Source organism: Gymnoscopelus braueri (genome assembly GCF_963280865.1).
Source record: "Gymnoscopelus braueri genome assembly, chromosome: 2".
NCBI classification, from domain to species: Eukaryota; Metazoa; Chordata; class Actinopteri; order Myctophiformes; family Myctophidae; genus Gymnoscopelus; species Gymnoscopelus braueri.
The window spans coordinates 53,522,280-53,810,637 of NC_137604.1; the positions used below are offsets into that span (position 1 = coordinate 53,522,280).

General features: G+C 41.0%; 11 protein-coding genes across 12 annotated transcripts; 3 read left to right on the forward strand and 8 right to left on the reverse strand.

Annotated features, from left to right (window-relative positions):
* Positions 1-4,333: 4,333 nt before the first annotated feature.
* Positions 4,334-10,290, reverse strand: wdr83os (WD repeat domain 83 opposite strand). The gene is made up of 4 exons (XM_080454827.1): positions 10,143-10,290; positions 8,189-8,294; positions 7,099-7,196; positions 4,334-4,712 (listed from the first exon to the last, which is right to left on the reverse strand). The coding sequence occupies exons 1-4, from the start codon at positions 10,190-10,192 to the stop codon at positions 4,646-4,648; spliced, it is 321 nt and encodes a 106-aa protein (XP_080310953.1). The 5' UTR covers positions 10,193-10,290; the 3' UTR covers positions 4,334-4,645.
* Positions 10,291-10,950: 660 nt separating this feature from the next.
* Positions 10,951-19,359, forward strand: wdr83 (WD repeat domain containing 83). 2 transcript variants are annotated; one of them, XM_080446838.1, is made up of 10 exons: positions 10,951-11,150; positions 11,858-11,980; positions 14,233-14,353; positions 14,895-15,000; positions 15,325-15,373; positions 15,924-16,050; positions 16,821-16,888; positions 17,191-17,299; positions 18,149-18,263; positions 18,635-19,359. In XM_080446838.1, the coding sequence occupies exons 2-10, from the start codon at positions 11,878-11,880 to the stop codon at positions 18,794-18,796; spliced, it is 960 nt and encodes a 319-aa protein (XP_080302964.1). In that variant the 5' UTR covers positions 10,951-11,150; positions 11,858-11,877; the 3' UTR covers positions 18,797-19,359. The 2 variants fall into 2 exon arrangements, with proteins under 2 accessions (XP_080302964.1, XP_080302965.1); XM_080446839.1 differs by having other exon boundaries at positions 11,863-11,980.
* Positions 19,360-20,210: 851 nt separating this feature from the next.
* LOC308096273 (persephin) lies at positions 20,211-21,348 on the reverse strand (the record flags this gene model as incomplete). Its single annotated transcript, XM_080443654.1, has 2 exons — positions 20,211-20,686; positions 21,297-21,348. 2 exons carry the CDS (start codon positions 21,346-21,348, stop codon positions 20,211-20,213), a joined length of 528 nt encoding a protein of 175 aa, XP_080299780.1.
* Positions 21,349-28,215: 6,867 nt separating this feature from the next.
* Positions 28,216-31,511, reverse strand: LOC308104278 (transcription factor IIIA-like). The gene is made up of 3 exons (XM_080454674.1): positions 31,179-31,511; positions 30,066-30,426; positions 28,216-29,794 (listed from the first exon to the last, which is right to left on the reverse strand). The coding sequence occupies exons 1-3, from the start codon at positions 31,385-31,387 to the stop codon at positions 29,219-29,221; spliced, it is 1,146 nt and encodes a 381-aa protein (XP_080310800.1). The 5' UTR covers positions 31,388-31,511; the 3' UTR covers positions 28,216-29,218.
* Positions 31,512-32,644: 1,133 nt separating this feature from the next.
* On the forward strand, positions 32,645-40,803 carry yju2b (YJU2 splicing factor homolog B). The gene is made up of 10 exons (XM_080455850.1): positions 32,645-32,726; positions 33,740-33,784; positions 34,135-34,188; positions 34,315-34,397; positions 34,657-34,712; positions 35,575-35,635; positions 35,869-36,011; positions 37,410-37,582; positions 38,197-38,335; positions 38,745-40,803. Exons 2-10 carry the CDS (start codon positions 33,782-33,784, stop codon positions 39,287-39,289), a joined length of 1,257 nt encoding a protein of 418 aa, XP_080311976.1. The 5' UTR covers positions 32,645-32,726; positions 33,740-33,781; the 3' UTR covers positions 39,290-40,803.
* LOC308096281 (venom factor-like) lies at positions 40,254-78,748 on the forward strand (the record flags this gene model as incomplete). The annotated part of the gene is made up of 41 exons (XM_080443665.1): positions 40,254-40,325; positions 41,803-41,819; positions 43,605-43,800; positions 50,381-50,546; positions 51,031-51,103; positions 52,046-52,128; positions 52,801-52,888; positions 53,226-53,355; positions 54,227-54,341; positions 57,466-57,581; positions 58,912-59,064; positions 59,771-59,986; positions 60,602-60,802; positions 61,590-61,745; positions 61,945-62,074; positions 62,261-62,329; positions 62,476-62,739; positions 63,496-63,763; positions 65,003-65,088; positions 65,919-66,058; positions 66,385-66,594; positions 67,726-67,792; positions 68,741-68,824; positions 69,064-69,267; positions 69,716-69,791; positions 70,648-70,807; positions 71,070-71,186; positions 71,306-71,459; positions 71,854-72,017; positions 72,339-72,491; positions 72,769-72,828; positions 73,056-73,146; positions 73,527-73,578; positions 73,784-73,871; positions 74,104-74,193; positions 74,932-75,037; positions 75,611-75,700; positions 76,165-76,248; positions 76,463-76,543; positions 76,654-76,801; positions 77,559-78,748. The coding sequence occupies 41 exons, from the start codon at positions 40,254-40,256 to the stop codon at positions 77,701-77,703; spliced, it is 5,163 nt and encodes a 1,720-aa protein (XP_080299791.1). The 3' UTR covers positions 77,704-78,748.
* A 660-nt stretch (positions 78,749-79,408) lies between these two features.
* LOC308101115 (B-cell receptor CD22-like) lies at positions 79,409-83,962 on the reverse strand. The gene is made up of 9 exons (XM_080450466.1): positions 83,882-83,962; positions 82,616-82,873; positions 82,115-82,375; positions 81,250-81,507; positions 80,820-81,086; positions 80,525-80,624; positions 80,370-80,439; positions 79,626-79,966; positions 79,409-79,503 (listed from the first exon to the last, which is right to left on the reverse strand). Coding segments are annotated over exons 2-9 (1,545 nt in total). The 5' UTR covers positions 82,863-82,873; positions 83,882-83,962; the 3' UTR covers positions 79,409-79,502.
* Positions 83,963-89,044: 5,082 nt separating this feature from the next.
* On the reverse strand, positions 89,045-102,004 carry LOC308096290 (sialoadhesin-like; the record flags this gene model as incomplete). The annotated part of the gene is made up of 14 exons (XM_080443677.1): positions 89,045-89,548; positions 90,313-90,776; positions 91,684-91,753; positions 91,843-91,927; positions 92,119-92,385; positions 92,549-92,809; positions 93,504-93,752; positions 94,732-94,989; positions 95,860-96,276; positions 96,968-97,015; positions 97,124-97,471; positions 99,305-99,550; positions 99,704-100,057; positions 101,986-102,004. Coding segments are annotated over 14 exons (3,087 nt in total). The 3' UTR covers positions 89,045-89,547.
* A 4,047-nt stretch (positions 102,005-106,051) lies between these two features.
* On the reverse strand, positions 106,052-115,283 carry LOC308096299 (vascular cell adhesion protein 1-like; the record flags this gene model as incomplete). The annotated part of the gene is made up of 11 exons (XM_080443687.1): positions 106,052-106,134; positions 106,228-106,565; positions 107,303-107,371; positions 107,461-107,545; positions 107,745-108,011; positions 108,166-108,426; positions 108,973-109,233; positions 110,816-111,064; positions 111,162-111,353; positions 112,620-112,955; positions 115,043-115,283. The coding sequence occupies 11 exons, from the start codon at positions 115,281-115,283 to the stop codon at positions 106,052-106,054; spliced, it is 2,382 nt and encodes a 793-aa protein (XP_080299813.1).
* Positions 115,284-177,196: 61,913 nt separating this feature from the next.
* Positions 177,197-182,445, reverse strand: LOC308096307 (B-cell receptor CD22-like; the record flags this gene model as incomplete). Its single annotated transcript, XM_080443699.1, has 8 exons — positions 177,197-177,532; positions 178,273-178,342; positions 178,432-178,516; positions 178,701-178,967; positions 179,118-179,378; positions 179,949-180,209; positions 181,828-182,076; positions 182,214-182,445. 8 exons carry the CDS (start codon positions 182,443-182,445, stop codon positions 177,197-177,199), a joined length of 1,761 nt encoding a protein of 586 aa, XP_080299825.1.
* A 49,050-nt stretch (positions 182,446-231,495) lies between these two features.
* Positions 231,496-239,661, reverse strand: LOC308096324 (protein Hook homolog 3-like; the record flags this gene model as incomplete). Its single annotated transcript, XM_080443724.1, has 8 exons — positions 239,629-239,661; positions 238,926-239,013; positions 234,872-234,906; positions 234,532-234,614; positions 234,090-234,190; positions 232,699-232,776; positions 232,429-232,500; positions 231,496-231,585 (listed from the first exon to the last, which is right to left on the reverse strand). The coding sequence occupies exons 2-8, from the start codon at positions 238,992-238,994 to the stop codon at positions 231,496-231,498; spliced, it is 528 nt and encodes a 175-aa protein (XP_080299850.1). The 5' UTR covers positions 238,995-239,013; positions 239,629-239,661.
* Positions 239,662-288,358: the final 48,697 nt, after the last annotated feature.

The window sequence follows — 288,358 nt, forward strand, 5'->3', positions numbered from 1 at the left end:
GTGTGTGTGTGTGTGTGTGTGTGCGTGTGCGTGCGTGCGTGCGTGCGTGTGTGCGTGTGATGTGTCACCGGGGGCAGACTCACTGTATAGGACCAGTGACAGACGATGATGATGGTGGAACTCCAAGTCAGCATTGTCAAGGGTGATGCTGGCAAAGCAACGAGGACTGACAACCCTTTGTCTACAAATTACACGCATACATGCACACACACTGCAAAATCAATGTGAAGTTTAACTAGTGTCAAAATGGACCCTCTGAAAAATTGACCCTCTGGGTAAATTCACACACAGGATTTTGCTAGTGCAGGATTCAAACAAATAACTTGGTTTAAGCTCTTTTACGCGTATCGAATGTATCTAATGCTGACACTTTTAGAAGGCTTTGCAGTTTCTTCTACACCTCTAAAGTGTGACGATAAAAAATCTAATATGGGCTCACACACACATATTGCAAAAAGGCACAAGCTCATACTTACAAGCAAAAACTGTGAAAATAGCAAAAGTAGTGAAAATAGCAGATATTACTATTTCCGCTACTTGAGTTGTACTACACAAAGCAGAGCTTAGGTGGTTAATAATGTTGAGTGTGTAAGAAAGTTAAGTGACTTGTGAAAATGCTATATTGTATATTATAAATATAAAGCAATCAATAGAATATTTATTACTTATTTGTACAACAATACAACAACAAAAATTAATTGTATTAAAGCAGCACTATTAATGAATACAATTACATTTTGTCGAATTTGTATGTTAGTATGTTAATACAATATAACTTATACAATTGGGGTGGTTGTATTTTGAATCCGTGCTCTTCTATTGAGACACTTAGATCATGTTAAAGGTCATGTCTCATCAAGACACAGGAGCTGACACAAATTTTGACCAGATGGTCAGGATTAAATGTATCCCCTGAGCAAGCAGGCAGGCTCTATAAACTCAATGGTAAAAATGTCAGCACTTGCGCAGGAAACCGGGTTCAAATCCGGGGTAGAAGAGGAAAGTTACATAGTGTTGCTTTAATTGGACTGAAAAGTTACATTGTCAAATCCTCTGACCAACTGGTTGAATTAGTAATCACTCAGTGCTCTTGTTTCCCTCTACAAGTGCCATTGTGATGCCCTTCAGACAGTAGTTGACAGTAGAACATCCTTGACAGCCCCCGTATCAATGTGTGTAATTGTATGAATGTGGAACCTTGTTAACACAAAAGTATAAACTTATAAACATCATTTATAGACCAGCAAGAAAATAACGCATTTTGTTTTGGTCCTTTACTTTTGCAAACCTGTAATGCCTACTCATGTAGCATCTTTGTGGGGCATTAAGAACTGGGAGCCTTTCAGTGGTGTAAAGTAACATGCACTCAAGTACTGTACTTATACAATTCTGAGGTACTTTTAATTTACTGGAGTATTTCCAATTCTCTATAATTTATGCTTCTACTCTCAGAGACAAATATTGTACTTTTATTCCACTACAATTATACGAAAACTTTAGTTAGTTACTAGTTACTTTGTAGATTTTGATTGTGATTACAAAACACACTAACCACTTAAGCCCTATATATATATATTGGCTATTTGAAAATAGATCTACAAGATCACAATGCGTTTTATACATTTTGAACTTTTGGTACTTTAAGTATATTTTGATGCCGATAAATTTGTACTTATTCTCAAGTATATTTTGAATATGGGACTTCTACCTGTTATAGAGTACATCTACATTGCAGTATTGATACTTTTACTTAAGTGAAACATGTGAGTACTTCTTATATCATGAGCTAGGGTATTCGCACTTGCGGAATATTTTGAAAAGGCATGGGACAAACGGGTAAAGACAACATATATGTGATGTATATATATATATATATGTATATATATATTATTTTGTTTCGTTTTTTGGGGTGTTAACCAAATGTTTTCTTTTTACTTGTGCAGTTTTCCTGGAAGTGAATGTGATATTGTTTATTTATGTTTTTGGTGTCTTATAATCCCGTAAGGGATGGGTCTTATGACAAGACACGAAAATAAAAATTCATTCATTCATTCCATCACTGCCTACTCCTGTAGCATCTCTGTGGGGCATTAAAGAACTGGGATCCTTTTATCTGACCTGAAGTTGCAGGCAGAATATTTAATGAGTTCATTTTAGCTCAAGGCCAAGCTATGCAATTCAAATTTTCATTTAATGACCAGTGTATGATGGATTCCAAAGTACACCCAATCACTTTGACTATAGTCCATGCCAGATATTATTTTAAGACCTGAAAATAATTCCCAGATGGTTACCGTATAACTCATAAGAGGGCATAGTGGAAACAAACAGCCACAGACAAAACTGACCAGCATTTGTCCGCTGGTAATTTCTCACTCTCCTACAGGCTGACAGATATATGAACCAAACTTCAGAAGCAATTCATAAAATGTGGCCGACAAAAGCCTGACTCATTCATTTGTTTATCTCATGATGGCGCGAGAGAGAGACTGACTGCGAAAGATCCTTAGAATTGTTTGCCTAGTCTGACCATACAGTAGCAGCGTTTCCTATTACCATTTAATAGGCAGGTTGGCCTTCCTCATCCAGAGTAGCCGCCACCACAGGCATTTATCTTTATTTGTTTCAGCTGAACGTTTTTTTAGAGTCACACGGTCTAAATGTTTCATTGGTCTTGCCTTTTTTGCTTTATTATTGATGCCAATCTTTTCACCTGCCCCTCTCCACAGGGAGAGGTAAGGCACGTACGTGTCTTGCTCAAGGACACAGCGACAAGCTGGACACCTGGGGTCAAGATATGGGATAGTCTGTAGAACCATTAGCCAGGCCTGATGCCTCTCTCTCTCTCTCTGAGAAATTTTGTAGGAGAAATAACAGAGATTCAAACACGTCTGAGAAATCCAGATGGCTTTCCGAGAAACAACCGACTACATGAGTTGAGCCTTCTCATTTCCTGGTGATTGATTAGACTCACTCATTTGTGACGCCATTGTGCCCTCTAGTGTTAAAAAATGGGATACGAAACAAAAATAACAGTAGTGGCCCTGTTTTGACAGTTTGCTGCCTTTGGACAGGCCCAACCATGCGGAATAGGAGATTAGATTTAATTAAAATTGCCTCCCACCCTCCACCCACTGACCTTAAGATCTACATTCACTGCAAAAACTGTGACATTTCATTTTTTAATATCCAAATTACGCACACCGCTGCCGATCGGTGCGGATAACTGCTGACATGGACAAATTCAATATCCTATTCTCCGATAGCAATCGTCAACAAAAGAATCGAGAGCGCAGTCTCAAAACTCCTAAAACTACAAAAGGATCAAGGGAGCCGTTTTGTCCCTTTCAAGAAACGGTCAAGTTGGCGTTTTGAACCCCCTTAAATGGGTGCGAATACAGGGAAAATCCAGTGGAGTTTGCTGAAACGGTGGCTATACTGGCTCCGTTCCCAGCAGCTGAAGTGTCCAGTCGGTGCAGACGGAGCACCTGCAGGTCCGGGAGGAGGCCACTAAATCAGCTTTAGGCTGACTACCTACTCCTTTTCTTTTACTCCCAGTCTTACGCCAGCGCGCGCGCGCGCACACACACACACACACACACACACACACACACACACACACACACACACACACACACACACACACACACACACACACACACACACACACACACACACACACACACACACACACACACACACACACACACACACACACACACACACACACACACACGTGACAGAAGAGAGTGTGGCAAGCAGGCCTAGGAGATTAGAAAGGAGCAGATGAAGGCTTTGAGGGTTGTGGTACACTGTGGGTGTTTTAAAGCAGCGATCAGTGAATAAAATGGTAGGAAAAGCCAGCTATAGATTAACCGCTCAAGCTACATTTTATACTAACATCTTCCCAAATTCTGTAGCCAAAATAGCCAATCTACAAGCTCACAGCACGTTGCAATGTGTTATCATGAACTCGGTCATATTCAAAAGAGGACTTTTAACTTTTTACCTTTAATGACATGCCCCAAAAGGGATGCCGGGTTTAAAGTGGTTAATGAGGTGCCTGCTAAAACACATTCAACAAAAAAACCAAATAGAAATAGTATACTGTATTTGGTCACCCTGAGCAAAAATGATTATCCTATAATATGACTATCCAACAGTATTCTGCATCAGTTACTAGTGTGTGGCCATACTTTCACACTGTCAATAGACCTACAAACCTCCTACAATCTATGTGTGGATGAGATTTGAAAAGAAATGATTTGAACATGGTGGTAGCTTAGACTAGGCTCCATTAGTGTCTTCAATAACATCAACATAAACAAAAGCCTTTTACTTTTAAAACCATCCATATTTATTTATGACAAACCTGCAGTGGAAAAACTAACGAGTAAAACAGCCTCAAGAAGAAAAAAGGTTTATGTTTTTTTAAAGAGATGAAAATAAGAGAAGACCATTTCATCTCTCCTTTCCGGTTAATGTCCTCTCTCCATTCCTCTTCGTCATCAGCAATTCCCCCCACCCCCCCATTTTCCTCTTCCTCTCTCTGGCCCACAAGGCCAGTGGGCCAATTGGTCATCTTGTCTTCCAGTCCAGCACTGCCTGTATTCTGTCAAAACTGTGCTGTGATCAGGGTCCATGGTTACCAGGGCGGTGACATTGGCTGTGGGTTCTGGAGATATGACATTACAACTGCTGAGATGGACAGCCTGAAGACGCAAAAAAGAGGCAAGAAAATGTTGAAATTAGCAAAAGTGTGAGCAATATTGGTTGTTTTAAATTCTGATTAAAGGCAGGGATGTCCTGAATTCATCCATGGGTCAAAGACATGGCCAAATCATATTTTGATTGTGATGCTTAATTGTTTAGACAGCTCATCAATCAACTGATTGTACCAGTTAACTCTCTCGTTCGACAATCACAAACAAGTCGATACCATGGCCTTCTTAACACTGCTGTGGGTCCTCCAAAAAGAACTGTATAATCATTGTTGAAATAAATAAATGGTCCTTCAAGTGTCTCTTTGGGACTGTCTACTGTGCTTCCAATTCATCAGACAGACAGAAATATAATATAATATAATACAATTCAGCACGTCAGTTCAGTTAATCAATACTATAGAAGTCTGACGGTCAACTACGGATGCATTATTGCACTTTGCTTTAAAACATATCTACTGAGGACTGCAAAAAAATAAACACATTCACACACTGTAAGCCCAAGTTGATGTCTTTATACTGTAGTCTCAGTTTGTTCTCTCATAGGTCAGCATACAAAAAAATTCCAACTTTGCTTTCTGTGGATCTTGACTGTGCAGTTCAAGATTGCCTCACCAATGTTGAAAAGTTGTCGATATAGCTTCAGCTTGATGCTGAATTTGAACATTTGGTGATAAATTAAAGTTATGAGCTTTATGATGGGGAGGGGGGAGGTTCTAGGCCTGCTGTATCTTAACTCAATTTATTGAAATTAATCACTACAGGCCTATCATACACATAAATCAGCCTTCACTTGGATAAGGAAGATGCATCTATTTCACAGGCTGCTGAGCAAAATAAGGCAGAGATTTGTCTAACCGTCCGTCTGTATTTTAACCATACAGGTTTCACACGTACGTGTAGGGCTGTCACGATTACAAATTTAAGTTGACGATTAATTGTCAGTCAAATAATTGCGATTAACGATTTAATTGTGTGTTTGGCATTGAACATTGGAACATGTGAATAAAAGATACATTTCTGTTTGCCTTTTAGGCTTCATAATCAAAAATTGCACAGGCCAGATATGACAAATAACATGACATATTTAATAATTTTATACATTTGTAAATAGCTGAAATTGCTGATCTATGCGTTGTAAGCTTGTAGATCTGCTATTTCTGCTTTTTTTATATATTTGAAAATGTGTGAACATTTTTCAACATGGAAACGATTATGCAAAAATAAATGCGATCATCTCAAATAATTGCGATTAGACGATTACGTAATAATTGTGACAGGCCTACGTACGCGGTTCTGTAAACCATTTATTTTCTAGAGGTGTTGTAGGCACAACCACATCCAAGCATCTGCTTTGGGATCTGCCCTGCTCCCAGCCCCAATGACACCGTCTAATCCACCTCCTCTACCATCTGTTCCAACTTCCAGGTGTATTACTGTGTGCATGTGAGGTGCTCACTTTAGTGTAACACATCAGTTCCCATGCACACTACTGAATGTCTTGACTGACCTTGAAGCAGAATCTACTGTATGTTCAGGAGGCAGGCCCTGGAGGCATATTGTACTACGACTGTATTTGCTGAGCCAAACATTTTTGTGTTACTAAAATACTACGGCCTCAGGCCTGTCATTAATACAACCTCATCTAGCCAATGGACTGGGAACCATTTCCTCAGAACATATCTGTCAGAAGGGCCATGCTTTGCTCTCCTGGATCGGTGCCCTTCTACAGTATAATGTTTTATGAGCAAATGGAAATATACCACCACCCATGGAGGTCGCACAGTTTAAAAGCTTTTGTACATTAAAGTTGTCCCATCTAATGTCACCAACGACAAACCAAACTGTGTGTGGGCACATTTGACACATTTATAGTAAGCTATTATAATTCATAGCTTCCTTTGCACATGGCAGAAGTGGGCAGCCTATAACCTCTTTTTCTCTCCTTTTCAAAACATATAAAATGTATATATCACAACCATAATGCATAGATGCATCGTGAAGCAGTCTTAAGGTGGCAATTCAACTGCATCAATTTCTAATTTTAGAATCGATAATCAGTTGTTGTTTTTTGGCCGAAATAAAATCCAAGGAGAATGTCTTGAAAATAATGTGCTGGAAACTTGAAGCTTGGTGCATCACTTGTTCCAATGCAAATCGTTCCAATAATACTAGGTAGATACGAGTAAATCAGTTCACCCAGTAAAATTTGTGAATTCCATTAATTTCTATGAAATGGAGTAATCGTATAAGAATAATTGAATCAGACTGAATAGTGGTGAAATTTCATTAAATCGCTCTGAAAGAATTGTAAATTCGTAATCAAATCGTTATGAGGATACACATTTATATACCTCTAATGCTACATCATACTCACATGAAACTGCTCATCATCTGTTTGGTGTCTTCTGAGCTTCGGGAGTTGGCAAAACTGATGAAAGAGCAGTAAACCGCTATCCACGCACACCACTTCAACTGCAATATAAACACAAAAGAGAGAACACAGTCAGTGTACAATCCCCGAGAGTAATCTCATTCTTGATTAGATATAATAAAGAAGAAACTCTTAATCACTTGAACACCAAAACCCCTATTCTTAGCCGATCTACAAGCTCACAACGCTTTGCAACGTTTGTAGATCTGCTATTTCTGGGGAAGAGATTCGGTGTAGAAGTAAACAACAGCAGACCAAGTACAGTTGCAACTCAGGTCCATTTCATTAAGAAGACTAGAGGGTTTAAGTGGCTACGTTTTAAAGTAGTTCATGGGCATCTATCTATACATTCTGGGAATCTCTGTGTATACACCTGTCTGAGTGTCTTGTATGTCCAAATATGGCGAAGACTGACGTCATTAGTACCCATGTCCTACACAAACTGACATCATAGACTGGCGTCCAATATATCTGATAATCGATTCTGCGCAAAGGATTCTCACAACGGGTATTATTGCACTAGTTCTTTTAAATAAATATTACAGACATATTAACATAATTTACTCCAATGCAGAAATGGCGTTTCTACACCGAAAAACATTTACTTTTTGAAGTAGTACAATTGGTATTGACACCATGATTTTCAGCCATACAGACCAGTCTCTGCAAAAATGAATCATTACCTTGTCTCTCCAAACAGATTACACAATCTCCATTTTGTCACAAAGGACTCCAAACATGTTTTATCTGTAGTGCTGACAGGCTTCAGAAGCCCTTCAGCGTACCATCTCTACGGACGAGTTTCACCTTTAATCTTCTAAATGGAACGGGTGGGCAGGGCTCTGATCCACCCTGGGGGGCAACAGCCTTCTAGTGAGTGAGGCCACACACACACGAAAGATGGGGGAGGGGACATAGAGATTGGCAGAACTTCATAGAAGTGGTGGTGGTGACACTGTGGCGGGGGGGGGGGTTGAAGGGAGAGAGAGAGGCAGGGAGGGAGAGGGGAGGGTGTGTGTGTGTGTGGGGTCACCTTGAGCATCAGTCCACACATGCTGAAGATCATGCCCAGCAGGTTCATGTAGTCAGGTGTGGGGTCTTCCAGGGTGGGGTTTGACTCTGTACTGGGGGCTTTGTACCTAGAGGGATTGGAGATATTACTTAGATATTGAAAGTATGTTACAAATGTTATTTACAATGCTGTGTATGTTTGGTTCTTTAACAACACCTTAGTAAGCAGCATTGTGTAATTGTTAGGACCTATGTTTCGATTTGTCTGTACATTTGAATTGTTTCTGTATCAGTGTCATCAAGCTATACAAATTTAGCAAATGTGCTTAAAACACAAATAAATTAAAGTATTTGTCATGTGACAGGTAACAGGATAGGTGGGCACCAAGGAAGAGAGGGCACCTCGGTGTTACATTAGCTATTTATTTTTAGTTAAAAAATAAAATGTATACATGATTAGAACATGCTTAAACATTCAACAATTAAGGTCTAATATTTCTACAATTGCTACAAATGCATAAACAAGAAGTTGGGGGATAAAATGAAGTCTGATAATAATATACCGTGCATGTTCACATCATGTATACAGACCATTTTTCAAGTATATATATTTTTTAACATTTTGGACAAAATAGACAATTTTACATCGAGGTGCCCAGATGTCCCTAGTGCCCACTGCCCACCTATCCTGAATCCAGTGAAAGTATGTTATAAATGTTATTTACAATGCAGTGTACGTTTGGTTCTTTAACAACACCTGTATGCAGCATTGTGTAACTGTACATATTTAGCAAATGTGCTTAAAATACACATCAATTAAAGTACAATTGTCATGTCACGAGACATGTTTAAATCAGAGTGAAATGCCACAGCTATAAGATAGGTTGAATACTGTATAAATAGTTGGCAAATAGTACAGTGGTGTGGTACGATTATACAATGATACTAAAAGGATAACACAAAAAGCCCTGAGGGCTTGTTTCCATTGTGGTCCTATGTATTCAATTCATCAAGTCCACAACACACGTTATGTTGTGGATAAACTGTTTGCTGAACCAGGCAAGTATCAACAATCCTTGGCAATAAATGAAAAGACCCCACATAGCTAATCTCATGAGATTATCCCACTGAGCTGAATGAATGAGGTTGAAGGGTAGCAAACTGACGATAGCTTAGCTGCCTAGTAGCAGTGTTGCCATGTCTGCTTATTATAAGCGACTTTGGGCTTGTTTTTCCTGTTGCTTGTAAATATTGGTTAGTCTCGGGTTGCATTATTTTTTTACTTGTTTCTAAAGTGTAGTTGCTTTAATACTTGGACTTGTTTCTATAGTGTAGTTGCTTACTTGGGCTTGTTTCTAAAGTGTAGTTGCTTACTTCATGATTACATCATGATTTGTGTGCATGGGGTTCTCATCTTAAAAAAGCTACGTGCTTAATGAGTCTTCCAGTTTAGTAGACCTTGTATTGTGAATTTGTACTTCCATGTACTGTGATTCTCATGTCTTACTAAATAAAAGTACATCAATCAATACTTGGGCTTGTTTCTATAGTGTAGTTGCTTCACAATGTTTTATTATTATTTAAACCAGTGGTTCTCATATAGTTTCATGTCATGGACCCTCAAATTGTGTGTATGTATTTGTGCCTATAATCCACACCTGAAAATGTTTTGTGCCCATATCAGATTTGAGTTCTTAGAATGTTTAAAACATATTCAAAATATTCACATTTTATTTTATTTTTTTGAAAATAGCCAATGCATATACCAAACCTATATATAGGTTTACAGTGCTCACTGCTCATGTGACCTATTTAGTATTTAGTAGCTTCTTTTTGGGCTTGTTTTCCTAGACCTGGATGCTTATTTCTCACGCAAAATCTGGCAACACTGCCTAGTTAGCTGCCTAGCTAAAGTAACTAGCCAGCTCGATGTGAAGAGAAACAAACCTCATCAAAAACCTGAATAATACACTCACCGCAAAATCTTATTCTGTCTCCTTGGGTCCGCCATATTGTTAGAAGACATGTTGAGATTAATTCGTAATGTCCTGCTTTACTGTAAAGTGTTTTAAAAGATATAAACCCAAGAGTGATTTAAAGACACAGCTGACCGACTCACTATGACAGCTTGGTTCAGGGAGGTGACCGGTTTTCATTTCAAAATAAACGCCAGTTGTAGCCTTGGCTCACAAGACGGTCATCTGTCATGACCGTCTTAGATGATCTTCAAAATAGTGTTTGCACTTTCTCCCTTTTTGGCCCGTACATCTACATTAACATTCTAATTTCAAATATAAAGTGCTTACCCCATGGCCACAGATGTTACAATTATGTACGGGCCAGCAGAAGTACCCGTATGTTCTGTATTATTCAATAAAAAACATTTTTATCCAATTGGTGGCCATTTTATTATAGAGTTTTAATGTATAAGAGTGCAGTACACCTCCCAACCAATAGGGTCACGTAGTGAAAAAGCATAATGGCGAAAATGCGGACAAAATGGCCACCGATCGGATTAAAATGTGTTGTATTGAAAAATATGGAAGATACAGTACTTTTGAGGACCCGTACATAATTGTAACATCCATGGCCATAGGGTAAGCACTTTGTATTTGAAATATGAACGTTTGGGTAGATGTATGGGCTAAAAAGGGAGAAAGTGCAAACACTATGTTGAAGTTAATCCATGACTGTATGACAGTCATATATCAGGGCTACGCCGTAAGCATTCTGAACCTTTATTCTGAAATTAATATTTCACCCCAGCATGCATTGCGTGTGATACCGGACGCATGCATGGCTGCTACAACCACAACACAACTGGCTTTATATTCTTTATAATTGATAACTAATGCTTATTATTCTGTTGATTATTAGCAACGCTGGAGAAATTATGTTTTCAGCTTCTGAGAAGCAAGGCTGAAAATCTTTTTTTTTTCTCACTCATAAACTACCACAGCTCTTCTATCAAATACTGCAAATAAGTAAGTAACACAACAAAATCAGCCTCCACCGATTGGCCAGCTTTTGATCAAGATTGCATATTATTGTATGTCTGTAATGTTTCGATGAATTGAATACACAGGACCCCAATGGAAACAATTAAGCCATGGTGCTTTCTTGGGTTTGGGTTTTTAACATCCTTTTGTATGGAACTGTACTTTTGTTCCTCTTTTGCAAACCGTCAATAAAGTATTAAATCAATCAATCTGATGTATTTGATCGAGTCTGACTTTTACTTTCGTATCTATGATAGTAGATATATGCAAATGTCACAATATTTATCTGTGGAACCGAGTCAAACTAAATGTAATGCCTCCACTCAAATATGATTATTTTGGGGGGGTCCCCAATTCAAAGGGGGTTCCAGGGGGTCCCCAGCAAAAGTAGCTAATGTAGCATCACAATCATGTTCCACTTTATCCATTTGTAAGTTGGCTATTCAAAAATAGCAGATCTACAAGTTCACAGCGCGTCACTCTGTGCCGTGCTGCGAGCTTGTACATCTGCATTTGGAAAATCTTGAATAATTTAGAATTTCTTTAAAACAAATCTTCTCTTCCGGGGTTCCCTGCTGGCACAAAACCTTTTCAGATGGGGGTCTGCAGAAAAATACCTATCAATTTGGGGGTCCTTGACAAGAAAAGGTTTGAGAACCCCTGTCTTACATAATGTGTACATATTTCCACAGTAAAGTACACAGATTGGACTATGACGTTCCCCCAGCCTAAACTCCAGGCTCCTCAGCTTCCTCGACATCTGATCAGAACCATAGACTGTCTGCAAGGAGCTGTCAGGGCTGTGCGCTTCAATGGTAAGATGAACTACTGTGCTTTTACAGTAGATGTGATTAGCAGTGGTGGTACATGTACTCAAGTACTGTAAGTAAGTAAGTCTTGCTGAGGCCCATAGGGCAGGAGCCTATCCCCTGTTTCCTTAGCGTGAGGCTACTGTACTCAAGTACTGTACAAATATATTTAAATATATTTAACTCCACTACAATTATTTGAAAACTTTAGTTACTAGTTACTTTGTATATTTGAATTGTTACAAAACATACATTAACCAATAACCACTATTTAAACTTTGGCTAGCCGATCTACAACCTCACAACGCGTCGCAATGCGACCCGTTGTGAGCTTGTAGATCTGCTATTTTCAAAAGATTTCAATACACTTTATACATATGATACCTGCTGAAATGGGACATTCTGCATAATGAGTACTTTAACTTTTGATACTTTGAGGATATTTTGATGCCATTTCTTTTGTACTTTTACTTAAATACAATTTTGTTTTAACTTTTTCCACCACTGGAGATTAGATGTATTTATTGACCCCAAGGAGGAAATTGAAGCGTTACAGGAGCCAGGATTATACAAATGGTGCATAAGTGGCTTAAAAAGAAGACACACAACATCGCTGGAGGTTATTTAAAAAATGCAATTACTTCCAGTACAGCCCTTATACGATCATCAAACAGTATATTATGTACTATGGAGGCTGTGTTCCAATGGATCCAATGTAGTTATTATTTAGTAACAAGCTCTTGTTCGTTGGTTCAATATTTATAAAACCCTCAGACAGACTTAACCACTTTCACATTCACTTCTAAAAATGTTAAAAAGTAGCAAAAATACCAATCTACTGTGAGATCGTAGAATCGCTATTTTCACTACTTTAGCTTGACACAACGAAGTAGGGAATTGATTTGCGAAAAAATATAAAAAAGTTGAAATATAGAGATGCAAGGTTTCTGCCCGTCGGCGACAATATCCTAAATTAGGTTTGCAGGAGTCATAAGATTAGCACCTTAGGAGCAGATGGCATCCACAGTAGTGACACTTAGAAGTAATGCCAGGAGATCAGCCTGGGATCGAGCCAAGAACATCCAGGTGACTCCTCTGCCATCGGCCTCTGTAGGGGTCTAGGGCTGAGAGATGATATGGCTTTTCCTATGGACACAGACCATGAAGAGGCACTGCTCTTGGTCACAGTTGCTTAAACAAAGTTTAATTCATATTAAAAAAAACAATATGGATATTTTGGCCCAATGCAAGGCATTCATCAGAATGTTCTAGGGACAGTGACACCGAAAGATGTGTTACATCTGTTATCTGGGTATTGTGGCTTTGACCTTTACACTTCCTTCCTACTTCCCTGTAATAGGGCTGTCACGATTAGAAATTTAAGTTGGCGATTAATTGTCACTCCAAAAATTGCGATTAACGATTTTTAATTTAGTTTTTGGTATTAAGCATTGGAACATGAATAAAAAATACATTTCTTAAGGATTTGTAGGCTTTTTTATCAAAAATATTGCACAGGGCAGATAAGAAAAATAACTTAAATATTCAAAGAAATTATTGACATATTTAATCATTTTATTCATGTAAAAAAAGCAGAAATAGCTTTGTGACGTGTTGTACGCTTGTAGATCTGCTATTTCTGCTTTTTTTTAAATATATTTGAAAATGTGTGAACATCTTTCAACATGGAAACGATAATGACGATTATGCAAAAAATAATTACGATTATCTCAAATAATTGCGATTAGATGATTGTGTAATATTTGTGACAGGCCTACTGTTGATGAGGATTTCCGTTTGTTACGCTGCCCGTAGCGATGCGTGGTAAGGTATAAATGTAGTCAGTCACTCCTGTCACTGTCGTTGAACAAACTCAAGAGCGAATGAGCAGGGCTCAGATCGTCAAGATACTTGGTGTGAATGATGAATGATCCATAGAAATAAATGTATTGAACAAACATTACTCCAGTGTGCAGGCTAGTACGCTGTTAGTGTTCTGCCATGTCAAACATGGAAAAGTACAAAAGTAATCAGTGGGGAGGCCTTTGTGACACGTTGGTTCAATATGAAGATGTGTTGGTTGTCCATGGCGATAAGAGTCACCGGGTGCCCCAGTAATGTAGGTAGCTGTGCCTGTGAACATGGAAGTAGAGCGTTTATGCATACATATACATACAGTATATGTTCCTTTGTATCGATGGAATGATCAGTTGTGAGAAGATGTGTTCGGTCTGTCTCCCTCTCTCCTCCCCTGTCAGCTGATGGTAACTACGTGCTGTCCTGTGGCAGTGACAAGTCTCTGAAGCTGTGGAGCGGCAGCAGAGGCACCCTGCTGAAGACTTACAGCGGTCATGGATATGAGGTCCTAGACGCAGATGGGTAATGGGTCTTTCATATATTACTAGAATCACATTATTAAAAGCACATTACGTATTAATACACTTATGTACACAACACATAGAAGTGAAGAGTCCAGATGGCTTATTAAGTTCAAGTCAAAATGTGCCACATGAATAAGGTAAAGTGCAAAATGCACCATATGGATAAAATGATCATATGCAAATATTATTTGTATCTTTCATTGTATTATGCTGTGCTATGTTGTTATTCAACTTCAAATCTTACAATGTCATTACTCAAAATACCTGTAATTCTACCTACTCCCCACTTAGATTTCTAGTTTTAGCCCCTACATTGAATTTAGATGTCACCAGGTGTATTTAGGCAGATATCTCCGATCGTCTGGCCATGCAAGACTAATAAAGAAGCAATAGAAAAATAGACACACATTAGAGGTTAAGGCAAACTTAATCATTGTCCACATGCAAGGAAATGGTGCTTGCTTTCTTGATGGACAAAGTTTTGCCCATGTTTTACTTTTACCTGGTTAATTAAAGGGTCTATGTTGTTGCTTCCACAGTTCCTTTGACAACAGTCAATTGTGCTCCTGTAGCTCGGACAAGACGGTGATCCTGTGGGATGTGGCCACTGGACAGGTCGCACGCAAACTCAGGGGACATGCTGGGGTGAGCGTTTTTATCAGCAGGCTTCCTGGCAGGCAATTCTGAAAAGAGATTGCTGGTGAATTACATCACACTGTCAAAGTGTTGTGTGTGTGTGTGTGTGTGTGTGTGTGTGTGTGTGTGTGTGTGTGTGTGTGTGTGTGTGTGTGTGTGTGTGTGTGTGTGTGTGTGTGTGTGTGTGTGTGTGTGTGTGTGTGTGTGTGTGTGTGTGTGTGTGTGTGTGTGTGTGTGTGTGTGTGTGCGTGCGTGCGTGCGCATAACAGTACAAATGCAGAGAAGAGTACATGAACACGAGGCTTCCCTGATACAGACTCTGTTTATTCACAGAAAGTCAATTGTGTCCAATTCAATGAAGAGGCAACTGTCATTTTATCTGGTGAGTCTCTGCTTTTGTTACAATGTTACTGTAAATGTAAGAAAATTCTCAATATGTACAATTGATTCTGTCCATATCTGATTACTTTACTTTGTACCAGTGGTGTAAAGTAACTAAGTACATTTACTCAAGTTCTGTACTTAAGTACAATGTTGTGGTATTTCCAGTTTTCAGTACTTTCACTTCTACTCCACTACATCTCAGAGGCAAATATTGTACTTTTACTCCACTACAATTATTTGAAAACTTTAGTTACTTTGCAGATTTTGATTATTATTACAAAACATACATAACCACTTCAGACACAGGTTCACCCAGCTGATGCCTGCTCAGATGATCATGATGAGCTCTTCAGGGTTAAGTGTCTCCTTCTAAGCCTTAGAAAAAGAAACTTAACCCCTAAGAGCATCTAAGGGACCCTTTGACATGGGGGTGGGGGGGGGTGACCTTCTGATTAGCAGACACAGTATTGCACATACTCTAATGGTACCTCACCATGAAGCTGATTCTGTTCTCCCTCAATAACATGACAGATCTGTCTCTCATACAGGGTCTATAGATGGGACAGTGCGGTGCTGGGACACCAGGTCGCGAAGGTTTGAGCCCATTCAGACTCTAGACGAGGCTACGGACGGCATCAGCAGTCTGAAGGTGGTCCAACACGAGCTCCTTACCGGGTCAGTGCCAACATGCTTATATCACCCACTCATATGTGTATGCAAAGTCTGAACATAATTTAACATAAATGTGTTCATTTAATGTACAATAAATATATTTTTTATTATAAGAATTGTGTGATTTTGTCCCCAAAAATACAGTGTTTAGTATACCAACACCACACTGACTAGTGTTTGTGTTTAGTATACCAACACCACACTGACTAGTGTTTGTATTTAGTATACCAACACCACACTGACTAGTGTTTGTATTTAGTATACCAACACCACACTGACTAGTGTTTGTATTTAGTATACCAACACCACACTGACTAGTGTTTGTATTTAGTATACCAACACCACACTGACTAGTGTTTGTGTTTAGTATACCAACACCACACTGACTAGTGTTTGTATTTAGTATACCAACACCACACTGACTAGTGTTTGTATTTAGTATACCAACACCACACTGACTAGTGTTTGTGTTTAGTATACCAACACCACACTGACTAGTGTTTGTGTTTAGTATACCAACACCACACTGACTAGTGTTTGTGTTTAGTATACCAACACCACACTGACTAGTGTTTGTATTTAGTATACCAACACCACACTGACTAGTGTTTGTGTTTAGTATACCAACACCACACTGACTAGTGTTTGTGTTTAGTATACCAACACCACACTGACTAGTGTTTGTGTTTAGTATACCAACACCACACTGACTAGTGTTTGTGTTTAGTATACCAACACCACACTGACTAGTGTTTGAAATGTCTTTTGTTCAGGTCAGTGGATGGTAGACTGCGACGCTATGACCTGAGAATGGGACAGCTACATGTGGACTTCATCAACAGTCAGTAACTCCATCATTCATAGATTAAATTACATAAGTAAACATTGTATGTTTAATATACTCCAGGTGTGATGTGTCACCAATTATGATATTCATCTGGGGGTCGGTTAGGCGTCTGTGCAAATATTGTATATTCTTCTACAGCATTCACTTCTAACCCTTTAATGACCTGTGTGTGTGTGTGTGTGTGTGTGTGTGTGTGTGTGTGTGTGTGTGTGTGTGTGTGTGTGTGTGTGTGTGTGTGTGTGTGTGTGTGTGTGTGTGTGTGTGTGTGTGTGTGTGTGTGTGTGTGTGTGTTCCAGGCCCCATCACATGTGTGTGTTTCAGTGAGGATGGCCAGTGTACGCTGACCTCCAGTCTGGACTCTGCAGTCAGGCTACTGGACAAGAGCACCGGGGAGATGCTGGGAGAGTGAGTCATTTCCACTAGATAGACACTTCAGATTAGCAGCAACAAACAACACAAATTGTGCTTATACTGTACCTAAATGGTAGCCTGGCTCCACCCCCTGAATCGTTTGCCTCGCATTCAGGGTCTGGTGACGCTGTCGAAGGCGGGTGTTTCTCGGTTGAAAATCTGTACGACGAATGGGGATCGGGATAATCCAGTATGAACCAATCGCCAAAGAGTCCCACTTTGGCCACGCCCCCATCTCAGAAATCGGCTGCAATGAGAGGGCTTTCAGAATGAATAATGGAGTGAAACGAAATGAAAATTCTGGCTGAGTGTTAGGCTACCTAAATGGAGGAAAACATATTATCACTGACTGTTTAGCACCACTTTAAGGGTGACTCTGCAACAATGTAGCTGGTTATGGTCATGTGTAGCTTGACTATTGTACAACTTTTTCGCCCATAGACTGAACGCACGTTTTACGTTCACTACTACTCATTTGAACTCTCCCAGGAAGTGGATTTTCTATAAAATAAAATAAATAGACATGTTCCTGTTTAGTATTTTCACTGTTTGGAAAACAGTAATTGAGAAAGGATTCTTTGCACTTCACTGATAAATAGAATAGCAGTTTCAAAGAATATATATGAAATGCACAAACTACGATCCAGACATAGTAATCATGTCAAATGGGGGCCTGTGGTTTAATGTTGGGAGTCAAATTGGGGGTCCGTGAAATAAGAAAAGGTTGAGAAACACTGATCTTGTTTATACTTAGACTTAGAACCACCAGACCATGTTCAAAAGTTACAGTTATGAACACTGTCCATATTGATGTGATGACATTTTACCATGTGGTGTGCCCAGGTTCACAGGACATAAGATGAAAGGCTATAAGCTGGACTGCTGCCTCTCCAGCAAAGACACCCATGTTCTCAGCTGTTCTGAGGATGGTCACGTATACTGCTGGGACCTGGTGGAGGTAGGAGTCCTCTCATTATGTCCTATTCTTTTAAAGCCTGAGTTCTACTTAGTTTTGTGCGAGTGTCGCTCACCGAGAATATCAGAGCTTGTAGATCTGCTATTTCTGGACGCCGGCGCACAAGTTTAAATCAGGCATTACTCTGTACTGAAAGAATACTACACATGCTTTACAAAGTGGTTGTGTGTCTGGGCATTAGTGTGTATCAGAGGATTGAATAATTGATTGATTCACTGAAAGTAACACTAACTGTAAATACAGTAAATACCACGAGCCTTTCTTATTTTGTTTTGTTTTAAAATGCAGTGAAGAAGACTAACAGTTTTAACGCCATCGTTTTTTGTCATTTGTAACATTCCCCTTCCTCTCAGGGCTCTTTGACACTGAAGCTGCCGGTGGGGAAGGCTGTCGTCCAGTCACTGGCCTTCCATCCCTCAGAGACCCGCCTCCTGACAGCCATGGAGGGGCGTGTCCAGGTGTGGGCCGCAGAGCCAGAGGAAGCCGAGGAAGAGGAGGATGTGGGGACAACATAGATATACAGTGACAGCAGCCACTGTAAGAAGTAGGGGTGTAACGATACAGCAAATTGCGTCGATGCATCGCCTTTAATTCCAACGATCCAACTAACAACGTATTGCTGTTCAAACGTATCGTTACACTAGTAAGAAGTTATGGAGGAAAGACTGAGCTCATCAGGGTTAGAACTGTAGTGTATTCTCTTTGTAGTATGAAGACAATGAATATGTAAACAAAACAAAAGACATCTTCATGCCTGTGATCCAGTGACCTCTCAAAGTGGGGTCCAGGGACCCTCAGGGTTCATTGAGGGGATTCCAAATGGACCCTTACATGTCTGTAAGAGTTACGGGGGTCCGTGAAATAAAAGAAAGTTTGAGCTAAAGGATATATGTGTGGGAAACAAATGTGCCTATTTTATATGTGAACCAAATTAACTGACCTTCTATCATTATGACTGTAAGCAGTTACGGCTCACCCTATAAATAAATGGTTGGATTTCTTAACTGGGTGTTTGGCCAAATATGTGGCAAAACACTGAAATGTTTTTTTGTACATATCTGTGAATAAATATTTTGAACCCGCACTAGATCATGAATTGTCTCATGGCCTTCAACACATTATTTTAAAAGAAATTCAATTATGTACAAGGTTGTCTTTATTAGTAAATGTACATACATAAATGGTGTATCACAAAATAAGTTAAACAATACCACAAAGGAATGTTGTCAAATAAATAAATAACTTATTTATTTACATAAATACATTTTTCATTGCTGATCGTTGCGAACGTTGTTTGAATGGCAAAGCAGCTTCACTCAAATTCATAGTGAACCACAGTGTAGTTACCGTACTTTGAAAAGGACACACAAATACTTTGTGTCAAATAATGTTCTCCTCGAGGACAAATAAACTGTATCTGATTAGCAAATGACTTCAAAGTAGTTTCTTTTAAATAGCATCCATATCATTTCTGAGCTTATTCAATGCCAAAGTCAAGTAATTATTGTAATATCGTGTAACTCAGTTCAATTCTATCCATTCTGCTCCACATCAGAAAATAACAGACCTCTCTCAGCAAATGGAGACATTAACCCATTAGGACCTGGAACGCATCTGTGTCACTTTAGATTTATTTGGCTATTCAAAAATAGCAGATATACAAGCTCATAGCGCGGCACCAAGTGCCGCGCTATGAGCTTGTAGATCTGCTATTTTTGAAAAATCGTGAAAACAAACAAAACTGTTAGGATTTAGAAAACATTATAAGAATCGCCTCAGGTCTTAATGGGTTAAAACAATATTCTTGGTAAAAAAAAGCCTTTACAAACATTTACAGACATTAGAAAAGCGCCTGCTTTTCCCCCTGACTCCTTCTCTTTTGCCTCTCCTCAAAGCATCCCCAAAGCGACCGTCTCCTCAGCCCTCTCTCTAGCCCACACAGCTGCAGCCGGCCGCCGAAAGCTTCTCCACCTTGTGCCAGCGATGGGAGTTATCCAGGAAGGCCATGTCCTCGTGGTGGGTGGGCCGGCAGCAGGGCGCGCTGCGCCACTGCTCCTCGGGCGCAGGGTGGGGGAGAACGCCGGTCAGCAGCAGGTTGGTGAGGGTGAGGTCGTGGTTGGAGCGCACGCGGGGACACGCGCCACCGCAGTACTTGAAGAGGACGCTCTCGTCCGAGTCGTAACCCAGGCCCAGGGCTCGAACCCGCAGGAGGATGGAGCGCAGGCTGCAGTTTGTCTCCGAGGGTGATGAGCGGCGTGACCGGATCGGCCCTGGGGTCGGGACAACGGGGTGGGGCGATTGTCCAACTCGGAAACCCTCCCCCTGGGTGTCATCCTCAGGGGCCCGGCTACGTGTTTCATCCCTATCTGGAGAGCTGGTTGGAGACGCTGCTTCTCTTCGTTGATCTAATAGAATAGAAATATGTAGAGTTAAATATTTAAACTTTGAAATGTATACAATGAAGTGACAGTTACCAAAAGCAGCCCCTTCTAAATTCGTCCACATTCAGTTAAATGATGGCACGTTGATATCAACACTTCGGAAATTAAACACATAACCGACATAGATATTCAATCTCTCTTTCAGAATAAATAACGTCTAAGGCTTGGAAACATATTTTACAGCCGTAGTCCAAATTCTAGATCTCTGGAGTCATCACAACCACGTCATTCTAATAGCAGTTAAGAAATAAATTCGCTTTTACTGTATCCTTAAGGTCACGACCCCACTTACCGAGCAATGATCTTATCCAGTGGCCCGCTCCTCTCTGAACACAAAACAGCAACAGAATCACTTTCAGCAAGGACCTCATCTCCAGTGTCTGCTCTTTGTCTGCCCGTCGCTTGGGAAATGCACGTTAGTACGAGTGATGCTGAGATGTAGACGAGTCACGACCTCCAATATATAGCCCTCCAAGAGGGGGGCGGGGGGGGGGGGGGGGTGCGGAGATGAGATGAGGAGGTGTATGGGGGAGAGGTACTAACCCGTTCCTTGCCAACCGACTAACACCCTCACCTGAGCGTGGGAGGGCAGGCGGGTGTTTGATGCAGCATTTTTGATTTGTCATGATAGGATTGTCTAATTGGTGTAAATCACATACTTGAGTAGGTTGAACCCCCCTCTCCCCCCAGATGTTTTTCCAGTCGCTTTTGGCCCATGCAAAATGGATTCCGATGGTAGGGCGGGCTCTGTCTGGACCACTATGAAGCTAGGTTGGCACTGATAACAGTCACAGCCAATTGTGGTATACTGTACAGTACATAGTATACCCACATTATACAAATAATGTGCAGACTGGCTGGCAGACGGGTCACTGGAGGAGACACGAAAGGAAGGCGCGAACCAGTTAAAATTGGAGCGGGGTGGTAAGAGGGGTGAAGACATAATGAGAACAATGAAGAAAAAAGCCCAACAGGGCCTAGTTCAGTTCTACAGACATTCCACCATTCCAATAGGTGACTTAACCTTCAGACGGAGGCAGCATTCAGTAGCTCGTCCATAAATTGAGGGATTTTCATCAGACATGTAGGATACGTAGAATATGTGTTATGTAACATTTATAGGGCAGAAGTAAGTAGGTAAAGAATGCAATGACGATGATGATTTAGGGCTCCTATTTGTACACTGTACTTTTCCATGGCGCAGAGCTGTGTCAGTGAGCTGGTCAAACAGCACGATGAGGTGTCTTTAACAAATGACTGACTTAACATGACCAACACTGAACGCAGACTATAGGGATGAGGACAAAGGAAAGGAATTTTTGCCTTTCCAAACATCTGAGTCTCATTCTGCATGTCTTCTTCTGACCATATCTGGATATATTGTGACAATACTTGACTCACAAACTACATAAAGGCAATAACATTTAACACTATACTGTAGAAAGCTTTGAACATTTTGCAGATGCTTGTCTCATTTTAAAGATTTTAAATGGGCTTGCACCTCCACCACTAAAACAGTTCATAGAGCGAAGAGAAAGTGGTGACAGAACAACAAGGGCAACTACCAGAGGAGACTGTGAGGTACCATTCAGACAGAGTGTGTTTGGTAAAACAGTCTTCTCTGTTAGAGCCCCCCATCACTGGAACAGTCTTCCTACCGAAGTAAGAGAGACCACCAACTATCTAACCTTCAAATTCAACCTTAAAAGATGGCTTAAAGCTAACCAAATTTGTAATCATGAGTAAATTTCGGCTCCATTAATCACTGTGTCTTCTCATATTTTACTGTATCTGTTTTGTCTTCTGTATTATGTCTACTTGTTTTGTATTGTTGATGATGTCTCTTTTTGTATGGATACCACTTTTTAACAGCCTGCTCCGGGACTACAGATGAAAATTAGCCAACTCTGGCTAACTCTGGCTCATTTACATGGACGTGAATAACTGACATGTTGATCAATGTGCATTGTCCCTGTTAAATAAATAAATAAAATAAATAAAAAGCATGCTCTTTGTATTCAGCTATTCTAGTAACTAGTAATTTCCCAGATACTGAAGCAGTGGTACTTCTACTTGAGTTAATTAAAGATTTCAGGACCAAACATTTCAGCCTATCCACCAAAGGCTTCATACTGGTTTAAAGAGCGGGTGTTTCTTGAACTTATAAAAGATCATACAATCAGGATTAAACAAAACATTTCACAGCATCTAATGGGATCTAATGATATCTTACTTTGAAAACAAAGAAGATCCTACCTCCTTATTAATGTTAGCAAAAGGTACTACTACATTCAGACAGAAACAGAATGATGTAGTGGTATGTTCGACCAATTGTAATATGGTATCCACAGCATATTATGTACCTGTTATGTACTTATTTATTTTATATGTTCTATTTTAGTTTATTTTGTATTTATATTAATATTTTATATACACCAACCACAAGGATATGGCCTTCCTGGATAACTCCCATCGCTGGAGAAGCTGTCAACGGCAGGCTGCTGCTGCGTGGGTGGGCTAACGTTCGAGGCCTGACAGTCAGTGAGGCGTGAAGCTGGTTACTGGTAAGTTGTCAGGTGATTTTGATGTATTCCTTCTCTATGAAAGACATTAGAGGTCAGGTTGCCCATAGACCTGCCGGAAACATGGAGACCCAACACATGTTCAGATCTCCACAGGATTTTAATCCCTGAGGGAAGGATATGAACAACATTCTCTCCATTGTCAATATACAGTATCAAACGATAATTTGAGTGTTCTTGAGTGACGCACTGAACCCCCTTCTTGTGATCAGAATGTCACTGGTTTACCGTTAAACCCTATAGACATTGTCAAATACAAGATACAAGAATACAAGCTTGTAGATCTGCTATTTTCACTGAATCTCCACCTATTTTCGCCAAATGTTTGCCTATTTTTGTTGAAGGTTTGTCTATTATGGTAGGGCTCTGCTGTCTTTAACTAGGAGAAACATCATTTCGTTTTTTTCTAAAGCTGCTTGTGGACGGAAAACAAATGACAAATGACAAATAAAGCAATCTTGAATCTTCTATAATGACATGCCCAGAATAGGGATGCTAGAGTTCTGCTAGTAAATGTGGGCTTGGGGGCGCAAAAGAGTAATGTTTCTTCCTCCTCATCCCTCTCCTCCCTCAACAACGACCTCTTAGATACCCTTGAGCAAGGTACTCAACTCCCATTTACAGTTCAGTGATCGGGTCAGTTGTAACATTTGTTTAGCATTTTACCCAAATTTCTATAAAACAAAGGAATGAAGCACTTATTCTTTTTTGTATTAGATTTACATTCTAATTCTATTCTCTGTTCATGTAGTAGTTTCTGTTCCGAAACCATAGTAAGTCTGTAGAGAATACAATTACACTTGGGTTCACTTAATGTTACTTTAACTATCAAAACTTCATGGAAACTATTGTATTATGCGCTTTTCTATCTAGTGCTACAGTAAACTGTGGACTTGTGTTGTACAATATTTATAATATTTCAAGATTTCAAGGGATTTTATTGTCACAAGGATGTACAAGTACATGCACTGTGAAAAACTTAGGTTGGGGTGCTCCATAATACACAATAAAATAAAAAACAATACATAAATAACAATACTAAACGTATTAACAGCCCTAAAGCCGTTGTTTCAAAACCCAGATCAGCATACAAGACCGCTTAGAAATGTATGACTGTGTTCTTCGCACACCCTCCCCCCCCCCCCCCCAGTGTATGGATGTAAAAAGGAAATGAGAATTAGCTATTTTTTAATTGGTCATCACAATTTACAGATTTGCATGGTGTAGCAAAACTTATGTTGACTGTTTGACCCACTGCTTGACTCAGACCTCCAGATGAGAGGTAGACATGACAAAGGGTCTCGGGGAGCTTCTGGAACTCACACACTGACCTTCCAGTAATCCTCACAGACAACGGGAGCATGGGGGGGGGGGGGGGGGGGGGCAAAAGGCTCTGACACATTCCTTCCACCTCCCATAAGACAGAGGTGAAGGATGATGGGAACGGGAAGAGATGAAACGAGAAGAAAGAGGAGAAGAGGAGAGGGAGGAATACAGTGTATGCAATCGTCTTGGAATTTGGCTCCAGGAAACGGCAGTTGTCAGAAGTGAGGAATGGAAAGAATTCTGCATCATTTATGAGAAACCTTTCTTTCTACTGTGGAAGTGTTGTCAAGCCAGGGAAGCATATCGTTGCTGACAGGTGGAAACCTTGTACTGTATGTCCAAAACCGTAACTTTTCAGGAAATGCAAAAGAGAACCTGTGTTCCATTCGATCCAATGTAGATGTAAAAACCCATAGACAGATTGTACCATGTCATTAAGTAGTCCGATAATAAATACGGTCGGAGTGACTTATTGTCGGTATCAGCCAAGCAACGAGGGAGTCTATCACCTTTACAATGCACTAGACCCCTGGGAGATGGATTGCTGATGTGGAGTGTCATATTTACCGTCAGATCTCAGTATTTACCGCAAGTCTTAGTTACCCAAGCTGTACACTGAGAGGATGGTGCTAAACCAGACATGTCATAATGTTTTTTTTTTACACATTACATTTTTTTCCAAAATAGAAGATCTACAAGCTCACAGTGTGTCACAATATATCAAATATAGTGCAATAGTATAAAAGAAAACATTAAAAATATGAATTATGGAGTTAAGAAATGTATGCCCAACAGCAATGCTACTGGGGAGAAATAGGGCACACAATGCACACATGGGAGAGTAACAAGGTCAACCAGGGGTAATGGACTGAAACCCTAAAGGCTAGAGAAGCATTTTATGTTCAGTACATACACAAGTAAGACGCGCGAACGCTGGAAGCGAACGCAGCTCGAAAATATTGTGTATTTACGGACTTGTAATCCGTGTTATTTCACTGTGATGGGGAGAGGTGTGTGTGTGTGTGTGTGTGTGTGTGTGTGTGTGTGTGTGTGTGTGTGTGTGTGTGTGTGTGTGTGTGTGTGTGTGTGTGTGTGTGTGTGTGTGTGTGTGTGTGTGTGTGTGTGTTGTCTAAATTCCTGCACTCTGGCGCCCTCTACACTCTGGCGCCCTCTACATAGGTACTGCATGGACACAGACAGACACACAGACACACAGACACACAGACAGAGACACACACACACAACCCGAGCAGGTTTACATAGTAAGCTCCACTTGGTCGGAGGCGCGGCTTCGCCGCGCCTCCTTCCGCGTTCGCAATCATCGGTTCAATTCCCCAGACTGACTCCACCGCAAGATATCTAAATATACTTAAGATTTATAATGGATAAGAAAAGATTTATAGTATAGGTATATACTGATGATTGGGGTTTTCACACACACACACACACACACACACACACACACACACACACACACACACACACACACACACACACACACACACACACACACACACACACACACACACACACACAGTATATGGAATGTTTTGGTATGCTCTAAATCTTGACTCATCTTAGGTCTCTGTGAATATCACATGTCACTCAGACTGGTGCATTCCTGCACGTTCAGACTGAAAGATGTTGCACATTGTGATAAATGTCCTGCAGTTAAAAACAAAAACAAACTTGATCAAAGACACATCCTTTAACTCCAGTATGAATAAATGATTTATTTGTTTTCTAATACCCATAGACCACTCTCAAATAATCCACGATCAATATGTTTGTAATAACACAGCCTATAAATGGCAGAGGTTGGATCGGGAACGGAGACTGTGCTAAAAATAAAGAAGATTTATAATGCGTAGACTTGGCAGTAGCTCTCTTTGATTGTGAAGAATTCTGTTTGTCTCCCTCCTCAGAGGCAGTGCAGGGCTTAAGTCCAGGCAGGACTCCAGGTAGGGCTAAATGTAGACTGACTAGGAGCCAAACCTCACACTGAGTGGTAAAAATAGACATGCATTTGTTTATTTATTGAAAATGGAAAAAACAATGTAGGCAATAGAGCTGGGCATCGTCTGGATATTTATTGATTATCGGTAACAGTGTGATAAAATGTAGAAAATGTATTTTCCTATTCTTGCAGGCTGCATTACAGTAAAGTGACAACATTTTCAGAATGTTATAGCTGATGACCCAAACAATGAATATCTCTACCTGTTTTGTCATCATATCCACATTACTGATTGTTTCTCAAAACCTTTCTTGAGTTTACATTTTTACAGTAAGCACGTTAAGTGGAGTGATGAATACTGATGGATTCCAGAATGAGAATAGGACAGCTGATACAGCACATTGACCAAAATGTTGCACAATTGTAAGGCCTAATTCATACATTCTGATGCACCTGTCACTCGCTGAATTTTTTTTTTTTAGATTACATAAAGCGTCACATTTGATGTTGAAAATCCGACATTTTTGTACTTGAATGATATAAGATGTCAATGTCACTGCAACTGTTTCAAATTCCTTTGCATCTATCATGCCTGTCCATGTCAAATTCATATACAACATAGCTACCTTTTAACTGAACAAATAAACTAAAATATATATATATATATACTGTATATAAATATATACAGTAATCCTGCCTTTTTTGCTATGTTTTTAATGTGGTTTTAAGTTCTAGCTTTTCTTTTTTGCTTTATTGTTAGTCTTTTGTACTTTTTCCGTAAGGCACTTGTGCTTTATTCTTGCAGTAGAATAAAGCACTTTGAGCTGAATTCATGTCATGAAAGGTGCTATACAAATAAAGTGTATTATTATTATTGATTATATGAGGTCTACTGTGCATTCAGAGGTAAGCTGGTCCGACGGCCAGTCCATATAGGGTTTGTCTGAGCTGCGCTGGGTAAGAATGTTGAGAACAGTCTTCCTGTAGCGGGAAGCATTCTGAGGGGATTTAGCCCCGGAATCTCAAACTCGCCCTGAGCAGCTCATGTTTACACCGTAAATCAGAACACAAGCACCTCTGTCCTTCCACGTTACATCACCTAGTCTAGATCAGTGACTCTGGACCTTTTTCATTTTAAAGACACCAGTTTATATGCATTAGGCCCAGACCCTCATTTCATAGGATTTCTTATCTCTAGGAACCCAATCTACAATGTCAAATCCTCAGCGTTGGTTTAACTCAGAGTGAACAAATGGACCAGTAAGGGTCCATTTGGTTCCATTTGTTCACTCTTGAGTTACAGACCTGCAAGGTCTCTTAACTCTGAGGTCCACCCTGAGAACCATTGAACTAGATTAGTTGTTTTTTTTAGCAACACATTTATGCTGCGTTCACACTGGCAGATACAAAAGATACACAGCGTATATGTAGCTTTGTATCTTTGTAGCTGAAGTTGAAACCAGCTCAACTTTTGTGTTGCTTTGCTTTATATATACACAATGGCTTCCAATGAAAATGAATGGTAGACTGCATCTTTGTATCTACCAGTGTGAATGCAGCATTATGAATACGATTGCCATTTAATAGTGACCATTTTCATTTAATTCACTCATAGGCCAATGTTATTTAAACACAATGTACATTGGTTTTATTTGCAAAAATATAATATAAATGCATAACTTATTCACAAATGGCTAGAACATACTTTGTGAAAATATACTGTATTTCAAATAAAGAACACAACTCTGGAACTGGTGATATAACAGAAAGTAGAGACATTTACAAGCTGAAAGCCAAGCACAATCTACCATATTCTCTGTCACCTTCTGCAGAGGTCTGACTTTGAACCATTGCAAATGGAGTCATTGCAATCTCAGTCCATTGACAATTCAACCAACCAAACAAATGCTAACATGTGCTCTGACATGAAGCTCCAGTGCATCAGCCCCCAATACATATCAGTCCATTTTAGTGCCTTCAATGTTTGCATTCGCTGAATCAAGCTTAATTTATAAGCCACTGCACAAGCCCATTTCGGCTAGCGACACAGACATACTGTAGAGTACATAAATTAGGTTTCAGTTCACAACAGCCTGATAGTTTTCCCTGATATGCAGTTAAAGACATTAAGCATAAAGCAGATCATCATGGGGCACACAAGACAGTGTCACTTTCTTAAAATAATGGCCTACGTCATTTTGTCTTGTGACTTAGGCCAAACAAATTGCTTAAGTCTGGAGTAAGTCAGTTACTCCAAAAATAATTTGGCCTAAGTCAGGTTTACAAGTCAAAACACAAATTGGCCCAAGTCATTTAATCCTTGTATGTTACATAACTGACAGACTCTGTTATTTGTAAAGCAAGTCATATTATCATAAACATTTGGGCTGAAATGATTACGAAATATCATAGTTTGTTTTGAATTAGTTTCTGTTTTCTGAAAACTTTTCTTAAATGACAAAGGCCATTATTTTAAGGTGACGCAATGACACTTGCATATATTATTGGACAAAACAAAGCAGTTACAGACTCCACAGCCAAAACAAATCAATAATACTGTAGGACAATAATATGTACTATTATTCTTCAGGTCATTGGCAAAATACGACAAATTGGTCCGACCGACAGACTCTACACAGGAACCACTGCACTAAGTCCATTGGAAACATGTGTCTCCAGAACTGGGCTGAATAATAAGGACGTGTCATGTAGCAGAGACACCAGTTCAACAGGCCCAGGTGGACCCGTCTTCTTGCTTTGTCCTGACGCACATTTGGACGTGTGTGCTGCTGGGTCTGGGTGGCGGGTTTTTTGTGACTTGTTGCCACCAACCACTTTCTTTTTGGGTTTGTAGCCACTGAGCCTGGACGCAAGAGACCTTTTGGGACGGGGCTTTTTTTTCAGCTTCTTCCGCTCAGGATCATGGGCGACTCTGTGGCGCTGCAGACTTTGTTTCATGGCGAACGTTTTCCCACAGCCTTCGTGGGAGCAGGCGAAGACGCGCAGCTCTTCGTGGAAGGAGCTGATGTGGCTCTGCAGGTTGAAGGACGTGGTGAAGGACCTGTCGCAGCCGTCCCTGGGACACTTCAGCACCTGTCGCACCTCGGAGTGGACCCGCTGGTGCTGTTGCAGGAACCAGGAGTCACGGAACACCTTGTCACACAGGTCACACTGCAGGAAGAGCCTGTGCAAGTCCTTCCTGTGTTTCTGATAGAGAGATAGATAGATAGATGCCTTCATTATCCCGCGGGGGAAATTCAGTCGCCCAGAGGTTACAAGCCTCACAAGAGTTACAGGTGAAAAAATTAAGTACCGTTGTGTACAGCAATAAAAGGCAAAAAGAAAAACAAGAAGCATCAACAATACAGAGCAACAGTATCCGTAAGTAAAAACAAATAAAGTGGCCATTACAGTCAGTGCTTCATAAGTGTCTAATCGTATCTCGTCAAAAAACAAATAATAATTATCAGTGCAATACCTGGTATTCACTCCAAGTCTTCCCCTGGAAGGAGCACCCTTGTTCCACGCAAGGGTAGCCCCGGTGCACCTTCTCGTGTCGCTTCAGCTTGCTGGGGAAGGTGAAACGCATCTGGCAGCCTTCGAAGGTACACTGATAAGGAGGCTCTTGGGTGTGCTGCTCGCACTTGTGGGACTTGAGCTGCTTGTTCTTCTTGAACACGAGTCCGCAGCCTGTGAAGTTACACACGTATGTTTTCTGTTGTTCTCTGTTGTCGTTGCTGCTGTGACTGCGACCGATGTGCCTCTGCAGGTTGGAGTTGGTGGTGAAGGCGTCCTCGCATCCATCGTAGGTGCACTGGAAGGGCCTCTGGCCGCTGTGACTGATTGATTGAATTGAATGTATGAATGAATTAATGAATACTTTATTAGACAGAAATGCAAACAGCACGAGTACAGTCATACACTTAAGTCTAAAAGGATAACACAAAAAAGTCCTGAGGACTTGTTTCCATTGAGGTTGTATATATATTTATATATATATATATATATATATATATATATTCAATTCATCAACATAGCATAAAGAATAACACCAAAATACAATATCATCACAAATATAAAACACTATATGTACAGAGTAGGGGGGGGTAAAGAGGAGGGGGTGATCACCATTCTACAGTGGTGTAGAGTAACTAATAACATTTACTCAAGTACTGTAAGTAACTTAAGAGGCAAATATTATACTTTTACTCTGCAAAGTAACAAGTAAGTAAAGTTTTCAAATAATTGTAGATATAAATTGATCATAAAACATACATTAACCACTTTAGCCCTATTTTATACATAGGCTTTGAAAATAGCCGATCTACAAGCTCACAACACGTCGCATCGTGAGGCATTGTGGGATTGTAGATCTGCTATTTTCAAACATTTTAGTTTGTTTTTACTTTTTGGTACTTTAAGTATACTTTGATGCCAATACTTGTACTTTTACTCTAGTGACATTTTGAACACAGGACTTATACTTGTAACAAGTACTTTCATATTGTGGTATTGCTACTTTTACTTGAGTAAAATATCTGAGTACTTCTTCTACCACCACTGGGGAGAAGTGATAGAGTGCTCTATGTACCTGAGCTGGTGTCTGGCCAGGTGGTACTGGGTACAGAAGGACTTGTCGCAGACCTTCTCCTCACAGCTGAAGGGCTTCACCCCGGTGTGTTTGCACATGTGCGCGTCCAGCTTCCACTGCTTGTTGTAGGCCGCCTCGCACTGTGGGAACGAGCAGATATAACGTTTGTGTTGTTGTTCTTCTTCTTCTTCTTCTGGTCGGGTGGCCATCTTTCCGCTGCGGCGGTAGCAAGTAGCAACACTATTTGCGTTTCAAAACTCCTTTACTCCTCTTCTCTTTAGCTATGCTTTTGCCACGCTTTTCTCTTTCTCCTGACGGCATCACAACTTCCGTTCAGTCAGCCACCCGTGTGTCATGTGACCCATATGTGACCAATGATGATGACCATTCTTCTTTGGGGTTTAACCATAGAGTTATGGGTTTAACGGCAGCTTGCGTCCTTGGTGTTGCATTACTGCCATCTTCTGGCTGCCCAGTTTGTTCGAATCGATTGGTTCTCAACCTGTGGGTCAGGACCCCCAGGGGGGTCCCCACATGTTTTTTTTAGGGGGGTCCCCAGGGGCCAGATGACAGTGAAGTGACAATTTAAGTAACCTGTTTAATATCTAAAAAGAAAAAGTACGATATAATATATAAAGCAAAGAAAAGTACTGCATCAAAAGTAATCAACAAACTATACAAAAAAAAACTGGTCAAACATTGACCAAATATATAAGAAATATAAGATAAATAAATAATATAAGAAAGGGAGGCCAAAAAATTGCTGATGAATATTGTGAAAACCCGATCTACAAGCTCAATTTTCACAATATTTATCAGTGGAACGGAGTCAAACTAAATGCCTCAACTCCTACATTCCAAGTGCTTGTCAGGGTGGGGGGGTCCCCAGTTCAAATATGATTATTTTGGGGGGTCACGGCCTGAAAAGGTTGAGAACCATGCGACCAATGATGACCATTCTTCTTACATGCTTTGTGTTGCATTACTGCCATCTTCTGGACACTGACTGGTGCTGCTAGTGCCCAGTTTGTCTTTATCGATTAGACTACAGACAGACAGACTCAAGTACTCCCACCACAGTATGCCATTTAAACTGGCTCGTGTCTATTCCCTCCATATATTGTATTTCATTTCTGATGTATACATTCCTGTGACCTGTAGTTTCACAAACGGGATCCATCAATCAACTCCACAGAGTTTGCAGATCCGGTCTAGGGCCCACCACCAGCATTCCGTTTCCGGTTTATGTCGCAATATTATTGTTCCGACCGAGATGTAATATTATTAATCTCGGAAAAGTTTATCCAAGTATTTCATGGAATACTTAGTTTGGTAAATCTCATCATATTTTATTCTAACTTGGTGGTGACTGGCGAGGTGATACACGACTACAGGCTACCTTGTTCTGCATTTATGTAGTGAATGGGGGGAACAATAACACGATGTACACACCGGACACCGTGCTAGCTGAACACAGCTAGAAGCGGAAGAAGAAGAAGGAGACGCAGCGTTGTTGTTGTTTTACCTGCAAGACGAAGAGGATCATTTGTGAGTATTTTTTTGTGTTTGCTATTGAGCCCGTAGGGATTAGATGGATCACAGCTACTTTTGTGATCACATACATGTTTCTGATGTGACATTTACAACGTGTTTGTTTGTGTTTGTTTGACGGAGTTGTAACGTCATGGCGTCACACAGTCTAGCTGTTGCTTGCTGCACACAGGACCCATGTTAGCCTTTAGAATGGCTGTGAGATTACATACCTTTTTAATGTATTCCAAATACACACATGAAATGTATGTTATATCACAGCCATTCTAGAGCTAGACCCAGCCGCAAGCAACCCTTGGGTCCTGTTTTTATTATCTGGAATCTAGAGTTGCAAATACCAACCCTTGACAGCCCAGTGAATTTAACGTTGTTTAATACCATCAGATAGGACTTTTCTGTTTAGATGTATGGGTTGTCACGGGTTGGTATTGCAACTCTAGATTCCAGATATTAAAAATAGGATCTATAGTTGATTGCGGCTAGGCTAGACCCAAGTATATGTATATATATATATATATATATATATATATATATATATATATATATATATATATATATATATATATATATACACACACGTCTGTGTCTGTACAAGTCAAGGGTTACTGACATAGAGTTATGGTTACTCACTGGCCTTAACTGCATATGGTGGTCGGTCTCAAGTCAACTTAGCACTGCAAAGTAACTTCATGCCAGAAGCAGCAGTCATCTCTGTAAAAGGCGTACTAGTATTTATTTAGCTCAAGTGACCAGTGCTTGTAGCAGATTTTAGCAGCTACCAGGGAAGGCGACCCAGGAGGAGGAGGAGAGATGTTGTAAATTAAAACAGTATTATACTATGTCGTTTTACATAGTAGCCTTGGATCAAGACTATCATAGATGTATTTTATTGAGTCAGACTCGTAGTACATCTATGATAGTCTTGATCCAAGGCTAGTCACGTAGCAACATATCCATCACAACCTACTGTCTACAACAACAACAATCAAAATGTGATTTTGTTTTATCAGGTTGAAATAATCCACCACTAGTGTGGACAAACAGACGTCAGTATGGTGAGCAAAATATATATCTTTCTGGATATTTTGTATGCTATGTAGATGATTGAATATAGGACCACAATGGAAACATGAAGTCCCCAGGACCTTTGTGTTATCCTTTTAGCTTTAATGTCTTACTGTACCACGTGCTGTTTACATTTCTGACTAATGAAGTATTTATTCAATCAATCAATCAATCAATGTCATGGCCAAATTAGCCACATAGATGTCACTTTAGGCTTACGCCTATTAAAATGTAGTTATGTTTGCCAATCAACCATGCAATGTATAAGTATAGATTAAAATGTAATCTGTAAATGTTTGCAATTAATGGTTTCTCTTCTATTTCCTTTTTTTTTTAACAGGGTGAAAGAAAAGGACAAAACCACTACTACCCTCCGGATTTTGATCCGGTTAAGGTGAGGTCATCATATAGGCCAGAAGAGCTGATACTGATCACTTGATAGAGACAGCATCTTAACATTTAAATGATTTTAAAGACCTTAACTGATCTTTATCTTTTGTTATTGCTGTCGTCTCTCTAGCATGGCTCTCTCAATGGATACCATGGGACCCATGCTCTTCGAGAGAGGGCTAGGAAGCTGTCACAGGGCATTCTCATCATCAGGTCAGTAAAACACTCATGCACCAGTTAGGCCTGTCACAATTATTTCATAATCGTTTGAACGATTAGCACCACAGCTAAAGGGAACTGGAAATCTATATCATTGTACTGTCTACAACTGAACCCACGTTGGCAATAAAACAAGTATATGTGTAAACAAATTAAATGAAACCTGAAAATGACTTCTACATGAATTGACACAAACAAATGCATTTAGAAAGTGTTAATTCTACTGATACGTTGACTATCTGTTTGCATTTAGGTTTGAGATGCCCTACAACATCTGGTGTGACGGCTGTAAGAATCACATTGGCATGGGTATGTTATAAAGAAAAAAAGTGTGACATATTCATCCATACCAGGATGAATAGGATGAAAATAGCTGATCTACATCGACACGTTGTGAGCTTGTACAGCGGCTAGTTGAACTATTTCGAAATGTTTTCCAAAATAGTAAGAAATGCAAAAAAAAGTTAAGGGGTAAGGCAGCGTGCAAGATGAGGCCCTGGCCAGTCTCTAACTCTCTGTTTTATACCATGACAACGGAAAATACTTGTTTCTTGTCTGGTAGTAGGTGTCCGATAGTATGTTATTGGTGCACTTCACAGTCCCAGTCAACAGTTCCACCTCTGCAGAACCATGGAGGAGAGCCCTTTATTAAGGTGACAGCCGTGGCAGGGGCCTTATGCTTTCGGATTGTCTGTCTGTCCTATTTTTGTGAACGCAATAATCTCAGAAATGCCTTGAGGGAATTTCTTCACATTTTGTACAAACATCCACTTGGAAACAAGGATGAAATTAGATTTTGGTGGTTAAGGTCATGGGGCCTCACAAATTACTTTTGCATGTTGCCTAAGAAATACACCATAAATCCCTTCAATATCTGTGGATTCAAACCACAACTTGTTGGCAGAGGCATACAACCGTGATCATCAGCTTTTACAGTTTTGGTTATTGGAATCGTGTTTTCCAGCCTCACTCACACATTTTGAAATATAATATGTGCTGTAGTGAAATTAGTGTTTAGTGCCAGTTGAGATTTTAAACCACAATGGCTGTTGTTAGGTGGCTATTATAATCACAAGAACCCACCCCGCCATGTCTCTTTATCGTGGCACCTCGTCATGCATTATCGCTCAAACATTTCATAGTCATAGCACTTGTTTTTTTGTCTTTACAGGGGTGCGCTACAACGCTGAGAAGACGAAAGTGGGGAAATACTACTCCACGCAAATATACAGGTAATCAACTGAATGGGTCATAGATTTCCAATCCATCAAATAGTTATTCCGTCCAAGTTATTCTAGACCTCATAAGGAGAGAGAACACTGTGAACAACCATCTCTTTTCCCACTGCTGCTCAGGGTTTCTCGTCGATCAAAATAGTGTTCTGTGTTTGTTAGTGTGCAAGTGGACCTCATATTTGGCAAGCCTGCTGCAGCTAGATCACTGCCTTCTGTTTGCCGTCCACCAGATTCAAGATGAAGTGCCACCTGTGTGTCAACTACATCGAGATGCAGACGGACCCGGCCACCTGCGACTACGTCATAGTGAAGGGAGCGAACAGGAAGGAGGAGCGCTGGGACATGGCTGAAAATGAACAGATCCTCACCACAGGTGCGTGCAGTCTGCCTTTATTCATGTCCCGGTCACGCTCTTCTCTCACCCTGTAGCTGTCTGTGTTTAAAATAGCAGATATACAAAAATAGCAGATATACAAGCTCACAACGCATCACTTTTTTCCGCACAGCTTGTATATCTGCTTGTATATGAAAAACGTATGATGCTATATACAGCATATAGTATATATCTAAATCGGTAGTTCTCAAACGTTTTTGTGTCAAGGACCCCCAAAATAATATGTATTTGGACCCCCCCCATCTGAACATGTTTTGTGCCAGGGACCACCAGAAGAAAAGAATTGTGTTTAAAAGAATTCAACATTATTCAAACACTTTCAAGATTTTTCGAAGCATTTTCAAAAATTGCAGATGTACAAGCTCGCAGCGCAGCACGAAGTGACGCGCTGTGAGCTTGTATATCTGCTATTTTTAGAGAACCACTGTTCTAAACCACTGTTCTAAATCCTAAGAGTTTTCTGAAAAACGTATATGATGCTATATACACACAGTATATAGCTAAAATCTAAAAAGCTAAAGGTGGAAAAGCAGGGGTTTTATTCACCCAAAGTATTTACACAATTAGGATTGGTTACAAAACCAAACAAAGTGACAAACATAACCGTGAATAAACTTACAACCAAACTGCTTTAGAGCCTAAAATGTTTAATGAAACGGAGCTCAGAGCAACATAGTGAGTGCTCCTCTGATCCTGACTAGGATTCTATACTCTATGCTGGCCAGTAGTCCATAGTAGATTGCAGGGGAGAGAAGACACCTCTTCCAACAAAAGAATGGTGTAGATTAATCTACACCACTCTTCATCTACTCTGTAGATCAGTGGTTCCCAAACTGAGGGTCGGGAGGCCCGGGTCCCCAAATTATTTTGGGGGGGGTCCCCGGATGATTAGCTTAATCGTTTTCTCACTCAACGGTAAACAAACCAACATACCATATAAGTGTATGCATGGTATCTACACATTTCTAAAGTTACCATTTAATGGCTTTTAAGACCTTTTCAATACCAAACTGGCCAAATTGTCAAATATTATGTAAGAAAGAGGCAAACATTGTGAAAATATCTGATCTATAAGCTCACAACGCCTCCGCATTGTGAGCTTGTAGTTCGGCTATTTTCAGCATAATTTTCTGTGGAACTGAGTCAAACTAATTGTAATGGCTACAATTCCAAGAGCTTGTCAGTGTGGGGGTTCCCCAGTTCAAATATGATTTTATTTTGGGGGGTCGCGGCCTGAAAAGTTTGGGAACCCTTGCCGTAGATGAAGTCTACACATCATTCAGTCATTCTCTCTCATTTAATTCTTGTGTTTATCCTTAATTTAATCAATCCCTCATCCTTCTCTCATGTTTCTCTCTGCTCTCTCCCTGTGGGCAGAGCGGGCAGAGAAAGAGAAGCTGGAGACGGATGCCATGTATAAGCTGGACCACGGTGGGAAAGACAAGGAGAAGCTGAAGAAGGCTCTGCCTTCGCTGTCAGAGATCCAGGACCAAAGGTCCGCCTGGAAAGAGGACTTCCAGCTTAACAGCAGCCTCCGCAAGAAGTTTAGGGTACTGAATCATTATTTCTTTCTTTTATATCACAAGTAAAGAAACTGAGACACTGTCTGTGATGTAAAACATTGTAATAGTAGTAAGCCTAAAAAGTGGTTTCTAAAGAAGGTATTAAAATCTGCAAAAAGGGGTAAGGGAACACATAATGAACCTAAACCAGTGGTTCTCAAACCTTTCCATGTCAAGGACCCCCAAATTGACACTTATTAGCCCACGGACCCCCATATGAAAAGATATGCCAGACCCCCATAAGAGAACATTTTTATGGCTCTAGCAGTGATTCTCAACCATTTTAATTTCAATGACCCCCAGTTTGACATGCATTAGGCTATGGACCCCCATTTAATGGCATCTCTGGGACCCCAATTTATATTGTAAAATCAATGTTAATTTAGTTCCATTTTTGGTTCCATTTGTACTCAGAGTTACAGACCCATCCATTTGGTTCCTAACTATCCATCATTTAGCTGGGGACCCCTGGAACTCCCTCAAGGACCCCTGGGGGAATGCAACAGAGCTTAACAAATATAAGATGAAGGGAATTAGTGTGTAGTGGATGAGAGCATTGTTCAGTAAACTGACAGTTGTTCTCTAACTGACTGGCGTCACAGACGGAGAAGAAAGTGCAGGCGGAGCAGGAGGAACTGGACACGGCCGTGAGGAAGAGGACAAACCTGTCCATCCCTCTGCTGCCCGAGAAAGACGAAGACAAGAAACTGGCAGCACTGCTCACCTACCAGGCTCCTGACTGTAAGGAATGGACACACGTACACAATTAAAAGTTTCAACATTTTTCTAAAAGAGCAGATCTACAAGCTCATAGCGGGGCACGCGCTATGGGCTTGTACATCTGCTATTTTTCAATAGCCAAAGTATGAAATAATGGTTAAAGTGGTTCAAATCTAAAATGACGTCGATGCTTTCCCAATTTTAATGGTTTAAGAGAGCACTGACAGGTTTTTAGTTGTTTTGAATTGGCCAATCACAAGAGTCATAAACACAACTATGAAGATTTTTGGTTCTCCATTTTGGATTGAGAAGTTTGCTTGTTTGATTTGCTTGTTGGTTGTCACTATTAAACGTTCATAATGCAGTTGACTTTGTACAGAGTACAGACTTTTAACTTTTTTTCCCTCCCTGTCTGCTGCTCCTCTTCCAGCGTACGAGGACAAGAAGCACATTAAACGGAGGGAGATCTCCTCTCGCTCCTGGTTCACGTCTCCCTCCGCGTCTCCCTCCACGGCACAGGGTGGCGCCGCGGGCAGTCTGCTCCACAAGCTGGGCCTGCAGGGGAAAGAAGCGGCCGTGGCCAAAGCCCTGGGGCCGTCGTCGATCTCCTCCTCTCCTTGTCCCCTCATCCGCAGACGCACCGAAAACCACGCGAACAGACCGGAGATCTGTGCGGCCGTCCTTCGCAGGAAGTCAGACCCCGGAGCCGTCAGGCCGGTGGGTGTGGCCTCTGAGCTGGTACAGAAAGAGGGAGGACCAAGTACAGGCGCTGTGCAGCTCCACCCGGTACAGGAAGTGACTAACACAAACAACGGTGTTGATAAAGAGACACAAGAGAACACCGCGGCAGAAGAGGACGACGGAGGACTTGACAGAACACAGGATTCTGTGAACTCAAAAGAGCACAACAGTAGTTTGGGACTCACGTCACTGATGGCATACTACAGTGACTCTGAATCTGACTCGAGTCAATAAAGTAGTTGTCTAAAATAAAATAAAAACACACATATAGTCTAATAATGGCGTGGTCTCCCTGTCCAATCTTTAGCTATTAACAACAAATTAGTTCATGTGTAGTTTGTTAATGAAGCGACATAAATTGCAATGCACTGTTCAGTGGCGATGCCCCACTAAACCGGGTGGCATAGTCTCCACATTGACAGCATACTAGTGTGGTCATGGTCTACGTCTCCTTTGGTCAAATGGAAAAGTTCTTTCATGCATAGATGATCAACTATAATACAATTTTTTTTACTCTTGCACATATGCAACAAAAAGTAATTTTGTTAAGGACACATCTAACTGTAAGGAATGTCTTCGATTTTTACAGCGTGGCACTGTACGGGTGTGTGTGTGTCCAGGGCTAATCAATAATGTCTTGTGCACGCTACCCAAATGTTTTTCATGTTTTATACTTTTTAAAATATTTATATTTAACTTTTCAAAACTTTCTTTTATACATTTTATACTGGAGTTTAGTGGAGGTCGGATTGGGCCCAAATATAGACACTGCATAACTAGTCCCAGTTTTCCTTTTTCCAGTTAATTTTCCCGTAGCTTCATTTGATTGGCACAGCAGCAGATTTGAACTGGAAAGATGTGTTTTCTAGTTCTAGTAGAAGTGGGTGTGCAAGGAGGCGAATCAATGACCTTCTGATTACCAGAGACCTCTAGTCTCTACCCACTAAGCTACGGCTGCCCTGTATGGAGATGAATTACTTCATTGTGCTGACGTGACATAATAGGTGACTGACGTCATAGATTGGCCACATGTAGTCCATCTTTTATACAGAGAGTTACGACACGCTTTGATCTCGCCGCAAAGCGGGCGGTATGGGCTATAGTTCCAAGCATTGGAACTTCCTCATTGAGATAGAATGAGTATTTCCGCATTCCATACTTACAATGGGAGTCAGATATCCTTTGATCAAATATAGAGATGAGTAACATCATCGGAGACTGGCACGTGAAGTCTAAGATCCACATGGAAGCCACGCCGTTATTACACCCTGTATTTCATAAGCTGTCAAACATGATCACAAAAAACATGAATTGTCTCTTACCCCAATCTTTCCAAACTAGGAGATAACATTTCAGTGATTTGATTGTTAGTATAATCACATTCATGAATATGTCATGACGGACGTCTCGATATGGGGCACGTATTACTCATTTACAATCCCCTGAAAAGCTGTCGTAAAACAGGTTCAGGTCATGTGCTTTCTTGTTTTTATGTACAAATGTTGTGAGATCTGTTATTTTTAGTGACCAGTGATGGCTTGAGAGCTCCTTCTCTAACAGTGTTGTTCAAGCTATGCAATGCGTTTTTCCATGTTACAACAAATAACTATTGTTATCAGAAAGTCTTAATGAAGCAGGTGTTTCTGCAGGTGTCTGTACACTGCTGTCTAAAAAAAGATGACTTGGAACATGTATGGCTAAATATTGTTGAGGTTTTGCTAGGTCATTTAAAATGGTTGATATGGTGAGTTTGACTTTTTAAATCCATGGAGTTATTGAACTGACAACATTTTGACCGCCTTTGAGGGAAATGTTGCTAACATGTAGATTTATTTCCTACTGAATCTTCTGAATGTTTTTCAGCTGTGACCAGAACACTGGAACTCATTTTGGAAGAAGAAATAATCAGGCAAAAGGAAATAAACGTTGACTCATGTCTCACTAATACTACTATGTCTGTATGAGTGTCTTTGGAGTTGACTCGGGGACAGGAGCACTTCCACAGGGCATCCACTTGGTGTCATCATTGAGCTGTGGATGTCATAAAGTGTCATAAAGGAGTAGTTCACCCAAATCATTTCTTATTTTCTATCAATTACACACCCCATGAAGCCTTGAATTCATGGAGAATGATTTAGTTTTTGTCTCATTCCTAAGCCAATAATTTGATGACCAAAGAGTCTCTGTTATAGGAGACTTGCGGAGTCTCCTACTGAGTCACTATTGACCGATGACCCGGTCATCAAATTATTGCCTTAACACATTGACTGCCAGAATTATTTCAGATTTTTTGCAGTTTATTGCCAGAGATTTTTCATTGAAAAAAAAATAAAGTACTCAGGAGCCGAGATACCGAATTTTTAAGTTTTAAGTTAACAAGGAAGTGGATTGGAGTCTCCTTGGTCTTTGGATCAAAAAAACAAAAACAAAAAAAACGAGTTCTTGGCAATCAAGTGATGGATTCTAAGAACTAGTAAAAACGAGTTAACTCGAAATGTGACACAGTAATTTTCTGGCTGAACTACTCCTTTAACAACTACACAATCCTACTGTCCTAATTTGACCCGCTTGGTCCAGTTTCTGCTGTTAAATGTGTGTATTGTGTAGGGGGGGGGGGTGTATATTAGCAGACTGTTTGACAGATAGATGGCCATAGTTCACAAGAGTCAGCCAGCATGACTTGCTGGACGCTTCAACACTTTCTGCTCCTCATACTCTCCTGTATGTCCCATGTGTCCCATTCCCAGTTCGACTGGAGTTCAAGGTAGGTGTAAAACTTAATTCTGAAATCTAAACTCTTGTCACAGTGTTCATTTCGTCGACTAAAAACTATGACGAAAAATGTTCGTTGACTATACCTTTTTCCACTGACGAAAGCTGTGATGACTAAAACTAAGAATACATCTATTGACAATTTCGTCAACAAAAAAAAACTAGACTAAAATGACGAGTGGAGAAGAGATCCAGAACTAAAAGCCAATTTTCTGTGTGATTGTGCTCTGGTGTTGCACTCTGAAAATAGCCTGTTGTGAGCTTGTAGATCGGCTATTTTCAGCATGCAACCAAGTGTAAAATCAGCCATTATGATGCCATCAAGGCCTGCCAAAAAAACATGTTTGTTCACAAAATCAACTGTAGATTTAGTCAACTTAAAATCTTAGGATATTTAGTCGACTATGACATTTCAGATGACTAAAATATGACTGAGTATATATGAATATTCAAAAGAATATGACAAACTAAATAAAAATTTGCTGCAAGATTAACACTGTTGTCAAGCAGTTTGGTTCTACTATGTTTTGTGATAAGACGTCCAAAATATCCCTTCCAGATTCCAGCCCATTAACCATTACTTCGAGTTGCATGAGTAAGTAGACAAAACAAATAGCTTTTGGTTTTGAAGTGGGAGTTATTAGTAATAACTTATTACTGACCTACAAATACTGAATATTAATGCTCTCCTGACGTGAACCTATCTTTTTTTATTATTATCAAGGGATCAGTCACCAGTCATCTCAAACACACCAAGGTACAGTGCTGCCACTTGTTTGTCGTTGGACATTACATAGTGTTTGCACAAAGGCCTACAATGCATTGCTCATATTCTGCATCTTAAAGCAGACATTTATTTAACCACTTGAACCCTAGCCTACCTATTTTGGTGCAAACATTCGGTTAAAATAGCAGATCTACAAGCTTGTGACACGTGAGCTTGTAGATCTCCTATTTTCGGCCAAGATATTTAGTATAGAGTATAAAGTGGGCCTGAGTATAGAGTCATTGGGAATCTGGTCAATCAAGTATAGGGGTTTAGTGGTTAATTTGTTAATTTTATTGCAGGCACATTTTGCCTGTTTTAGTCTTTAGTTTTGATGTTTATTTGTTTTGTAGGCCTAATTAATTGGTATTATTTGAAGGAAGGTAAGTGATCTTTTTTTGTTAAAATAAGTGTTAAATATCTCTATATTCTGATAGTACTCATTGCGATAGAGTGTTTGTTCAGTAACAAGAGTCTCCATGTCTCTCCAGCTCTTTATTAAACAGAAAATGCATTTTCAGGTCAGGATATCAATTTGATCCAATCAGGATAGAGAACTCACACAGGATACATATTAAACCAGTGAAATTGGAAGTGATAACACAAAGAAGTGAGCAAACAAAATTGGAACTGGAACACTAAAATTGAAGCTGATAAATGGGTACTCTCTCCTGATTGGCTGGAATTGTGTCACCCACTTGACAAAGTATTCTTTGTTTATGAAAGAGCTGGAGACCCCTGTGACTGAACAAACACTCTATAGCTTACTCTATGCTTACTCTATGCTTACTACCAGAATATAGTGCTTTAACCTTTTCATTAAAAAAATTTAACATTTTGTTTTAACCAAAAAATATCACTTACCCTACCTTTAATATCTAACAGACTTTTTGTTTTTATTTATTACTATTTCTCATATACCGTACGATCTGTCCACCCCTCTACTTCATGTCTCACTTCCTGATGTCCCCCTCACTTCTGTCCCTTAATTCCTCGGCCCTGGACCTATAGCTTCAACCTGGTGGCTCCTGATGTGCTGAGGGCAGACAGTGAGGAGAACATCTACTTGGAGGCCAGCGGCCTGAGCGGCGATCTCACAGTCACAGTCACCATCCAAATCCTGGACTTCAGTACGGGAAGCCGACTCGCCCTGGAATCAGCGACCCTCAGTCAGGCTAATGACTACCACATACTCAAGACCATCCAGGTGAAGACGCATTCATTGTGAGCTTGTAGATCTGCTATTTTCAAAAGAAAAAATGGGACATTCTGCATAATGAGTACTTTTACTTTTGGTACTAGCTAGGGAATTTTAGATTTTTTTTTGGACCATCTGTGAAAAAATTTACTACCAATAGCTTTCTTCACCAATGTGTTCTTATAGGTGTCTAGAATCACCTCTCAATTTATTTAAACCCAACTCCTCGTGGAAAATCCTGGAGAGCCAATCAAAGTTAAGGAGCCCAGAGGGCTTGGGTGAAAAATATGAAAAGAAATAAAAGTCTTGTGAGGTATCTAACTAGGGGTTTTCAGGGGTGCTGAATCCATTCCAACCATTATTTTTGAGTAAAAATGTCTCCCTGGCCATCTAATATTGGTATATTGGTTCTTGTTAGTGTATAATCAGTGTATAATCAATGGTAGGGGATTGGGGTGTTGTTGAATTGATTCTATTCTGAAAAATAAAATAAAAATATTGCTAAACACTTGATAAGAGTGTACACCTACTGTGCACATGCTCAGTGGGATACACTGTCTGCATGTGGGGAAGGAGCGGGAGTGTTGCATCCTGGAAAATATTTCTGGACGATTTTAAGGTACGGTAGTTTACCTACTTTTTGGCATTTATTTTCCTCTGCTGGCAAAACTTTTGATTACTGTGAATTTAGATGTCAATTTTCTCTAGCCTATTGCTTACATTGAACAACCATTAGTTAAACAATCATGACACTTGTCTTTTAGTAGACAACATGGAAGAGGATTCTGTAGCTTGTGGCTTAAGGTGCTTCATCTGTGGTGGTCCTGAGACTGAGATTCAAAAGCTCTCAAAAGTCACCCAAAAAGGATATGCACAGATTTTGTCTTATTCTGAGTGTGTGGATGATGCAGCATTAATCAGAAGACTACATGAGGACTGGAAAAACTGAGATGACCCCAAACTAAGATACCATTTGGAATGCAAAACCGAGCCGGTCGTGCAAGAGGTATATCCACTGGAAATTGTACGTTTTTTTCACTGTGATGAAAGTTGCCACTTGCAGATTTCAATCCTATTCTATGTTGTGAGTGACATCATAATTTAATAAAAACTTTAAACATAATCTATTCTTTAGAGCAAGATGAGCAAGACCAACGGCCAGGCAGGAAGAAAAGACGCAGGGCATTGTCTGGGTCAAGTAGTTCAAGTGCTAGCTGGCACACTTGATCTACCATAATACTTGCATCCTTTGCAATGAAGGTATCAATGTTGGCACATTGAAAAGAAACCATGGCAAGTCTTTTGTATGTAAGATTCAAATGAATTTTGATAATTGTTTTTCTTGCTCCTCATTGTAGGCTTCCACTCAAAGTAAAATAATTTAATCATGCACATACTGTATGTGGCTACCTTTTATCCAGACAGATCTCGGCAGTTGTATCGTGCACCTGATAATGTCTACCAGGACCAACTGAAAAGGAGTTTGATGCAGAGAGCAAAGCGACGAGGTGATGACTGGGGACTTGAAGTCGCTGGTCGCCTGGTGGCAGAAGAGGCAGTATATCATATTCGATGCAGAAGAGACTTTAAGAACCCTGTTACAAAGGCTGAGGTAACATTATATGGATACACAATACAGCTGTACAATACAACTCACATTTCTTGTCCTGAGGGAAGAAATATAATTTTTAATAGTGAAACTTTTGACTTCAAAATAATTTATTCTGCAAGATTGATATGGGTCCAGTAATGAGGGGGACTAATAAAGGATAAGAAATGTGAATTGTATTGTACAGCTGTATTGTGTATCCATATAATGTTACCTTAGACTTTGTAACAGGGTTCTCAAAGTCTCTTCTTCATCGAATATGATATACTGCCTCTTCTGCCACCACATCTATAATACCAGACAGGAGACCAGCGACTTCTCGTCCCCAGTCATCACCTCGTCGCTTTGCTCTCTGCATCAAACTCCTTTTCTGTTGGTCCTGGTAATAATAATAATAATAATAATAAACTTTATTTGTATAGCACCTTTCATGACATGAAATGCAGCTCAAAGTGCTTTACAGAGCAATAATACAATTACAGTTAGAACCAATTTAACAATAAAGCAAACAAAGATAAAATAAAATAAAATAAAAGCAAGCAAAAGCAAAGGCATAAAACAACATTAAAATAGGGAATACAGTGAGGAATTAAAAATCAACCAAAGAATCAGCTAAAAGCAAGAGTGAAGTAATAGGTCTTGAGCTGTGCTTTAAAGCTATCGACAGAGGCTGCCTGTCTTAGGTGTAATGGGAGTTTATTCCACACTGTCGGTCCGTAAAAGCAGAATGCTGCTTCACCGTATTTTTTATATGTCATTGTAGGCACCTCGAGCAGGTCAGCACTTGAAGACCTGAGGGCCCGGTTTGGAACATATCTCTCTAGGCAGTCAGAGAGGTAGGTAGGTGCCAGACCATTTAGAGCTTTATAAACTATTAAAAGAATTTTAAAATCAATCCTAAAAACAACCGGGAGCCAGTGTAGTGAAGCAAGAACTGGAGTGATATGTTCTCTCATCCTGGTTTTAGTTAAAATTCTGGCTGCCGCATTTTGAACAAGTTGTAATCTGTCAGTTGTTTTCTTTGGCAGGCCAGAGTAGAGTGCGTTGCAGTAATCAAGCCGAGAGAAAACAAAAGCGTGGATCAGCGTCTTTGCATCGTCTAACGACAGATAGTCTCTAATTCGCGCAATATTTCTAAGATGAAAGAAAGCAATCTTGGTGACATGATTAATGTGTGTATTGAAATTCAATTCAGAATCGATAATCACCCCCAGGTTCTTTACTGTGGTGTTACTTTCTACAGCCAGGTTACCAAGTCTACTTGTTATTGATTCTCTCTGCTCACTGGAGCCAATTATGAGAACTTCTGTTTTATCCTCATTTAGCTTAAGAAAGTTCTCACTCATCCAGCATTTTATACTGGACAGACAGGTCAACAATGGGTCTAGAGCGCAGGGGTCGTCTGGAGCTACTGAAAGATACAGCTGGGTATCATCAGCATAGAAATGGAAGTTCACTCCGTGATCGGCGATGAGTTCTCCCAGCGGTAGTATATACAGGGAGAACAATAAGGGACCCAGAATTGAGCCCTGTGGAATACCAGAACAGATGTTGTGTTTGTCTGAGTCAAAGTTAGCTAGACTGACAAAATAGCTTCTGCCTGTTAGGTAAGAGTGAAACCAAGACAAGGCTGTGCCTGACAAACCAATCCAGTACTCCAAACGTTGTAGTAGAATTGTGTGATCAATCGTATCAAAAGCAGCGGTTAAGTCAAGAAGTAGGAGAACAGATACATTTTTGTCGTCAGCGGACACCCTTAGATCATTAATTACTTTTACAAGTGCTGTTTCTGTACTATGACCTTTCCTGAAGCCAGATTGGAATTTGTTATGAACCTTATTGTTCTGTAGGAACACATCCAGTTGATGAAAGATAGTTTTTTCTAAGACCTTGCCCAAAAATGGCAGATTTGAGATTGGTCTATAATTACCCAGCACCAATGGATCAAGGTTGTGTTTCTTGAGTAGCGGCCTGACTACAGCCGTTTTCAGTGAGTCTGGAAAGACGCCTGAAAGTAGAGAGCTGTTTACAATTCTTAGGATATCTCCAATAACACTGTCTAAAACCTCTTTGAGAAACGGGGTGGGTACTACATCCAGTGAGCAAGATGATGATGTCATCTGTGATATAGTTTTACGGAGTTCCTCTTCATTAATTGCGCAGAATGATATTAGGCTTCCTCTGGAGGGATCTACATTTTTGCACCATGCACCATTTGCCGCATTTGCAGTGCTAGCAGCAGCATTTATAATACCAGCTCGAATGCTAAAAATTTTGTTTTCAAAAAAGGATGCGAACTCATCACACTTAGCTTTAGAAGCAGGGAGCGACTCCTTGTAAGCCTGGGGGGGGTTTAAGAGATGTTCAATGGTAGAGAATAAGACTCTGGCATTTTGCTTGTTGTCATTGATAATGCGTGAAAAATATGCCTGCCTTGCCAAGCGCAGTGCTTTGTTATAGGCCACTGTTGACTTCTTAAAGATCTCTAGGTGGACAGTGAGTTTGTTTTTTCTCCAAATTCGCTCAGCTTTACGACATTCTTTCTTGAGTGAGCGCATGTGCGTGTCGATCCAGGGTGTTACTCTAGAGTTAAGTTTCTTTTTAGTTTTCATAGGAGCCACTATGTCGAGAGCTGACTCTAATTTGAGATTAAAATGTTGAACCATATCATTCACTGAGGGAGCATCAAGTAGGGGGGGCACCTGCACACACGCCAGATGACGAGGAAACTCGTTTGCTGCAGATGAGCTAAAAAAACGTTTTTTTATAGTATATTCTGTATTGTTTTTCCCTAGATCAGAGACAGTCATATTAAAACACAATAAATAGTGGTCTGTTAGTTCGGGCTTATCAATAATACTGTCAACAGTGATATTCAAACCTTTAGTGATCACCAAGTCCAGGGTATGGCCATGTTTATGTGTTGGCCCAACAACATGTTGAATAAAGTCAAAGTTGTGCAGTAACTGTAGGAAACCCATAGCCACAACATCCGAAACAATGTCAACATGTAGATTAGCATCTCCAGTAATCAGAGTTCTGTCATAATTAGTGGAACAGATAGATAAAAGTTCTGATATTTCTGTTAGAAATAAGGCTTTGCTGCACTTTGGAGGTCGATACATACTAATCATAAGCACAGAGGATTGACTCTCCAATATGGTGGCCTGGTATTCAAATGATTTAAAACTGCAGAGGTTTGGCAGAGGTTTGAATTTTAAAGTGTCAGAAAAGATATTCGCCAGACCACCTCCTCTTTTTCCCTCACGTCCTGAGTGAATGAAACTGTACTTTGGTGGGCATGCTGCAGCTAGGGGCACCGCTCCATCAGATCCAAGCCAAGTTTCTGTTAAAAAGATAATATCTAGTTTCTCTTTACAGATGATATCATTTACAGAGGAAGACTTGTCATTAAGTGACCTGATGTGAAATAGGGCCAGGTTTAGCTTCAGACATTATCAGGTGCACGATACTGCCGAGCTCTGTCTGGATAAAAGGTAGCCACATACAGTATGTGCATGATTAAATTATTTTACTTTGAGTGGAAGCCTACAATGAGGAGCAAGAAAAACAATTATCAAAATTCATTTGAATCTTACATACAAAAGACTTGCCATGGTTTCTTTTCAATGTGCCAACATTGATACCTTCATTGCAAAGGATGCAAGTATTATGGTAGATCAAGTGTGCCAGCTAGCACTTGAACTACTTGACCCAGACAATGCCCTGCGTCTTTTCTTCCTGCCTGGCCGTTGGTCTTGCTCATCTTGCTCTAAAGAATAGATTATGTTTAAAGTTTTTATTAAATTATGATGTCACTCACAACATAGAATAGGATTGAAATCTGCAAGTGGCAACTTTCATCACAGTGAAAAAAACGTACAATTTCCAGTGGATATACCTCTTGCACGACTGTATAGCTCGGTTTTGCATTCCAAATGGTATCTTAGTTTGGGGTCATCTCAGTTTTTCCAGTCCTCATGTAGTCTTCTGATTAATGCTGCATCATCCACACTCTCAGAATAAGACAAAATCTGTGCATAGCCTTTTTGGGTGACTTTTGAGAGCTTTTGAATCTCAGTCTCAGGACCACCACAGATGAAGCACCTTAAGCCACAAGCTACAGAATCCTCTTCCATGTTGTCTACTAAAAGACAAGTGTCATGATTGTTTAACTAATGGTTGTTCAATGTAAGCAATAGGCTAGAGCAAATTGACATCTAAATTCACAGTAATCAAAAGTTTTGCCAGCAGAGGAAAATAAATGCCAAAAAGTAGATAAACTACCGTACCTTAAAATCGTCCAGAAATATTTTCCAGGATGCAACACTCCCGCTCCTTCCCCACATGCAGACAGTGTATCCCACTGAGCATGTGTACAGTAGGTGTACACTCTTATCAAGTGTTTAGCAATATTTTTATTTTATTTTTCAGAATAGAATCAATTCAACAACACCCCAATCCCCTACCATTGATTATACACTGATTATACACTAACAAGAACCAATATACCAATATTAGATGGCCAGGGAGACATTTTTACTCAAAAATAATGGTTGGAATGGATTCAGTACCCCTGAAAACCCCTAGTTAGACACCTCACAAGACCTTTATTTCTTTTCATATTTTTCACCCAAGCCCTCTGGGCTCCTTAACTTTGATTGGCTCTCCAGGATTTTCCACGAGGAGTTGGGTTTAAATAAATTGAGAGGTGATTCTAGACACCTATAAGAACACATTGGTGAAGAAAGCTATTGGTAGTACATTTTTTCACAGATGGTCCAAAAATTTTGCTAAAATTCCCTAGCTATACTTTAAGTACATTTTGATGCCAATACTTTTGTAATTTTACTCAAGTACATTTTGAATTCCGGACTTGTAAAAGAGTTTTTCTACATTGCAGTATTGATACTTTTACTTAAGTAAAACAATGTAGTCCTTTTTCCACCACTTCCCCTTATACTCTCAATCTCATTCCAGCTTCCGTCGGAACAGCTGGGTCGGGACGGCGACAAGAACAAGTATGTGCGCCTGAAGGTGGAGTTTGGTTTCTACCACGTGGAGGAGCGGGTCGTGATGGTGTCCTTTCACTCTGGCTACATCTTCATCCAAACAGACAAGCCCGTCTATAAGCCCGGAGATACCGGTGAGTGTTGTTGGAATGACACCAGATGGAAGAAACCAGGGTTCAATTAGCTTTTTTTGATGTCACCCCCCCATCCCTAAGTCACCCCCCGCCCCCCCCCCCCCCCCCCCACTGGTTTGATTAGATTTTTGTTTTTGCTGATCTACAAGCTCACAATGCATCGTGGTGGTGTGAGGTGTTGTGAGCTTGGATATTTTTTACTATTTTTACTAAATGTCCCCCCCCCCTGTTTTATTTGTACTTTATTCTTTACAAATTGAACCCTAGAAGAAACAGTAATAGTAAAGAGTTTTTACGAGTGTCATTCGAAAGTGAACGTCTCTTATCGCCATGCTGGCTTGTGGTGGACATTTTTGTCAAAATGTAATTTTTGCCATGGACATACAAATGAGCAGACTGACTGAATTTGTCCCTGTATGAACCATATAGTTATAGTATGCACACATTGATTACCCCTGGTCTCTCTGTTTGTGTCTCTCTCCAGTGCGATGCAGGGCGTTCGTATCAACACACACCTTCAAGGCCGACAACGGTACCATCACCATGGAGTTCAAGGTGTCTGATGATGAATTATACATTTTCAACTTGATCACAGATTGCTTTCAGTTCCCTTGTTCCTCGATTGGATAGAATATAACACTAAAGTCAAAGTGTGTGTGTGTGTGTGTGTGTGTGTGTGTGTGTGTGTGTGTGTGTGTGTGTGTGTGTGTGTGTGTGTGTGTGTGTGTGTGTGTCAGAATGCGGAAGGTGTGGTGATTAAACAGACCTACAGGAGCAGAGCCGTTGGAGGTGTCCTCGTTGAAACTCTCCTTCTCTCTGAGCTTGTGACGTAAGATGAATGCTAGCTTGACTCACAACAACACCTTCCAAATCTTTTCTCATTTATTCCAGTTCAGTGCCATTTACTCAGTGGTGTAAGTAACCATGTACATTTACTCCAGTACTGTACTTAAAGTACAATTTTGAGGTACTTTTACTTTACCGGAGTATTTCGAATTGTCTATCCTTTTACTTCTACTCCACTACATCTCAGAGGCAAATATTGTACTTTTACTCCACTACAATTCTTTGAAAACATTTGTTACGAGTTACTTTGCAGATATAAATTATTAAATTATAAAACATACATTAACCACTTTAGCCTTATTGTATACCTAGGCTATTTGAAAATAACAAATCTACAAGCTTGTGAGCTTGTAGATCTGCTATTTTCAAACATTTTAGTACTTTTACTTGTGGTACTTTAAGTACATTTAGATACCAATACTTTTGTAATTTTACTCAAGTAAATTTAGAATTCCAGACTTTTACTTGTAACAGAGTACTTATACATTGCAGTATCGACACTTTTACTTAAGTAGAACATTTGAGTACTTTTTCCACCACTGCATTTACTCACGATGGTGACAACACACCGCATTAACAAGTAACACTCTTACACTTACTTTCTACATGTAATTATTTGCACCATTTCTAACCTGATTGACTTTCTTTGGCAGTGAAGGAACATGGACTGTAATTGCTAAGTTTGACCACTGGCCACAGAACACCTTCACTTCCCAGTTTGAAGTGAAGAAATATGGTAGGCCAACTTGACATCCCAGCAGACTGGGGCCTCCATTTGTTTTTGAAAGTTGACATTTTGCATATGTATGTGTGTGTATGTGTACCTGAGTTTGTGTGCATTGATTAATATATATTTACCATGTCATCAGTTGGACAGTAATCATTGATGGTTCACCTTAAAGCAGTGGTTTTCAAACGTTTTTGTTAAGGCACACCAATGGGCAGGTCAGAATCTCAATGTACACCTGTATTCATAGGGAAAATAGCAGATATTCAAGCTCACAATGTGTCCCATTGTGAAGCGTTGTGAGCTAAGCTTGTAGATGTGCTATTATTGGTGTATTTGAACATTTGTGGGGAAAAAAATATGTAAAATTAAAAACATTATAATTATTCACTTAAGTTCAATGACATTTTAATGAATTATGCAAGTCTTTCATAGCTTTTCTAATCTTGAATCTTGAATGACTTTGGAGAAAATAAAAAATCTAAATCAAAAGTAAAACCTTTTACGGGAAAACGGTCTGTTTATGTTCAAGGTTCAAGGTTCATGGTTCAATGCTGTTAATAGACAATGAATAGTATTGATCAGGATCATTAATGTCTTTTAAAATACTGCATCGTGTGTGTGTGTGTGCGTGTGTGTGCGCGTGCATACATGCTTGCGTATGTGTGTTTCTTGTTTTAGTGCTCCCTGCCTTCAACATTACCTTGAGTCCCAAAACGTCCTACTTCAGCCTGGATGACACTGAATTGGAGGTGGAGATCCAAGCCAGGTCTGTCTCACACACACACACACACACACACACACACACACACACACACACACACACACACACACACACACACACACACACACACACACACACACACACACACACACACACACACACACACACACACACACACAGAGGAAATACATGACACCTTCATACTGTATGTGTTTCCGGTTCAAAAAACAAAATTTGCTGCTGAGCCAATCAAACGAAGCAATGGGAAACAGGAACTGGAACAGGAAACGGGTATGCCACCTTTCTCGAGCCCCAGGACCACATTTATGCACAGCCAATTGAGCCAGCGTTGAAGTCGGACAGTATTACCAGTGTGACTGAGGTGCTGTCTTGGTGCCGTGCGTTGCAGGTACCTGTATGGAGAGCCAGTGCAGGGAACAGCATACGTGGTGTTTGGAGTGCAGGTGAACAAGGAGATGAGAAGGCTGCCAGCTGTAAAGCGTGTCACTGATGTACGTAAGTCACTGCTGCATCCCACAGTTTACCCAGCCAGCACGCCCACGAGGGTCCCATGTGGTTTCAAGATGGGCTGAACTATATGGGCCCCAAGTGGGCAATGTCAGTGGGTCCCAGGTGGGTCCTAACTGGGTTTGCCCATGTGGGCTTTAACTGGGTTCTACCTGCTATAGCAGCTATGATGTACAGTATGTAAGTAACTGCTGCATTCCACAGTTTAGCAGCTATGATGACCTTTGTGACAACACACAACTAGGGGTGCAACAGTTAATAAACCTAATCGATTATTTAAAAACAAAAAACAAAGCATAGATAATAGAAATACCGAAACATTTTGGAATTTTTGCACAAGATCTTACGACAAAGTATAAAATTAGAAACAAATCTATTTCTTCACGTTGATGATCCAAAACACACGCTTCTCGAATATTCGCCTAAAAAGTAATCGATAGAATATTCGCTAACAAAGTGATTGATAATTGCAGCCCAATACACTGTTGAATGTGAATGCATTCCCTGCTATACGTTCTGCTATAATTACAATGAGTGATAACCCAATTATGTAAGCTTTGTTCGAATGAAACACAAAATAATCATATAGCCGATCTACATCGACACATTGTGAGCTTGTAGATCGGCTATTTGAACTATTTTAAAATGTTTTTCAAAATAGTAAAAAATGCCAAAAAGGTTTAGACATAAGGCAAGATAGGGCCCTTGGTCAGCTTCTTTTTTCCCTCTCCAAATCTGTTCGCCAATCTACAAGCTAGATTGGCTATTTTGGCCGAATGTTCGCCCCCTAGAATGGTGTACGGCTATTAGGGTTCTTGTGGTTAATGCACCTTTCTGATTGCATCTTGTCTGCAGCTGGATGGTGGAGTGGTCAAACTGAGCATTGACGAGCTCAAGGCAGCGTACCCAAACATCGGATCACTGGTGGGCAACTCCATCTACGTCAAGGCCTCTGTCCTCACTAAAACTGGTAAGAGCATTGAGATATGGGTGGGTTTAATGTCACTGCATGTGTAAATGTGGTAAAATAGAGCAGTGGTTCTCAAACTGGAGTTCAGGACCCTCAGGGTTTCTTGAGGGGGTTCCAAAAATAATTACGTGTCTGTAACTCTGAGAGTGTACACATGGAACCAAATGGATCCTTACGGGGTCCATTTGGTTACATTCGTACACTCCCAGAGTTATGGGGGTCCTTGAAATTGCAAAGTTTGAGAACCACTGAAATAAAATAATATTTACGAAATAAAATAATATTTACCTCACCAATGCAATACGATTGCATTGGTGAGGTACCAGTATAAAAAAACAACACTTATCTTACAAACACTTTATTCACCAGTCTAAAAGTAACATAAGAAATGTATTTGGCAATTCAGCGCAACCACAAGCAGGACAGCACACAGGCCCCTTTTTTGCCGCCTAATTTTGAACCAGTTCAGAGTGTTTCCACTGAAAATGAATTGGTTCAGAACCTTAAAAGTTGGTTCAGAACTGGAACCAAAAAATACTTGTTTTTTCTTGCCCTGAACTGGGTACCAAAGTGGGCGTGTCACTATTCTACAGGTTGGAAGATGCAGATTCTATATAAACAATGGCAAAAGCAAGCGAAAAATCATCATTAAAAAAGGGAAACTGTATCTGCCATTGTCGATTAAATTTCCCCTGTGAAATGGACAGTTCAACCGATCATATTCAACACATTGTTGGCCAGGCCTGGAATCGAACCTGGGGCAATGGACCCTTCGCTAAACCCCACCCCAAAAGCGATTGTCCAATGCCAGCTTAGCAACCGTTGTTAGCCTGGCATAGGTCTGGCAAGCTTTCGTCGCCTGCCATAGCTGTCAATGTTATTTCGCCCGCACACACACAATCATTTGCAACATAGCAAGAATAGGAATACCACGATAACGCAATGGTGACTATGAACCACGTACCCAAGTCCGTTGGAGGCTGCTTTTCCCAAGCTGAAATCTGCACTTAAACTGCAAGGCTGCATGGCTGTGTTGTTGAACACATACACAGCTTAACGTCAGGAAAGTTACACGACTCACTCGCCCAGGTGGTGTCAATAATAGGCTACTAATCACCGTAATCGTAACAAAATTCTGAATCACAGCGCTGCCTGTTTCGGATCCGCACGTTAAAGTATATTAATTCATTTGTTTGTTTATTTATTAACTGCTACTGCAGTCTTACCCTGCGGTACATGAAAACTCCTGTTACAGTCATGGATCAACTTCAACCTGGTGTTTGAACTTTCTCCATTTACGGTTCGTAGACTTCGTACATCTATATAAACGTTCAGATCAAATATAAAGTGCTTACCGCATGGCCACGGATGTTACAATTATGCACGGGACTCTCAAAAGTACCCGTATATTCTGTATTGTTCAATAAAAAGCATTTTAATCCGATCAGTGGCCATTTTCTCAGAGTGCAATACACCTACCAACCGATAGGGTCGCTCAGTTGAAAGCATATGGAGAAAATGGCCACCGATCAGATTAAAATGCTTTTTATTGAACATTACGGATGATACGGGTACTTCTGAGAGCCCGTACATAAATGTAACATCCGTGGCCATGGGATAAGCACTTTATATTTGAAATATGAACGTTTATGTAGATGTGCGGGCCATAAATGGAGAAAGTGCAAACACCAGGTTGAAGTTCATCCATGACTGTCGTGACAGTGTATCCATGGCTATTACTCCCTCTAACATTTCCCATGTTTTTAGTTTATTGAAATAATGTCATGTACATTTGTCCAGTGCATAGCCTACTGCAGGCCTTGTTGACTAGATTTAGAAGATATTTTGAAGCTCTTGATCCTGAAATGATCGATTATTTTTAAGGGGAAAAGCCATCATTTAACATGCAAGTCAATGGGTGAGAAGAGGAGCTTGCCAGGCGCTGCCAGGCCTGGGTGTGACTAACTTCGCACCACCAGTCACAGAGTGGAGTGGGTGGGGCTTAGTGAAGGGTCCATTGGGGACTCCTGCTCCACAGGCGGGCGCCTAAAACCGGTGCTTAAAACTGGTGGAAACGCAAGCTGGTTCGCAGCTGGTTCCATCAAAGCACCAAGGTTCCAAGAATCTAGAACGGAACCAGTTCTAGAACCAAAGTTGGAGGAAATGGGGCCACAGTGTACAACAAAAGACGACTGTTGAACAATCTTACATTCTGCGTAGACAACATGCCAATAAACATACATTGAGTGTGATATAAATGGTGAATATTTCTCATCAAACTATTCATATACCGTAAATTGTGCCTCATTCGTACAGGTTATCGCTTTTATTTGCAGTGACATTTTTAAATTGCGTCAGTAGAAGATTGTGGTTGGAATTGATAACACTTGGGAGGGGTGGGGCGGTCATGAAGTACTGTAAAATACTATCACAAGTAATACATTATCTCTAAACTGATTGGTCACTTCTTTTTTTGGGGGGGTTTCTGCCTTTATTTGACAGAATACAGTAGACTGACAGGAAATGGGGAGAGAGAGATGGGGAGTGACACGCGGCAAAGGTCGTCGGGAACGGGATTCAAACCCGTGACGCGCGTCACGCTGTCATTAGCAGCCTAGGTACTCGGACTACTACACCAGCTGTCCGGGCCTATTGGTTTCTAATTTAAGGCAATACTCATATTGCTCGGTGCTTGGACATTCCTGGCTGTAGTCAGACTGTCAAATTGTGTACACAGAGATGCATCAATATGCCCTTTAGCCCTGCGGACGAATAAACACCAGCACACTGTGTGGGATGCAGGAGAGAGAGAGCGAGAGCTCCCTTAGTGGTCTGGTGGTTCGGAAAGGTATTGCATGTGGTCCCTGACCATGCATTCAGTAACGTAGGAAAGTGAAGCTTTCTTTCTACTTCTTTTTCTTTTGGAGAAACAGACTAACGTTGGTATTTTTGTAATATGAGGGCAGTGTTTGAAAAATCAAGAAAAACTAATGTGTGGTATGTTTGTGTGAATAAAGCCTAACCAAGATTATTAAAAAATATATATATATACATGTCAAGAAATATTTGCCTATGTGACCCCGACCTGTGCTGAATATAAAGTTCTCTCTTTTCTCCTCTGTAGGCAGTGACCTGGTCGAGGGTCAGAAGACGGGTATCAAGATCGTACAGTCTCCTTATGTCCTATCCTTCAGAGGCACGTCAAAGTTCTTCAAGCCGGGCATGCCCTTTGACATCGCAGTAAGATCCTGCATAAATGGCATTCAGATCGTACTGTAAATGTAGGAAAACAGACCAGTAAATGTCTAGATTTCCGTGGAGATGTGGAAGAAAATAAACATGCTGCGCATAGGGCTGTCACGATAACAAATTTAAGCATTGAACATTGGAACATATGAATAGAAATGTAATTTCTGTTTGCCTTTTAGGCTTCGTATTCAAATATTGCACAGGGCAGATATGACAAATAACTTAAATATACAAAGATATAATTTTATATAAAAAAATAAAAGTTAAAATAGCGGAAATATCGGAAATAGCCGATATACAAGCTTACAACACGCCACAAAGTGACGTGCTGTAAGCTTATAGATCAGCTATATATATTTGAAAATGTATGATGATTTTTCAACACGGAAACGATTATGACGATTATGCAAAATAATATTTTCAAATAGCCAAAGTATATGTAGCCTAGTCTGAAGTGGTTAATGTATGTTTTACAAAGTAACTAGTAACTAAAGTTTTCAAATAATTGTAGTGGAGTAAAAAAGTCTGATATTTGCCTCTGAGATGTAACGGGTCCATTTGTTTCCATTTGTGCCCTCAGAGTTAAATTAACAATGATGATACTACAGTGTAGACTGGGCGTCCATTTGATAAACATTTTATGAAATGGGGGTCCTTGGCTTAATCCATATAAAAACTGGGGATCTTTCAAATTAAAATGATTAAGAATCACTGCTATGGCCGTAAAAATCTTCTCTTATGGGGGGGTCCCTGGCATATCTTTTCGGGGCCGGTGTTTTCCGCATGGTTTCAGGTTTCAAGCAGTGTTTGTGTGGCCACATGTGGAGGAGGACCATGGATACGTCACGGGAGAAGGAAAAAAACGTGTCCGCGTGATGCGGAAGTCTTCCGCGAGGAGACGTGAACAGTGGTCGAGCGTACACTTCATGTACACTCGCTCCATGCGCACTCGGAGAGCCCACTCGGCTCCTCCACTCGACTCCACTCGGCTCCTCCAAAAAGCAAATGACCAATTGGGACCAAACTATATCCGGGTCAAGCTGGAGTGACCGAGTGGGAGTGAGCGAGTGGTCGAGATTTGGGGTATTGGAATTCAGCTAAAAAGAGTCTCCTTTGTGTCTCCTACCGGAACCACTCCCTGGTCCGCTGGTCATCAAATTATTGGCTTAGGAATGCGACAAAAACTAAAAATATATATACGTTATATTGTATTAACATTCTCTACCATACAGATTGGACAAAATAACATTTTATTCACAAAATAAAATTACACAATAGAGTTTTATAGTAAGTAAAATCTCCTGATCTTCCTCATGTCCAGATGCAAGTGAGCAACCACGATGGTTCCCCGGCTCGTAATGTGGCGGTCAAACTGAGTCACCTGGACACACCCATTGTTGGCACCTCTGGCACCTCTGGCACCTTTAAAACCTCCATCAACATGCCCAAGGAGCTGAATTCTCACATCATCTCAGTCAGTACCGTCGCGCGCGCGTGTGTGTGTGTGTGTGTGTGTGTGTGTGTGTGTGTGTGTGTGTGTGTGTGTGTGTGTGTGTGTGTGTGTGTGTGTGTGTGTGTGTGTGTGTGTGTGTGTGTGTGTGTGTGTGTGTGTGTGTGCAAAAAACATGAATACATGGATTTTTGTCAATCAGTTCAGAGGAATTTCTTCTTAGATGCACATGTAGGACCAGGAAATGATTGAAATGGAACACTGCAGCACTTGTAGGTAAACAGGCTCTAAGAAAAATAAGACTGACATGAAATGTCATTTACAGCTTGGCTACCAATATAAAGAAAACAAGTGTGTCTATGTCTTTCTGTGTCCTTTTTGTGTGTCTGTATGTAGGCTATTTGTGTGCGTGGGTGTGTGCGTGGGTGGGGGGGGGGTTCAGACGATAGAAGCATGCGCAGTATCGTTTTAAATGCGGAAGTCTTGCAATCCCAGATTTGACCACCAGGCAACGGCAGCTTCACTGTTCTACTGCGGTTCTGGGGGCTTGGTTCAGAGTATGGGAAGCCATTGGCGACCCCTCATTGGCTGGCCTTTAGCCAATAGGGAGAAAATAACGAGAAAGTGACGACTAGTTTATTGTCAGCTCAATCTAAAAGGACACAGATGCTTTCCCGGTTTTCATGGGTTAACACAATCTTTTGTTTGTTTTGTTTGAATCTGCCTTTAGGCTGAGACCACAGAAGCACATCTGAAGCCGGAGCAACAGGCCAAGAATGTTTTCAACGTGCTTCATTTCCAGCCCTTCAGTGAGAGCAAGCAGAACTACCTGTACATCTCTGCAACGACTGAGACGTTGTCTGTAGGAGACACGCTGTCCTTGACAATGAGCATCAGCACTGGAGACAAGGCCGACAAGCAATATGTGACACGCCTCACCTACCTGGTGAGACATCCACGCCAGCGTTTTCCTCTTCCGTTTGTTCGCTTTACTTTTAATACTTGCTTGCTTTCAGAGTTTGAAATGAACAGCCAACAGCAATATGCTGGTGATATGACTGGTCGAGCTACTTTGCCAACTAGCCAGGCAGTCTTTTAAGCTAGGTATTTCTCCCTAAATACTGGCATTCAAGAAGTTGAATTCTGATTCCCTGAGCCACTGTGGCCAGTTCAGTCAGATAACTCACGAATAGATTCAACCAATATTATAGAACGAGTAGATTGAACCAATATTATAGAATGAGAATACAAGTGTGGATGTAATATTTTATCTTGGCGTTCAGGCTCTGCTATATTTTTCTCCCTGCTCAGCACAATTAGACAACCATCATTAACCATTAAGAGCAGGGAGATAGATATACAATAACAATACCTCCATGGGGAATAGAACCAATAGCACCAAAGTTTGAGTCTGTAAAAATGGACTGAATGTTTCTGTGCTTAGATCATTTGTACGTTTTGTCTGTAACAGGCTTCTCCTCGATTGGCTGCTGTGACTAATCTTTCTTCAAGCACGTGTGCACAAAATGATTACCTTAACGTGCCATGTCAATTTCATCAGGTACTCAACAGGGGAAAGATCATTGACATTAAGCGACTGGATGTCACTGGTCACATAATCACTAGCGTTGTGTTGGCGGTTACCGCGGAGATGATGCCCTCCTTCCGTTTGGTGGCATTCTACGTTATACCCTGGACAGGAAGAGCGGAGGTGGTCTCTGACTCCATCTGGGTGGATGTGGCCGATACCTGCGTAGGACGGGTGAGTCCAAAGGACCAGCATGGCACCTTGCTCGCTTTGTGGTTAGAGTGTAAATTAAATATCACTGGTTTGATAACTCCTAACCAGTGGTGGAAAAAGTAACCACATTTTTTACTTAAGTAAAAGTATCAGCAATGTAGAAATACTCTGTTACAAGTAAAAGTCCAGATTTCTTTTTTACTTGAGTTAGAATTCAAACCTATTGATACAGAAATGTACTTAAAGTACCAAAAGTAGAAAGTACTCATTATGCAGAATGTCCCATTTCACAATGTTTCAAATGTGTAAAAATATTTTGAAAATAGCAGATCTACAAGCTCACAATGCGTCGCATCGCAACACATTGTGAATGTGAGCTTGTAGATTGGCTATTTTAAAATGGCCTAAATGTATATAGGGCTGAAGTGGTTAATGTATGTTTTGTAATAATAATCAAAATCTACAAAGTAACTAGTAACTAAAGTTTTCAAATAATTATATAGTGGAGTAGAAGTAAAAGTACAGAGAATTGGACATACTCACAATTGCACTTAAGTACAGTACTTGAGTAAATGTACTTTGTTACTTTACACCACTGGGGGTGAGTCCAAAGAACCAGCTCGCTCAACCTCGCTCGCTTCGTGGTGAGAGTGTAAATGAGAAATGTCACTGGTTTGATAACTCCTAACCTTGGATCCCAGGCTTATGTTTTCTCAGAAAGCAAGCCCTCTCCAGTATAATACAATAGGTGATTTCCCATCAGGATAATTCAACATTTGTGGTATTGCTTCTATCCTTCTCTTCCTAGCTGAGCGTGGAGCCAGAAGACAGAGACAACAACCATTTCAGTCCTGGAAAAGGTCTCAACCTTAAAGTCAGAGGTGACCCAGGGGCAAAGGTCAACCTGGTGGCTGTGGACAACGCTGTGTACCTGCTGAGCAACCAGAGACTAACACAAAGGAAGGTGTGTGTGCTGTTCTTGTGTGTCTTTTATGGGGGTTCTCCCTTGCACAAAATATTTTCAGATGGGGGTCCGTGGCCAAATACATACCAATTTGGGGGTCCTTGACATGAAGACGTTTGAGAACTACTGGGTTATAGTACCATGCGAGGTCGCAGCTCTTCCGTCTCAGTTTAACCTTAGTTTAGTTTTCTCCCAACAGATGTGGAATGTGGTGGAGAAGGGCGACATCGGCTGCACCCGGGGAGGAGGCAGAGACAGCATGCGGGTGTTCACAGACGCTGGGCTTCTGTTCTCCTCCAGTTCTGGGGTCAAAACCGAACCCAGGAAAGGTGTGTGTGTGCGTGTGTGTGTGTGTGTGTGTGGGCCCCTCGCTTCAGTTGTAGGCTGAAACATCCACTGGCTATGCCAACAGACCTGCATAAGTTATCATTTATTACCACGTGTCCTCTCCTCTCCTCTCCTCTCCTCTCCTCTCCTCTCCTCTCCTCTCCTCTCCTCTCCTCTCCTCTCCTCAGATCTGCAGTGCCAAGTTAGTGCAAGAAGGAGACGATCCGCTGAGCTGTTAGAACGTAGAACTGCTCTGGGTGAGTGTCAGCCTGCATGGCACAAATGAACAATAATGAAATGACACAATAAATCCTCCTTGACCAATGACTCTGTAGCACCCCCTTCCACACACCCTCCTTTGTTCATGGCCCCTCTCTCTCTCTCTCTCTCTCTCTCTCTCCAGAGGAGTACTACAAGGAGAAGTTGCTCCGTGGTTGCTGTAAGGACGGCCTGAGGGAGATCCCCATGCCGTACTCCTGCACACGCCGCTCCCTCTACATCACCGAGGGCTGGGAGTGCATGCGGGCCTTCCGCTACTGCTGCGCCCAGTACCGCCAGCAGGACTTTGACAGCAGGCCGCCCACCCCTGAGCCCCCCCTGACCCGCACGTATGATTCAGTACGAACACCACAACGAGGGCGAATGCCTGACCACCCACAACGCCGTAGTAAGTACTAAATTAACAATGTAATCGCTGAAAAGCTACAAGTATGGAACCTCTAAATAAATAAATATCATGAGAGGGAGCTCCCCTCTTTATACAGAATGACAGTTTGAAAGCTGGGATGGAGAAGGTGGGAGGGGGGTCTTAATCACATAACACACACAACACACATTATATTACCATTTTATAAATATATGTAAAATGTGTACACTTAAGAGTGCTTCAAATGAATTAGGTTAACAGGTCAACATTAAACCTAGTATCTGTCTAAACAATATGCCATCTAAATACAATTCTTAACATTTGTGGTCAAATATAGAATATTAATTTCATATATACCTACACCTATACTTTTTACCAAGTTGCAAAACCTGGTCTACAACTACACTCGCTAGTCCTGACTTTCTTTGCTAGTCCTGACTTTTGCGTGACTTTTTCCTCATTGGCTGGTCCCTCAGCCAATGAGGGCTCAATGTCCTCTCAGAAAATGGGATCTAAAGACGACCCACAGTACTGTGTTCGGCTACTGTATGGAACTCTATGGTAAGTGGCGCTGTTGTTCAATGTCCTCTCAGAATATGGGATCTAAAAACGTTGCTTTAGTGAGAGAAACCTGGTATAATATGACTGGGTCATATCTTTTTTTCTTTTTGTTTTGCACCATTGGTGTGTAAGGGAAGGAACAGAACTTCTTACAGCAGCTTATATGCTACAGAGGTATTCATCAGAACCTGAATGCGTTTGTTCCTGTCCTCACAGTCTTGCAGCAGAACGTACGTCAACGACCTGCGGGGGTGGGGAGAGAACCCCTCCTTGGGAGTGGTTTGGGAGGTTTCGAAGGAGCCAGAGGTTTCGGAGGTTACGGAGTAGCTTCAGCTGCCATAGAAGAGGTGGGGGAGGAGGAGGAGGAGGAGGAGGAGGATGAAGAGTACCTGGATGAGACGTCTGTGTATCTGCGCTCCAAGTTCTATGAGTCGTGGCTGTGGTGGGATGTGAGCCTACCCAGCAGAGCAGACGGCAGAGACGGGTAAAAAAAAAAAAAAAAAAAAAAAAACTTCACACCTTTACCCCCCCAAAACACAACAAAGCATTTCAATTCACACATTTATTACTCATAATCAGTGGTGGAAAAAATACTCACAATATTTGGATCAGAGATGTAGTGGAGTAGAGGTAAAAGTATTGGAAATTGGAAATAGTCAAGTAAAGTACAAATACCTCAAAATTGTACTTAAGTACAGTACTTAAGTAAATGTTCTTAGTTACTGTCCACCACTGCTCATAATGCATCAGTGCATCGAGCTTGAATTTGTAGGTTGTTTTCAAGCAGCCAGCACTAAAGCCACCAGACTTTGTCGCACAAAATGGGGTAAAATGCTGAAAATAGCCAACTTTTCGCCCTGAGGGAGAGTGCAAGTATCAGAGCAATAATGCGTTAACACCTGATGTACTGTAACTATGAGTCACTGGATGGGACTCCTGGGATTTCCACAGCTCTTTTTGTAATGCAAATATTTGGCATTGGGAATTTTCTGCGTTGCATCATCATGGCATATTGGACTGCATGTTATCAGCCTTGTACTCTCTGTTTCCCCAAATGTTACCAAACTGGATTTATTTCTCTCTCTATCTCTCTCTCTCTCTCTCTCTCTCTCTCTCTCTCTCTCTCTCTCTCTCTCTCTCTCTCTCTCTCTCTCTCTCTCTCTCTCTCTCTCTCTCTCTCTCTCTCTCTCTCTCTCTCCCTCTCCATCACAAAGGCTGAGCCACAATCACTGTTTACCCTCAAGCTAATATATCACAAGCTGTGCCCTGAGACTACCACAATTTGGCTGGGATGGGGGAGGGCAAAATATATTAAATTCAAAGATTTGCATAAAATGTTCCTCTTTTTCAAAAATAGCAGATCTACAAGCTCATAGCACGTCACTTTGTGCCGCGCTATGAGCTTGTTTCTATTTTTGAAAAAGAAGAAATCTAAAATGACACCGATGCTTTCCCGGTCAAATGGATTAAATGGAAACTTAAGTAAGGTTAGCACAGAAGAATTGTGGACTTAACGCGTGGCTTTTGGCAACACCGTTTATTATACAAATAATGCTTTTTGCACTTTTGTACTCAACACTCAAAGCACGCACAAAAGTAAACTCCCCATTTCATTTCATTCACACATTTTGTCAGTCTTCTCAAGGCACTGTTTTTTGTTTCGTTTTTGCACGCGGCACACTGCCAAACAATGTATTCTAGTAATTGTGCATTTACTCAACAGGTTAGCATCTGCCCTTGTAAAGTCCATCTTACCTGACAGCATCACAGAATGGGGCATTATGGCCATCAGCGCATCCCCTGATAAAGGTAGGGAGGGACAATGTGTGTGTTTTGTCATTTATCTATCCTTATCTTTATGCTAACCCAGGGGTTCCCACATTTTTCCATTAGGTCTGTCACAATTCTTACATAATCGTCTAATCGCAATTATTTGAGATAATCGCAATAATCTTTTGCATAATCGTCATAATCATTTGTCAATCATGTTAAAAATCTTCATATAGTTTAAAAAAAATCAAAATGAGTGGAAATACCAGATCTACAAGCTCAAAACGCAACGCGCTTTTTGAGCTTGTAGATCGGCTATTTCCACTATTAATGTTTATTTAGTAATTAATTATGTGTTATTTGTCATATCTGCCCTGTACAACTTTTGTTTACGAAGCCTAAAAGCCTAAAACTGAAATGTAATTTCGATTCATAATGTTCCAATAATGTTCAACAGAAGCGCAATTTAATCGTTTAATCGCAATTATTTGAGTGACAATTAATCGTCGAGTAAAATGTCATAATCGTGACAGCCCTACCGAGGACCCAAATAGCCATAGCTCGCCTGGCTGTGGTCCCCCTAAGCTCAGATGAGTGCTATTTTCAAAAACATTTGAACAATTTTGAGATATTTTGGCAATAATGACATGGACAATATAGTCTGTCTGTATGTGTGTATTTTTTTTTAAATTTTGCTCTCCTTTCCAATTGGTCTCCAATGGGGGCCGTGGCCTGAATTTGAAAACCTGTGTGCTACTAACCCAGTCTTTTTTTTTACTCTTATTCAACAACTTTCTTCAGTTTCCAGATTGTCATCCACTGAACCGTCAGAGCACATACAACATGCTGATCCATTTCTCATTCTGTAGGATTCTGTGTTGCTGAGCCTTACAACGTGAAAACATTCAAGCGTCTATTTGTGGACCTGAAGCTTCCGTATTCAGTGGCGAGGAATGAGCAAATTGAGATCAAGGCCGTGCTCCACAACTATGCCGATGTGGAGCTGCACGTAAGACCACTTCAAAACCTAATGGACACTCTGTCCTCATTCAGCCAGTGGTGGAAGAAGTACTCAGATATTTTACTTATGTAGCAATACCACAATATAAAAATACCCTGTTACAAGTAAAAGGCCTGTGCTCAAAATGTTACTTGAGTAAAAGTACAAAAGTATTGGCATCAAAATATACTAAAAGTACCAAAAGTAAAAGTACAAAAAGTACAAAAATAGCCGATCTACAAGCTCACAACGTATCGCGATGCGTACTTAGTTACTTCATGGTGTTGGGTGGTGTTTGTGTCTTATCTCCCCGCTCTACTCTACGCCCCTCCCAGGTGAGGGTGATGCTGATGAAGACGGAGGGCATGTGTAGCCTCGCCTTCAACGAGCGACACACGCAGGAAGTGGACGTGCCCGCCCGCTCTTCCTTGGTGGTGCCTTACACCGTGGTACCGCACGTGGTGGGGAAGCTTCCTGTGGAGGTGATGGTGTTGGTCAGGGACATGATGGGAGGAGATCGCGTACAGAAACTTCTGCGAGTGGTGGTGAGTCGCCCAGTGCCAATTGCCTAAGCATGTAATCCTGGGCGCTACGTTCCCTCTGCCAGCCTGGGGAGAGCACCAAACTGAGCTCATGCCTCCTTCAATGCATGAGGAGTGAGCAGGACGCTTCTTATCACCTGACAGGGGGAGGTTCCCTGGTTAGATGTAGCGTGTGGAAGGAACACGTTATTCCAACCAGTTCCTTTCCCCTCCATCAGGCGCCCCGGCTGACCAGGGGGAGGCAGTATAGAGACCAGGATTACGGCATGTTTTTTGTGAGGGTACCTATAGGGGACACAGGCAAACTCCACAGTACCAGGTTTTGAATGCGGGTCCCTGGCTGTGAGTTCTGACATTTCTAATGCTGAGCTAATCCAGAAAGCCCATTTGGGTAGAAGATTATATTGTGCTTTTGAGTTTAATCTAGTACCACTTGCTAACCAGTCGTAGTCCTACAGGATGTTTGGCCTGCCACATCCGACTGTGAGAATCAAGGACTTTATAATTATTATTTTTGACCAGACCCCCCCCAAGCGGGGGGTGTGGGGGCATTCCCCCAGAAACCTTTGAGAGTAGATGTAATTTCCTGTGTTCTGGTGAACTTTTATCAGGCTTTCTTTACTAGTATTGGGAAATGATGGGTACATTTTGAAATGTCTTCCATTAAAAAGCTAAAAGTAGGCCTACAGAAATTGAATTGATGAGTGATCAATTAAAGACCCATCTTTAATTAATTAAAGATCCCTCCCCCAGAAACATTTTTAAGATGTAATATAATTGTAATTGTAGATGTAATTTTGTTCTGAAATGTTGGGAGTTTGATACCAAATCAAGGAGAAATCACAATCAAGGAGTCCTCAAGGAGATGTGGTTGACATCAAGGAGACTCCTGCTGAATCAAGGAGGGTTGGCAACCCTGTGTAGTACATTTCTCAAACGGATTTAATGGAATATAAGGTAGAAATTGCCACTAATAAATGATGGCCAACTTTTACTGTAACCAGTAGGGTTTTCTGCTCAAGATACAACTTCAAGAGGTAACAAGTTCTTATTCAAATGCACAAAAAAAACTGTTTTTTTTTAATTATCCCCCACTCCACTCACACAAATGTTTTGGCCTAATTTCCTCAACAGGTGGAGGGAGTTCAAAAGACTAAAGTTCAGAGCTTTGTGTTGAACCCGTCTGCTGCAGGGCTGCTTGGTAAGCACCAGTGGTGGAAGAAGTACTCACATGTTTTACTTAAGTAAAAGTATCAATACTGCAATGTAGAAATACTCCAGTTACAAGTAAAAGTCCGGAATTCAAAATGTACTTGAGTATTGGCATCAAAATGTACTTAAAGTACCAAAAGTAAAAGTACTCATTATACAGAATGTCCCATTCCAAATGTATAATAATCTTTTTAAAATAGCAGATCTACAAGCAGATGTGTCGCATCGCGAGCTTGTAGATCGGCTATTTTCAAATGGCCGAAATGTATAGGGCTGAAGTTGTTAATGTATGTTTTGTAATAATAATCAAAATCTACAAAGTAACTACTAAGTTTTCAAATAATTATAGTGGAGTAAAAGTACAATATTTGCCTCTGAGATGTAGTGGAGTAGAAGTAAAAGTATTGGAAATTGGAAATACTCAAGTAAAGTACAAATACCTCAAAATTGTACTTAAGTACAGTACTTGAGTACATGTACTTAGTTACTTACTGGTAAGCACAATGTACAGATGTGCTGTTCTCTTGTCGGTGCTCTATGGAGAGAACGAAGGAGGCAGTCGATTTTACACTGTAAAATCTTGAGTGTTAATTTAACAATAAGACTCTACAAATGTAACCCAATGGTCCCGTAGTTATAAATGTGTAAGTTAAGTTAGTATTTTACTGAGTATATTGACTAAAACCTTCTAAATCCTCATTAACATTTGACTGCAAGAGGCTAAATCTGCCATATTCTTTATAGATATGGTTCTAAATAGGGTCTAAAACAACTCATTTTACTCCTTTATTTATTTAAATGAATACAAAGATGTCAAGTCTTTCTGGCTGGTCTCTATAACTACCTGAGGGCAACTTAACAGAACATTTCCATTCCCATAATGCTACGATTCCACATATCACTGTCTCTTTTATCCCTGTGTTTTTATGTACTGTAGGCAAGCAAGTGGTTCATATTGACAAGGTGGAGCTGAATTCAGTCGTGCCCCACTCTAAACCTGAGACATTCATCAATATCAGAGGTCTGTAAAAACTCCTCTCCTCTCCTCTCCTCTCCTCTCCTCTCCTCTCCTCTCCTCTCCTCTCCTCTCCTCTCCTCTCCTCTCCTCTCCTCTCCTCTCTTCTCTTCTCTTCTCTTCTCTTCTCTTCTCTTCTCTTCTCTTCTCTTCTCTTCTCCTCTCCTCTCCTCTCCTCTCCTCTCATCCTCCTGTTCCATATTGTTTCTCACCCGTCGCTCCCTCTCCTCTCCTCTCCTCCCCAGGCAACGTGTTGGCAGACAGCATTGACAACTCCATCAGTGGCGACTCTCTCGGCAGGTTGATCCGGATGCCCGGCGGCTGTGTGGAGCAGAACCTGGCCACCATCACCCTGCCCCTCATAGCCACCCTGTATCTGGACCGGAAGAACGACTGGGACAGTGTCGGGGTGCAGCGCAGGGACGAGGCCCTCAAATACATCAGTAGAGGTGAGGGAGGGAATGGAGCGACTGGAGCGGGAATGAATTAATGGGTGTATGGCAGTGGTTCTCAACCAGTGGTCCGGGGACCACCAGTGGTCCTTGAGGGGGTTCCAGGGGGTCCCCAGCCAAATTAATAGTTAGGAACCAAATTGACACTTATGTGTCTGTAACTCTGAGAGTGTACAAATGGAACCAAATGGACCCGCCATTTGTACACTCTCAGAGTTAAATGAACACTAATGATGATGATACAGTGTAGGTTGGGACCCCCAATAAATGAAAGTGGTTGAGTCCCTGGCATACCTTTTCAAATGGGGGTCCGTGGACTAATATGTGTAAATTTGGGGGTCCTTGACGCGAAAAAGGTTGAAAACCACTGGTGTATGGGATGCAGGATGTGTTTAGAATTAGGTTATTTTGTTCAACCAAATATCCATGTTGTCTTTATCCCCAGGCTATGAGAATCAACTGGCGTACCGTAAAAGTGATGGCTCTTACCCCCCTTACAGGAAGCAAGGCGCCAGTACATGGTAATGTCACAACATTCCATTTTACATTACGTTACATTACATTGTAGGTAATCCCACTCAACAGCAAGATGCTCATCTTGCAGTCATACAGACACCAAATGCACTGGGATTCTGGAGTTAGAGCTCTGAGATTATTCCGCTGTATAAGTAGAAAGTGTTTTTGAGTGGTCGGTGCACTTTGCATATCATGTCCAGATGCACATGCACAGAGTAAGCGCCTCCCCTCAATGCTTGCCGCCTGGGGGCGTGTCGCTCCAACACTTTGCACAGGAATGTTACACTGATGAGCGACGTTCCTCTCCAAAAGTTGAGCTATTTTTACTTGAGCCACCCAGGGCGCTGGACACCCAGGGCGCTGGACACCCAGGGCGCTGAAAAGCATTGAAGTGCGGTGCTGGAAAGAGGAGTTCTCTTAGCACGTCATTATCATAGAAGTGCATGGCAGAAAAGTGCTGGCAGGTCAAAAAACTCTTTCTGTGGACATTGATCATGGCCCCGTAGAGGTTATTTTAGGTGAAATGCAGGAGAAATGTTTGAATGATTCAATACAATAACTTTGGTGTCCCTATTTGTGGCACATTTTTGAAAAATGTCAAACGTTTCAGAATCCTTAGATTTTTCCTAAATAGCAGGAAATAACAGATCAACAACACTGCAATGTGTTGTGAGCTTACAAATGGGCTATTTTTGCTACTTGTCGTACAACAAAGTATCTATAGGGCTTAAGCTCTATCTAACCTATGATCTAGGACTTCAATTCAAGCCAGTAAATACCAAAACAACAATATATTAACATATAATGGATGATATGAAATGAATAAGTGAATCATGGATGGAATTTAAAAAACGGTTTCAGGATCACTGCCTACGTGGTGAAGGTGTTCTCCATGGCTTATTCTGTCGTTGGTGTGGACGAACAGCAGGTGTGTGACGCTCTGCTCTACCTGCTCCAGCACAAGCAGCAGCCTGTGGGGAGCTTCAAAGAGGACAACCCTGTGTACACTACCACCATGACAGTGAGAGAGAGAGACACACACACACACACACACACACACACACACACACACACACACACACACACACACACACACACACACACACACACACACACACACACACACACACACACACACACACACACACACACACACACACACACACACACACACCAAGGGACCCCTGGCGGTCCCCGGACCCCACTTTGAGAACCACTGGTATAGTCAATTAGGTTTTTTTCTCCAGTAATTGTGAAAACCTCTCTGGTCGGTGTGTTTCCAGGGTGGTCTTCGAGGAACAGAGGCAGAGACCACTCTGACGGCCTTCGTCCTCATAGCGCTGGCCGAGGCCCGGGGGTCCGGCATCCAGTGCAGCGGAAACACTGGAGTAAACGTGGAGGTAATGAAGAGAACCTGGTTGACACTGCAAAGCAAAGCAACCATTTCTTGTCTGTAAAGTCTCTATACCAATATTATGTCATTAGTGATGATGATGATGAGCATATCTACTCCACCTAGGAATCCACCCTGAAGACAGCCAGGTACCTGAAGAGAAAACTGACCTCACTGACGAGACCTTACAGCGTAGCCATCGCATCCTACGCCTTGTCTATGTTTAGAGAGCAACTAGACTTTGACCCCAAGGATGCGCTCCTTAGAGCTGCAAATCATGGTACACATCTACGCACACACACTCACGCACGCACTAGGGATGGGACGATAATCGGTATTATCGTTTATCGTGGTAAAAAACGCTCACAATAATTTGTATTTATCGTGAAATTCATTAGGATGAATTAGCTTTTGTTGACCTGCAAATTCAGTACCACTCTGACACTTGATAAAACGGACCTGTAAAGAGTGCATTTGGTACGCTCTTGGCTTTGGTTTCACTCTACACAAAGCGATTTGCCTAAAATAGCAGATCTACAAGCTCACAACGCGTTGGCTGTTAATAGCAATCATTTTTGTCACAATAATCGTGACACGTAATTTTCAGATCGTCACGACCCTAGTACGCACACGCACGCCTTACCACCTTACTCCTATCTCCCTTTGTGCTCCAGACCACAGCCACTGGCCTGACAGTGAGAACAGGTGGTTTACGCTGGAGGCCACAGGATATGCCCTGCTGGCTCTGGTGAAGAACGGCCATATGGAAGAGGCAGCTGCAGCCTTCAACTGGCTCAACGATAAACGTGGCTTCGGAGGAAGCTACGGTCCCACACAGGTACCGCACAACACAATAGAGTCTGCAAGAGAACAGTGTTATTCCCAAAAAAATGCAATGTATGCTTTTAATTGAGTTTCATCACTCAAATGTAGTAGTTCTGGGGCTGTTCTTACCAAGCGGGCCGAGTGGTCCGCCTCGCTGGGGGGCGAGCGTTCCAGGCCAAGTTGGGCGAGTGGTCCCACTGGCCACGCTTGGGGCGAGTGGTCCGCGAAGAAAATGGGGGAGAGTGTGTTTTGGGGTTCCAGTTACCTCCCAGCTGATGGGTAGTACGTGACATGCATTGTCTACTCTATGTCTCTTCCTCTACGTCTTCCTCAGTCCACCATGGTGGTGCTCCAGGCGCTTTCAGAGTACATGGTCAACAAACCCTCTCAGGACATCAGCCTGCAGGTGGCCCTCAGGGTCCCTGGACGCAGGGAAGTGCGCTACGACTTTGATCTAGAGAGCTCTTATGTGGCGCGCTCCTCCAAGGTACTGGTATTCCCATTAAAAAATGATGTCCCAATGACTCACACTTATAGTATAAGAATGTTTCAGCTATTTAGCTAGTGCTTGTATTTGTATTTGTGACCTACGATGGAGGAACAGGGGTAGGGATTCTGACAGTGGTTGATTGATACGTGTGAATAACAATTCCTTTGTCTCATCTGTGTGTGTTCTAAGGTGATTTTTTTTGTTTCTATTTGAAGAATAGAAATTTACATCCATGTGTTTTGCCTATTTTTCCTCCTTACATTGTTCTTACTAGGTGCCTCTTGGCGATAACCTTGAGATAGAGGCTCGAGGAAATGGACAGGGAATACTTGAGGTATGAGCTTTTCTTTTTATATAGTTACCACTGCTGTCACTGGAAAAACTACATTGTAACTCCAACCTCCAACTCCATCAACTGTAGAATCACTTCAGAAACACTGAATCGCTTCAGTGATTCTGTGCATCTACATTTTGTTTCATAATGATTATACTAATCACGTTTTCTTGGTTAACTTCCCATTCTTTTGCATCTGTGGATATTTCCTGACAACATGGCAACAGGTAGTGACCTACTACAACCAGGTGCATGATGTGGACGAGAATAGCGCCTGCAAAGACTTTGAACTGAGTGTTGCCATTGAAGAATCCAGCCGTAAGAATACAGCTCCCACATTTGCAATGCATGGCAACCTTTAAAGCTGCAATCCTGAAATAAAGTGAAATAAAACGTTATTTTGACCAGTCTGTATGGTAGAGTATGTCAATACAATATAACTAATACAACTGTGGTGGTTGTAGTTGGTCTACCTGCTCTTCTATTGAGAAATGTATATCTGTATTAGCTCAGCAGTAGAAGTGCCGGCGCTTACGCTGTTTGAATCTCGGAGTTGGACGTAAAAGTTAGGTATTGCGGCTTTAAACGCTGTGGACAATGTACAATGTACACATGAATGTGCATTCAAGTTGCCAGAAGAAGTTACCTTACCTTGGAAGATGAAGCAATGCTTTGCTGTTTCTATCCCATCTTTATAGAGAAACGTCCTGCAGATATTGTGAAATCCTACGAGATCACCATCCGTGTGAGGTGAATAGTTGTCTGTGTTTTGTTTTGTCAGCTCCATCTAAAAAAGAGATTTACATGAATGCATACGCTTCTTTCTGTACACATACACTCACACAGTAAACACTACTATTTTTCTACTGTTCTACTACTACTGCTGTTGCACAGAGCAGTTGCATTTGAATAGTTTCAGGTTAAGCATCTTTGCATTTATTTCTCTCTGCCACAGAGCGTTAGCACCAAGAGATGTCAGAATGGTGGTTCTGGATATCAGTCTGCCTACTGGATTCACACCAGAAAATTCGGACCTGGAGATGGTAAAAAACGTACACTACTGCCTCCTATGGCTGTAATGGTTCTTTATGCCCACTAGATGGCTTATGGTGTACATTATGACTACAATATGAAACCGTGTGTGTGTGTGTGTGTGTGTGTGTGTGTGTGTGTGTGTGTGTGTGTGTGTGTGTGTGTGTGTGTGTGTGTGTGTGTGTGTGTGTGTGTGTGTGTGTGTGTGTGTGTGTGTGTGTGCGTGTGCGTGTGTCAAATCAGCTGACCAACTCAGTGGATCGCTACATCAGTAACTTCCAGGTTGTGGACAACCTGAGTGACAGAGGCTCCCTCATCATCCATCTCTTCAAGGTGATAAACTCCCACAGGCTGCCATGGCAACCACTGAGGCCAAATGCCTAATGTATCTAGCTTCAAGAGCGAGAGACATAGATACCTGAAGTTTAGCTTCATTTTTCAAGTATGTATAGCATGCATTAACCACTTTCAACCTGGTGCTCCTATTTTGGGCATGTCATTATAGGCCAACATTATGCGCTTGTTATGAGCTTGTAGATCTGCTATTTTCGCCACACAAAATTCATATGACTAAGTATCTTAACTCTACCACCGCACTCTGACAACTCAGCGTTATCCAAAAAAAAAAAAACCATTCAACAAATCAAACCCCCAAATCAAGTTCATATTTTTCCATATGCCTCATATTGACAAGATGAAAAACGTTTCGGATATCCAGCCTTCACTGCAGTGAAGGCTGGATAGCCGAAACGTTTGTAATCTTGCCAATATGAGTCATATGGAACAATATGACTAAGTATCAAACAGGGCTTAAGTCATTCATATTTTGGTGTGCGAATGTTAATTAAATGCACATTTATTGGGATACGTCGTTGATCCCAGAGGGCAAATGTAGTGTTTTTGCTGAGCAGTCTGAGCACACAGAACCAGGCACATATCCTTTCCTGGAGTTAGAGAGAGTATATTTCCAAAATGTAGATGGTCTCAGTAACAATTTCTCCACCCATATCACAAAACTGTGCCGAGTCTGAGCTGGTGTTTGCTTTGCATGTACCTACTGTACTCTCTCAGGTGTCTCACAGAGAGCCAGAGATCCTGACCTTTAGGCTGCAGCAGAACTTTAAGGTCGGCCTCCTCCAGCCCTCCTCAGTCACCGTCTATGAGTATTATAACCCGGGTGAGTTTCATTCAAAAAGCAACATACATACAAACATACATACGGTACCCAGACCTTTTCCATGCAAAACCAAGGTTGATGACAGAATAATTCGTTTTTTGACCACTTGAACCCCAAGATCCCTATTTTGGGGGAACATTCGCTGAAAATGGCAACCTCATGGAGCTTGTAGATCTGCTATTTTCGGTGAAGATAGTTTAGAGCAAAAAACGGGAGCAGATTCCCAAGGGCTCTCCCTTGGGAATCTGGTCAGCTATGTATAGTTGGGTCACAATGGTTTTTTCCACAATGAGTGTAACATTAGAGCAATATTCATACATGGCAAATGAAAGAAATGAAATACCGGTACTCAAGGAATGTTTAAAATGTCATGTTTTAACACTTTTAAAACATGCCATGGTCCCTTGAGCATTTATGTGTAATAACAAGGAGATGAAGATAAATAAGCTGAGGTAGAAAGAAGTACAACTACACTGAAAGAACCTGTATGCCATGCCATTGTGTCCTGAGGTCTTGGTGTGACCTGGGTTATTCTGAATGCTCAAAGTTGCCACACTGTCCTCCTGTCTTCAGACCACCGCTGCAGTCGCGTGTACACCCCCGGAGAGGACAAGGACGAGCTGTCTCAGATCTGCAGGGACAACGTCTGCCGCTGCACACAGGGTTGGGCTTGGGTTTGATTCAGTCTCATTTATTGCAGTGGTTTGATTTAAAAAAAAATGAATTAACTCTGGAACCCCGATCTACACTGAAAATTCCTCAGTGTTTCTTTAACTCTGAGAGTGTACAAATGGAACGGGTCCATTTGGTTCTATTTGTACACTCTCAGAGTTACAGATCGACCTCCAACTCCTCAAGGACTGATTTATTGGACGACTTCAGATGTGAAGATGCATTTCAGACTTCATTTGGAACACATTAATCACAAATCGATGATTGTGCAATTCATTACACATGGATCACTCACTGAACATGCTAGTGTTCACAAGGGCCATGTCATTCACTTATACTCTTTAATCTTCTTTTTTAAATTACATTGTTCATGCTGATCAGCTTTTATTCTGAAGATGAGCATGTGTGCATGTTATTTGGTTGTTGTCTCAGCCTTTTGTTCTTGTGTTTCTTAGGTGACTGCTGTGTCTCCAAGAGTGACAGCCAAACCTTCACCTCTGAAATCATGGAAGCGTTTGCCTGCAAGACCTTACACCATGGTACGATGGTACATGCACGACACGTGCGCACATGCACATGCACACGCACGCACGCACGCACGCACGCACGCACGCACGCACGCACGCACGCACGCACGCACGCACGTACTTTGACAATGACATTTTCAGATGAGCAACATGATAATCTTCTATTATGTGCTGACACAGAGTTTCTTTACTAGTACTGTGTCTAATATCTGGTCCTGTTCTATAGTCTATCAGGTCAAAGTGCTGAGTCTCAACCAGAGTTTCTACGACAGATATGAAATGGAGATCACACGGTTGATCAAGTTGGGTAAGTCTGCAATAATTCATTAATAGAATATTTAATGCTTTATTCTTTTACTCATTCCTCCATTCTGTCTGCTTCCTATCTGCTCTTCTCTCTCCCTGTCCTCCTTCCAGGTGAGGAGGCTGGGGTGGAGGTGGGCCAGAGAAGAATCTTCATGTCTAACGGAGGCTGCAGAGAAGGCCTGAGCCTACAGCAGGGCTCCCAATATCTCATCATAGGCCCCAACGAAGACTTGTGGAACATAGACAGCACCACCAGCAGGTGAGAAGGACAAAGGACATGCACATGGAAGTTGAACCTAATTTTAGCCCTGGTCCAGAGCGTTAGTGAGTTCTCTCTAACGCCCTGCCAGACCCTGGGCTCTGAGCATGTACAAGGAATTCCACTGCCCTGCGAGAGCTCCAACAGTAGTGAAAATAAACTAAAAAAATAAACCGAAAATAAACCACTACTCACAGAAACAAAGGTTGTTTTGTGTTGTTGAAAGTCTATTCTCGGAGGTGGGAAGCCTCTCAGCACCCCACCTACTCTGTAAAATACACTTTTTGGGCAGAAAATAAAATATGTCTGCGAGACGGAAATTATTTTTATTTACACCACAGATCTGGAAGATTTACCATTAACCAACTGTTACTGTTGGAGCCCTCGCAGAGCAGTGGAATTCCTTGTACATGCGCAGAGCCCAGGGTCTGGCAGGGCGTTAGAGAGAACTCACTAACGCTCTGGACCAGGGCTAAACCTAATTTATGCTTTGGAGGGAAAAGTGTTGCTTTGACGGAAATCATGTTTATTTTTCAGTGACAATTATGTCCTTATTTGCCAAAACATAAATCAGGCTGGAAAATTGTAATTATTATTTCACACACATGCACACGCATGCACACACACATGAACGAACGCATGCACGCACACACACACACACACACACACACACACACGCACACATGAACGAACGAACAAATCCACGCACCCTTTCTCTCTCTCACACTCACACTTTCTCCCTCTCTCACTCCGTCAGGTTTAATTACATGTTGGGGAAGAACACCTGGGTTGAACGCTGGCCTTCATCTGCAGAGTGCTCCAGCAACCCCAGCCTCCAGCCCAAATGCACCGCACTGCAAGAGGCTGCACAGCAGCTGTCAGTCACTGGCTGCAGGACATAAAGGCATGTACACACTAGACATCAGTCTCTGTCTATGCGGATGATATTGTCCTATAGTTCTGTTTCTAAACATCATTCTCTGTCTATGCGGATGATATTGTCCTATAGTTCTGTTCCTAAACATCAGTCTCTGACTATGCAGATGATATTGTCCTATAGTTCTGTTCCTAAACATCATTCTCTGTGTATGCCATTCTGTTATTTAGGATGATTTTATCCTAGTTCTGTTTCTTTGGAATTTAGTCTTTTCAATATGGAGCCTTGAAGAGCGTGAGGCTATGGAAGACTTTTCATCACACACTGTGAAAGATTAAGCTGTTCATGTTGGTTATTTTGCCCAATTTATTGAAAAGAATATCACATTTACACTTACCATGATTACTGTCTCCTATAGCCTACTGTCTACATTGACCAATATACTAAGGAGTGCACTGTTTGTGGTGTCATTAACACATTGACTGCCAAGATATTAAACATAGTTTTCTATCCCCGTGCCGGCGTATAATTACCTCAATCCGATGATATTTGAAACGCCGTGGAACCGACATTGTGTAAAAAAAACACACGGAAAAAGTTTCCTGTGAGTAGACGGAAGGATCTGTGTATCCATGGGAACAACAAGTTTCCAACCGCGATCCGCCATTTTGGAGCTTTGGTCCGCTGAAAACGGGTGGTTTTCAATGGAAAAAAAAGAAACTGAGTTACAGCCGTTTTTCTGAAAATCCCATCATTGGGGCGGATGGAAGTGACGTTTTTTGGAATGACGTCACATCCACATTGTTCTTCTCTGAGAGACGATCGATCATTCCAAAGCTGTGTTAGGTCGCCCCTTGTGGAATTTTCCCCCAAAAATGTAAAAACGAGTTAACTCGATCTAGGCAATCAAGCGATGGATTCTAAAAACGAGTTGACTCGATCTAGGCAATCAATGTGTTAAAAGGAGCCTTTAAATGTCAGTATATAACCTTGTTCTTTGGTTTATCAGGGTTTGTAGTTTAACATTAGAACTACTATTCAGTTACAATGAAAGTGTTCCAATGAAACCAAAGCACTGTGAATTTTCAAATCATTCAAGTCAATTCATCATAGCAGGAATCTCAGGGTATGTTCAACCAATAAGAATGACAAGAAATTATATAATACAACTTTATTCATGCGGTTCCATTTTTATAATGACATGTAATGACTTAATATCCGCCTTCTTGCATTTGGCCCTTTCTTTGGCTTGAGAGTAAAATGCCAACTTGTCAAAGTTGCATTGTAGTTGATATGCATTAAAATAGTAAAAATAGTCACACCAACGTTGTTCTTGTGAAGTAGTTTTGTTCTTATTGGTGAAGCTTATAAAGAACGCTATGTCGGTTTAGAGGCAAGCCTGCTGTACACTGCCCACTGCCTTGCGTTGCCAAACTTCCTCTCATGGCGGATTGGGGCAGCAAAAACCCAACCCAACAAATCAAAACCATTTGATTGACTGGTGATACAAGACAAGTCATTCCGCAGCTTGGAAGCAAGGAAGGAGAAAAGTCTAGTGTAGGACACTTGGAGCAATGGCCCGGGTCTTGCAGGGAAGGGAGGGACAGATGTCCTACATTAGATGTTGCAGGAAGGGGTGTAGGGGACGGGGTGGGTCATATCCTGAAGGTAAGGGGGTGTTGTGCCCTTGATTGCCATGTAGGTCATCACCAGTGTTTTGAATTGGAAGTGGACAGCAAGTGGAAGCATGTTGTATGTGTTGTATTTAAACCTTTATGTGTGCTGTATACTGTATAATACTTTGGAAGTCTCCTCATCTAGGCCTCTGAAAAAGAAACACACCAAATGATAATAAATGATCTTAGCCTTCAGTCTGTGTAATCTCAGCCTCTATGCTTGAGGCTGAGGTCAAGGTCTAAGTCAGTTGTAGTGTCTCAGATATCTCACTAGGGGGCAGCATTGGACCTTTTAAATTTGACCACACCATAGTGGACATCCTTCTGTCTCTGGGGCCGTGGTGGTTGGACAGTGGAATGGAGGGGCGCTTTATGGTTCTTAGAGCGCGCAAAGTGGACGCTGGAGTAGTGAACATCCTTCTGACCCTCCGGCTGTGGTGGTTGGGCGATGGAAAAGTAGGGCTCTTCCTGGTTCTTCTTATAGCGAGTGAAGTGGACGGTGGAGTAGTCGACATCAGCTTGCTGTTCCATTCGAGCTGTAGAGGCAGAGCTGCTACTGGCCAAAGGTAGGAAGATCTCAAAATCTGAGTCTGAGTCAGAGTCAGAGTTGTTCTGAGGGAGAGAGAGACATAAAAAATGACCTCAAATGATTATTTCCTTTCAATTTCTGACCCTAATCTGACCTTAAAAGTGTCTACCTCCTCGATGAGTCCAGTTCATTTGCAGTTGATCAGGAATGGGACTGAATATTCTCCTCACAGAGAGGAGGTTGACACTTTTTAAAAGTATGATTTTATACAGTATGGAAATAGGGCAACCACACACTTCAAGAAAACATTGATAATGTGTATTTATGTAAGACCATCACTCCAGAATTGGAGAATTTGTACTGCGGAATTCAGCGGACCAACACTTCCTGGTAAATCTTCAAGTGGAAGAATATACTAGGCTCGCTCCAGGACCCAAACGGTAAGCCGTTTCAAACACTGTTTGGCTCTCCTGGGCTATGACCTACCTGTATTGTGGTTTTCGCTGTTCGCACTGGTGGTACAGGGTCGGATGGCTGCCTGGAGGCCCTCTTTCGTCTATGGATGAAAGACTCAATTTTAGGTGAGTCTGTGATTTAACAAGTACATTTTTAAAGTGTAAAGGGTAAACTAAATTCATTACCTGACCCACAGAAAGACAAAGATGGCTATGATGAGGAGAACAACTATGGGGACTCCTGAAGCTGCAGCTATTTTTATCCATGGTATTTGTATCCATGGTGCTGGGGATCAGGTACTCAGTTTAAAACACTCACAGTAAATGAGAGCCTGACTCATACAACACTTTATGAATCTATATCTAGCAACATTGAGAAAATCATCCATACAACTTATTTGCTGATGAAAATCTAGTAGTAATTGGGTGTATAAGTGGGTGAGTGAATGAATGAATGAATGAATAGTTGGCTATTTGTTACCTGCTACAACGTTCAAAGGGAAGGTGGAATTCCTACCACCTATTGTGTTTTGGATTAAGCAATAGTAAAGTCCACTGTGGACAGGTTGAATATTAGGGATGGTGAAGTTCTGTCCAGTAGCTTTTGGCTTGTCTTCATTCTGGTGGTACCAGGTGTAATTGACCTCTGGTGGGTTGGCATCACTGCTGCTGCAAGTCAGAGTCACTTCACTGCCCTGCTCTATTACACCAGACAGACTCACAGACACTGAGGGATTCTTAGGGGCATCTGGAGAGCAAGGTATAGAAACACAACTCATAAATGTTTGGCTGAACAGTTTTACCATGCTCACAATGCTGCTTCTCTATTCAGTAAAAAAGTGTATTGACTTGCAGTGTATGGCTTTACCACTGTTGCCATTGGGTAAACTTAAAGTGTTTTCTGTACTTACATTGGACATCGATAAAGATGAAGGATGAGTTTAATTGTCCGTATTTATTTGAAGATTGACAATGGTACGTCCCTCTGTCCTTAGAGCTGATGGAGGAGAAGCGATACGTTTCATCTGGTCCACGATGTAGTATTGTGTTCTCCTTGTACCACCAAACATCTTTTGGGTTGGCATCACTTTTACAAGTCAGAGTCACTGGACTACCCTCGTTTATCACAGCAGAGGGTCTCACTGATAATGAAGCAGTCTTGGGACCATCTGCAGAACATCATATTAACATTATTATATTATTATAGAATGTAGTGAATGAAGACTTAGAAGGAATTGTTTTGTGAAGTCACAGTGAATCCAAGTGGATGTTGTGCCAAATGTCATGAAATTTAAAATATCACGTTCACGGGGTTGGGACAGCCGGTCGGACGGACGGACGGACGGACAACTTGGAAACATAATGCCTCCAGCCGCAGCTATTGCCAGTAGAGGCATGATAAAATAATATTTCTATATTGTGTGGGGATACTTGTAGTCTGAACTAGCCTGATTATAAGACTGAAGCAAGAGAGGCAGTCTACGCAGAGAGTGGGCGGGGTCTATGGTCTGGATCCAGGCTAAGTTTGACCGTCAGTGAAGCATGCTCTCTGAACACCTTGGATAGTGGGCTATTCCAGGTGGTCAGGAAATGTGAAAGTGTAATGCGCTCTACATCCTCTGTAAGTGCTGTGGACCATGACAACTTCAAACATCAGTAGAGTAGCTGGACTTAATAGCTCAGCAAAACCACTATGTAGATAAATAAATAAAAACATAGTTGACAATCAGGCCATTTGTTCATACCTTGTCATGGATAACATTTCATTTCACTCACATTTGACAGTAATGTGCGTGCCGGTAGAGTTCTTTGATCCCAACCCATTTTCTGCTTTACAGACATACTCTCCAGTGTCAGAGGTTTGGATGGAATGGAAGATGAGCTGTGATTCACCACTAGAACTGAGGGCTTGATCTTCAAGGTTCTTGAACCAACTGATCTCAGCTGGTGGGAAGGCCTCACTTGTGCAGCTCAGAGTCACTGAACTGCCTTCCACTACTTCACCAGACACTAACACGAAGGCGGTCTGGGGAGCATCTAATTTGGAATGATATTTTTTCGAGAAGAGTGAATAGTGAAAAGACACAATTATTCTTGGGCAAAGATGCAAAGGATACAAAGATGTGTACATTATTACATTGAAGAATACTGAGAACCATTATTTATTTTAGTCTAGGACGGTCTTGTTTAATTCAGGTTGAGAAACTAACCCACATTATTTTTATTATGATGATTCAATGCATGAATAGCACAAATAAAAAATACAAATCTACTCACATCTGACAGTGAGAGTTTCTGTGGTACCTGGACCTATGAGCCCTTCTGGACCTTTGACAGCACAGGAATAGTTTCCTGCATGCTGACTGCTGACTGGACCTAGAACCACATAGTTCTGTTGGCTCTCTGTGTGGGGTAGAACCTTTCCATCCTGGTACCAGATGTAGGTGGAGTTGTCATTCAGAAAACAGTCTGTATCACAGGTCAGCGTCACATTCCACCCTTCTGTCACTAAAGGAGTCATCATCACCCGCAGGTCTAGAGGGTCCCAGAAATAAATAAGAAACATGGGGATTTTTGTCAAAATAGTCTTTGGAGAATCTAATTTGAAACTAGAAAGGTAGTACTGAGTGCACATCTATGCCAGGAGGCATTTCCTACCCTACCCGCCTCCACCGTTCTGACCGACTGGGCCATGCAATGACAATGTTGTGCACATATGAAAAGGCACAAGGCAATAGGGCCATGATAACGGATTAGGGATGGGACGATATGAAAATTACAATATTGTGGCAAAGATAATTGCGATAAACGATGTTATCACAATAATTATTTTGCCAAAAATAGCAGATCTACAAGCTCACATCACGTTGCGATGCGTTGTGAGCTTGTAGATCTGCTAATTTTGGCGAATTGATTTGTGGTGAGGGAAATAAGAGCGTACCAAATGCACTCCTCACAGGTCCGTTTTATCAAGTGGGGTTTAAGTGGTACTGAAGTTGCAGCTCAACAAAAGCTAATTCATCCTAGTAGTGTATGACGGAGGACAATTTCACGATCAATTAAAATCTCTGCCATACAATTATTGTGAGCGTTTTTATTTTTTTTATCACCAATAAAGGATAATTACGATTATGGTCCCATTCCTATCACGGATGTTGATTGTTAATTCCTTGTGTCAATTATGTTGGTACATGGTGGAATGGGAATACAAATCTACGCAGGAATTTCAACTACAGTGGCCACTTGTCTGTCCAAACTACCATAAAACGGTAAAGTAGTTAGAAAATGCAGCCAAAGTGTGTCAACCAGCTGATAGGTCAGTCTGTGAAAGTATTACAAACTAAAGGGACCAGCATGTGTGTTTTACACAATGTACTGCACAGGCTCATAAAATGGGCCAAACTCATATTTTGACAGTACTCGCATCTTTGCACTTTATGGGAAGAATACAAGGACTAGTATCAGGACACAGTCATAAGCCAAATTAAACTGTGATTTGAGATTCAATGCATGAACAGCACAACTTAGCAAAAACATACTCACATCTGACGGTGAGAGTTTCTTCAGGAGTTCTGAGATCCTCTCGACCTTTGACAGCACAGGAGTAGTTTCCTGCATGATGACTGCTGACTGGGTCTAGAACCACATAGTTCTGTTGTCTCTCTGTGTGGTTTAGAACCTGTCCATTCTGGTACCAGATGTAGGTGGGGTTGTCAGTCAGAGAACAATCTGTGTTACAGGTCAGTGTCGCCTTCTGTCCTTCTATCGCTGTGGAAGGACTCATCATCACCCGCAGGTCTAGAGGTGCCATAAAAAAGACAGGGAAAAAGAAGAGGAAGAAAAAAATCACGATGATTGTAGTCACAATTGATTAATTAATTTTCTAGTCTGCTGGGTGTTTCAATTTAAATTAAACAGTACCTGTGACAGTCAGAATTGTACCAGGTAAGCTATTCCCCCATTTGAATGAGTAGCTTGTAAATATGAAGCGATATTCAGCTGAATCACTCTTTCTCAGCTTGGTGATTCTCAGAGTGGAGAGGTGTTGTGTTTCAAGGTATTGGACACGATTCATGTATCCGGAGACTGTTTTTAAGTCCTTAGGTTGTTTGCGATTCTCATAATCGAGATCAGGGACAAACCAGAATGTTGAGACTTTAGGATTACTATAAGTATACATATTGTATGTGCAAGAAATGTCCACTGATGAGCCCTTCAATGCACACATCTTCTTTTCAGTATAAGACACTTTGTTACACCTCAAACCACTGACGCCTGAAAGACACAATTAAGCACAAGTTAGAATTGTTGAATTTCATGCCATAATACAGAAAACATTCTGCTTGTGTTGGGATCCTAAGTGGTGTTGCATTGTTGAGAAGTAGGGTTTGTTTTTGTTTATTTTGATTATATAATGTTGTACATTTGGGTGGTGTGTTAGTTGTACACTGTTGATTACACTCACACTTTAAAGGAGAGTGAAATATCTCATAGCCTTCTAAAGAACAGGCAACGCTGTCTCCATCGCGGAGACGTCTGGTGATGGCCTTCTGTCCATTGATGTAATAGATGTAGGTAGAACCATCAGCTGGCATGCAGCTGGTGGAATCACAGGTCAGCTGTCTCCGGAAGAAGTTGCTGTATTCAGACATCCGAAGCTCTATGGACATGTCACACACACACACACGCACGCACACGCACACACGCGCACACTGTATTTCCTAGATGATACACAGAATGGACTGTTTGCAGTGATGGAGCACCTCATAAAAAAGTTACCTGTGACCTCCAATGTGACTCCAGGGTGACCATAATATGTCCCACCTGATATGTTAGTTATGAACCTGAACATGTAATCTGCTGCATCAGAATCTCTCAGGTCTCTAATGGTCAGGGTACAGCTCCTGCGCTGTCGGTCACAATGGTATCCCACACGACCTGCATACTGAGAGTCCTGCTTCAAATCCACACGTTCACCAGCCTCCCATTTAGTAAACCAGAAACTGTTTGTGACTTTGGAACCTTTGTTGGCTGGGTAACTGTAGGTGCAGTTTATCTGCACAGTTGATCCCCTAATGGCGCACATCCTATAATGAGGGTAGGTTACTCCCCAGCCATCTTGACCCTGTATCACTGTAACACAGAACATATCATAATCATACATTTATTAGAGGACAGAAGATGTTTCTTTGCTTGCTAGAGGCTAACATTATTAGTCAATGAGACAAAAAGCATCTTAGTACCAAGATGGTGTTGGATAATGAGGTCTTGGACTCTAAGCATTGTCTGTCATTGAACTTTCATTATACGGTACACTGTACTGTACACACAGAGACACACACACTTGTTCATTAGAGAATTAAGATATAATTTCAGTCAGATAACTAATTAAATAGATTGAAAAACATTTAATTTATAATATAAATAAATACAAGTGAATATTATATTTGATCTTGGCATTCAGGCTCTGCTACATATTACTCCATACTCAGCACATTAGAAGAACCATTTAAGATCAGGGAGATATATCACTTTTATCAGTTTACCATTCTCTGTGAGAAAGGTCATTACATTTTGTATACAACATCTGACACTTGACATGATATCACATCATCACATCACAACATGTTCATCTGAAATACAGAAAATGAAGCAACACATTTCTAAAACCTTTAATAAATATAAATGTACAATACCTGGTAGAGTCAAAAGGAAGAGCACAAATCCACTTGTTGCTCCTCTAACATTCATAGTTAGGCCTCTCCTCCCGGTTGAAGGCTTCAGAGGTATTAAAACACATTAGCTGGTGGATAATGTCCATAAGAGGAAATATAATATAATTTAACAAGATCACCTTAACCCTCATTAAATTGCTATACTACTACTTCTACTCCACTACATCTCAGAGGTAAATGTTATACTTTTACTCCACTACAATTATTTGAAAACTTTAGTTACTTTGTAGATTTTTATTATTATTACAAAACATTTACTCGACATTTACTTGTAACAGAGTATTTCTGCATTGCAGTATTGATACTTTTACTTAAGTAAAACATTTGAGTACTTTTTCCACCACTGGTCTTAGCATAATAATTTGAATCTCCGAAAGGATGTAAAAACAAAAAGAGTAAACTCACAGAGTATGCCAGCAACTTGTGAATAGGTAGATACCACCTACTGTAAGTTGATACAATTACAGGACAGAAGCTGCTTAAACTGGGAGCATGACCTCCTTGCAGTCATATCATTTATAGCAAGCAGACTGCTGACCAGCACAACTGCAGAACTCAGATGTTTGTAAGTTTCCGTGCTAATCTTTGAGAAAGATTGAAATCAGAGAGTGCGGGCGGGGGGGGGGGGTGGCTGTGGTTGAGCTCTTACAGGCCTAACTATATTCTGTAACACGAACGGAAAAATTTGCCAATACCCATCACCAAGTGTGAGAACACAAGATAACAGCCAACACAGGAAATCATCGTATTCATGGTTAAGGCTGTCTAGTGAGAGCTTGGTGATGGAAAGAGAGAGAGAGAGAGAGAGAGAGAGGGGGTGGGGGGGGGGGGGCAGGAGCTGATGTGCTTTTGGGTTAATTTGTTTATCTTTGCGTTTTTATTAAAACTTTTGAATAAAATAAACTGCACGTCCTCAGCTGGGTGTACACTAAGCCAAATAAGGGAGGTCAGAAACCCCCGGACAAAATGCCCTCTTTATAAGCTTCGTAATTAGTTCATGTCTCACAGGAAGAACGATCTAGATTTGAGGTCTCAGATTACGTTCAAAGGAAGTCCCCCTTTGACGTTTGAGGCAGAGACACACGTACAGTATGACAGTACCTCCTGGGCTATTAATACAGTCTTTAGACATGGTTTGTTTTTGCAGCAGAATAATGTATTAAATGTATTACAGGTTATTAGTGACACGGCTATAATGTCATGTATGATGTACTATATCGTCTCTGTCGGGTGGAAACCTCATATGTCCAAAACTGTTGCTTTTCAGGATTCAAATTCAAAAGTAGCAAAAGTAGCAGATCTACAAGCTCAAAACGCATTGCTCGCGTCAAGTAGGGCATTCATTTACGGAAAAAAACACAAAAAGTTAAAATGTGTGGAGATCTTTGGTTTCTGCCCGACAACAACGATAAGTTCTGTTATGGTCAAAAACACATTACTTTATTTCTGTTGGTTCTATGCATGTTTCTTTCTTTCTTTTTTTCTGTTTGTTTTATAAAGTCAAATTAATTCATAATTTTGCATCATGTCTAAAAGAATATTGTCCATAAAACCTGCTGGTCTATCCTATTATTGTTTTCCAATAAAAATGACACACTAACAGACACCACATATAGTGCCAACATTTTATATACAAAAGTACAAATACAATTATATTATTTAGAGGAGAATGTACAAAGAAAATGTCAGTCATGAGAATATAGTGGATATGATAACAATATAGAGAAATAATAATAAAGTAAAAACATGACATTTTCTTTTCAATCTTTAAAACAGTATGTTTTCCCCCCACTTCCTCCTTCCCACTCATCTTCCTTTCTCCTTACAAATACATGTATGCTAGTAATTTATGTACAGTACTCATGTACTCAGACATGCGTAGACATGGCATGGGACAAGGTCTTGTGTCAAAAACAGCCATCAATAATTATCTGTACAGTCAGCTCCAGCTTTTGTATAACTGATATGTAATTCTCCAATTTTCTCTCAACGACTGCTCTTTCCAACTTCAGACTATACTGTAAGTCATGGGTTCTCAAGATGATATTTATATATCAGTTGAGTTTTCTCAAATTAGCAGTTTTATCATGTCGCCACCCCCCTCATGTCGGGGTGGCGACATGATAAAACTGCTATTGCAGAGAGAAGCTCACTGGATTTTTACCTTAAACACAATGGAACCTAATGGCCTAAATGAGAATTTTTTCTATAAATCTTAAAAGTTATTAATGTGCTATTACCACACTGCGCTTTTTTGTACAAATATGTTTGCACCGCCCCTTATATTTAAATTAACAGTCCAAAAAGTTTTCACTGACTGACTGACCTGGCCTGATCCATGCTTAACCCACATCCTGACCGTTTTGATTGTGTCTATACCATGATATTTGTTTCAATTTAAAAACAATGTAATCAAAGACTTTATGTATAAATGGGTTGCCTTACATCTGTATGGGATTTTTTGTCAGTACTATAGATATTCCTTTTGATGTTTGTATGTATATATATATATATATATATATATATGCGTGTGTATTTATATATTTTTTCTCCTTAAATATGTTCTTATTTGATCTGTTTGTTTATTGGTGTTTGTGCATACAGCATCTCTGTCTGCCCTCTCCTGTACTGAAATGTATTTAAATAATTGAATGATTTATACCACGCCTGGAGGGGTGGAACTGTCTAATTAATGGCACTATATATGTGTCACTGTATCAAACACTCACACTTTTGTATAGCACCTGACGAAGCTCACGGCGAAACGCGTCGTGCTAATAAAATACTATAATGCAGTAGTACTGTAAGTTGTCCATCTGTTCCCTGGAGTGTGCAGTCCCTTCCTTGAATGTCTATTCCCTTTTTTACTATATATATATATATATATATATATATATATATATATATATATATATATATATATATATATATATGTATATGTATATATAGCCGCAATACATATTTTCGGAGGGTATCTGTGCACTTCCTGTTACTTCATTTTGTAGATCTCAGTGATACAATATACAGTAGGCCTACTTAGCAAGACTTTGGTAAATGTGAACTTAGAATCAGCTGTGTTTTCTCCGAGACATCACTCCAGAAGGTTTAGTTTAGGTTCTTGAACAACCCCAAAAGACATAATTATGTATTATTTGCTTCTCCTTCGTCGCAATTCCTCAAGCATGTTTGGGGTATTCCCAACTGCTTTGATTTAAAGGGATAGTTCACCCAAAAGACTTGAATTAATATATTTAAATATTTGAGCATGTTTTTGTGTACTATAACGTGTACTTCTTTTAACAAGAGCCACTTGTTAGTTTTACACAAGTGGGCCAAATTCATGACTTAGATCAAATAAAATGATAAAGTTCTCCTAAAGCAGAATGTAGAATGTGGACGATTGCAGGATCTGCTCTTGTGTTGTATTAAAGCTTTTGTGAAGGGAATCCTCCTCATCTAGACCAGGACTCTGGCTCTGAAAAAAAAGGAATGCCAAAGACCACCAAATTAGAATAAATGATCTGTCTGTCTAATCAGCCTCTATACCAGGGGTCTTCAATGATTTTCAGGCCAAGGACCCCTCAGCTGAGAGAGAGATGTAAAAAGGGACCCCCACTATATATAGGGCATAGCAGTGGCAGCCATTTTGTGCCCATAGAGATTTCCAAAAATATTTGTATTAATTATTGTAAGCCTGGAACCAAGCCATCCAGGCTCCTGGTTTAATCATGACCACCAAGAGCCTGGATGGCTTGGTTCCAGGCTTAGAATAATTAATATAAATATGTTTGGAAATCTCTATGGGAAAAAATGAATTGCTTTCGATCTGTGGCACTACACCACTGCTATACCCTATTGCTTAAAATAGTGTTGCAGATTAAACTTTTTCATAGATTTCATAAACTTGTTTGACAGCACTATCATTGTCTAGCCTTGTGTTGGATTCATGTTAATGTGTATTTTCAGACAGTTAACCAGCTGATTTAAACCCTCAATACTTAGAAAACGTGTACTTGGTCTGCTCTCGACCCCCCCCCCCCCCCATTCCAAACCTCTTTGTCTTATGCTTCCCTCAGAATAGGGATGCGAGGGTTCAAGTGGTTAATGTAGAAAAAAAGTATCAGACTATCAGACAAAGATTTGGCGTCCCCCCCTGTAGTAAATGTGAGGCCCCGGACCCCCTGTTGAAGACCCCTGCTCTACACTTCATTCAGTTGTATAGTGTCTCAGATATCTCACCAGGGAGCAGCATTGGACCTTTTAAATTTGACCACACCATAGTGGACATCCTTCTGTCTCTGGGGCCGTGGTGGTTGGACGGTAGAATGGAGGGGCACTTTCGGGTTCTTAGAGCGAGCGACGTTGACGCTGGAGTAGTGGACATCCTTCTGTCCTTGGGGCTGTGGTGGTTGGACGTTGGAATGGACTGGCGCTTTACGGTTCTTAGAGCGAGTGAAGTGGACGCTGGAGTAGTGGAGATCTTTCTGTTCCATCTGTCCCTGGGGCTCTGGTGGTTGGAGGTCGGAAGTGGAAAAGTAGGGCTCTTCCTGGTTCTTCTTATAGCGAGTGAAGTGGACAGTGGAGTAGTCGACATCAGCTTGCTGGTCCATTGGTTCCTCTTGAGCTGTAGAGGCAGAGCTGCTACTGGCCAAAGGTAAGAAGATCTCAAAGTCTGAGTAGTCAGAGTCAGAGTCAGAGTTGTTCTGAGGGGGGTTAGGAGAGAGAGAGAGAGAGAGAGAGAGAGAGAGAGAGAGAGAGAGAGAGAGAGAGAGAGAGAGAGAGAGAGAGAGAGAGAGACAGAGAGACAGAGAGACAGAGAGACAGACAGACAGACAGACAGACAGACAGACAGACAGACAGACAGACAGACAGACAGACAGACAGAGAGAGAGAGAGAGAGAGAGAGAGAGAGAGAGAGAGAGGAAGAGGAAGAGAAATTGTTATTATTTTCCTTTCCTCAATGAATTCAGCTCCTATAGGCCTAACTTACTTTGAAGACCCAAAGGGTGTTTGGAAGTGTTTGACACTCAACTTTCTGTTTGGGTCATGGAGCAAGCCATTATCCACTAGCAGATTTTCCACTAAGTGAGGTTTCAATTAATTATACTGTTAAAAAAATCAAACTCTGAAGCTATGGGTCCTAATGTAGCAATTTGTGTACCGAGCTGGGATAATAAAAAAAAACGCTCCGCAAACCAGGTTTGCAAACCACTGCACCGATAGAGCTGAGCTCGTTTGGCAGAGCCGTTGTGGCCAGGTCTTTTACGGCCACTGCTCCCCTCCGTTCAGAGAAGCACACCATCGCACTTCACTGTCACGGTAAGCTGCCCTGCATCACAAAGTCCCTCACGCAAGAAGCACGCTCCACTTTGACCACTTCTGACACCAATGTAACGTTTCCAATAACTGGTGGCAGAGACCTATCACCCAGTCAGTTGAACAGGCTTTTTTTTCTCCATAAATAAAAAACGGTGGAATTCAGTGGAACAGTACTTCTTGGGAAATCCTCTAGTGGAAGAATATAGGCTCGCTCCAGGATGCAAAAGGTTACTTTAGGTTATGTGTCAAGCCATTTCTAACACTTTTTGGCTCTCCTGGGCTATAACCTACCTGGACTGTGGTTTTCGGTGGTCGTGCTGGTGGTACAGTGTCAGATAGCTGCCTGGCGGCCCTCTTTCGTCTATTTTTGAAAGAGTACATTTTTGGTGAGTCTGTGTTTTAACAAATTAATTTGGATTAAAGTGTAAAAATTACAAAAAAACAAATTACCTGATCCACCGGAACACAAAGACGGCTATGATGAGGAGAACGACTATGGGGATTCCTGCACCTGCAGCTATTTTTATCCATGACACTGGGGATCAGGTACTCAGTTTAAAACACAGACAGTAAATGAGAGCCTGACTCAAACAACACTTTATGAATCTCTTAACAATACTGAAAAAATAAAACCATTTATTCAACATATTTGCTGATGAAAATATAGTTCTAGCAGTGGATACAGTATATAAGTGGGTAAATGAATGAATATTGGGTATTTGTTACCTATTACAACAACCGACTGGGAGGTGGATTTCGTCCCACCAATTGCGTTTTGGACTAAGCAAGAATAATTTCCACTATCGTCAAATTGAGTACTAGCGATGTGGAGTTCTTTCTTTCCAGTTGCCTCTAGTTTGGTTTTATTCCGGTACCAGGTATAATTGACTGCTGGTGGGTTGGCATCACTGCAGTTGCAAGTCAGAGTCACTGAACTGCCCTGCCTTATTACACCAGACGGACTCACAGACACTGAGGGGTTCTTCGGCTTATCTGGAGAGCAAGGTATAGAAACACAACTCATAAATATTTGGCTGAACATTTTTAACATGTTCATAATACTGCTTCTATATTTGGTAAAACAGTGTATCAACGTAGAATTTACTGACTTATCACTGTTGCCCTTGTATAAATTGAAAATCTTTTATGTACTTACATTGGACATCTATCTCAACAACGGATGAGTTTAATTTTCCAATGTCATTTGAAGATTGACAATGGTAAGTACCACTGTGTTTGGAGCTGATGGGGGTGAATTTATATGTTATTTCTTTTTCCCCCTGCTGTGTTGCGTTCTCCTTGTACCAGGTGTACAATGTTTTCGGGTTGGCATCACTTTCACAAGTCAGAGTCACTGATCTACCCTCCTTTATCACAGTCAGAGGGTTTACTAATAACGAAACCTTCTTTGGACCACCTGCAAAACATAATATTAACACAGATTAACTTTAACCACTTAATACCTATATAGTACTTTATTGTACATCAAAGCTTTAAAATACAGCTTTGTGTAATAATGCATTGTGAGCTTGTAGATGTAACATTTTGGATGAATGCTGGCCTGTTTTCATGCATGTTCACCTGTTTTTGCCGAATGTTCACCTAATATGTCCAGAATAGAGACAATAAGGTTATAGTTTACGTCCGGGTCTGTCCAGACTCATACAGTATTTCGTTGCTGTCGGGTAGAAACCTTGTAATATTTTTTTGTATATTAATGCCCTACTTAGTGTGTCATGCTGAAATAGTGAAAATAGCAGATTCTGCAAACTTTGGACAGCAATCGCAAAACTAGCTGTGTTTTGAAGAAAATGCAAAATGGCCAAAATATTAGGCCAAAATGTGAAGCGGTTTGGTTGGGCTAATCCAGGTGGGCAAGTGGGCAGGGAATGTGAAAGCAAAAATCACTGTGTAAGCACTGTGGTGCAAGGTAAACAACCTCAAATATCAGTGGATTTGTTGCACTGAATAGCCCGGCAAAATCCTTGCATAAATGCATTTAAAAAAGATTTAGGCCGTTCATACCTTGGCATCGGTTAAATGTAAGGTAATTTAATTTAATTAATATTAATTAAATTAATTGTAATTACATACATACAAAATGTACTCACATCTAATGGTGAGAGTTTTTGTGGGACCTCGACCTCTGAGATCATCTTTGACAGCACAGGAGTATTCTCCTGCATCCTTACAGCTGACTGTGTCTAGAACCACATTGTTCTCTGTGCGGTTTAGCTCCTGTCCGTTGTGGTACCAGATGTAGACGTGGTTGATAGGCAGAGAACAGCTGGTCTTACAGGTCAGTGTCACATTCTGTCCTTCTGGGACTGATGTGGACGGAGCAATACTCACCAGCAGGCCTAGAGGGTGCCATACAAATAAATTAAAAAAACTTCATGATGATTATAGTCACACTATTCTGTGGCTCAGTAGAGCACACATCTCTGCCAGGAGGCATGCTCCACCTGCCTCCATCTTTCTGTCTGTCTGGGACATGTGACGACAACATTTTAGGGTTGTGCACATGTATGAAAAGGCATGGGTCAATGGACAGGCTATGATAAAGGATGCTAGTTATCAGTTATGTTTGTACAGGGGCGAACTGGGAACAAAAATCAGTCCAGGACATTAGATGACATTAACCATCCATGGAATCCAAACTGACATAAAACGATAAAGTAGTTAGTACATGTAGCCAAAGCGTATCAACCAGCAGATCAGTCAGTCTATGAAATTAAGTAATACAAATTAAAGGGACCAGCATGATTGGACCAATCCTCTCTTTGTTTTGCACTCCATGCATACAGTAACGTACTGCACAGGCTAACGAAATAAACTCATATTTTGCACACAGCACTATTTTGCACACTATGTGGACAAAAAGATCAAAAAAATAAAGCCTAAGTTATAGTACAAGTTTAATGTAATTATCTACTTCATGTTAAAATGTGTTGTTCAGCAGATGGCTGCCTGAATTTTACTTGGAAGCTCAAGGCATTAAAACGAGCTGAACTCGGTCTGAATATTGAGCACAAAAGAACCTTTGTTCCATTTAATTGCAATTCTTGTTGTGTTTCTTTTTTGTGTGATTTTCTTGCTGTATGTTGCAGTAGCTAATTCTCTTGTACAGTAACTGTATCTTAACTGCTGTGCTGTGCTGCTTCTGGTGACTTAATTTCCCCTGCAGGACCAATAAAGGTATGTGTCTATCTATCTAAACTAATCACAGTCTTTATCCATCTGTATGCTGAGTATCAGGACACAGTCACAACAAGCCATATGATTTCAGATTCAATACATGATGAACAGCACAACTTAAAAAAAACTTTTTTTACTCACATCTGACGGTGAGAGTTTTTTCAGGAGCTGTGACATCCTCTAGACCTTTGACAGCACATGAGTAGTTTCCTGCATGCTGACTGCTGACTGGGTCTACAACCACATAGTTCTGTTGGCTCTCTGTGTGGTTTAGAACCTGTCCATTCTGGTACCAGATGTAGGTGGGGTTGACATTCAGATCACACTTGGTCTTACAGGTCAGTGTCACCTTCTGTCCTTCTGTCACTGTGGACGTGGGAGTCATCATCACCTGCAAGTCTAGGGGGTGCAAAAAACAAACAAGCAAAAAAAATTCATGATTCTATAGTCACAATAGATATATTAATGTACTGCTCTGATGTGTGTATTTCCTAGATGTTAAACAGAAAATGAAAACTGTCTGATACAGCATTACAGCACCATCAAACTGCGTTTCTCTCTCTCTCTCTCTCTCTCTCTCTCTCTCTCTCTCTCCCTCCCCCCCCTCTCTCTCTCTGTCTGTCTGGTGCACGACACTTGCACGTCTGTCTGGCTTGGACGTGTTCTGGCACCTTGGATTTTATTGTTTTGGATGGTTTACTTTGTGAACTTTCTTGTGGGCAGTGCTGGGTCCGTTACATTACATAATGAGTGAAAAGGTCATCTTTATTCATTACTCGCTACTATTTTCAAAAGTAATATTATTACTATACTTGCCAACAGTAACTAGTTACAAATACTGGTTATATTACTTTTCTGTTACAACCAACAACATTTGTAATTGCATCCTTTCTCCTCAATATTCTGACTTTGCATGTGCACCACTAGCAGTGCACGTTTACCACAAGCAGTGGAGAAACGCATTACTAGTTATGCGTTACTAGTAATGCGTTACTAGTAATGCGTTACTGGCCAACACTAATGTCTGGTGCACGCATAATACTGTAGGTGTCGAGTCAATCAGAAGTGCTTTACCTACTCAGAGTCCATGTCTGTCTGTCTGTCTGTCTGTCTGTCTGTCTGTCTGTCTGTCTGTCTGTCTGTCTGTCTGTCTGTCTGTCTGTCTGTCTGTCTGTCTGTCTGTCTGTCTGGCAGAGATATTTTCCACGCTGATGTGAGTATTTCCTAGATGTTAAACAGAATGAAAGGAACCCCCAATGAAAAACTTACCTGTGACAACCAACGAGACTCCAGGTTCACCAGCAAATTTCCCTTCTCGTATGTTGGTTATGAACCTGAACATGTAATCTGCTGAATCAGTCTCTCTCAGGTCTTTAATGGTCAGGGTACAGCTGCTGTGTTTTTTGACACAATGGTACTCCACACGACCTGCATACTGAGAGTCCTGGTACAGATCCACATCCCATTTAGTGAACCAGAAACTGTTTATGATGTCGGCTGTCACTGTGACAGTGTCATAGGCAGGGTAAGGGTCACGGTCATGAAAACGGTCATAAGGATTAAAACGATGATTTGAATACGAAGTGGATCGGAAACTGGATGGGTAACTGTAGGTGCATCTTATTTTCACCGTTGATCTCTCAATGGCGCACAAAGGAGGAGAGGTGTAGGTTACTCCCCATTCACCTGTAACACAGAACATATCATTATCATAATCATAAAATCAGGACAGGAGATGTTTCTTTGCTTGCCCACATTGTCAATGTGACAAATAGGATCTGGGTCTTAGTACTATGGTTACGATACGATAGTTTTGGATAATGAGGCTTTGGACTTCTCAGGACAGTTAGTGGTGACCTGCATCATTGTCTACATCTGTAGGAACCCACTGAGCATTTTTCGGGCTATTAGAAGTCTAAAATATGTCTAAACAGTTAGGCTAAAACCGGGTTATAACTGGTCTAAAAGAAAAAAAAACGTTTTTTCAACGGCTAGGTTTAACAACGTCATTTCAATGGTTATATATAGACGGTCTATATATAGACGCTTAAAAAACAGCTAATCAAAGTAGGCTAAGCCTAGCCGTTGAAATAACTTTCACTTTTAGACCAGTTATAACCCGGTTTTAGACGGACGTCTAATAGCCGTCTATGGCTCACTGGGAACCAATTCGCTCGGAACCCCAATTCTGGATGGCAATGCTACAGTATGTGTTCTGGAGCTACAGTGAAGAGCGAGGTCACAGATGGGGCTAGTTGAGAAACTAACCTAAAGTATTTTTGTTTCATTTGTATGCTGAGTATCAGAACACAACTAAATAAAAGTGTGATTTGAGATTCAATAAATAAACATCACAACTTAACAAAAACCTACTCACTGCTGCCGGTGAGAGTTTCTTCGGGACGTCTGACTTCCTCACAGTAGTCTAGTCGGAGCCAAAGAAAAAGAACATTCATTCACTACTCTTATGTGTTTCTGTACATGTGACAGTCAGAATTGTAGCAGGTAAACTACTCCCCCATGAAATAATTACCTTTGACTATCAGTTTGACTCCAGGTTTACCTGACCATACCATTCCTTCTACGTTTGTTATGAACCTAAACATGTATTGTGCTGAATCAGTGTCTTTCAGGTCACTAATGGTCAGGGTACAGCTGGGGTATTCATCACAATGGTACTGCACACGACCTGCATACTCAGAGTCCTGTTTCAGGTCTACAGGTTCATTAGCATCATCTGGTGAACCGGTTTTACTAAACCACAATCTGTCTGTGACTTTATAATCCTTATCAGATGGGTAACTGTAGGTGCAGTAAATGTGCACAGTTGATCCTCTACTGATACACACAGTGAGAGAGTTGTAGGTTACTCCCCAGACAGCTGTAACACAAAACATATTCATAATCATAAAGTCATTATAGGACAGGAGATTTATTTGAGAGGGACAATATATATTAATGAACAATACAATACATAAAAAAACAGCACAATACAGTGCAATTAAGAAGCAGATGTTTCTTTGCTTGCTAGAGGCCCCCATTATTAGTTCATGAGACAAACAGGATGTTAAAGGACGACACCCATTTTCAACCTGTCTTCATATAATTGGTTCTCACTAATACTCATTATAAAATGGTAAAAAAAAAATCTACTTGGTCTGTGTCTCAGAGGAGGGCTGTGGACGGTTCAGAAACCCATCTACCAGTGACATCATCGATTGGGAATCCAAGCTAATAGAAACTGCAGGCTTTCTATTCCTGGAAAGTTAGCGTGCTATAATGGAAGCCGCTGTTCTCGCGTTAATAACAATCAAAATTTTTAAAATGAAATCTTGTTTGAAATTGTTTTATCTGTCTAACGATGATGTCACTGGTGGAAGGGTTACTGAAGTGTCCACAGCCCTCCTATGAGACACAGAGTGAGTAGATTTTTTTTTTTATGACCATTTATATGAAGATACTGTAGGTTGAAAATGAGTGAAGTCGTCCTTTAAAGATGGTGTTGGATACTGAGGCCGTGGACTAACATGAACTTTCACCATTATACTGTAAACGCTGTGTACAGTATAATGCACACCACCTACGTAGATGCACTGTGGTGCGATAGTTTAGCTAACAACACTGTAGAGCTCAAGACCCTGATGCTAGATAGGAGAGTGTGGAGGGCAGCGATCCAGGAGTACCGAGTTGGGGTTGGCTAGACCGTTCTCTCGCATCGCATCGTACACACTGTACACACAGACCACACACACCTGTTCACTTTCTAGCACTAAACTACTGCCTCAGTTCAATGAGCTCAAAGTGAAGAAAGTTCAGTCAGATAACTCATGAATAGATTGAAAAACCTTTTATATTTACTTTATATGCATGTGTGAATATTAACTTTCATGTTATAGGCTATTACTCCTATTTTTTCTTTTTTGTGTGCTAGGCCTATGCCCCATTTTTACCCCAATTTAGTCGTTGTGCCAATTGAATTCCTCCCCACACACATTTGTGTGTTGTCACTGCTGTTGCAACCTACTGATTCACCCGCCAGATGCACCACGAACCCACAACCTTTTTATTCCTACTCAGCACAATAGAAGATAACCATTTAAGAGCTGCATATATCACAAAACCCCCCAGGGGAAACAGAAACCACAAGGGCAGCAGAGCCCACTGGTGGTGCTGGGGTGGTGCTGGGAGCAAAGTCAGCACATATCAACCTTCAGTGACAGTGAGAGGAGCAACACGTGAGGTGAGCTTAAATAAACCACCAAATAGTTCAGCTGCTTGACACATCAAAGTTACATAAACCACAATAGTGTTGCACGTGCGTGTAAACTTCTCGAGTAAAGCTGCCTAGGTCACAAGCTACGCATTAATTTGCAATATGCTATATATTATGCATACAGTACATTCTGTAGCATAAGCATAGGGCAACATTTTTTACCTTACCTTTGACCTTGACATAATAGACAAAATTATTCTTGGACTAAGAGGCAAAAGTTAAAAATATCTGTATATTCAGAGATGAATTCTAAAATTAAAGGCATTATAATTTTGTGCTCAAATGAATTCAGGTTGAGTTTTTATTATTGATTTTATTTTCTTGTCAATGCTTTTTCTTTTATTATTATATCAAGTCAATTCAGAGGCAAAGTGAGTGTGTGTGGACTATTTTTTATCAGGACAATGCATGAACAGCACAAGTTAACAAAAATCTACTCACATGTGACGGTGAGAGTTTCTACAAGACTTTTGAGATTTTCGTGACCTTTGAGAGCACAGGAGTAGGCTCCTGCATCCTGACTGCTGACTGAGTCTAGAGTCTCATCCTTCTCTCTAGTCTCTTTTAGAAGCTGTCCATTCTTGTACCACATATAGGTGGGGGTATCATCCCAACAGCTGTTGGAACAGGTCAGTGTCACCTTCTGTTCTTCTGTAACTGTGGAAGTAGTCATCGTCACCCGCAGGTCTAGAGGGTACCATGAATAAATAAAAAACAAAATTATGATTGTAGTCAAAATAGATGAATACATTGACACTGATGTATGTTTCTGTTTAAGTTCAACACTACTTGTGACAGTCTGAATTGTACCAGGTAAACTACTCCCCATGAAAAAGTTACCTGTGACTCTCAATTTGGCTCCATAGCGACCAGTATATATCCCACTCCCATCTGGTTTGTTTGTTATGAACCTAAACTTGTAATGTGTTGAATCAGTCTCTCTCAGGTCTCTAATAGTCAGTGTACAGCGCTGCTGTTCGTCACAACGGTCCTCCACACGACCTTCATACTGAGAGTCTTTTTTCAGGTCTAAAGGTTCACCAGCCTCCCTAGTATACCAGAAACTGTCTGTGACTTCATAACCTTCGTTGGATGGGTAAATGTAGGTGCAGCTTATCTCCACAGTTGATCTCTTAACGGCGCACATAGAACGAGGGTTGTAGGTTACTCCCCAGCCATCTTGACCCTGTATCACTGTAACACAGAACATATCATAAGCATAATCATACATTTATTAGAGGACAGGAGATGTTTCTTTGCTTGCTAGAGGGCAACATTATTAGTCAATGAGACAAACAGCATCTTAGTACCAAGATGGTGTTGGATAATGAGGCCTTAATTGGACTTCTCAGAACACTAAGTGTTGCATTGTCTTTGAACTTTCATTATACGGTACACTGTAGACACAGACCACACACACTTGTTCACTAGAGAATAAAGATATAATTTCAGTCAGATAACTAATTCAATAGATTGAAAAACATTTAATGTATAATATAAAATGAATACAAGTGGATATTATATTTGCTCTTGGCATTCAGGCTCTGCTACATATTACTCCATACTCAGCACATTAGAAGACTACCATTTAAGATCAGGGAGATACACTTTGATCAGTTTTCCATTGAGAAAGGTCATTACATTTTGTATACAACATCTGACACTTGACATGATATCACATCATCACATCACAACAGCTCCTCACATGTCCATCTGAAATACAGAGAATGAAGCAAAAAACATCTAAAACCTTTAATAAATATAAATGTACAATACCTGGTACAGTCAAAAGGAAGAGCACAAATCCACGTGTTGCTCCTCTAACATTCATAGTTAGGCCTCTCCTCCCGGTTGAAGGCTTCAAAGGTTTTAAAACACATTAGCTGGTGGATAATAATGTGGAAAGAGGAAATATATAATAATAATAATATAAGTTAACAAGATCATAACAGCGATGCTCTCTTCTCTGTATATGCTCTATCTTTACTGTGTCATTGTACTCAGTCTAAATGATATATAATATTTGAATTAAAAAAAGGTTTAATTAAAAATGTTTTATTTTGTTGTCTAAAAAAGAGTATACTTACTGAGTATGCTGGCAACTTGTAAATAGGTTGATTCCACCAAGGTTGATACAATTATAGGACAGAATTTGACGTCCACGTCCTTCCTCTTCATAGCAGGCAGAATGACGGTAAATCACCAAGTTCAACAGCAGAACCGCAGAACTCATGTTAGTGAGTTTCCTGATAATAATCTGTGAGAAATATTAACGTTTGTGTGTGTGTGTGTGTGTGTGTGTGTGTGTGTGTGTGTGTGTGTGTGTGTGTGTGTGTGTGTGTGTGTGTGTGTGTGTGTGTGTGTGTGTGTGTGTGTGTGTGTGTGTGTGTGTGTGTGTGAGAGAGAGAGAGAGAGAGAGAGAGAGAGAGCTAGAGCTATATATAGAATCTCTATATCCGGAAAAAATAACTAATGCCATAACCTATAGTTAGATCACAAGATAACAGCAAACACAGGAAATCATCACCGTGTTGATGTTTCATGGTTTTTAGTGAGAGCTTGTCATGAATTGCAGAGTTGGACATTTGTTGAAACTCTTTGCATTAAAATAATCTAATAACCATATTTCAGTCTATTAGTGACAGGCTGTGGAGCAATTACAATTTACAATGTACACATTTAGCAGACTTTCTTTATCCAGAGCGACAGTAAGCAAGGTAGACACATCAATCTAGGATCATTGGTAAATCAAGAACCTTGCATCAGTCTAAACACAACCTGTATTACTACTGTATATGTTGTGCTTGTGCTATGTTCAGACACATTTCTTTAGTTATGTAGGTTCTCTGCATTTGAGTCTGCCTTTTTAAACTTTATATACTGTATATCATGTGTTTTTTCTTATTTTTTTTATGAAGTAAAATTAATTCATAATTTTGCATCATGTCCATGTACTGTTGAACAAGGCCTGACCTGTCAGGATCTGTCGCCTCGTGTTTTATTTTGAAGTGACATTTTATTGTTTCCTGTCTTGTGTACTTATGGGTTTTACTTTACAGTTATGTACCTTTATTTTGTAGTGCCGTCCTAGTGTTTCCTGTTTTACTTATAGTTACTGTTACCTGTCTTCTCACCAGTCATTTGCAATAGAGTACAGAAGTCCTGACGTCACTCGTTCATCCCCTGGTTCGTAAGGTAATTTCTCTATGGAGAATAACATTGGGTCATCTTAGAATCGTCTCATATAAGAATTGTGGTCCAAAAATAAACAAACTGTCTCTGCGATATTATTGTCAGGGAGGAGGTTCTGTATCGTTTATGATAGTCAGTCACTTATATTTAATACAGTCTGTTTCTGGCGAAAATGTAACTAATTCGGCGGAACTAATTTGTTTTCTCACCGTTAGTTGATGCTTCATATCCATAAGAGTCAAACCACCGGGATCATTTGTTTATTTTTGGAACACAGTTCTTATTTGACGCGTTGTTAAACACGTCTATGGGAATTCAGAACGGGGGTGGAAAACCGCGAACCAGGTAGGATGTGTAAATTACGTCAGACTTCGGTGCTCTATGTTGTTCACTGTGTCTTGCTTAGCCGTAGCCAATCATGTGTTAATGTCCTTGGTTCTCACCTGTGTCCTGTTAGTATGTGTCTATTTAAACCTCCCTGTGTTAGCAATTATTTGTTAGTGTGCCATGTTGTCACCTGTAGCCAGTGTTTGTTGTAGTTTCCTTGATTCCCTGTATCTTTAGTGTCATCTCAGTATAGTTTTGTTTCCTAGCCCCCGTAGTTTGCTTCCTTGTGTTAACCTGACACATGCTGTTTAGTCATGTGCAAATAGATACTCTGTATCGATACTGAGTTTGGTATCGATACATTCAAGATTTTTTTTTTTCACAATTAGAATACAGCTTCCCTTTTATGGGTAATCCTTAATCATTTCAGATGATTCCCCAAGAACCAGTGTGGCACTTTATTGTTGCTACATTGCTGCCAGGTGTAGGAAAAGGTGCAAAAAGAAGTGACCAATTTAAGATCTTTATCTTTAAGAAAGTGCAAATGTGCACCTATTTTGGTATCATTTATATCATTGAGATTTATTATAATTTGTTTTCCCATTTTATAATTTAATAGCATTTGAAACAAACTTGTTTTGTTGTACTCTTATTTGCGTTTATAACAAGCGCCAAGCATCCGCCTTTGAAATTGAGTCTATATAGGAAGTGACAGTTCATATGAATGGCCTGTAGTTTCTCTTTTACCCCTGCTGGTGTCAGAAGAAATAACTCTCAATGCAAGTGGATGGGTTTTTGCCGAACTTTAGACTTGATTTTATTACCTTAATAAACATTGTCACAAATACTATATTTCCAGTCGCTAGTTTAAAGTCTTCTTTCAATCACCATGATATGCTCTTGATTGGCAAGCTACCCAACCAATAGCATTAATTTCCGGTTGCGTAGGATATGACGCGATATAGAAAGATTTTGAAATAGCTGAAAAATAGGCTTCATTTAGGTCTGTAGAGTCTAGTGGCATAACGCTGTCCATTCTTTTTACTGTCAATGGTTTATAATGTATTAATGGCCGGTATGTGATTAGCCTTCAACTGATTTTTTCTACTATTTTGAAAAGTCCCATACCCAAAAATCGTCACAAAAATATTGGTATCAGAAGAAGGTTTTTTGGTATCGCGCACAACACAGTCGCTGATACTCAGCACGTTAATCTTATGTACAACGCACTGATATTCTTCTTGGCACCTTATGTCTAACCTCATGTACATACTGTGAGTCCCAAACGGCTCATAATCTTTTTATGTCTAATGTATTCTTTCATATGCCTTTAGATCCTTTGATTCATATTGACGACTGGCAGGATTTGCCTTGTAAGGAGGAGTCATGACAACTCTTTTAATTGAAGCTTTGATTTACGGTACATAAACAAAATAATACCGCGCATAATGTCCCACAACATAATCCCATCCCAGCTCATTCCCATATTCAACTAATAACACCAATAATAACACAAAATAAGAACTGGGAAATGCAGAATCAGATGCTCTTATTGTGGGTTTGGACGGGAGGGATAGGTCTCTCACATTGAGTCATCACTAAACTACGTTTGAGAGGATTTTATTTTTCTGAGCACACTTACAGTATGCAAAGATGAGACATTTATTGCAGATTGCATAGTTTTTACGTTGTGGCTCCAGAGGCGAGCTGTCTAGAAGAAATTATTGATTGATTGAGCCCTTAATTGAACATTAATTCAAAAAGGATAAAAGCACAGTTTCCATTGTGGTCCTTTTAGGGAAGGGAGGCAGGGAGCAAGAACACAATAACAAAGACAAAGACAAAACAACAAAAGACAAACATGAAAACAAGAAATAAAAGAGGTGTGTTCACATGATAGGAAAATAAAGACAAACAAAAACCAACAGAAAATAAAATATATACTTTCACATTAACAACTAACAAGAAACAGTATCTCTTTCAAGATCTAATTGATTAAAAAAAGGGTTTAAAATTAAGTCATATTATTGGACAACAAGCTTTTTAATGAGAATAAAAAAATTTGAAAAGAATTGATCAACTTAAGGTTGATCAACTCGCCGAGTATAAAAAAGGGATTTTTTCCATATTGCTCTTGAAACGGCAGGGCACAAAATCAGTGGAACTACCTCTGGTGGAATACCTGTGAGTATCACTAACCTTGGAAAATTAGTTACTTAAATATTTGGGTGCTAAATTATTACTGATCCTGTAAACTAAACACAATATAAATGTGGATACCTACTCTCTGTTTGTGTGTGTGTCTGGTTAATCTCACAAACCACTGGAGCAATCAGCCTCAAATGTCTTGTGCATACTGCGGCCTGGTATTACTGCCACTAGGCCACAGAAGTACCTCCACAAAAAAAAAGAAGCTTTTTTAGATTAACTTTTAAATATGAATTTCATTTTTATACCAGCTTTGGAGTCATAGATAGGTCATATTAGACGATTGACGTAATAGATGACTGCCGTCACAGGCCGGTCACCTGAAGTCTGAGATCCACATTGAAGCCATGCTGTTCCCATATGGAGGCCAAGATTCACATGATTAGATTTGTTTAGTTGAAAATACATAGTTTTTGTCAAGCGGCATGTCACACAGCAGTTTTTGCTGAAACATACAGTAAATCTGGCTGTAAATTGAAATTACGGTTGCTGTCGCACCCATTGGGCGTGCACTGGACTGAGAATACTGGACTTGGAACACACTGGGAATAGGAACACAGATGCAGTAGGCCTAAGTAGATTGACTTTGACATCTTTATTGATAATAAAACATATGTAAAATGACATACATTGTCATACCATTATCAAATGGATAGACTCAAAAATGCCAGCGGCTTATTTCCATTGCAGTCCTTTCATTATGTAGCCTATGTACAAATTATGTTGCGTTACATGATGTGATGTGTATGTGTGTAATTGCACTTAAGTCCACACACCCAAAGGTGCCAAAAGTGTCCTACTGCATGTCAGTCCAAGCACCCATACAGTAGGTGCAGGAAAATGTCCAATGGTGTTCACAGCTTTGAAGCCATTCAGAAATGTAGCACCTTGGAACTTGGGAAAGCTATTGTATATCTTGTGACCGTTACAATCTTAGCTGGTTTCTAACCCCTATGGTTATGGTTTGGATGCAACATTAAAGGCTGTTTAGTAGCCATCATACTCTCGCCCAAGGAAATGCTGCACTTTGCACACATTGCATTTAGCATCTTCCTGTCAGGGTGTGAGACAGGATTGTTGGACCCAAGGAGACAGATCCTGACACTTCCAGGGAGACTCTCAGATGTCCCGTATAGACAGCCACAAGGTCTTGTTTTGGGATATTGGCTCCCTTGAGGTGATGCAGAAAAAAATATGTATGCATGTATTTCCCTTTTTTAATTATTATTATTATTATTGCAGAAACCTGTTCGCTCCACTGCAGGTCTTTTTTGCAGCATAATTCCCAGAATTGTATCAGTGTCACATCACATAATACACACTGAATACGAAGAGGACTGGGCACAGGTGGTGGCTTCTTTTGGAAAGTGATGGAGAGGACCTTGCATTTCGTAACATTACTTACTCATCAAAGCTGTCAAGCATTCCTTTTATTGTTAGTTTTGCACATGTCGGCTAAATTCAGGACTTGGAGTAGATAAAATGAGAAATTTCCACGTAGAAAATTGCAAGATCTAGAATCCTCCTCATCCATGAGTCTGGCTCTGAAAAAATAAACACATCAAAATAGAATAAATATCAGTCTGGTGTAATCAGCCTCTCTAATTTATTCAGTTGTAGTGTCTCAGATATCTCACCAAGGGGCAGCATTGGACCTTTTAAATTTGACCACACCATAGTGGGCATTCTGTCTCTGGGGCCGTGGTGGTTGGACAGTGGAATGGAGGGGCGCTTTATGGTTCTTAGAGCGAGTGAAGTGGACGCTGGAGTAGTGGACATCCTGCTGTCCCTCCGGCTGTGGTGGTTGGGCGATGGAAAAGTAGGGCTCTTCCTGGTTCTTCTTATAGCGAGTGAAGTGGACGGTGGAGTAGTCAACATCAGCTTGCTGTTCCATTTCAGCTGTAGAGGCAGAGCTGCTACTGGCCAAAGGTAAGAAGATCTCAAAGTCTGAGTCAGAGTCAGAGTCAGAGTTGTTCTGAGGGAGAGAGAGAGAGAGAGAGAGAGAGAGAGAGAGAGAGAGAGAGAGAGAGAGAGAGAGAGAGAGAGACAGAATCAAAAATAGGTATACAGGGTTAGAGGGTAGCACAGGTCCAAAAAAAGCACTCGGACCAAAACTGACCTGTGGGTAATTGGACTGGTCTGAACGGACCCGAGGAAAATTCTAAATGATCCCACTGGACCTAATCTCTCAAGAACAGATTCAGAATAAAAACGAAAAATGCTGGCGGCGCTGTTTTTCCTTTTATTTGACGATGGGTTCCCAGATTGCACTGGGCCAGGTCCGAAACGGACCCGTGGATAACTGGACCCGGGCCGAAGCGGGAGCGGGGAAAACTGGCCCCAGTTCCTAACGGGCCGAGGAAAGTTGTGAACATGGACCCAATGCTCATTTGATGCCAATTTCACCATGGCATTCTGAATGCCATGGTGAAATTGGCATTAAATGAGCATTGGGTCCATGGTCGCATTCAGATTAGCCGAATAGCCGTGTCGTTTGTCGGTCACCTCGTGCACCGCGGCGTGCGCTCTGCTCTGTGTTGCAGACAGACAGAGCACATTTTCGCAGACTTTAGGCCTCTACCATCCGACCCATGCCCGAGGGACAAGTCAAGATTTTTTATCCAACCTGGCTCGGTTCTCGTTTCTGGGCAGACCCGTGCTACCCTCTAGGGTAAGTGTCAAACAGTTTGGCTCTCCTGGGCCATAACCTACCTGGACTGTGGCTTTCGTGGTCGCACTGGTGGTACAGTGTCAGGTGGCTGCCTGGAGGCCCTCTTTCGCCTATTGTTGAAAGAGTACATTTTAGGTGAGTCTGTGATTTAACAAATTAATTTGGATTCATGTGTAACGGGAAAACAAAAGTTCATTACCTGACCCACCGGAAGACAAAGACGGCTATGATGAGGAGAACGACTAAGGGGATTCCTGCAGCTGCAGCTATTTTTATCCATGAAACTGGGGATCAGGTACTCAGTTTAAAACACTGACAGTAAATGAGAGCCTGACTCAAACAACACTTTATGAATCTGTTAACAATACTGAAAAATGGGCAGAGAAAACCATATATTCAACATATTTGCTGATGAAAATGTAGTAGCAAGTGTATGTAGCCTACAGTAAGTGGGTGAATGATGAGTAGTTGGTTATTTGTTACCTGCTACAACAACAGACAGAGAGGTGGAATTCGTACCACCTATTTTGTTTTGGACAAAGCAAGAATAATTTCCACTGTCGTCAGGTTGAATACTAGTGATGGTGAAGTTCTGTCCAGTATATTTTGACTTGGTGTCATTCTTGCGGTACCAGGTATAATTGACCACTGGTGGGTTGGCATCACTGCTGCTGCAAGTCAGAGTCACTTCACTGCCCTGCTCTATTACACCAGACAGACTCACAGACACTGAAGGATTCTTCGGGGCATCTGGAGAGCAAGGTATATAGAAACAGATAAATAGTTGGCTGAACATTTTTAACATGTTCATAATACTGCTCCTATATTTGGTAAAACAGTGTGTCGACATAGAATTTATATCACTGTTGCCCTTGGGTAGAGTGGAAATCTTTTATGTACTTACATTGGACATCTATAACAACAAAGGATGAGGTTAAGTTTCCATATTCATTTGAAGATTGACAATGATACGTCCCACTGTCATTGGAGCTGATGGAGGAGAATTTAAAAGGTTTTCCTTTTTTTGCCTGCAGTGTTGTGTTCTCCTTGTAAAAGGTGTACGATCCTTTTGGGCTGGCATCACTTTCACAAGTCAGAGTCACTGGACTACCCTCCTTTATCACAGCTGAGGGTCTCACTGATAATGAAGCATTCTTTGGACCATCTGCAGAACATCATATTAACATAGATTAACTTTAACCACTTAAATCTGTGTACTTGATTGTACGACAAATACTGAAAATATCAGATCTGCAAGCTCACAACGCTTTGTGTTATGATGCTATTCCCGAATGTTCACCTTTTTTGGCCAATGTTCAGCTAATATGACATGTCCAGAATAGGGACACTAAGGTTCATGTGGTTAAAACTAGAATACTGCATTGTGGTTGTGTGCATCCGCTAACCAGCTGCAGTTTACATCTGTGTCTGTCCAGACAAAAAGTATATTGCTGTTGTCGGGCAGAATCCTTTTATCTCCATATTTCAACGTATGTTTTTATTCTTCGTATATTAATGCCCAACTTAGTCATACAAAAGTGTTGTGCAGAAGTAGTGAAAATGACTGATCTACAAGCTCACAACGCGTTGTATCAAGACGAGTTGTGAGCCTGTAGATCTGCCATTTTTGTGAAAGTGGTGTCCATTGAAAGTGTTTTTTTTCTCCATTTCCTGGGTTAATTGTAATTACAGACATGCAAATTCTACTCACATCTGATGGTGAGAGTTTCTGTGGGATGTGGACCTTGGTCTCTGCGACCATCTTTGACATCACAGGAGTATTCTCCTGCATGGTGACTGCTGACTGGGCCTAGAACCACATAGTTCTGTTGTCTCTCTGTGAGGTTTAGAGCCTGTCTGTTGTGGTACCAGATGTAGACAGGGTAGATAGGCAGAGAACAGTTGGTCTTACAGGTCAGCGTCACATTCTGTCCTTCTGTCACTATGGAAGGAGTAATCGTCACCAGCAGACCTAGAGGGTGCCATAAAAATAAAAATAAAAGAAACATCATGATGATTATTGTCACAATATTCTGTGGAACATTTAATATGAAACTCCCCGCAGGGGACACTGTGGGCGCTGGGGGGCGTGTTCTCTCCTCCGCGTCATCAGTGCCCATACCCTAGGTGGGGTTGGCGAAAGGGCCTTTCTGTGTGGAGTTTGCATGTTCTCCCCGTGTCTCCTAGGGTAGGTACCCTCACAAAAACATGCAGTAATCCTGGTTACTATACTGCCTCCCCCTGGCCAGCCGGGGCGCCTGATGGAGGGGAAGGGAACTGGTTGGAATAACGTGTTCCTTCCACGCGCTACGTCCAACCAGGGAAACTCTCCTCTGTCAGGTGACAAGAAGGTCAGTTGGCTCTCATGCATTGAAGGAGGCATGAGCTCGGCCCTGGCCTCCCAGCACGTGCCTACCCATGTAAAATACACACTCCCATCTACATTGTTATAGCATAACCCTATAACATGATGTGAACATGCACGGTACATCATTATCAGACTTAATTTTATCCTTCAACATCTTGTTTATGCCCCAAAATGACTAGATATACAGGTTGTGTAGCAATTTGTAGCAATTGTAGAAATATTAGACCTAAATTGTCGAATGTTTAAGCATGTTCTAATCATCTATACTTTACTTAAAGACATTTTACAAATACTTTTACCCCTTTTTAACATTTTGGAAAAAATTACACCAAGGTGCCCACCTATCCTGTTACCCAGTAATGTACTGCACACAGGCTTATGAAATAAACTCATATTTTGACAGCACTTGCATTTTTGCACTCTATGCAAAGAATATGAGGACAAAAAGATATATATATATAAAAAAGAAAGTTACAGTAATAGTTGGATTTGATAGTCAACTTCATGTTAAAATGTGTTTTCCAGCAGACACCTGCCTGCCTTCAGCTCAAACAAAGAGAGGAATTGTACTTGAAGCTCAAGGCATTCAAATGCGTTACACTCTGGGTTGGGCAGTTAGTATTGAGCACAAAATAACCTTTGTTACATTTAATTTAAATTCTTGTTCTAAAACAATAACAAAAGCATCTTGTAAATGTTTTAAACTTTCAGACTGATGAAGGAACATGATATAGGCATTGAGGATGTGTTAATAAACTAAACTCACTTTTCAGCTGTATTTTGTCATTGATGAGGTAGGTGTTCAATGAAATTAATGAAATATGCAATCAATCAATTAATGTATTCTTATAATTTATTTGGTCCTGCATAATGCAGCTTTTTGTAGAGGGTGTATAATACTGTTTTATACTATTGTTATGCTGTTTCTTTTTTGTGTGATTGTTTTTAACCTGCTGTATCTTGCTGTTGTAGCTACTTCTCTTACCCTGTAACTGTATATCTTAACTGCTGTGCTGCTTCTGGCGACTGTATTTCCCACGCAGGACCAATTTTGTGTCTATCTAAACTAATCACAGTCTTTATTCATTTGTTTGCTGAGTATCAGGACACAGTCACAACAAGCCAAATAAAACTATGATTTCAGATTCAATACATGAACAGCACAACTTAACATGAATCTACTCACATCTGACAGTGAGAGTTTCTTCTGGAGCTGTGACATCCTCAAGACCTTTGACAGCACAGGAGTAGTTTCCTGCATGCTGACTGCTGACTGGACCTACAACCACATAGTTCTGTTGGCTCTCTGTGTGGTTTTGCCCATTCTGGTACCAGATGTAGGTGGGGTTGTCATTCAGATTACAGTTGGTGTTACAGGTCAATGTCACATTCTGTCCTTCTATCGCTGTGGAAGTAGTCATCGTCACACGCAGGCCTAGAGGGTGCCATAAATAGGAACAATTCAAAATAAAATGATGATTGCAGTCACAATAGATTAATTATGAAAAAAAAACGACCAATGAAAAAGTTACCTGTGACAACCAACGTGACAGGTTTACCAGAATATTTCCCTTCTCGTATGTTGGTTATGAACCTGAACATGTAATCTGCTGAATCAGTCTCTCTCAGGTCTCTAATGGTCAGGGTACAGCTGCCGCCTGGTTGGACACATTGGTACTCCACACGACCTGCGTACTGAGAGTCCTGGTACAGATCCAGAGGTCCTTTAGACGCCCATTTAGTGAACCAAAAACTGTTTATGATGTTGACTTTGACATCACGTTGATATTGATAAGGATAATATGAATTGGATGGGATACTGGGCGGGTAGATGTAAGTGCAGCTTATTTTCACAGTTTCTTTCTTAATGGCGCACACATGATGATAGTTGTAGGTTACTCCCCAGTCATCTGTAACGCAGAACATATCATAATCATGATCATGATCAAAATCATAAAGTCATTATAAGACAGGAGATGTTTCTTTGCTTGCTAGAGGCCCACATTATTAGTCAATGTGACAAACAGGATCTTAGTACCAAGATGTTGTTAGATAATGAGTCCTTGGACTTCTCAGAACACTAGTTGTTGACCTGCAGCGTTGCCTATTTCCATAGGAACTGCTTTGCCCGGTTTCTGGGAAGCAATGCTGAGTGACCGACCGCTAAAGTGAAGGGGGAGATCACAGTTGGGGCTAGTTGAGAAACTAACCTACAGTCTTTTTATTAATTTGTATGCTGAGTATCAGGGCACATGTCACAAACCAGATAAATGTGTTATTTGAGATTCAAACTAGAAAAATGTGCTCCTCGGAGGAGTCGGAGCACATGCATGTCTCCGCATGGCCAGGCAGTAGTGATGTGCGGGTCGGGTTTTTTCATGACCCGCCCCTCCCCGCCCCGCCACAGAACCCAACCCGCCTCAACCCACCCCGCGAACCCATATATAAATCTATGGCTCAACCCGCCCTGCGACCCGCGGTGGGAAAAAAAATATACGATTTATATGCTCTTTTAAGTACCCAAAGTCGCTTTAAATGTCTACAGTAGCACAACATTGTCATGGGCTAAATAAACAAGCATGTTGTTCAAAATAGTTCTTTTTTTTTTTTTTGCGTGTGAGAGCGGCTGACCCGCTCACCCGCAGCCCGCATAATTGCCTCTGAAATCCTGACTTGACCACCCGCGCCGCGGGTTGACCCGCGGGTTACGGGTCGGCCCGCTCATCACTACCAGGCAGCTTATTGTGGGCCAGCAATGTTTTGTTGTTTTGAGACAAAACATAAGCATCACAACTTAACAAAAACCTACTCACAATTGCCGTTGACAGTTTCCTCCTCACAGTAGTCTAGAGGATGCCATAAATAAAAAAATAATAAAAATCATGATCATTCGAGTCACAATAGATGAATTAATGTATTAATCTGTGTGTTTCTGTACCTGTGACAGTCAGAATTGTCCAAAGTAAACTACTCCCACATTAAAAAGTTACCTTTGACAACCAACGTGACAGGTGGACCAATATATTTCCCTCCTGGTACGTTTGTTATGAACCTAAACCTGTATACTGCTGAATCAGTGTCTCTCAGGTCTCTAATGGTCAGGGTACAACTGCGGTCCAGTTCATCACAATGGTACTGCACACGATCTGCATACTCAGAGTCCTGTTTCAGATTCACAGGTCCATCAGTAGCTGATTGAATAAACCAGAAACTGTTTGTGACTTTATAATCCTTATCAGATGGGTAACTGTAGGAGCAGTAAATGTGCACAGTTGATCCTCTACTGGAGCACACATCATGAGAGTTGCAGATTACTTCCCATTTAGCTGTAACACAGAACACATCATAAACACAATCATAAAGTCATTAGAGGACATGATATACTTTATTTGTTTATTTGAGAGGCAATATATATTAATGAACAACGCATTAAAGATGGAGTGCCATGATATTTTTCAACCCTAAAACCTGATAATAAGGTATTATTATTATTTAAGGATTTTTTTCAACAAAAATAAAGTGTACAGTAAGTGTTAAAATGTAGTTTTTATGTAGACACACCCACCAGTTCATTAAGTATACCTGGTTCTCACCTTAGCACCTCCTCCACCACCTTAGCACCACCCACCTGTCCTAGTCCCTCCTCCTCCTCATGCAACACCTGTTGTGTTATGATAATGAGGGGGAGGGTATGGCTTTGTGATGTCACTAAAGCGCTGTTTCTCTATTGGCACGTTTGACCCTCAAGGTTTCAGCCTCCAGGAAGAAACTCCAAATAGTCAGAGAAGACATAAAACACCATAAAAACACCACCGGGGGGCTTAATGAAGTTCTATCAACCTCATAGACACATGAAAAACAGAAAAAGTGCAAAAACATGGCACCAGCTCTTTAACAAAACAGCACAGTACGGTGCAGTTAAGAAGCAGATTTCTTTGCTTGCTAGAGGCCCCTATCATTAGTCAATGAGACTAACAGGATCTTAGTACCAAGATGGTGTTGGATAATGAGGCCTTGGACTTCTCAAAACAAGTGTTTGTCTGTCATTGAACTTTCACCATTATATTGTACACACACACAGACCACAAACACCTGTACACTCTCAAACACAAAACTCCTGTCTCAGTTCAATGCAAATTCGCTTTGTGGACGATACATATTTCAGATTATGAGCTGCTTGACACATCACAGTTACATAAACCACAGTGCTGCATGTGAGTGAAAACTTCTAGAGCAGGGGTCCTCAACAACAAATCTTGAAGGTCCACAAATACGTTTTTGAATAAGGCTAGTGTCCGCACATGCACGCGCGTTTTTTTCGCGGATTTTGGCGGATTCGGGTACTTTTTCCCCCGTTTTTGTTACTTTATTTCGGTTTTTTTAAATTATAATTTTCCCAGGGTCCACAGAGAGGTGTCCCGCGGTCCGGTCATGGACCGCGGTCCGCCTGTTGAGGACCCCTGTTCTAGAGTATAGCTGCCTGAACTAGCTCACAAGCTAAGCTACACGTCATTTGCATAAGTTGTCTATCACACTATCTGTGACCTTGACCTTCAATACCACAGATCCATATACCCCCAACTCACACACACACAAGCGATCGCAATATATCTCTCTGCCTGGCCAAGACATTTTTATTTTTCAGGAAGAGCTAATTAATCATTCTTGGACGAAGAGGTAAAAGATGTGTATAATCAGTAGATGATTACATTACATTGATGAATTCTAAAATTAATTGTTGTGTAGGGCTCAAATTAAATTCAAGCTGAGAAAATATACAGTCTTTTGTATTAATTTGTATTTTGAATATCAGGACACATTAACTCATTGAGTGCCATAATTATTAATATCTATTTCTGGCCATTACCATTTTTATTAAAATTTAAATTTTAGTAAAACAAAAGTGCTTAGGAAGCGAGATACAGCCTTTTTCAGTTATAAGTTAAACAAGGAGTGGATGGAGCTGCTCTTCAGATAATGATATCTTGGGTTCAGGAATTAGTTTTAATTTTTTTTTCAAAAACACGTGAAACACGTTAATGGCACGTTGCACCATAGCGCTAAAACACGTGAAACACGTTAATGGCACTCAATGAGTTAAGTTGAGAACAACACACACACCAAGTTGCTTGACTCTCTTGTGGTGCAGGGAATCCAAAGGCCCAAACAGCACGTCCATAAAAATGAAAAAGGAGTCCTGCATCCACTGATTTCACCTCTGCATTGACTTTACATTTTTTCATCTTGTCAACCATCTTTTTTCTTGTCAATTATTTTTGTTTATATTATATAAAGTCAATTCAGAGGTGAAGTCAGTGTGGGCGGACTACTTTTATCAGGACACAGTCACAAACAAGAATACATCTGTAATTTGAGATTCATGAACAGCGCAAGTTAACAAAAATCTACTCACATCCGACGGTGAGAGTTTCTTCATTACTTCTGAGGATGAGATCTTCTTGACCTTTGAGAGCACAGGAGTAGGCTCCTGCATCCTGACTGCTGACTGAGTATAGAGTCTCATACTTCTGTTTTGTCTCTTTTAGAGCCTGTCCATTCTGGTACCAGATGTAGGAGGGGTAGTCAGGCCATTGACAGTTGTCGTTACAGGTCAGTGACACCATCTGTCCTTTTGTCACTGTGGTAGGACTCATCGTCAGCCGCAGGTCTAGAGAGTGCCATGAATAAATAAATAAAACACAAAATGATGACTGTCATCACAATAAATTATTACATTTACTTTGTTGTGTGTTCAACAAGTTCAACACTGCTTGTGACAGTCAGAAGTGTACCAGGTAAACTACTCGCCATGAAAAGGTTACCTGTGACAGTTAATTTGACTCCATAGCGACCAGTATATATCCCACTCCCATCTGGTTTGTTTGTTATTAATCCAAACATGTATTTTGTTGAATCAGTGTCTCTTATGTCTCTAATGGTCAGAGTGCATTTCCTGTGCTCATGGTCATGGTCACAATGGTCCTCCACACGATCTGCATACTGCGAGTTCTGTTTCAGATCCACAGGTTCATTATCCTCCCGTTTAGTATACCAGAAACCTTCTGTGACTTCGTAACCTGCGTTTGGTAGGTAATAGGTGCAGCTTATTTGCACAGTTGATCCCTTAATGGCGCACATACTTCTATAAGGGTCATAGTTATAGGTTGCTCTCCAGCCATCTTGACCCTGTATCACTGTAAAACAAAACATACTGTATCATAATCATAATCACAAAGTTATTAGATGACAGCAGATGTTTCTTTGCTTGTTAGTGGCCCCCATTATTAGTCAATGAGACAAAGTACCAAGATAGATCGTTTTGAATAATGAGGCCTTGGACACCAAGTGTTGACCTGCAGCATTGTCATTGAACTTTCACCATGATACTTTACACTGTACACACAGACCAAACACTCCAAAGTAGTAGAGAATGAAGATATAAATTCAGTCAGATTGAAAAATAGATTGAAAAACATTTAAATTATGATGTACATAAATACACACAAATATTATATTTGATCGTGACATTCAGGCTCTGCTACATACTACGCAGCACCTTAGAAGACAACTGGAAACAGGGGAAGCAGAGACCACTAGTGGGTGGTGGTGGGAGAAAAGCAACACATATCAACCATCAGTGACAGCCAGAGGAGCAACAGCAGAATGAGGTGAGCTTAAATAAACCACCAGTTAGTTCAGCTGCTTGACACATCACAGTTAGATCACCCACATACTGTAGTGGTTAGCACGTGCATGTACAGTAAACCTCTCTAGTATAGCTGCCTGAGCTAGATCACAAGCTAATATTTGACCTTGTACTATCCACCTGACCTTCGATAGCCCAGATCCTGAGGCTTCCCCCAACTCATCTGGTATTTTTTATCCAAATCAAATCTAAACTGTCTGAGATGTCACTGTGAGAGACAAACAAACAAATCTTCTATGGGACATCTCTATTTAAAATATAATAATTCCTAGATAATTAGGTTAAGAACATGATACAGCTAGTGTGTGTAAGTTATGTGTTTAGAGTTAAAGGTTAAACAGTTAAAGGTCTTTATACAGCAGGGGTGTCTAGTTGATGCCTCATTTATACAGGTTGATGTGTTTATTTGTGGTGAAAATCAACATGGTTCCAAATAAAAATGGTGTTACTTTATGATATAGGCTTACACATATTTGTGTTCTATATGTATGTATATAAACAGTTACAAAAAAAGAAGTTTGTTGTTTTTTAAATAGCAGTGCAGTGGTACAATAGTCAGAAACCTCTAGACCTCTACTTTTTAATACTCCTAATGATGGAGTAAAGTGTCATGTATGGTGGAACCCAGGAGAACTAGCTGTCTGACATGGCATCAGCTAATAGGGATCCTTTGTAATCATAAACAAACAAACAAACAAACAAACAAACGGTATTCAGATAAAGAGACCTGATTTAAGATCCTACAACAGTCACTATTCAGAAGGTTTCAGTGATCTAACAATAAACCACACTGATAATCATGTCTTTTATCAGTTCACCATTCTCTGAATAAAGACATATTGAATATAAATGTACAATACCTGGTACAGTCAAAAGGAAGAGCACAAATCCACTTGTTGCTCCTCTAACATTCATAGTTAGGCTTCTCATCTCAGTTGAAGGCTTCAGAGGAACTAAAACACCTTAACTGGTGGATAATAATAATAAGAGGACATATTATTAATATAATTTAACCAGATCACGACAGCAGTGCTCTCTATCTTTACCCATGTCATTGTACTCAGTCTTAGTGCAATATTGTGTCTGAATTTAAAATAAAAAGTGTAATTAAAAATGCTCGTTTAGTTGTCTAATAAAATATTAAACTTACACAGTATGCTAGTAAGTTGTAAATAGGTTGTTTCGAGGTTGATACAATAATAGGATAAAATGTGTTTAAAATGGGACACGTCCTTCCTCTTCACTCAGACTGCTGGTAAATCATCAAGTTCAACAGCAGAACCGCAGAACTCATGTGAGTTTCCTGATAATAATCTATGAAACATATAACGTGTGAGTGTGTTTGTTTGTGTGTGTGTGTGTGTGTGTGTGTGTGTGTGTGTGTGTGTGTGTGTGTGTGTGTGTGTGTGTGTGTGTGTGTGTGTGTGTGTGTGTGTGTGTGTGTGTGTGTGTGTGTGTGTGTGTGTGTGTGTGTGTGTGTGTGTGTGTGTGTGTGTGTGTGTGTGTATGTGTGTGTGTGTGTGTGTGAGAGAGAGAGCTAGAGCTAGAGCTATATATAGAATCTGTATATCCGGAAAAAATAACTAATGCCATAACCTATAGTTAGATCACAAGATAACAGCAAACACAGGAAATCATCATCGTGTTGATGTTTCATGGTTTTTAGTGAGAGCTTGTCATGAATTGCAAGAGTTGGACATTTGTTGAAACTCTTTGAAATAATCTAATAACCATATTTCAGTGTATTAGTGACAGGCTGTGGAGCAATTACAATGTACACATTTAGCAGACCTTCTTTATCCAGAGCGACAGTAAGCAAGGTAAACACATCAATCTAGGATCATTGGTAAATCAAGAACCTTGCATCAGTCTAAACACAACCTAAACCTTGTCATGTATTACTACTGTATATGTTGTGCTTGTGCTATGTTCAGACACATTTCTTTAGTTATGTAGGTTCTCTGCATTTGAGTCTGCCTTTTTAACCTTTATATACTGTGTATGTCATGTGTTTGTTTGTGTGTGTGTGTGTGTGTGTGTGTGTGTGTGTGTGTGTGTGTGTGTGTGTGTGTGTGTGTGTGTGTGTGTGTGAGTGTGTGTGTGTGTGCACGCATGTGTGTGTTAGTTTGTGTGTGTGTGTGTGTGTGTGTGTGTGTGTGTGTGTGTGTGTGTGTGTGTGTGTGTGTGTGTGTGTGTGTGTGTGTGTGTGTGTGTGTGTGTGTGTGTGTGCGCGCGTGCGTGCGTGTGTGCGTGCATGTGTGAGAGGTAGAGAGAGAGCTAAAGCTATATATATAATCTGTAACACATACGGGAAAAAAACCTACTGCTATCACCTATAGTTAGATCACAAGATAGTCTCGCATGGCCAGACTGTTGCCTCCCACAATTTTCAAATGTTTCCGATATAGCATTCAGAGATTGTGGAATAGTTGTCTGGCTACGCAAGACTAATCACAAGATAACAGCAAACACAAGAAATCATCATCGTGTTGATCTTTGATGGATTGTAGTGAGAGCTTGTCACGAATAGCAAGAGTAGAAACATGTCAACAGCAAACATTTGTTGAAAATGGTTTCCACTCTTTGCATTAAAAGAAAGTAATAACCAATACAGTTCATTAGTGACAGGTAGTGTACACTAAACCTTGTCATGTATTACTACTGTATTGTGCTATGGTCAGACACATTTCATTAGTTATGTAGGTTCTCTGCATTTTAGTCTGCCTTTTTATATACTTTAGCCTACAGCAGGGCTACTCAACTTAAGATGGCTCAGGGGCCACTCAGCAAAATACCAAAAGTCCAAGGGTAAAAGCTAAAAATGACAGTCCTACTTTGGATTTTGCGATTTTGTAACACACACTACAAATTGTTATTGTTATAAGAAAATGTACATTTTGACATCATATTCTTTTCACTGTACCTGTTTATTTTGTGTGTATGTCCAGTGGCTAAGGTATGGCAAGGTTAGGGTTGCCAACTCCCAGAGATTGAAATAAGGGACACCTATCCTGGGCGCGCGGCAAAGCCGCGCGGCCGATAAAAAATTGGGGGTCAAACACCCCAAAAAACCCGAAATGCATAGAAAACGATGCATTATACTTGTAATAATTGATGTTTGTTTTTGATTTTTTTTTTTGCAACCCATATATTTGAACGGAAATGTATATTTTTATCCTGTGCTTTAAAAAAAAAAAAATAATAATAAAAAAAAATATATATATATATATATTTTTGACCATGAGGGGCCGCAGAGACGTTGCGTTGGGGCCGCATGCGGCCCGCGGGCCGCGGGTTGAGTTGCGCTGGCCTACAGTATGTCATGTTTTTTTCGTTCTTTTTTGTTTCATGCATTAAAATTAATTCATAATTTTTGCATCATGTCCATGTACTTCTCAATGAGTCCCAAATGGTTTATAATCTTTTACATTTCTTCACAGTTTAAAGTAGTAGATCTAATGTATTCTTCATGCAGTTCAATTCTTTGATTCATATTGACGACTGGCAGGATTTGCCTTGTAAGGAGTAGTCATGACAACGACTTAGCAGGAACAACTCTTTTAATTGACTCTTTGACATACAGTACATGAACATAAACAAGAAATAATTCTGCACATAATGTCCCACAACATAATCCCATCCCAACTCATTCCCATATTCTAATAACACCAATAACTAGAAAAAGTGCTCCTCGGAGAACAGGTCTCCGCCAGGTCAGGTAGGTTATTGTGGCCTCCTGGTGGCGCAATAATAAGCCAATGGGAAAAGGGGCGGCATTTATTCTTAGGCCTTGCACGGTAATCGGACACTGCATTCATGATTTGAGGCATTTTGTTCCAAAAATGTGTTTTGCTAAATTAGAGCTGCTGGTGGCGCTATAACAGGCCAATGTGAAAAGGGTGGCATTTTTTCCTCGCCCTAGAATATGTGTGCAAAATTTCATAGAAATCGCACGTTGCGTTCATGATTTGATGCATTTTGTTCAAACGGACCTATCCAGCAAACGTTGGAAGCCAATGTTAGTATATTAGGATGGAATATGAAATATCGGACACTTCCATCTTGATCACATGACTATAGAGATACTGTGTACCGATTTGCGGGATTTTTGGACAGATTCTGAAGGAGTAATAGCAACAAAATTGTTTTACAAAAGTCAGCCTCCTGGTGGCGCTCTAAAAGGCAGATGTGAAAAATGCATGACAAAGGTTTTTCCTTAGCCTCTAGGGAGAGTGCGTGCAAAGTTTCACGCAGATCGGTGCAGTTGTAGGTAAAAACGCAAATCAGCCTGTTATAGCGCCACCATGAGGCTGATTTGAACATTTTTTTGCGGTTTTATCATTATTAGTGTTGTTGTTATTATCTATGCTTCCGCATTGTCTGAAGGAAGCAAAAAAAATTGTTTTACTAATATGTACCTGTACACAGGATAACAATAAAGTACAACCTTGAACATTGAACCTTGAATCATGCATCATAGGCCCCCAAAAAGACTAGTGGAACATAGACAGCACCACCAGCAGCAGGTGAAGAGGACAAAGGACTGGAATGAAGAAGTTAAGCCTAATTTATACTTTTGTGGGGGAATAAAATGTGTTTATTTTTCAATTGAAAATACATAGTTTTTGTTGCACACACTGAAACATAAGTCAGGCTGTAAATTTAAATTACTGTTGCTGTCGCACCCATTGGCTGAGCACTGGACTGAGAATACGGGACTGGGAAGACATTGAGAATGGGAACACTGATGCAGCAAGTAGTCGAGGGTGTTCACAGAGTTGTGAAACATTGGAACTTGGGAAAGCGATATACGGTATTACTGTAGCTGGTTTCTAGCCTCCATCCATTATGATCATGAATTAATTTTGGAATAAAAGGCTTGTTAGTAGCTATCATAATCTCACCCAAGAAAGTGTGGAGACCTGTGTGCGGCAACTGCTGGTCTTTTTGCAGCATAATCCCCAGAAATGTAACGTGTCACAACAGCTGTCCCTGAATCAGAAGGGGACTGCATGGGCACAGGCTGGTTCTTTTGGAAGGTCATAGAGTGGACTTTGCATTTCACAACATTTTGCTTGACTGGACCCACACATCAAAGCTGTCAAGTAGTCTTCGCATCGAGATCCAGTTGTATGAGTGGGCCAAATTCATGACTTACAGAAAATAAAATGAGAAAGTTCCCCTCACACAGAATACATAAATGCGTGTTTTGTGTTGTATTCAAAATTGTGTGAGAATATCCACATCCAAGACTGGCTCTGAAAAAATAAACACCAAATTAGAATAAATTGTCTGTTAATGTGATCAGTCTCTCTGCTTTATTCAGTTGCAGTGTCAGGAGGCAGCATTGGACCTTTTAAATGAATGGAGGGGCGCTTTAGGGTTCTTAGAGCGAGTGAAGAGGACGCTGGAGTAGTGGCCATCCTTCTGTCCCTGGGGCTGTGGTGGTTGGATGGTGGAAAAGTGGGGCTCTTCCTGGTTCTTCTTATAGCGAGTGAAGTGGACGGTGGTGTAGTCAACATCAGCGTGCTGTTCCATTGGTTCCTCATGCGCTGCAGAGGCAGAGCTGCTACTGGCCACAGGTAAGTAGATCTCATAATCTGAGTCAGAATCAGAGTCAGTGTTGTTCTGAGGGAGAGAGAGACCTGAATTTACCTGAAAGGATCACTCTTTTCCTTTCAATTTCCAAATAAAATCTGACCCTAAAAGTGTCAACCTTCTCGCCTAGTCCTGTAAGAGGCGGAACTGATGACATTTACATTTTGAGATAAACATCTTCCTGTCAAAGTCACTGCAAGCCTGCATAGTTGATCAGGAATGGGACTGAATATTCTCACGGAGGAGTTTGACACTTTTAAAGGACAACTTCACCTATTTTCAACCTATCTTCATATAATTGGTCCTCACTGTACCATTTATGTCGACTTGGACTGTGTCTCAGAAGTCGACTGCACACATCAAAACGACGTGGATAATGTGTATTTGTGTATTTATATAAGACCACCATTCACTTCAAAATTGGAATTTAAACAGCGGAATTCAGCAGAACAGCACTTGGGAAATCTTTGTGTAGAAAAATATATAGGCTCACTTTATCCAGGGCTATAACCTACCTGGACTGTGTTTTTTCCTGGTTCTACAGTGTCAGATGGCTGCCTGGAGGCCCTCTTTCGTCTATTGTTGAAAGACTCGATTTGAGGTGAATCCGTGATTTAACAAATTAATTTGGATGAATGTGTAAAGTGAAAACAAAGTTCATTACCTGACCCACAGGAAGACAAAGATGGCTATGATGAGGAGAACGACTAAGGGGATTCCTGCAGCTGCAGCAATTTTTGTCCCTGGTGCTGGGGATCAGGTACATGATCAGGTACACAGTTTAAAACACTGACAGTAAATGAGAGCCTGAAATATATATTAGGACTTTATGGTCTGTTAACAGACCATCTGTTATCAATACTGAAACATTAGCAACATATTTGCTAAACAAATTGTTTTAATCCAGTCAGTCAACTCGGATTGATTGAAATAAATATATTTATTGAGTATATCTATTTGGTGTCAAGGCTCTGTAAGCATGAAATATTATGATAATAAGATAATAAATAAGTGATCTGCCAAATAGATATCACAGAGAATTAAACTGGTGGATGCTGGGGTGGTGGTGGTAGCGCAGACAACTTCATAGAGCTATAAGCTCAAAGCAGCAAGATGGTAGAGAAGCAGCAAAAATAATGAGCGGTAAGCAGGGAGGTTTAAATAGCCCGCCCCAATCAGATGAAGTGTGTACAGTATGAGACTTATCACCTGATCGGGAGTTAGCACCACTCTCAATTGTCTGCCGGAACTATATAGCTCCACAGACTTTGCATCATAGTGGATGTAAGTGGGTGATTTTAATTATTATTTAGGTATTTGTTACCTGCTACGACAACCAACAGGAAGGTGGAATATCATGCCACCTTCCGGCAAAACCACTCTGGGCATGAATGCGTTTGAATGCTGTTTGTTTATTTCTTTCCGTGGGTTAAATGTAATTTTGACAGGCGCACATGGAAGGACTCAGAATGCAGACACAGAAGGCACTGAAAACAGGCTTTATTCACAAAAACGTCCAAGGCAGGCAAGGGGCAGGCAAAGAATAAACAGTGGGAAGCGGGGGTCGAAATCCAGGGGGGGGGGCAGTCAACGAGGGCGGAGGTACAGGCAGGGACTGGGCAAAAAACGAGGTCTAGGGGACAAAGCAGAGGTCAGTAAACAGCAAAACTTGGCTTAGAAACTAGGCTCTAGTACAAAGCTTGACAGCTTGCAAACAAGACAATCTGACAATGGGCGCCAGAGAGGCTGGGCCTTAAATACTGTGGGCATGATTGGAGGTGAGTGTATGCAGGTGGTCACACTGATCCAGACACACCCACACCCAGGTCAGACTGTGACAAATTTCACTCATATTTAACATTAATATATATTTTTTAATTGTGTTAATATGTGAACAAGGCCGTAATTGTATCACATTTGACTTGCAATTATCTTGAGGTATTGCACACTCTATTTGTCCTTTAATAAATAATTCAATATCAAACTCACAACAATAAAATATCAATGCACAGTAAAGTGCTGGGTGCGTAATTATTGTGAGTTTCAGTCTGAATACTGTTTAGTTTGTCGACTACGCCACTTTTGTTATAGAGGAGAGTCCCCTTTAAATACACCTTTACTTCTACAGGCTTTCACAGGTTCGAGTTACTGGTAAGTTTCAATACTTTGGTTTTGAGAACACACACTTTAGAAAATTCCCTTGAGAAACTGGACACGGATGCAAAATGTATCAAAAAGGTAAGTATATTTATTGGTCCCTAATACAGTGGCTTCTGTGCCTTAAAAACAATCAAAATAACACTATACTAATAAAACCTAACTAAAACACAACAAAGTAATTTACACAACAACTATAAAATGAATTATAAAGTTGTGCAAATTACGCAGGGCTTGGTCAACAGGTTTGCAATTAGCAGGGGTTTCTGTGCAACAATACTTCATAAGAAAAGTGCTGTGCCAATAAAGTGCTTTGAGATACTCAACACGTTTCGTTTCAGGGGAAAATGCTGCATGTCCATATATGGGGGTAAGTAGGAAGAGGGTTTATGCCAGTCGTCTTTGTCTTCTTGTCTTCTTCTCTCCTTCTGCAATGATAGAAACTATGACCAGTTCACTGTGCATTGGTAAAGTACATGCGCGTTTTCACAGTTGGTGGTTTATACAAGGATGAACGTTGCATGGATCGGTACTTACTGACAGGCCAGGCTTTTACACCTGGCGCTGAGTAGGTTGCGTATGCAACGTTTATCACCACTCTCCGTCTCAGCGCTCCTTTTATGGTCTGGTCTCGGTTCGTATGGTCCTCTGTTTATGGTCTGGTCTCGCTCTCTCTTCCTCCCCTTCGGTTCGATCGTTCCTCCCTCTTGGCTCATAGATAGGTACACCTCGGCTTCCAACTGCTTGGTGGCTGGTGTAACTCGCTCAAGTTCCCTCACTTTATTCCGGGGCTCTCATACAACCTCCTTCTCTGCTTCCTCTCTCCGTCTGACCCTCCTTCTCTCTGGGCTCTGCTTCTGCTTTCAACTGTCCCGCCTCCTCTTTTATACCTGTCAAAACCACACCTCTCTCTTCCTTCATTTGTCCGTGGTGACATAATGTCTGGGGACATTGGCCATGACCGTGGCCTTGGGCGGGACCTCGTGACCACCTCTCTGCCACTGAATGTCTCTCAATGAGTGAACCAAGGGACCGGGGGAAAACAATTGTAAAACAGTGCAAAACGGTTGTACAAAAATAATAAGATGGTGGTTAAATGAGCAAATAATTATACATTAAGCACCAATAAAACCATTTACAAAAGTTTTAAGAAACCCCCGTTTCACCTTTGTCACATTCCCCCCTACTTTTCCGTTGGCAGTCCCTGACAACTGGTTCTAATCGTCATGTCCATACCTCTCAGGTGGCTGTCCTAGGTTCGCTCTTCCAGAGCGTCGCGGACCTTCAGGTTCCCTAGGACCGGGAAAAAACCCTATATAAGGCGGCCATACAGGTCCCACCGGTTCTGACACTGGGGCAGGTGCGGGGCTCTCCATCGGGGACCTGGGGGCTATACACACTTTTAATGCATTCCTATGGATCGTTTTATCTCGCCCTCCTTTCTCAGGTCGGATCCTATATACTAACCCCGCATCCCCCACCCTCTCCAACACCACAAAAGGTTCTGGGTCCCACCATGGGCCCAGTTTACCTTGTCCCTGGCGGTTCCTGTTTCGCACCCATACTCTCTCTCCAGGCAATAGCGGTGGCATGCCAGCTCGGCGGTCATAAACCTGTTTACGCTGTGCTGCTATATTTACCATTTTTTTCTCTGCTGTCCTATACGCTGTGGCCATTCGTTTCTGGTGATCCTGCACCCAATCTCCCACTCCCATTCGATTCTGTGACAGCGGTACTCCTAATGCTACATCTACCGGACGCCTCAGATGGCGACCGAACATTAAGAACGCAGGGGCATAGCCTGTAGCACTATGTTCAGTATTGTTATAAGCATGTACTAACTCAGGTAGGTGTTCATTCCATCTTCCTTGGCGATCAGTATCTAAAGAGCGCAACATGTTCAACAGGGTTTGGTTAAACCTCTCCACCCCCCCATTACCAGCTGGGTGGTAAGGGGTGGTGCGACTCTTAGTAATACCGTAAGTATGACACAATTGCTGCATTAATTCAGATTCAAAATTTGGGCCTCTGTCAGAGTGGAAACGAGCCGGGCAGCCAAAGGGCTGGATAATATGTGTCCAAAGCGCACGGACAGTCGTGGGCGCTGTTTGGTCACGCGTTGGAATAGCCCAACTGTACCGAGTAAACAAATCGGTTGCTACAAGAATATTCTGCCATGCATCATTAGGTCTACCTAATGTGAGGAAATCAATAGCCACTACCTCCATAGGATACGACACTTTAAATGGCTGTAAGGGGGCCCTCGGTTCTAACCTGTCCTTCAGTAGGCTGCAGGCGACACAACCTCGCTGGAACTGGCGCACCGCCCCTCCATGCCCGGCCAGTAGAACCGGCGCCGAAGCTGCGCCAAAGTCCGGTCTAACCCGGCGTGTGCCGCGGCCACATGGAGTCCTTTCCACACCTCCTCGCGTCGCGCTCCTGGACAAACAAGTTGTGAGTATGTTTCTTGTGTATGTTGATCAGTCACTTGCCTATATAACACATTGTCTCGTATGCGTAACCTGTCCCATTGTCGCAGCAGCTGTCTGGCTTCCCGTGACCAACCCTTCTTCTCCATAAGGGTAGGCAGCCTCCTCCGCTCTACACAACTCCTCACCATTTGGATGTCTGGATCCCGATCCTGTGCTTCCCGCCACTCAGTTCCAGCCCACCCATCCTCCCTAGCCACCGGCGTCAACTCCACCACGGCCACTCCTACAGGTTGAACAGGGAATCTAGACAGGGCATCTGCATTTGCATTGTTTTTTCCAGGTCGGTACTTTATGTCGTATGTGAACGATGCTAATTGGGCCGCCCAGCGCTGTTCCACAGCGCCTAGTCGAGCTGTTTGAAGATGCGCAACGGGGTTATTGTCTGTATATATTGTAAACTGAGCGCCGGTTAAATAATCCTTAAATTTTTCTGTCACGGCCCATTTAAGGGCCAAGAGCTCTAACTTAAAGGAACTATAATTTGCATCATTTTGCTCGGTCGGGTGTAGACTTCGGCTGGCGTAGGCAATCACTCGTTCCTGGCCATCCTGGACCTGCGCCAGAACCGCACCGAGCCCACGGCCACTCGCATCAGTATATACCACAAAAGGCTGATCATAATCTGCGTAAGCCAGTATTGGAGCCTGCGTGAGGGCAGTTTTTAGAGCATTAAACGAAGTTTGGCATTCAGGGGACCACACTATTTTACACTGGTGGGACTTGACATCATTTGGGATTCCGATTAACAAACTATTTAGTGGCCTAGCTATAGCAGCAAACGAGGACACAAAGCGGCGATAATACCCGGCCAGACCTAGAAAAGCGCGGACCTCACGGACAGTCGAGGGTGGGGACCAATCTCTTACCGCCGCCACCTTTTCAGGGTCCGGTCGCACTCCCTCCTTGTCTACAACATGGCCCAAGAATTTTACCTCCTTTTGGAGGAGCTTGCATTTGTCCAAACGCAACTTCAGTCCGTGTCTCCACAACCGCTCGAAGACCTGGTCAAGGTGCTGCATGTGAGAGGAGAAGTCAGGTGAATAAACAATAATGTCATCAAGGTACACTAATAACGATTCTGTCACCTGGCCACTCAAACATCGCTGCATTAGTCTTTGGAAGGTTGCGGGGGCGTTACATAACCCAAACGGCATCCGCTGGAATTCGAACAGTCCTAGGGGGGTGGTGAACGCTGTCTTCTCCCGATCCCGAGGGTCCATGCCCACCTGCCAATACCCGTTAGCCAGGTCGAGTGTGGAGAACCACTGGGCTTTGGTCAGGCTCGTTAAGGTCTCCTCGATCCGAGGTAAGGGGAAAGCATCTTTGTGGGTTACTGCATTCAGTTTTCGGTAGTCGACGCAGAAACGCCAGCTGCCATCTTTTTTCTTCACCAGGACAATGGGCGCTGCCCATGGACTGCAACTTTCTTTTATCACTCCCTTGTCCAGCATGTCACTCAGTAGAGTCTTCATTTCTCTGTACATGGAGGGCGGCAGCGGTCGGTGCCTCTCACGAATGGGTGCCGCATCTCCAGTCGGTATTTGGTGCTGTACAACGTCCGTCTGCCCGAAATCCTCATCATGGACTGCAAACACCTTCTTCCATTTACACATCATCGCATGCAGCTCCTTCCTCTGCTGTTCAGGTAAGTCATCTCGTCGGGTCAACTCCTCCATCTCCTCAGGTAAGGTCTTCACTGGTCCATCGTCTTCTATGCTCACCAGGGACACTTCCACTGCTCCATCGGTTCCCAGGGACAGGTTCAGGTCTCGTCTCCCGCGGACGTCGGCCTCCTCCACCGGATACAGCTTCCCTAATTTTTGATATCGGCCCACGGACAGGCTATACGAGTGGGGGTTGCAAATGCGCACTGGGACTCGACCATTACGCACGGTGACCAACGCTCGGGCCACTCCCAGATCCTTCCCTTCCGGTATGGCCTCCATCAGGGCCTCGTATTCTGCTCCATTTGGTCCTTTCCATGCACGGCCCCATACTACTAATTCACTGCGGGCGGGGACTCGGATTCTCCGCCGGCCGACAGGCCACACATAGCCCAACGCTCCATCTTCGTGGGTTACGGCTTCCACCCTCCTACAGGCGGCGAAGGCTTCTCTCCATGGCGTCCTCTCCTGTTGGCATGGAAACACAGACCTCCCAGGTAATTTAAATAGTGCGTGCCACACGGCGTGGACCACATTCATTCCAATTATCAGCGGCTGGATACAATGTTCATCTTTCACAATTACTATTCCTCTTCCAGGTATCTTCAGTCCTTCTAATTCTAAATCGAATATGGCATAGCCAGAGTATGGTAAATCGAGACCATTCGCTGCCCGTAGGCTAAACACCAGAGGCCCATTTTCCATCTTTTCTTGTGAGAACTTTTCGTTAAACAAACTCTGTTGCATCAGCGTTACTTGGGACCCCGTATCTAATAAACCCCGCAATTTGACTCCCCCCATCATTATCCCAATTGTCGGACATTCCCCAATAAACACTTCATTGGCCCTTAACTTTTTCAGTGAACGTTGCACCTCTGCCCCCCGGACCTCGGCGACAGGGCGTACTAGTTTAACTGAGCTCGATCGGATCTACAGAACCTCGCTATATGACCAGCCTGCCCACACTGTCCACATATCGGCCTACCTCCTTCATCCCATTCATAGCGCTGAGAGGCCGTGTACCGTCGTTCAGGTGGGGGCGGAGTGCGAGATCGTGCGTCAGCGGTGCCAGTGCGGAGGAGCGGTCTGATTTCTTTCATGAGTTCCTGCGTGAATCCTTGCATTTGGGTTTTAACGTCGTCCATGATTTCCTGTTTTAACTTTTCTCTCCAAGCGGGGTCCTGAGAGGGTTTGGGGACAGAAATAGGATTAACAGCGTGGCACATTATTTCAGTAGTTCCATGTTCAGCATCTAACAGACAGGCTTCTTCGCGCAGAGCAGCAAAATCTTCATCAGGGTGTCGTCGAGCATATACTTTTAAGGCTTGGCCCAGAGGGCCCTCAGCTAAGCCCATAATAAACTGATCACGAAGAATGGCATCGGAGGGAGCGGTGCCTGAGTCGTGTCGCCGCAGCCCACAAAACAGCTCTCTAAGTACTCAGGATATAGGTTTGTACATTCTCTCCTGCACGCTGTGCGCACCCATAAAATAAAGAGCGCATTTCTGCGACTGAAACAGTTTCTTTATATAAAGTGTCTAAGTATGTAAAGATTTTTGCCACTGTGTCACGTTCGCCATCATCAACCACACTAATTTGCCGTTTAGCTTCGTTCGTGAGTGTTTTGATTACAATAGCAACTTTTTTTACTTCTGTTAGTTCCTGGGTACTTAATAATCCTTTGATCTGCTCTTTCCATTCCTTATATCTACTCTCACCTTCTGTACCACCAAAAGTGGGCAACCACGGGGCACCGGGATACACTGGCATCATCATCATTATAAAGCAAAAACAAAACACAAAAATAACAAAATAACAGTACAGTTTCTCTTAAGGGTTTTTTCTGTGTGTTCTCAACCAGTCCTGCCGCGCTACGCCAAATATGTGAACAAGGCCGTAATTGTATCACATTTGACTTGCAATTATCTTGAGGTATTGCACACTCTATTTGTCCTTTAATAAATAATTCAATATCAAACTCACAACAATAAAATATCAATGCACAGTAAAGTGCTGGGTGCGTAATTATTGTGAGTTTCAGTCTGAATACTGTTTAGTTTGTCGACTACGCCACTTTTGTTATAGAGGAGAGTCCCCTTTAAATACACCTTTACTTCTACAGGCTTTCACAGGTTCGAGTTACTGGTAAGTTTCAATACTTTGGTTTTGAGAACACACACTTTAGAAAATTCCCTTGAGAAACTGGACCAAACTTGGATCAAAAAGGTAAGTATATTTATTGGTCCCTAATACAGTGGCTTCTGTGCCTTAAAAACAATCAAAATAACACTATACTAATAAAACCTAACTAAAACACAACAAAGTAATTTACACAACAACTATAAAATGAATTATAAAGTTGTGCAAATTACGCAGGGCTTGGTCAACAGGTTTGCAATTAGCAGGGGTTTCTGTGCAACAATACTTCATAAGAAAAGTGCTGTGCCAATAAAGTGCTTTGAGATACTCAACACGTTTCGTTTCAGGGGAAAATGCTGCATGTCCATATATGGGGGTAAGTAGGAAGAGGGTTTATGCCAGTCGTCTTTGTCTTCTTGTCTTCTTCTCTCCTTCTGCAATGATAGAAACTATGACCAGTTCACTGTGCATTGGTAAAGTACATGCGCGTTTTCACAGTTGGTGGTTTATACAAGGATGAACGTTGCATGGATCGGTACTTACTGACAGGCCAGGCTTTTACACCTGGCGCTGAGTAGGTTGCGTATGCAACGTTTATCACCACTCTCCGTCTCAGCGCTCCTTTTATGGTCTGGTCTCGGTTCGTATGGTCCTCTGTTTATGGTCTGGTCTCGCTCTCTCTTCCTCCCCTTCGGTTCGATCGTTCCTCCCTCTTGGCTCATAGATAGGTACACCTCGGCTTCCAACTGCTTGGTGGCTGGTGTAACTCGCTCAAGTTCCCTCACTTTATTCCGGGGCTCTCATACAACCTCCTTCTCTGCTTCCTCTCTCCGTCTGACCCTCCTTCTCTCTGGGCTCTGCTTCTGCTTTCAACTGTCCCGCCTCCTCTTTTATACCTGTCAAAACCACACCTCTCTCTTCCTTCATTTGTCCGTGGTGACATAATGTCTGGGGACATTGGCCATGACCGTGGCCTTGGGCGGGACCTCGTGACCACCTCTCTGCCACTGAATGTCTCTCAATGAGTGAACCAAGGGACCGGGGGAAAACAATTGTAAAACAGTGCAAAACGGTTGTACAAAAATAATAAGATGGTGGTTAAATGAGCAATTAATTATACATTAAGCACCAATAAAACCATTTACAAAAGTTTTAAGAAACCCCCGTTTCACCTTTGTCACAATTACGTTTGAAACTTTTATTACTTTTCGAATAGGGTATAGGCAAAATAAGCCCTTCAGCAATGACCTTTCGGGACACTTTCTACTTAGTAGACTTAGAGTAACTGTATGTGTGTATTATATCAATGTTCTGTTAAATGGACCATAATAACTAAATATAGGTACTGGTAGATAACTTTACTCCTATCTCATTCTCTGCTTTACAGACAGATATATAGCAATATCTACTCACATGTGACAGTGAGAGTTTTTGTGGGACCTGGACCTCTGAGATCCTCTGGACCTTTGACAGCACAGGAGTAGTTTCCTGCATGCTGACTGCTGACTGGGCCTAGAACCACATAGTTCTGTTGTCTCTCTGTGAGTTCTAGAACCTGTCCATTCTGGTACCAGATGTAGGTGGAGTTGTCAGTCAGAGAACAATCTGTGTTACAGGTCAGTGTCACCTTCTGTCCTTCTGTCACTGTGGAAGGAGTCATCGTCACCCGCAGGTCTAGAGGGTGAAATGAATGAAAAGATCACACCCAGTGTGAAGTGGGCGGTGTGGTCACAGTGGTCATCACAGTGATGGAAGTTCACTTAAAGAAAAGTAATATTGTGGACCAACCATTGTACACCCCTAACTTAAAAAAAAACATAAATGTGTTTTTTTTAAGTGCATAGTCCTATTTATAGGGCTATGCACATGTGTCATGTGTTTAGCCAATCACAGTCCTGAATAGACTGTGATTGGCCAATCACGGTGCAGGGTTAGGGGGGTACAATGGTGGCCAATCACAGCGCAGGGTTGGGGGGGTGCAATGGGTGGGGGGGGGGTACAATGGTGGCCAATCACAGTGCAGCGAATGTCGATGTCCAAACCTCACATATAGGGGCGGTTTCACCGCCCCCCAAAAATGAGAAACATCATGATGATTACAGTAACAATCCACTATTTGATGTGTTGAGTGAGTCACATATCACTTGGACCCCCGCGGACCCTCGTGAAAAATCGTGGACCCCTTCGGCTGGGTTTTTTTTTTCATGAAGGTGGTTGCTTATTTCTGGCGCACATCTGGCAACACTGACCTCTGCTTGTCTTTTCCCAACGTGGCAACCCAGATGCCGACTCGTGTGTTGTTGTTGTGGGGAGATTACAAAAGCGGCTGCGTGGTGTTGGTTGTCTTTGGGATGTACATGGCACGTGAATGACGGACATATTACCGTGAGTGTGGTGTGATAGAGACATGACTAAAGTGAAAGCAACGGCGCGGGTTGAAGCGAAGTGGTCGCGTGTGTTGTTGTTGTGGGGAGATTTCAATAGCGGCTGTTGCTGCGCGCATCCAGGCAGGCGCATGGGCAGTTCTGCCGATGCAACTTTGACCTACCGAGGCACACCAGGTCCACACCAGGTCCACACCAGGTCGCGCATGCGCCTTATTCCCAATTGTATAATAAGATGCCTGTGACAATTTTTGCAGAATTTTTTGTTTTTGTTTAATATAATGAGCTAGTATCATACTGTATACCTACGGGTGCCCGGCCCGCTAGCCGCGCACGGGGCTCTAGCGAGGGCGCGCTTATTTTGGGGTACCAAAATCGTGGGATAAAAATTTCCCCAAAAAAAGTTTAATTTTTTTTTGTTTCAAATCTTTTTTATTGTGAAGCACAGGGTAGGATTATACATTTCTGTTCATATATATGGATTGCTTCCTTTTTTTTAAACAAAAACAAACACACAAAATTTTAATAAAAAAATATATATACATGGGGGACCCTCTGGGGGTCCGCGGACCCCCTGGGAGTGTTGGGACCCCCGCGGACCCCCGTGAAACATCGCGGACCCCTTCGGCTGTTTTTTTTTTTTTCATGAAGGTGGTTGCTTGTTTCTGGCGCACATCTGGCAACACTGACCTGTCTGCTTGTCTTTTCCCAACGTGGAAACCCAGATGCCGACTCGTGTGTTGTTGTTGTGGGGAGATTACAAAAGCGGCTGCGTGGTGTTGGTTGTCTTTGGGATGTATGGCACGTGAATGACGGACATATTACCGTGAGAGTGGTGTGATAGAGACATGACTAAAGTGAAAGCAACGGCGCGGGTTGAAGCGAAGTGGTCGCGTGTGTTGTTGTTGTGGGGAGATTTCAATAGCGGCAGCGTCGTGTAGGTTTCGGTTTCGCTCGGCGGTGCTCACGCTAAAGGGAACAAAATGGTGTACCCGAAATGTTGTCAGTTTGTGCTGTTCGCAATTAATTATGCTCCGAGGAGGCAAATGTGTGGTGATCAATGAAAAGTAGCCTACGGCACGTGTCAATTAATCGCGCACGTTGTGGCTTGTGTGGTTAGTGACAGTGATACGTTGTGGTTGTGTTAATGGAAGGGAAACAATGATAACGGAAGTGAATGAGTGAATGATGACGGAAGACAGGACTTATCTGCAATGTATTATAGGATAGTAATTGGGGAATCAAAACTTTTGATCCCAGAGGTTGCTGTTTTAATTGCCATTATTTATCTGATCTGATTATTGCCTGTCAAATTAAAACCAGCCTCTTCATTTGTGATGCATGAAGCGATAATAATTGGATTTCATGCAGCCGCTGCTCGGAATTGCAAAAGAAACAAACAGGGGTGCATCGTCAAATTCTCAAAACATCCAAATTCTGGGTGTTTTTTTAATATTTTGTGTTCCAAATGAATACTAGTCGAAGTTATGTGGACTGTTCAGATCAATGAAGCCCGCTGAAGAGAAACATGAGGGAAGGACAGTTTCCTCATTTTATAGTAGGATAATCAATCAATCAATCAATCAATCAATCAATCAATCAATCAATCAATCAATCAATCAATCAATCAATCATTCAATCAATCCTTGGTGTGCACCATCCCAGTGTCATGACACCCTAGGCGACCGCTTAGGCTTATACCACCTATGCCTAGGTTCCGATCTGATAACCGGTGGGCTAATCCAGGTGGGCAGGATATGTGAAAGTGTATTGAGTTCTCCATCCTCTGTAAGCACTGTGGAGCTTGACAAACAACCTCAAACATCAGTGGAGTTGTTCAGTGATCAATAGCTTAGTTGAACTGATTAGCTTGTCACCACTCCAGGGATAAATGCATTCAAACATAGTTGACAATCAGGCCATTTGTTCCTACAGTACCTTGTCATGGATGTTATTTCACTCACATTTGACAGTAATGTGGGTGCTGGTAGATATCTTTGCTAGTCCCATCTCATTCTCTGCTTTACAGACATACTCTCCAGTGTCAGAGGTTTGGATGGAATGAAAGATGAGCTGTGATTCACCACTAGAACTGAGGGCCCATTTTTCAGTTCCAACCAAAAAAATAATATATATCTTTTTTTTATTAAAAAAAAAGACATGCATACAAACTGGCTCAATAGCGCCCCGTGCCAAACAGGACAATGTGGTATTGCAGGTGAAAGTGCTTTATAAGCCAGAGCGAAGTTAGTTGGAATGAGTATATCTGAGGCTTGATTTAGGCTCAAACATTTTGAAAAACGTTTGAAGGACATAAACAATATGATATTAAATATTATTATTATTTTTTAAATGCATGGTGTAGATCCTTTAAGATATGTACTACAATATATAGATTCTTATGTAGCCCAGTCTAAAAACTAATATCTTATTCATTTAGACTATAGGCTTAAATTCATGCAATTAATAAATGGGTTAAAACATTTAAAACATTATTCTAAAAAGTCTAACTTCATATGGTTTAAATAGGGTAAAATATATATGGAAGAATGCCATGTATTAAAATAGGAAACTAATCCCCAGTCCTTTGAGTTAAAACCCTGTAATCAGTGCAAAAGGGCATAGTTTGTTTGAAATGTACATGGCACAGCACATGTCTGTAGGCTCACAACCTATCTTGTTAGCAGCATGTGTCAATCTTGAGTTTCTTTTGTTTTGATTTGTTCGTGCTTAATTGACAGCCAACCAGAGTCCAGTCCCAGGTGGAGGGGTGGGTTCTCCAAGCCTGCTAGGGAACAGGTGTTTCAAATGAGTTAATCAGCCTACTAGGGAACAGGTTTTCTAAATCAGACAATCAGTCATTCTACCAGAGGCAGACAGAGTGAGAAGTCACATTTTGTGCAGTGTGACCTGTGTGAAGAAAATGCCAGTTTGTAACCTTGGTTGACGACAAGTTATCCTGTGGTGTGAACTGTGTTGATCTACAAGAGGTAAATATATGCCTGTAGTGTTTCTGTGCTGTAACCAAAGTGTTGGAGTGTAACAGTTAATGTGCATGTTAATCGCCATAAGCAATTAGCACCTTCACAACATTCAAATGGCTATGTATTGTGTTGTAAATGCAATAGCTTGGCATTATATATGATTGGTTAAGTACAAGCTACAACTATCTCTTCATGATATAGCATATGGACTTGTTACTTAGCTGATATATTTGCTTTAGGATACTGACAAGTGTGAGCTTCAAGACTTTGCCCTGCTGAAGAGTGATTGTCCTGCTGTTTCTTCTGGAGTGTTTCATCGTGTGTCATCGCCACTGTTCCCTTTGCTGCATTCCCCCCATCATGCGGTAACCCCTCACCATTCCCCTTCTAACCCTATACCTGGACTTGTGAGTGAGTACTGTACTGTGCACGTGCAATTTTATTTTCTGCTTGGTGAACAAGTGAAGCGGCCACCACCGTTTGTAGGCCTCAACGCACCCAAGCTACAACTCAGGCCTGCAACGAGCGTTCAGTTAGGGTCACTAAAAGGACATTGAGTTGCAGTCAGGTGTGTGTGTGTGTGAGTGCGAGTGGGGCCCATTATTGTGTGTGACCTGTTATTTGTTTATCCACATTTATTCACAATTCTTGTATGCTTTTATTTTATGCTGCATTGAGAGACTACTGTTTTTTGGTGTAATAAATACCCCTACCTACATTAGGTAGTTAAAGGTAAAGTAACCTTGTTGTGTCATAGCTCGTAGAGAATTCATGTATGGTAATAATATAATTCATGTTGATTAATGCTTGTTTAAAGAAGTAGTTAAAAGCAGGAAACAAGTTAAAAACATACTTTAAAGGAGTATAATTGTATTATATTCTAACTTTATTTGGAGGCACCAGCCAGTTGAATTAAAATTAAATAAGTACAGATTAAAATAGTTAAAAAGTTAGACTACAGGTAGTCGCACCATTTTATTAAAACGAACCCAGGCCCCGCCCAGAGTACTACTACACAAGAATCCTCATAGCTACCTGGGACGGGTGTTACACATTGGAGGCACCACTGAGATTGTTACCAACATAAATTGAGCTAAGTGACACACAAGTAAAAGATTGTTGTTCTTTTAATTGCAGTGAATAAATAGTGAATAGTCCCAAAACCTAAAAACTCTTTGTGAAAATTTAGTTAAGCACGTTGCAAGTATGACCAGCCAAACGAGCAGTCCAACACAGTCGGATTTAGTTGATTGGTGCAGGGGAGAGGGTTTAGAAATAAGAAAAGCTCTCTTAATATATGGTGTGCCAGAAGACACTCAAATACATGATATAGAAGAAACAGTAGAGACTGTCAAAGCCTTGGGCAAAGTCAAAGTAAGGGGCAAAATATTTCGTTCACAACTCCAATCCTTAATGGTGTTATGTGAGTGCCGCGAAGCAATAGACCCCACCAAAATTCCCCCAGAGATAATGCCAATAGCGGGTGGGAGCGCTTGGAGTACGGTGCACTACATAGAAGCTACGGGCAGTCCAGATGAGTTCACAGAGAAGTTAACCAAACTCCTCCTGGACGAGGGGAAAACAATGGAGGATATCCAGAGACTATGCACCCCCAGTGCACCGGGGCCCAGCAACACTGAGTCCATTATACGTGCAGTGGGCGATGTATGGGGCAAAACCAATAAACTGTCAGACAGCCATGGTTATAGACGTCTGAGGACATTCTCCGGAGTCAGTCCCACTCCCACAGGAGAAGAATACCTAGACCTCTGGCTGGAGCAGGCTAAATTCATGGTAGAGGAAGGCGAATGCTCTGAGAAAGAGAAACGCAGAAGAATACTTGAAAGTCTCAGAGGTCCCGCCTTAGAGATCATTCAAGCTGTGCGTATGACTGATCCTGATGCTAGCCCCATGGATTACATAGAGGCCATAGAGAGCATTTTCGGTGAGACAGGGTCAGGTGAAAACCTTTACTTTGCGTTCAGATCCCTCCGACAGCAGCCTGAGGAGCGTTTGTCTGAATTTCTGCAAAGATTAGAGAGGTCCCTTATCAAAGTAGTGCAAGGAGGTGGCCTCCCAGTTAGCGCCGCTAACAAAGCCAGAGTTGAGCAGCTTATTAGAGGTTCGACCTCTGACCTCCTGTTACTTCAGCTGAAGGTTAGGGAACGGAAGGATGACCCCCCTTCTTTTCTGAGCTTGCTGAAAGAAGTCCGTGAAGAGGAAGACCGTCACTCTATTAGAGAAAGCCTAGCCGCACCTAAGCGCCGTCAGCATGTGCGCACAGTGCAGGCTTCAAAAGAAAGAGAGTCTGAGTCGTCTCGCCAGTTTGAACCTGAAGACCAGATGAATGAGCAAAGCCCCCAGCCCTCTGATCGTCCAAGTGGTTCAAAGAAAAAGAATAAGCCAAAACCTGAGTCTCACAGTGAGCTACAGTCACTTAGACAACAGGTGAAAGCACTAGAAAATAAGATGAGTGTTATGTCAGTGACACCTACTGCAGACCGCGACTCCACGACCTGGTCTAGAAAGAACAAGGCAGCTTCAGGCCATAAGCCTGGTCCGACCAAACGACAGTCTCCCAAAGAGACTGATGGATATTTCTGCTACCGGTGTGGAGAGAGTGGTCATATTGCACCTAAGTGCACTGCCCCAGAGAACTCACAGAAAGTCATCAAAAAGCTATTACACTTAGTGCGACCAGGGAAAGACAACACAAAAGAGAACCCAGAAGAGGACCCAGAGGACTCATCAGAAGAGCAGTGTGTTGCCAGGGTCCACAAGGTAGAAGTCCCTGAAGACGACAGCCTGCCTGAGGGTCTCGTGGGTCCGTCAATGATTCACCCAATCAAAGTCAATGACTTGACCTGCAACGCTCTCCTAGACAGTGGTTCCAACGTGACCATAATATTTGAGAGTTGGTTCAATGAACACTTGCAGGAGGTCCCAGTAAACCCCATCTCTCGTTTAGGCCTCTGGGGTCTGTCCAACACAGAGTATCCTTATCAAGGCTATGCCGTCGTGGAGATGGAGTTCCCAGAAAATATGACAGGTGTCAAAGGGCCCATAGTAGTTTTAGCTTTGGTCTGTCCTGAGCCAGAGCACTACAATCAAGCCCCTGTGATTGTCGGCACCAACGCATTCCTGTTTCACAGACTATGGGAGCTGTTGAAAGAAAGTGGTGATGAAGCCATTGTTCACTCTATGAGAATTCAACCAGTGTATGCACCAGTCCAAGTGCAGGCTGAGCTCACTCCATCTGAGGCAATGGATGACGCTGTTGGACGAGTGAAATGGCAAGGACCTGGTCCGCTCTCAATACCCCCAGGAGAGAAGTATTACGCCACTTGTAAAGTAGACAGTCCGACTCCCATGTCAAGAGACATAGTGATGATTGATGCACCCACTGAACAGTCACTACCAGCTGGCGTGCTAGTACAGCCCAGTGTGCTGCAGAGTACAGACATAGACGCCAACTGCTTCACAGTGCTCCTTCATAATGAGTCCCAAAAGCGAACCTCAATACCAGTGGGCACTGTAGTTGCAGAGATGTATGCTGTTGATGCAGTTACCCCAGTCCAGTCATCTAGTGTCCCAGCAGATGCAATAGACCCAGCTCTGTTTGCTTTTGGCGATTCACCCATCTCTGAGGAGTGGCAGAACCGGCTTCGGCAGAAGTTAGCTGAGAGAATAAATGTCTTCTCCTTGCAAGAGTGGGATGTTGGCCTGGCGAAGGGGGTGGAGCACCACATACGCCTACATGACCCCAGACCATTCAGGGAAAGGTCACGCAGATTGGCTCCTGCAGACATCGACGATGTCCGACGCCACTTACAGCAGCTGCTAGAGACAGGGATTGTTAAGGAGTCCCGTAGTCCCTACGCCTCTCCCATTGTGGTCGTCCGCAAAAAGAACGGACGGGTCAGATTCTGTATTGACTATAGAACCCTCAACAGTCGCACCATACCGGACCAGTACACGATGCCTCGCATTGATGATGCGTTAGATGCACTGACAGGCAGCAAGTGGTTCTCGGTATTGGATCTAAGGAGTGGCTATTATCAGATAGCTATGACTGAGGAGGATAAAGAGAAGACAGCCTTCATTTGTCCCCTTGGATTCTATGAATTTGAGCGCATGCCACAAGGGATAACTGGAGCTCCTGCAACGTTCCAACGCTTAATGGAGAAAGCCGTTGGAGACATGCACCTCCTTCAAGTCCTTGTGTACTTGGACGACATAATCGTCTTTGGCAAAACGCTCGAGGAGCATGAGCAGCGCCTACTCAAGGTCCTAGATAGGCTCGAAGAAGTAGGCCTGAAAATCTCAATTGACAAATGCCAATTCTGTCAACCTCAAGTGAAATACGTGGGCCACATTGTTTCCGAGTCCGGAATCGCCACTGACCCGGAGAAGGTGGAAGTGGTGAAGCATTGGAAGGAGCCCACCGATCTCAGATCTCTAAAGTCATTTCTAGGTTTTTGCGGCTACTATCGCCGTTTCATTGCCAATTACTCTGTTATTGTCCGTCCTCTTACCGAACTTACCAAAGGCTACCCACCAACTCAGCGTGAGACCAAGGCCCGAATGGGGAAAGACCCAAACAAGACCTACTTCAAAGAGTCAGAGCCTTTCGGAGAGCGTTGGGATGACGCCTGTCACAATGCCTTTTATAAGATCATTGAGTGCCTGATTAATGCCCCTGTGTTAGCATTCGCCGACCCTTCTAAGCCCTACATTTTGCATGTAGATGCTAGCATGAATGGCCTTGGCGCCGTGTTGAATCAGGAGCACCCAGATGGCCTCAGACCAGTGGCCTTTGCCAGTCGTAAACTTAGTGGTCCTGAGCAACGCTACCCTATCCACCAGCTGGAATTTCTGGCGTTAAAGTGGGCAGTGGTGGACAAGTTCCATGACTACCTGTATGGTGCTAAGTTTACTGTAAGAACCGACAATAACCCGTTAACGTATGTCCTTACGTCAGCCAAGCTAAATGCAGTAGGACATCGTTGGCTTGCTGCCCTAGCCACCTACGACTTTACCGTCCAGTATCGTCCAGGGCGTCACAATATTGATGCTGATCTACTGTCCCGGCAGTATGACAAAGAGGCTGGGGGCTGGACAAACATCCTACCGTCAGGTATCAAAGCCATCTGTCAGCGAGCTTGTGGCAATGAAGCACACGTCAGACTAGTAGAGCAACTAGGGGTTCCAGCAACTGTGGTGCCTGAAGCTTATGCCTTCCCAGTGAACCTAAGCCTAAGCACCATCGACCAGCTGACTCCGAAAGACCTAGAGACAGCTCAAGATCTAGATCCAGTGATTGGACCTGTGAAAAAGATGATTGAAACAAACCAGAAACTGACTCATACTAAGAGCGATCCCCCTGATGTCGCCTTACTCATCCGTGAGGGGAGCAAGCTTGAGTCACGGGATGGAATACTCTACAGAGTAACAAAGAAAGTGTCTGGAAGGAAGATTAGACAGCTTGTCTTGCCTGAAAGATACCGGATCGTGGTGTTAAGATCACTACACGATGAGTGTGGGCACATGGGAGTGGAACGAACCACCGAACTGATCAAAGACAGGTTCTACTGGCCGCGTCTGACAAGTGAGGTGGAACAGTACATCCGCACCTGTGGAAGATGCATCTCTAGAAAGACTCTTCCTCACCGTGCCTCACCACTAAACCAAATAACTAGTGATGGCCCCTTGAATTTAGTCTGTATTGACTTCCTACAGATAGAGCCAGATTCCAAAGGTACGGCTAATGTCTTAGTTGTGACGGATCACTACACCCGCTATGCACAGGCATTTCCTACCAAGGACCAAAAAGCCCTCACTGTAGCAAAAGTCTTGTGGGAAAAATACTTTGTGCATTACGGTCTGCCTGCGCGGATACACTCTGATCAAGGCCGAGATTTTGAGTGTCGGCTGATCAAGGAGCTCCTGTCCATGCTTGGGATCCGTAAGTCACGTACCTCCCCATACCATCCGCAGGGTGATGCCCAACCAGAGCGTTTTAACCAAACTCTCCTGGCGATGCTTGGTACCCTGGACACGAAAAAGAAGCAATGTTGGAGCCAGCACATCAGTCAGCTTGTACACGCGTACAATTGTACTAGGAATGATGCTACTGGTTACTCTCCATATTGTCTCATGTTCGGGAGAGAAGCACGGCTGCCAGTCGATATCTGCTTTGGTACGTCACCAGACGGAGAGGGTGAGTCATCTCATCTGCAGTACGTCGCCCAGATGAGAAAGGAGTTACAGAGTGCCTACAAGCTAGCATCTGAGGCAGCTACAAAGAGTCACCTGAGAAACAAGTCATACTATGACCAGCGTGTGAGGGATTTGCCCTTGGGAGTAGGTGACAGAGTCCTTATCCGGAATGTTGGGCTCAAAGGCAAGCACAAACTGGAAGACAGATGGAAACCAACACCATATGTGGTGGTCAAGAAGCTGCCGAACCTGCCAGTGTACAAGGTCAAACCAGAAGGCTCTGGTGTAGGCATAGTCAAGACTCTGCACCGAGACCATCTGTTGCCCATAGGTTACCTGGTACGGATGTCCAATCCTCCTGATGATACAGGGCCTGTTAAAAGAAAACCTGTCACCAGATCGCAGCATGCCCGACGGAGTCACAGACCAGCCACGTCCGCTGATCAGTCTTTGGAAAGTGACACAGACTCATCAGGCGAAGAGTTTGGAACTAGCCATAGTCCTCAAGCTTTGGATGTGGACGAGGTCCGGAGACACCTCACTACAACCTTTCAAGCCCCTAATGATTCGGAGAGCCAAGAGGAGGAGGACTCTGAAGCCTCGGATCAAGCGGCTATAGAAACTGATGATGTGGAATCCCCTGAAGGCACAGCACCTTCCACGGATGACGAGGAACCCGCTGAAGGCGGAGAGATGAGTGATGATGCTGTGGAGGAACCGGAGCCAGATTCAGAAGTAGGAGAAAGCTCAGTCCCTACACGTGTCACAAGGAGTAAAGAAGCTCCTAGTAGCAGAAAGTCCCACAGAGAATCAAAACCAGTCATACGATTGACTTACGATAAGCCTGGTGACCCATCCAATGAACCAGTTACCATCATGCATCGTGGAATGGTCATTGAGTTCAAGCTAAATCCCCAAGACACCAGAAAACCAGTTAAGAAGTCTAAACCAAGCCGGATGTCATCTGAGGATGATAAAAGGAAGCACCCTCCCAAGCTGAAGAAGAAAGGTGTCAGATGAGGGCATCTTGACGGTCAGAAGGGGGAGGGTGTAGCCCAGTCTAAAAACTAATATCTTATTCATTTAGACTATAGGCTTAAATTCATGCAATTAATAAATGGGTTAAAACATTTAAAACATTATTCTAAAAAGTCTAACTTCATATGGTTTAAATAGGGTAAAATATATATGGAAGAATGCCATGTATTAAAATAGGAAACTAATCCCCAGTCCTTTGAGTTAAAACCCTGTAATCAGTGCAAAAGGGCATAGTTTGTTTGAAATGTACATGGCACAGCACATGTCTGTAGGCTCACAACCTATCTTGTTAGCAGCATGTGTCAATCTTGAGTTTCTTTTGTTTTGATTTGTTCGTGCTTAATTGACAGCCAACCAGAGTCCAGTCCCAGGTGGAGGGGTGGGTTCTCCAAGCCTGCTAGGGAACAGGTGTTTCAAATGAGTTAATCAGCCTACTAGGGAACAGGTTTTCTAAATCAGACAATCAGTCATTCTACCAGAGGCAGACAGAGTGAGAAGTCACATTTTGTGCAGTGTGACCTGTGTGAAGAAAATGCCAGTTTGTAACCTTGGTTGACGACAAGTTATCCTGTGGTGTGAACTGTGTTGATCTACAAGAGGTAAATATATGCCTGTAGTGTTTCTGTGCTGTAACCAAAGTGTTGGAGTGTAACAGTTAATGTGCATGTTAATCGCCATAAGCAATTAGCACCTTCACAACATTCAAATGGCTATGTATTGTGTTGTAAATGCAATAGCTTGGCATTATATATGATTGGTTAAGTACAAGCTACAACTATCTCTTCATGATATAGCATATGGACTTGTTACTTAGCTGATATATTTGCTTTAGGATACTGACAAGTGTGAGCTTCAAGACTTTGCCCTGCTGAAGAGTGATTGTCCTGCTGTTTCTTCTGGAGTGTTTCATCGTGTGTCATCGCCACTGTTCCCTTTGCTGCATTCCCCCCATCATGCGGTAACCCCTCACCATTCCCCTTCTAACCCTATACCTGGACTTGTGAGTGAGTACTGTACTGTGCACGTGCAATTTTATTTTCTGCTTGGTGAACAAGTGAAGCGGCCACCACCGTTTGTAGGCCTCAACGCACCCAAGCTACAACTCAGGCCTGCAACGAGCGTTCAGTTAGGGTCACTAAAAGGACATTGAGTTGCAGTCAGGTGTGTGTGTGTGTGAGTGCGAGTGGGGCCCATTATTGTGTGTGACCTGTTATTTGTTTATCCACATTTATTCACAATTCTTGTATGCTTTTATTTTATGCTGCATTGAGAGACTACTGTTTTTTGGTGTAATAAATACCCCTACCTACATTAGGTAGTTAAAGGTAAAGTAACCTTGTTGTGTCATAGCTCGTAGAGAATTCATGTATGGTAATAATATAATTCATGTTGATTAATGCTTGTTTAAAGAAGTAGTTAAAAGCAGGAAACAAGTTAAAAACATACTTTAAAGGAGTATAATTGTATTATATTCTAACTTTATTTGGAGGCACCAGCCAGTTGAATTAAAATTAAATAAGTACAGATTAAAATAGTTAAAAAGTTAGACTACAGGTAGTCGCACCATTTTATTAAAACGAACCCAGGCCCCGCCCAGAGTACTACTACACAAGAATCCTCATAGCTACCTGGGACGGGTGTTACACTTATATTACACAGGAGCCATTTGTTTCTTTTCTAGTCTAGGGCTCAATTTAATTCAGGGCTAACCTGTAGTCTTTTTTATTGTTATTAATACTAATGTATTAATATGAATTATTATTCATATCAATGCTTTTAACTTGTATGCTGAGTATCAGTACACTGTCCAACACCAAACAAAACTGATTCAATGCATGAAAGCAAAACTTAACAAACATCTACTCACATCTGACAGTGAGACTTTCTGTGGGACCTGGACCTATGAGCCTTGTATCTCTGACAGCACAGGAGTATTCTCCTGCATGCTGACTGCTGACTGGGTCTAGAACCATATAGTTCTGTTGTCTCTGTGTGAGGGTTAGAAGTAAAACCTGTCCATTCTGGTACCAGATGTAGGTGGGGTTGTCAGTCAGAGAACAGTTGTTGTTACAGGTCAGTGTCACATTCTGTCCTTCTGTGACTGTGGAAGGAGTCATCGTCACCCGCATATCTAGAGGTGCCAATGCCATATATATAAAAAGAAAAGAAAAGAAAAAATGATTATAGTAACAATCCACTAGATATATTGAGTCACATATCACTTGGACAAAAACCATGTTAAACTAAAGGAATCTTCCAAATTAACCGCGCAAAGGAAAACATTTGATGTCAGTTATCTAGGTGCACAATGAAAGGACTAACTTAATCGTAAAGTAGTGCAATATACTGTAGGCTATTGAATTAAAAATCTCCACCAGGAGGCATGCCCCAATAATAATAGATACATGCTGTCTGACACAGTACCTCCAAACTGCATCTCTCCCTCTCTCTGTACTGCTCTTGACAGACAGGGGTGAATACAAAATACTTTGTCTGCGGCCTATTGGAGATAACCAGTTTTCTACTTTGATGTGTGTGTTTCCTAGATGTTAAACAGAATGCACAGAGGGAGAATGCACCTAATATTTATGTAAGATTATTAGCTTTTTTACATTGCCTAAATTGTATCACTTTTGGATATATTGTAGGTATTTGCTGTATTGTATATCACTAGAAGTTCTGCCCGCTACGCGGGCAGAATTCTAGTACCCCCCCCCTAACCCCCCCAAAGAAAATTTCGTTTGGGGGTACAAAATCATGGGATTAAAAAAAAAAGAAGAAATACCCAGAGGGTTCGGCCCCCCCCCCCCTTAGGGGTCCCTGGAGACCCTGGGGTCTCCAGGCCGTGACCTACAGACACGGCGAAGGAAAACTGTAAAGCCACAGCCACACATGCAAGATGTTGCACATGAACTCTGCAGCCGCACTGAGGCGCTCCAACACAAACACTCTGACATTAAGCTGCACACAACAAACATCAGCAGCACACACAACATTCACCACAATGACAAACAAATTACGGCCGCGCAAAAATAAGCGAGGGCTCGCTTATTTTGGGGTTCAAAAATCGTGCGATAAAAATTTCCCCCAAAAAAGTTTTTAATTTTTTTTAAATCATTTTACTCCCAGGGAGTCTTGGGGACCCCCACGAAACATCGCGGACCCCCGTGACACATCGCGGACCCCATCGGCTGTTTTTTGTTTTTCATGAAGAAATGTCCCCCAAAAAAGTTTTTTAAATGTTTTAAATAATTTTACTCCCAGGGGGTCCGCGGACCCCCTGGGAGTCTTGGGACCCCCGCGAGACATCGCGGACCCCCGTGAAACATCGCGGACCTCATCGGCTGTTTTTTTTTTTCATGAAGGTGGTTGCTTGTTTCTGGCGCACATCTGGCAACACTGACCTGTGTGCTTGTCACCCCAAACGTGGCAACCCAGATGCCGACGGTGTTGTGTGGGGACATTACAAAAGCAGCTGCGTGGTGTTGGGTTTCACTCCACGCATACGCATGTGCAGTGCGCAGTTTTTTTCCCCTTTCAGCCAGTCTCCCTCCCTTTCAGCCAGTTTCAGCCAGTCTCCCTCCCTTTCAGCCAGTTTCCCAATTGTATAGATAGATGAATGAATGCCATTATTGCCCTATTGTTGTTTGTTTTGTAGTGAATGCTTGGCAAAGACGTGTCATTTTATTCTGCCTCTTGACCAGTTTACACTTGAAAAAAATACTTTGTCTCTATGTGATTTTACTGGTTAAATAAAGGTTAAATAAATAATGTAAAAGTTACCTGTGACATCCAATGTGACCCCAGGGTGACCAGTATATTTCCCACTCCCATCTGGATTGTTTGTTGTGAACCCGAACTTGTATTCTGTTCAGTGACGGCTCCAGAGAATTCTGGCAGGGGGGGCTATGTGGGGGCTGACTTTTTTCCAGCGGGGGCTTGACGCATGCACGCAGGCTTGACGCAGGCTTGACGCATGCACGCAGGCTTGCGCGCGCGCGCACGGGTTTCGGCCCGGTTTCGGGTCGAAAAATGTGCGGGTTCGGGCGGGTTTTGGTACTTTATCTCGGTTTTAGGGTTAGGGTTAGGGTTAGGTTAGGGTTACATTATTTAATTCACATTTTTGCCTGATTTTACCGATTTATTATCACAAAAAAAAGAAAAAAAAAGCAGAGGCTACTGAATTTTGGCAACAAACAATAATGAATGATATATAAACGACAAGATATATAAAAGACAAACGAGATTCAATGAGCCTAGTTTATTATACACTCAATACAAACTGTTTAGTGTTATAGGCTACATGACATCACAAAGATGTGAAACAATCAGACAGTCCAAAAATGTCACAAAATGGTCAAAAAATTTTCCTTCCTTGGTCACCAGAGGGAGCACAGAGTGCACTAACTAACTTTGGTTCGGTGCTGTAGTAGTCTTTGAGATCTGCAGAGTAAATGGACATACCGACACACACATACACACACAGTCACACACACCCACACACACAAAAAAAAACAGTTACCACCTAGAATGTAAACGAGGACACCACATAAGTGGATTTACAAAATACTGTGAGCGAAAACAACAGTAGCACAGGCTAGAATCAAGGCTAGAACAATAGTTACATTGTATACCTATTTTAATTATGTACTCACCAGTCACAGGAGAACGATCCGCCTGTTGTTGTGGTTTGCAGCAAAGCGGTCAATCACAGCGTCGACGTCCAATGCTTTGGTCCTTGTGGAACTGATGGCCAGTACTCCCAAGTTGCTGGTTCGAGCATCTCCACTTCTGTTCCTCAGATAGGTCTTTAGTCGGCGTAAGCAAGAAAAACTCCTCTCACACGAAGCTGACGTGACGGGCAGTGTCATTGAGATGCACACAAGTTTATATAAGTCCTCAAGCGACTCTTTGTATGGCTTTAATAGCACCAGCACATCATGGGTGGTGTTAACGACATGCCCATTTTGTCTTTTCTTTTCAATTAGTCGTTTTCCCTGGTGAAGTTCTGCGGATAGGTTTTCCTCCGTTATCCCATAGTGTTTAGCCATTGGACGAATGCAATCTTTATGAATGTCTTGTGTTTCGGGTTGAGGTTGAGGGCCTTTCAGAATGTGACAGGTCTCAGACGAAAAGCGTCTGTTCAATTCACTCACCAATCGGTCGATTACTGGAAAGTAACAGTGGCAGCGATAGTCATCTGACATTTCTAAAACCTCTCTTTGCCCTGCTTGGCTGTCCACCACAAAGTCCTGCAGCTGACGTGGTTGAGCTCTAACTCTTTTCCTCACCGGTGGTGGTCTCTGCATTTCAATGCCCAGTGTTCCACAGGCAGATTCCCAGATTGCATTCCACGATTCAATGCTGCGTCTCTCGCTTAGAGTATCAATAACTGAACAGACCAGATCATTGGCAGATGCCAGCTCCAGATCTATAGACTGTAGGTGATCGGATAGGGTTTTTGTGAGTCTGAAGATGCTTTCCAGCATAGTGACATGCAGAACAAAGTGTCCGTTAATCATTCCAATGAGTGCATTTGCTTCAGTTGCTCTTTCAGCATCTGACTGTTCGCTCACATCTGCCAGAGTCTCTGTGATAGCAGGCAGAGTTTTTTTTATTGCCCACAGACTAGAGTACTGACAGGCCCATCGCGTGTCTGATAATCTTTTCAGTTCCACGACCTGTTTGGTGGGCTCCAGTTGTCGCTGCTTCTCGACAAACAGCTGGTGAACTACAGACCCAGAAACAAACTTGTACAGCATCTGTACGAGAGCAAAACATTCTGCGACTGGTTTCACATTATGTACACAGTCAACTAAAACTAAGTTTAGCCTGTGGGCATAGCAATGAATATAAAGTGCCTGTGGCACTTCTTGGCGAAACTTTTGCTCTACACCATTGTTGCAGCCAGACATAACTGATGCGCCATCGTAGCACTGGGCGATGCATTCAGTTTTGTCAATGTTACACTTAGCCAGTGTCTGTTTAACTGACTCGAGTAAAGACTGTGCATCCAATCCATCTGCAGCAATGAAGTCCAAGAATTCTTCATGAATGTGGTCATTGACTAGGTAACGCAAAACAATAGATATCTGTTCTTTTTTACTAACGTCTTTAGTTTCGTCTACCATTAAAGCAAAGTGCTTTCCCAGCCTGATCTCATCGCTTATTTCTTGGCGTATCATGCCAGCCATAATGTCAAATAATTCATCCTGAATGTCATGGTGAACATATTTTGCATTTCGAGGTCCACTAGTTAATTTCTTTGACGTTGTAATGTCAAACTTTGCAATGGCAGTCAAGAATTCAAGGAAATTACCTCTGTTGGTGGCCTGATCATCTTCTCTGTTCCCTCTTTGCCCAATAACTTGACAAGCTGTATAACGCAGTGACTCTATTACTGCTCGCATATACTGCCTGTTATCTTGTACAATCTTGCTATGTCCAGCGTCAAGCTGAGTTAGAATCCTTGACCCACTTTTCACTCTCACCTTAAATTCACTCCATGCCTCCATAGCTTGTCTATGGGCATGACTTAAATGATGCCCGTTGAATTTCTCTCCTCCCTTTCTCCAGTTGCGACACCCGATATGGGTAAAGGTGTTTTCACTGCGGTGTCCAGGTCCATGTTGAAAGAAATGTCTACATGCAAAGCAGAAAGCAGCATCAACTGTGACCGAGTATTCCAGCCATGGGTGCTGATTGTACCAAGAGCTATTAAACGCCCTTGCTTGAGATCCAAATTTTCTAGAAGGGTAAGAGCTTAATTGAGGTCGCCTCGGCCCCTCAGCTGGATCCTGGCTTAAATCCACAGGGCCGACAGGTTTGTTTCCACTAGTGGTGGTGGTGGAAGTAGCTGGTTGCGCCGGCGCCCTGACAGTAAAAGCTCCAGCTGCTGCTACTTTGGCTATATTTTGAGGCAGGTTTCTCTCTGTCGTCCTCGGCTGTTCCTGGTCGCTCTCTGACTCTGACTCTTCTGCAGAAGACACCACTAATGTCAACGTTACCCCCTCTTCCCTGTCGTCACCCTCCTCCTCCTCTTCATCCCGGTTTGTGTCCTCATTGTCCTCTATATTTGGGATTTCAGCGTCCTCCTCCCAGTCCTCGAAGGCCGTGTTTATATCTCCCTCTTCCTCATTGCTGCTCTGTGGAACGGGGGCCGCCGCCGCGGTTTCCCCGCCGTCATCATCCTCCACTCTCACTCGCTTTTTCGGGATTAGAAATGTTCTAATGTCCATGATATCGTTCAATTACATTTACTACTAGTAACACACTTAAGCTTAAACGTGCACTAGAACGTGTTGTTGTTGTGATGGGGCTTCAGTTTTCAATCCACCTTCAACTTCCCACAGATTTTTCGAAACCATCTGTTCTAATCACAAACCAATCATGGGCAAGGCTAATAAGCCTGCCAGGTTAGCCAGCGTGATAGTATATGAGAGTGACAACGACTTGTAAGAATGGGAATAATACGGAAATGCCCTGTCTATGGGAATGCGGAAATGCTCTGTGTATCTCAATGAGGAAGTTCCATTGTTTGGAACTACAGGCTGCAGAGCCCAAAGCAGCCCGCTCTGAGGCGAGATCAAAGCGTGTCATAACTCTCTCTCTCTATGGGTCTGGGCTACCGGGTAAGCGCACAAGAGACCTTGAAACAACATCACACAACGCAACGCGTAGGCTAGCAAAGAGATCATTTATCATCATGATCCATCATTCGGTAACATAGAAGTCAGTCAATTATTTTTCACATATTTACATATATTTTATTTATTTATTCCATAAAATGTTTTTCTTAAAAATTGGGTTTGTGGCAGGGGGTGCTTAGGGGGGGCTAGGCTTTCGCCAGGGGGTGCTTGTGCCCCCCCAAGACCCCCCCTGGCGCCGTCCCTGATTCTGTTGAATCAGTCTCTCTCAGGTCTCTAATGATCAGGGTACAGCTCTCCGATTGGCCACAATGGTTCTCCACACGACCTCTATGCTCTGAGTCCCAGCGTTCTGATTTAGTAAACCAGAAAAGGCTTGTGACTTTGACTCTGACTCTGTCTTTTACTATATTTCTAGATTTTTCATCATAAATATAATAATAGGGATGGTGACTGTAGGTGCAGCTCATTTTCACGGTTGATCCCTTAACAGCGCACACATAATGAGAGTTGTAGTTTACTCCCCAGTCATCTTCACCCTGTATCACTGTAACACAGAACATAATCATAATCATAATCATATAGTTATTAGAGGACAGGAGATGCTTCTTTGCTTGTTAGAAGCACCCATTATTAGTCAATGAGACAAACAGGAACATAGTCTTGCGAGGCAGACTGTTGCCTCCCATAATTTTCATATGTTTTACATAAGTATAGCCTATATATCATAGACATATATATCGCCTCCTTCGGCTCTGAGGTATGTGTATCTTGGGCGCCATTTTAGCGTTAGAGAGCTTCCCTGAAGCTTCCGCGTGTGTCACAGAAGGGGGCGTTCGGTAGGCCAATCAGAGGCAGGTGGGGGCGGGACAACTAGATTCTGACAGGTCTTAGAAAAGACGCACTGTGATTGGCCTGTAGTCAACGCGCTGTGAGCGCTGTGATTGGCCAGTAGTCACTTTGAGTGTCCGTTTGCCTACGCGAAAATGGCGGCCGCGATACAAGTTGCTCCAACGAACTGCAGAGGCCAATGAGGTATCTAGGTTTCTATATCTATGCTATATATGTAGCCAGTCAGAGTTGAGCTTCAGGGGCCACCGTAGGCTTGCTGCACTGGCACTTCCTTATTGCCAATCAGTCAGAGTATTTAAAGGCCCTGCAGTCTACCAAACATTGTGTGCTTTGTGGTGGGTGGCTGCAGGTCTTGCGACTTAGGTGTCATGTTGTGTTTTATCATTTTCCCTGCCTGGGTGAGTAACATGCTGCATTTATGTTTTGACTGCTGCACTGAAAATGCTGTTTTAGTATTTTAATCATTATTTTGTTACTACCCAGGTTGAGGTCATGTGTCTCGAGTCCTGAAGTGACGAGTCCATGTGCCGAAGGGATAATATGAAAGAACACAGACATCCAAGGTATATAAACTATTTGTTGTGGTGATTGATTTGTTTTATTCTGTTTGTATACTGTACTAATGTTTATTATTTCCACTTCCTTAGTTATCACCACTGCTGTTTTGTTTGAGTTTTATTGTTTATTGAGCCATTTCCCATTATACTAATTTATGTTTCTGTTCTCCCCCAACACGGTGGCGAGCGCCGCTGCTATCTTGAGTCAACGGGAGCCGGGGGGGTATAGCCGACCAGCTGCAGGGGTCACGTAGGATCACAGTAGTCCATGACCATATTAAGGTTTGATGTGTTGTGTGAACACAAGCACCTCTTTGCACCTCTTTGCAGTCATTTGGACGAAGGTTAGCCTACTTAGCTTATAGCTCCCCCTGTTTATGGTCGACTGTTGCCTACCTGCCCATTGACCCCGGATGTAGCCTGTTTGTTCCTTGTGAGTAATATTGTTACGTTTTACTTGGGATTACAACATTCAGTATATATTGTGATTTTTATGATTGGATTGTATTACACTGCAGTAGATATTTTAAGTAGCCCTTTAATAAATGAATGTACTGAAATGTTCTGTGCTTAAACTTCCAGTTGTTTGGGGGAAACTCATGTCTCAGTCCTCATTGGCGAACTTGCATATGTTGGGGAACCTGATTTTAAAAGGTTATACATTGTTTAATTTCCTTGGTTAACCATTACCAAGGTGGCGTAGTCTTACATTCTAAAAATTCTAGTAAATTCCTTGCTCGACACCCGGATATATATATATATATATATATATATATATATATATATATATATATATATATATATATATATATATATATATATATAGTATCTATCTCTGAAAATGGTCAAGCGATAAAGCGGATGTGACGTCTCCTCCCTACTTCAGTTTCGTCTTTGCAGTCGCGCAAATTTATCCAAGTATAAATCAAAATAATCTAAGCATTATATAGCTTTCTGCTTAGCAGAAATGGAAATTCTAAAAATCAATGTAAAGATATTTTGAGATTTTTGTGAACGGAAATGACGAACAGATGACAGCTTCCTGTCTCTGATTTTTGGAGGTGTAGTTCCAAACTATAGCATTCGGAGATTGTGGAATAGTTGTCTGGATACGCGAGACTAGGAACTTAACAAGATGGTGTTGGATAATAAGGCCTGATTTCTCAGAACACGTGTTGACCTGCAGCACTGTCTGTCATTAAAAAGGGCAGGCAGTAGCAGGCAGCAGGCTCTATTAGCTCAATGGTAAAACATTTCAACACTTGCGCAGGAAACTGGGTTCAAATCCGGGGTAGAAGAGGAAAGCTACATATAGTGCAGCTTTAACCCGCAATGTATAACATTTAACTGTCTTTGTACATAATGGGGATATTTGATATTGTTGTCCTGAAATTGAGATTTTCATGTATGCATGTATCCATTGTCTTTTTTTTTTTAGGTTTTCAGTGATCTAACAACAAACCACACTAATCATGCCTTTTATCAATTTACCCTTCTCTGTGAGAAAGGTCATTATTTGTGTACAACTTATGACATTTGACATTATATGACATCACAACAGCTCCTCTCATGCATCTGAAATACAGAGAAGGAATTTCCAAAACCTTTAAATATACATGTCAATACCTGCTGGTACAGTCAAAAGGAAGAGCACAGATCCACTTGTTGCTCCCCTAACATTCATAGTTAGGCCTCTCCTCTCGGTTGAAGGCTTCAGAGGTGTTCCACTGGTTGTAAGGAAATATTATAATATATTTGGGCCCGGACCGCTGGCGTAGCGGTCCGGGCACCGACAGCGCGTCACGGGTTAGAGTCCCGATCTCGACGGCCTTTGCTGCGTGTCACTCCCCATCTCTCCCCATTTCCTGTATAGTGTCTACAGTACTGTCCTATCAATAATAAGGGCATACAAAAGCCCCAAATAAACCTTTAAAAAATGTTATATATTTTTATTTTATTTTATTTATTTTTTCCCCATAAAAGTGTAAACTTACGGCTGGCAACTTGTAAACAGGTTGATTCCACCGAGGTTGATGCAATTATTGGACAGAATGTGTTTAAAATGGGACGCGTCCTTCCTCTTCATAGCAAGCAGACTGCTGGTAAATCACCAAGTTCAACAGCAGAACCGCAGAACTCATGTTAGTGAGTTTGCTGATAATAATCTACGATAAATATAACGCGCGTGTGTGTGTGTGTGTGTGCAAGAGAGAGAGAGAGAGCTAGAGCTAGATAATCTGTAATACGAATAGAAAAAAATTACCAATATATCCATATAACAAAATCACAAAATAACAGCAACCACCGGAAATCATCATAGTGTTGATGTTAGATGGATTTTAGAGCTTGTCATGAATAGCAAGAGTTGAAACATGTCAACAGTCTCACTAACCAGCACCAAATGTCTTGTGCCTACTGCCACAAGGCCACAGAAATACCTCCATAAAATGTTTTATTACTGTATAAATAAATAAAAATCATGTTTTATAGCTTTTTAAATATGAACTTTAAAAGTCTGTCACACCCAGTCTCCCAGCATCAAACTCAGATGTACTTGTTATGCACCTAAAAAAACATAATAAATGTCCATAAATGTTGTTGTTATATGTTATTATATAGCACCTTTCGTCAAACCGCTTTACAATGTCCATTACATTCAGCCATTCACACACCGATGGAGAGGAAACCATGCATGTGTAAAACAAAAGACTTTTACACATGCTTTATGTGAGGACGTTTGCCAAAATGACTGTGCATACTTGTTTCCTATGTTGGTGCTACACTCAGAGTGATAAATACTGACACTGTGTGGTAAGGGAAAGGCATGGCATGTCTCTTCATTGTGTTCTGAGAAATCACAGCAATTAGAACCTACATCTCTGGGTTTTAAGAAGGTTCTTTAAACTCTTAATTTCTATTCTTAGTTTTGAGAGGGTCTTACAATTAAGGAATATTTTGCAGAGAGGTACCCACTGGTGATTATAGTTAATCCATTCAGAGTCAGGTCAGCTTTTGGTAGACTGTTAACCTGATTGCTGATTAGTTCTTTATTGGACCAAAACACTGGTGTGTCTATCCAATGATCACACTCTCCTAGCGTCTAAGCTCTAAAAACACTTCAATTGGAACTGAAGCAATACATCCTATTAATGGAGGTGTGGAGGAGAGAGAGAGAGGTCAGTACCAGGCCATTCTTGATCTGTCTATAAATCAATGAATGACACTGTGCTGTCTACCTTATGTGTGATATACTGCCACCTTGAGGCCTTGTATTTGTGTGTGGTATGTACCTTGTGCCAAATTAGTAATCCTCTCACCAGGTGAGTTAATTAGGGGATTAGTCAGTTTCTAAATCAGTTCAGTGCAAACCAGCACACTGTCAACTCAAGAGCACTCTGCATGTTGAGTGAATCCTTTCTATCAGGCCTTGGACAAGATAAGTCTGTAAGTTTGTGTTTGTTATAGATGCTCTTGTTATAGATATGGCTCTTAAATCTTATATTTTTATGTTTGTTAAGATCTGTCCTAACATGTTTGTGTAAATGCAATCTTTGAATGTAACTAGTCCAGCTACAACATGTGATCACTTTGCAAACTTGTATTGAGTTGAGTATGTTTTTGAATTATGACACAAATGTTTGTGTTTTCTGTTTTCTGTATTTTCAGTTTTACAATTTAAGTGACCCTCAGTAAAGAACCTAAACGATGCCAGTGTCTAAGGAGCTTTTTTGGGACCACTTTGTAAGCTGTCTGCCAAGCCATACAGACTCTATACTATACGTATTGTAAGGGCAGAACAGACACCATCCTTCGATAGGTAATAAAATGATCCACACTCTGATTAAAGGGTGCCTCATTACTGAAGGATGTGACATTTTACAATTGCATAGCTAGCTATAATAGTAGTTACTGTATAGCTACTAGTAAACTGTCACTCGCTACCTCTTACACAAAGTTCCAAAAAACAAATACATTACAACAGTATGACACAGACTGACATAATTGAACAATGTACAGTATACTACTGTACAGTATGTACTCAGTGTACCATACAGTGATACAACAATAAAAGTGTTGGATGAGAAAATGAAACCTGTGTGTGTGTGTGTGTGTGTGTGTGTGTGTGTGTGTGTGTGTGTGTGTGTGTGTGTGTGTGTGTGTGTGTGTGTGTGTGTGTGTGTGTGTGTGTGTGTGTGTGTGTGTGTGTGTGTGTGTGTGTGTGTGTGTGTGTGTGTGTGTGTGTGTGTGCTTCTCCAGGCACCAGGCTGTTCAGAACCCACCTGTCGCTCGCAGAATGATGTGGTACTGGACCATCAACCATAATAGTGGTGTAGGGCCAAAACATGGCCTTAGACTTAAACTGTGAGAATGATGTTCACTTTACCAATTAAGGGCTGGATTTCTCACCTGGGGCCAAATCTTTGCCGGTTCCTTACCCATTATTCCTAAACTTCTTTGCCATTTTTAACTATTTTTTAAAACATTTTCAAATAGTTAAACTAGCCGATCTACATCAACACGTTGTGAGCTTGTAGATTGTCTATTTGTTTCAAATATTTTGTATTGTTTAGCACAGGATAGGGTTATACATTTCTGTTCATATACAGTACATGGATTGCTTCCTTTTTTTTCCAGATTGGCTATTTGAACTATTTGAAAATGTTTTTAAAAATAGTAAAACTAGAAAAAGTGCTCCTCGGAGCACAGGTCTCCGCCAGGTCAGGTACGTTATTCTGGCCTCCTGGTGGCGCTATAATAGGCCAATGTGAAAAGGGTGCCAACCGTATCATTTATTCTTGCATTGACACTGCATTCATGATTTGAGGCATTTTGTTCCAAAAATGTGTTTTGCTAAATTAGACCTGCTGGTGGCGCTATAACAGGCCAATGTGAGAAGGGTGGCATTTCTTCCTCGGCTTAGTGGGAATGTGCGTGTGAAATTTCACGGAAATCGCAAGCTGTGTGTGTATACTTTGAGGCATTTTGTTAAAAACGGACCAATCCTGCAAACTTTGGAAGCCAACCTTAGGCAATGAGGATAGAATATGGGAAATTGGACAGATCCGTGTTGATCACATGACTATAGTGATACTGTGTACTGATTTGCATGACGTTTGGATAAAATTTGTAGGAGTAATATAAAAAAATTGGTTTTGCACAAATCGGCCTCCTGGTGGCGCTATAACAGGCCCATGTGAAAGATTTGGGGCAGAAGTTCTGAATTGGCATCCAGGGAGTGTGTGTGCACAGTTTCGGAGCGACCGGGCCAACGGTGCCGGACATTAGCTGGTGACAGACGGACACACACACACACGGACACACACACGGACGGACGGACAGGGGGTAAAACATACTCTCTCGCCATGCCTTCGGCCTGAAATGGCAAAGAAGTTTAGGGATAATGGTTAAGGCACCGGTGAAAATAGGGCCCCTGGAGTCAAACGTGCAGTTTGACATTGTCCAAGAGATGTCAAACTAGAAAAAGTGCTCCTCGGAGCACAGGTCTCCGCCAGGTCAGGTACGTTATTCTGGCCTCCTGGTGGCGCTATAATAGGCCAATGTGAAAAGGGTGCCAACCGTGCCATTTATTCTTGCATTGACACTGCATTCATGATTTGAGGCATTTTGTTCCAAAAATGTGTTTTGCTAAATTAGACCTGCTGGTGGCGCTATAACAGGCCAATGTGAGAAGGGTGGCATTTCTTCTTCGGCCTAGTGGGAATGTGCGTGTGAAATTTCACGGAAATCCCAAGCTGTGTGTATACTTTGAGAGGCTTTTTGTTCAAAACGGACCAATCCTGCAAACTTTGGAAGCCAACCTTAGGCAATTAGGATGGAATATGGGAAATCGGACATATCCGTGTTGATCACATGACTATAGTGATACTGTGTACCGATTTGCATGACGTTTGGATAAAATTTGTAGGAGTAATATAAAGAAATGGGTTTTGCACAAATCGGCCTCCTGGTGGCGCTATAACAGGCCCATGTGAAAGATTTGGGGCAGAGGTTCTGAATTGGCATCCAGGGAGTGTGTGTGCACAGTTTCGGAGCGACCGGGCCAACGGTGCCGGAGATTAGCTGGTGACAGACGGACACACACACGGACACACGGACAGACGGACAAGGGGTAAAACATACTCTCTCGCCATGCCTTCGGCCTGGCGGAGACAATAAGCATTGGTGTACAAAAAAAGATAGAGAGCTAAGATGAAGATTGTACATTTATACATTTATTTATTTATTGATATAACATACAGTATTAACTCAGTCAGACCATGTGTGCAGAATGCAGATGTCTGGAGTCAGACTTTAGTCTATTTATTTCACTCTAATGTTTCTAACTCTAATGCTAACTGCTGTTGCTACTATGCCACCTGAATCTTGTTGACATACTTTACATGACCCAACATTAATTTATTCAGTGACATTCAAGCATCTGGTACATTGGAAGAAACATGATCAAAATCTGACATTTCACATACATTTAAAAACCACACATTACTGTGATGTAAATTGCAAGAGAAGCCTGTTATAACATTTTATTATGTAAAGATAACAATGATAGAAAAACTTTGATACATAGAAATATAGATCTTGCTAATTTGTTTTGTTTTTCCTGCAACAGATAACTTTTCAACATCGAGCTTGAACTAAGTGTAAAATAGCTCTATATTCTGATAGTATTGCTATAGAGTATTTGTTCTAGAGTCTCCAATCTCCATCTCTCTCCAGCTCTTTATTAAACAGAGAATGCATTTTCAGGTCGGGATACCAATTTGATCCAATCAGGATAGAGAACTCAGTCAGGATACAGATAAATCAAGTGAAATTGGAAGTGATGACAGAAAGAAATAAGCTGACACAATTGGAACTGGAACACTATAAAAAATGAAGATGATAAATGGGTACTCTCTCCTGATAGGCAGACATTTTGTCACCTACCTGAAAATGTATTTTCTGTTTAAAATGAAACTGCTGGAGAGACAGGGTGACTCCTGTTACTGAACAAACACTCTATAGCAATGATTACTAACAGAATATAGTGCTTTAACCTTTAACAAAACACTTTTTTGTTTTAACCAAAAAAGATCACTTACCCTACCTTTAACTCTCTCTAAGCAGTATATACAGTATTTATTCAGTATACCCTATTCCAGGATATACAGTGTAACTGCCCTGTCTCCTTTCACAGACATCTTGTTGCATAGCCATGCAAGTTTCTCTGTCTCCGTGGCAGTGATGAAGAAAACAGGCAGGAGAAGCATGGATCATAGCTGCAGAATGGAGCATCATCCCTCATCCCTACAAAATAAATACTCTCAGTTAAAATGAAGACATTGTATCATTATTACCTAAGCAAATAGTATAACACACATTATTAATGTGTTTAACTACTCAACCATGATGTGACGTTAATCAGTGATTAATTGGAATCTGTCATTTCTTTTATGACTAAACCCAGTGATTTATTGATTGAGAAATAGATCAATCGATCGATCGATCCAGAGGAACTGATGTCAACAAGACGTGCATTATGCGGAAGTAGTCTGACGTAACGTCAAATATTCTGTAGTTAAACAAAGCAATCGTTCTCAACAAATACTTATTGAAACATTATCAGCTTAGTATGGAAATGCTCAGAATATTTCCAGTCAAAATATATAACAACATTTTGGTAAAATAGAATAGGCCTACAATGGAGACCATGCCCCAGAGAAGGGGCGCGGCTTTGGCAGTTACACTTGCCGGTTTGATCCATGCATTTACACAGGCGTGCCCTCAGAGGTACATGTACATTTGTTTAAATGTTTATAATCGAATGACCTCCCAGATTTGCACCTACCTGGACTGTGATTTGCTCTGGTCTTTCAGTGTCAGATGGCTGCTTGGAGGCCAGCTTTCGTCTATGGATGAAAGACTCGATTTTAGGTGAGTTTGTGACTATGTGGATTAAAGTGTAAAGGGAAAACAAAATGTGTTACCTGATCCACAGGAAGAATACGATGGATATGATGATCTCGCTAACAGCCAAGAGGATTCCTTCAGCTGCAGCTATTATTGAGGCCCATGATGCTGGGGATCAGGAGTTCAAATTAAAACAGTACAAAGGACCCCAATGGAAACAAGCCATAGTGCTTTCTTGGGTTTAAAATCCTCTTAAGAGACCTTGTATTGAACTGTACTTCCCTGTGCTTGTCTTTGCAAACTGTCAATAAAGTATTCAATCAATCAATCTAATTAATCAACATAATCAACAATCACAGTAAATGAGAGCCTGACTCAGTGGCGTCAGTTCAGCAAAAGCTAAGGTATGGCAGGGTAAACTATCCGGGGCGCGCGGCGCAGCCCCTTTTTTGAACATTTTCTTTTGCCGGTCAAACCCGCCAAAACACTCCCAAAATGCATAAAAAACTATATGCATTATACCTATAACACAATGGTATATTATAGGCTGATAACGCAGATAGACAGAGACATTCATGGATTTATTTTTAAAAGTACATTTAATTTTTTTCCCCCTGGAGCCAGGTTATGGTAACCTGACTCCGTCAAATGGAAGAAGCTTGCAACACACATTTTGTTTCACAGCCCTCTTCCATTTGAGACTCCGGTAGCAGAATCGATGCAAGACAGCGTTTCATTTTTTCAAGCTACTTGGCAGGTGATTGGATGATCCTGCCCCTAGCAGCCGCTGATTGGTTCGTACACGCAGCGACCGGGCAGCTCTACTCCCTGAGCGATCCCAGATCAGGGTGTATTGTGAAACTCAATACCGCCCTCATCTGGCCGAGTCAGGTTAAGGGTATGGCAGCTGCAATACCCTGCCATACCCAATAGAGCATCGCAGTTCCCGCCCACTTCCTGGTGCCACTTCAAAAAACTCAATGCATTTTTCCCATTGACATTTCCAAAAATATTTATATCAATTAATTTAAGCCTAGAATCAAGCCATCCAGGGTCCTGGTGAATCATGACCATAAAACGTTTTTTTCTGTGATTTCTTTTATTTTATATTTAATGATATGATATACTATATTTAATAAATACCCTCTGTTTTGCCGTTTTCAAAAAAAAAAATCACAGAATCAAACGTTTTATGGTCATGATTCACCAGGACCCTGGATGGCTTGATTCTAGGCTTAAATTAATTGATATAAATATTTTTGGAAATGTCAATGGGAAAAATGCATTGAGTTTTTTGAAGTGGCACCCGGAAGGGGCGGGAACTGCGATGCTCTATTGACGCCTCTGGCCCTGACTTATACAGGACTTTATGGATCTATTAAGAACACTGAAAACCTGGCAGAGAGAATCATCCATCCAATATTATTTGCTGATGAAAATATAGTAGCAAGTGTATGTAAGTGCGTGAATGAATGAATAGTTGTGTATTTGTTACCTGTTACAACAACAGACAGAGAGGTGGAATTCGTACCACCTATTTTGTTTTGGACAAAGCAAGAATAATTTCCACTGTGGTCAGGTTGAATACTAGTGATGGTGAAGTTCTGTCCGGTATATTTTGACTTGGTGTCATTCTTGCGGTACCAGGTATAATTGACCACTGGTGGGTTGGCATCACTGCTGCTGCAAGTCAGAGTCACTGAACTGCCCTGCCTTATTACACCAGACGGACTCACAGACACTGAGAGGTTCTTCGGGGCATCTGGAGAGCAAGGCATAGAAACACAACTCATAAATATTTGGCTGAACATTTTTTACCATGTTCATAATACTGCTTCTATATTTGTTAAAACAGTGTATCAACATAGAATTTACTGACTTATCACTGTTGCCCTTGGGTAAATTGAAAATCTTTTATGTACTTACATTGGACATCTATCTCAACAACGGATGAGTTTAATTTTCCAATGTCATTTGAAGATTCACAATGGTAAGTCCCATTGTGTTTGGAGCTGATGGGGGTGAATTTATATGTTTTTTCTTTTTTCCCCTGCAGTGTTGCATTCTCCTTGTACCAGGTGTATGATGTTTTCGGGTTGGCATCACTTTCACAAGTCAGAGTCACTGGACTACGCTCCTTTATCACAGCAGAGGGTTTCACTGATAATGAAACCTTCTTTGGACCACCTGCAAAACATAATATTAACACAGATTAACTTTAACCACTTAATACCTATATACAGTAGTACTTTATTGTACTGTACATCAAATAGCGTAAATATCACAAAGCTTTGTGTAATAATGCATTGTGAGCTTGTAGATGTAGCATTTTGGATGAATGCTGGCCTATTTTCTTGCTTCACCTGTTTTTGCCGAATGTTCACCTAATATGTCCAGAATAGAGACAATAAGGTTATAGTTTACATCCGGGTCTGTCCAGACTCATACAGTATTTCGTTGCTGTCGGGTAGAAACCTTGTAATATTTTTTCGTATATTAATGCCCTACTTAGTGTGTCATGCAGAAATAGTGAAAATAGCAGATTCTGCAAACTTTGGACAGAAATCGCAGGGAATGTGTATACATTTCTTCACCAAATGTTTTTATTTTCGTGAAGTTTGGCCAAAATATGTTGGAGTAGTAGTAAAAACTAGCTGTGTTTTGAAGAAAATGCAAAATGGCCAAAATATTAGGCCAAAATGTGAAGCGGTTTGGTTGGGCTAATCCAGGTGGGCAAGTGGGCAGGGAATGTAAAAACAAAAATCACTGTGTAAGCACTGTGGAGCAAGGTACAACCTCAAATATCAGTGGAGTTGTTCAATGATCAATAGAGTAGTTGCACTGAATAGCCCGGCAAAATCGTTGCATAAATGCATTAAAAAAAGATTTAGGCCGTTTGTTCATACCTTGGCATCGGTTAAATGTAAGGTATTTTAATTGAATAAATATTAATTAAATTAATTGTAATCACATACATACAAAATGTACTCACATCTAACGGTGAGAGTTTTTGTGGGGCCTGGACCTCTGAGATCATCTTTGACAGCACAGGAGTATTCTCCTGCATCCTTACAGCTGACTGTGTCTAGAACCACATTGTTCTCTGTGGGGTTTAGCTCCTGTCCGTTGTGGTACCAGATGTAGACGTGGTTGATAGGCAGAGAACAGCTGGTCTTACAGGTCAGTGTCACATTCTGTCCTTCTAGGACTGATATGGACGGATCAATAGTCACCAGCAGGCCTAGAGGGTGCCATAAAAAAAAAAAAAAAAACCATCATGATGATTATAGTCACACTATTCTGTGGCTCAGTAGAGCACACGTCTCTGCCGGGAGGCATGCTCCACCTGCCTCCATCTTTCTGTCTGTCTGGGACATGTGATGACAACATTTTAGGGTTGTGCACATGTATGAAAAGGCATGGGTCAATGGACAGGCTATGATAAAGGATGCTAGTTATCAGTTATGTTTGTACAGGGGCGAACTGGGAACAAAAATCAGTCCAGGACATTAGATGACATTAACCATCCATGGAATCCAAACTGACATAAAACGATAAAGTAGTTAGTAGTACATGTAGCCAAAGCGTATCAACCAGCAGATCAGTCAGTCTATGAAATTAAGTAATACAAATTAAAGTGACCAGCATGATTGGACCAATCCTCTATTTGTTTTGCACTCCATGCATACAGTAACGTACTGCACAGGCTAACGAAATAAACTCATATTTTGCACACAGCACTATTTTGCACACTATGTGGACAAAAAGATCAAAAAAATCAAGTCTAAGTTATAGTACAAGTTTAATGTAATTATCAACTTCATGTTAAAATGTGTTGTTCAGCAGATGGATGCCTGAATTTTACTTGGAAGCTCAAGGCATTAAAACGCGCTGAACTCGGTCTGAATATTGAACACAAAATAACCTTTGTTCCATTTAATTGCAATTCTTGTTGCGTTTCTTTTTTGTGTGATTCTCTTGCTGTATGTTGCAGTAGCTAATTCTCTTGTACAGTAACTGTATCTTAACTGCTGTGCTGTGCTGCTTCATGGTGACTTAATTTCCCCTGCAGGACCAATAAAGGTATGTGTCTATCTATCTTAACTAATCACAGTCTTTATCCATCTGTATGCCGAGTCACAACAAGCCATATGATTTCCGATTCAATACCTACTCAGCTCAATAGAAGACAACCATTTAAGAGCTGTATATATCACAAAACCCCCCTGGGGGAACAGAAACCACAAGGGCAGCAGAGCCCACTGGTGGTGCTGGGGTGGTGCTGGGATCAAAGCAACACATATCAACCTTCAGTGACAGTGAGAGGAGCAACACGTGAGGTGAGCTTAAATAAACCACCAAATAGTTCAGCTGCTTGACACATCACAGTTACATAAACCACAATAGTATTGCACGTACGTGTAAACTTCTCGAGTAAAGCTGCCTAGCTCACAAGCTACGCATTAATTTACAATATGCTATATATTATGCATACAGTACATACTGTAGCATAAGCATAGGGCAACATTTTTACCTTACATTTGACCTTGACCTAATAGACAAGATTATTCTTGGACTAAGAGGCAAAAGATAAAAAGTATCTGTATATTCAGTAGATGATTACATTACAAGATGAATACAAGAATTAAAGGCATTATAATTTTTTTGCGTAGGGCTCAAATGAGTTTTTATTATTGATTTTTTTTCTTGTCAATGCTTTTTTTAATTATTATATAAAGTCAATTCAGAGGCGAAGTGAGTGTGTGTGGACTATTTTTTATCAGGACACAGTCACAAACAAAAATAAATCTGTACTTTCAGATTCAATGCATGAACAGCTCAAGTTAACAAAAATCTACTCACATTTGACGGTGAGAGTTTCTCCAGGACTTTTGAGATCTTCTTGACCTTTGAGAGCACAGGAATATTCTCCTGCATGCTGACTGCTGACTGAGTCTAGAGTCTCATACTTCTCTCTAGTCTCTTTTACAACCTGTCCATTCTGGTACCAGATGTAGGTGGGGTTGTCATCCCAATAACAGCTGTTTTCACAGGTCAGTGTCACCTTCTGTTCTTCTGTAACTTCGGAAGGAGTCATCGTCACCTGCAGGTCTAGAGGGTGCCATGAATAAATAAAAAACAAAATTATGATTGTAGTAAATTTTACACATTTACACTGTATGTTTCTGTTTAAGATCAACATTGTGACAATCAGAAGTGTACCAGGTAAACTGCTCCCCATGAAAAAGTTACCTGTGACAGTCAATTTGACTCCAGTGCGATCAGTAAATGTCCCATCTGGTTTGTTTGTTATGAACCTAAACTTGTAATTTGTTGAATCAGTCCCTTTCAGGTTTCTAATGGTCAGGGTACAGCTCCTGTGCTGTCGGTCACAACGGTCCTCCACACGACCTTTATACTGAGAGTCGAGTTTCAGGTCTAAAGGTTCACCATCCTCCCTTCTAGTATACCAGAAACTGTCTGTGACTTCATAACCTGCGTTGGATGGGTAAATGTAGGTGCAGCTTATCTCCACAGTTGATCTCTTAACAGCGCACATAGAACGAGGGTTGAAGGTTACTCCCCAGCCATCTTGACCCTGTATCACTGTAACACAGAACATATCATAATCATAATCATACATTTATTAGAGGTCAGGAGATGTTTCTTTGCTTGCTAGAGAGCAACATTATTAGTCAATGAGACAAACAACATCTTAGTACCAAGATGGTGTTGGATAATAAGGCCTTATTTGGACTTCTCAGAACACTAAGTGTTGCATTGTCTGTCATTGAACTTTCATTATACGGTACACTGTAGACACAGACCACACACACTTGTTCACTAGAGAATAAAGATATAATTTCAGTCAGATAACTAATTCAATAGATTGAAAAACATTTAATTTATAATATAAAATGAATACAAGTGGACATTATTTTTGCTCTTAGCATTCAGGCTCTGCTACCTGTATTACTCCATACTCAGCACATTAGAAGACTACCATTTAAGATCAGGGAGATATATCACTTTTATCAGTTTTCCATTGAGAAAGGTCATTACATTTTGTATACAACATCTGACACTTGACATGATATCACATCATCACATCACAACAGCTCCTCACATGTTCATCTGAAATACAGAGAATGAAGCAAAAAACTTCTAAAACCTTTAATAAATATAAATGTACAATACCTGGTACAGTCAAAAGGAAGAGCACAAATCCACATGTTGCTCCTCTAACATTCATAGTTAGGCCTCTCCTCCCGGTTGAAGGCTTCAGAGGTTTTAAAACACATTAGCTGGTGGATAATGTCCATAGGATGAAATATAATATAAGTTAACAAGATCATAACAGCGGTGCTCTCTTCTCTGTATATGCTCTATCTTTACCGTGTCATTGTACTCAGTCTAAATGCAATATAGAATTTGAATTAAAAAAAAGTTTAATTAAAAATGTTTTATTTTGTCTAAAAAAGAGTATACTTACTGAGTATGCTGGCAACTTGTAAATAGGTTGATTCCACCAAGGTTGATACAATTATAGGACAGAATTTGACGTCCACGTCCTTCCTCTTCATAGCAGGCAGACTGACGGTAAATCACCAAGTTCAACAGCAGAACCGCAGAACTCATGTTAGTGAGTTTCCTGATAATAATCTGTGAGAAATATTAACGTGTGTGTGTGTGTGTGTGTGTGTGTGTGTGTGTGTGTGTGTGTGTGTGTGTGTGTGTGTGTGTGTGTGTGTGTGTGTGTGTGTGTGTGTGTGTGTGTGTGTGTGTGTGTGAGAGAGAGAGCGAGCTAGGGCTATATATAGAATCTGTATATCCGGAAAAAATAACTAATGCCATAACCTATGGTTAGATCACAAGATAACAGCAAACACAGGAAATCATCATCGTGTTGATGTTTCATGGTTTTTAGTGAGAGCTTGTCATGAATTGCAAGAGTTGGACATTTGTTGAAACTAAAATAATCTATAAACCATATTTCAGTTAATTAGTGACAGGCTGTGGAGCAATTACAATTTACAATGTACACATTTAGCAGACGTTCTTTATCCAGAGCGACTTACAGTAAGCAAGGTAGACACCACAATACTAGGATCATAGGTAAATCAAGAACCTTGCATCAGTCACACAACCTAAACCTTGTCATGTATTAGGCCTACCACTGTACTGTATGCTGTGCTATGTTCAGACACATTTCTTTAGTTATGTAGGTTCTCTGCATTTGAGTCTGCCTTTTTAATCTTTATATACTGTATGTCATGTGTTTTTTCTTCTTTCTTTTTTTTATAAAGTAAAGTGAATTCATAATTTTGCATCATGTCCATGTACTGTTGAACAAGGCATGACCTGGCTGTCAGGATCTGTGGCCTCGTGTTTTATTTTGTAGTGACATTTTATTGTTTCCTGTTTTGTGTTGTACTTATAGGTTTTACTTTACAGTTACATACCTTTATTTTGTAGTGTTGTCCTAGTGTTTCCTTACCTGTCTTCTCACCAGTCATTTGCAATGTTGTTCACTGTGTCTTGTTTAGCCCTAGCCAATCATGTGTTAATGTCCTTGGTGCTCACCTGTGTCCTGTTAGTCTGTGTCTATTTAAACCTCCCTGTATTTGCAATTATTTGTTGGTGTGTCATGTTGTCACCTGTAGCCAGGGTTTGTTGTAGTTTCCTTGATTCCCTGTATCTTTAGTGTTATTGTTTCGGCCTGGCGAGAGAGTATTTTTTACCCCCTGTCCGTCCGCGTGTCCGTGTGTGTGTGTGTGTGTCCTGTCTGTGTGTTACTTTTAGCTAATCTCCGGCACTGTTGGCCCGCTTGCTGCGAAACTGTGCACACACACTCCCTGGATTCCAATTCAGAACCTCTGCCCCACATTTTTTACATGGGCCTGTTAAGCGCCACCAGGAGGCCGATTTGTGAAAAACCCATTTTTTGACGTTACTCCTACAGATTGTATCCAAACGTCATGCAAATTGGTACACAGTATCTCTATAGTCATGTGATCAACCGGATCTGTCCGATTTCCCATATTCCATCCTGATTGGCTAAGGTTGACTACCAAAGTTTGCAGGATTGGTCCGTTTTGAACAAAATCATGAACGCAAAATCATGAACGCAGCGTGCAATTTCCGTGAAATTTCACACGCACATTCCCACTAGGCCGAGGAAGAAATGCCACCCATTTCACATTGGCCTGTTATAGCGCCACCAGCGGGTCTAATTTAGTAAAACACATTCTTGGAACAAAATGCCTCAAATCATGAATGCAGTGTCCGATTGCCGTGAAAGGCCTAAGAATAAATGGCACCCTTTTCACATTGGCCTATTATAGCGCCACCAGGAGGCCAGAATAACGTACCTGACCTGGCGGAGACCTGTGCTCCGAGGAGCACTTTTTCTAGTCTCAGTATAGTTTTGTTTCCTATCCCCCGTAGTTTGCTTCCTTGTGTTAACCTGACACATGCTGTTTAGTCATGTGCAAATAGATACTCTGTATCGATACTGAGTTTGGTACATTTGGATACATTCAAGAACATTTTTTTTTCTTCACAATTACAATACAGTACTTGGGATGCACTTATGATGATGTGGATTGGCAAAACATTCTAGAGAGATCCCAGAGAGTGTTGATTTCTACAAAACATAGACAGATGCAATTTAACATTTTTCATAGAACTTACTTTACCCCACTCAGATTGCACAAGATTGATGGGAATATTTCTGCTCTGTGCCAAAGATGTAAAGTATCAGAAGGTAACCTGGTTCATATGTTATGGCGCTGCCCATACTTAGATGATTATTGGAAGTTCATCTTGTCCAGTGTCTCGGAGATCGTAGAATTTGACATTCCACATGACCCAAGAATATGGTTACTGGGGGACGTCAATCTGCTCAATATAAACTTTAATACAAAATATTTTGTGTCGCTCGCCAGTACAGCCGCGAAGAAAGTTTTTCTAGTTAATTGGAAATCTGAAAATTCGCCTTCACAGCTAACATTGGTTAAATGAACTTTCATCTTATTGCACACCAGAAAAGATACTGTATAATGTAAGAAGAAAACCTGCAATATATCAGAAAATCTGGGGTAATTTCTTTGACGTTCTTCCATCACTATCTCCTAATAGTTGATTTTTCTATCTCCTCTGGTTTCCTATTTTATTTTTGCTTTATTACGGGGCCAGAGCTCAGCTCTGGACCTGTCTTATTATTGTACGTATTCTGTTTCTGCCACTTTTCGCAGTTCTGGCTGAACCGTGCTGTCGCTTTTTACGAAACTCGGCCATATGGTAGATGGTCATGAAAAACTATCAAGAAATAAATCTCACTATCTTTCGTCAAAAGGTGGCGCTATAGCACTCAATTGAAAATGCCAACTTTGAACAGGTACAACTCATGCCCTGTTTGACCTACAGCCATAAAACTTCAATACACACATGCGTCTACTCATGATGAACAACTTTAACCCTCTGACTTTTGACCTCTGACCTTTAGATTTCCCACCATTTTGAATTATATGAAAAACAGTTAAAACCTATCTCCTCCTGGGATTTTTGAGTAATCTGCACGAAACGTTTTACACATGAACTTTGGACCTATGCCGACAAACTGATGCAAAAGATTTTCCATAAGTGAAAAAATGAAGCTTTAATGAGCCAATGAATATTGCAGTTTTATGACAATTATTCATCTGCCCCTAACACATACATGCAGACTCACATTTCTTTGAAACGTTGCGTTAATGTTGAGGGTCATTCCAAATATTACTGAAACCAATCTTACTCCAATTGGTCAAAGGGGGGCGCTATAGCGATTTTTTGAAAGTGCAAACTTTAAACAGGCAAAAGTCATGCCTCGTTTGGCCGACAGCCATTAAACCTGCTTACACATGTGCCTTGACTCATGAGGAACACATGTATCACATTGACCAGTAAGCTCCCCCCTTAGATTGTCCGCAATTTTGAGCAGTTTGAAAAACACTTAAACCCAGGATTTTTCAGCTATTTGCGTGAAACTGTATCATCTGTGTGATCTCCTTTTTCACAGGTTCTTGTCTGTTGGTCCAATGGCTTCTCCCTTAAACGTGTGCCGTACAACCTGAAGGTTGCCAGTTCAAGCCTCACTTGATGCGGACTTCATTAAAGTTGCATTGCACACAACATGATTGTGTCAATTAATACATGTGCAATTGTTAAACATAACCTGAAATACTTATTTGAGAGGGTATGTTTTTCCGTCAATCCCTAAGGTTGAGGGTTCGATTCCTGTTAATGGCAATAGGTTGACACGTCCAATCAATCCATTCTGCTTCCATCTTTCTCTCTCTTCAATCTATTGTTTCCATGTCTCTCTCTCTTCAATCTATTCCGTTTCCATGTCTCTCTCTCCGCCCTTAGATTGTCCGCAATTTTGAGCAGTTTGAAAAACACTTAAACCCAGGATTTTTCAGTTATTTGCGTGAAATGGTATCATCTGTCTGACCTCCGTTTTCACTGGATCAGGTCTGTTGGTCCAATGGCTTCCCGCTTAAGTGAATGTTTCATAACATCAAGGTTGCCGGTTCAAGCCTCACTTGGTGGAGACTTCATTTAAAGTGCATTGCAAACAACAAGACTGTATTAATGAATACATATGCAATTGATAAAGATAACATTAAATGCTTATCTGAGAAGGTATGTTTTTGCAATGTATGACATACTTCATTCTGAAAATAGCCGATCTACAATCTCAAAACTTTTCAGATAGCAACGTGTTTCTGAGCTTGTAGATCGACTAATTTCACTGGTTCACTTTTATCTTCAACAGACAACCTTAGCCTGGACAAAGCTATAGCACTATAGGTAGTGTTGCAGCCTGTCAATCCGAAGGTTGAGGGTTCGATTCCTGTTAATGGCAATAGGTTGAGATGTCCAATCAATCCATTCTGCTTCCATCTCTCTCTCTCTCTTCAATCTATTATGTTTCCATGTCTCTCTCTCTCTTCAATCTATTCTGTTTCCATGTCTCTCTCTCTCTCTCTCTCTCTCTCTCTTCAATCTATTCCGTTTCCATGTCTCCCTCTTCAATCTATTCCGTTTCCATGTCTCTCTCTCTCTCTCTCTCTCTCTCTTTTGAGGGGCGGCCATAGCTGAGTGGTTAGTGAGCCAGCCTAGGGAGCCAGAGGCCCTAGTTGCCCCAGGTACGATTCCAGGCCAGGCCAGCAAATGAAATTTGTCCCTGAGCAAGACTCTTAACCCCTAATTGCTCACAGGCCCTCATTGGAAACAAGACCGCAAGGACTTTCATGAACGTACCTGTTAAAGGAATTATCCTTATCTATTCCGTTTCCATGTCTCTCTCTCTCTCTCTCCGATCTACAATCTCACAACTTTTCAGATAGCAACGTGTTTCTGAGCTTGTAGGTCGGCTGCTTTCACTGGTTCACTTTTATCTTCAACAGACAACCTCAATCTGTACAAAGCTATAGCACTATAGGTAGTGTTGCAGCCTGTTAATCCAAAGGTTGAGGGTTCGATTCCTGTTAATGGCAATAGGTTGAGATGTCCATTCAATCCGTTCTGCTTCCATCTCTCTCTCTCTTCAGTCTATTATGTTTCCATGTCTCTCTTCAATCTATTCCGTTTCCATGTCTCTCTCTCTCTCTTCAATCTATTCCTTTTCCAAGTCTCTCTCTCTCTTTCTCTTCAATCTATTCAGTTTCTCTCTCTCTCCTTTCTCTTCAATCTATTCCGTTTCTCTCTCTCTCTCTCTCTCTCTCTCTCTCTCTCTCTCTCTCTCTCTCTCTCTCTCTCTCTCTTCAATCTATTCCGATTCTCTCTCTCTCTCTCTCTCTCTCTTTCTCTTCAATCTATTCCGTTTCTCTCTCTCTCTCTCTTTCTCTTCAATCTATTCCGTTTCTCTCTCTCTCTTTCTCTTCAATCTATTCCGTTTCTCTCTCTCTCTCTCTTTCTCTTCAATCTATTCCGTTTATCTCTCTCTCTCTTCAATCTATTCCGTCTCTCTCTCTCTCTCTTCAATCTATTCCGTCTCTCTCTCTCTCTCTATCTCTCTCTCTTTCTCTTTCTCTTTCTCTTTCTCTTTCTCTTTCTCTTTCTCTTTCTCTTTCTCTCTCTCTCTCTCTCTCTCTCTCCCTCTCTCTCCCCCTCTCTCTCCCCCCTCTCTCTCTCTCTCTCTCTCTCTCTCTCTCTCTCTCTCTCTCTCTCTCTCTCTCTCTCTCTCTCTCTCTCTCTCTCTATTCCCTGGCCCCGCTTATCGCTGCTTGCAGCTATATTTATATTTGATACTGTCTGAAAGGTGTTGTGAAAAAAGGAAAATAAGAGACTGTTGAGGGTTGAGTAGTGTACCATTCTGGTAAAGGGGTGGGGGGAGGGTATGGGAGGACTGTTTTTGTATTTTTGTCTTCTTTCTGTTGTGTTTTTGTGTATTGTGTCTTTTCCTTTATTCTTTGTCTTTTTTATTATGTCTTGTTTACAAAAAAAGAAAAAAGAAATGTGATAATGATATGTGTACATTGTGCATTGTCAATAAATAAATCATTATAAACAATTACAATACAGCTTCCCTTTTATAATGGTGTTGCCAAGGCGACGATGACGATGGGATAATCGTCCCGATGAAGGTCGCAACGCCAGTGTGACGTCGTCCTACGATCGTATGACATCATATTCTACCCATAAATACAGCTGTTAGACAGAATGTGTGTCAAGGCAGAATAGTAAATAACCAGATAAATAGCCAGGGCCTATCCACCCATATTCAACGTGTGTGATTCAAGAACCACTCATTCTCGGCCCCATCCACCAGATAGAGTACGAGACCTCGGCTCTATAGGATCTCGTAGTCGGCTAAGCCATTCATCTCAGCCTTAAACAGCCTTCCACTTGTGACAGTCACAAGAGCCAGCAGTACCTACAGAATAATACAGTCCTTTAATAAGATATCGAAGTTGTAACAGAATCCTCTGTTATAATGGGGAATCCTTAATCATTTCAGATGATTCCCCAAGAACCAGATACATCCCAGTGAGCCTTAAGGAAGACTGACTGACTTGCAGCTGTTGCTGACTAGCAGCTTATTTAATTGATGGATGATCAGGTTTCTGTCATTTTATGAAGGTGGTTGGTCCCCAATACAAATACAATCCCTGGAAGGAGGTCCTTGATGTGTAGGGAAATTCCGAAGCTCAGAGGAAGTCAAAACAACACTGAAAGACTCGACTGTAGAATATAATATGCAAGCAGTGTGTTTTTAAGGAGTGATAATTGACATCAAGAACAACTGAACCGATCAGATAATTGCCGGTGTTGCTGCTTGCTGTGTGGCACGTTATTGTTGCTACATTGCTGCCAGATGTAGGAAAAGGGGCAAAAAGAAGTGACCAATTTAAGATCTTTATCTTTAAGAAAGTGCAAATGTGCACCTATTTTGGTATAATTTATATCATTGAGATTTATTATAATTTGTTTTCCCATTTTATAATTTAATCGCATTTGAAACAAACTTGTTTTGTTGTACTCTTATTTGCGTTTATAACAAGGGCCAAGCATCCGCCTTTGAAATTGAGTCTATATAGGAAGTGACAGTTCATATGAATGGCCTGTAGTTTCTCTTTTACCCCTGCTGGTGTCAGAAGAAATAACTCTCAATGAAAGTGGGTGGGTTTTTGCCGAACTTTAGACTTGATTTTATTACCTTAATACACATTGTCATAAATGCTATATGCTTCCAGTCGCTAGTTTAAAGTCTTCTTTCAATCACCATGATATGCTCTTGATTGGCAAGCTACCCAACCAATAGCATTAATTTCCGGTTGCGTAGGATATGACGCGATATAGAAAGATGGTGGATTTGAAACAGCTGAAAAATAGGCTTCATTTAGGTCTGTAGAGTCTAGTGGTATAACGCTGTCCATTCTTTTTACTGTCTATGGTTTATAATGTATTAATGGCCGGTATTTGATTAGCCTTCAAATTATTTTTTCTCCTATTTTGTCCCATACCCAAAAATCGTCACAAAAATATTGGTATCAGAAGAAGGTCGCGCACAACACAGTCGCTGATACTCAGCACGTTAATCTTATGTACAACGCACTGATATTCTTCTTGGCACCTTATGTCTAACCTCATGTACATACTGTGAGTCCCAAACGGCTCATAATCTTTTTATGTCTAATGTATTCTTTCATATGCCTTTAGATCCTTTGATTCATACTGACGACTAGCAGGATTTGCCTTGTAAGGAGTAGTCATGACAACTCTTTTAATTGAAGCTTTGATTTACAGTACATAAACAAAATAATACCGCGCATAATGTCCCACAACATAATCCCATCCCAACTCATTCCCATATTCAACTAATAACACCAATAATAACACAAAATAAGAACTGGGAAATGCAGAATCAGATGCTCTTATTGTGGGTTTGGGCGGGAGGGATAGGTCTCTCACATTGAGTCATCACTAAACTACGTTTGAGAGGATTTTATTTTTCTGAGCACACTACAGTATGCAAAGATGAGACATTTATTGCAGATTGCATAGTTTTTACGTTGTGGCTCCAGAGGCGAGCTGTCTAGAAGACATTATTGATTGATTGAGCCCTTAATTGAACATTAATTCAAAAAGGATAAAAGCACAGTTTCCATTGTGGTCCTTTTAGGGAAGGGAGGCAGGGAGCAAGAACACAATACAAAGACAAAGACAAAACAACAAAAGACAAACATGAAAACAAGAAATAAAAGAGGTGTGTTCACATGATAGGAAAATAAAGACAAACAAAAACCAACAGAAAATTAAATATATACTTTCACATTAACTAACAAGAAACAGTATCTCTTTCAAGATCTAATTGATCAAAATGTAGTCATATTATTGGACAGCTTTTTAATGAGAATATTTTTTTTTGAAAAGAATTGATCAACTTAAGGTTGATCAACTCGCCGAGTATAAGAAAGACATTTTTTTCATATTGCTCTTGAAACGGCAGGGCACAAAATCAGTGGAACTACCTCTGGTGGAATACCTGTGAGTATTACTAACCTTGGAAAAGTAGCTACTTAAATATTTGGGTGCTAAATTATTACTGATCCTGTAAGCTAAACACAATTTAAATTTGGATACCTACTCTCTGTTTGTGTGTGTGTCTGGTTAATCTCACAAACCACTGGAGCAATCAGCCTCAAATGTCTTGTGCCTACTGCGGCCTGGTATTACTGCCACTAGGCCACAGAAGTACCTCCACAAAAAAAAAAAGCTTTTTTAGATTAACTTTTAAATATTAATTTCATTTTTATACCAGCTTTGGAGTCATGTCATAGATAGGTCATATTCACCTGATTCGGATGCTATCAATGCATTGAATGGGACATTATCACCTCTTATTAGACCTTTGAATGGGCGAAATAGGCGACATACTGACCTACCCGCGATTTATCAGACCATTCATTGGGTGTTATCAAGACACTGACCTACCAACGGAGATGACTTAAATAGTTCAGTTTCGGTTTTGGTTTTGGTTTCGGACCATGACGGAGGCGTGCAGTCACAGGCGAACTGTCACCCCGTGAAGGACCACCGAGGGAGCTAAAGCGACCGAGTTGCCGTCCTGAACGGTGTGACGTTCGCCTGTGCCTACTCAGCGCCGTTCGAGTTATGTACCGATAGGCACAGAATCGTAAATATTGTTGTGGGGACTGCTCCGCCTCCAAGTAGGTCAGTAGCTCCTGATTACGCCCCATGAATGGTCTGACAAATGGTCTGACCATGAAATCGCTCCTACTCGTCGCCTACTCGCCCATTCAAAGGTCTGATAAAACGTGATAATCTCCCATTCAATGTATTGATAGCATTCGAAGCCGGTGTCATATTAGACGATTGACGCAATAGATGACTGCCGTCACAGGCCGGTCACCTGAAGTCTGAGATCCACATTGAAGCCATGCTGTTCCCATATGGAGGCCAAGATTCACATGATTAGATTTGTTTCGTTGAAAATACATAGTTTTTGTCAAGCGGCATGTCACACAGCAGTTTTTGCTGAAACATACAGTAAATTTGGCTGTAAATTGAAATTACGCTTGCTGTCGCACCCATTGGGCGTGCACTGGACTGAGAATACTGGACTTGGAACACTGGGAATAGGAACACAGATGCAGTAGGCCTAAGTAGATTGACTTTGACATCTTTATTGATAATAAAACATATGTAAAATGACATACATTGTCATACCATTATCAAATGGATAGACTCAAAAATGCCAGTGGCTTATATCCATTGCAGTCCTTTCATTATGTAGCCTACAGTATGTACAAATTATGTTGCGTTACATGATGTGATGTGTATGTGTGTAATTGCACTTAAGTCCACACACCCAAAGGTGCCAAAAGTGTCCTAGTGCATGTCAGTCCAAGCACCCATACAGTAGGTGCAGGAAAATGTCCAATGGTGTTCACAGCTTTGAAGCCATTCAGAAATGTAGCACCTTGGAACTTGGGAAAGCTACTATATATCTTGTGACCGTTACAATCTTAGCTGGTTTCTAACCCCTATGGTTATGGTTTGGATGCAACATTAAAGGCTGTTTAGTAGCCATCATACTCTCGCCCAAGGAAATGCTGCACTTTGCACACATTGCATTTAGCATCTTCCTGTCAGGGTGTGAGACAAGATTGTTGGACCCAAGGAGACAGATCCTGATACTTCCAGGGAGACTCTCAGATGTCCCGTATAGACAGCCACAAGGTCTTGTTTTGGGATATTTGCTCCCTTGAGGTGATGCAGGAAAAAATATTTATGCATGTATTTCCCTTTTTTTAATTTTTTTTTATAGCAGAAACCTGTTCGCTCCGCTGCAGGTCTTTTTTGCAGCATAATTCCCAGAATTGTATCAGTGTTACATCACATATTTATAACACCTGCTCCTGAATACGAAGGGGACTGGGCACAGGTGGTGGCTTCTTTTGGAAAGTGATGGAGAGGACCTTGCATTTCGTAACATTACCCACTCATCAAAGCTGTCAAGCATTCCTTGTTTTGTTGTTAGTTTTGCACAAGTCGGCTAAATTCAGGACTTGGAGTAGATAAAATGCAAGATCTAGAATCCTCCTCATCCATGAATCTGGCTCTGAAAAAATAAACACATCAAAATAGAATAAATATCAGTCTGGTGTAATCAGCCTCTCTAATTTATTCAGTTGTATTGTCTCAGATATCTCACCAAGGGGCAGCATTAGACCTTTTAAATTTGACCACACCATAATGGGCATTCTGTCTCTGGGGCCGTGGTGGTTGGACAGTGGAATGGAGGGGCGCTTTAGGGTTCTTAGAGCGAGTGAAGTGGACGCTGGAATAGTGGACATCCTGCTGTCCCTCCGGCTGTGGTGGTTGGGCGATGGAAAAGTAGGACTCTTCCTGGTTCTTCTTATAGCGAGTGAAGTGGACGGTGGAGTAGTCAACATCAGCTTGCTGTTCCATTTCAGCTGTAGAGGCAGAGCTGCTACTGGCCAAAGGTAAGAAGATCTCAAAGTCTGAGTCAGAGTCAGAGTTGTTCTGAGGGAGAGAGAGAGAGAGAGAAAAAGAGAGAGAGAGAGAGAGAGAGAGAGAGAATCAAAAATAGGTATACAGGGTTAGAGGGTAGCACAGGTCCAAAAAAAGCTGTCAGACCGAAACTGACCCGTGGGTAATTGGACTGGTCTGAACGGACCCGAGGACATTTTTAAATTATCCCACTGGACCTAATCTCTCAAGAACTGAAAAAAAAAAAGGCATGGGTTTCCGAGGCTACTCAAGAACAGATTCAGAATAAAAACGAAAAATGCTGGAGGCGCTGTTTTTCCTTTTTATTTTCACGATGGGTTCCCACTTCCCAGATTGCACTGGGCCAGGTCCGAAACGGACCCGTGGATAACTGGACCCGTACCGAAGCGGGAGCGGGGAAAACTGGACCCAGTTCCTAACCGGCCGAGGAAAGTTGTGAACATGGACCCAATGCTCATTTAATGCCAATTTCACCATGGCATTCAGATTAGCCGAATAACCGTGTCGTTTGTCGGTCACTTCCCCCGTCCAAAAGGATAGTCACAGAGACAGGAGTGTGGCGTGCGCTCTGCTCTGTGTTGCAGACAGACAGAGCACATTTTCGCAGACTTTAGGCCTCTACCATCCGACCCATGCCCGAGGGACAAGTCAAGATATTTATCCAACCTGGCTCGGTTCTCGGTTCTGGGCAGACCCGTGCTACCCTCTAGGGTAAGTGTCAAACAGTTTGGCTCTCCTGGGCTATAACCTACCTGGACTGTGGTTTTCGGTGGTCGCACTGGTGGTACAGTGTCAGATAGCTGCCTGGCGGCCCTCTTTCGCCTATTGTTGAAAGAGTACATTTTAGGTGAGTCTGTGATTTAACAAATTAATTTGGATTCAAGTGTAGCGGGAAAACAAAAGTTCATTACCTGACCCACCGGAAGACAAAGACGGCTATGATGAGGAGAACGACTAAGGGGATTCCTGCAGCTGCAGCTATTTTTATCCATGAAACTGGGGATCAGGTACTCAGTTTAAAACACTAACTCAAACAACACTTTATGAATCTGTTAACAATACTGAAAAATGGGCAGAGAAAACCATATATTCAACATATTTGCTGATGAAAATGTAGTAGCAAGTGTATGTATATGTAGCCTACAGTAAGTGGGTGAATGATGAGTTGGGTATTTGTTACCTGCTACAACAACAGACAGAGAGGTGGAATTCGTACCACCTATTTTGTTTTGGACAAAGCAAGAATAATTTCCACTGTGGTCAGGTTGAATATTAGTGATGGTGAAGTTCTGTCCGGTATATTTTGACTTGGTGTCATTCTGGTGGTACCAGGTATAATTGACCTCTGGTGGGTTGGCATCACTGCTGCTGCAAGTCAGAGTCACTTCACTGCCCTGCTCTATTACACCAGACAGACTCACAGACACTGAGGGATTCTTCGGGGCATCTGGAGAGCAAGGTATATAGAAACACATAAATAGTTGGCTGAACATTTTTAACATGTTCATAATACTGCTCCTATATTTGGTAAAACAGTGTGTCGACAATTTATATCACTGTTGCCCTTGGGTAGAGTGGAAATCTTTTATGTACTTACATTGGACATCTATAACAACAAAGGATGAGGTTAAGTTTCCATATTTATTTGAAGATCGACAATGGTACGTCCCACTGTCATTGGAGCTGATGGAGGAGAATTTAAAAGGTTTTTCTTTTTTTGCCTGCAGTGTTGTGTTCTCCTTGTAAAAGGTGTACGATCCTTTCGGGCTGGCATCACTTTCACAAGTCAGAGTCACTGGACTACCCTCTTTTATCACAGCTGAGGGTCTCACTGATAATGAAGCATTCTTTGGACCATCTGCAGAAATATCATATTAACATAGATTAACTTTAACCACTTAAATCTGTATACTTGATTGTACGACAAATACTGAAAATATCAGATCTGCAACGCTTTGTGTTATGATGCTATTCCCGAATGTTCACCTTTTTTGCACAATGTTCAGCTAATATGACATGTCCAGAATAGGGACACTAAGGTTCATGTGGTTAAAACTAGAATACTGCATTGTGGTTGTGTGCATCCGCTAACCAGTTGCAGTTTACATCTGTGTCTGTCCAGACAAAAAGTATATTGCTGTTGTCGGGCAGAATCCTTTTATCTCCATATTTCAACGTATGTTTTTAGTCTTCGTATATTAATGCCCAACTTAGTCATACAAAAGTGTTGTGCAGAAGTAGTGAAAATTGGCTGATCTACAAGCTCACAACGCGTTGTATCAAGACGAGTTGTGAGCCTGTAGATCTGCCATTTTTGTGAAAGTGGTGTCCATTGAAAGTGTTTTTTTTTCTCCATTTCCTGAAAAGTTACGGTTAAAATGTTTTTCACCGGGTCAATTGTAATTACAGACATGCACATTCTACTCACATCTGATGGTGAGAGTTTCTGTGGGATGTGGACCTTGGTCTCTGCGACCATCTTTGACATCACAGGAGTATTCTCCTGCATGATGACTGCTGACTGGGCCTAGAACCACATAGTTCTGTTCTCTCTCTGTGAGGTTTAGAGCCTGTCCGTTGTGGTACCAGATGTAGACGGGGTAGATAGGCAGTGAACAGTTGGTCTTACAGGTCAGTGTTACATTCTGTCCTTCTGTGACTGTGGAAGGAGTAATCGTCACCAGCAGGCCTATGAGGTGCCATGAATAAAAAAAAGAAACATCATGATGATTATAGTCACAATGTTCTGTGGAATATTTATTTTGAAACTAGAAAGGTGCCGTCAGTAGCGTACAAATCACTGTCAGGAGGCATGCCCTACCTGCCTCCATCTTTCTTTCTGTCTGGGACATGTGATGACAATGTTTTGGGGTTGTGCACATGTAGGAAAAGGCATGGGCCTGGATATACAGGTTTTGTAGCAATTGTAGAAATATTAGACCTTAATTGTCGAATGTTTAAGCATGTTTTAATCATGTATTTACTTTTTTTTTTTTTTTTACATTTTGAAAAAAATAGCCACTTTAACACAGAGGTGCCCACTCTTCCAGTAATGCACAGGTTTATGAAATAAACTCATATTCAGCACTTGCATTTTTGACTATGCAAAGAATATGAGGAGGACAAAAATATATTTTTTTACAGTTACAGTAACAGTTGGATTTGATAATCAACTTCATGTTAAAATGTGTTGTCCAGCAGACACCTGCCTGCCTTCAGCTCAAACAAAGGGAGGAATTTGACTTGAAGTTCAAGACATTCAAATGCGTTAAACTAAACGGAATGGGCGTCTAAGCAGCTAGTATTGAGCACAAAATAACCTTTACATTTTTATTTATTGTTCTAAAACAACAAAATAATTTTGTAAATGTTTAAAACTTTCAGACTGATGGATGTGTTGAACTAATAAACTCACTTTTCAGCTGTATTTTGTCACTGATGAGATGTTCAATGAAGTTAATGAAAATATGCAATCAATCAATTAATGTATTCTCATGATTTTTTTCCTGCATAATGCCGGTTTTTGTAGAGGGTGTATAATACTGTTGTATACTATTGTTATGCTGTTTCTTTTCTGTGTGCTTGTTTTTTACCCTGCTGTATCTTGCAGTAACTACCTCTCTTTGTCACGGTGCGAGGCAGAGAGGTGTAGGACCCAAGCGCAGACAGTGAAGTGGAGGCAGAATGATTCAGATGCAGGGCGGTTTATTAATTAAACAGGGAATAAAGACAAGACTAGGTCACAGACAGAACACTGTAACAACATTAATGAACCGACACAGACTGGAAACAGAGGGACATATAAATAGACAGGGACTAACTAGGCACAGGTGAGAACAAAAGGACAATTAACACATGATTGGCTGGAACAGAACAAGACACAGGTGAACTACAATTGCAAAGACATACTAGAGACAAGACAGGAAGCAACAACTAGGGCAGAACAGGAAACACCACGACAACACTACAAAACAAAGGTACAAGGAGAACAGGGTACAATACAACAGGAAGAGTGGCCAAAAGGGTCCAAAACCATAAAAGGTCAGACAATGGCTAAATAATAAAGTCAGTCCACGGTTCGAGGAGCGGATCGTGACACTCTTACCCTGTAACTGTATATCTTAACTGCTGTGCTGCTTCTGGCGACTGTATTTCCTACGCAGGACCAATTTTGTGTCTATCTATAAACTAATCACAGTCTTATTCATTTGTATGCTGAGTATCAGGACACAGTCACAACAAGCCAAATAACACTATGATTTCAGATTCAATACATGAACAGCACAATTTAACAAAACTCTACTCACATCTGACAGTGAGAGTTTCTTCTGGAGCTCTGACATCCTCTCTGCCTCTGACAGCACAGGAGTAGTTTCCTGCATGCTGACCACAGACTGGACCTACAACCATCTGTTGTCTCTCTGTGAGGTTTAGAACCTGTCCATTCTGGTACCAGATGTAAGTGGGGTTGTCATTCAGATTACAGTTGGTCTTACAGGTCAGTGTCACATTCTGTCCTTCTATCGCTGTGGAAGTAGTCATCGTCACCTGCAGGCCTAGAGGGTGCCATAAATAAGAATAATTTTAAATAAAACATTGCAGTCACAATAGATTAATAAATGTACTGCTCTCATGTGTGTATTTCCTATAATTTAAAACGAAAATGAAAACAAACAACCAATGAAAAGGTTACCTGTGACAACCAACGTGACAGGTTGACCAGAATATTTCCCATCTCGTATGTTGGTTATGAACCTGAACATGTATTCTGCTGAATCAGTCTCTCTCAGGTCTCTAATGGTCAGGGTACAGCTGCTGCGTTGTTTGACACAATGGTATCCCACACGACCTGCATACAGAGAGTCCTGGTACAGATCCACAGGTCCTTCAGACTCCGATTTAGTGAACCATAAACTGTTTATCATGTTGACTTTGACATCCTTGACATTGTGATAATAATAAGAATGATATGAATTGTATTGGATACTGGACGGGTAAGTGTACGTGCATCTTATTTGCACAGTTGAACTCTTAATGACGCACAAAGGACGAGAGGTGTAGGTTACTCCCCATTCATCTGTAACACAGAACATATCATAATCATAATCATGATCATAAAGCTATTAGATTACAGGAGATGTTTATTAGTCAATGCAACAAACAGGATCTTAGTACCAAGATGGTGTTAGATTACATTGGACTTCTTTGAACACTAAGTGTTGACCTACAATTTTGCCTACTTCCATAGGAACTAATTTGCCTGGTACCCCCAATTCTGGATGGACATACAATGTGACCGACTTCCAGAGCTACAGTGAAGGGGGAGGTCACAGATGGGGCTAGTTGAGAAATTTTGTATGCTGAGTATCAGGACACATGTCACAAACCAAATAAAAGTGTGATATGAGATCCAAAAAATAAACATCAATACTTAACAAAAACATACTCACAATTTCCTGCGGGAGTTTCTTCGTAAGCTCTGGTATCTTCACAGTAGTCTAAGGTACCATAAAAATAAAATAAAAGATCATCATGATGATTCCAGTCACATTAGATGAATTAACTTACTACTCTGATGTGTGTTTCTGTACAAGTTACCTTTGACAGTTAATGTGACTCCAGGTCGACCAATAATTTTCCCTATTGGTATGTTTGTTATTAACCTAAACATGTATTCTGCTGAATCAGAGTCTTTCAGGTCTCTAATGGTCAGGGTACAGCTGCGGTCCAGTTCATCACAATGGTACTGCACACGACCTTCATACTGTGAGTCCTGTTTCAGATCCACAGGTTCACCAGCATCTGATTTAGTAAACCAGAATCTGTTTGTGACTTTATAATCCTTATCAGATGGGTAACTGTAGGTGCAGTAAATGTGCACAGTTGATCCTCTACTGATACACACAGCATCAGAGTTGTAGGTTACTCCCCAGCCAGCTGTAACACACAGAACATAATCATAATCATAAAGTCATTAGAGGATAGGTAATGTTTCTTTGCGTGCTAGATGCCTCCATTATTAGCCAACGAGACAAACAGGATCTTAGTACCAAGATGGGGTTAAGTACCAGGTCTTATGACTTGGCCAATCAAAATAGCGAAACCGGCCGCATTGGCCACGCCTCCAGGTGTTACGTCATAAGACCTGGTACTTAAGATGAGAAGAATAGGCCCTAAAAGTGTTAATTGACACATCACAGACAGGTATATAAACCACATAGCGGTGCGAGTGCGTATGAACCTCTCGAGAATAGCTGCCTGAACTATCTCACACAAGCCACGCATCATTTACAATATCATTGCTGACGGGTGGAAACCTTGTATTTCCAAAAGCGTTGAAATGGAAATGGAACAAAATGTCTGTGTTCCAATGGATCCAATGTATTGTATTATTTAGTCAAAGGCTTTTATTAATACGTTTCAGTGGTTCAGTATTTATAAAACCCATAGACACGAAAATAGCAAAAAATGGCCAATCTACAAGCTCACAATGTGTTGCATCGTGACGCGTTGTGAGCTTGTAGATCGGCTATTCTTGCTACCATTGTGTGACACTGTTCGACGTTCAATATCTTAGATCCTGGCCATACCACACATTGTATTCATAAAAAAATCCAGTTACATAACATTTAACAAAAATCTACTCACATTTGAGGGTGAGAGTTTTTGTGGGACTTCTGAGACCTTGACCTTTGACAGCACAGGAGTATTCTCCTTCATGCTGACTGCTGACTGAGTTTAGAGTCTCAGACCTCCATTTAGTCTCTCTTAGAACCTGTCCATTCTGATACCAGATGTAGGTGGCGATGCCAGCCAGATAACAGTTGTAGTTGTTGGTGTCACAGCTCAGTGACACCTTCTGTCCTTCTGTAACTGTCGAAGGAGTCATCATCAACCGCAGGCCTAGAGGGTGCCATGAATAAATAAATAAACTAAATGATGATTATAGTCACTATAGATTAATACATTTACACTGATGTGTGTTTCTGTTTAAGTTCAACACTACCTGTGACAGTAAGAATTGTACCAGGTAAGCTACTCCCCGTGAAAAAGTTACCTGTGACAGTCAATTTGACTCCTTGGTGACGAGTACTGTATGTCCCATCTGAGTTGTTTGTTATTAACCTGAACATGTATTTTGTTGAATCAGTGTCTCTTATGTCTCTAATGGTCAGTGTGCATTTGTGCTGTTGGTCACAATGGTCCTCCACACGATCTGCATACTGAGAGTCCCGTTTGAGATCCACAGGTTCACCAGCCTCCCATTTAGTATACCAGAAACCTTCTGTGACTTTGTAAACTGCGTTTGGTGGGTAACTGTAGGTGCAGCTTATTTGCACAGTTGATCCCTTAATGGCGCACATACTATAATAAGGGTTATAGGTTGCTTTCCAGCCATCTTGACCCTGTATCACTGTAACACAGAACATATCATAATCATAAAGTTATTAGAGGACTGGAGATGTTTATTTGCTTGTTAGTGCCCCCCATTATTAGTCAATGAGACAAACAGGATCTTAATACCAATACCAAGACAAGACACCTGCAGCATTGTCTGTCATGATTGACCTGCATCATTGTCTGACCAAACACTAGTAGAGAAAAAGGTATAAGTTCAGTCAGATTGAAAAACATTGCAATTGTGATGTAAATAAATACACGCAAATATTATATTTGATCGTGACATTCAGGCTCTGCTACATATTACTCCGTACTCAGCAAATTAGAAGACAACTCCAGTGGAGACAGAACCCACAGGGGAAGCAGAGCCCACTGGTGGTGCTGGGATGGTGGAGGGAGCAAAGCAACACAGCGAGAGGAGCAACAGCAGAATGAGGTGAGCTTAAATAAACCACCAGTCAGTTCAGCTGCTTGACACATCACAGTTAGATAACCCACATAGTGGTTAGCATGTGCATGTACAGTAAACCTCTCCACTATAGCTGCCTGAGCTAGCTCACAAGATAATATTTGACCGTGTTCTATCCACCTTGACCTTCGATAGCCAAGATCCTGAGGCAGAGCTGCTATTTTTTATCCAAATCAAATGAAAACTGTCTGAGATGTCACTGTGAGAGACAAACAAAGAAATATTATGGGGCATCTCTATTTAAAATATAATAATATAATAGAACATAATTAGGTTAAGAACATGATACAGCTACTCTATATTTTTTAATTTATTTATTTTCTTAACTGACATGCACAGTAGAAATCAATAAAGTTATGTGTATAAGATTAAACAGTAAAAGGTCTTTATACACAGAGGGTGTCTAGTTGATGCCTCATTTAAGGTTTATGTGGGGGAAAAAATCAATATTGTTCCATATATATATATATATATATATATATATATATATATATATATATATATATATATATATATATATATATATATATATAGTATGTTCCATATTAGACTCAACCCTAACTTTTAAAAAACATGTGAAGAAAGTCACAAATAGGATTAAATTCAACCTTCAAAATGTTAAACAAATTAGACCCTTCCTGACAGTTGGTGCTGCCAGATCGTATCTTCACTGTATGATCCTATCACACATTGAATACTGTTTTACAAACTGGTCTTGCACAGGTGTGACGATTCTCAAACCCATTGAACAGCTCTACAAAAGTGCGCTCAAAGTGTTTGACAGGAAGCCTCACTCATATCATCATTGTAACATCCTCCGGAGGCTCAATTTTTTTAGCTTTGACAACTTCAAAATTTTCAAACAGGTTGGGGTCATATACAAGACCCTACATGGTCTGTGCCCGCCCCCCCTAAGTGAATTCATTAAAAGGAAGCCTGATAGGGGAATCAGTACCAGAGCAACCACTCGAGGAGATTGCGAAGTGCCGCACCGGCAAACAACATTCGGTCAAAATGTCCTCTCAGTACAGGGTTGTGTAGCATGGAATGGCCTTCCTCTGCGTATAAGGGATTGTGCTTCATTTCCATATTTTAAATTCAATCTGAAAAGATGGTTGCTTGAAAACCAAAGCTGCAACCATTTGTGATCATGTTTTAGGTTTATTTTTATGCTGTGTTCCCTATGTAATGTTATGTAAATGTATTCCACCGTTTGTCTGTCTGTTTTTCTGATTTTATGTTTTGTGTGAGGACTGCGGATGAAAATTAGCATCTTTGCTAAATCCGGTGTATTTACGTCCATGTGACGTCCATTAATATGCATTGTCCTGTCCAAATAAAAAAATAAAGTAAAGTAAAAGTAAATACAAATTGTGTCGCTTTATGATATACACATAATATTTCTGTTCTGTGCACAAACAGTTAAAAAAAATGTTTTTGTAAATGGCAGTGCAGTGGCACAATAGTCAGAAACCTCTAGACCTCTACTTTTTAATACTCCTAATGATGGAGTATTGTGTCATGTATGGTGGAACCCAGGAGAACTAGCTGTCTGACATGGCATCAGCTAATAGGGATCCTTTTTAATCATAAAGAAACAAACAAACAAACGGACAAAGACAAACAAACAAACGGTATTCAGATAAAGAGACCTGATTTAAGATCTTATAACAGTCACCCTTCAGAAGGTTTCAGTTATCTAACAATAAGCCACACTGATAATCATGCCTTTTATCAGTTCACCATTCTCTGAATAAATAAATAAATATTAAATATAAATGTACAATACCTGGTACAGTCAAAAGGAAGAGCACAAATCCACTTGTTGCTCCTCTGACATTCATAGTTAGGCCTCTCCTTTCGGTTGAAGGCTTCAGAGGAACTAAAACACATTAACTGGTGGATAATGTACATACGAGGAAATATTATAATATAATCTAACCCGATCATAACAGCGGTGCTCTCTATCTTTACCCTTGTCATTGTACTCAGTCTTAGTGCAATATTGTGTTTGAATTTAAAATAAAATGTGTAATTATCTGTTTAGTTGTCTAATAAAAGAGTAAACTTACACAGTATGCTGGTTAAGTTGTAAATAGGTTGTTTCGAGGTTGATACAATAATAGGACAGAATGTGTTTCAAATGGGACACGTCCTTCCTCTTCACGCAGACTGCTGGTAAATCACCAAGTTCAACAGCAGAACCGCAGAACTCATGTGAGTTTCCTGATGATAATCTTTGAGAAATATAACGTGTGTGTGTGTGTGTGTGTGTGTGTGTGTGTGTGTGTGTGTGTGTGTGTGTGTGTGTGTGTGTGTGTGTGTGTGTGTGTGTGTGTGTGTGTTGTGTGTGTGTGTGTGAGGGGTAGAGAGAGAGCTAAAGCTATATATAATCTGTAACACGTACGGAAAAAATAACTACTGCTATCACCTATAGTTAGATCACAAGATAACCGCAAACACAGGAAATCATCATCGTGTTGATGTTTGATGGATTGTAGTGAGAGCTTGTCTTGAATAGCAAGAGTTGTTGTCAACAGCAAACATTTGTTCAAAATGGTTTCCACATTTTGCATTCAAATAATGTAATCATAATACAGTTCATTAGTGACAGGCTGTGGAGTACACTAAACCTTGTCATGTATTACTACTGTATTGTGCTAATGGTCAGATACATTTCATTAGTTATGTAGGTTCTCTGCATTTGAGTTTGCATTTTTATATACTGTAGTCAGTTGTTTCATGTATTAAAATTAATTCATAATTTTTGCATCATGTCCATGTACTTCTCAATGAGTCCCAAATGGTTCATAATCTTTTACATTTCTTCAAAGTTTAAAGTAGTAGATCTAATGTATTCTTCATGAAGTTTGATTCTTTGAATCATATTGACGACTGACAGGATTTGCCTTGTAAGGAGTAGTCATGACAACGACTTAGCAGGAACAACTCTTTTAATTGACGTTTTAACATACAGTACATGAACATAAACAAGAAATAATACCACACATAATGTCCCACAACATAATCCCATCCCAACTCATTCCCATATTCAACTAATAACACAAATAAGAAAATAAGGGAAATGCAATCCCCGCCTTTCACCTACCAGGACGCTACAATATAATGTTACTGTTGTTCAGATTACAGTGCCTTTATGCATTTTCTGTTTAGTCTTATCTAATCTTTATCATAGTCTTTACCTGTCTTGACCTCCTCGCTCGATCATGGTGTGGTTGGTTTGTCATGTCATATGATTCATATAAATGTACTGACCTCAATCCTTTTTATTCAGTAAGTTAGAGGTTTAATTGTCCTGTGAGGGGAATGAAAAGCTGCAACCCTGTTAGATCAGTAGTATAAATTGTAAGTTGTTTGCTAATTTGAATGTACTCACTTTGTTATTTATATCGCTGTCACAGATAATGGGATAGTCTTTGGGACACTTCTGTCAGAAGGGAACATCACACAGATCTATTAGCTAATTGTTTTGGTTTGGCTAGCTGAGTATAGTCCAGTCAAAGTTAACTGATGTGTTGTGATTTCAGTATTAGCTTCAGATTCAATTATTGCAGGTTCAGGCAGGAGGGTCAATTCCACTGACAGTAAAATGAATGATTCGGGTTGGCTTCGTATCGGATTCAGCTCATTGATTAACATTTCTTTTAAGGTCAGGAGGGGAGGGGGTCGGATAGGTCTCTCATATTGAGTCATCATCACTAAACTACGATTGAGGGGATTTTATTTTTCTGAACACATTTGTTGCATGTTACATATCGCTTTTACGGTGTGACTCAGAGGCGAGCCATCTAGACACGGTGTGTCAGTGTGTCGGTGTGTCTGGAGCTAATCTCACAAACCACTAAAGCAACCAGCATCAAATGTCTTGTGCATTCTGCCACTACGCCACAGAAGTAGGCTACCTACAAAAAAACAAGAAAGAAATGACAAGTCATATCATACCAGGTGCTGTGTGTGTGTGTGTGTGTGTGTGTGTGTGTGTGTGTGTGTGTGTGTGTGTGTGTGTGTGTGTGTGTGTTTGTTTTCATAGACCTGATTGCTTGTTTTTCGGATTGCTTGTTTTTCTCGCCAAACCTGGCAACATTGAATATGCGACGCTAAACGCTAATAATATTTTTTGTATAAGTGGTGGCAACATTTTTAGACTAATAACTAGAAAAAGTGCTCCTCGGTGCACAGGTCTCCGCCAGGTCAGGTAGGTTATTGTGTCCTCCTGGTGGCGCTATAATAAGCCAATGGGAAAAGGGGCGGCATTTATTCTTAGGCCTTGCACGGTAATCGGACACTGCATTCATGATTTGAGGCATTTTGTTCCAAAAATGTGTTTTGCTAAATTAGAGCTGCTGGTGGCGCTATAACAGGCCAATGTGAAAAGGGTGGCATTTTTTCCTCGCCCTAGTGGGAATATGTGTGCAAAACTTCACAGAAATCGCACGTTGCGTTCATGATTTGATGCATTTTGTTCAAACGAACTTATCCAGCAAACGTTGGAAGCCAATGTTAGCATTAGGATGGAATATGAAATATCGGACACTTCCATCTTGATCACATGACTATAGAGATACTGTGTACCGATTTGCGTGATTTTTGGACAGATTCTGAAGGAGTAATAGCAACAAAATTGTTTTACAAAAGTCAGCCTCCTGGTGGCGCTCTAAGAGGCAGATGTGAAAAATGCATGGCAAAGGTTTTTCCATGGCCTCTAGGGAGAGTGCGTGCAAAGTTTCACGCAGATCGGTGCAGTTATAGGTAAAAACGCAAATCGGCCTGTTATAGCGATTTTTTTTTTACGGTTTTATCATTATTAGTGTTGTTGTTATTATCTATGCTTCCGATTTGTCTGAAGGAAGCAAAAAAAAAAGTTTTACTAATATGTACCTGTACACAGGATAACAATAAAGTACAACCTTGAACCTTGAACATTGAACCTTGAATCATGCATCATAGGCCCCAAAAAAGACTAGTGGAACATAGACAGCACCACCAGCAGCAGGTGAAGAGGACAAAGGACTGGAATGAAGAAGTTAAGCCTAATTTATATTTTTGTGGGGGAATAAAATGTGTTTATTTTTCAGTTGAAATACATAGTTTTTGTTGCACACACTGAAACATAAGTCAGGCTGTAAATTTAAATTACTGTTGCTGTCGCACCCATTGGCTGAGCACTGGACTGAGAATACGGGACTGGGAAGACATTGAGAATGGGAACACTGATGCAGCAAGTAGTCGACGGTGTTCACAGATTTGTGAAACATTGGAACTTGGGAAAGCGATATACGGTATTAGCTGGATTCTAGCCTCCATCCATTATGATCATGAATTAATTTTGGAATAAAAGGCTTTTTAGTAGCTATCATAATCTCACCCAAGAAAGTGTGGAGACCTGTGTACGGCAACTGCTGGTCTTTTTGCAGCATAATCCCCAGAAATGTAACCAGAATCAGAAGGGGACTGCATAGGCACAGGCTGGTTCTTTTGGAAGGTCATAGAGTGGACTTGGCATTTCACAACATTTTGCTTGACTGGACCCACACATCAAAGCTGTCAAGTAGTCTTCGTGTCGAGATCCAGTTGTATGAGTGGGCCAAATTCATGACTTAAAGAAAATAAAATGAGAAAGTTCCCCTCACACAGAATGCATAAATGCGTGTTTTGTGTTGTATTCACAATTGTGTGAGAATATCCACATCCAAGACTGTGGCTCTGAAAAAATAAACACCAAATTAGAATAAATTGTCTGTGTATGTGATCAGTCTCTCTGCTTTATTCAGTTGCAGTGTCAGGGGGCAGCATCGGACCTTTTAAATGAATGGAGGGGCGCTTTAGGGTTCTTAGAGCGAGTGAAGTGGACGCTGGAGTAGTGGCCATCCTTCTGTCCCTGGGGCTGTGGTGGTTGGACGGTGGAAAAGTGGGGCTCTTCCTGGTTCTTCTTATAGCGAGTGAAGTGGACGATGGTGTAGTCAACATCAGCGTGCTGTTCCATTGGTTCCTCATGCGCTGCAGAGGCAGAGCTGTTACTGGCCACAGGTAAGTAGATCTCATAATCTGAGTCAGAATCAGAGTCAGGGTTGTTCTGAGGGAGAGAGAGACCTGAATTTACCTGAAAGGATCACTCTTTTCCTTTCAATTTCCATATAAAATCTGACCCTAAAAGTGTCAACCTTCTCGCCGAGTCCTGTTCCTGATGACATTTACATTTTGAGATAAACATCTTCCTGTCAAAGTCACTGCAAGCCTTCAATTGATCAGGAATGGGGCTGAATATTCTCACGGAGGAGTTTGACACTTTTAAAGGACGACTTCACCTATTTTCAACCTATCTTCATATAATTGGTCCTCACTGTACCATTTCTGTCTACTTGGTCTGTGTCTCAGAAGTCGACTGCACACATCAAAACAACGTGGATAATGTGTATTTATATAAGACCACCATTCACTTCAGAATTGGAATTTAAACAGCGGAATTCAGCAGAACAGCACTTCCTGGGAAATCTTCGCGTAGAAGTGTCAAATCGTTTCAAACACTGTTTGTTTCTCCAGGGCTATAACCTACCTGGACTGTGGTTTTTCCCGGTTCTACAGTGTCAGATGGCTGCCTGGAGGCCCTCTTTAGTCTATTGTTGAAAGACTCGATTTTAGGTGAATCCGTGATTTAACAAATTAATTTGGATGAATGTGTAAAGTGAAAACAGAGTTCATTACCTGACCCACAGGAAGACAAAGACGGCTATGATGAGGACAACGACTAAGGGAATTCCTGCAGCTGCAGCAATTTTTGTCCCTGGTGCTGGGGATCAGGTACATGATCAGGTACACAGTTGACAGTGTATGTACTGACAGTAAATGAGAGCCTGAATTATATACAGGACTTTATGGTCTGTTAACAGACCATCTGTTAACAATACTGAAAAATTAGCAACATATTTGCTAAACAAATTGTTTTAGTCCAGTCAGTCAACTCGGATTGATTGAAATAAATATATTTATTGAGCATATCTATTTGGTGTCAAGGCTCTGTAAGCATGAAATATTATGAAAAATAAGTGATCTGCCAAATAGATATCACAGAGAATTAAACTGGTGGATGCTGGAGTGGTATTGGGAGCGCAGACAACTTCATAGAGCTATAAGCACAAAGCAGCAGCAGCGTAGCGCAGGGCAGCAAGATGGCAGAGCAGCAGCAAAAAGAATGAGCGGTAAGCAGGGAGGTTTAAATAGCCTGCCCCAATCAGATGAAGTGTGTATGTGACTTATCAGCTGATCAGATGTTGACACTGCTCTGAGTTGTCTGCGGGAACTATAGCTCCACAGGCTTCGCATCATGAAGTGGATGTAAGTGGGTGAATTTAATTATTCTTTAGGTATTTGTTACCTGCTACAACAACCAACAGGAAGGTGGAATTCCTGCCACCTTCCTGCAAAACCACTTTGGGCATGAATGCATTTGAATGCTGTTTGTTTATGCCTTGGCGTGGGTTAAATGTAATTTCACTCACATTTAACATTTTTTAAACTGTTATTACGTTTGAAACTTTTATTACTTTTCAAATAGGGTATAGGCAAAATAAGCCAACTTGACCTTGTTGGGCCACTTTCTACTTAGTAGACTTACAGTAACTGTATGTATGTGTGTATGTGTGTATTATATCAATGTTCTGTTAAATGGAGCGAAATAAATAAATAACTACTGTAAATATACTGTAGGTGATGGTAGTTTTTTTTCTTTCTATTTTTTACTCTGTACATACTGTATAATGTTTTATATTTGTGATGATATTGAAAGTTTGGTGCTATTTTTTATATGTTGATGAATTGAATACCTAGGACCCCAATGGAAACAAGACCGCAAGGACTTTTTTGGTGTTATCCTTTTAGACAAAGTGTTTGACTGTACTCGTGCTGTTTTACAGTTCTGTCTAATACAATATTCAATCAATCAATCAAAGATATCTTTACTCCCATCTCATTCTCTGCTTTACAGACGAGCAAAATCTACTCACATGTGACGTTGAGAGTTTCTGTGGGACCTGGACCTCTGAGATCCTCTGGACCTTTGACAGCACAGGAGTAGTTTCCTGCATGATGACTGCTGACTGGGTCTAGAACCATATAGTTCTGTTGTCTCTCTGTGTGGGTTAGAACTTGTCCATTCTGGTACCAGATGTAGGTGGGGTTGTCAGTCAGAGAGCAATCTGTGTTACAGGTCAGTGTCACCATCTGTCCTTCTGTGACTGTGGAAGGAGTCATCGTCACCCGCAGGTCTAGAGGATGCCATGAATGAAAAAATAAATAAATAGAAACATCATGATGATTACAGTAAAAATCCACTATTTGTTGTGTTGAGTGAGTCACATATCACTTGGACAAAAACTATGGTAAAATACAGTAATCGTCCAAATGTATAGTGCAAAGGAATAGAACGTGCACAATGCAAGGACTAACAAATCATAAAGTAGTGCAATGTAAATCACAATGTGCTGCTTGTGCAGAGTGATTGGTAAACTACAACATTCATGAGATTGAATAGGACAAAATAATGCATGTCTGTGAATGTTCCACGTGCTAATAACACACTAAAGGTGACATCTTTCAACTTTTATTTTATGCCTTGTTTTTGTTTAATATAATGAGCTTGTATCATACTGTAAATAAAGCAGACTGCTGAGCAGCTATTGCCAGTGTAATTGATGAATCAAAACTTGCTGTTGCTGTTTTAATTGCCATTATTTATCAGATCCAGTGCCTGTCAAATTATTGGATTTCATGCTGCCTCTGCTCCTTATGGAATTTTGTGTTCTAAATTAATACTAGTCCAAGTTATGTGGACTGTTCAGATCGATTGGTCCACTGAAGAGAAAAATTGAGGGAAGGACAGAGATTTCCTCATTTTATAGTAGGATAATCAATCAATCAATCAATCAATCAATCAATCAATCAATCAATCAATCAATCCTTGGTGTGCACCCTCCCAGTGTCATGACACTCTAGGCGACCACTTAGGCTTATACCACCTATGCCTATACTGTAGGCCCAGCTCTGATGTAATAACCGGTGGGCTAATCGAGGTGGGCAGGGAATGTGAAAGTGTAATGAGTTCTCCGTCCTCTGTAAGCGCTGTGGAGCATGACAAACAACCTCAAACATCAGTGGAGTTGTTCAGTGATCAATTGCTTAGTTGAACTGATTAGCTTGACAACCCTCCAGGGATAAATGCATTCAAAAATAGTTGACAATCAGGCCATTTGTTCCTACCTTGTCATGTATTAAATGTTATTTCACTCACACTTGACTGTAATGGGGGTGCTGGTAGATATCTTTGCTCCCATCTCATTCTCTGCTTTACAGACATACTCTCCAGTGTCAGAGGTTTGGATGGAATGGAAGATGAGCTGTGATTCACCACTAGAACTGAGGGCTTGATCTTCATTGTTCTTGAACCAAGTGATCACAGCTGGTGGGAAGGCCTCACTTGTGCAGCTCAGAGTCACTGAACTGCCCTCCACTACTTCACCAGATGGACTCACTAAGGCAGTCTGTGGAGCATCTAGTTTGACATTTTTATATTTTTAAGAAATAGTGCAAAACTTTTTTTATACTGAAAGATGCAAAATACAGTATGTGAAGATATGTACAATATATAGATTCTTATATTGCACAGGAGCCATTTGTTTCTTTTCTAGTTTAGTGCTCAATTTAATTCAGGGCTAACCTGTAGTCTTTTTATTGTTATTAATAATAATGTATTAAAGGAGTAGTTCACCCCCAAAATGACTTTTTTTCTATTGATTACTCACCCCATGGAGCCTTGAATTCATGGATTTATTTTTGTTTTTGTCGCATTCCTTCCTTTATTATTTGATTATAATAAATGTAGCCCCATTGATTCCGGTAGGAGACACAAATGCATTTGTGTCTCCTACCGGAATCAATGGGGACAAATTTATTATAATCAAATTATTGTCTTAGGAATGCCACAAAAACAAAAATAAATCCATGAAATCAAGGCTTCATGGGGTGTGTAATTGATAGAAAATAAGTCATTTTTTGGGTGAACTCCTCCTTTAATATGAATTATTATTCATATCAATGCTATTAACTTGTATGCTGAGTATCAGTACACTGTCCAAAATCAAATAAAACTGAATGAATGCATGAAAGCACAACTTAACAAACATCTACTCACATCTGACAGTGAGACTTTCTGTGGGACCTGGACCTATGAGCCTTGTATCTCTGACAGCACAGGAGTATTCGCCTGCATGCTGACTGCTGACTGGGTCTAGAACCATATAGTTTTGTTGTCTCTGTGTGAGGTTTAGAAGTAAAACCTGTCCATTCTGGTTCCAGATGTAGGTGGAGTTGTCAGTCAGAGAACAGTTGTTGTTACAGGTCAGTGTCACATTCTGTCCTTCTGTGACTGTGGAAGGAGTCATCGTCACCCGCATATCTAGAGGTGCCATATATATAAAAAGAAAAGAAAAGATGATTATAGTAACAATCCACTAGATATATTGAGTCACATATCACTTTGTTACAAAACACATGTTAAACTAAAGGAATCATCCAAATTAACAGTGCAAAGGAATGAATTAGATGTCAGTTATCTAGGTGCACAATGAAAGGACTAACTTAATCGTAAAGTAGTGCAATATACTGTAGGCTATTGAATAAAAAATATCCACCAGGAGGCATGCCCCAATAATAATACTCATGCTGTCTGACACAGTACCTCCAAACTCTATCTCTCCCTCTCTCTGTACTGCTCTTGACAGACAGGGGTGAATACAAAATACTTTGTCTGCGGCCTATTGGAGATAACCAGTTTTCTACTTTGATGTGTGTGTTTCCTAGATGTTAAACAGCATGCACTGAGGGAGAATGCACCTAATATTTATGTAAGATTATTAGCTTTTTTACATTGCCTAAATTGTATCACTTTTGGAGATATTGTAGGTATTTGCTGTGTATCATGAATGCCATATTGTTGTTTGTTTTGTAGTGAATGTTTGGCAAAGACGTGTCATTTTATTCTGCCTCTTGACCAGTTCGCACTTGAAAAAAATACTTTGTCTTAATGTGATTTTACTGGTTAAATAAAGGTTAAATACATAATGTAAAAGTTACCTGTGACATCCAATGTGACTCCAGGGTGACCAGTATATTTCCCACTCCCATCTGGATTGTTTGTTGTGAACCCGAACTTGTATTCTGCTGAATCAGTCTCTCTCAGGTCTCTAATGGTCAGGGTACAGCTGCTGTCCGGTTGGCCGCAATGGTTCTCCACACGACCTCTATGCTCTGAGTCCCAGCTTTCTGATTTAGTAAACCAGAAAAGTCTTGTGACTTTGACTCTGACTCTGTCTGTTACACTATTTATAGATTTTTCATCATAAATATAATAATAGGGATGGTGACTGTAGGTGCAGCTCATTTTCACGGTTGATCCCTTAACGGCGCACACATAATGAGAGTTGTAGGTTACTCCCCAGTCATCTTTACCCTGTATCACTGTAACACAGAACATAATCATAATCATAATCATATAGTTATTAGAAGACATGAGATGTTTCTTTGCTTGTTAGAAGCACCCATAGTCAATGAGACAAACAGGAACTTAGTAGTCTTGCGAGCCAGACTGTTGCCTCCCACAATTTTCAAATGCTTTTCATAAATAAGGCTAACCCAGTATCTACCTCTAAAAATGGTCAAGCGATAAAGCGGATGTGACGCCTCCTCCCTACTTCCATTTTGTCTTTACAGTCGCACAAATGTATCCAAGTATAAATCAAAATCATCTAAGCATTATATAGCTTGCTGCTTAGCAGAAATGGAAATTCTAAAAATCAATGTAAAGATATTTTTAGATATATTTTCGTGAACGGAAATGACGAACAGATGACAGCTTCCTGTCTTGGATTTTGGGAGATGAAGTTCCAGACTATAATATATAACATGAAAAAGAGCAGGCAGCAGCAGGCAGCAGGCTCTATTAGCTCAATGGTAAAACATTTCAGCACTTGCGCACGAAACTGGGTTCAAATCCGGGGTAGAAGAGGAAAGTTACATATAGTGCAGCTTTAACCCGCAATGTATAACATTTAACTGTCTTCATACATAATGGGGACATTTGATATTGTTGTCCGGAAACTGAGATTTTAATGTATGCATGTATCCATTATGTCTGAGCCATTCAAAAGCAGTGGGTAGACAGCACTGATGTCAGGTGGTCAGGTTTAGCTTACTGATCATTAGCTGTCATAATGCATGCATGGAATGGAATGCATTTAATTTTAATGCATGGCTGAACATCCCAAAACAACGTACAAAGCACATGACTAGTAGTAACAGCACTCATGCACCTTTCAGTTCCTCTTCAGAGGTTATCAGTGATCTAACAACAAACGACACTAATAATCATGCCTTTTATCAATTTACCCTTCTCTGTGAGAAAGGTCATTATTTGTATACAACTTATGACATTTGACAACAACAGCTCCTCTCATGTTCATCTGAAATACAGCGAATGAATTTCCAAAACCTTTAATAAATATACATGTACAATACCTGGTAGAGTCAAAAGGAAGAGCACAAATCCACTTGTTGCTCCTCTAACATTCATAGTTAGGCCTCTCCACTCAGTTGAAGGCTTCAGTTCAGAGGTATTCCACTGGTTGATGATGTAAGAGGAAATATTATTATATCAATAACATTATTATAATAATAAATTTGGACCCGGACCGCTGACGTAGCGGTCCGGGCACCTAGGCTAAAATATAGCCTGACAGCGTGTCACGGGTTCGAGTCCAGATCTCGACGGCCTTTGCTGCGTGTCACTCCCCATCTCTCCCCATTTCCTGTCAGCCTACTGTCCTATCAATAATAAAGGCATAAAGAAGGCCCAAATAAATCTTTAAAAAAATTAATAATATATTTTAATTTCCCCCATAAAAGTGTAAACTTACTTATGGCTGGCAACTTGTAAACAGGTTGATTCCACCGAGGTTGATGCAATTATAGGACAGAATGTGTTTGAAATGGGACGCGTCCTTCCTCTTCATAACAAGCAGACTGCTGGTAAATCACCAAGTTCAACAGCAGAACCGCAGAACTCATGTTAGTGAGTTTCCTGATAATAATCTACGACAAATATGTGTGTGTGTGTGTGTGTGTGTGTGTGTGTGTGTGTGTGTGTGTGTGTGTGTGTGTGTGTGTGTGTGTGTGTGTGTGTGTGTGTGTGTGAGTGAGTGGGTGGGTGTGTGTGTGTGTGTGTGTGTGTGTGTGTTGTGTGTGTGTGTGTGTGTGTGTGTGTGTGTGTGTGTGTGTGTGTGTGTGTGTGTGTGTGTGTGTGTGTGTGTGTGTGTGTGTGTGTGTGTGTGTGTGTGTGTGTGTGTGTGTGTGTGTGTGTGTGTGTGTGTGCAAGAGAGAGAGAGAGAGAGAGCTAGAGCTAAATATAATCTGTAATACGAATAGAAAAAAAATACCAATATATCCATAACAAAATCACAAGATAACAGCAAACACCGGAAATCATCATAGTGTTGATGTTTGATGGATTTTAGAGCTTGTCATGAATAGCAAGAGTTGAAACATGTCAACAGTCTTACTAACCAGCACCAAATGTCTTGTGCCTACTGCCACAAGGCCACAGAAATACCTCCATAAGATGTTTTAATACTGTATAAATAAATAAAAAATCATGTTTTATAGCTTTTTAAATATGAACTTTAAAGGTCTGTCACACCCAGTCTCCCAGCATCAAACTAAGATGTATTTGTTATGCACATAATAATAAATGTCCATAAATGTTGTTTATAAACGTCAAACCGCTTTACAATGTCCATTACATTCAGCCATTCACACACCAATGGAGAGGAAACCATGCATGTGTAAAATACTTTTACACATGCTTTATTTATTTTTTTAACTACATTTTTATCCCGCGATTTTTGTAACCCATTTTTTTCACCCGGTGCCAATTTCCTAAGTGATCCTGGGCGCTACACCAGCCCTACACCAGCACTACACCAGTCCCCCACAGTAGGGAGGCCAGGGCCGAGCTCATGCTTCCTTCAGGCATGAGAGCCAACTGACCTTCTTGTCACCTGACAGGGGGGAGTTTCCCTGGTTGGATGTAGCGCGTGGAAGGAACACGTTATTCCAACCAGTTCCCTTCCCCTCCATCAGGCGCCCCGGCTGTCATGGGGGAGGCAGTATAGTGACCAGGATTACTACATGTTTTTGTGAGGGTATTAACTACCCTAGGAGACACGGGGAGAACATGCAAACTCCACACAGAGTAGGCCCTTTCTTTAAACTCTTAATTTTTATACTTAGTTTTGAGAGGGTCTTACAATTCAGGAATATTGCCTCCAGGCAGGTGCAGAGAGGTACCCACTGGTGATTATAGTTTTAGTTTATTATTATCAGGTTAATAGACTGTTAACCTGATTGCTGATTAGCTCTTTGTTGGACCAAACACGGGTGACTTCATCCAGTGATCACACTCTCCTAAGCTTTAAAAACACTTCAATTGGAACTGAAGCAATACCTCCTATTAATGGAGGTGTGAAGGGTCGAGAGAGAGGTCAGTACCGGGCCATTCTTGACCGGTCTATAAATCCATTAATGACTGCATCCTTCGATAGGTAATATAAGGATCCACACTCTGAATAAAGGGTGCCTCATTACTGAAGGATGTGACATTTTACAATTGCATAGCTAGCTATGATAGTAACTAGGCCTACTAGTAAACTGTCACTCACTACCTCTTACACAAAGTTCCAAAAAACGAATTAATTACAATATTATTACAGAATTACAGAATTAAACTGCAGTAGACTACAATAAAAACCTAAAGAATGGAAAAATATAAACAATCTATGTACTCTGTACCATACAGTAATACAACACGTGTGCGTGTGTGTGTGTGTGTGTGTGCGTGCGTGCGTGCGTGCGTGCGTGCGTGCGTGCGTGCGTGCGTGCGTGCGTGCGTGCGTGCGTGCGTGCGTGCGTGTGTGCGTGCGTGATGTTTCATCCATCGCAGTAGCCTGTGTCCACAACCTAAACTTTCACCTGTTTGTTGAAGCCAGCAGCCAAACACGTACACAGCCATATTGTAGATGCTTCTCGAGGCAAAAGGCATCTGCCGGCTGTTCAGAACCCACCTGTCGCTCACAGAATGATGTGGAACTGGACTATCAACCATAGAAGTGGTGTTTTAGGGCCGAAACATGGCCTTAGACTTAAACTGTGAACATTATGTTCACTTTACCCAGGGCTGGATTGGGTCTGGGGTCAAACGTGCAGTTTGACATTGTGCAGCTGATGTCATGGAGCATTGGTGTACAAAATAAAGATACAGAGCTAAGATTGTACATTTATTTATTGATAGAACATACAGTGTTAAAGGACAGTGTTCCTCTAACTGCCCTGTGTTTAATTCTAACTGCTGTTGCTACTATGACACCTGAATCTTATTGACATACTGTACATGACCCAACATTAATTTATTCAGTGACATTCAAGCATCTGGCACATTGGAAGAAACTGACATTTCACTTAAAAAACACATGACTGTGTTGTAGATGGCAAGAGAAGCCTGTTATAACATCTTATTATGTAAAGATAACCAATGACTGAAAAACGTTGATACATAGACACATAGATATTGCTAATACTGCTAGTACTAAGTTTTTTCCCCCTGCAACAGATAACTTTTCAACATTGAGCTTGTGTTTTGAACTAAAACTAATTGGATAAATTAGCCACTCCATTATGCTTCTTCATTATGCTACTACTGTCTCAGCCTGTGAGTGAGCACAACAAGCTTCATTAAAGGTAGGGTAAGGGATTTTCTTTGGTTAAAATCTGTGTTAAATAGCTCTATATTCTGATACTCATTGCTATTGAGTGTTTGTTCAGTCTCTCCAGCTCTTTATTAAACAGATACGTTCAGGTTGGGATACCAATTTGATCCAATCAGACTAGAGAACTCAGTCAGGATACAGATTAAACAAGTGAAATGCGACCTGAACATGGATTTTCTGTTCATTAAAGAGCTGGAAAGACGGGGAGACCCCTTTTACTGAACAAACACTCTAGTGATTACTATCAGAATATACAGCTTTAACCTTTTAACAAAAAACGTTTTGTTACAACCAAAAAAGATCACTTACCTTACTATTAACTCTCTCTATGCAGTATATACAGTAACTGTGTTGGCAGTGTGGTCCTTTCACAGTCATCTTGTTCCATAGTATGCAAGTTTCTCTGTCTCCGTGGCAGTGATGGAGAAAACAGGCAGGAGAAGCATGGATCATAGCTGCAGAATGGAGCATCATCCCTCATCCATACAAAATAATTGTATCATTATGTGGTTACCTAAGCAAATAGTATAGCATACATTATTAATGTGTTAACTACCAAACAATCTGACATTAAGCACTGATTAATTGGAATCTATAGGTTATTTTATGACTAAACCCAGTGATTGATTGATTGATTGATTGATTGATTGATTGAGTGATTGATTGATTGATTGATTGATCGGTCGGTCGGTTGATGGGTTTATTAACAATACATTGATTGCCAAGATCAAGTTAACTCTTTTTTTTTTTTTTTTTTTTTTGACCCAAAGACCAAGGAGATATGATTTTTCGAAGATCTAGACTCCTATCCACTTCCTTGTTAACTTAAAACTTAAAAATTCTGTATCTCGGCTCCTGAGTACTTTTTTTTTCTCAATGAAAAATCTCTGGCAATAAACTGCAACAAATCTGAAATAATTCTGGCAGGTTAAGTGTTAATGAATGCTTGGTTTATTTCTTACCTGCTACAACAATCATCAGGAAATTGGAATTCCTTCCACCTATTGTGTTTTGGACTAAGCAATGATACTTCCCACTTTGGTCAGGTTGAATATCAGTGATGGTGAAATTATGTCCAGTAGATTTAGGTTTGTCTTCATTCTTGCGGTACCAGGTATAATTGACCACTGGTGGGTTGGCATCACTGCTCAGGTCGGGTCTATAATGCATTATAATCGTATTTATAATGCATTATAATGTGCTTATAAGGCATTACAACACTTATTATAAATGTTTATAATCATGTATAACAACTTATAACAACGTTTATAATTGGCCTGTTATAGCTTCACCATGAGGCTGATTTGAATTTCAAGTGTCATTTCTTCCCCGGCCTAGTGGGAATGAGCATGCAAAATTTCACGGAAATCGCACGCTGTGTTCATAATTTGATTGATTTTGTTTAAACTACCTGAGGGGAAACAGAGCCCTCTGGTGGTTGATGCTTTTATTTGTGGTGAATAATCGTGTTGCTTTATGATAGCCACATACAAAATATATACATTTCTGGCAAATTAAGCGCACGCTACTGTAGTTGTTCAAAAAGCAGTGCATAGTGGTACAATAGTCAGAAATTAAAAGAACCTCTAGACCTCTATTTTGTAATCTCCAATGATGGAGTATTGTGTCATGTAGGCCTATGGTGGAACCCAGTAGCTGTCTGACATGGCATCAGCTAATAGGGATCCTTTTAAATCATAAAGAAACAAACAAACAAAAGCGTCTTCAGATGCAGAGAGCTGACTTTAGATCCTACATCAGTCTAATGGTTGCTTTTCAGAAGGTTTCAGTGATCTAACAATAAACCACACTGATAATCATGCCTTTAATCAGTTTACCATTCTCTGTGAGGAAGGTCATTATTTGTGTGCATCATATGACATTTGACATGATATCACATCAGCTCCTCACATGTTCATCTGAAATACAGAGAATGAAGGAACAAACTTCTATAACCTTTAATAATATAAATGTACAATACCTGGTAGAGTCAAAAGGAAGAGCACAAATCCATGTGTTGCTCCTCTAACATTCATAGTTAGGCCTCTCCTCCTGGTTGAAGGCTTCAGAGGTCAACTGGCTGGTGGATAATGTAGACTACATAAGAGGAAATATTATAATTTAATTTAACAGTGCTGCTCTCTTCTCTGTATACTATCTTTAGCCTTGTCATTGTACTCAGTGCAATATAGTATTTTAATTTCCATCTAATCACAAATATTTATTTTGTCGTCTAAAAAAGAGTAAACTTACCGAGTATGCTGGCAACTTGTAAATACGGTAGCTTGGTTCCACTGAGGTTGATACAATTATAGGACAGAATGTGTTTGAAATGGAACCACGTCCTTCCTCTTCACGCAGACTGCTGGTAAATCACCAAGTTCAACAGCAGAACCGCAGAACTCATGTTAGTGAGTTGAGTTGAATAATCTATGAGAAATATTAGTGTGTGTGTGTGTGTGTGTGTGTGTGCGCGTGTGCGTGTGCGTGTGTTTGTGTGTGAGCGAGAGAGAGTTAGAGCTATAAAGATATATATATAGTCTGTAACATGTTCGGAAAAAAATAACTACTGCTATCACCAATAGAGCACCGAAGTCTGACGTAATTTACACATCCTACCTGGTTTGCGGGTTTCCACCCCGTTCTGAATCCCCATAGACTTCTTTAATATCGCGTCAAATAAGAACTGTGTTCCAAAAATAAACAATTGATCCCGGCGTTTTGACTCTTGTGGATATGAAGCATCAACTGACGGTGAGAAAACGTTAATGTTACTTCCGCCGCATTAGTAAAATTTTCGCCAGAAACAGACTGTATCAAATATAAGTGACTGACTATCATAAACGATACAGAACCACCTCCCTGACAATATCGCAGACAGTTTGTTTATTTTTGGACCACAATTTCTATGAGACGATTCTAAGATGACCCAATGTTATTCTAGAGAAATTACTTTACGAACGAGTGACGTCAGGACTTCTGTACTCTATAAATGGTAAATGGTAAATGGTGCATTTATATAGCGCTTTTATCCAAAGCGCTTTACATTGATTGGGCCATTCACACACACATTCATACACCGATGGCGGAGAGAAACCATGCAAGGCACCAACCTGCTCATCAGGAGCAATTAGGGGTTCAGCGTCTTGCTCAAGGAGCGACACTAACTCAGGGGGAGCGCCCCAGCCCGGGATCGAACTGGGAACCTTGCGGTTTCCAGTTCACTCTACCCGGCCACTCTACCCCTGAGCCACTGCCGCCCCTCTATAGTTAGATCACAAGATAACAGCAAACACAGGAAATCATCATCGTGTTGCTGTTTGATAGATTTTAGTGAGAGCTTGTCATGAATAGGAAGAGTTGAAACATGCCAACAGCAAACATTTGTTGAAAACAGTTCCACGCTTTGCATTAAAAGTTTGAAATAAGTATAACCATATTACAGACAGTCAGACAAATGTCTAAGGTGTTTTAACAGGTTGCCGGAGGCAGGTCAGTTCTTTCTCTCTGCAGCTCCCAGAGGTGGGACAAAGTCCCTATGTTGCAAGTCCAAGTCGAGTCTCAAGTCTTTGCTCTCAAGTCCCGAGTCAAGTCCAAGTCAACACAGCCAAGTCCCAAGTCAAGTCCAAGTTCTCAGCTTTTTGTTTCGAGTCCCACACAAGTCCTTAGCATTTTGGTTCGAGTCCCACACAAGTCCTAACCTTTTGTTTCGAGTCCCAAACAAGTCCTAACCTTTTGTTTCGAGTCCCACACAAGTCCTAACCTTTTGTTTCGAGTCCCAAACAAGTCAAAATGTTAATTCAAGATATGTAAAGATTTACATAAATCATGAGCATTTTTCACAATTTGCATTTGTTTTAAAACAAGGGTTCTTCCAGGCCAACAGAACGCAGATACTGTACTTTTAATTTCCTCCTTGAGTACAGGGTTTAAAAGGGCCCTTTTTAATGAATATAATGTAATTTTGTACAATCTGTATGGTATAGAGTATGTTACTACAATATAACTTATACAATCAGGGTGGTTGTATTTTGTCTCCCTGCTCTTCTATTGAGACATTTAGATAATGTCAAAGGCCATGTCTCACCTAGACTCAGGATCTGACACAAATTCAGTGTATCCTCTGATCAAGCAGGCAGGCTCTATTATCACAATGGTGAAATTTCAGCACTTGCACTGGAAACCGCGTTCAAATCCGGGGTAGAAGAGGAAATGTATATAGCGCTGAAGTGGTCAATGTATGTTTTGTATTAATAACCAAAATCTACAAAGTAACTGGTACCTAAAGCTTTCAAATAATTGTAGTGGAGTAAAAGTAGGCTAATATCTGCCTCTGATATGTAGTTGAGTAGAAGTAGGTAGCTGATATATTGCACTTTTACCTTAGCGCTAGGTATACTCTTGGTTGCTTGTTTTTGCAGAAAATGCACTTAAGACTTCTGGTGATTAGTAGTTTCGTTCCCTACCTATGTTGAATGCACTTACTGTAAGTCGCTTTGATAAAAGCGTCTGCTAAATGACTGTAATGTAGAAGTAAAAGTAGTGAAAATTGCAAATACTTCAGTAAAGTAAAAAATATGACAAAATTGTACTTAAGTAAAGTACTTGAGTAAATGTACTTAGTTACTTTCCACCACTGGTTATAGTTTACTCTTAGCACGCAGTAATGTTAATGTGAAGTAGGTCTTGCCTTGCATACTGCTTTTCTCGTCTTGTCTTCCACCTTGTAATCTTTAAAACCGAAAGCTATAACTGCTGGAGTTGACATTTTATTCCACCTGGCTTCAGTTCCAGCAGCGACGGCAGGAGTGAAGCCGGTGTGTTGTTTGTTTGGTAACGTGCAACATGTGGGCCAGTGTTGCCAAGTATCGGGAGAGAAACAAGCGAACCGACTTCCAAAAATAAGCCAAAAACAAGCCAATGTTTGTCCAAAAGTTAAGGTAAATAAGCAGCTTTGGCAACACTACACTAGGTGTCACTGACGGCCGGGATTTCTGACTAATAACATTATAGTTGATGCACACTTTTTAAACATTTTTGGCTTGCTTAAGTGACTTGAAAGTGACTTGAAAAGACTTGAATTTTCAAGTCAAGAGGGCTCAAGTCAAGTCAAGTCTCAAGTCTTTAGCGTTCAAGTCAAGTCAAGTCTCAAGTCTTTGGCATTCAAGTCCCAAGCAAGTCCAAGTCTATTTTTGATTTGGTCAAGCAAGTCTAAAGTCATCAAAATCGGGACTCGAGTCCAAGTCGAGTCTCGAGTCTCGAGTCCAAGTCCCCACCTCAGCTCCTACCAGCCTGCCTGTCTCTTCAAAGCCCAGAACCTAATGAAGAGACTCATAAAGGTATTGACTTCCCCTGACCACATGGTGTCACTATTTACTCCTCTGAGTGTAGCACCAACATACAGTAGGAAACTAGCATAGAAACACAGCATATCTGTCACATCTGTTACACTTGCATGGTTTCCTCTGCCATTGGTGTGTGAATGTGGGTGAATGTAATGGCCATTGTAAAGCGGTTTGATGAAAGGTGCTATATAAATGTAACATTTATTTAACTTTTTTAAGCATAACAAATAAATCTGTGTTTGATGCAGGGAGACATCAGAATACTCTTTGGCTGTGTCGAACTTTTGTTCATTCCATTAATGGGTCCTTTACTCAGAATTACCAGTAAAAGCACTTGATCCCAAGCTTTGACTGTGATAGTGGTTACAAAAGACAACGACTTTGATTGATTGATTGATTGAATACTTTATTTGTCAGAAATGGAAACAGCATGTGGTACAGTCAGACATTAAGGCTAAAAGGATTACACAAAAACGTCCGTTGTGGTCCTATGTATTCAATTAATCAACATAGCATAAAAAAATAACAATAATATCATCAACAAATAAAAAACGCTATTATGTACAAAGGAGAAAAACGGCGGCAGTGAATGACACCTGCTTTCTAAGGGAATTGGCATTTACCTGCCCTGTGGTCTCCTGATAGATGATTTTTCAGGGCAGTTTTGAAAGAAACCAGTGATTCACATAGTATAATGGATGGTGTCAGGGCATCACACATTTTGGTGGCAGAGAAGTAGAATGAGAATTTTCCCATGTTTGGGTATGTAACAGATTGTTGTCGCTCCCCCTAGTTTTTGTGGCTGTGGGTGTCACTCACACAACCTGCTCATCAGGAGCAGTTAGGGTCTTGCTCAAGGACTACAGGAATACAGCATTTCATAACATTGCCGGTGTTTGGAATGATGTATCAACTTTATTAATGCTGCAGAGAAGTCCTGAGCATGACTCACACTATCTCATCAAGCTTCTTTCCCCGTACAATCAGGCACATGAACGAACTGACAAGAACTTCTACTCCACTACATCTCAGAGGCAAATATTGTACTTTTACTCAACAACAATTATTTGAAAACTTGAGTTACTAGTTACTTTTTAGTTTTTGATTATTATTACAAAACATACATTAACCACTTCAACCGTATACATTTCGGCCATTTGAAAAAAGCCGATCTACAAGCTCACAATGCATGGCATCTGCTATTTTCAAAAGAACTTTATACATTTGAAAACTTGTGAAATGGGACATTCTGCATGACGAGTACTTTCTACCTTTGAACTTTAAGTACATTTTGGTACCAATACTTTTGTACCTTTACTCAAGTAAATTTTGAATTCCGGACTATTACTTGTAACGGAGTAGGGCCTACTTCTACATTGCTGTATTGATACTTTTACTTAAGTAATACATTTGAGTACTTTTCCCACCACTGCATAAAATGCTTTTTAGTCGCCATCATAATCTCACCCAAGAAAGTGTGGAGACCTGTGTGTGGCAACTGCAGGTCTTTTTGCACCAGAATCCCCAGAAATGTAACAGTGTCACAACAGCTGTCCCTGAATCAGAAGGATACTGCATGGGCACAGCCACAGGTCGCATTTTGCTTGACTGGACCCACACATCAAAGCTGTCAAGTACTAGTTATTATTAGATTTAGGTTTACTTATGTATTACTTTATTATTATTAGATTACTACGTACCCTAGGTGGGGCTGGCGAAAGGGCCTACTCTGTGTGGAGTTTGCATGTTCTCCCCGTGTCTCCCACAGTAGTTAATACCCTCACAAAAACATGCAGTAATCCTGGTCACTATACCGCCTCCCCCTGGTCAGCCGCCCGGGGCGCCTGATGGAGGGGAAAGGAACTGGTTGTAATAACGTGTTCCTTCCACGCGCTACGTCCAACCAGGGAAACTCCCCCCTGTCAGGTGACAAGGTGGTCAGTTGGCTCTCATGCATTGAAGGAGGCATGAGCTCGGCACTGGGCTCCCTAGGCTGGTGGGGGGAGTGTAGTGCCCAGGATCACTTAGAAAATTGGCACGTGTGAAAGAATGGTTACAAAAATGGTGGTATAAAAAAGTATATATAAAAAAATGATTACTGCTTTTATGCATTTGATGTATTATGTGTATTATGATGTATTATGATGATATGATGATTATCTTGTGTCCTTGCTTACTGTAAATCGCTCTGGATTAAGAGCGTCTGCTAAATGCCTAAACTGTAAACTGTAGTCCTTGCGTCGAGATCCAGTTGTATGAGTGGACCAAATTCATGACTTAAATAAAATAAAATTAGAAAGTTCCCCTAACACAGAATGCATAATGTGGAAAATTGCAGGATCTGAGCATGTGTTGTATTCAACATTGTGTGAGTATAATTATACAATATCCACATCCTAGACTGTGGCTCTGAAAAAAGAAACACCAAATTAGAATAAATTGTCTGTCTATGTGATCAGTCTCTCTGCCTTATTCAGCTGCAGTGTCAGGGGGCAGCATTGGACCTTTTAAATTTGACCACACCATAGTGGTCATCCTTCTGTCGCTGGGGCCGTGGTGGTTGGACGGTGGAAAAGTAGGGCTCTTCTTGGTTCTTCTTATAGTGAGTGAAGTGGACAGTGGTGTTCCATTGGTTTCTTTTGGGCTGTAGAGGTAGAGCTGCTACTGGCCAAAGGTACGGAGATCTCAAAATCTGAGTCAGAATCAGAGTCAGGGTTGTTCTGAGGGAGAGAGAGACATGAAAAATTAGTACGTGATGGCTTGGTCACCGATAGTTACCGACCTGCACCATCTTAGTCACCAACATCGACCTACGCGCCTTCCTCACCGACCCACCGTCGCCTCATGTCGCCAAAAGCCAACACGATGGTCCCATCAGCCAATGCCGACCTGTTTATTTCAGTTTTTTTTTTTGCGTTTTTTTGTTTTGCTTTCCCCCCCATTTTTGGGTGGTGAAACCGCCCCTATATGTGAGGTTTGGATATTTGCACACCAAATCCTGCGCTGTGACCAATCACAGTCTATTCAGGACTGTGATTGGCTAGGGAAACATGACACATGTGCATAGCCCTATAAATAGGACCTTAACTTAAAAAAAAACATAAACTTTATGAGTTTTTTTTAAAGTTATGGTTTCTTCCATCACTTCTTCCATCACTTCTTCCATCACTGTGATGACCACTGTGACCACACCGGTCACAGTCACAGACCACACCGGGTGTGATTTTTAAAATGTATTTCGGCTTTAGATAGCCGGTCCATAGGCGGCGCTGGGGAGCTTGGTGTGCTATAGCACATTCTAAGAAGGCCATAGCAACCCCAAGAAAGTATGTTGTTTATTATATTACAGGTTACAGCATGTACTTTAAATGCAGTACATACATATTTGTAAATATGTAGATAACTTGTCTGGCCTTCTGTTGCTCTCTTGTTTTGATCTCCTTCCCACTTACCCCCCACCCTCTTCTTCTCCCCCCCCCCTCTTCTTTCTATGGAAACTAACGTTGCGATGGGAACGATGTACAAAAAAGAATTTCACCCACTTTTTTACCTTGTAAACCTGTGATTTGACAATAAAACTGATTCTGATTCTGATTCTGATGCAGTACCTTATATATTCTGTCTAATCTGGAAAGCTCCGATGTTAATTATTCCAGCTACATCAGGTAAGCAGTGTCATGTCCTCATCAGTCTGTCATATAAAAAAACATTACTTGTGTAAATATATCAATAATTAATATTGTAACGCATACAAGACTCTAGCAGTGCACTGTTTGATATGCGCTATACAGTGACTGGAATATGTACCACTGGCTGGAAAATATTACCAGTTTTTTTGGGTGTGACTATTTTCATGGCAGACCCCTGAACAGCATTTGTGCCAAGTTTGGTGCAGATCGGAACAACGGTGCGCCCGTACCCAGGGGCCCCTGGGGGCTACATGGGGCCCCTGGTGTGGCTATTCTGATGGCAGACGGTTTTATTTTTATTTTTATAATCGAATGAGTTCCCAGATTGGAACCTACCTGGACTGTGATTTGCACTGGTCGTTCAGTGTCAGGTGGCTGCTTGGAGGCCAGCTTTCGTCTATGGATGAAAGACTTGATTTTAGGTGAGTTCGTGACTAATCTGGATTAAAGTGTAAAGGGAAAACAAAATGTGTTACCCATGGTGATGGGGATCAGGAGCTCAAATTAAAACAGTACAAAGGACCCCAATGGAAACAAGCCATAGTGCTTTCTTGGGTTTAAAATAGAGACCTTGTATTGAACTGTACTTCCCTGTGCTTGTCTTTGCAAACTGTCAATAAAGTATTCAATCAATCAATCGAATGAATCAATCACAGTAAATGAGAGCCTGACTGACTTATATAGGACTTTATGGATCTATTAAGAACACTGAAAACCTGGCAGAGAAAATCATCCATCCAATATTATTTGCTGATGAAAATATAGTAGCAAGCGTATGTAAGTGGGTGAATGAATGAATAGTTGTGTATTTGTTACATGCTCCAACAACCAACAGAAAGGTGGAATTCGTACTACCTAGTGGCCCTCATTTATCAACGCGGTGCAGCCCAAATAATGGGCGTACGGCGAGATCACCGCACCTTTCGGCATTTATCAATATATCCTGACGTGGGCTTCATCCTACCTTACGCTGAAATCTCACGTCTGTTGACTTTGGCTGCGCCCGTTTATTCCATTCTAGACCTGCAGAGCAGCATTGTCTGACTGTCTGACAGGCATCTGGACACATAATCCACTCCTAAATGTATATCTACACTAATAAATAATCCCTGTGAAAATATAACATTTTATAAAGTAATTTAAACAAACTGCTTTAACAGTCATTCAGATAAGATTGTAGATCTGGCTGCATTGAAAATAGCAGATGTACAAGCTCACAACGGGTCGCATTGCGATGCCTTGTGAACTTGTAGATCTGCTATTTTCAAAATATACGAGCGCTTTTGCGTCGGGAGTCCCGCGGTCGGGAGTCCCGCGGTCGGGACTCCCGTGGTCGTGACTCCCGACCATCTTTTCATGGACAGTGAGGTCTACAAACTTACAGTAGCTTGTCCTACGGTATGGAGTTATGTCTTAGAGAGTTATGAAGACTACAACTTGGCTGGGTTAAGGATATAAACCCGACGCTCCAATCTCTTATTAACGTGGCGGCACGGGATCACTGCCGCCCGTCCGAGTCTCGAGGGGAATATCCTATATGACTGCTTGTGCACTGCTCGGTATGGGTTAAATAAATTAATATGCAAACGTATTCCATTCATGGTGATGTGATTGGTATCATAATATGTCATTCATGTGGGCTACAAGCCTACGTGACAAAGATTGTACCGCTACGGATTACATGAAAGACACAGTTGGGCGCGTGTGTGTATGTGTGTGTGTGTGTGTGAGAGAGCGAGAGAGAGAGAGGCGTGTGCGTGTGCGTGTGTGTGACTTGACAGGCAGCGAGGCGAGGCAAGCCGGCGAAACTCTTTCTTTTCAGTTCTTCATGTCGTAAAATCGGGGTGTTTCCAGAATATTTAAGGGTGTTTTATTTAAATGACGCTCGGTTTCAGCCGTGACATTTATCAAGGCTGGGACCAAATGTACGCTCGGATCGGCTGTGTAGGATCCGTTGATAAATGTGACTTCGACGTTGGTGTACGGCCGAATATATGGAAAAATATACGCCGGTTTATACGCTGCGTTGATAAATGAGGGCCATTGTGTTTTGGACTAAGCAAGAATAATTTCCACTGTGGTCAGGTTGAATACTAGTGATGGTGAAGTTCTGTCCGGTAGATTTGGGTTTGGTTTCATTCTGGTGGTACCAGGTATAATTGACCACTGGTGGGTTGGCATCACTGCTGCAAGTCAGAGTCACTGACCTGCCCTGCTCTATTACACCAGACAGACTCACAAACACTGAGAGGTTCTTCGGGGCATCTGGAGAGCAAGGTATATAGAAACAAAACTCATGCATTAATGCATTATAATGTGCTTATAAGACATTATAAAACTCATTATAAATCTTTATAATCATGCGTAAGAACTTATGACAAGGTTTATGAAGTATTATACGTGTTGGTCATAATGCATTATAGGCTCAGTAGAACAGCATAATTACCATAACTTAGTCAGTTATAAAGTGTCTTTCTTATTAGTTGTTATGTATAATCATAAACATTTATAACAAGTGTTTTGAAGTCTTATAAGTGCATTTACTTTGGGACCAAACATTCCCTCAGTAAGTTGAAGATTAATGACTTCAAGGTCAAAGTCGATGACACAATCATCTCTAGCAAAGCAGAGATTACCTATTTGGGATGTATTCTTTACAAATACCTGACAGGAGAAAGCATGGCAACAAAGGTGGTCAAAAGAGTAAACCAGAAAACCAGATTTATGGGCAGAGTTTCCTCTTTTGTCAACCCTCAGGCCCTCAGGACCCTCTCAGGGGCCCTGATTCAGCCCCTTTTTGACTATGCTTGCTCCTCTTGGTACTCCAACACCTCAGTGTCACTGAAGACTAAGCTTCAAACCTCCCAAAACAAACTGATTCGACTACTTCTCGGACTGGGGCCCATGACCCACCTCTCTCCCAATCACTTTGCCAGCCTAGGCTGGCTCAGGGTGGAAGACAGGGTTAAACAACAAAAAATGGGATTGGTCTTCAAAATTGTAAATGCAGATTTGCCCGAAATGCCCCCCCTATACCCGCTTATCTGTCAAAATACCTCCAAAAAGTTAGTGACACCCACAGTCACGAAACTAGAGGGAGCGTAAACAACAATCTGGTACCACCCACCCATAAAACAAATTCTCCTTCTACAGCACGGCCACCAAGGTATGGAATAGCCTAACCCCATCCCTCAAAAAATGCAGTTTGTTGGGCTCATTCAAAACAGCCCTAAAAACTCATCTTTCTGGAGGCCATAAGAGGAGGTAGTACCAGTTTCCCTGTAGACAGATGACCCCCCTCCCTTTTTTTGTATATACATTTTTATCTTTAATTTTTCATGATGCTTTTTTTGTACATAGTGTTTTTTTTCCTCTTTTTTATATGTTGATTTGAACTGTTTGGTTGCTACTATATATGTCTATGAAATTAATTCAAGGACCCCAACGGAAACAAGTCCGCAAGGACTTTTTTGGTCGGACCTTTTAGACAAAAGTATTATAAATGTAACTGTTTTGTTTTACATTCTTTTGCCTAATAAAAATTTCAATCAATCAATCAATCATTTATAATGCATTATGAATTTTATTATAATGCATAATGTGCTGTTTTGTTGAGCTTATAATGCATTATGACCAGCACTTTTAATACTTCATAAACCTTGTTATAAGTTGTTATGCATAATTATAAACATTTATAACAAACATTATAATGCCTTATAAGAGCATTATAACTGCGCTTATAATTCATTATAGACCCGACCTTAATATACAGTCATACCGATTTTTTTTACCATGTTCATAACTGCCTCTATATTCAGTAAAACAGAGTATCAACATAGTGTATCAACTGGCTTGTCATTGTTGCCCTTGGGTAAAGTGAAAATGTTTTATGTACTTACATTGGACATCTATAAAGATGAATGATGAGTTTAAGTTTCCATACTCATTTGAAGATTGACAATGGTACGTCCCGCTGTCTTTGGAGCTGATGGAGTAGAATTTAAAAGGTTTTTCCCTTTTTTCCTGCATTGTTGTGTTCTCCTTGTACCAGTTGGACAATCCTTTCAGGTTGCCATCACTTTCACAAGTCAGAGTCACTGGTCTACCCTCCTTTAGTCTGGGAGGCTTCGGCTCAAAGCCTGAACAACAGGGGCGCGGCCACTGAGTTCTGATTCAAATCAACAGCCAATGAAGAAAAGGGGGCGGGATCCACATGCAGTGGGTGTTGCATGTTAATAGGAGCGACGGGAAGCAATTTCCCCTTGAGAAATTGCGGCCGCCATTGTTGTGTACTGCTGTTTGCCTCTCGTCGGACTTTTTAGACGAGTTGCACAGCTCTCAGACCGGTAAGAGGCGTGTCCGCTCAGATTCTGAGCGTAAGTTACATCCCGCCCACAAATACCAGCGCTCTGGCCCAGAAGTTCCTCGCCGCTCCCGTTTGTATGCGAGGCGAAAAACTTCTGGGAACTCAGATTAACCCTCCTTTATCACAGCAGAGGGTTTCACTGATAATGAAACCGTCTTTGGACCATCTGCAGAACATCATATTAACAGATTAATTAATGCCCTACTTAGTCGTACAAAAGTGTTGTGCAAAAGTAGTGAAAATACCATTTGGGCTATTTTTTTAAAATGTATGAAAGTGAAAGTGGTGTCTATGGGTTTTATAAATGTTTAACCAATGCAAACTATTAACACAAGCTTGTGACTAAATAATAACTACATTGTGGACATACACGGTTTACACCTGGGTTCATTCTAATTACAGACATGCAATTCTACTCACGTCTGATGGTGAGAGTTTCTGTTGGACCTGGACCTCTGGGATAATCTTTAACAGCACAGGAGTATTCTCCTGCATCCTCACTGCTGACTGGGCCTAGAACCACATAGTTCTGTTGTCTCTCTGTGAGGTTTAGAGCCTCTCCGTTGTGGTACCAGATGTAGGTGGAGTTGTCAGTCAGAGAACAGTTGGTCTTACAGGTCAGTGTCACATTCTGTCCTTCTGTAACAGTGGAAGGAGTAATCGTCAGCAGACCTAGAGGGTGGCATGAATAAGAAAGAAACATCATGATGATTATAGTCACAATATTCTGTGTAGAACATTTAATTTGAAACTAGAAAGGTAGGCTACGCTAAGTAGAGCACAAATCTCTGCCAGGAGGCATGCCCTACCTCGCCTGGCATGATCAGACTATATCACTGCACAGACAGTTGTTGTCTCCGCCAGGCCGAAAGGCATGGCGAGAGAGTATGTTTTACCCTCCGTCCATCCGTCCGTCCGTGTGTCCGTCCGTGTGTCCGTCCGTGTGTCCGTCTGTCACCAGCTAATCTCCGCCACCGTTGGCTTGATCGCAGCGAAACTGTGCACTCACACTCCCTGGATGCAAATTCCGAACTTCTGCCTCAAATTTTTCACATGGGCCTTTTATAGCGCCACCAGGAGGCCGATTTGTGCAAAACATATTTTTTGACAGTACTCCTACAGATTTTGTCCAAAAATCTCGCAAATCGGTACACAGTATCTCTATAGTCATTAAACAAAACTTGTCTTTCAGATTTTTCATATTCCATCCTGATTGGCTAAAAATGGCTTCCAAAGTTTGCAAGAGTGCTCCATTTTCAACAAAATGCCTCAAATCATGAACACAGCATGCAATTTCGGTGAAATTTTGCACGCATATTTCCACTATGCCGAGGAAGAAATGCCACTTGAACATTTTCAAATCAGCCTCATGGTGGCGCTATAACAGGCCGATTCATGTTTTTACCTTTAACTGCACCGATCTGTGTAAAACTTTGTATGCGCACTCCCTAGAGGTCAAGGAAAAACCTTTGCCCTGCATTTTTCCCATCTGCCTTTTATAGCGCCACCAGGAGGCCGACTTATGTAAAAAAAAATTCTTTATATTACTCCTTCCGATTTTATCCAAATTTCACGCAAATCGGTACACATGATCTCCATAGTCATGTGATCAAGACGGATGTGTTTGATTTTCCATCCTCATTGGCTAATATTGACATCTAAAGTTTGCAGTAGTGGCTTGTTTTGAACAAAATTCCGCAAATCATGAACGCACCGTCCGATTGCGGTCAAACTTTGCACGCATATTCACACTATGTTGAGGAACAAATGCCACCCTTTTAACATTGGCCTGTTATAGCGCCACCAGCAGGTCTAATTTAGCAAAAAAAAAATTGCACAAAATGCCTCAAACCATGAATGCAGTGTCCGATTGCCGTGCAAGGCCTAAGAACAAATGGTACCCTTTAAACATTGGCCTATTATAGCGCCACCAGGAGGCCACAATAACCTACCTGACCTGGCGGAGACCTGTGCTCCGAGGAGCACTTTTTATAGTTTGTTGTCGTTTTTGTTTTGTTTTGCTCCGACAGATTTGTCTGGTTTCCAGGCTATGCCCTACCTGCCTCCATCGTTCTGTCTGGGACATGTGATGATAATGTTTTGGGGTTGTGCACATTCCTGCACACAGGAAAAGGCACGGGGCAATGGGGGAAAGGGCTATGATAAACTAAGGATGCTGATTGTTATGTTAGTATAGGGGCGAACTGGGAACAAAACTCAGCAAAGGAAATTAGATGACCATCCATGGAATCCCAACTGACATAAAATAATAAAGTTAGAATATGCAGCCAAATCGTGTCAACCAGCTGATCAGTCAGTCTATGAAAGTAATACAAACAGAGCAGCATGATAGGATCAGACCTTTATGTGTATTTTGTACTCCATACAGTAATGTACTGCACAGGCTTATGAAATAAACTCATATTTTGATAGCACTTTTGCACTCTATGGGAAGAAAAAGTTACAGTAAGAGTTGAATTTGATAATCAACTTCATATTTAAATATGTTGTCCAGCAGACACCTGCCTGCCTTCAGCTCAAACAAAGGCAGGAGTTTTATTTGACTTACTTTATTTGAGTTACAATTCAAATGTGTTAAACTCTGGGATGGGCATCTAAGCAGTATTGAGCACAAAAGAGCCTTTGTTATTGAGGGGCCAAGGCCATAGGGCCGTGGACCCGCTTTACATCTCTACACTTTTGTTATTATTCTTCCGCCGTTTTACGCATAATCGCCGAATTATCTCTACCGTGCAGTCACTTTTTACGAAACCTGTCAGTGACATGTAAGCCACAACCATTGGCCAAAGGGTGGCGCTGTAGCAATCAATTGAATGCAAAAATGTGTACAGGTATAACTCATGCCCTGTTTGACCTACAGCGATGACACTTCGATACACATATTCGTCTCCTCATGCCAAACAACTTTCGCGACTGATTTTTGACCTCTGACCTTTAGATCTCCCACCATTTTGAATTATATGAAAAACATTTAAAATCTATATCCTCCTGAATGTTTTTTGCAATCTGCACAAAACTTTTTACACATGAACTTTGGACAAATATCAAAAATTGCAGTGGAAGAGAAGTTTGTAAGTGAAAAAAATAATCTTTTATGAGCCAATGAATATTGCAGTTTTAAGAAAATTCTTCTTCTACCCCTAACACATAAATGCAGACAAATTTTATGAAACTTTGCAGTATGGTAGAGGGTAATTCCAAATATCACTGAAACCAATCTTACTCCAATTGGCCAAAGGGGGCGCTATAGCAATAGTTTGAGAATCTTTAAACAGGTGTAAGTCATGCCTTGTTTAGTCGAAAGCCATGAAACGTGCTTACCCATGTGCCATGACTTAAGAGGAACACAACTTTCACTTTGTACAGTAAGCGCCACCCTTAGATTGTCCGCCATTTGGAGCAGTTTGAAAAACTCTTAAACCTGTGTTTCTGCCGGGATTTTTTAGCAATTTTCGTGAAAAGTTCTACACTTAATCGATGGACCATTTTCTAAAATCTCAGTTGAAGAGATTGTGAAAATGTGAAATGAAGCCTCCATGAGCCAATGAATATTGTAGAGGCCTGGCTTCATTAAGAAAAATCATCTGTGAGGTCTCCTTTTCACCGGTTTCACAGGTGTGTGTATGGAATGGCTTAGTCGCTAAAATATTTGAGGTCCCTGGTTCGAGCCTCACATCATGCAGACTTCATTTAAATTGCATTGCACAAAACATGACTATCAATTAATGCATGTGCAATTTTTAAAGATAACATGAAATGCTTATTTGAGAGTGAGTTATTATTATTATTATTATTATTGTGAAAGCCTGGGCAATCGATAATGAGTCATGCAGTATTGTGTTATCACTTCTTATTTGATTAATTTGGTGCTTATCTGATGTATTCATAACTGTTTTCATTGTTTTCCAAAATTGCTTAGGGTTCTTAAAGTCACTAGTAAGACATTCTTTATAATAATTAGCTTTTGCATCTCTGGTTTTCATTTTGCTTTTATTTCTAAGTTGCCTATATACTTCCCAGTCAGCACCTTCCCTTGTTCGCCGAAATGTTGCCCATGCTTTGTCCCTCTGCCTAAAGAGATGTAGGAGTTCAGGACTGACCCAAGGGAGATGTTGGCCCTTAACTTTAACCATTTTCCATGGTGCATGTTTATCAACAACCTCCATAAATTCTGTGGAGAAAAAATCCCAGGCATTTTGAACATTAGGTATAAGTTGGTATCTATCCCAATCAATAGCCATCAAATCATTAATAAATAAATTTAAATAATTTTTTTTGTATTGTCTGATTTTTATTAATCTTGGGGGCGATTTAGGTAATTACATTTTCCATACACAGTATATCACAGAGTGGTCACTAAAACAATCCGATAAAACACCTGACTTCAAAATTCTATTTGGATGTGAAAGTATCCAGTCAAGCAGTGTCTGTGTCGTAGGTGTAATTCGGGTAGGCTCAGTAATTAATTGAGTAAGATTTATATTATTAAACATATTTTTTACGTTGGAACATGCTCTATCTGCCCAATTTTTATTATAGTCACCTAATAATAGAACTTCATTTCTAAAGGGAATGGAATTGATAGTAGAAATCATACAGTTGAATGACTCTGCAGGTGCAGAGGGTGGCCTATATATGCTTCCAATAGTTATATATTTATTTTCATGAAAGTGTATCTTAACAAAAATACCTTCAAAATGTAGAGGCTCCACTGTGGCTGTGGTTAGCTCACTTACAAGATCAGTTGAAACATATATAGCCACACCTCCTCCACCCTTGGTGCACCTGTCAGATCTATAAAGAGCATAGTTAGTGATTTTAACTATATTATCTGGGATGTCACAGGAAAGCCATGTTTCAGAGAGTGTAATGATGTTAGGTTTAAATAGAGCAACCTCCTAAGTGAGTCTATTTTAGGCACTAGACTCCGAATATTAACATGAATAACTTTTAATCCTTTGGAATCATCCATTATAAAAACAAACAGTTATCTTATTGTCACTGTTTAAACATAGGTTTGTTAGTAGCTGGATCCAAGAACATAATACAGGTTTGCAGTGATTACAAGGTTCACATCTATACTACAATCCGCAAACTGGCTGAAAGCAGGGCAAAACGGGAAAAAATCAGGGAAAAAAAACACAAAACTGCGCACTGCGCATGCGTATGCACCGCTGTTGCCAGATCGTGCGCGAGCAACAAGCAACCAGCTTCATGAAAAAACACAAAGCTGCGCACTGCGCATGCGTCGACGCACTTTCTCTAACCAATTTACACCCACTTCACGCTTACAACACCTGGACATGGCAACGTCGCTCATCGTTCTGTGATTGACAGCAAAAGTTGGCCAATAAGGTGGCGAGTTCGAGTGAGCCCGAATGGCTCCGAGTGCAGCCAGAAAAAACACAAACTTCTTCTTTGAGGCACGGAATTCACTTATAACATATCGTTTGGATAGAATTTAGTTGTTTCACTTCACTTGTGTGGTCAATTAATCATGACAGAGCCTATTTAAAAATAAAAATTCAGAGAACCGGCAGGGGCGAACAGTCACACGCATGTATCCGAATAAGTCAACCTATTTTGGCCATGGCCATCTCAAAAGTCCCGTTGCGTCATGGCTGTCCCCCCCGCCCCACCCCCACCACACACACACACACACACACACACACACACACACACACGCACACACACAGGGAGAGAGAGGGAGAGAGAGACAGAGAGGGAGAGAGAGAGAGAGGAAGAGAGGGAGGGAGGGAAAGACAAAATAAGCGAGCCCTCGCTTATTTTTGCGCGGACGTAATTTGTTTGTCATTGTGGTGAATGTTTGCTGCTGATGTTTGTTGTGTGAAGCTTAATGTCAGAGTGTTTGTGTTGGAGTGCCTCAGTGCGGCTGCTGAGTTCATGTGCAACATCTTGCATGCGTGGCTGTGGCTTCACAATTTTCCTTCGCCGTGTCTGTAGGTCACGGCCTGGAGACCCCAGGGTCTCCAGGGACCCCTAAGGGGGTAACACAAACAACCACATCCATCAAGAAAGGCAGAGCAGCCACGGACCCTAAAGCCCAGGGCATCCCTGTGAGTGAACAAAACTATGTAGGTAAATAACACCTATCAACTCAAAGACTCATCTGCATTAATATGAAAAAAAAAAAAAAACTAAGAAAAGAAGAAACGAAGCTCCAAAAAGTATATATGCATTTTGCATGCAGCATTTAGCAATGACCACCAGATGGGGCCCATTGCATTTCCTACAGTAGGCTCACATTGGCAAAAGGGAAAAGGAGTACATCTGAGCATGCCATGGCACAATACTAGATAAACAAACAAACAAAGCCTGTTGCATTCACGACAACTAGAGCATGAGTATCAATGAAAACTTAACTGGTATCAACAACTTAACCAAAAACATCGAATGAGAGAAGAAATAAGAAAAGAGGAAAAAAATGACTAATTGTTAAATTATAGCCTACTGCAGGTTAGCATGCTACCAATGTTAGCATCTTCAGCCAGGAGACATGGAGCAGTCTGCCATGAAAGCAGCCTCGGCATCCTTGGGGCAGCGGAAGCTCTGTTGTTTATCATCCATGAGGACACATAGCATGCAGGGGTAACGGATATAGTACTTTAGATTAAGCTCACAGAGTTTACGTTTAACTGGATCGAAGGCACGACGTCTTCTCGTCAGGTCAGCGCTGTAGTCAGGGTAGATGGACAGACGAGTCCCGTTATACTCCAGATTCCCTTTCTCCCTGGCAAGACGGAGGATTTTGACCTTGTCCTGGAGGTTCAGGAGCTTGATCAGGATAGACCTAGGACGAGTTGTGTTGCTCTGTCGGGCCGTTGGGGTGCAATGAGCAGCCTCGATGATGGGTGGAGCAGAGAAGTTGTCTTCACCCAGAAGCTGTGGAATTAGCTTGGACATGAAGCCATGGATATCTTTGGCCTCAGACGTCTCCTTTATTCCTACGAATCTGAGATTACAACGTCGACTACTTCGGTTCTCCATATCATCGAGCTTCTCCATCAGGTATGAGTTGTCCTTCTCTAGTTGTTCAATCCGAGCTTCATACTCCTGTACATTGTCCTCGTTTGCCCCTACACGCAATTTTTAAAGATAACATGAAATGCTTATTTGAGAGTGAGTTATTTTCAATGTATGACGTAGTTCATTGTGAAAATAGCCGATCTACAATTTCACAACTTTTTGGATAGCAACGCTTTGTGAGCTTGTAGATCGGCTACTTTCTCTAGTTTTGGTACAGAGGAGACATCACATTTCTCTATTGGTAAATGGTTTGTGAACCACTGATCTTAGTGTTAGTGAAACAGGGGCTTGGATTCAATCCCATGACCTTGTGGTTCAGAGTCTAGAGCTCTTCCAACAGAGCTACCCAGACACAATAAAAACGTGCAATTTTTACACTACAGATTCTTTAAAAAAAGATATGAGTATCTTATTTTTTTCTGCATTATAAGCAACACAATACAGAGATACATTACAATATTCACAATCCCTCAGCACTTGCTCAGCTCTTCAGAATGCTCATTTGTTAATTGCATGGGCTGCTTTGTCTCAAGTTCAATCTATTCTGTTTCTACGTCTTATTGTGCTACTGTTTGTCTCCGCCAGGCCGAAAGGCATGGCGCGAGAGTATGTTTTGCACCCTGTCCGTGTGTCCATCCGTCCGTCCGTTAGCAGCTAATCTCCGGCACCGTTGGCCCGGTCGCTGCGAAACTGTGCACACACACTCCCTGGATGCCAAACGTCATGCAAATCGGTTCACAGTATCTCTATAGTCATGTGATCAACACAGATCTGTCCGATTTTCCAGATTGCAGCCTCATTGGATCTGTCCGATTTTCCAGATTCCATCCTCATTGGCTAAGGTTGGCTTCCAAAGTTTAAAGGATTGGTCCGTTTTGAACAAAATGCCTCAAATCATGAACGCAGCTTGCCATTTCCGTGAACATTCCCACTAGGCCGAGGAAGAAATGCCACCCTTTTCACATTGGCCTTTTATAGCACCACCAGCAGGTCTAATTTAGCATAACACATTTTTGGAACAAAATGCCTCAAATCATGAATGCAGTGTCCGATTGCCGTGAAAGCCCTAAGAAGAAATGGCACCCTTTTCACATTGGCCTATAATTTACTCTGCGTCCGGTCCAATAATGAAATATTGGCACCACTTTGGCTACAAGTGTGTGCGGCCAGCTTCTTGTCTCTTGAAGACTACTATTTAGTTTATTCTGCCATTGGCCGACACCACTATAAGGACTTTGGTGTGTGTAGAAATTCTCGTACACAGTATTTGAAAATACACATTAACATGAATCCAACATGCCCTGATGACAGTGTCTGTCAAACAAGTCTATGAAGCTATCTATGATATCTATGAAAAAGTTTAATCTGCAACACAATATGCAGTGGAAGGGTCCCTGCTTCATCTCCCTCATCTAAGTGGTCCCTGGCCTGAAAAACGTTGAAGACCCCTTGACTAAATAATGACTACATTGGAACACAGGTTCTTTTTTTACATCCTGAAAAGTAACATTTTTAGACACATAAGGTGTCTTCCACCCAGCGGCCATTTTATCATATGTATTTTACAAAGGGAAATACAAATACAAAGCGTACTGTACCTCTGACTGTAACAGTCAGGTTGGTGTAGCTCTCATAGGTCTGTTCTCCTATCTTTGCACCAACTTTGCACTTATAGAAGCCAGAGTCTTCCAGGGTCACAGCAGGCAGGATCAGACTCCAATCGTCTCTTATGTCCACCCTTGCCCGTGGAGAGGTCACAAATGTCTGGAGGTCACTGCCCTTTTCCCTTATGATGCCATTGCCACTGTCACACCTTGACAAGTCCTCACACTGCCATGGAAAATGAAAACAGAACACATTCATTCAAATAGATCACCACCTGTTGTTTTAGTCTATAACTTTGCCATGTGTTACATAACAAAACAATATTAAAACCGCTTAATACCAATCATTTCCCAGCAGTCATCAGCCACTGGAGTAGTGTGGTGGTGTTTACCTGCAGAAACACAATTGCCCTCTTGCTGTTTTTTGGTGTTTCCACTGTTTGTTTTGGTAGACGGGATGCTTTTGGGCTACCAAAACAAATAGTATTTAGAGGTGGTATAGAGAAACTCCCATTCAAGTATTTTTGTCTCGGAAACCGTAAGGGCTAGAGTTAAAACACTTGGAGGGAAGGTTCATAGTTTATTGCCAAATTATTTAAAATAATAATTACACCAGTCGGCCACATGGTGGCGCTATAAAGCCCACTTTACGTTTTGGCCTATAACTCTTGAACCTTAGGTCGTAGAATAAAAATCTTTTCCCCCCTAGATTCCTTGAGTCATGACACAACTCCCTATATACGCCCATTTGCGTCTGGATAGATTCTCCGCCATTTAGAATTTTCTTCAAAACACACTTTTAGCTCATTTTCCCACATATTTTGTCCAAATCTCACACAAATCGGTACACATGATCTCTGGACCCATGCAATAAACAGCTCCAAGCGGAATTTTGATAGTCCATACCGTTCGTCCGTAATTGGCTTCCAAAGTTAGTGGGAGGGGCCCGTTTTACAAAGAATGCCAAAAATCACAAACGAAACGTCCAATCAATCCCAAATTTGAATCACATGTCGAGGATGGTTTACTCAACAAATCCCCAAAAGCATTTCCACTTTGATCCATAGGAGGCGCCACAAATGTGCAAATGGTAACCGTTTGATGCAAAAACATGATTTTTGGGGGGATCAGTTCTCTCCAAAAAGAAAAGCAAGTGATCTCAGGAGTGACATGACGATGTCATTGGCCCGCTACATTTGTGGGAGGGGCCTGTCTCTTTAGTGGGAGGGGCCTATTTCCTCAAATCAAAATGCCACGTGTCACGAACGCGGGATCCGATCGGCACCGAATTCGAATCGCACGTCGCGCGGCCTCCGTCGGTATTCCTCCAGGCGTATCCCTCGAGTCCCGGAGGCCGCGGCCGCGACCCGCGTCGGCGCAACCACACTTTGCAATTTCCCAGATTGTTCGGTGTGCAAAGACTCTGACACAAGAATTGGAGATCGTGACCTAAAACTAGAAATACAGCATTGTATGCGGGTGCATGCCTCTACCGACCAGTTGCCATTACATCAGTGTCTGTCCAGACTTACAAAGTATATGTTGTTGTGAACGAAGACTTTGAAGGAATTGAATGAACATGTTTTGTGAGGTCACATTGATCAGCTCATTCTTTAGTCCAGTGGTTCTCAACCTGTGGACCGGGGCTGAAGATATTGCAAGTGGGCCCTCAAATAATTGACAAAACACTTAAGATTTTATAGATAATATAGCATTAATATTTTCTTTAAAAACGCTGCGTAACATTTTTATATTTTTTTCTTTAAAGCCTTGAATAGTGAGTTTTTATTGTGATACCGATAAATGGGAACTTAAGTATACTGCGTTGGTTTCATTGATCCAAGTCGGAACACAATCGATTGATTGATCATTAAAATGAACATGCTCAAGGCCCACCCATCTGACCACTTAACATGGCAGCCGGTGGGCTCCCGGGGTAAGTGGTCACATGGGTGGGCCGCACAAGTTGGCCCTGATCCAGAAAAGGTTGGGAACCACTGCTTTAGTCCATGTGGGACATCTGACCATTTCCGGTTGCATAGGATATGACAAGATATAGAAAGATGGCGGATTTGAAATTGCTGAAAAATAGGCTTCATTTACGGTCTGTAGAGTCTATGGGCGTAAAGCTGTCTGTCAGGGCGGTTTCACACTGGATCCGTTTTCATTGAAAACGTTTCCCAATTCGAATGCTGGCCTCAGTGGCCTGCATTCACATTGGCCAAGATCCAATCGCGCCAGAGAACACATGCATATATACCCCCGATCCTATAGGTGGCGGCATGCACATAGTGTTTCTTCTGTGGACACAGACGTCATCAACTATGCGACAATGTTTGTGCTGGGCTCGCATTAATATAGGGTTTCAAAACCTGGTGAAACACTTGTGTGCATTAGCGCAAGATGAGGATACAGGAAACATTCAGTCTAAATGTACAGTTTACTAACCTTCACAACTACTACTACTTTTGTATTTGAAACTTTAAATTTCTCTAAATATTATAAACTTTCACGACAGCTTAAGTACAAAATGAAAAGGCAACTATAGTAGCCTACAGTGAAGTCGGACTGAATGATATATATATATATATATATATATATATATATATATATATATATATATATATATGCGCCCTGTGCTCTTCTTTTTCTCTATGAAGAAAAGTACAAGTACAGTTGACACAAACGCATTCCGCAACGCTGCCTGTCTGTTGTTTAATCTCATCCTCTGGACTGCAAAGCCATAGCTGGTCATGTAGGAAGGTGTGCGATAGGATCGCGCTTGCCATAGTCTCTAAAGTAATAATAATAATAAGAGAAAGTTCACTTTTGGTTATTTAAAAAGAGTCTCCTTATTTTATGTATTAATTTATTAGCCCTACATGGGAGAAACGTTAACTTTAGAGCTTTGGTTATAATTTAAAAAGACTAGAGCAGTTTATGTGCAGACTCACCTTTTTATTTTTATTTATTTATGATTTGTGGGTCCAGCACTGTGTGTAAAAAAGAACTGTGGGGACGTGCATCTCCTGCCTTTGTTCATATTTAAAATACAAATTATATTTTCCAATGCAAGATCAGTGTGGTTATCTGCTCTATATTGTAATATCAAAAATAGTGGATCAACAAGCTCAATGTGTCGCATTGCACCGCATTTTCAGCTTGTAGCTTGGCTATTTTTGCTACTTTTGTGTGACACTGTATGACAATAGGGCATTCATTTATGATGAAAAAGCATTAAAAGTTGCAATATGGGATACAGGGTTTCTTCCTAACAGCAAAGATATGTAGTAGAGATCCAATTTAAATATCCGCACCAACCGTTTCTCCCGTATGTCAAAATATTATTATTTTCTGGTATTCCCCGTTAGTTTTAGTAGGCTATTAGTTGTGCGATGCGATCACAAAATGCATTGATTTAGCCTATGGAATGTCGGTGTGTCTTTTTTCTTTTTTTCAAACCGGTGCTGCGCTGACAGACGGCATGATCCAACATACAGGCGTCCAACACATGCGGCATCCAACGGATGGATGCCGCAACGGTTGGATTCCAGCCTACAGAGAGCACTGCTCTGCTGTGCTACTGCTTGGTGTGGATATGTTACGGCCATGGTTGAACCCCTGTGGATTGATCTGCGACGTGTTTTTGTTGGCTGTTTTTGTCGAGTTTATATACCGTCACCTATTCCAAATAGCGGGCCACTTCCGTCTAACGGTACGCTTGCTTTCACATTGCAGCTACCGTACCCGAAAACGCATGATCCGGATCCGAAACTGCCTCCCGAGGTGGTTTCGGGAACGGAACGGTGATCCGTTTCGCGGGTCGATTCGCTACATTCACACTAGCCAAGCGGTCTGGAGTGCGCACCCGGGACCTGAGTGTGAAACGGCTGTAACAGAGGACTCTGTCACGACTTCGATGTGGTATTAAAGGACTGTATCTTTAGGCACTATTGGCTCCTGTGACTGTCGCAGTATGGCTGGCTGGGGCTCAGCCGACTATGAGATTCTAGGTATAGCTCCTCTGGGAATAACTCTTCCAGGTACAACTCTATCTGAGTATAGCTCTCCTAGGTATGGCTCTATCTCAAGTCTCCAGATACTCTTCAGTTTGCTATCTTACAGCTGGTCTGCCGGCCGCTCCCGCATTCCGCTGTACTTATGGGTGGGACATGGTGTCGTATGATCTTAGGGCGACGTCACTCTGGCGTTACGTCCTTAATCGGGACGATTATCCTATCGTCATCTTGGCAACACTGTCCATTCTTTTTTACAGTCTATGCATCTGACAAACCAAACTGATGACCTACCTCTTCAGGCAGAATGTGGATGGCAGGTGAGCCCTGTAGCCATCTGTAATGAAAGGGTTCTCTCTGAGGAAGAGTGGGGATCTGCTCATAGGTGTACAGCCGTATTCTTTGAGGGATCAGCACAGGCCAGTGCTGGTAGCTGCCCAGCTGCATGTGGTGTCCCTTGACCAGCTTCTGGGGCATCTTCAGCAGCATTGTGTTCTCTGGCTCGCAACTTGTGCAAAGTACACCCAGAGGTTAAGGCTGAGAGAACAGACCAGATGAAGCACTGTTTAAAGGTGGCACATATTAAACTCATGCAGTTCAAAGTGCACTCAGAATGGAGGGTTTAAAGTGGCTAATCAATGGATGAGGCCAGGCAGCACCTATTTTCATGTTTTTATACAATGAGAAATTCAGCTGAAACTTTTACCAGCTTACATTAATATTATTATTGTAAGCTCCAGGGTAAACTTGGCTTGCTGGTGCATTGCACCAATAAAATCACAGGCATGTGACATGCTACATTGGGATGGGGTGTTTATTTTTTGGGGGTTTTATACAAGCACACATGTACATACATACCCTTCTTCATAAATGTTATGTGTAAGGACGTATTTTGTGGGTCAAAGTTCTAGAACACTGAAGTCAATCTATACAGTACACATACCAAAAACTAATATTTGTATATTATAAATTAATATATATTTTAATATTTACTCTTGTGTGCGCTTGTTTATAATATGTACACACAAAATACATAAAGATCTGGGAATCTAGACTCCACTACTACTAACCAGAGAGCTAACGTACAGGCTATCGATTGAGATCAGTAAGCAGTGTTGCCAGATTCTCTGAGAGACACAACCAACCAGGTCTAGGAAAACCAGCCCAAAAGAAGCTACTATGGGCCACATGAGCACTTTAACATATACATCAGCTATTTGAAAATAGCAGATCTACAAGCTCACAACGCGTCGCGATAGATCGGCTATTTTCAAATAAAATCTTGCGGGGAAATTATAAGCAGATCTGGCAACCCTGTCAGTAAGGGTGATATGCTATCAAAACGGGGAATATTCGGTGAATCGGTTAGCCTACCATTTAGAGTAGTCCCACTATCGCCGTGCTCAATAATGCGCAGCTATCTGGCTGCCTATGAAGACACAACAATAGTCTTAACCCCATCCATCAAAAAATGCAGTTCGCTGGGCTCATTCAAAACAGCCCTAAAAACTCATCTTTCTGGAGGCCGAAAGAGGAGCTAATACCAGTTTCCCTGTAGACAGATGACCCCCCCCCCCTCCTCCTCTTTTTTGTACATATTTTTTATTTCCTCATGCTTTTTTTGTATATAATTGTTATTTTTCCATGCTTCCCCCCCCCCTTTTTTTTGTACATATTTTTGTATTTTTTCATGCTTTTTTGGGCGGTAAGTGAGATAAGTGAGATTTGGAAAAATGTACATTTTCCTGCGCTGTGATCTGGGCCCAGGAAATTAGTAGAATTATCCTGCGCTGTGATTGGCCAATCACAGTCTATTCAGGACTGTGATTGGCCAGTGTCACATGACACATGTGCATAGCCCTATATAAGCAACCATAACTTGAAAAAAAACAAATATTGGTTTTTTTCAAGTTATGGTTTCGTCCATCATAAAGAGTGTTTCAATAAATGTATTTATCTTTTGTACATGATTGGTTGACTCCATTCAGTATTGTGATTAGCTAGCAAGACACCGCCCACTTCACACAGGGTGTGATTTTTTTGTACATAGTGGTATTTTTTCTGTATTATCTGTATTTTCATGTTGATTTTTGAACTGTTTGGTTGCTACTACAGTATATATGTCTATGAAATTAATTCAAGGACCCCAACGGAAACAAGTCCGCAAGGACTTTTTTGGCCGGACCTTTTAGACAAAAGCATCATAAATGTAACTGTTGTTTTACATTCTTTTGCCTAATAAAAATTTCAATCAAACAATCAACGAGAAGGAAAACATAACGGCCAGTGAACTCTATACCGCTGGATATTCCCAGCTAGCCGTCGAAACGGCGAACAGCCTTTTTGCATGTAGTTGAAGGCAAGAGGGCGGGGGGCGGGTGCATGGGGAGAGAGCCTGGCGACGCAAGCTATGTGAGTGGCAGTTGGGGCAAACACAGTCCCCACAACATCATTTACGATTCTGTGCCTATCGGTACATAACTCGGACGGCGCTTAGTCGACTAGCAGACCATCGGCCGGTCGTCGCGGGCACTCGCGCCTGGAGGCGCTTGGGCGCGACGCCTCGGCCTCAAGGTCTGCTGAGTCGGCGCGCCTCCGTCATGGTCAAACTATACTTTATCGATGAAAAAAATCTGCTGTCGTTTGAAAAAGCATTGTCCCAAGCAGGAGCCGAACCCAGACTCTCAGTGGTAGTGGATTTAGAGTCTAATGACTATAGCGAGGTGCGCCACTGAGGCCGGTGCTGAAATTGGGTATTTGGGCTGGATTAGAATGTGACGTCCTAACTCTAATGTAGAGCAGAGTCATAAAGAGAGTTCTGACACTAGCGTCGACGAATGCGGAAGTGCTCCGTCTATCTCAACGAGATAGTTCCAATGGAACTATAGCCCATAGGAGCCCGCTTTGCGGCGAGATCAAAGCGTGTCGTTACTCTTTTCTACACTCTGATGTAGAGGAAAGAAGTCCCCGCCCGCGCGCCCGCCCAATAGGGGCGAGGCTTCCCCCAACTACATGCAAAAAGGCTGTTCGCGTCGAAACGAGCTGCAAAACATTAACCCTCATCCGAGTGTCTCACCGCATGGTGTTACACAGGGAATGGTGACTCATTGCATTCTGTAACGACAGAGGTCGCGGTTTGCCCCCTTTCCAGGGATCAACAAACAGGGTTGTTACACGGGAAATGGTGACTTTTATGCATTCTGTGACAACTGAAGGTCGCCGTTTGGTCCCACTCAAAAATAAGTTTCCAATATTGATTTTTAAAAAAAAGTCGCTACCAGTGGTGGAAAAAGCAAAAGTATCAATACTGCAATGTAGACATACTCTGTTGCAGGTAAAAGTCCGGAATTCAAATTTACTTGAGTAAAAGTACAAAAGTGTTGGTATCAAACTACTTAATGTACCAAAAGGAGAGACACTCATTATGCAGAATGTCCCATGTCACAAGTTTTCAAATGTATACAAATCTTTTTAAAATAGCCGATCTACAAGCTCACAATGCCTTGCGAGGCATTGTGAGCTTGTAGATCGGCTATTTTCAAATGGCCAAAACACACACACACACACACACACACAGGCTGTGTTTTATACAAGCTTTATTTACATTTTAATTCCAAGTTTTGCAGTATAGGAAGCATATTTGTAACATGTCCTCAATGGACAGCTTTTATTAAATCCAGCTAATCTTTTTTCTTTTCTCCTTGTCAAATGACCACATTTCCACAGTTTCGCACATACAGTATGTACAGAGTATTTGTATCCAAGCAATATAAAACTTGGCAAATGGAAAGGTTATTTACTACTTATTTACTAATTCAGTCAAATTAAAATAAAAGACAAGGAAAAAAACATCTTCCTGTGAGTATAAAATACAGCAATCATTACATGTGTGGTGGTGATAAGATTCTGACCTGTTATAGCCTTTAGTTGTTTTTAAATTCAAAGAATTAATTTCAGAGAAAGGGAAACGGGAACCACTATTCGATATGAATTGGAAGTGTGTGTCCCAAAATAAAAACCTGACATCTATCTACGTTTGGGAGAATTGTATGGTAGTTTGGCGCAATGATGCTCTCTGGCGCCATGGTGTAGTCTACCTTGCGGTAGCCGATTGGATGTGACCGGAGCAGCTACGGCGTGTGCTGGTGGCCTGCCTCTGCCGAGCCAGGAAGGACTGACCTGATCCGGTATTCAAACGCCTTCTTATGCAGAGACATGCCCTGGAAAGACAAACACATTGAACAGAAGATTAATGAAACTTACGTAAAATCATCAGAGTTAACCCTGAAAGTGTGAATATGGACCAGAGTTAAATTAACACAGATGATTTTGAAACGCACCAATGGTTTGGTGTATGGTTTAACGCAGTAAGGGTTTAGAAAAGATTAGGTGTAAAAGGGAGGGGGGTGGTCATTTGCAAAATTCAGCAGGACATTGGAAAAACCCAATAAACAATACTGAGAAGGGGGGGGGGGGGAGAAGAAAACTGGTAATATACTGTTTCATTGTAATTATCAGATACAATACATTAATAAAATATATTATGCAGCAACTTGCAGTAGGTGTTACAAATACAACCATGCACAAGCCTATATTACCCTCTAGTGGCCAAAGTGTCTCCCTCCATGCACTGCTCAAATGAGTAGAGTAACCACAGGTACAAATACTCCTACCATGAACTCTACTCTAAGCTTGTGTGTGTAACAACCCAAACACACTAGCAGACTTTTAAAATCCAATCAAATCCAAAACTACTGCCCATCACAAGATGATGGTAGATTTTGTGCTGACCAGTGCAGATCTCGCATATCAGTGGTCATGGCCAAATCAAATCAAATATTATGATGATATATGAACACTTTACACCGTTCCAGGCATAATTGTACGGATTAATGGAATACTTTGGCCTAAATTAATGTTATATGACCTATGCATTATGAGTAATTCTTTGAAGCGTGTAACCTATAATTTGCCTGTTTTCTACGTTTATCTTGTTTCTTCTGCTTAGCCCCTGGCAGCGTTCACCTGTATAGGATAGCATTCAAAGACAAAAACCACCTTACCATGTTGTACCAGGCCGAAACAATCAGCTTCCCCTCGTAATCTCTCTGGGTCTTCGTCTTGTCCATCTTTTTCTGTTTGGAGGAAATAAAAAAGTTCAACAAAAGTTCAAATAACATCGCAAACCTACAATCTCTTTTGTACAGGGTCAGATAGAAGTATGCTGGAATCAACCGTATGCTGAAATATATGAGAGCGAGAGAGTTACACACTGAGACAAATAGACACAGATAGACATGGACACACTTAAGACAGTGAGACAAATACATTACCTCCAGGGAGTGCAGCATTCTGACCTTCTCTTGCAGCTGGTTCTTCAGGTCCTGGTTGGGGTCCAAGGTCCGGATCACCTAGAAGGGCATATGCACACAGATTATATAGAGAATATTGTCCAGGACGAACCAGCTAACTTTTTTTAATAAATCAATACCCTTTATGTAAAAAAAACTATGAAAAGTATTAAAAAGCGCCTCTGACAAAACCTAACAACTCCGTTGGATCCTCAAACTGTCCGTCAATGCCACGCAACTCCCACCCTCTCCTCTATACAGGCAGAGCGCGCTGGCACAGTGAGAGAGGAGGAGCATGCAGTACATAAACAAACTAAACGGCAGGGTTTTTCTCCCCGTAGTCTGTTAAAACTATGCAGTGTACCTGTTTATCAAACTTAGCACTGACACTAATGTTATGAAAACAAGTAATTATATTTCTAAAATCTATGAAGTGTTTAATGAGGAGAGCAATGTGACAAGAAGAAAGGAGTTCATAGCATTTCTGTCGCGCTAGTTCTACTCCAACTCCAACTCGGTGAACCCCTCTTTGCAGAAGTTATTGTAAAATTTAAAGTCCTGTTTATTATTGTAGGCCTATATAATAAGTGTCATGAAGCATCAGGGCATTAATTCACACATTATTGTGATGCATTGTGAGCTTGGATCCATTGTTAGCTTTTGGGAATTTATACCCTTTTGAACCCTCAGCAGCGAGTGGAGCTATTGTTCGGACTCGAACTCCATTTCAGCTTGATTTCTGCTTGTATGAAACTACTAACTCCACTTGCGCTGGATTTGGGTAAAGTGTTGATAATATAATGACACATGCAAGTATCTGACAATATATAAAGTCACTATACCAACTTTGATAAGGCAGTATTGCTTCGTTTTAAAAATATAAAGGTTTTCTTCATTTCCTGAAAAACTTATATTTTGTTTTTTCGTTTCCTGAACAATGAGCGTTTTGGAGTTAGCAGGTTCGCGCTGGACAGCAGAGATATATTATATTACATAGACTATATAAAGCACAATAGAATTGGAGCATTAGCCAACCAACTGGTAGGTAACCAAAAGTATATTTTGATGCCAATACTTTTGTACCTTTACTCAACAATATTTTAATTTTGACTTTTAACATAGTATTTCTACATTGTGGTATCCGAGTACTTCTTCCACCACAGCCTGTGTTAACTTAGCCAGAGCCCATATATCCTTTCAGAGCGGAAAATCTTAAATGGCTGAAAATTCTCAAATTTTGGCCCTACTTTTATCAATATTCCTTTCTTAGGAAAGAGCTGTGTCTTACATTATATCTTATGTAGCTTGTATTTTGTCATCATAATAGGCTTGCATTCTTAGCTCCTTGTCTTTGGTAATTATAATGCACTTACAGTCATGGCCTTTCCCATATATTTCTTATATCTCTCCTCCATTTGTTTCAAGTCATCGTCTTTCTTCTTCAAGGCCTCCTCCAGCTCTTCCACACGTTGGGCTGAATGGATAGAACAGAAGATATTGCATTTGAATTAGCCAAAGGTGTACTGATTAATTCTATTTAACCTTGTTACAGAGTTTGACCTTTTTCAAATACCAATGCCTTTAAGTTTTATTATTATCAATATGTTCCGATATTTTATTTTATCCATTATATTTGGTTTACTTATTGTCTATGTATTACAGTATTACTATGCAATATGTTGTTTTGTATGACTGGGTGCATTTATCTCATACCATGACTTCTGTACTGTGATGTCTGTCATGCACAATATTCATAAAAGACAATGGATGGTACCCGATTACACTCGTGCAGAATGTAATAGACTCAGAACTCACAGCTAGCATTGTACTTGGGCTCCATGTCGTCAATAAGGGCATTTTTCTTCAACAAATCTTCGTTCAACTCACGCAGTTTCGACCTGGGGGAGTAAGCAGATTATTAACAGCAGAACACAAAAAACTTGACTGGGCTCTGTTAGCATTCCATGGATGAGTTAATTGTCAAGGCCTCAACCCGGAATTGTACTTGGACCATTGTGGTTATGTGACCAATGCACCAACCGTTAGGTTTGGCACGTGCACAAACTTTAGGTATGGGCTTCAAATTAAGTCAATCGTTTCATGTTTGAGTAAAGCACTAAGCAAGGTGTGACTCAATCAAAAATGTATGACTTACATGTGCTCTTCATATTTCTTCTTCAGAATGGATGACTGAAAGAGACAAAAAGTATGTAAACTCATTATGTAGTCAATTCAAAATCAAGGCTAGAAGCCTCTCCCCAAAAGTGTTTCAATAGCCACTCTGCTGGATGAACACGAGAATTGCAATACACATTTTAATAAATGTTTTTAATTTGTGTATTTAAATACACACATCCTGTTAGAATACACTATGGAGTAGAGGAAACCCCATGGAGTGATTATTTATGACTATAGGTATCTTCAGAAGTGGACCCCTTGTAGGGAAAGGGGGGGGGTAAAAAAAGTCTTTGATTTACACGAAATCCTGTACATTTCCCTTGGCATCCAACAGAGGGCTGGGCACTGCATAACACAGAATGTTTAGAACAGAGCACCACTGTGCCAACTTAATCAAAAATTTGGTATGATCCCATAAGAAAGATTTAACACTGAAAATAGTAATCTTACAAAATAATATTTTGAGCTTTCCCGCCACCAAGACAAACAATGTGGCTGATATAAACAGATTCTCAAGATTTGATTACCATGAAGAAAATACAAGCATTCCAATGATAGAATAAAATATAAGCTTCGTTTGCAGACTGTAATGTAGGCTGTGTTCCAATCTAACGTGATATTTGATGTGGTAGGCCACAGTATCATGGGAAACGAGCAGCTAAAAGCATAGAAGAATCAGTAAGAAACAGGGATATTGAGGAAAAAATTATAATCATGACTCCAGACTATGGCTAGGGAAGGTAAGACTGACCCTAGGGAAGGTAAGACAGATCCTAGATCCAGAAGACATAATACTGTAGCTGCATCAATATCAGAGTGGCAAAAACATTCTGATAGGAGAAAGAGACCTCATGAACCAAAAGGAGGAAAAAATTACAAAATCTTCCACCTGTGGTAACACAATTCTAATAAGTACACCATTCCCAAGCTAATAGTCCTCAAAACTCTGCCCCCATGACTGTGATGGGCTGAGATGTGCGGAGGGATCACTTGTAATGATTCACATGATAACCTATTAATTTCTGTACACCACGGCTTGGCAAATTGGAAGGCAAACATCGAGGCCTTGAGGCTTGTGAAGCGCGCCTCACAAGCCTCAAGGCCGCACTGCTTAGTTTTCAAGTGATTTAAAAAGTCACGCATTTATTGTAAAACCTTGCACATACGCAGGACGCAGAATGAGCCCTCTCGAAAATAACTGGCTTGATTGACTGGCACAGGAATCGTTTACTGGGTACACATGCTGTAATAACTGTGCATAATGTCATTTTAAATCAATTCAAATAAACTCAGCAATGTATAAATGTACAATATAGAAACATTTCTGTTCAACATTTGTTCAATGTAATACACCACATGTGTTACTGTGGTGTTCTCCAACCCCTTTTCATATTAGATATTGACACTTTACCTACAGTAAGTAAAATATTCGTTATGCTTTTTTAGTATATGCACAGCTATTATTGAGCTGAGGCATATAAGCGCTAGAAAAGATTCTTTAGCCACACCAGCATTGAGAAGTATAAATAAACTCCATAGCCTATAGGAGAGGCAGATAGGGGATCACCATCTACACTTACTATAGCCTGATATGGGAGGGTATGGGTGATAAATGTAAAGAAACACAGACGTGCCAATCCTGTATGTTTTGTTTGAGTAGATAGCATTAGACCATTGGTTGTCTCCCCTGCCCATCTGTGCAAAATAAGGCTAAGCAAATAATTAATGAAATAGTGCTTCAAACTGATTTAATTTAAGTATTCAAAGTCCATATTTGACAATGATGATGAGGTATAGTATAAAACCTTCAAAAGTTTGAATATCAAGCAACAAAATATAAAGGATTTTAAGTACAGTGGGCAAAAACTGTATTAAGATATTTTAACTGAACAAACTCATACAAATAAGTTGATTTCCATATAGTTTTGGCAAATATGAAACCAGAAACTCACAGAAAAAGAAAGATTTAGTGTTTTAGATAGGTTGGTCATGCAGCAAAGACACATAGCAGCTGGTTGGAAACAGCGATGAACATGCACAAACCACATGGTAGTTGATGACCAAATTATAGTAGATGAGTTCTTTGCAAGTTGATAGCGAAACATACTTTGAAAAGTTTAAGTATATTTTCACCACAGAAGCCGTCTCTCATCAGAACATTCGATCGGGTGATTGTGGCCATAAATACGTCAAATAGTGCTGTAATTTAGGAGATACACCTCTGTATCCAGTACCCACCATGAAATGAAACTACAGGAGAGGCTTTAAGTACTAAACCTCCACTATTTAACCAGCAGGTATCATGGTGGCATAAACATCATTCTCAAGGTCACAGAAAAAAGGCGGTATAGCACAGGTAAGGGAGAAGTGATTTTTGAAGGTTTGGGACGCACCCATGGTGATGCCATGACAAATATGGCTACTTCCTGGCAATGTCATCGTTGATTTGAGGCCACCCAAATCCCCTGGAGTCTTCAACAAACAAGGCTTGTAGCCATCATAAGAAAACAACTACATTTCCCATGCTAGAACACACAAGTGACGTAACACCACAATACCCATGCACACAGAAAAGGATCACCACAACATGGATGACATGACATGGGTGTTAGGTTAGTGTCAGAATGAGTTAGTCAAGACATCTCAAAACAAACAGGCATCTACTGTATAATAGGAATGGTATAGTAAGTAAAGAAAGTGAAAGTGAGGCCCTGTGTCCACTAGGCTTCTTTTGTTGAACAACACTGTCTTGTATTAAATAGAGCTTTTCCATGGCTTCTGAGGTTAACTGCTCCAATTGCATTTACAAAAGAAGTCGTGTTAAAAAGTTAAAGTTCTATATTCTGATAGTAATCATTGCTAGAGAGTGTTTGTTCGTAACAGTGGTCTCCCTGTCTCTCCAGATCTTTAGTAAACAGAAAATAAATTTTCAGTTGGGTCACCAATTTCAGCCAGGAGAAAGAATTCATCAGCTTCATCAGCTTCAATTGTATAGTGTTTCAGTTCCAATTACAGTTTCCTGTATGAGTTCGCTCTCCTGGATAAAATTGGTAAATAGAATTTCCGTTTACAAAATTTTAAATTCGCAGAAGAGTAGTGAGAGAAAGATGCATTTCATAGTTACATGTATTAGTAGAATAATTACATAAAGTAATAAGACACAAAATAATTTGATGTAATATATATTCTATTCCCATTCTTTAGTTTATAAAGAAGGGAATAGCCTACGATATCACATCCTGTGCCATCCAAAAGGTGTTCGTCTGTCTGAATCCAGGTGAACGAATCATACGTTTTTGTGCGTACAGATACTGTAGATAGACAGACCTTTATTGGGCCAGTGGGAAATTCAATTGTCATAGTATGAGTTTTATATTCATATTTCATAGTGCTTGCTACACTACCAGCAGTTATTTCATGTGGTTCTTCCCAGTGGACACAGGGACTTCTACAAAATGCTTGTGATTGGATCAGTCACTCAAAAGGTCAAATCTGCTATATTGTTATATTTTCTGAACCATTTGAAACTAGAGCAGTACAGTGACATAATCCTATGTGTTTGTTATTGCTGAGTGATTAAAGGTTTCTGTGGTTTTGGCTTGGTTAAAGAAAGTAATTGCAATTTAAAATTGTTGTTTTAATAATTCAACTCTAGGCCTAGTAAGTAGTAGGTTGGAGGCTTGTCGTATCAGCCAGAGTCTAGTAATAAGCAAACTACTGTATGCCTAGTAATAAGCAAAAGGCAGCCATAGTTCTACTGTAGCTGTCTGTTGTTAAGCAAACATGTTCTTTCTAAACAATTGTAACACAATATATAGCAAGATTAGGTGCTCCTATGATTAAATATTGATCAGTATATGTGCACTGCTGTACCAAAATCCTGACATCAGAATCATCTTTATTTGCCCTGTGCATTGCATAGGAATTGCAATTGGTTGGATTGGTGCGGACCTACAGTACATAATAAACCTATACCAAACATGCACACAAACCATAAAGCTCACATATAGTGAGCCAGTGACACTACTCACATCTTCTGATTTGGTTCCCTCCTCTTGAAGGCTTTTCTGTAGCTCCTCTACCTGACTCTGTCCCTCCATCACATGTTGGTTTATTAACCTATAAAAAAAACAAATATAATACGAGCTAAACAGACAGAAAAAAAAAATATATGGACAGATTGACTGTCCCTATATTTGCTATGTATGTCGCGGTCGCCATGTTCTGTAACTGGAAGTGATCATATTTGGATGAAAGGACTTGAAACTAGCAACTAAACACACAGGAAAATGTTTACTGAGGTAATAAATAACATGATTATTAGGGTCATTTTTCCATAGGCTTCCATATGATCAAACATTTTGCAACCACTGAAGTTGCCCCTGGTGGCCATTAGATAGAAAGGAGGTTTAAGTTATTTCCGCACTAGCTTCACTTGTCAGACCGGCAGCTTCCCACTTGGTAAAACGCCATTGTTTTAACAGGCAATTGGCAAAGTCACATCCTGTGTGCCCATCAACGATTAAGGCTAATGTACACTTAAATACATACTGTACAACTGTGTTGCTCAAAAGAAATTAACAATTTTCAACTGAAAAACATGACATGCTTAAAATGTGTCATGACCAAGTATATGTAAACTGAGCCCCTTAATTAGCCTTTCAGTCATTCCTTCCATGGCTGGCATCAGACTAGGGCTGCTATATGCGTGCGTGCGTGCGTGTTAATTCTGACCTATTCTCTGTCTCAAGTTCATCCTTTCTACGGTTGGCACAGTACAATACAGTACAACAGTACAGGCACAATAGACTCTGCAGCAGAGCAATCTTTTCATTGTCGGATCCCTCCTGAGCCAGCTTCAACATCTTGTTCTCTTGCTGAAGACGAATCAAATGCTCTCTGAAATGAAGAAGAGGACAGTCACAGGGTTGTGTTTCATCTGAACTGGTGCAATGCTTTAGTGTGATAGTTCTAGGGTTTCATAAGCAAATCATTCATTTCTAAATCAGAAAATGATACAGTCAGTTCAGCGTTTCAAAAGAAAAGGGATCCACCATGGAAATGCAATATTTGTCCAAGATTCATTAACTACTTGAACCCTAGAGTCCCTATTTTGTGGCAAACATTCTACAATAACAGATTTACAAGCTTACAACGAATTGTGACGTGCTGTGAGCTTAGATCAGTCATCCAGTACAGTACCAGAACAAGACATAAACAGCAAAAACAGTATATCACAAATCTATTATTAATACTGGAATAGTTCTATGTGGTGTTCGGTGTAAATGCAAAATTAAAAGTGCACTGCGCATTGCATTCTTAAATATTCCACAATTAAATGTGAAATCTTAGGTCTAGAAATGACTGTAGATGTACAGTATGCGTGTAGATATAAAGTGTAGCTGAAAGCGATGTTTGAAATTCAGTCAGTCAACCACATAACAATTAGAAAAGATACCTAAGAGTTTACATGGTTGTATTCAGTGCTGTCTCTTTAAGGGTGGGGCTCACCAACTACTGTAAACGTTTCCAGACAATAGACATACAGTACTCTCTGCTGCTAACTAGCACATGCTGAGCTTGTCTAGGCAGCAACTTAACACAGACCTATGAAAGACTGAGTCTGTTATAAGTCAGGCGAGGCAAACTAAAGCCCAGTTTATATTTTGTGGTAGGATGAAGTAGCTTGCAGAATATATTACAATTCTCTGGATGGTACATGAATGACACAATACAGACTATGCACTTCTGTGCCATTTTAATGATTTAAAGAGACCTGTCAAACAAACTAATCTAGACAGTTGTCTCTAAAGACTCAATATATTAACCTATGTTTTCCAATCAATCAAAAACAACAAACAACATTTGCATTATAAACCCACCATGTCCATTTTGTTTGGGTTAATGCTAACCCTAAAGGTTTTTCTTCACTATGCAGGTGAAGCGCACAGGGACAAACCTACTGTAGGCCTATGCACTCATGTCATGTCTTAACCCATTTAGACCTGAGGCAGGTCTAAAAACGCCTTCTAAATCTTGACCTAAGTTTTCTGAAAAACTTAAAATATTTACAACAAATGTATGTTGCTATATACTGTACATAGCAACAAGAACCCCAAAAGGGGATCCCGTCCTGAAAGGTATAGCTACAAATAGGGGTTCCCACCCCCAATAGTTAAGATATTCTGAAGTGCTATGATACCAGTAGAAAAACAGCTCTGCTGGAAAGCTAAGGCTTGGCTGATGCAACTCAAGCATCTGGAGTCTGACTATTACATAACACACATGACACTCTCGGCACGCTTGCCAGATTTCTCAGCTGACTTTAAAGCACAGTGGAAGCAGAAAAACAGGGAGGCTGGAAGCTTTCGGAATGAGTAGTTACAGCCGGACACAGTCTATAGTACAGCAGCAACGGTCTGGAGAGAACATGCTGTCTAATTACCTGTATTGTGGTCAAGCAGAAAAATTTGAAACCAACTCACGGTTTTGTAATCAACCTCACAGGACCATACCAATGTCAATACATGAGATTGTCTATTCATAACTTCTGACATATTGTAAACATGGGCTACAGGAGGAACGGAATGTGTGGTGAGGGCAGAAGGTATTCTAGACGGCTGGAAGAGAGGAGGAATGGAAAGAGAGAGTCTAGGTCTGTGTATCACTCTCAGGTGCTGCTGATCTGTTGTCCTATACTTCCTGTTGCGGCTGATAACATTCCCAATAAATGATCAGCCGGCAGGCTAAGCCTGGGAGATTCAAACTGTATGACGCGCATTAAAGGATTCAATTCCAAACTAATGCTCAAGTTTAAAATGCTTTACTTTCAAGTGCAGTGCACCAATTATTACAATTTACAATGAATAAATAATGTAATAAATATGTGCCAAGAAATCGAATAATTTAAACAGTGAGCAATAACCAATAATACAAAAGCGTTCAACCAAAAATAGCTCTCCCAGCTCACCCTACCTCCATGGGCAAACCAACTAATCTAGGTGAGCAGGTGAGAGCCACATTTATAGTCACCGGAGACCACCCACAAAGGCACACCCACCAACAATGTGCCAATGAGGTGCCTCCATCAATAATACAATCCAGTGCACAAATACAATCCTCATTTGGGTCCTACACTTCCCTCTTATCCTTATAAATAAATACAAAGATGCACAGACACAGCCTTATAGCTTTGATCGTTGTTGCTTTTTTTCCTGAAGAATATACTTTTTTATGCACTTTGTGATGCGAAAAGCAACCTTTTATTAATAGGTGCTTGAGAAAAAATGACATTTGGGATCAGCCCATAATCCCTACCACTCCCTCTGTTTTTAATGAAGTCAAAAGATAGTTCATGCCGAATCTCAGGAGTGGTGATCTCAGCAGCCAGGGACCCTCATTACAGGGAGCCCTCATTACCAACCATTAGGAAAAGACCTGGACAAATAGACAGTTGTATTAGAAGGGCAACAAATGTGCAGGGCAGATAAGACATATTTGATCAAAATGCTGACACATGTTTTCCCACGGACAAATGGTCTAATGTTTTTACTGATAATATACATTTCCAGGGTGTGGATATCAACGGGTGACCCAACTGGATGAATCACTCAGCTGGAATTTAGTTATAATAGAAACAACTTCCATCAGTCAAATTCAGTCCATCAACAACAATTCAACAATTTTTTTCAACAACAACTTTTCTTTCAATGCCTCGCAATATGCAAAAATATCAGTTGTAATTCACGTAACTCTATTCAATGACAAACCAGTTAATCAGATATGTTAAGTAAACAAGAAATAACAAGTGGAGAGAACAAGCCTGAGGCTTTACCTAGACAATAGATGTTACTGTTATTAAGTCTGTCGCTCTGACTGAGACACCACTTTACTACAGAGAGTCAAATCAAGAGCAGTGAAATAATACAGACTTTTTGAACCCATCTTTGTAAAGTTGTATAATTACTGGTCAGGTTTCTTCAACTATAGTTCAATACCCTGACTGGGTGGCACTGGATTAAAGCTCTGTTATGCTGAGTCTGGATGCCAGTGTAAAAATAAATGTACTCAATGTGTAGGTCTAGAGCTACATCCCTTGGACAATTCCCTGGAAGTTATTTAAAAAGGAATTTGCCTGCATTCTAAAAGGCACCTTTATAGTCACATATTGACCTAAGGACATATTTTGTAAGGATCAGTGTGCACATTTGTGTGCAAGTGATTGTAAAAGAGATAGAGATAGATGACAGAAGTAATTTAACCTCCAAATTCTGTGATTAAATAATTTATGAGCATAAACAGCACAATCTCAGTTAAATATAGCCCATTAATTTTACCTGAGGTTAGCCGTCCTTCTTGGGCCTGAACACAATGGAGCTCCTCAATGGTCTCCTTCAGAGAGTCTCTCTCAGTCCTCATACACTATGAATACAGAGACAGAGCGATTAGGGGTGCAACAGTTAATCAAACTAATCAATATTTAATCCATCCAAAAGATAATCATTTTTTTAAATAAAATAATTGATTTGGAGGGAAAGTCTTTTTTTTCTAATACATTTCTAGTAATAGCAATCTACAAGCTCACATCGCACTGGGATGCAACATGTTATAAACTTGTAGATAAGCTATTTTGTCGAAGTATACAACAAGGCTTAAGTGGTTAATCAGACTAATACATTTAGTCTGATTTATCAATGCAATGATATAAAAACAACATGCTTCTTTAATAATTGCTAAAAAAATAATAGCTAGTTGCAGCCCTAAGTGACACACACTCATACACACACAATATACGCTTAGATCATTACAAAAGGAAACCAGCTAAAATGAAAAGATTTGTTCTTTCATTTTAGATGGAGAAAACAATTTTACTTAAACTGACCACTGAAACTACAAAAAGTGCTCCTCGGAGCACAGGTCTCCGCCAGGTCAGGTAGGTTATTGTGGCCTCCTGGTGGCGCTATAATAGGCCAATGTGAAAAGGGTGTCATTTCTTATTAGGCCTTGCACGTCAATCGGACACTGCATTCATGGCTTGGGGCATTTTGTGCAAACAATTTGTTTTTGCTAAATTAGACCTGCTGGTGGCGCTATAACAGGCCAATGTTAAAAGGGTGGCATTTGTTCCTCAACATAGTGTGAAGGTGCGTGCAAAGTTTGACCACAATCGGACGGTGTGTTCATGATTTGCGGAATTTTGTTCAAAACAAGCCACTACTGCAAACTTTAGATGTCAATCTTAGCCAATGAGAATGGAATATGAAAAATCAAACACATCCGTCTTGATCACATGACTATGGAGATCATGTGTACCGATTTGCATGAAATTTGGATACAATCGGAAGGAGTAATATTTTAAAATAAAAGGCAGATGTGAAAAATGCAGGGCAAAGGTTTTTCCTTGACCTCTAGGGAGTGCGCATACAAAGTTTTACACAGATCGGTGCAGTTATAGGTACAAACATGAATCGGACTGTTATAGCGCCACCATGAGGCTGATTTGAAAATGTTCAAGTGCCATTTCTTCCTCGGCATAGTGGAAATATGCGAGCAAAATTTCACAGAAATTGCATGCTGTGTTCATGATTTGAGGCATTTTGTTCAAAACTGAGTACTCCTGCAAACTTTGGAAGCCATTTTTAGCCAGGTTATTTGAGCGAGGAGGTGTGTGTGTGTGTTTGATTGATTGATTGATGTAGTTTATTTAGAAAGACATGAGAATAGTACATGACAGTACATAACAGTACATGGAAGTACAAATTCACAATACAAGGTCTACTAAACTGGAAACCCTCATTAAGCACTAAGCTTGTTTAAGATGAGAACCCCATGCACACAAATCATAATGAAATATAAGAGGCAGGCAGATATACACACTACTATACAGAATGTCATACAATCAGCTTTCAGGTTACTGGTATGACGAGAGAAAAAAAAAATATATATATATATACAAAAGAGGAAAATGAAGGAGGGGGGGGTAGGTTAAGACTTAGACAGGGGCCATTTTCGAATTGCAGCCTCCTGAACGTGTATCTTTAGGGCAGTTTTGAAAGTGAGTAGGGTTTTACACTCCTTTACTCCTTTTGGTAGGGCATTCCACATTTTTGTTGAATAGCATGAGAACGAGTTCATACCCTTAGTTGAGCCAAATCTGGGTTGAACATGATCCGTGGAGCTGCCTCTGGTGTTATGATCATGGACTGCATTAACATTTTGGAAGTATTTTGACAAATACAGGGGGATCCCAATGTTGTGGTGTATCTTGAAGACCAGGCCCATAGCAAGTTGCTGTACTCTGTCCTCAACCCTAAGCCATCCAATCCTAGCAAAATGAGCAGGGGTTAGATGGGTTCTGTGATTGAGGCCAAGAAGTAGCCTTACAAGTTTGTTTTGGGATGTTCGGAGCCTTGTTTTTAAGGCCTTGGAGGTGTTGTGATACCATGAAGTGCATGCATAATCATAATGACCTTGAATGAGGGCCCCTGCAAGAATCTTCAGAGTATTCTTACTGACTAGGCGATCAATCCTCCACAAATAGCGTGTTGTTTGGTTGACATTTTTGATCACTTTTTCGGCGTTTTTGTTACCAGAGAGGTTTGCCTCCAAGATGGAGCCCAGGTAGGTAATTTCATCCTTTCTTTTGATGACATCATCACCCACTTTGATCGTGAAACTCTCTGCCTTGCTAAGGTTAGGACTGGACCCAAAGAGGATGGATTCAGTTTTACCCAGGTGTAATGAAAGTTTGTTGTCAGAGAGCCAGATGCAGATCTTGTTGAGTTCGGAGCTGAGAGTTTTCTCAACCTGCAGCCTGTCCCTGTCCGAGACTAGCAGGGCCGAGTCATCTGCGAACAGGAACAGCTTGCAGTCGCAGGCCGATGACATGTCATTCACATATATCAGGAACAGTAAAGGTCCTAGTATACTTCCTTGTGGGACACCACAAGTCACAGGGAGGAGGGGGGGACTGGGTGCCGTTTACTTCCACCACTTGCTCCCTCCCTTCCAGGTAGGATCTCATCCAGTTCACTGACGTATCATCAAAACCTATTGCTTTGAGCTGTGTGTGTGTGTGTGTGTGTGTGTGTGTGTGTGTGTGTGTGTGTGTGTGTGTGTGTGTGTGTGTGTGTGTGTGTGTGTGTGTGTGTGTGTGTGTGTGTGTGTGTGTGTGTGTGTGTGTGTGTGTGTGTGTGTGTGTGTGTGTGTGTGTGTGAGAGAGCTAGAGCTATATAATCTGTAATACGAATGGAAAACCAAAAACCAATACAATACCCATCACTGACACACCCAAACACAGGAAATCATCATAGTGCTGATGTTTGAGGGTTTTTAGTGAGAGCTAGTCACTAATAGCAAGAGTTGAAACCTGTCAACAGCAAACATTTGTTGACGACAGTTTCCACTCAAACATGACTGTCACAGCCCCTGTAGTCTGGCCTACTAGGGCCTGTGTTGTGTACTTTGATTGATTGATTGATTGATTGATTGATTGATTTATCGGAATATTGTATTAACAAGTTTGTTGACAGCACAGGTAGTACAGTCCAAGGTTATGCTGAAAGGATAACACAAAAAACTGTCCCTATAAATGACTAGGCGTTGGCCCTGCTCAGTCTCTCTCTCTTCCCCTGATGGCAGAATTTGGTTCTCTTTATTTTTTGCTTTGGTTTGCACCGTTCAACACCCTGCAGTACATTTACCACGCATCCACTCATTGATTTCACTGATTAACACACCACATTTGTTTATGTGTTGTATATTTGAGTTATTGGTTATAGTAAATAAATCTATTACTTTGTTCACTTTTAAAAAGCAGTGCCTTCCTCTGTTATGACCTCTGGAGCCATATGCTACCTTACCTAGAGAAGGGGATGAGGTGGAGTTTGATGATGAGATGGATGATACTGATCAGTGAAATTGTGTTTTGATTATTTAAGAAAGTTATATTATGCCTATTAACGTATGCCAGATATTTTATATCTGTGTGTTTTCACCAATAAAAAATGGTTGTACCGTGTCAGTGACCTTACCATTAGATTCCTGGTGTTAAAATTCTATGAAAAAGTGGGTTAGTTATGTTATGTTAGTTTTTGGCAGTTTCTGTCCTGAAATAGAGTTAAGACATGCTTGAATCTTAATAATACCACTTTGATGAATTCCTTGGGTCAAAAGTATGTAAAAATGTGTTGTCTCTGTGTTGTTTACTTCAAGAGTTATGGTATTTTCTATAATCTCCATCTTATGGTTCGGATTGGTGATAGGTACAGTATAAGAAAGTGTTCAAAATGAACCCCATGGGGCATTAGTTGACCAGGGAAACTAGAAGAAATCTTAACTAGACACCATAAGGGTTACAAAGACATGTCACTTGGGTGCTGTGGGACCCTCTCCCCTGCCCTACTAAATAGGTATTCTATACTGTATATGTTTATAAGAGGAACATAAGAGGAAATAATACAACATTATTTAACAAGATCATCTTTACCCGTGTGTGTCATTGCACTCAGTATTCTCGTAGTACTGTATTTGAATATCGAAAGGTTGTTTTATGTTGTTTTAAAAAAAAGTTAACTTACAGAGCAACTTGTAAATAGGTTGATACCACTGAGGTTGATAGAATTATAGGACAGAAGCTGTTTAAACTGGGACCACTTCCTCCTTACTGTCACATCATGCATAGCAAGCAGGCTGCCGGTAAATCACCAAGTTCAATAGCAGAAGTATTACAGGTTAGTGACAGGCTGTGGGTCACACTGCATAATCCTTGTCATGTATGATGTACTACTGTATGGTGTGCCATGGTCAGGTACATTACTTACTATTATGTGGGTTCTATGCAGTTTAGGCTGTCTTTTTTGTCGCAAATACTAATGTTTCTTCTTCCTTTTTTGTCTGGTTGTTTTACAAAGTAAAATGAATTAATACTTTGTCTCAAACAACTAGTAACAAATTAGTTATTGGCTCATGGGAATCAAAAGGAGCTGGATAAAACAGTCTTGAATCGCGGAAGAGAATGCTGTTCCACAGTCTAAGGGGCTGCGACAGCATGGTGATATTTAGGGCAATGGGGAACAGTGGGACTGATGTGGACCTGGAGTCTGGGCTCTACCATCCCAACGATGTGGCCACTCTGCTCAAGAAGTTTGAGGTATTTGTACTTTACTTGAGTATTTCCTATTTCCAATACTTTTACTTCTACTCCACTACATCTCAGAGGCAAATATAATACTTTTACTCCACTACAATTATTTGAAAACTTTAGAAATTATTTTGAAATTTTTGAAATTATTTGAAAATTGCAGATCTACAAGCTCACAATGTGTCGCATCGCGACACATTGTGAGCTTGCAGATATGCTATTTTCAAAAGATGTTTATACATTTGAGAACTTGAAATTGGATTTTCTGCATAATGAGTGCTTTTACTTTTGGTACTTTAAGTACATTTTGCCAATACTTTTGTACTTTTACTCAAGTACATTTTGGATTCCGGACTTTTACTTGTAACAGAGTATTTCTATATTGCAGTATTGATACTTTTACTTAAGTAAAAAAAAAAGTGTACTTTTTCCACCACTGGGCGACACGCATACAACATTTTGTGCTCTCCTTTAGTTTATTAATTACCAATTGGAAATTGGCACCAGTACAGAAGCATCCAAAAAAGAGATATCAACATGACAGACTAAACATATCTGCCCCATGTTTTGAAAAAGAATATTGTCATCAATCATCATGAAGTAGTGCTACGAACATGCTAAATATGTTGGTTGGTTGTCACTGCTCTGTATCCCATATGTATCCCATATTGCACCCATACATATGTGCTTGTTATTATCCTTTTTTCTTTCCTATTTGCCTGAAATGAAACCTATGTCCAAACAGCACTCATGCTGTTTTCTGGCACTATAGGGAGAGATGGAAAGAAAGAGAAAGAGCAATTGTTTGACCAGAGTGCCTCATATTTGTCACTCAATGCCAGTTGCAGAGGCTCTGTGCACTGTGTCATTTTTAGTAAGCTTTAACACTGTCACAGCGTAGGTGAGTCAAGTAATGAGAGCCAAGGACAGCAGTGCAGCGCTGTGAGAGGCGGAACTGCTCTGTGGGCAATGGCGTGCATGTGGTGTGTAGCCTGTTTGTGTAGAATGAAAAACATGCAGGTTAATGTATACTTGACTTTTCCGTCCAGCCTCACATATTGAGACATGCTATATGTGAGGTAATCCATGACCCAAGCAACTGTGGAACTATTCGGGTGGAACTACCTAAAACATGTGGCTGTATTGAATTAAAAGCACTAAAGAAGTTGAAGATCTTTATTCTGACACATTCACTGGATAACTCCAGATGGCTGTAGATCCTGTGTAACAGATAAAGGAGGGCATCATCCATTATATACAAATTGGAGCAGATCGTGGTGGACAGAAACCTGCCTACTGAAATGACCCAGGACTACATTTTCAAAACTTTTCATTCTATGTGAGGTGAGATAAATAGTCCGGTCTTTACTGTAAGTAGGCCTACCCTAGAATTCTTTTTTTAGGCACTGAATTTGTTCCACCATCAAATCATCAATCTCAGGGTAAATTCAACCAATAAGAATGAAAAGACATTTTTATAGTATAACTTTATTAATGCAAGTCAATCTGAAATTCTGAATAGCAGTTGTAAAATAAATGTATGACATTGCAGTGTCAATGGACTGTATTGTCAAACTAATTATAATAAGGAGAATATAATTGACTACTAAAATAATATAATATAGCATTTGAACAGCTTTGCAAGAAGTGTCTACACTTGAATGATCATGACTTGGAGAAGATAAAATAAGAATGTTCTCCTAAAGCAGAATGTACATAGCAGACTCTGAATATGTTGTAGCCTATTTAAAATTGTGTAACACAATTCTTTGAAATCCTCCTCACCCAGGTGTCTGACTCTGAAAACAAAAACACAAAATTATAATTAAAAAATATTGTCTAATTGTCCACTATGTCTGTCTGTCTGTATGTAATCAGTCTGTTTTTCAGTTGTAGTGTCTCAGCTATCTCACCAGGGGGCAGTATAGTGGACATCATCCTGTACCTGGGCTGTGGTGGTTGGTGGTGAGTGAAGTGGATGCTGGAGTAGTCGACAGGGATGCAAACAACTTTTTCGGCAAATGCCGCTTTTTTGCACCAATTTTGGTGACTTGCGTGAATCGCCAAGATCCAAATATTTATTTATGTGTTTGTTTTTGTTTTTTTACTTATCTTTTATGATAGAAATCCCATAGCAACGTTGCGTGGGCGCCCCTCTGTCATTTACACAATTGCTCTCCTCCCTGCAGACATTTTGAGAGTAGTGTCCACTCCACAGTCCACAGGGATGGTGACATCACCTGAGGTGAGGATCAGGCACTTGAACAAGCCAGTGTTTCACATCCTATCTAAAACTCATTGTGAAAATGGCCAATTTTCTAATTATAATATTTTAGGAATAATAGGAAATCATATGATGAGGCTATAATATTAGCTTTTAGTGGGTGCAGATGCCTGCCCTGTCTATACAAGGTCCCTCCAATAAATTCTCGCAAACAATACTGGTTTTATCCTCTAATGCGGATACATTACATTTTGCCTAAAATATTTACACTGATGCATTTCTTACAAAAGTTACTTATGACTTGATTTACACATATTTGCACGGCAGAAAATGCAAGTGTCTGCCCATTTAACTGTTTAACATGTTTCTAATTCTGAAAATGAAGTTATCTCTCTCCGATCTGAATATATTGAATTATTATTATATAATTATATTTTTATATGATTATTATTATTATAACAATGTTTTAATTAATTAATTGATTTAATTTATCTAATTTAATTTATACATATATTATGTATTTATTGGACGTTTGGAAGACCATTTCCACCAATGTGATTCAATTATATCCTCATAATGTTGAATCTCGAAATAATCAATTAGTATCTCAAAATGATTAGACACTTTTTCAAAATGATGACTTGGTATTTGAAAATGTTTTGAAACTAAGTCAATTACAATTACAATGACGTCATTGTCATTGTACCTATTTCAATTAAACAAATGTTATTTTAGATTTAATTCGATTTTTGATACACATTTTTCATAATAACCATTCCACATAAAGGCGTTTAAAACATTTTTATTCGCGACTGTCTGCCCCTGACACTCGCGCCAAAGGCCTCTTAAAGCTATATCAACCGAGGTTGCCTGTCTAAAACGGAGGGAGTACGTTCCAAATCCTCGGCATGTACTGTAGCTACCAAAGTCAGCATCACTGTGTTTCTTGTTGTTTATCTGTGGCATGAGGTCTTGGGGCCCATTTTTCATCACTTCGTACCGGAGGGGAGGCAGGGATCAAATTTAAAAACAAATGCAAGCTGCTCACTCACTGCCAAATCGGGCGGGGAGGAGGGGCCGCCTCAGCTCTGAGCAGATCATGGGCTCGCAACTTGAGGACGCATGCATGACGCATGTGTGATTATTTAGGCGTAAAATAAATATCAGTAGTATAGGCTTATCTTATTGCATATACGGTCTAATTCTATATGGTGCTTAATTGTAGATGTGTTTTTAATTTACATTTAAATAAATTAATTCATCATTTAGTTATTATGATGATCGGCTTGGCTCATTTTGTTGCCCCCTCGGCACCGTGGTGGCCTACGAACAGTGTGTGTGCCTATACTCCATTGCCCTAAATATCACCATGCTGTCGCAGACCCTCAGACTGTGGAACAGCATTCTCCTGTTCTTTTATCCAGAACCTTTTGATTCCCATGAGCCAATAACTAATTTGTTACTTGTTGTTTGAGACAAATTATTAATTAATTTTACTGTGTAAAACAACCAGACAAAAAAGGAAGAAGAAACATTAAGTATTTGTGACAAAAAAGACAGCCTAAAATGCATAGAACCTACATAATAGTAAGTAATGTACCTGACTATGGCACACCATACATACAGTATAGTACATCATACATGACAAGGATTATGCAGTGTGACCCACAGCATGTCACTAACTTGTAATACTTCTGCTATTGAACTTGGTGATTTACCGGCAGCCTGCTTGCTATGCATGATGTGACAGTAAGGAGGAAGTGGTCCCAGTTTAAACAGCTTCTGTCCTATAATTGTATAAACCTCGTGGTATCATCCTATTTACAAGTTGCTCTGTAAGTTTACTTTTTTTAAAACAACATTCAACAACCTTTCGATATTCAAATACAGTACAACGCGAACACTGAGTACAATGACACACACGGGTAAAGATGATCTTGTTAAATTATTTTGTATTATTTCCTCTTATGAACATACATAGAATACCTATTTAGTAGGACAGGGAGAGGGTCCCACAGCACCCAAGTGACATGTTTTTGTAACCCTTATGGTGTCTAGTTAAGATTTCTTCTTGTTGGCCTGGTCAACTAATGTCTCATGGGGTTCATTTTGAACCCTTTCTTACACCTATCACTAACCCGAACCATACAATTGAGATAATAGAAAATACCATAACTTTTGAAGTAAAAATATACAAAATGAACCAATTTCTCTACATAATTTTGACCCAAATAATTAATTGAAGTGGTTATTATGAAGATTCAAACACGTCTTGACTCTATTTCAGGACATAAACAGCAAAAAACTAGCAGAAAATTTTCAAATCACAATTATCACATCCATATTTCTCTTTGTACTAATCTTTTAAGGTGTATTCTTTTTTACCATATGTTTTTTAGGACCCTAATGGTGTAGTTAAGATTTCTTCTTGTTGCCCAGGTCAAATAATGTCCCATGGGGTTCATTTCAACCTACCTCTATTCTCAACCCGAACTATAAGATGGAGATAATAGAAAATACCATAACTCTAGAAGTAAACAACACAGAGACAAATGAACACATATACATGAACAAATGAACACATAATATGTATATTATATATATAATTTTGCAGGGCGTTGAATGGTGCAAACTAAACCATAACATTTAATCAGGGGAAGAGAGAGAGACTGAGCATGGCCAATGCCTAGTCTTTTATAGGGACAGATTTTTGTGTTATGCTTTTAGCATAACCTCGGACTGTACTACCTGTGCTGTTAACAAACTTGTTAATAAAGTATTCCGATGGGATCGATCAATCAATCAATCAATCAATCAATCAATCAATCAATCAATCAATCAATCAATCAATCAAAGTATACAACACAGGCCCTAGTAGGCCAGACTACAGGGGCTGTGATAGTCATGTTTGAGTGGAAACTGTTGTCAACAAATGTTGACAGGTTTCAACTCTTGCTATTCGTGACTAGCTCTCACTAAAAACCCTCAAACAACAACACTATGATGATTTCCTGTGTTTGGGTGTCTAGGTGATAGGTATTGGTTTTTGTTTTTCCATTCGTATTACAGATTATATAGCTCTAGCTCTCTCTCTCTCTCTCTCTCTTGCTATCACACACACACACACACACACACACACACACACACACACACACACACACACACACACACACACACACACACACACACACACACACACACACATACACACACACTTCCGCGCAATTATCAGGAAAATCACTAACACCTGAGTTCTGCGGTGATGCTGTTGAAATGTGTGATTTACCAGCAGTGTGCTTCCTATATAAGAGGAAGGACGTGGTCCCAGTTTAAACTTATTCTCTCCTATATCTGTATCAACCTCGGTGGTATCAACCTGTTTACAAGTTGCCAGCATACTCTGTAAGTTTACTGTTTTCTTTTGACTTTTCTTTTTTAGTCAAATATATTAATGTAATTATATTATTAATATGATAATATTTCTGCTTATTTACATTATATCATCAGCTAATGTGTTTTAATACCTCTGAAGCCTTCAACTGAGAGGAGAGGCCTAACTATGAATGTTAGAGGAGCAACAAGTGGATTTGTGCTCTTCCTTTTGACTGTACCAGGTATTGTACATTTATATTTATTAAAGGTTTTGGAAATTCATTCTCTGTATTTCAAATGATGAAAATGTGAGGAGCTGTTGTGATGTGATGATGTCATATCATGTCAAATGTCATAAGTTGTATACAAATAATGACCTTTCTCACAGAGAAGGGTAAATTGATAAAAGGCACGATTATTAGTGTGGTTTGTTGATAGATCACTGAAAACCTCTGAAGAGGAACTGAAAGGTGCATGAGTGCTTTTACTACTAGTCATGTGCTTTGTACGTTGTTTTGGGATGTTCAGCCATGCATTAAAATTAAATGCATTCCATTCCATGCGTGCATTATGACAGCTAATGATCAGTAAGCTAAACATGACCACCTGACATCAGTGCTGTGTACCCACTGTTTTTGAATGGCTCAGACATAATGGATACATGCATAGATGAAAATCTCAGTTTCAGGACAACAATATCAAATATCCCCATTATGTACGAAGACAGTTAAATGTTATACATTGCGGGTTAAAGCTGCACTATATGTAACTTTCCTCTTCGGTGGCTATAGCCACCAATGTTTAGAGGTAGACATTAGGTTAGCCTTATGAAAAGAATTTGAAAATAGTGGGAGGCACAAGACTACTATGTTCCTGTTTGTCTCATTGACTAATAATGGGTGCTTCTAACAAACAAAGAAACATCTCCTGTCCTCTAATAACTTTATTATTATGATTATGATTATGTTCTATGTTCTGTGTTACAGTGATACAGGGTAAAGATGACTGGGTAGTAACCTACAACTCTCATCATGTGTGCGCCGTTAAGGGATCAACTGTGAAAATGAGCTGCACCTACAGTCACCATCCCTATTATTATATTTATGATTTAAAGGATATAAATATAGTAAAAGACAGAGTCAGAGTGAAAGTCACGAGCCTTTTCTGGTTTACTAAATCAGAACACTGGGACTCAGAGCATAGAGGTCGTGTGGAGAACCATTGTGGCCAATCGGACAGCAGCTGTACCCTGACCATTAGAGACCTGAGAGAGACTGATTCAGCAGAATACAAGTTCGGGTTCACAACAAACAATCCAGATTGTGGGAAATATACTGGTCACCCTGGAGTTACATTGGATGTCACAGGTAACTTTTACATTATTAATTTAACCTTTATTTAACCAGTAAAATCACATTGAGACAAAGTCTTTTTTTTTCAAGTGCGAACTGGTCAAGAGGCAGAATAAAATTACATGTCTTTGCCAAACATACACTACAAAACAAACAACAATATGGCATTCATGATACACAGCAAATACCTAAAATATCTCAAAAAGTAATAATCTTACATAAATATTAGGTGCATGCTCCCTCAGTGTATTCTGTTAAACATCTAGGAAACACACATCAAACTAGAAAATACATTTTCTCCAACAGGCCGCAGCTAGGCAGAGTATTTTGTATTCTGTCTGTCTGTCTGTCTGTCTGTCTGTCTGTCCGTCTGTCTGACGCTAATCTCACAAAATACTACTCCGATCAGTATCATATTTGTTGTGCACGTTGCCAGCAGGCCAAGCAACTATATTTATGAATATTTTTCAAATCGGTCAATGACAACTATGTAATCTTTCTGAATGAAGAACCTCAAACCTAAAATCCCCCAAAGGCTACAGTATGTGTTTCAGAGGGTAAGGAATGTATTAAGGGTAGGAAGGACAGTAGTATTCACCACAGGGAATCGGCAAGGGAGACAGGGTGGAGTGTTGCACAAAGGCAAAGTCTTTGATAAAGATAGCACAGCACAGTATGGCAAGACACATAATAATCTGGGTCTGTGTATGTGTGTGGTCCTTTGGGTCAGTGACGCGTGATTTCGGAACGTATGGGACCGGTTGGCAAACCCCACCCCTGACTGTCTCCACTGGCTGAATCACGCCTGCTTGAAAGGTAGCCTACATAGGTGGGCATTGCTGTACTGTATGTTATGCCACGCAGTTAGTGACAGGACACTGTTACTAAAAAAACACAATATAAAAGACAGCTTTTGTGCATTTGTGCAGTCGGAGAGGCGTTCTCACATGCCCTATTTTCCTGTACAGTTGAGTTTGCGGTATGTACCATTCAAATTTTTGGCGAAATAGTCGAGTACAGTATATATGGTACAGACTACTGAGACTAGGCATTTGGTGAGGAGAATTATCAATATAGCGACCACGATCCATCCATCTGCAGGCTGGCAGACGGCTGTTACTTAATCCATTAAGAAAAAGAAAAGGAACAGATCGTTTTCTGCTGAGGAAACAGCAGTGAAAGCGACCAATTCCAGAATGATCATTATCTATATATATTCTATATATCATATTCTATATCATTTTCATTACAGGGATGCGGGGGTTAACAGAGCTGCTCCTGCAGTCTAAAATCTCCTCGTTCCACTCGGGGGGCGGGGTTTGCCAACCAGTCCCGTACGTTCCCAAATCACGCGTCAGTGACACACACAACTTAAAATACTTGGAAGGTAGTTAACTTATAACTTATTAAACACTACACAAAATACACATGCTAAGCTGTGTTTCTGCTGTTTTTCTCTCCTCTTCTCTCCTTTTTCTGAACTGAAAAGAAAGCTCTCATCAAGAGCACCTGTGCTAATAAGCACACCTGCCCTGAATGTCCATCAATTGCTCATTTAAATGAGGGCAGCTTGTACACTATGGGATGAACGTCCCGCTGGGAGATGGAGTGGCACTACTCAAATCGCAGACATGCATACAGCACTACTGAGAACCAATCGTGTTGTGAGCTGCTTCATCCTTTTAAACGCTGAGACTGCATGATGTGAGCTGGGACTGAGTTCCATAGTGAGGGAGAGGAACCTGTCACCCCAAGTTCGTCGCTTTGTCTTGGGGACCACCACGAGGTTGGCATCACCTGGACCAGGGAGCGGGAGGTGGCATAGTGGTGAAGGAGGTCAGAGAGGTAGCACGGAACTTAGTTGTTGAGGGCCTTGTAGGTGGTGAGCAGTATTTTAAAATCTATTCTGATTTTGACTGGGAGCCAGTGAGGGTCATGGAGGACTGGTGTGATAAGGGCAGTGGCTCAGGGTTAGAGTGGCCGCTTCGATCCGCTTCGTGTCCATGAGCAAGACTCTGAACCCCTATATTGCTCCCATTGAGCAGGTTGGTGCCTTGCATGCTTTCCTCCGCCATCAGTGTATGAATGTGTGTGTGAATGGGTGATTGTAATGAACAATCATTGTAAAGCACCTTGGATAAAGGCGCTATATAAATGCACCATTTATGAGGTCTCTGGAACGAGTTCTGGTGAGCAAGCGGGCAGCAGAGTTTGGTGCTACCATCAAAGTTTCTTGAGAACTTTGGTGGTGTCACTGTATAGGTTATTCCAGGCTATTGCAACGAGTCAGGATGAGATGAAGGCATGATTGAGAATCTCTGCAGCAGTTTGTGACAGATTGGGACTTATAGGCGGGCAATGTTGAGGAGGTGGAAAAAGGCAGTTTTGTTGACATGGGGATGGAAGAAGATTGTGAGCTCGAGTCGAGGATGATTCCTAGGTTACAAACTTGGGTGGAGGGAGTCGCTATTAAGGGAGAAGTCATGAGTGGAGCAGGTGAGGGAGACTGGACCAACGATTGGAATTTCTGATTTATCGTAGTTGAGTTTTGGGAGGAAGGTAGAGCTGGACACCCCATGCTCCTATGATGTGCGTACATGTGTGCACAGAAAGACAGATAGACAGACAGACAGACAGACATACACACACACTGCACACCTACAGTATTAATTATGTGCATGTGTACACATTCAGTTAAAGGTAGGGTAAGTGATTTTCTTTTGGTTAAAATAAGTGTTAAATAGCTCTATATTCTGATAGTACTCATTGCTATAGAGTGTTTGTTCAGTAAAAGGAGTCTCCTTGTCTCTCCAGCTCTTTATAAAACAGAAAATGCATTTTTGTTTCAGTTTCAGTTTCATTTCCAATTTTATCCAATCAGGATAGAGAACTCAATCAGGATATAGATTAGACAAGTGAAATTGTGATGACACTAAGAAATGAGCAGGCAAACTGGAACTGGAACACTATAAAATGAAGCTTAAAAATTGGTACTTTCTCCTGATTGGCTGAGATTTTGACACCTACCGGAAAATGTATTTTCTGTTTATTAAAGAGCTGGAGAGACGGGGAAACTCCTTACTGAACAAAGACTCCAATGATTACTATCAGAATATAGTGCTTTAACCTTTTAACAAAATACTTTTTGTTTTAACCCAAACATATCACTTACCCTACCTTTAAAGCCTACATCTGATTAACACTAACATAATAAAAATTGCCATACTTCAATCAGAAACACTCATGTCAAAGTAGATAAATAACCATTTATTGCCACAAATGGAATACAGTTAAGCTTGGCGTTAAAGCTCCGCTCTTGGGAGAATATTTTCTGAATTTTGTCGAAGCAGCCTGCTAAGCATATATTCAGGAAAATGCTTAAGCAAATCCCCCATAGGGATATATCAACAATAAGCAGTACATTGACATATTAGTTAGAATTAGAAGATATACATGATAATCACAAGTATTTGAGCCTATGCAAGACTCTAAACAAAGCAGATATACATGATAATCACAAGTATTTGAGCCTATGCAAGACTCTAAACAAAGCAGATATACATAATCACAAGTATTTGAGCCTATGCCAGACTCTAATCAAAAGGTGGAGGCTGGGGTGGAGGAGGAGCTAGCAAAATGCATTGGTTCAGCAACCAAGAAAGACCTAGAGAATATGAAGCCGTATTTAAAGGAACCTCTTTGCTCATGCGTGAGCTGTGATTGGATAATGAGTGTGTGACGTAATGACCAGCAGTGCTGTGAATGGGGAATAGAAAGCTGATGTTCACATCAGCTGACTGACCGCTGGTTACAGCTTTGGTTTGCAAGACTTCCGTGTCCTTCATGAACTAACGCTATGCTTCATTCTACACCTATGATGCGCACATGCATTTACACTGGACACTGAAAGAGTTACTATAATCATCATGTTTCTTTTTTTATGGCACCTCTAGATATGCGGGTGACGATGGCTCCCTCCACAGTCACAGAAGGACAGAAGGCACTGACCTGTAACAACAACTGTTCTCTGAATGACAACGCCACCTACATCTGGTACCACAACGGACAGGCTCTAAACCTCACGGAGAACTATGTGGTTCTAGACCCAGTCAGCAGTCAGCATGCAGGAGAATACTCCTGTGCTGTCAGAGGTCCAGAGGATCTCATAGGTCCAGGTCCCACAGAAACACTCAACTTCCCATGTGAGTAGATTTAGCATGTCTGTAAAGCAGAAAATGAGATGGGAGTAAAGATATCTACCAGCACCTATATATATTTATTCATTTTGGTCCATTTATCAGAACATTGATATATACACACATACAGTTACTGTGAGTCTACTAAGTAGAAAGTGGCCCGAAAAGGTCAAGGCTGAGGCCGGGGCTTATTTTGTAACAAATGTTTCAAACACAGTTTCAAAAATATATTAATGTTAAATGTGAGTGAAATTACATTTAACCCATGCCAAGGCATAAACATACAGCCTAAATCTAGTTGCCAACTATTTAGTTTTTTTACGCATTCATGCCCAGAGTGGTTTTGTTGCTCAGTTTAGTCCAACTACTCTACTGATCATTGATCAACTCCATTGATACTTGAGGTTGTTTGAACTTTGGTGGTGTTTAAGTGATTAAGGTCGGGTCTACAATGAATTATAAGTACAATTATAACGCTCTTATAAGGCATTATAATGTTTGTTATAAATGATTATAATTATGCATAACAACTTATAACAAGGTTTATGAAGTATTAAAAGTGCTGGTCATAATGCATTATAAGCTCAACAAAACAGCACATTATGCATTATAATCAAAATCAAAAGGCTTCAAAACACTTGTCATAAATGCAATTTATAACAAGCCTCTAACCCATGTTTTTAATACTTGTAGATGTTCTATTTTTGATGAATGCTGGTCTATTGTGCAGAATGTTCGCCTGTATTTGCTGAATGTTTGCTGAATGTTCAGCTAATATGACCAGAATAGGGACACTAAGGTTCATGTGGTTTAACTAGAATACTGCATTGTGGTTGTGTGCCTCCGACAACCAGTTGCAGTTTACTGTACATCCGTACATCCAGACCAGAGTGACTCATAGTATATTGTCACTGCTGTCACTGCTGTCTGTGTGTCACTGACACAGTCACACACACTCAGTCTCACCAATCAGTCACATGACACAGATCAGTCACACCAGTGATTGCAATTGGCAATCACTGCAAGACACAGCCACACCCTATAAAGCAGAGTCAGTCTGCAGTAGCAGGGTGAGGTGCTCACCACTCTGAAGCTGCTGCAGGTCTGAACCACGTATATTCAAACTAGAAAAAGTGCTCCTCGGAGCACAAGTCTCCGCCAGGTCAGGTAGGTTATTGGGGCCCCCTGGTGGTGCTATAATAAGCCAATGTGAAAAGGGTGCCATTTCTTCTTAGGCCTTTCACGGCAATCGGACACTGCATTCATGATTTGAGGCATTTTGTTACAAAAATGTGTTTTGCTAAATTAGACCTGCTGGTAGCGCTATAACAGGCCAATGTGAAAAGGTTGGCATTTGTTCCTTGGCCTACTGGGAATGTGCGTGCGAAATTTCACGGAAATCGCACACTGCGTATATGATTTGAGCCATTTTGTTCAAAACGGACCTATCCTGCAAACTGTGGAAGCCAATGTTAGCCAATTAGGATGGAATATGAAATATCGGACACATCCGTCTTCATGACATGACTATAGAGATACTGCGTATCGATTTGCGTGATTTTTGGATAGAATCTGAAGGAGTAAGAGCAAAAAAAATGTTTTCCAAAGGTCGGCCTCCTGGTGGCGCTCTAAAAGGCAGATGTGAAAAATGCAGGGCAAAGGTTTTTCCTTGGCCTCTAGGGATTGTGCGTGCAAAGTTTCACGCAGATCGGTGCAGTTGTAAGTAAATTCGTGAATCGGCCTGTTCTAGCGCCACCATGACGCTGATTTGAAAGTTTTTAAGTGGCATTTCTTCCTCGGCATAGTGGGAATGTGCGTGCAGAATTTCACGGAAATCGCATGCTGCGTTGATGATTTGAGGCATTTTGTTCAAAACGAACCAATCCTGCCAAGTTTGGAAGGCAATCTTAGCCAATCAGGATGTGATATGGAAAATAGGACAGATCCGTGTTGATCACATGACTATAGAGATACTGTGTACCGATTTGTGTGATGTTTGGATAAAATCTGTATGAGTAATATAAAAAAAAAAAAATCTGTCTGTGACCAGCTAATCTCCAGCACCGTTGGCCCGGTCACTGTGAAACTGTGCACACACACTCTGTGGATGCCAATTCAGAATTTTTCAGATTGGCCTGTTATAGCGCCACCAGGAGGCCGATTTGTGCAAAACACATTTTTTGATACTGCTTATTTGGACAAGCTTATGTTAATAGTAGACCAGGCATTGCTTATTAGCCAGGGATCCTTTTAACTTTTGCTGTTCATGCATTGAATCTCAAATCACAGTTCCATTTGGATTGTGACTGTGTACTGATACTCAGCATACAAATTAATTAAAACAATACTGTGCGATTTCCACTCTTTCAGAGGACAAAATATAATTTAGAAAAAATAACTCATACTTTGAATTCATACATTTAGATTTAAAAAAATGTAAACCTCGATTTACTCCAAATGTTAACATTTTAGTTTAGTTCAACAGTAACACTTACCTGACAATCTTTGGCTGCATCAACTATTGGATTCCATGGAGGTCTATTATCAATGATGTCTTTTAATTTCCTGGGCTGAAGTTTTGTCCCAGTTCGCCCTGTACAAACATTACTGACACAAGAAATTGACCCTTGCCTTTTCATATATGTACTGTACCCAACCCCAAAACATTATCATCATTTATAGGCAGGTAGGCTATGCTGCCTGACAGAGATTTGCATAGTGAAGTTTCTTAAGAACAAATTTCTTAAACCGCTTAAAAGTTTCTTATAATCTAGCAATATATGTTTACAATGCTATTATTAACACTTACATATACGTCTTATTAACAACAATAAGCTTAATAAGCATCTTATACGGACTTATAAGTGCATTATAAACTGTTAATTCATGTTTATTAGCAGAATGTTCGTTTAAAGTGCTTTCTTTTTTTAATTCATGGCACCCTCTAGGTCTGCGGGTGACAAGCTATTCAGTCTGAACAACAACTGCCCATCTGGATTAACCCACCCCAGGTGTTCAAATAGCCTGCAGCAAGCTTCCCCACACAATACAAAAATAAAATATATTTATAATTACGCTGTAGGCACTTAGCAGAGACTCTTAACTACCCAAACAACATGCTTCTAAAAAAAAACAAGATGCATCTAAAAAAATCAATCAATCAAAAATCTAATCTAAATAACATGACATAAAACTAAAAACGTGTCTGCAAGTAACCAACACTGCAGAGTAAGGTAGTATCCATCGAAAGACAAGGGGTACAAAGAGAGAGTCAGATTTTCATTTTAATCTGTGTTATCATCTTTTGCAGACGGTCCGAAGAATGCTTCATTATCAGGACCATGCACCTGCTCCCCAGCCCCATGGGCATCAATAGTTGCAGCTGTAGGAATCCCCTTAGCTGTTCTCCTCATCATATCCGTCTTCGTCTTCCTGTGGATCAGGTAATGCATCTTGTTTTTCCATTACACTTTGGTCCAATTTAATTGGTTAAATCACGGACTTGCCTTAAATTGAGTCTTTCATCCATAGAAGAAAGAGGACCTCCAAACAGCCATCTGACGCTGGAGGACCAGCTGAGATCACAGTCCAGGTATATGAGCCAATTTCCATTTCCATTTCCAAACTAGGAAATGGAAAGAAGAAAATGCTTTCAGGTAATTTTATATGTCTGTCTCTCTCCATCAGTTCATCTCTGGCCCTGATTATGAGAACGACCAGAACGACTCTGGCCCTAACTATGAGAACGACCAGAATGACTCTGGCCCTGATTATGAGAACGACCAGAAGGACTCTGGCCCTGATTATGAGAACGACCCTGAATATGCGTTCGTCTTACCTACTGCCTATAACAGCTGTGCCTCTACAGACCAGAAGGACTCTGGCCCTGAATATGTGATTGTCTTACCTACTGCCACGAACAGCTCTGCCTCTACAGACCAGAAGGACTCTGGCCGTGAATATGAGAATATCTGACCTATACAGCCAGTAGCAGCTCTGCCTCTACAGACCAGTAGGAACCAATGGAAGACCTGGATGATGTCAACTCAGGGATGCAAACACATAAGTAGCCAATGTTCCAATACTGTCAACTTTAACTTTTTTTGGAGTTGGAGCTGCCAGGACGTACTTGCACTGTATGATCTTCTTGGCATCCAAATACAGCAACAAGCATGCAATTTTGCACGCACATTCCCATTAGGCCGAGGAAGAAGTGCCACTTGAAAATTTTCCAATCAGCCTCATGGTGGCGCTATAACAGGCCAATTCATGTTTTTACCTATAACTGCACCAATCTGTGTAAAACTTTGTATGCACACTCCCTAGAGGTCAACAAAAAACCATTGCCCTGCATTTTTCAAATCTGCCTTTTATAGCGCCACCAGGAGGTCGACTTATGTAAAACACATTATTTTATACTACTCCTTCCAATTGTATCCAAATTTCACGCAAATCGGTACACATGATCTCTATAGTCATGTGATCAAGACGGATGTGTTAGATTTTTCATATTCTATCCTGTTTGGCTAAGATTGACATCTAAAGTTTGCATTATTGGCTTGTTTTGAACAAAATTCCGCAAATCATGAACGCACTGTCCGATTGCGGTCAAACTTTGAGTTTGCACGCACATTCACACTATGTTGAGGAACAAATGCCACCCTTTTAACATTGTTATACTGTTATAGCGCCACCAGCAGGTCTAATTTAGCAAAACAGTGTTTTTAACAAAATGCCTCAAATCATGAATGCAGTCAGGGTCCAATTGTCATGCAAGGCCTAAGAGCAAATGGCACCCTTTTCACATTGGCCTATTATAGCGCCACCAGGAGGCCACAATAGCCTACCTGACCTGGCGGAGACCTGTGCTCCGAGGAGCACTTTTTCTAGTTTAATTATAGTTCTGGTTCTAAACCAATATCAAAAGCATTTCTAAATGTTTTAAATGTTCAGACTGATGAAGGAACATGATACAGGTATTGGGGATGTGTTGAACTACTAAATCAAACTTACTTTTCTCACTCACCGTATTTCCCTGATGATACAAAAGGTTCGATCAATCAATCAATGTACTCATATATTTTTTGGGGTCCTGCATGATGCAGGTTTTTATAGAGGGTGCTGTTGTATACTATTGTTCATTGTGTTTCTTTTGTTGTGTGATTGTTTTTTACCCTGCTGTATCTTGCAGTTTCTACTTCTCTTACCCTGTAACTGTATCTTAACTGTTGTGCTTCCTCTGGCAACTGTATTTCCCACGCAGTACCAATTTTGTGTCTATCTATAAACGAATAACTGTCTTTATTCATTTGTATGCTGAGTATCAGGACACAGTCACAACAAGACAAATAACACTATGATTTCAGAACTTAACTTAACAAAACTCTACTCACATCTGATGGTTAGAGTTTCTTCAGGAGCTCTGACATCCTCTAGACCTTTGACAGCACAGGAGTATTTTCCTGCATGCTGACTGCTGACTGGGTCTAGAACCACATACTGTAGTTCTGTTGTGTCTCTGTGAGGTTTAGAACCTGTCCATTCTGGTACCAGATGTACAGTAGGAGGGGTTGTCATTCAGATTACAGCTGGAGTTACAGGTCAGTGTCACCTTCTGTCCTTCTATCACTGTGGAAGGAGTCATCGTCACCGTCACCCGCAAGTCTAGAGGGTGCCATAAATAAAATAAAATAAAAACCATCATGATGAGGGGGAAAAAAAGATCACAAAGATGAATTAACGTACTACCTAACGTTTTACCTGTTACAGTCAGAATTGTAACAGGTAAACTATTCCCCTATGAAATAGTTACCTTTGACACTCAATTTGACTCCAGGTCGACCAATATATTTCCCTCCCGGTACGTTTGTTATGAACCTACATATATTCTACTGAATCAGTGTCTCTCAGGTCTCTAATGGTCAGGGTACAGCTGCGGTCCAGTTCATCACAATGGTACTGCACACGACCTTCATACGCAGAGTCCTGTTTCAGATCCACAGGTCCATCAGTATCCTTTTTAGTAAACCAGAAACTGTTTGTGACGTTATAATCTGCATCAGATGGGTAACTGTAGGAGCAGTAAATGTGCACAGTTGATCCTCTACTGGAGCACACAACATGAGAGCTGTAGGTTACTCCCCAGACAGCTGTAACACAGAACACATCATAATCATGTCATTATAGGACAGGAGATACTTTATTTGAGAGGGACAATATATATTAATGAACTATACATAAAAAAAACATCACAATACAGCGCAGTTAAGAAACTGTGACCTTCAGCTAACATTATTCTTGGACAAAGAGGCAAAAGATTAAAAAAATATCTGTATATTCACTAGATGATTACATTACAAGATGAATACTAAAATTAAAGGCATTATATAGTTTTGCGTAGGGCTCAAATTAATTCAGGTTGAGAAACTAACCTACAGACTTTTTAATTTATGTATTATGTTGAATATCAGGACAGATGAAGTTGAGAACAACGCACACACCAAGTTGCTTGACTCTTTGTGGTGCAGGGAATCCAAAGGCCCGAACAGCACATCCATAACGATAAAAAGGCATTGACTTTTTAAAAATTATTATATTAAGTCAATGCAGAGCTAAAGTCAGTGTGTGCGGATTACTTTTATCAGGACACAGTCACAAACAAAAATCTGTAATTTGAGATTCAATGCATGAACAGCACAAGTTAAAGTTGTACTAGGTAACAAAAACAAAAAAAACCTAAAGTTAAATTGTATATCTTTTGTGAGTGGCAAATGTTTCACAACACCCACTCCATGAATTTCACCCCCGAAAGCCTTTTATAAACTATTTTCTATTGAAACGGTGGCGGGGGTGTCTTTCCCGCGAAAATGACGTCATCCGGCCGGAAAACAGAAACGGAAATGCACCGGTTTCCTGTTTGGCCAGGAACTAACGCACTGGTTTCCTGTTTGGCCAGGAACTACCGCGCTATTAACAAAAAGGAATCTCACGCTGTTTTTAAGACATTATAGGATTTGAAGATGGAAAAACAACAGCAAAAGAAAACACGGCTCACGGTAACTAATGCTCCACTGGCTAAGAGAATCGATCCTCAGATAGTATAAAACAATTAAAAGAACGCTTTTTGAAACGCTTCCGCCTTCCGGTGAAAACAAATGGAATTCTGGGTAATGCAGGACTACGCAAAATACATGCAGTGATCGTAGTGACCAGCAGAGGTTGCTAAAAATCGTTATTTGTGGACCTGCCTTGTATTACTTTAACAAAAATCTACTCACATCTGACGGTGAGAGTTTCTTCAGGACTTCTGAGAATGAGATCTTCTTGACCTTTGAGAGCACAGGAGTAGGCTCCTGCATCCTGACTGCTGACTGAGTCTAGAGTCTCATACTTCTCTTGTGTCTCTCTTAGAACCTGTCCGTTCTGGTACCAGATATAGGTGGGGTTGTCAGACCATTGACAGTTGTTGTCACAGGTCAGTGTCACCTTCGTCCTTCTGTGACCCTCGTCACCCGCAGGTCTAGAGGGTGCCATGAATAAATAAAAAACAAAATTATGATTGTAGTTACAATAGATTAATACATTTACTCTGATGCATGTTTCTGTTTAAGTTCAACACCACTTGTGACACTAAGAATTGTACCAGGTAAACTACTCCCCATGAAAAAGTTACCTGTGACACTTAATATGACTCCAGGGCCAGTATATGTCCCATCTGGTTCGTTTGTTATGAATCTAAACGTGTAATCTGTTGAATCAGTCCCTCTCAGGTCTATATGGTCAGGGTACAGCTGCGCTGTTGGTCACAACGGTCCTCCACACGATCTCCATACTGAGAGTCCTGTTTCAGGTCCTTCCTTCTAGTATACCAGAAAGTGTTTGTGACTTTATAACCTGCGCTGGATTGGTAAATGTAGGTGCAGCTTATCTGCACAGTTGATCCCTTAACGGCGCACATAGAAGGAGGGCTGCAGGTTACTGCCCATCCATCTTGACCCTGTATCACTGTAACACAGAACATATCATAATCATAAAGTTGTTAGAGAACAGGAGATGTTTCCAGTGGTGTAAAGTAACTAAGTACATTTACTCAAGTACTGTACTTAAGTACAATTTTGATGTACTTTTACTTTACTGGAATATTTCCAATTACTCCACTACATCTCAGAGGCAAATATTGTACTTTTACTTTTACTTTGAAAACTTTAGTTACATAAATTATTACATTATAAAACATACATTAACCACTTTAGCCCTAGTTTATACATAGGCTATTTGAAAATAGCCGATCTACAAGCTCACAACACGTCGCATCGCGAAGCGTTGTGAGCTTATAGATCTGTTATTTTCAAACATTTTAGTACTTTTACTTTTGGTACTTTAAGCACATTTTGATACCAATACTTCTGTACTTTTACTCGAGTAATTTTTTTATTCCGGACTTTTACTTGTAACAGAGTACTTCTACATTGCAGTATTGATACTTTTACTTAAGTAAAACATTTGAATACTTTTTCCACCACTGGATGTGTCTTTGCTTGCTAGAAGCCCCCATTATTAGTCAATGAGACAGGATCTTAGTACCAAGATGGTGCTGGATAATGAAGCCTTAATTGGACTTCTCAGAACACTAAGTGTTGTTAGTGTTCTGTTGCATTGTCTGTCATTGAACTTTCACCATTATTCTGTACACTGTACAGACACACACCTGTTCACTCTATAACACTCTAAAGTAGTAGAGAATAAATATATACATTCAGTCAGATTACTAATTAAATCGATTGAAGATCTTGGCATTCAGGCTCTGCTACATATTACTCCCTACTCAGCACATTAGAAGACTACTATTTAATATATATATACTGTATATATTTAAATATATACCCCACTGGTGGTTGATGCTTTTATTTGTGGTGAATAATCGTGTTGCTTTATGATAGCCAAGTACTAGCCAAGTACGCTAGTTGTTCAAATAGCAGTGCATAGTGGTACAATAGTCAGAAATGAACACAACCTCTAGACCTCTACTTTTTAATACTCCCAATGATGGAGTATTCTGTCATCTATGGTATGGTGGAACCCAGGAGAACTAGCTGTCTGACATGGCATCAGCTAATAGGCATCCTTTTAAATCATAAAGAAACAGACAAAAAAATGGTCTTCAGTTGAACCTGACTTTATCCTACATCAGTCTAATGATTGCTTTTCAGAAGGTTTCAGTGATCTAACAACAAACCACACTAATAATCATGCCTTTCATCAGTTTACCATTCTCTGTGAGGAAGGTCATTATTTGTATGCATCATATCTCTGCTGTCCGGCAGAAACCAGCTAACTCCAAAATGTTCATTTTTCAGGAAATGACAAAAACAAAACAAAAAGTGGAGTTCGGAGGTTTTGTTCATCATTGATAAGAACAGCTGAATGGACCTTCAAACTCACAATGAGGTTTTAGGTCAAAAGGGGGTGGAGCCTGGGGTCAGCAAAACCAGATAACTCCACCCCCCTTTGGTGGAGTCAGTTAGCTGGTTTATCAGAAAGTTTGAGGATCAACTGGTTTTGTCAGAAGCACTTTTTAATACTTTTCATTGGTTCAATATTTTTTTAATCAACACACAGACGTAAAGGGTGTTCAATAGCACTGATTTATGGAAAAAAAATGCAAAAGCGGGAAAATGGAGTTAGCTGGTTTCTGCCTGACAGCAACGATATGACATTTTACATGATATCACATCATCTCATCTCATCACATCAGCTCCTCATATGTTCATCTGAAATACAGAGAACGAAGGAACAAACTTCTAAAACCTTTAATAAATATAAATGTACAATACCTGGTACAGTCAAAAGGAAGAACACAAATCCACGTGTTGCTCCTCTGACATTCATAGTTAGGCCTCTCCTCCTGGTTGAAGGCTTCAGAGGAACTAAAACACATTAGCTGGTGCATAATGTACACAAGCAGAAATATTATAATATTAATGATATAATTACATTAATATATATATATATATAGTTTAGGGCTGTCAAAGTTAACTCGATTAATCGCAATTAACTCACCGTTATGTTAATCGCAATTAATTATTTTAATTGCAATTAATCACATATTTATCTATTTCAGCCATTTGGCGTATTCGTAGTTTAGGACACAGCTCTCTATGTCAGTGAGCATGCTTCTTATGTTTTGCTGTGATGTGTTGTGGATTTCCATGGTCATTGTAGAGGTTACAGTACCATTACTGTTGTTACCCTACAACTCATTAGGCATTAAATGTATTTATTCAGCTATACTTTCAATAGGGAGGGTTGGAATGTAACAGGGAGCCTACAATATCTTGAGCTCAATTTGTGTTTGCTTTATTTTGTAGAATCCTGTATGAGGTCCATCATTTAGTGTTCATGAAAAAAAAAAAATATTTTAGAGAACCTTTATAAGCATAAAGGTGGACACTACAGTACTCATATATTACGTATAAGTAAATTTAGCAGATCATTATACCATATACATCTGCTCCAGCCTATGTTTATGTTAATGCAGTACCATTTGATAGTTTCTTTTGGCCTTTTCATTGATTTCCAATAATAAGCAAACATACTTTTGCAAATAGCAAGCATATTTTTTTCGCTCCCATGTTAATAAGGGTATACAATACTTGAAAAATATACCTCTAAGATACATTTAGAACAGATACAAAATGGATGCCTTATTTGCGATTGATCGCGCGATTAATCGCACGATTAACTATGACAAAGCATGCGACAAAGCATGAGATTAATTGCGATGAATTCTTTTTATCGTTTGACAGCATTTTAATATTTTTTAAGTCAAAAGAAAACAGTAAACTTACAGAGTATTCTGGCAACTTGTAAACTGGTTGATACAGATATAGGAGAGAATCAGTTTGAACTGGGACCACTTCCTTCCTCTTATGTAGGAAGCAGACGGATGGTAAATCACACATTTCAACACTATCACCGCAGAACTCAGGCATCAGTGATTTTCCTGATAATAATCTATGAGTAGTGTGTGTGTGTGTGTGTGTGTGTGTGTGTGTGTGTGTGTGTGTGTGTGTGTGTGTGTGTGTGTGTGTGTGTGTGTGTGTGTGTGTGTGCGTGTGCGCGCGTGTGCATGCGAGAGACAGAGAGAGAGAGAGAGATAAAGCTATATAATCTGTTATAGGAATGGAAAACCGATACCCATCGCCGACACATCCAAACACAGGAAATCATCATAGTGTGTTGATGTATGAGGGTTTTTAGTGAGAGCTTGTCACGAATAGCAAGACTTGAAACCTGTCTGTCAACAGCAAACATTTGTTGACAACAGTTTCCACTCAAACACATGGTGGGATATGCTACAGTACCTCCTGGGCTATTAGTACCCAGGAGGTCATCGTTGGAACTTATTACAGTTTATTAGTAACAGGCTGAAGAGGACACAGCCTATAGGCCTACTGTATGTCAGGGGTGGGCAACTTTGATGATGGAGAGGGACACTATATTTCCACACTCACTCCAGAGGGCCACATACTGTTGGGGCAGACAGTATTTTAACTTTTTTCGCCATTCTATGTCACACAAAAGTAGCAAAAATTGCAGATCTACAAGATCAAAACTTTTGAGCTTGTAGATCTGCTATTTTTGAATTGGAATCCTGAATTATTTTGGGCTATTTTTTTATTGGAATCCTTAAAAGTATTTTTTAAATTTATGTTAACTTTATGAACTTAAATACAAACACATCGGACATAAAAAAGACACTTAGAATGTTAATACTAGTCATTAAGCTCCTAATATAGACTGAAGTAATTGAAGCGGGTCATGTTTGCATGTTTGGAATTGTAACAGCTGAAATCAATAATATATCAGTATTCGGATAATAACCTGTGGGCCGCATTAAGTGAAGGTGGGGGCCCCGGGCGGCAGTTTTTTTAGATTTTTTTTTTTGATTGAATATTTTATTAGGCAAACAAATGTAAAACAGCACAATTACATTTACAATACTTTGTCTGACAGGTCCGTTCATGAAAGTCCTTGCGGACTTGTTTCCAATGAGGGCCTTGGTATTCAATTCATAGACATATAGTGGCACCACAGTTCAATAACAATACAATAATACAGAAAAAGATAACACTATGTACAACAAGGGGGGAAAAAAACTATGTACAAGAACAGGGGGGGGGGGGTCATCTGTCTAACGGGAAAATGGTACTACCTCCTCTTTTGGCCTCCTGAAAGGTGAGTTTTTAAGGCTCTTTTAAATGAGCCCAGCAAACTGCATTTTTTGAGGGATGGGGTTAGACTATTACAATCCTGGGTGGCAGTGCTGTAGAAGGAGAATCTGCCCATGTTTGTTTTATGGGTGGGTGGTACCAAATTGTTGTTAACGCTCCCTCTAGTATTGTGGCTGTGGGTGTCGCTAACTTTTTGGAGGTATTTTCTCAGGTATGCGGGAATAGGGGGCATATCGGGCAAATTTGCATTTACAATTTTGAAGACCAGTCCCATTTTTAGTTGTTTAACCCTGTCTTCCACCCTGAGCCAGCCTAGGCTGGCAAAATGGGTGGGAGAAAGGTGGGTCATGGGCCCCAGTCCGAGGAGTAGCCGAATCAGTTTGTTTTGGGAGGTTTGAAGCTTAGTCTTCAGTGACACTGAGGTGTTGGAGTACCAAGAGGTGCAAGCATAGTCAAAAAGTGGCTGAATCAGGGCCCCTGAGAGGGTCCTGAGGGCCTGAGGGTTGACAAAAGAGGAAACTCTGCCCATAAATTTGGTTCTCTGGTTTACTCTTTTGACCACCTTTGTCGCCATGCTTTCACTTGTCAGGTATTTGTCAAGAATACAACCCAAATAGATAATCTCTTCTTTGCTAGAGATAATTGTGTCATCGACTTTGACCTTGAAATCATTAACATCCATCTGTCTGAGGGAATGTTTGGTCCCAAAGAGAATGGGTTCAGTCTTCCCAAGGTGTATGTACGGATTTTTGAGAGTTCGGAGCTGAGAGCTTCCTCAACTTGCAACTTGTCCTCTCCCGAAATCAGGAGTGCCGAGTCATCAGCGAACAGGAACAGTTTGCAGTTACAGGCAGCATTCATGTCGTTAATGTATAGAAGGAACAGTAACGGCCCTAGAATGCTGCCCTGAGGAACCCCACAGCTCACCGGGAGGGATGAGGACATGGTTCCGTTGATGTCAACCACTTGTTCTCTACCCTCCAGGTAAGATCTCATCCAGTTTAGTGATGTGCTATCAAAACCAATCGCCCTCAGCTTATCAAGTAAAATTGAATGGTTTACAGTGTCGAACGCTTTTTGGAGGTCCAACATGACCATGCCGCAGTATTTGCTCGCGTCTACCTCACGTTTTATGTAGTCGGTCAAATACAGTAGGCATGTGTCAGTGGAATGGGAGGTTCTGAAGCCCGATTGGAATTCAAACAACAGTTTATGCTCGCTGAGGTAGCTGTTGATTTGTTCTTGAATTAATCGCTCTACAACCTTTGAAATGGAACAAAGGATGGAAACAGGCCTATAGTTGCCAGGTTCTAATTTGCTTCCTTTTTTATGCAGAGGGATTACTCTTGCCAACTTGAAATCTTGTGGGACGTGACACTGGCTGATGGATAGGTTTGTGATTTGGGCTACTATGGGGGCAATAGCAGTAGCTGCGTCTCTGAGGATTCTGGTGGGGATATTGTCAAGGCCGGTGGCCTTGTTTGGCTGGAGGGAGAATAGTTTTTTCAGCACATCATCAACATTTACATTTGAATGAGAAGGAGTCTTTTTTAGCCCCTAGTTTGTCATAGTGAGCATGGATGTGGTCAGAGCCGGACAGACCTGAATGCTGAGGAAGTTTGCTTGCCAACTGGGTTGCAATGGTGGTAAAAAAGCTGTTAAAACAGTTCGCTACCCCTTACTTGTCGGTAATGAGCACGCCACTTGAAATAATAAAGATGTTTGTAGTTTTGGTTTGAATTTTGTTGTTGCAGCTTCATTTCTGTAGCGCTTCCCACAGCTTTTGTGGGTGACTTTTGTTTGCCTCAATGTTTTCATTTAAGAAATTATTTTTGGCAGTTTTGACCATTTTGTTTGCTACATTTCGTTGTTTCCTGCATTTTTCAAGTAGTTGCACATTTTTGCATTTCCTGAACTCAGAGTACATTTTGTTTCTGAGTTTGATGGCATTTAGGATGTCTCCATTCATCCAGGGTTGTGTACGGGCTCTGACTCTCACCACCTTCTTGGGCGCTATGCTATCAATAACAGACAAACAAGAAAAAATTACATACTGTAGATGTCATGGTGGACAGAGAGTTGGCAGTGGCTGGATATTTGTAGGATGCGGGTTTGTGAGGGTGTGTGATTTCTGCTATGTAGGTGATTGAGGTGTTTGGCATTGGTAGTTATAACATAGTATATCATGCATATGTTATATATTATATATACATTTATTATATTGTCGCTGTCCAGCAGGAAGCAGCTAACTAAAAAATGAGCGTTTTGGAGGTAGCTGGTTCCTGCTGGACAGCAGAGATATATTAAATTAATTATTGTAATAAAATGTTAGATTATAATTGTATAAATTATAATAATATGTATTATAATGTATATGATATATTATAATATAATAAATATCGTATTAATGATGTAATCTATTATATTATTATATATTTTGAAATATGATAATATATTATTTTAATGTTATATGTTGTATTATTGTATATATGATATAACATCAATTAGATCATATTCATATAATATAAATATAAATAATGTTATGAGATGTAAATATAAAAATATGTATATATATTTACATACATTTATATATGTTTTTTAAATATAGAAATATACAAATGAGCCATAAATGAGCCAGTCTTTTGAACAGCTCTGTGAAAGGAACGAATCCCTTAAAAGAGCCATACATCCCATCTCTATTGCGCTGGTGATGTACGTGGAATGTAAATACTGATTAAGTGTGACATATCTATTGGTAAATAGACGTGTGTGTGACAAGGGTGAAACAGGGTTTTCTTATTTTTTTGGTAAATGGTTTTATTGGTGCTTAATGTATAAATTATTTCTCACTTAACGCCACCATCTTATTGTTTTCTGTATAAACATGTATTGCACTGTGTATTTCCAATTGTTTTCCCCCGGTCCCTTAGTCTATTTTAACCTAGAACTATAACTGGCTGAAGTTGGTCACGCGGTCACGCCCAAGGACAAGGTCATGGCCAATGTCCCCAGACATTATGTCACCACGGACAAATGAAAGAGGAGAGAGGTGTGGTTTGACAGGTACAAAAGAGGAGGCGGGACAGTTTGAAAGGAGAAGCAGAGCACCAAGAGAGCGCAAGGACAGAAGGAGAAAGACAGCAGAGGGGAAGGTTGTGCGGATGACACGGAACAGAGTGAATGAAAACGGGAGTGTAGACACACCAGCCACCTGGGAGTTTGGAAGCCGAGGTGTGCCTACCTACGAGGAAAAGAGGGCAAGCAATTGAACCGAAGGGGAGGAAGAGAGCGATACCAGACCATATGAGGAGCGCTGAGACGGGAAAGTGGCGATAACGTTGCATACGCGACTAACTCAGCGCCAGGTGTAAAAAGCCTGGCTGGCGAGTAAGTCCACGCAACGTTTATCCCTGTATAACCACTGCCTGAGAAGACGCAAATGTACCTTGTAAATGCACAGTGAACTGGTCCAAATCTCTAACATTTCAGAAGGAGAACAAGAAGAAAGAAGACAAAAAAGACTGGCCTAAAATCCTCTTCCTATCCACCCCCATATATGGACATACAGCAAAACCCCTTGAACGAACCGTGTTGAGTATCCAAAGCACTTTATTGGCACCGCACTTTACTTGTGAAGTATTTGTTGCATAGAACCCCCTGTTGAGTGAAACCCTTGAATTGACCTTGACCTTTACGTAGTTTGCACAACTTTATAATTGATTTTATTTGTTGTGTAAATTGCTATGTGTATGTTTAGTTAGGATTTTATTAGTATAGTGTTTATTTTTGATTGTTTTTAAGGCACAGATGCCAATGTATTAGGGACTAATACATTTGACTTACCTTTTGATACAAGCTGTTTCCGTGTCCAGTTCCTCATGGGATTTTTCTAAGTGTTGTGTTCTCAAAACCAAAAGTATTCGAAACTTACCAGTGTGGTATCTGACAACCACAGACTTAAAGGTTTCTCTTGCTTTTGTAGTTGCCAACAACGCCATATTGCAGATAAGTTTGTTGTCCCAGAGATGAGAATGAATGGTTGTAGAATGAAGGAGTCATCACTAGTTAGTGAGGTTTCGTTGCTTCCATTTATTGCATAAGTACAAACAGCTTCCTATGGGGACCCTGAGGTCCCCACCACACCACACAACAGCCTGCCGGCTGCTGAGTCACACACACACTACAAGCTTACATGTCATATTCTTTATAGCAGTGGTCACATTTTGAATAAGAGGAGGTAACATGTATGGGTGTGTCAGCCTTCAAAGGTGAGCCCCCCACCTCCCGGCCCCCACATTTGCAACTGTAAAGGGCAGGAAGGGGGATGGAGACAGACCTCCTGTCTCTCAGGTAGAACAAAAGGCAATCCTGATTGTAACCCCCACTCAGGGCCAACAGCCACCTCTTTGAATACGCTCCCCTGTCTGTAGGCTACCTGTGAAGCAACCATATGGAAATATACAGCACCAGTATAACCCGAACCTGTGAAAGCCTGAAAAGGAGAAAGTGTGTATATAGGGGACCTCCCTCTTTACCAAAGGTGGCGTAGTCGTTAAACAGAATTATTCAGATTGGATTCACAATAAGTACCTACCCAGCACTTTATTGTGCATTGATATTTTATTGTTGTGAATTTGATACGAATATTTATTTGAAAGGACAAGTATAAGTGTGCTATATCTCAGATGTAATTTATTTATTTTTATTTCCTTGCCCCCCCCCCCTCCAAATATTTGTCTGTGCCCCCCCGAGTGACTGGAGGAAAATGCATAAATAATTTTCAGAGGGGGGGGGGGGCTGTAACTTCTTTTTTCACATCAGCTATTTAAAGTACCAAGTACAGAGCCAAAGGTCAAGTTAAGTATTGTGTGCAAATGTCTGAAAATACATATTACGTGAATTCTACATTATTAAAAGTAGGGTAAGTGATATTTTTGGGTTAAAACAAAAAGCTTTTTGTTAAAAGGTTAAAGCTCTATGCTCTGATAGGAATCATTGCTATTGAGTGTTTGTTCGGTAACAAGAATGTCTCTCCAGCTCTTTAATAAACAGAAAATACATTTTCAGGTAGGTGACACAATCTCAACCTAACTATAGAAAGAACCCATTTATCGGCTTCATTTTTATAGTGTTCCAGTTCCAATTTTGTCTGCTTATTTCTTAGTGTCATCAATTCCAATTTCACTTTGTTTAATCTGTATCCTGTCTGAGTTCTTTTTTTTCAACTTTTTCATTCAGCCAAGCCCATTTCCATTTATTTTTGACTGTGCTCTCAATGGCAGTCACGTCCGAAGCTTTCTTTTATCACTCGACTGGACCGCGACCACACGCGGGAGTAATGTAATGCATTTTCTCTCGATAAACCTCCGCCTACTGCTTTGAAAACCTGTCATGATACCGTCCCAAATGAAACACCGCAGCGGAGTATTTGCATTGGCACCTGTTGCATTGGCACGCCTTAGATCAAGGGCGCTAAGACTCTCGTAGATAAAAGTCACGACTCGATAAAATCTACTACAACTTTTTTGACTGACAAATAATCCTCTCGAATCTCCAATTGGCAAACATAGCAAGTGTTCCGCTGCTTATTTTAATGCAAAAGAACCTGAGCGTACGTTTATTGTCAAATACTGCTGGTCCTTCCATGTCAACAAATAATTAGATCCTACCTTATGTGGCGTAATCCACTTTTGATTTAAAACTCCAATGTCTTCCATTATCCCTGGGATTTCATCTTTTGGAAACCTTCCACCTTCCATAACTTCACAGTGGTAAATCCGTGCAACTTTAAGTCATAAATTAATGAGAGGGGGAACGTCGCACAACATACTTAATTGCACACAGGTGTTGCATGCCGTAAATAGCAGATCTACAAGCTCACAACGCCTCCTATTCATGACGTGTTGTGAGCTTGTAGATCTGCTATTTACTGCGCACAACACCAACACACTACTAAGTATAGCTGAGGCCAGCACTTGGGTGTCGGGTTACATTCAGCGGGTCGTGGCGCTGCAACACTCTACAGCTGATCTTTATATGATTTAACTGGGGATGGATGCTTTGTAGTTTGGAGATCATTTTGACTAGCAAGTATATGCTGTGTTTTGACGACTTCGGTCATGTCATTCACACCGCGGCTATCGCTACACATACCCCCACCCCCCTTATTTATTTATTTTGCATATCTGCACTGATCTCATAAATAGCCTCATAAATAATCCTCACGACGGATCCGTCGCCACGACGGAGAACTTTAATCCATGTAAGCTATATATTTCTGGGATGCATATAACATTGAAACTCCACAAGATATTCCTCTACAGCCGTCTGTGCCTTGACTTCTGTGCTGTGCTCTGACTGCACTCGCCAGGCTCTCTCCCCCCCGCCCCCTTGGCCAAAACTCCTGTTCGCCTGAGAGGGGTCTGTCTGCAGACTGCAGACTAGGGGCGTATCCTATTGGGGCGTATCCTATTGGGGCGTTTCGCATTATAGGGGGGCGTTTCGTATTCCTCGGGGGCGTTTCGTATTCCTCGGGACCGTACTCCTAGGAGAGCGGGGAATATAGGACCTAACCTAAACCTAACCCTAACCATAACCTTAGTGGGGCAATGGGATACGCCCCCTTTCTGAAACGCCCACAATGAGATACACCCCCTAGTCTCACAATGAGATACACCCCCTAGTCTGCAGTCTGCAGATAGACTCTGTTGGTTCGCCTCGCTGCTAGAATCATGCGACTGCCTGTCTCAATGCCTCTCGAAGAAATGGGCCTGTGACGTTGAATTGTGGGCGTTCACTCCCGTTCATAAATAAAGGGGGGCGGGGCTAAGGTCGCATTTTTCGAATTATTTTGGATCTGTTTCTAGGGACAGAGAATGACTTCTCTGTCCAAAAAGCAGTTTTGAAACCTGTCCAAGACTCCTCAGCCGAGGAGCCACTGAGTACATTTGACCAATCCATTTTCTCAAGAGCTGTTGTGAGAGCTTCTGATGAGTAATTTTTCATAGCTCTGCAGTTGCCTGTGTATACTGTATGTATTGCTAATGTATGTTGTGCTATGCTCAGACACATTTCTTTAGTTATGTGGGCTCTGTGCATCTGAGGCTGTCTCTTTTTTATACGTCATCACGTGTTTTATTTATTTATGCTCGTTTTATTAAGTAGAATGAATTCATAATTTTGCATCATGTCCATGTATTGGTCCCAAACGGTTCATCATCTTTTTTTGTTTCTTCAAAGTCTAAAGCAGTAGGCTAGATAATGAATTATTTCATATGCCGTAAAATTCTTTGATTCATATAAATGAAAATAAATGTTAAATGTTACTGTTTTGATACTGCATTTCAAATTCTGTCTTATCATTATAATAGGATTTACTTGCCTCGACCTCCTCACTCAACATGTAGTTGTATACAACGTAGGTTCAGGAGTGGAGACCACCCTCTGCTTATCACAGCCACTCCCCGTCCTCAATCGCTTCCCCGTCTACCACACTACCTTCACTCATTAGCCACTCCCCACTCAACTCTTGTTTGTTCTGCTCCACAACAGACCAAACATGGGTCGTGAGTACTGCGCTTGTAGATCGGCTCTTTCTGCCTTTCATTGCTTTCAAGTTCGTTGACCACATTATTCTTAACAGTCCATTTATCAAGTGCCATCCGTCGAGCGAGCTTGTAGATCGGCTACTTCTGCTATTGTCTACTGAACGCCCCAGACGACAAGCTCTTCCCAACAACACCTCCAGCCATCAACACCATACAGGAGAGCGAACTTTATTTGTTATATTGATACTGTTTCAGTCCTTAAGCATCACATTCTTGCTTTGATTCGTTCTATGCCTTAACATCCTAGTTCACTTCGAGAGTCTCCTCCTCCTTGCTGGTCGATGTCCCAAAGTGAAGCCACTCAACGGAGGTCAAGCAAACCTGTTCGCCGTCTACACAGCGCACCTGCACGCCGCAGGGCACACCCGTCCCCCCTCATCGTCAGGTTTTGTATTTATGCTCTGGCCGCTTCCCTCCCCCTCCCACACTCCTCTCCTTTCCCCCTCTTCCCGAGCGCCCCCCTTCCCCCTTCCCTCGGGACGGCACAGCGTGCCTCCTCCTTCCCCGGACCGGCGCAGCGTGCCTCCCCCCCTTCCCACCTTCCTCCCCCCTCCCCTCTCCCCCTCTCCCCGGCGCCGAGCGCCCCCCTTCCACCCTTCCTCAGGACGGCACAGCGTGCCTCCTCCTTCCCCGGATCTGCACCGCGTGTCATCTCGCCCCCCCCCCCCTCAGACCCCCCCCCCCCTCTTCGCTCCTTCCTCGGATTTGCGCCGTGCGCCTCCCCCTCCCTCGGATCGGCCACAAGCGCCTCCATCGGCGCCATGCGCCTCCCTTCCTCCCAACACCGTACCTCTCCCTCCCCTCCTCCCTCGGATGAGCGCCGTGCGCCTCCTCCTCCCCCGGACCGGCACAGCATGCCTCCTCCCGACGCCACGCGTCTCCCTTCCCTCGGATCAGTGCCGTGCGCCTCCTCCTCCCTCGGACCGGCACAGCATGCCCTCCTCCCGCTCCTCCCTTGGACCGGCGCCTCCTCTCGCTCCTCCCTCGGACCGGCGCCGCGCGCCTCCTCCTCCCTCGGATCGGCGCCGCACGCCGCCTCCTCCCTCTGTTCGGCGCTGTGCGCCTCTTCCTCCCTCGGAACGGCGCCGCGCGCCTCCTCCTCCCTCTGTTCGGCGCTGTGCACCTCCTCCTCCCTCGGACCGGCATAATGACCCATAATGTCATGATAAATTCCCTAGAGAAAATACAACTACCTCAGGTGTTTATCGACATTATTAAGGATTTGTATGAAACATCATACGTACATACAGGTAATATGTGGAAAACAATTCACAGACCCAATTCCTCTCCAAGTAGGCATTAAAACAGGCTGCCCATGGAGTGCCATTAACTTTGTTCTTGCCATCAATGAGTGGATAAAGTGGTTGTGTGATTGTGCCCCACCAAATGTGTTTTCCCCAAACCCCGTCCAGGGTTATGTGGACGACGCACAGCTAGCATCTCGGGAAGAGAGTGTTATTAAGAATATGCTCTCTAGAACAGACGCATTTCTAGACTGGTCCGGTTTAGAGGCAAAACACTCTAAGTGTGCTGTTCTTTACCAGAGACGTAGTGGCGGCAACCGCTGGTATAAATCTAAGACTGACAAGAGTCCTGAATTTACCATCAACTCAGAACCGATTAGTGTGTATGACCTGCATAAGACATACAACTACTTAGGTCATAGATTTAACATAGCTGGAGAATGGAAAGAACAGGTTGAATACATCACGACTGAGTTTATAGCCAGGCTGAACCTGATTGATGCTTCACCGCTGCCACTGCTAATGAAGTTGGAGGCTATCAGGCAGGTTGCCCTGTCCAGAATTCAACATCTCTTCTCCAACGTTCACCTAGCATGCAAAACACTTAGTGAACTAAACGACAAAATAGTTCATTTTGTTAGGAAGTGGTTTGGACTTAACACCCACTCCACCAGAGACATTATTTTCCAGTCCAAACAGGGGGGTGGGTTTGGCGTCCCAAATGTGGAGTGGATATATAATGCCACAAGGCTGGCTCACCTGCTAAGCATGCTAAACAGTGATGACAAGACTGTCAGGGAACTTGCTAGATCTTCTCTGTTTCTAGATATGAAACGGCGTAAAGTGCCCATGGCAAGAGAGGGCGAGCCAAGTTTTCTGGGGTTCAAAAGAAAGCCCAACCTTAAAATGGACTCACATGCTACTGGGTTTGGGGTGTCGTCAGATTGGCCTGACCTCAATGACCTCTGTGTGAGAACCGGACTATCCCTACACTGGGTTCGACCTAACTCAGACACTGTAGCAGTCTCTGAGGACATTATTACCAACTGTAGGATCTCAGTAAGGGCTACTGTTATTGATAAAGAACATCATTTATCACCAGTTAACGCACGGAGGTACCTTGTAATGTTACAACAGCAGAACCAACAACAACACTGGACTGGTTTAAAACTACAAGGAAAGCTAGCTTGCCTTCCTACTGCAGATCACACCGTCTCTCACACAATATTCAAAAATTATGCAGTTGATGAGGATATAATCACCTTTACAGTCAAAGCCAGATTACAGGTCCTCCCGACCAGACTCAATCTTTCTCTGTGGTACCCTAATACGTTTCCTCCTCATTGTCTGCACCGTGACCACACTCCAGTTGCTGAAACTCTGTCACATATTCTGAACGGATGCCATGTATATAAGGGAATGTACATTGCTAGGCATGACAGAATTGTTGACGTATTAGCTAAGGACATAAGTTCATATGTTTCATCATCTGCCAAAATGTATAAGCACTCTTGTGTTTCAACTGCCATGTTCATGCGCAATAATGAAAATGATGCCTTTTCAGATGTCACAGCTAATACACCAGATGTTGTTGTTGTTGATGAGGACAGTAGAGAAGTGACCATTTTGGAAGTGGCATGTACATTTGATCACAGCCTGGAAGAGGCATTCCTTACCAAGGTGCTTAAGTACCAACGTCTTAAGGATGCTATCATGCAGCTTGGTTACAAATGTAAACTGCTTGTGTTCATATTTGGAAGCCTCGGTAATGTCCATAAATCAGTTGTGAGAGGCCTGCAGATTGCAGGAATGCCCAAGCCAAAAGCTAAGGCATTGGCAAAATTCTGTTCAATGTCTGTGATAATTGGCAGTCGCCATATATGGAGGAGGCGATGCTTCCTGTACCCGTGATCTGTATTCTGAAATACTTGTCGTTGAGCTTTTTCCAAGTTTGTGCATCTACTATTGTTTGTGTTCAAGAATTTATTGTTAAAATGTGAACTCAAATAAAGATGTTAAATGTGTGTGTGTGTGTGTGTGTGTGTGTGTGTGTGTGTGTGTGTGTGTGTGTGTGTGTGTGTGTGTGTGTGTGTGTGTGTGTGTGTGTGTGTGTGTGTGTGTGTGTGTGTGTGTGTGTGAAATCACACAAAGCATTGGAGCTGTCAGTGCCAAATGCCTTGTGCATCCTGCCACTAGGCCACAGAAGTACCTCCACAAAAACAATGTTTTATAGTTGTTGAAATATATTAAAAATAAATTATACTGGCTGAAACTTTGCCCAAATCCAGATTGATTGATTGAATACTTTATTAACAATCATATGTCATAATGTATATCTTAAATTATTGTATGTCATATAGATCCTGACTGATGTCTGATGCATTTTGCAGGGTTAAGCAACAATTTGCTTAGCCTCGGAAACCCAGGCTTTTTTTTTTGTTACAAAAGAAAAAAAGCCTGGGGGAGCGATGCAAGAACGATGGTCTTGGACCTTGTTATCTCCTAACCAATCAGAGTGCAGAGGGGCGTCGCTCTAAATTTGGTGACGTCAGCGTGCTCCGTGCACAGGCCGAGGGGGGGAGGGGAGGGGAGGCGGGGACATAGATTGGTGAAGCAATAGGAAGCCACGCACAAATCCAGGCGGCTGTGTTTGGGTCCGCCCTTCAAGACCATGGATTGAGCTCGTAGCCTCAGGCTACAATTTGCTTGACTGGACTCACTCGTTAGTTTTGCATGAGTAGGGCAAATCCATGACAAGGAGAAGATAAAGCAAGAAAGTTCCACTTAAGCAGACTGCTGGTAAATCACACATTTCAACAGCATCACCGCAGAACTCAGGCGTTAGTGATTTTCCTGATAAACTACGAGGTGTGTGTGTGTGTGTGTGTGTGTGTGTGTGTGTGTGTGTGTGTGTGTGTGTGTGTGTGTGTGTGTGTGTGTGTGTGTGTGTGTGTGTGTGTGTGTGTGTGTGTGTGTGTGTGTGTGTGTGTGTGAAATCACACAAAGCATTGGAGCTGTCAGTGCCAAATGTCTTGTGCATCCTGCCACTAGGCCACAGAAGTACCTCCACAAAAACAATGTTTTATAGTTGTTGAAATATATTAAAAATAAATTATACTGGCTGAAACTTTGCCCAAATCCAGATTGATTGATTGAATACTTTATTAACAATCATATGTCATAATGTATATCTTAAATTATTGTATGTCATATAGATCCTGACTGATGTCTGATGCATTTTGCAGGGTTAAGCAACAATTTGCTTAGCCTCGGAAACCCAGGCTTTTTTTTTTGTTACAAAAGAAAAAAAGCCTGGGGGAGCGATGCAAGAACGATGGTCTTGGACCTTGTTATCTCCTAACCAATCAGAGTGCAGAGGGGCGTCGCTCTAAATTTGGTGACGTCAGCGTGCTCCGTGCACAGGCCGAGGGGGGGAGGGGAGGGGAGGCGGGGACATAGATTGGTGAAGCAATAGGAAGCCACGCACAAATCCAGGCGGCTGTGTTTGGGTCCGCCCTTCAAGACCATGGATTGAGCTCGTAGCCTCAGGCTACAATTTGCTTGACTGGACTCACTCGTTAGTTTTGCATGAGTAGGGCAAATCCATGACAAGGAGAAGATAAAGCAAGAAAGTTCCACTTAAGCAGACTGCTGGTAAATCACACATTTCAACAGCATCACCGCAGAACTCAGGCGTTAGTGATTTTCCTGATAAACTACGAGGTGTGTGTGTGTGTGTGTGTGTGTGTGTGTGTGTGTGTGTGTGTGTGTGTGTGTGTGTGTGTGTGTGTGTGTGTGTGTGTGTGTGTGTGTGTGTGTGTGTGTGTGTGTGTGTGTGTGTGTGTAAGAGACACAGAGAGAGAGAGAGAGAGAGAAGAGAGCGAGAGAGAAAGAGAGAGAGAGAGAGAGATAAAGCTATATAATCTGTTATAGGAATTGAAAACCAAAAACCGATACCCATCACCGACACATCCAAACACAGGAAATCATCATAGTGTGTTGATGTTTGAGGGTTTTTTAGTGAGAGCTTGTCACGAATAGCAAGACTTGAAACCTGTCTGTCAACAGCAAACATTTGTTGAAAACAGTTTCCACTCAAACATGACTCAAACACATGGTGGGATATGCTACAGTACCTCCTGGGCTATTAGTACCCAGGAGGTCATTGTTGTAACTTATTACAGTTTATTATATTTCCACACTCACTCCAGAGGGCCACATTGCATATACTGTCGGGCAGACAGTATTTTAACTTTTTTCGCCATTCTATGTCACACAAAAGTAGCAATAATTGCCGATCTACAAGCTCGTTTTGAGCTTGTAGATCTGCTATTTTTGAATGGGAATCCTGAATTATTTTTGGCAATTTTTTTATTGGAATCCTTAAAAGTAAAATTTGTATTCATGTTAACTTTATGAACTTAAATACAAATACATTGGACATAAAAAAAACACTAGAATGTTAATACTAGTCATTAAGCTCCTAATATAGACTGAAGTAATTAAAGCGTGTCATGTTTGCATGTTTGGATCAATCAATAATCAATAATATATCAGTATTCGGATAATAACCTGCGGGCCGCATTAAGTGAAGGTGGCCCCCGGGCCGCCAGTTGCCCATGTATACTTTATGTATTGCTAATGTATGTTGTGCTATGATCAGACACATTTCTTTAGTTATGTGGGCTCTATGCATCTGAGGCTGCCTTTTTTTAATACGTCATCACATGTTTTATTTATTTATGCTTGTTTTGTTAAGTAGAATGAATTCATAATTTTGCATCATGTCCATGTATTGGTCCAAAACGGTTCATCATCTTTTTTAGTTTCTTCAAAGTCTAAAGCAGTAGGCTAGATAATGTATTCTTTCATAGGCCTATGCCGTAAGATTCGTTGATTCATGTAAATGAAAATAAATGTTAAATGTTACTGTTTTGATACTGTATTTCAGATTCTTATCATTATAATAGGATATACTTGCCTCGACCTCCTCACTCACCATTTTTATCGTGTCATTTGATTCATAGAAATACTGACCTCAATCCTATTTGTTCAATAAATTAGAAGCTCAAATTCAGTTTATTTTCCTGTGAGGGGATTGAAAAGCTGCAACTTAAATCAGCAGTATAAATTGCAAGTTGTTCTTTGCTTACTTGTATGTACTTGTTCTTTCTATCACTGTCACAGATGTCTTTGGGACACCTCTGGCAGAAGGGAGCATCACACAGATCTAATTGTTTACCTCAGTAAAAGTGACTATAGTCCAGTCACAATTCACTAATGTGTGATATATGGTCATTGTCCCTGGCTTTTAAACTCTACGATAGAGAAGGATTAAATTTTTTACTTACAGTATTAAAGATGTGACATTGCATGTTATACAGTTTTCATGGCTCTTCAGAGGCGAACGATCTAGAAGAGGGTCTATGCGTGTGCATGTGTATGTGTATGTATGTCTGTCTGGAGCTCATTTCACAAAGCATTGGAGCTGTCAGTGCCAAATGTCTTCTGCATCCTGCCACTAGGCCACAGAAGTACCTCCACAAAAACAATGTTTTATAGTTGTTGAAATATATTAAAAATATATTAAAAATACAAATCCGGATTGATTGATTGAATACTTTATTAACAATCATATGTCATAATGTATATCTCTGCTGTTCGGCCGGAACCAGCTAAATCCAAAATGGTAATTGTTCAGGAAATGAAAAACTAAATATCAATTTTTCAGAAAATGAAGAAAACCTTATATTTTTAAAACAAAGCAATACTGCCTCATCAAACTTGGTATTGTGACTTTATATATTATCAGATACTTGCATGTGTCATTATATTATCACCACTTTACCCAAATCCAGTGCAAGTGGAGTTAGGAGGTTTTGTCCATCATTGATAAGAACAGCTGGCAATGGATCTCAAAGGCTTCAAAGCTCACAACACATCACAACGCATTGTGAGCTTGGAGATCAGCTATTTATGGTGAGCGCCATCCTCATATACTATAGATCAAGCTGAATTCTGTACTTAAACAACTTTTATTTTAACATGCATTGTAAACAACCATGGATCTAACTGTTACCACTGTTGTTCTTTTACAGTTGAGTGCAACAAACAATTCTGCCTCAATACTCAATCATGTATTTAACAAAAGCGATCAACAATAAAAAAAATGGCATATAAATACAAAATACATTCATGAAAAATAGAATCTTTAGCCTATCAAATCTGTAGCCTACTGCACTAACAATAACAACCACAGTTGAATTTACCTATCATATACCTATCAACATTTTATTATCACACTGTTGTGTGTTGTGTGTTGCGTGTGTGTGGTGGGTGTTTCTTAGTGCTTTAGATTGTCATAAAAGCTGTGAAAGTCTTTTGGCATTATCTCCTTGAGCTCTTGGAGATGTTTGAAACAAACTCCTGCACACACTCATTCTCTGTCCATTAACATTTAAAAAGAAAACACGAGCAGATGACCTTTGTGAAGACACCCTTCTCCTCTTTACTGGGGTGACATCTATCAAACCTTGCACATACATTCTCTTCTCTTCCCAGTTTATGTTCTCCCAAAAGCATTGAACAATCTTCTCCCTGTCTGCCTCATACAGAGCAGAGCTTCTCGAGAGCCTGAGAGGAGGGGGGAGTTGTTTGTTTTTGACGGACAATTTGAGGGTCCAATGGAGTTAGGAGTTTTGGTCAGAGGCGCTTTTTAATACTTTTCATATGTTATTATTAAAAAAAAATTACACAGATGTAGAGGGGGTTCAATAGCGTTGATTTATGGAGAAAAAAAAAACTGAAAAAGGAGTTAGCTAGTCCCGGCTGGACACTGACGATATCTTAAATTACTGTATGTCATATAGATCATGACTGATGTCTGATGCATTTTGCAGGGCTAAGCTACACTTTGCTTGGCTGGACTCACTCGTTGTTAGTTTAGCATGAGTGGGACAAAGCCATGGCAAGGAGAAGATAAAGCAAGAAAGTTCCACTTAAGCAAGAATGTACATGTAAAACATTGCAGGATCTGAGCGTGTGTTTTATTTAAACATTTGTGTGTATATCATAGAATACTTTGGAATCCTCCTCATCCAGGCCTCTGGCTCTGAAAAAATAAACCAAATGAAAGTAAGTAAGTAAGTGAGTAAGTAAGTAAGTAAGTAAGTAAGTAAGTAAGTAAGTAAGTAAGTAAGTAAGTAAGTAAGTAAGTAAGTAATTAATTAAGTAAGTAGTTTCTCTGCTTCATTTGTTGTAGTGTATCAGATATCTCACCAGGGGGCAGCCTTGGCCCTTTTAAAGTTGACCACAGCATAGAGGACATCATCCTGTCTCTGGGGCTGTGGTGGTTGGACAGTAGAATACAGGGGCACTTCCTGGTTCTTAGAGCGAGTGATGTGGATGCTGGAGTAGTGAACATCATCCAGGTGTTCCCTTGGTTCCCTCTGATCTGTAGAGGCAGAGCTGCTACTGGCCATAGGTGAGATGTTCTCATAGTCAGGGTTGAACTGAGGGAGAGAGACATATAAAAAGATCTGCAAGCATTATTCTTTCCTCAATTAACTCAACTCCTATACCTGGACTGTTGGTCCTCCAACGTCAGATGGCTGCTTGGAGGCCCCTTTTCTTCTGTGGATGAAAAAGTTTCTAATTAAAACCGAGAAAGCATCCGTTTCATTTTAGCTATATATATTGCAACATATCTTTTTCAGAAAATTCGTAGGATTTAGAACAGTGGTTCTTCAAATATAGCTGATATACAAGCTCACAGCTTGTATATATAGATATTTTTGACAATTTTTGAAAAATCTTGAATCATTTTGAATTTCTTAACAACAATCTTCTCTTCTGGGCAGGCCCCTGGTACAAAACATTTTCAGATGGGGGTCCGCGGCAAAATACATTATCATTTTAATGTCTATCTACTGATTTAGAAGACATTTGGACAATCGGTCCTCAGGTTTTAGGGTTAACAAATTAATTTAGACCAAAGTGTAAAGAGAAAACAAAATTAATAACCTGATCCACAGGAAGAGAAAGATAGATATGACGGCCAGCAGAGCAGCTATGGTGATTCCTGCAGCTGCAGCTA

Excerpts from the sequence above, each read along its gene's own strand:
- wdr83os (XM_080454827.1), bottom strand. The coding sequence starts at position 10,192 with ATGTCTTCTAACAATATGGCGGACCCAAGGAGACAGAATAAGATTTTG. Across the intron at positions 7,197-8,188 it reads TGTGTGGACTGATGCTCAAG|TTGAAGTGGTGTGCGTGGAT; the intron begins GTGACCCCACAC and ends TTTATATTGCAG. Across the intron at positions 4,713-7,098 it reads CAGATGATGAGCAGTTTCAT|GCTGTCCATCTCAGCAGTTG; the intron begins GTGAGTATGATG and ends TTGCGTCTTCAG.
- wdr83 (XM_080446838.1), top strand. The coding sequence starts at position 11,878 with ATGACGTTCCCCCAGCCTAAACTCCAGGCTCCTCAGCTTCCTCGACAT. Across the intron at positions 11,981-14,232 it reads CAGGGCTGTGCGCTTCAATG|CTGATGGTAACTACGTGCTG; the intron begins GTAAGATGAACT and ends CTCCCCTGTCAG. Across the intron at positions 18,264-18,634 it reads ACTGCTGGGACCTGGTGGAG|GGCTCTTTGACACTGAAGCT; the intron begins GTAGGAGTCCTC and ends CCTTCCTCTCAG.
- LOC308104278 (XM_080454674.1), bottom strand. The coding sequence starts at position 31,387 with ATGGCCACCCGACCAGAAGAAGAAGAAGAAGAACAACAACACAAACGT. Across the intron at positions 30,427-31,178 it reads CTGGCCAGACACCAGCTCAG|TCACAGCGGCCAGAGGCCCT; the intron begins GTACATAGAGCA and ends TCAATCAATCAG. Across the intron at positions 29,795-30,065 it reads AGACTTGGAGTGAATACCAG|AAACACAGGAAGGACTTGCA; the intron begins GTATTGCACTGA and ends TCTCTCTATCAG.
- yju2b (XM_080455850.1), top strand. Across the intron at positions 35,636-35,868 it reads TACTCCACGCAAATATACAG|ATTCAAGATGAAGTGCCACC; the intron begins GTAATCAACTGA and ends GCCGTCCACCAG. Across the intron at positions 38,336-38,744 it reads CACCTACCAGGCTCCTGACT|CGTACGAGGACAAGAAGCAC; the intron begins GTAAGGAATGGA and ends CTCCTCTTCCAG.
- LOC308101115 (XM_080450466.1), bottom strand. The coding sequence starts at position 82,862 with ATGATGACTCCTTTAGTGACAGAAGGGTGGAATGTGACGCTGACCTGT. Across the intron at positions 81,508-82,114 it reads CACGCACATTACTGTCAAAT|ATGGTCCCAAGACTGCTTCA; the intron begins GTGAGTGAAATG and ends GATGTTCTGCAG. Across the intron at positions 81,087-81,249 it reads CATCTTTATCGATGTCCAAT|ATGCCCCTAAGAATCCCTCA; the intron begins GTAAGTACAGAA and ends CTTGCTCTCCAG.